The sequence below is a fragment of the Crocodylus siamensis genome, chromosome 1 (genome assembly GCF_052110815.1).
Source record: "Crocodylus siamensis isolate JL-2025a chromosome 1, ASM5211081v1, whole genome shotgun sequence".
NCBI classification, from domain to species: domain Eukaryota; kingdom Metazoa; phylum Chordata; order Crocodylia; family Crocodylidae; genus Crocodylus; species Crocodylus siamensis.
The window spans coordinates 76,609,665-76,898,022 of NC_143395.1; the positions used below are offsets into that span (position 1 = coordinate 76,609,665).

Consider the following 288,358-nt stretch of genomic DNA (forward strand, 5'->3'; position numbering starts at 1 on the left):
GCTTGCAGCAGCTCAGATAGAAGTGGTGCAAATTTGAGCTGGGGCTTTTTGCCTCAGCGCACATGCTCAGACATGCACTTGGTTGTGGAGCAAATTGTACCACTTGGGGCAAAATAACCATGCTTGGCTCCTCCCAGATATGCAGCCAGGGGGAGCTAGAGCCCAGGGCCAGCACCTGTGCTATCCCCAGCAGTATAAAAAGCTGCCCTGTCCTGGCTCCATCAATACAAAAAGCTACCCTGGCAAATAGCTCAGAGCTACTCACTCTCAGGAGCTTCTGGGGCCCAGCCAACTGGTACCCGGGGACACAACCCCTTGTGCCAGCTGGACTGCTGAGGCAGCCCTGAGCATTACCCACTGCAGCAGTTTGGGGGCTGCCACCTGGCTGTGAACTGCTGTGCACCTGCCAGACCTGGATGGGGACTACACAGCCAGTAGAGACATCTGCCCCTATGGGCCAGCTGCCAGTGGGCTGTGGTTGCAGGGTTGGCCCTTGTGTGGCACTACTGTCATATGTGCCCCCTCCCCAGCTCCCCAACAAGGGCTATGGCCCCCTAAAAGTGACCATGCCTCCCACAGGAGTTACAGCTCCCCAACAAGGGCTATGGCTCCCCACAGGAGCCCATGTGCCCCACCCCCACTTGCTCCCCCAGCCCCCTGGATGGCTGCCTGGCCTGCCCATCCCATACTGGCTCCTGCAGCCCCTCCAATGGCTTCCCTACCCATCCCCACCCCCTCTCCCCCAGACCTCCCAATGGCTACCTCACCCAGCTCCATCCCCCACTTGCAACCCCCAGCAGTCTCCTGCCCTTAAAAAAAAAAATCCTCTACTCACCCCAGGAGCAGGTGGCAGCACAGGGCAGTGGTGGGGCAGCAGGGCCTAGGCTGGGGCGGCTGGGGCGGCTGGGGCTGCTACCCAGTCCCACTGTGCAGAGGGGCAGTGACATAGACAGCAGCTGTACTGCCAGTAAGTGAGTGCCAGGGTTTGTTTTCTTTTTTTTTTTAATTGCTGGGATGCTGGGGTGGGGGGCAGTGATGGAGGGGCTCAGGGGGTTGGGGGTGGATGGGGCCAGGTGGGGCAGGGATCGGGGTGCTGGGTGGGTTTGTGGGGTGGGGGCTGGGTGGGACACCCATGAGGGGGCTCAGGGACAGGTGAGGGATGGGGCCAGGAAGAGAAGGGATTGGGAGGCTCAGGGGTGGCTGTGAGGGGGCAGGGATTGGGCGGCTGGGGGGACAGGTGGGGCAGGGATTGGGGGGCAAGCAGGAGATGGGGAGGGGCAGAGATCGGAGGCGCTGGGGGAGTGGGCAGGGCCCCCTCTCCCCTCCACCAGCCCCCTCTACCCCTTACCAACAATGTTAATGGTAACATTACACTTAGATTAACATAGCTAGAGTTAGGTCAATATAAGTACCCATGTGTGCAGACATTCAGGGAGGTTAGATCAGACAAAAAATGGTATGAGAGGTATACTAAGTTAGACTGGACACAGGTTAGCCCTATCTATGAATGTTTGTACATGTTCAGAATGCAACGCCAGTGCTGGAAAGGTCCAGCCATTCACCCTAGCCTCAAAGCTGTACTTTGCCAATCCCTCCGACCCCACTCTTACTGGGTATTTTTTAACACCCTAATCTCACCCCTGGATAGACAACCTTCTTCCCTCAGATCAGCAACCCCGTCTGTGGACTCACCAGCCCTTTCCAATCCTGCTTGCCCCTCCCCCCGCCCCATCAGAGACCTGCTATCCCCCGCCCACCCTGACTTATTTACATCATGTTCCTGGCATGGTTCCTGGCACTGGTGAACATGTGCACAAGAAGGAACCCAATATATGATCATGCCACTTAAAGTAAGCCCTGTAAATATGTGTACATTCCCTAAGGGACCAAAATTCACTTATTTCTCTTATGGCTACATAAGGGAGCATTATGGTCATCTTGTCTGATCTGCTGTATAGCAGAGGTCAAACAATTTGGCCAATACTTTTGGTAGAGAAGAGAAATAGTCTTTGCAACTGTGCAAGTGAATATTACTGAGTCCATTAACTTGTAGTTCAACAACAGCATATTCCTTAAAAAACTTTGATTTAAAAACTTCAAGCATGAGAAAGCATGAGCATAAAAAAACCTTCTGCATAAGAAGGATTATCCAGGCTTCTCCATTGTCTTGCTTTTGTAGGCAAAAGTGTAAACTGATCACTAAGGATAGCTGTTTTCAAAACTGCTGTACTAATATCTTCCTTTGAACTACACAGGAAACAAGAACTGTTCATGAAATATGAGACCAGACTGTACTTTTTCATTTGTTGCCTTTATCCCATACATTACTTGCTTTTTTTTTAAACAGAGTAATTGTATAGGCTGAGAGTCTGTCCTTACCAATCCAAGTAACTAAACTTGGCCATGATCCAAAGCCCATTTTAGTCAATGGGAATCTTTCAGTGATTTCAATGGGCTTTGGATCAAAGCCTTTGTGAATAATATGGTCCTGTCTAAAACATTGACCTGTACATAAGATAAAGTAGTTACTGTTAATTCTACATGTATCAATAGTTAACATAGAGGTATCTTTGATACCACAGTTAAATCCTGTTCTGAACAAAAAAGAAAATTCTAACTACATGATTATCTACATAGTAACTGCTGGTAGTTACTAAATATCCACTGATAGCCATTAGACCTTTCTGTGCTCTCACTCCTCCTAAAAGAAATCAGTAAAGAAAGGGAAAATCCTGTTTTTAGTATGGACAATGCTCCAAACTTTGCAATTAAAAAAAAACTTAGAGCACAATTTGTTCCTATAACACCTAAAAGGAAGCATCAGAAATCATAATTGGATGAAGCTCTTTCCATTGAGTAAAAGAAAAAAAAAAGGATGTGTTCATAATCCAGCGGAAAAAATGCAGAACATATTGCATCAAACGCAATGTTAAGATAGACCAAATTCTTATTTAATGTTATACTCTTCTCTATTACTTCTACAGTACCTTATTCAGAAGCATCAGTTTCTGCCCAACGGAGCTTGCAATCTAATATAGGCAATATCAGAGGAGAATTTGGGCAACTGAATTAGCATACTATAATCCTCGATATAGATATAGATAGTATACTAAATAAATGTCAGAAGAATTACTGTGGTCATTTGTCTCCATAGTTAGATTTATTGCCCACAATAGGCTGTAAACAAATGATATATCAAAAAATCAAAGATACACTCAAAAAGGACAAGCCAAACACATTCAGGAAATGGCTTATCTGATTAAGTGAACTTGGGTTCACAAAAGCTTATGCTGTTTTTATATGTATCTTATTTAGTTAGTCTATAAGGGGCATACTTACCCTGCCTTTTTACCTGTTAGTCTGCCACTATTATTTAAGGGGCAGTTCTAAATGACCGTAACATGTTCCCCTTTCCAAGTCATCTGCATCACCGCTCTATGGGCATGTCTACACATGCCAATTTAAGATGCATTAGCCATTTTAAGGTGCATTAAGGGTACAGGTCTATACATGCACCTTAATGTACCTTTAAAATGATGATTTTAGGCTATTTGCATCTAAAAAACTGATACCTGCAAAAGCAGGTATCAGATTTAGATGCAAATCACTAATGTGCCTTAATGCACATGTAAACACACTAAGGTGCATTAATACTGTGTTTATCAACTGATGTGTGACTAACTTTAGTCCCAAGTTGGTCTGTACACCGTGTTAATACACCTTAGCACATGCACATGTAGATACATGCCTAAATTGCCTTAATGCATATTAGGCAAATGAGCATTATGCTTAGGAGTGCATAAAAGCACATGTAGACACAACCTATATGTATGGAAAGGAGTAACTTCTACAGAACCATTACTCCCACACTCACACAGGTATGTCTCCCTTCTCCAGTTTCATTGCCTATCTAGTCTGAGCCACTGCAGACATGGAAGCAATCTTTCCCAGGAACAGGGCCATAACTGATTAATGTCCCCCATGAAATGACAAGGACACCAGAAAGCAAACTATGACCATGAGTCATAGAATGGTTCTTGGTTTGCCCCTAAAGCTAATAACTAATAACTACATGATATTCTCTTTCCATGGCTTTTAACAAAGCCACAGTTCAGATCCTAATAAGGTGTAATGGAACAGATTTACAGTGAATTCAGTTATAGTGAAACATCATTTATGTGCCTCTTCCCCAAAGTTTATTCAGGTCTTACCAAGTCCTTAGTAGAAGAAAATATGCATTGGTTTAAATAATATTTTTGCTTGAGAAAAACTTAAGATTTGTCCCACAACAAAGTAACATGGTCCTATTTTTTTCCTGAGGTACAACATGCAGTGTATATAGTCTGAATAAAACTCGGGTTAAGGTGATATTGTTCTGGAAATAAAATGCTGTTGTACAGAACTCAAGTAAAGGGACTTGATCTGTGTTATTTGGAGGACAGCATGATGGAGCATACAAATTCATAGCAAATAATGACAGACAAACATACCAATTGTACCCCTTTTTGACACAATTTCTTGGTGGGGAGGGGATTCATCCACATGCCTGGGAAAATAATTTTACTATCATCAGCCTGGAAGCTAAGGTGTTTGGACCTTCACCTATGGTATTAAAATTTTTACTGGAATAGCTAAAATGAAGAAATTAAAATGCTAACTTTCAATCTTCAGGAGAATGGAGAATTCAAAAGTGGTGCCACCAGCCATGCATTTACAGAGCTTAAAAAGAAAATTACTTCGTACCTCCTAATCTTAAAATAATATCTTCGAGCTCACACCTTATAATTAAAAAAATACTCAGAACTCATTGTTTATTTTGCATCTTGCTGTAGTACTACCTTTTAATGGTAAAATATTATTTTTTGTGGTGTATCTTAACTTTCTGTCTTTAACTTTCTGTTCATGGCTTGGCAAGCACAATATGTAAATACTTATTTAGCATTTCTGTGTGGGTATGGCAATATCAAGTCATTACTCAGGAACAGCATATGTTACACAAACTGTATGCTGCAACAGCATAAGATAGTTTACAGTCAATGCTATTCTCTAGAAAGTGTTTCATCCCAGATCACTGATTTGCTGAGGACTGTGTGATCCTAAGGGGTTTTGCAGACTTACAAGGTCTAAGTATGTACTTATTTACAGAGTGTGTTGTGGTGCCTGCTAAGTGGTTTTCCAGCAGATTACATCAATTTACCACACTAACCAATTAATGGCAATATAAGGAACCATTTAATTACTTCTAAAGACCTATTCCTGCCTGTGGGTGTAGATAGGTAGCTCTTATGGACTTTAATTGGAAATACTGATGAATTAGTATAGGACTAAATTCTAAAAAAATATTAAATCACTATACAAAAGTTGAGTCTGATGGACAAAGTGAAACTGGCTGCAAATCAGACACTTTTGGCTCTATTCTAGTTTGACACTGATTTTCTGTGTAACTTTGGCAAGTCACTTGCTGTAGACAGGGGATTTAAATCACCTGGGTTAGGCACCTAGGATCCCTGTATTGTGAATGAGGAGACATAGGCATTTTCTAAGGCAGTCCACAGCAGGCACTTACAGTCAGCCAATCAGAAACACTAGAGACAGGGTTCACAGAAGTATGTCTGAACTATTACTCCTCATTGGAGATCTGGTGTGTAACTCTATATTAAGTGCCTACATAATCTCAGGATCCAGATTATCCAAAGTAGAGGCACTTACATAATGACAGAACTGGCTGCTTTAATTACTTTTGAACAGTGATGCTGCTGGTTGATTCCACCATTTTTTCCAATAACTCACTAGTTAGCACATTTAGGCAGAAAAAGGAGACAGGTTCCATGTTGCGGGGTGAAATCTGGTTCCTGCCATCAGAGATGGAGATATATATATATATATATATATTTCACCAATGGCTCTTTAGTAAAAAATCTACAGATAGTCCAAGGAACAGATTCTGCCCTACCAAAAAAACGCCTGCCTCACGGGGCTGTATAGTCAATCTTCTTTTTGCTTGCCTGAATTGTTTAGCATTTTATATTAAAAAGTCCCTGGTTAAGAAATAGAAAGAACCCAGGACTCAGGATACTCTTCTAGAGAAGCACCCTCCTTGGCTGCCCAGGAGGTTAGCTTCAATGAGAAAAGCTCAAACCAACCTATCCCAGTGGCTACAGTATTGGCTGGGGAAGTAGGAGATACGTGTTTATATCCTCTTAGGATGAATGTGTTTAGAACCCAGAACTCTCACCTCACTTCACAGACTTGAGCAAAAGGTGGTGTCACCACTATCATTTTTCAATGAGTTGCATATCTACTGTCAGCATCGAAGAGTTGATAGACATGCTCTGTTTCCACATTAGGAACAGAGGAAGAGAAAAATTTTAGATGACAACACCCAGGGTCAGATTAACCCTTTACTGGGTCCTAGGCAAACACACTCATGGGCCCCTACTAAATACTATATATTTATATTACTTTTATCACTCAGTGATTATAATATGTAAAGTAAGCATGACTAGGCCCCTTCTTCACTTAGGGTCTTAGGCATTTGCCTAGTTTTCCTCTGTGTTAATCCTGCCCTGACAACACCAACTTCCACTACAGCATAACAACAGAATTTAGATAGGAGCCACACACATAGGCAACCAATCTGAATTGCTTCTGAGCATGCATAAAACCCAACCTAGGTACATAGGGATCTTGACAGGCCAAAATGGAGGTGCCTAACAGATCTAGTTGCCTAAGCAGTATTGAGGATGCTGGAATGGGGTCAATCTGTATAATTTTTTTTGTGAGTTGGCAATCTAAATTGTAACTAAGTCCCATTTGTGATTGATTTGGATCTAGCCCTTACACCACAATTTTCCAACTTAGGTGACTAAGGCCTATATCCAAAAAGGGACTTGCATACCACTTTAGGCACCTGACCTCAATATTCAGGTGACACCTAGATCCTCAAAAGCCCTGCTCAGCTTCTATCTAAAATATCTAGGCACCTTAATTTACTGATATGCATACACAGAGATGCCTAAGATGTAACATTAATGAGGAGTTTGGAGTTCTAATTTATCCCCAGCTGGATTCTCAAACTAGCCATTTCCCCACATATGTTCCTTGAGGGGCCCAAACTCTGGTGATCTCAGAACATGACTACTCATTCATGTCCAAACGTTTCATTCATCTGGGAGGTTGCAGACATGAGTTCATGTCCTTGTTCTCAGTCAGATAGTGTGTTATGTTCAGAATAAGTCTCCCATCTCCCAGGATAATTCCGGTAACAAGGCAGAGCCACATCTATTGGTTGTAACAAGGTGGGCTTCATCTCGCTAGGTTTTTCTTCATCGACCCTAAATCTAGGAAAGAGTTCATGGCTGAAAATCACAAGCAGAGGTTGCCCTTCTCCCAGCCCACAGTCATGCATCATACTTTTGGGGACTTAGGCCCCACCTGTCTCTAACATACCCTACTGTCTAGTTTATATGACTCCCAGCTCAATTTGTTGACTTTTGTGAATCTTATCCTTAGGCACCTAGAACTCCCCGTGCATTATATGGAGAACCTGAGCACCTCACTGGGGACTGAGAATTCCACCAGGAAGGGGAACTCCTAAAATGTAGCCATTGTGCTGCAATATTTAAGACCCTTTCAAGATTTAGTCCCAAGGTTAGGCATTTAAACTCATTTCTAGGTACTCAAATACAAGTGGGAAGTGCCAAATGCCTTCTGCTTGAATTTGAAGGAAAGAGGCTTTTTCCTGAATAAGGAATGCAAGACTCAGCCTTTAATGCAAAAATAACTAATGTAATACATAGTTGATGGGATATGAATTGTAGTCTACCTCTTACATTTGTCTAGCACTTTCAAATTATGTTTTAATAGTTAAATACTCATTTCAAAATGCTCTGTTAATGTAACACTGTAGTTGGAAGCTCAGTCGCACCTTTACGTATGAGTTGGAGTGCAGCATAGCCGTGGCGTCTGAGAAGCTCCAGGCCTCCTTGAGTTCTGAACAGTGTGATAGCTGCACAATACTAGTACTTCACCCCTTTAGAACTCTAGATCCACCATTCATTGCTGGTCAGGGCTTTGCACCTTCCCCTGCCATTCAGGGAGTTAGTGCTGCTCTGGGTGTCGAACTCAACCAATTCTTCAAGCCATGCAGTTGTGTCTGGTCCTCGCTGGCAATCACAAGAGGGAAGCACTGGCCCTTCTACTGTACATTCATACAATGTCACATAAAACCTGGCAATGACATTTAAATCCATGCAACTCACAAAATCCACGTTATGGATCCCCCAGCAACGTTAACTCTCACATTTCAGATATGCATATATATACATGCAACATATATACAGCTTCCTAATTACTGTTTATACCATTAATGTATTAGGTAATAAAAGTAATAGATGGTAATTATAGGTAATAGGGTTTCCTACATTTTCCATGATATGACCTTATTTTCATCAGTCTATCACTTTATCAAACTTTAATCAATTGAGCTTAAAATGCCTTTGCCTGCCCTAGGGCGATTTTTTAAAAGTTTCAGTTAACATTAACAGACATTTGTAAGAATGTGCTGTGGGGTGCCGGAGGGTGGGAGGGAATTGAGAAGGCAAGGAATATATTATTTTTATCTACCCTCTAATGTCCTAGCTTGGTGCCCTAGGCACCAGGCCATAAGTAAGTTTTCACCCAGGACTTTTTTCAGCCCTTTTGAAGCTGCTCCCATAGGCAGCCAAGAGGGGCTGGAGGAATGGAAAAAGCTAGAATGTGGTGCTTAGTGAGATGGATAGTGCTATTTAAGAGAAGGGCCCAGTGTTTTTGCCTAGATCAAGGGTGCTCTACTCCTGGCCTGTGGGCCTTATCTGGTCTGTGGAGCTGTGTCATCTGCCCACATGGCTCCCCGTGGGTCCAAAAATTTTGCAGCCGGGGTGTGGTGGCAGTGTTAATTGCTACTCCCTATCCACCCAATTTCCAAACCTCTGGGGAGCTCTGTGGGCAGATAGTGTGCCCAAGAACAATGCAAGGTGGAATCTGGGAATGTGGGGCCTGATACTGGTATAGCCTGCCCAGACCACTCATCCAGCCTGTGGGGTAGAAAAATTGAGCACCACTGCCCTCATTGCTCTCAATAGGAGGAAGGCTACAGAGGGAACTGAATAATGTCTGTTCCCAGGACACTTACCTCATTCAGTACACTGGATGCAGTTGCTCATGTGTGAATCGAAGTTGTGTGGTACCTCATGTGTTTCAGGACTTGAAAGATAAGTAGTAAAGGAGGCAAGGCACTAAAGGGTGGCTAAGGATGGTATTTTGCTTAAGCAGGGTGAATGCCCCTATACATTATTGGATTTTTCCCCTGATTAAGCCACTGGATCCTTATATAATATATCATATCATATTTTCACAGGTAGCTACTAATAATTCATTCCTTAACATAAGACACCTGTGGTCAAATTTGCAGAAGTTCTGAGTGCTCAGTATTGTATGTGAAGTGGACTGTGCTGTGGACATATAAAGCACTACATAAATTCCAAGTGTCCATTGAAACCAAGGACATAAGGATGCCTAAAGATATTTAAGCACCTAAAGAGTCAAACAATTGCTTTCTCAGATTTTCAACTCAAATCAATCAACTGTGAACTCACTTCACCTTTCTTGGGTGCCTTTTGAAACTCTCACTAGGTATCTACTTGCATCTTCAGATGCTAAATATATTTTTTAAATCTGGCTCAAAGTATATGAATTTGTGCACCTACACTGGGATAAGGAAAATGACAAAAAAGGTCAACTTACAACCCATTCTCTAAATGAGGTAGGAAAATATAGCATTTGAGTGTGTGATTAAGGACAGTATTATAAGCATGTTCACAAATGGGATTAAGTAAGCTTGCCTGTGTTAACTTCATGACTAAATTCCTAATTTTAGCTCCTGCAAGCACTTCCCACTTAGCCATAGACCAAAACCCTCTTTTTTTTCAATGTGAGACAGAGTTATCCATGTTTTCAGCACTAGTAGGATGCTGATATACCATCTCATCATGTGCAGAGGGTCCTGCAGGGCAGTTACACATAGGTTACATCTTCTCCGTCTCCTCTTTGGCATGTATCCCAGGGAGACATATGGGCTTATGTTTTTAAAAAGGAAGAAAGGAACCAAAATAAGCCTGAGAAGAAGTGTACTTAGATATTCATTTGACTAAAAGCTCTTATGATCACATGAAGAGAGATTTTCTTTGCTTTGTTTTGATTTTAAGGAATGTTTGATATTATCATCACAGGTCTCTAAAAAATATACTAATATCTTTAAGAAGTTCCTCCAAATATTACACTGTTAGCTGTGCCAAGGAGTGAGTCAGTGCCTTGAGGGAATAATCATGAGATTCACTAGACTGATGCTCAATCTATTTAGTGTATCAAAGCTAAGGTTAAAAGGCAACTTGATCCCTCTTCATAAGGACCGACATAGGAAGATATCTGACATTTGGGGCTGTAATCTAGCAGAAAAGGCGTAAGAAAATCCAGGGTCTCAAAGCAAAAGGTAGCAAAATTCAAATTGGAAAGAAGACACAAATTCTTAACTATAAGGAGAATTAATCATAGGAACAGCTCACCAAGGGAAGTAGTAAATTCATCATTACTTGAAGTATTTAATTCAAGATTGGATGTCTTTCTAAAAGATATGCTCAAGTACAACAATGAATTATGGTGCTTGATAGCCTTCTCTTGTGCAGCAGGGAAGAATAATTCCCTCCAATGGAAGAAAGGCTGGGTCAAATAATCTGGCCTGTATCCAGAAAGAGACTTGATAGCTGGTGTGATCCCTTACGGCCTTAAAAACATTTCTGAGTGCACTTCTTGACACACCAAGGAGTAGTCACATTGCATTAGATGCACAGTATACACACTGAACTGAATATTCACTGTATATCTTTTGAGGACATAATATACCATTTTGAATTAAATTAAGTATCGGCTAGTATATATCAATCTTAATCACCATGTAACTATTTTGGTCTTTAATGAGTGTAACAGAAAGAATAGTTCCAGATTTCTAAACTACAGTAAATAAAACAATAAATAGAAGGATGAAAGGGAAGTAAAATGTAGTCTTGTTATATGAATTGTTTACATTTAACTCATATCATAGGCTGATTTTTCTTTTACTTCATTTAAATCAATTTTATCTTCTTCATATTGTAAACAAGAAAAAAAATGTACCATAGCACTAAGTACACAATGTTAACACACACCTGCTTTTCAGAAATTCCAAGTCTGAACACTTTGGGACACGCTTGAATCTTGTGTAAGAAGTTATAATTCCGTGCATTTAAATAGAGTTGCATGTGTTGAACTGATTGTGAATCTGTACCATTAATCCAAATATTATATAATTTTTATGCCTGTACAATTCAAAAGAAACTCAGCAGGTGGTTAAACAAATAAACTGTCTTGATTTTGTAACAAGCATGAAGATTTTCAGCCAAAAAGGAATTATTGTAATAAAGATTCAGATGACGGAAAACAGGGTGTTGAAACATCATTCCTTTACTGACTGCCTTGCTACAATGGTGCAACAGAGCTATGTGTTTAGTGGATTACAGCTGAATAGGAAATTCAATGGGAGTTTTGCCTGAGTCAGAACAGTAACATCTAGCCCCTACTCTAACACTGACGCATAACAGGTTTAGACATTTTTCAAAGAATATGCCAGGGCCTGATCTTTATGTCTGTTATTCATGTAAATCATCCATTTTCACATGAACAGTCTTACTGAAGTCACAGGAGTATGGATAAGTTTTATTAGACTCTAAATCATATACTAGGTGTTATTCAAACAAATTAGTAATTTTACTTTAAATGAAAATAAATTTTGCTTAAACTCTTGGATAATACTCAGCAACTTTATACCTCTAATCAATGCTACAATTCAAGCCACAGTTACAATTTGGAGTACCCTTATTAATCTTCTGTCATTGGACTTTAAGAGATGCCAAATTTTCTGAAAATGCTTTCTTAAAAGTTCTTGGTTTTGGCTACCCAGAAAGGACTTTGTGACTTCTTCTAGGATCCATATATTTTTAAGTATACTAATTATTATATGGCGTGTAACTGAAGCAACATGAAAACCACTGTAATCGTACTGACTTGGCAAACTTATGCAGGAACAAAGCAGCTGCAGGCTTTCTGAAAATGCTTTCTCACAAGTTCCAGGTTGTACAAGCCAAACAGGATTTGGTGACAACTATTTTGATTGTGATTAATTTTATCCTACATGTATGATTATATTCTAGATTTTATACATACTTAAAGTATATCAACTCTTTAATGTATTTTACTTGAAATGGTGTAATATCATAGAATCAGTTATAACTGTTTGCCTACTCACTCTGCAAATTTATGCAAGAGCCTTTTCAGATTAATTGTGGTTAAATGGCATAGGCACCTTTGCCTGTTTGGGGCATATGCGTTTAAAACAGAACTATCAAAAGCACCTGATTTTCTTGTCCTCATCTTCTTCATCTAAAACCTTTCTCACCTCCCTGTCTTAATTACTAATGCTATTCTGCATGCATAAACTGTTCATGCTGTAATGAAGTTGGCTGCCTCTCATTTGGTTGTGTATTTGCTAACCTCTAATGGTGCTTGAGGCTTTCCACATCTCAGAGAATTCCAGCCTATAAAAACACAAGATTTAAAACTGCACAGGTTCTTCTTACCAGTGTTGTTAATGTAGCACTTGAAATCATAATAATGGACCCGAACTCTATACATGAACAGATGCTGTATAAACACAGAATAAAAGAGACATTCTCTGTAAGCCCAAAGAACTTGCAGCCTATATACAGAACAAGAGATAAATGAATGGAAGGAACTCATGAGTGTTGCAATGGGCCTGAAGTAATAGAATCACCCCAAATTCATCATGATGTTGAGGAGTGGGAACTGATGTGAGAATCTCTAAGACATTAGAGGATAGCTCTCTAAGCACTCCAAGATTCAAGTATACATTAGCTCCTAAAAGTAATAGCAATTTTATGTTTATGACCACTCAATTTTTTCTGTGTGAAGTATACTGAATTTAAGGAAAAAGGGTCTTCAGTTAGCCAACTGGAAGTGAGCTTTGTGACTCACATAGTTTTGTGAGTCACTCATGTGTAGAGGAATAATCCCTGCCCAAGAAAGCTATGACGGCAGAAATTCTTAGTGTAAATGTAGATATACCATCACAATTGCACTTAACCAATCTGGCTTTTATTCAAACATCTTATTCAAGTGTTGAATTCAAATGTTTTACTACAACTTTTGTAGACTCTGTGAATTTAATGAAATTCTCTACTTGAATTAGACTGTCCCTTTAAAAATAAATCAAAATAGAAAGAAAGGATGGTTGGTTGATATACTGAGACCAAAGTGTTTGATTTCTGATTAGCTTGCTGGCCCTGTTTTTAAATTGTTTTTCTAACTGCAAAGTTGTATTAGTAACCAACAATACTGCAATGTCTTTTTCTGGTCTTCAACAGTCAATATAAACTTATCTGGGAAATGCTGATTATTCATTTTGTGCACTTGGGCACTTCATAGTGTGATAGGAAAGTTTGCACAAATTGAACTTAATAAGAAATTCATGACAGCACACACAGATTAGGCCTTATTTGGAGATGTTAGTGTCCCTGCTGTTCCTGTTGATTTCTGTAGGAATCGATACCCTAGTTCAGCAGTGCAGTTGACCACATGCCTGACTTGAAGCACAGTAGACCTCTTGACTTCAGGCTTGTGATTAAGTTCTTTGTTGAATCTTGCCCTGACAGAGCAAAGTACTTCTTAGGATCAAACTCATACATTTTAGTGCAAAGGCATTTAATTTGAAATATGTTTTTTCTCCATAATACAATGCTACTCTTTGGCAAGAGTTCATATTTTATAAATAGGCTACATTGCTATTGGTTTTTCCTCTAGGTATGTGAAGTAATAAAAAAGTTTACAACAGATTGCTCAATCTTTTCCCCCTAAATAAAACCTGAAAAACAAAATCTGTTGTAATAAATCAATCCTTTAACAGAGTCCATTAACTACCTTTCCCAAACAGAGCATATTTTAAAAAGTAATCTATTTTATTTTCTATCTTACAGGAAGTCACTAGAAGTTACCTAACTTGCTACAAACACAAATTTAATATTTCAGATGTCAGATTTAAAGATGTTCAATATACCTTGAAATAAATAGAATTTCTACACATTTATACTAAGATCATAAGCAGTTCCTTCTTGGATGTGTATATATTTACCTGATTTCATTATTTGTATTCTAATTTATTCAGATGCAACAGTCTGGATTGCAGCCCATTTTGCTCACAAACACATAAGAAGGCATAGTTCTTACTCGGGAGGGTTTAAAATCTTAAGGTCCTGATTCTGCTATTCTGCCAACTAGCATGGATCATTGCACCCACACTGAGTTTAGTGAAGCGCATAGCACACCAGTAGGCATCAATAGTAGTGACAAGTAAAAGGCCAAGTGTAAAACAAGACATAACTATGAGTGCTGCAAGAGTAGGAGAAAGGATGAGGAACATTTTTTAAAGTTATCCATTTAGGCTGCAATCCTACATAAGGGTAAAAGCATGCAGGTCCCCACTGATAAAAAGATCTAGAGCCTTTGCAGGGGCTGATCCATGGAGGTTCATTTGCACCCCACTTTTGATTTATGTTCTACCCAAATTTAAAACTAATTGCCTGGCAGTGGCAGCAGCATTTCTAGTTAGATAGTGCTGAGGGAGTCAATTTTGACAAGCCGACTTTGACAAGCTCAAGAGGCTTGTCAGTCAGGCCCTTAGGGACCATGACCCCAGAGAGATGGGAGTTCAAGAAGAGTGGTTGCTTCTCAAGGAAGCGATCCTCAGTGCACAAGCTAAATCTATTCCAACATGGAGGAAAGGCAGCAAGAAGGCACAGCAGCCCTCCTGGCTCTCCAGGGACCTAGCGGACCTGCTGCGGCTAAAAAGGAAAGCCTACAAAGAATGGAGGACGGGATTCACCTCCAAGGAGGATTATTAATGGTCTTCATGTTCTAAACAGTTGACCAGGAAAGCCAAGGCTGCAACTGAACTTCAACTAGCTTCAAGCATCAACAAAAAGTCCTTTTTCAGATATGTGGGGAGTCGGAGGAAAAGCAAGGGCAACGTTGGACCCCTGCTAAACCAGATGGGGCAACTGACAACTGACGCCCAGGAAAAAGCCAACCTATTAAATAGGTACTTTGCGTCAGTCTTTCATCAGTCCCATGGGACGCTCATGCCTGCTATGGGACAGGGAGATCCGGGTGATGGGGATCCCCTACCCTCCATAAATGCTGACTTCATGAAGGAACATCTTGAGAAGCTGGTAAAGCGACCAAAACGCTGGCTTGCATCCATAGATGCTTTTCGAGCAAATCCCGGGACGTCATTCTCCCCTTGTACTCGGCCTTGGTGAGGCCGCAGCTGGAGTACTGCGTCCAGTTTTGGGCTCTACAATTCAAAAAGGATTTGGAGAAGCTTGAGAGAGTCCAGAGGAGAGCCACACGCATGATCAGAGGTCAGGAAAACAGATCTTACGATGATAGGCTGAGACATGGGACTCTTTAGCCTGGAAAAGCGCAGGCTCAGGGGTGATCTGATGGCCACCTGTAAGTTTATCGGGGTGACCACCAGGATCTGGGGGAACGTTTGTTCACCAGAGCGCCCCAAGGGATGACGAGGTCGAACGGTCACAAACTCCTGCAAGACCGTTTCAGGCTGGACATAAGGAAGAATTTCTTTACTGTCCAAGCCCCCAAGGTCTGGAACAGTCTGCCAGTGGAGGTGGTTCAAGCACCTACATTGAACACCTTCAAGAGTAAATTGGATGCTTATCTTGCTGGGATCCTGTAACCCAGCTGACTTCCTGCCCTTTGGGCGGGGGGCTGGACTCGATGATCTCCCGAGGTCCCTTCCAGCCCTGATATCTATGAAATCTATGAAATCTATGATTGACTTCATGGCTCATTATAATCAACCTGATCCCTTCTAAAATCTTCATTCCACAGGTGTTAAGAACCCTCTCTTCTTTTTAATGCCCTTGAGGTTCCACCAATTAAGTTATCTTTTGTGCTGCAATTCAGCTATTTGTTATCTGCTCCTGGTAATTAAGCTCCTATTCCACAGCCCTGAAAATTGTTTTTAACTCTTTCCAATGAAGTTATATTTGTTTTTGATTCAGTTTTAAACTGAATAATACAGCCCTAGTACCACAGCATATTAGTAAAGCTTCTAGTTTATTTTTAACTAGAGAAAAATATGTGTTGTTTTCAATGTGATGATGCACCTCATCATCTACACCCCCTTTTCAAAATTCTAGGTCTGCCCATGGGTCTGTGTGTGTAAAATAGTGGCAGAAAAAAGAGAATCATTGAGACCCCAATTGCAAACATGCAAGTGTCTAATTTTACACATATAAACAGTTCCACTGTGACTGTATGCACACATAAGTGGATGGATATGTATTTGTTGACCTGGAGCCTAAATTTAACAATGCTTGCAACTTGAATATTCAAACTACTAGTATACGAAATGAAATATAAAAACCTCTGCCAGTTCCTACTATTTTTAATTTCTGCTCATTTCCATTATTTTTAATCTCTGCTCCTTGACCCCATGATTTATTTCTGATCTTTACAGACCCCATCAGAGTTTCTCCTTTAAAAGTTCTTCCTCTAGTTGAATGTTTATGTCTTAAAACATGTTTTTTTTAAGTTTGTATGTTTTGTATGTTTAAAAGTTCTACCTGTATCTATACATATTTCATTTTATGAATGAGATATGTTACCAAGCAGAACTTTCCAGGATTGAATCAGAGTGGGGAGGAGGTAGGGGAGGATGTGCACTTGCACCCTTCTTTTACTCCTGGTCTGCCTAAATTTTGAAACAAACTACCTAGCAGTGGCAGCAGCACTTCTACTCAGACAATGCTGACAGAGTCAATTGACATCATAACCTGTTATAATCAGCCTGATTCAGTGGCAATGCGTAGCAGGTGGACGGGGGTACACGCTTCTGGGAGTGACTGCTGCTGCTTCTAGGAGCAGCTGTAGCGATTGGCCAGTGCTCGCTCCTAGAAGCAGCCACAGCCACTCCTGGAAGCGGCTGCAGCGAGCGCAGTGATCAGCCATAGTGATCGGCCGTCGTGGGACCCCCCCTCTCCGGACCACAGGATTGCCTGCGGAGAACCTCCTCCTCCAGTCTGCAGGACTCGTCGCAGGGGAGTGTACATGCCCCCCCCCCACTAAGGCAGCACCAGTCACCCATGACCTGATCTCTTCTAAAGTCATCATCCCTCAGGTGTTAACAACCCTCTCTTCTTTTTAATGGTCTTCATGTTCTATCAGTCAAGCTATCCTTTGTTCTGCTGTCTGTTAGCTGTTCCTGGTACTGAATCTCCTATTTCACAGCCCTGCACATTGTATCTGACTCATTCCAATGAAGTTAGATTTAGATTTAAATTAAAGAAAAATCAAATAATGCAGCCCTAAGCCCCTGGAGTATTAGGAAAGCTGCTAGTTTATTTTTAACTGGGCAAAAAATGTTTTGTTTTCTATGTGATGAGGCACCATACCACCTGGACCCCCTTCTTAAAATCCTAGAGTCACCCCTGCACCTCTCAGCAAAACTACAGTATACTGTAGTTGGATGTTGGATAAGTACATTATTTGCTTAACTACATAACACAAAACAAAACCTATCCCATTTTAGCCTGTTTCTGATATCATTATATCAAACATTGGTTATCTATGCATCAGTTAAGTACATCAACTCCTTAAGTGTACAAGAACTTTTGTGTGTCACTATTCACTTTTTAATTTAATTGTATTCCTTTTAACTGCAGAATTGATTATATTGGTTAAGATTCTTAGATGTCAAGGCTTCTGAGGCAGCTTTGAGTTGACTAAATCCTGCAATTTCAAAGCTTCAGACACAGGAGAAACATGGTAAAAAGCCTTAGTGAAATGCAAAAAAGCTAACTTCAGGCTGTCCCTGTGGTTATTTAGCTTTGTTCCCTTTTGAGTTTGGATAAGCACGTGGTTACGATAAGTGCATAGCCTTTTTTCAGTCCTGAGTCTATGCTTAAATAGAGTGCGCTGCCCTCCCAATATTTCTAGTCTGAATAGGACATCTCAGAAACAGACTATCTTTGAAAAAGGTTAATTATGTGGCAGTGGTACAATCACAAAAGGCTAAGTTCCCTCTCCAATGAAAAAAATAGGTTTTGCTCCCATTAAAGGGAATTTATAGAAGAGGGGCAGCTTCACATTCAAATGAATCAAACCATGGAAATACCTTTGTAAAACAAAAGGAATATTTTTATCCTTAATAAACAAGGTTGTGATTTAATCTAGGTCCATTTTGTCAGTAAAGTGAGGGAGAATCTATGACAATTCTAAATAACATTAAAGAAAATATTTTTTCATACTATCAAAAACACAATGCAAGACACAATAAAGGTTCTGATTCTATAATTTGATCTATACCTGAGAACTCCCATAGATGTGTAAAGGTCTCTATACGCTACTTCAATTCCAAGAAAAGTTAGCCCAGAATTTATAGTTGTTTGGCTATTAGGACCTGTAACAGGGAACCCTAGCCCTGTCACAAAGAGACAGAGTGGTCTCTTTAAATCCAGAACCTTCCAGTCACAGCTGGCTGGTCAAGTAGGGCTCAAGGCTGAAGCCCTGCCAGCCGGTCAGGTGAAAGGAAGAGGAAGGCTTACAAATGGCAAGTGGAGAAGGCCAGAGGGGCAGCAGAGTGGGGGACTCCTAATGACCATGGTGCAGTCTCTCCTGGAAGAATATGCTACTTTGTGAGCCAGATGCATGACCATCTGAAGTAAGCAGGCACGTTGCCTATCTTCTTTCTTTATTATCCTTTTTCCATTCTATGGCTATAGAAGCCTATGTTTTGCGTTGAATCGTAATACCCACAGGATCAGGTTGAGGCTATTTGGCAAGGAGAAGGCCTCATTTGGGAATCTACTTCAGGGTGGGGACCCCAGCACAGTATTTGGGGGTGAGCGGACCCCAGTGCCAGATAGGGTGCAGCATTCATGGGTGAGCAGACCCCAGTGCCAGAGGGGGCACAATACTTGGGGGTGAACAGACCTCAGTGCCAGAGAGGGCGCTGGAGCCCAAGTGAGCTAGAGCCTTGGAGTCAAGCCCTGATTAGTGGGTTTTTGACTGACAGATTTAGCTAGAGAGACAGGGGGTAAGCCCACAGCGGCCGAGACCCCAACATAGAGAGGAATTTATAAATACTATCTGCCAAGCTTGGGCTGCAGTGTAAAGGAGGAACAGAGCTGCAGATAGTGGCCCCTGGCATTGGGACAAGAAATAGGCAGCCTCCCGCTTAATTAACAACTATTAATTAATTAACATCAAGAAAGCAGGCGGTTGGCCCAGAAACAGGTGGGTGGGCTAAAGGCAAAATTAGTCCTGGGAAGCCCCCCATTACAAGACCCCATAGTCTGAACCACGCAGAGAAGACTATTAAATCTACATTTCCCAGGAGAATAGCCTAAACTTCTCAGAAGACTATCGGAGCCATCAAGTTAGAGTGCAAGTTTCTCCCTCCCATCTTCTGTTGGAGATGTTCCCTTCTATATTACAAAGCTGGATATTTATCCATTGGCTGTATAATGGACTCAAGTGCCTTCAGTGTAATGCATCTACATTTGTAACACACAGCTGTGTGATCCTTTAAACTGAGTCATAAAAAAGCAGTTATGAGGAAGAGGGACCACTCATCCTTTGTACCAACAATTTTTTTCAGGGACTTGAGCAAAGTGGAACAGACTGCCACTTTAGGTGGAACAGATTCTGACCCTAATTCTATAATACAGTATTTATGACACCCCCCTGGGCTGTGCGAAAGCAAGGTTCCACTCCTGCTCAACAGAATGTTTAATTATTTAAACAAACTGAAATAACACTGATAGGAGTATGTGGAAAATAATTCCTTTCTTTTCCCACTCCCCTCCTTTCCTTATATTCCTTCTGGCCCTCCAAATATCTGCCAAAAGTCTTCTGAGTAGGCCATTGCTTGGAAAGTGGGACCGTGAACGTCTATATCAGTGCGATATGGAACATGAAAAATACTGAACTCTGAAACTTTCAAGGAAGGCTCAGCTTGGATTTCAGGATTGAGACCTGGTACACATGGGAGAATGAAAAAAAATCAATGAGAGATCAACTTGGTAAACAATTTCATTCTGAACACTAGCCAAAAAAAATGGCCTACTGCCACTGACCTGACTGGTGAAAGATGAAGCCTATGTTTTGGCTGAATGCTCATGTAATAACCTGAATGTCCTCTACCACACTGCAGCAAATATAAATGACAGGTGCTCAGAATTTGGCAAACCTGAGCCATTAAAGCTTAATGGCTATAAACTAGATAGGATATATCACTTGGTGGTTTGAACTTGGCCTCTGATGAAAATTTTATGTCACTATCAGTGGGAGTAGAATCAGCTCTAGGATGAGGATTCCTAAACCTCTGAACACTGAACGCTGCAATGGGATGCAGGATGTGGAAAATGCTGCCCTGTCCACTGTCTCCCTCAGCATTCACTGTCTGCCCCTGTGACAGACAGGGTACTGGGCTAAATGGACCTATGGTCTACTCCAGTCAATGGCATTTCTTATGTTCGAATGTTCTCCTGACCAATTCTCTGAGAAAGCACCAGTGTGAGAATCCTCACATCCTTCAATCTTTCTCAGGGAGGCAGGGGAACCTGCTTTGCTTTGCTTTGCAAAATAGTGGCACGTGCAATCTACTCTGAAATATTTTGACGGCAGTGTTGGGAACAAAGGACCTTGATCTAAAACCCATTGATTTTAATGGAAAGATTCCTACAGAGCTTTCGAGCAGCCTCCAGGAGATCTCCCTGGCAGAGTGGCAAGCCAACTCTTTACGCAGCGATAGCCTTTTCAACAAATCTGTAACTTGAAATGTAGAGTTATGTGGGAATCTACCCAATCACTCTCTCCCCTTTTGCTGGCTTCATAAGCAGAAACTGTCGGCACAGGCATATCTGTTGGTACAAGACAGAGCAGAGGAACATAGTAAGTTAATAATCCACAAGCATTTCAGCAACATCTAGGACAGAGGCACTGACTCTGGGGAAACATATATCTGTCTTGAGCACCTAGTCAATTGTCTACTGAGAGGGGAGATGAGAAACTAACAGATGAACCTGCGAAACAACTACTTGGCAGGTAAGGACTCCAATGCACTCTAATAAATATTACTACGCGCTCATCATCGCTACTCCTTCTCCCCGGATATATTTGCAGCAGTTTGTCAACATTATATAACGCTGGGAGAGTTCAGAGGGAGTGGAGAAGCCGATCTCCAGCATTTGATGTACTTGTTTGGATTGCCATCAAGGGGGCTGGGAGTGGGGGTTATTTTTTGGCCAGACACCTAGACACTTCTAAAGGTGGGGGGGGCGTTGTTTTTTCCTGTTTCATCCTAAAATATCAGGACGCGTTGTTCCAAATACATTTTTGCTGCCCATAATGGAAAACCCTTCCTATTGCAGCTGGGAGATGCTGTGAAGGGCTTTGGGGGGGGGGGGCAGCTGTTGTGTGGGGCTGGGGTCAGGCAAGAATGAGGTTTCTGTTTTTCTCATTATTTTTCTGTCTCATGACCCTTTTTTGGGCTGGAAAGGCAGCCTGGCGGGGGGGGGGGGGTCGCTTCCACTGCCGTAGTGCAGGGGGGTCTCTTCTTTCTCTCCCCCTCCCCCCAAAAGCCCCCCGTGATAATAAAAGCACGTGAGGGGGAGGCTGGGCTAGAAGGGACCCGAGGTCTGCCCCAGTCAATGGCATTTCGGAGGTGCTCACGTCCCCCACAGCCCACAGCAGCGGCCGAGGAAGGGCAGGGGCAGGCGCAGGGGCAGGGGCAAGCAGCTTTCGCCCCGCTCCCCTCCCGCGCGGCCGCTTTCCCGCATGAATGAGCAGAGCTGAGCTGAGCGGGGCGGGCGGGAGCCGGAGCGGGGCCCGGCCCATTGCAGCGCGGGGGGCGGCCGGGTCCCCGCTGCCCTTCAGGGGGAGGGGGCGGGGGAGGCTGCAGCCCGGGCTCTGCCCCCCGCGGCCGGGGGGATGCAGCAGCGAGAGCCGGTCAGGGCTGCCCCCTCCCCCGCCGCCTCCTCCCCCCGCTGCCGCCGCCGTGCGTGCCCGCGCCCGGGGCTGAGTCTCCCTCGCATCCTCCTCCAGCAGCAGCGGCGGCGGCGGCGGCGGCAGCCCCGGGGATGGGCAGCGAGAGCAGCCCGGGCTCCGCCGCTCTCCGCTGCCCCCGCTGCTGCTCCTGCCCCGCCGCCCCCGCGCCCCGCCGCCGCCTCCCGCCGCGCGCCGGTGAGTCCCGGGGGAGGGGGCACCTGCCACTGCGGGGGGGTGGGGGGCGCCGGGCATCCCCGCGGTGCTGCTGGGGGAGGGGTCCTCCGCGCGCGCGCGCGCACACACACACACACACACACAAACGGGGGGGAGGGGGTCCCCGAGGCTGCCCGTGCAGGGGAAGAAGGCAGAGGGTGCCCGTCGTCTGCCCAGGCAGCGGCGGGAGGCATCGCCTTGTGCTCCGGCTTGGGGGCGGAGGGAGCCGAGGCTTGTGCCTCGGACCTTCCCTCAAGCCCTGCGCCTCGGACCTTCCCTCAAGCCCTGCGGAGGGCGGGCTGGGGGGGGGTCTGCTCTTCCCACCTTCCCTGCCATCCCTTCGGCCGGGAAAACGCTCCCTCCCAATACACACGTATGCACAGCACATAGATACACACACAGGGACACAGACACATGCACTCACAGATGCAAACACACACACATATAGATGCACACACAGAGAGACACAGGCATACACACACATAGAGACACACACATAGACACATGCACAGATAGATGCACACATACACATATAGATGCACACTCACAGACACACAGACATACCCACACATAGACACACAGACACATGAACACATAGATGCACACATAGACACATATACATGCATATAGATATACACATAGACACATACATAGACATGCACACATAAATACATACAGACACACATGCACATAGACACACACACCTATAGATGTACACACACATAGACACAGACATACATGCACACAGATACAGACATAGACACATACAATTGCACAAACATAGACACAGACATGCACACACAGACAAAGGTGCACACACATAAACATACATGTAGATACACAAAATCACACACACATACAAACAGGCCTACAGAGACTGTGCCCCACCCCCCCAAAATGCACCTCCCTGAGGGGGAGCCTCTATGCAGGTCACTAGTCGCACAAAGTTTGGAGGTCCCTCTTTTTGAGGGGAGAGGGGCTGTAGTGAGGCTTGAGCCCAGCTCAAGGGACCAGTTTCAGGGCATCCTCTCATCCTCCCTCCTCCCACCAGGATGCATCTCTCCCCACCCCCCTCACCTCCAGGCTGGGGTTGGCACAGCACTGGCCAGTGCAGGCTGCACCTTGCCTCTCAGGGATCTTTGTAAGCAACAGTGGGGCAGTGCACCTGAGCCACACCTGAGCCACACACAGGCACTGGCTGTGATGTAGGTTGGATGAAGGTAAGGACAAGGGTGCTGGGGGGGAGGGGCAGGGACTGGCAACAGGGGCCCAAAAATGAACTTTTTAACCTTTCTCCCTCCCTCCCCCAAAATCATGATTAAACTGCAGCGGGCAACAGCGAAGGAGGGGCTGTCACTTTCCTTGGAGTGAAGGGAGAATCCTAGCAGCAGGCTGCTGCCTGAATGCATTTTTCCCTCTTTTTAGATGGCATGATGCACCCAGCAGGTTGTGTTGTAACTCTCTGTATCCCGACAGTTCTCCATGGAAGGGTTGTTATGGCAGCGGTCTTTTCACTCTCATATATGTCTCACACACACACACACACACACACACGCACACACACACACACACACACCCCAACTCTGATTCCATTCAGTTTTTGAGACAGGCAGGTGGTCTTTGTGCCCATTGGACAATCAGCCCCTTATTTCTCTCCCCCATAAAATCACAGCATATCACTACCCCACTCCCCATGCCTAGAACATACTGTTGTAAAAATGCTTACAATTAAAGGGGAAGAGTGACTGGGAAAGGAAACATGGCATTTTCTGCTATCACTTCTGCTCTATTTTCAAGTGGTTAAATATGAATGGTTAGCCATGTGCTTTTTCCCTGGGGATCTCTTTCAGTCATGCAGCAGGGCAGTTTTGGGCAAAGGGATTTTTAATGCGGCTGAATGCGAATAAGAACACACCATGTATTAGAAAGGAAACCTTATGGGTTTGTACAGGTTTCGTATTTATGTACTGTCTATTTAAACAGGATTTTCTTTTTTATGATATGTAGAGGAATGCATGTGAGGTTCATCTATCTGTAAGTTTTGATCACTTAACATTGCTGTAGGTGAGGAGAGGAGGTTGGTGGTAGTCCAGAGCAAAGAGATTTATGGGTTGTTATGGAAATAAGGCACTATATTATTAGTAGTGATGAGTTCAATGTTACAACCCTTCCTCCTCCAAACTATATGCAATTAGAATGCTATTATTGTGATTTCAGTTCGCTCTTTCCTATTTCTAGAAAAAAAAATGAAATGATATGTATATATTGGAGTATTTGACTAAGTTAGGTGTTAAAGATAGGCATGAAATGACATATGGGCCACATGTTGAGCTACCCTTTCCCATTTTTTTACTTAGTGCTCACTCAGATTCAGGTATTTCTTGCACTCATTGGCTTTGTTGAGGACTTGCTTGAATGATTATCAAGTAAGGGCTCCAGGATTTACATCAAGGCTCTTAAACCTGTTTTATTGGAGTATTTATATGGGGTGGGGCATTTTAGGATTACATAGTATTTGGATTTGTAACATATTGTTTTCATTTACACATTTTCAAATAGGTATTGCTTTTCTTTAGGAAAGATGTACAATAATAATAATATATGCTTTTCTTTAGGAAAGATGTACAATAATGCACATTTAAATCTAAAAAATGAATTAATAATAATATATGTTTTAAATTAACTGCATATACATGTATAGAAAAGGCAAATATTAATGCATGTGACTCATTGTTTAGAGTAAAAATAGAGTTATAATGTTGAAATAGGAATCTTGTACATGCATAGGGGAGAAATTATGATTAGAGAAACATGTATGATTAATAAGACACTTGGAAAAAAAACTCTGAATCCTTTGTATAACTATAGGTAAGTTTTCCTAAAATAACCTGGGACATGATTCAGTTCCCATTTAAATTAATGTGAGATTCTAACTGACTTCACCGATCAAATGCTGCAGGATACTTTTTTGCTAACTTCTCTTGAAGAACTGGGACTTATAAGGATTTTTCCCATTACTATGGCTATAAGGATTTATACTGGTGTATAATATTCAGAGTATAAACCTCATTTTGCAAACCTTTACTCAGGGAAGCTGAAGTTATTCTGGTAAGAAATGTTACCTATGTGAATATGAGATGCTCTGTAATTTAAATAATAGCCAAGTTTACTGGAAAAAGAGGTAACCTCAGAGTGATTGTTTTATATTTAATACCAATCAAGCTGCATTTTTGATTATGGAAATGGCATTCATCAAACGGCATTTAAATAGCATTATTTGTTGTACACTTCTGAGATGAAATGATTTACTGTATTTTAACAGGCTGCCCAACAACTGTTTCCAAGTTGAGGTTTTCGAAAATATACTTAAATGATAATGAAGAGAAAGACAAATTTGATCAGTTTGAAAGAACTATGTATGAAGATATTTTATATGAATTAATAAACACATTAGACTTATCTAAGTTTGGACAGAGGTTAAAATGAAGGAGAAAAAAGGGAGTGGGAAAAGTTTGGGGTGGGGGAAGAGGAGCAGTATACAAAGAGCAGGCAGAAAGAAATTTTGAAAAATCAGTCCTTAGTGCATGAAAGGCTTAATCCACCTTCCATGAAAGTCAGCGAAGAGGCCCCTTTGACTTCGATAGCCCAATGCAATGTGCATTAGAGAGGGAAGATGTAATAATAGAGTGTGAGTTTTCTAACAAATATTTTCTAAGGAGTCTTTGTAAATACCTGAATTTTTTTGCTTAAAAAAAAATCCTGCCTCTGTGGAAATCAATTGGCCATTGACTTTATTAGGGCAGGGGCATCATCCTGTTTCCCATGGACTTATTTTACCAATGGTACATTATATTTAACTTCTTTTTATTTTGCATGACAGTATATTAAAATTAAGCTACCTTGTCAAGGTCAAGTGAGTGAATAACTAGTTGTGATTATTTTTTCCTTTCCATTGTGTTATTCTTTTTTGTTCTTCTCTATGTAATAGTTTTCTGTAGAGAATAAGCACTTTAAAAAAATCCAATCCTTCATTTAAGAAGGCAGTAATAAGCTGAATAATTCAAAACCTGCATTATGCCATTGTACCATCCAAAGTTTTAATATGATGCTGTCAAAGTTCTAAAATAATAGAATCAAATGTGACATCAGAGAAGAAACGTATATAGCTGATATGATATCTGGACGTTTTAATTGCCTCACTTTACATTTAGTTGTTAATGAAGACAGACTTTCTTTGTTCTTCTGACAAAGTTCATAATGTGACATATTAAATATAACAAATGTACGTATTTTTAAGAAATGATATACATTTTCTTAGAATTTAAAATTTCTTTTGTGATGAGCTATACCTTTTGTAAAAGAAATCAAATAGAAGAACATTTTAAAACTTACACTCAACACAGAATACATTACTGATGACCAGTTGTGATGATAATTATGCATGTTTTCTGTAATATTTTAGATATTTTCATGCCATAAGAACATATCTTGAATATGAAATATTTTTTTCATGAAGAAATGTTATTGATATGTTACAGTCTGAAACAAATACTTTAGTCTTTTTCTAAAGTATCCGCTTCAGTTGCTTTTTTCTTTTAAAGTGCTGGTAACAAGTTCCAGGTAGGCAGGGACAAAGAATGGCCTCTGTTTTGTAGGCACCTCATCTGACACAGCTACCAGTAGTTCAAAAATCCTGTATTGCTACAGCACTGCATCTCTGTTCCACTGTGTAAGAACCAAAGAGGATTTTGCTTACTCTCCATACTCTTTCAAGGTTTTGAGGATTATTTTTACTAGTATTTCATACCCAGAAGGATCATCAACATTTGTCTTTTTGCCCTCTCTCTCAAGGTTAGACCAAAAGAGGGCAACTGTGGTGATGGCTTTTTAATATAGGCATTTTATTTGTGAAAGGAAGAGTATTTCAAACACCTGTGATTTCAGTGGGAGTTGAGGGCACTGAACTTCTTGCAAGAGCTGCCTCTTGGTCATTAAGAAATGGACAGAAATAACTGACTCATTTGTCATAGGCCACAAACAAACTTTTCTAGGATAATGATTTTCCATCACTACTACCTCTTGGGTTTATCTGAATCAGTGAATTAGAGGTGAAAGACCCTCAAAATGTTATTACCACATAGGGACGTTTAATCTATTAAAGTGTGATTGTATTTAATAATATGTTTTTAAATGATTGAATAAAACATTTTTTCTATAAAAATAATTTCATATTGCATTATAAGATATTCAGTATTTAAAATAAGTACTTAAACAGTGAATATATGGACTTTTCCTCATCCTGCATTTGTTGATTGTACCATGCTGTTTCTTACCTTTTGGAAGTAAGTGGTTTGAATAGCCATAATGGCATATCATTAAAAATGAGAGGCCACAACACTCTTGATTGTTCTCTCTCAATCCATTCATGCAACCACAATTTCCAAATTCAGAAGAAAGAAAAAAATACAAAAAGGCATAGTAGGGCAATATGGAGAACAGGGTAGATTAAAAAATAAGTTATTTTAAAGTTATTTTGGTTGTAGCTCTGTTGGTCTAAGGACATAGGCAGGCAAGCTTCTTTGAGTAAATGTGATATCTTTTATTAGACCAACTGAGTTGTTGGAAAAAAGTGGAAGCGTGATTGCGCCTGAAAGCTTGCCAAGAACTTTTTCCAACTACTCAGTCTAATAAAAGATATGACATCTACTCAAAGAACCTTGCGTGCCAATTATTTTAAATACATTTTTATTTAAACCAGATTTTTAAATTCAAATTAATGTAACCTTTTCTTTAAAAAATAACCCCTTTGAAAATTAAGTTTGAAATTATGACAACCTCTGGTACAAGATAAGCTTTACTGTATTCTGTTAAAGTCAATTTAAACAAAAATATTGTGTAAATAGTATATGTCTGCAACTAAAGGAAAATGTTTCTGACCTCACACCTGAAAACAGATTTTTTTCGTGTAATAAGCCAGCTTTTGATAGATATATTCTGTTCTGCAGGTGCAGACAGAATCATTTTCTTCAGTTTAGTTTATTCAGTTTAGTTCAGTTGAATAACTGATTCATTTACACTAGAGAAACTGATGAGCTGAAAAAGCAGAGAGGTTATTTTTTTCTTCAGGTCTATTAATAATTGTAAGAAGTTGAGGTCACCAATTCAAAAATTTTGAGCAATAAGCATTTCAGGAATAATCTGTTGGAAAAGTAAAAAAACTGGTTTTCTTCTTCCAGTCTATGAACGGGTGTGAGAAACTGAGATCTACTAGTTCTAAAATTTCTCAGGACATGATAAACAGAAAGAATCAGTTCAATTTACTTATGACAGACAAGATTTACTTTATTTAATAAAACAGTTCATTTTAAATGCAAAATGTATTTTGACAAACTTTTTGTTTGTTTCATTCATATTTAATATAGGATGTTCAACAACATTCTACTTCGCATGTAATAACCTTAATTGCATTCACACACCTACATGCTACATGCCGCTACAGTTTTGACCTTTGTGACTAAGTTTGTTCTGACTGGATATGCTCAGAAGTGAATTACTACTGCCTCGGAAGTATCTAACTCCATTCAGCATTGCTGTGGCAGCACAAAAGTGCTGCAGGAATCCTACAAATGTAATTAACTAAAACCCACAATTAGTAACTGTTTGACCCTGAGCTAAGACCAATATGGTCTTCTTGTCCAAGAAGATAGTGATTGATTAAGGCACTTGAAAGGGCAAACCCAGATTCTAGACTCATCTCCTCCTGAAGGGCTTTGAATCCTGATGTCACACATCATAAAACAGCAACTAATCACTGTGCAGGACTGAAAACATCTTCTGTTGAAGGTAGGCCATAAAGCAGTCAGGAGAAATAGTTCTGAGGACACAAGGAGAACAAATGAGAGAGAGCTTAACTCTGGCTCAAGAAGGTGAATATTGCCTTGATTAGGGGAGAATGAGCATTTGCTTCCACTGTTGTTTGTGTATTTTGCATTACAAATCCAATGGAAAAACTACATAGTAGACAGTATTGAGTGGAGAGCAGGCTTCTTCACATAGTGCTGCACACGCTTGCAACTTCTTCCCTTGGGAATAAAAAAAGATGCCTAGACTGCACTCTTTGGAAAGGCTTTAAATGACAGTCTTCATTACAGTACTGCTTTATGCAGAAAAGGCAGAGGTAGAGAGAAAGGGGGAAAATGTGTGTTGGGGGGAGACTGGGGGTTGTGGAGGAGCGGCAGGGTGTGCGGGGGTGCTCCAGCACCCCTCTTCCCCCACCCCACTGCCTCATGATTGTAAGGCAAGCATTTTTTTCCACCATGTTAAATGGAGGGGAAAAAAACCTCATCTTCTAATCAAGAAAATACGGTATATTAAAAAAGCTAAAAAAAGTTCAGAATACACTCATTAAAAACTAGCAAAAAAGCCCAGCAATAGTTAATGGCTGTATGGAAAATGCCATTGCTGTTCTGTTAGAACTTTTTTTCTTGGTTTTCTTTCAAATCAGAATTCCAGCAAAAATGAAACTTTTCAATTTTGATGGAATTGAATATTTTGGCAGAATATGGTGCCATTGAAATTTCTCTCACTAGCTCTGCTCAAATCAATTATCTTCCTTGACGTGTCAAATTAAAGCCTCAGTACTGCAAACAGGAGTGCATTTGTGTAGCTGTATGCATGTGAATAAGTGTGATTATTTGCACTAGCTGTGTAATCAGAACTACTCTCAGGAAGTATTTATGGAACTGGGTCCTAAACTGTCTTTGAGAAGAAAGCATAGAAAATCTCAGCCTGGAAGGTAAAGATTCTGAGAAATGAATGTTTACAATCTTAACTGTAGCAGCTACCACTGATAAACACTAAATTTAGATGAAAAAGGGGAACTTCTAAGTATAGTAAGCAAGTAAAGGAACGATTATTATCGCCTGTGTTTTTATGTTGGAATGAAATTCGCCAGCTAAATAACACAGGCCGTCAAGTTGTTCTAATAGTGATTTCAGGATTTATCTTGGCTAGCAATATAGGATTTTAGTAAGCTAACTGTTTAAGACTGTTATTCAACAGCTCTAAATACCCATAGTTTAAAGGCTAATGTTCAAGCATAAAGAAATAAGCTTGCTCTGACATAAACATTAATTAGTTTCAACAACTACCAGACTTAGAAAGGCGTGTGTAAACTCTGTTAAAATGAATGGAAAAAGAAAACAGGTTACTTGTTAGTACTAAAACTTCTAATAATTAGGAATATTTGGAAATAAATGCTTCAAACAATATTCATCTCATTTATGGATGTCAGAGTTCATGTATGTTTGTGTATTTCAGAGTTAATATAAAGTTCAATATTATGGCTTGTGTTAAGACTCTATGGGCACTTATACGTGAGCAGTGAGGCTGCTCTGAAACAGCCTAAATCGAGTCTGCTGGAGTGTGGTAATTACCATGCTCCAGCAGCCTCCAGCATCTCATGTATCAATGTTGCTATGCTTAAAAATGGTGGCAAGAGCATATTATTTAAAGCATGTTGAGCAGGCTTTGTTTATAGAGCACCCCTGCTGCCATTTTTAAGTGCAGGAACACTGATACATGAGACGCTGAGGGCACTTTAATTAGAGCAGCTCTCTGAGCCATTGTAATTAATTCCCCACCCCTCTCCATCCCCCGAGCATGTGTATAAATGCCCTACAAATACAAGATGAAAGAAGTACAGAAAATGCTTACATTTTCACAGAAGCCAGAAATTAAAGATAATACCGCCTCTAGAACTCCCATGGACTCCCACTAGTTTTACACGATCATAGGAACATATGGGGCTGGAAGAGACCTCATGAGGTCATCTGGTCCAGCCCCCTGCTCAAGAGAGGAGCATCCCTAACTAAGCCATCCCAGCCAAGTATCTGTTCAAACCACTCTTCAAAATGTCCAGGAATGGAGATTCCAAAACTTCTCTATGACCAGTATGCCAGAGCAGACTCGATTAATTGAGTCTACTCGAGCATGTAAATTGACCCATGCTGGCAGCCTTGGATGTCATGTGGCACAGGTCAGTCAGTGGTGCAGTGTGTGTCAGTGCTGAAAAAATGGCACTGGTGTGCTTTGAACTAAAACATGTTCAATGTGCTTTAGTTCAAAGCTCACCACTGCCATTTTCTCAGTGTTGTCACAGACTGTGCCACTGATACACCTGCTCCCGACGCAGCACTGAGTGATTTTAATTAGTGTGGTTCACTAACTAAAAGCACCCAGCGCTGCTTCAGGAGCACATGTAAAAATGCCCTTGAAGATTGTTACTGAATCCTTTAGGCTTCTCTTCTCCAGACTAAATAATCCCAGTTCTTCCAGCTTTTCTTCATAAATCATGTTTTTCAGGACTCTTATCATTTTTGTTGCTCTCTGCTGAACTTGTTCCAAACTGTCCACATCCTGCTTGAATTGTGGGACCCAACAGTGAATGCAGTACTCCATGTGAGGCTTCACAAATGCTAAATAAAGTGAAAGAATCAGTTCCCTTGGTTTGCAAGTGACTCTCCTGTTAATACAACCTGGCATGCTGTTGATTGTTTTTGCAGCAAGAGTAAACTGTTGGCTCATATTCAGCTTATCATCTAGTGCAGTGGTTCCCAAACTGTGGATCATAACCCCAAATGGGGTCGCAGAAACAGCAGATGGGGTTGCAAGAAATAAAATCACTTTAATCCAGGGGTGGTCAAAGTGTAGCCAGCCAGGCACTTTTATCCAGTTTGTGGGTATCCAGCAACTAATTGCACCCTGTCCAGCCTTTGCGCCATCCTCCCACCCTGGTGGGTGGAAAGACATAGCCCAATCAACATTCAGCTGGCTGGTATGAGTGCAGAACATGGGGCTGGAGCTGGCGGTAGCTTGCCCGGGGGGCGGTAGGACCATGGAGCTCAGGTGGGTAGGGTGTGGTTGTTTGTGGGGGGTCCCTCCCACACATTCCCCCTAATGGTGCACAGCTTCCTACCACACCTCACCCCCAGCCAGTGGCAGCAGCAGGCAGCAGGTGCTCTGGGCTTTTGTAGCCTGTGCAAACACTGCCACCTAGCAGTGCACAGCTGTGGCCAGCATTGCACCTGTTGGCAAGGAGTGCAGCCAGGCTGGCCCACCTCTATCATGCAGGGCTGCATGAGGCACACATGTAGCACTGCATTACTGGGGGAAGCCCTGCAAAATGGAGCCGGTTGCCTTCCTCACCCCTTGCCATCCAAGTCCCGGGTCTCCGTGGTAAGCGGAGGGGAGCCCCACCCCCTGCTTCTCAGAACAGTCCTGGGACCTGCATGGCAGGGGCCAGGGAAGACAGCCAGCTCTATCGCACAGAGCTTCCCCCAGTGGTGAGGAGCTGCACATGCATCACGCAGAGCCCCATGTGATAGAGGTGGACCAGCCTGACTGTAATTCTTGCCACCACGTGCAGCATTGGCTGGGGTCACATGCCACTGGGTGGTAGTGCCTCTGTGAGCCACAAGCACCCTGAGTGCTGGCCGCCTGCTGCTGGGGGTGTGTGGGGAGTTCCCCCCTGCCCTCACATCTCAAACCCCACACACCCACATCCTGACCCCACAACCCCCCCACATATACACACCCCCAATATACCCTATTGCTCCCCCACACACAGAGCCACACCCCCTCCCAAAAGTACTTTAAAAAAGTATTTAAAAAAACATAGATTTTTATATGTATATGCTGTATTATAATACATGAACTTCAATAATTATATACTGAATGTTGTTATGATGATTTATTGCTGTTTTGTTTTCACTGGCATCTGGGGTACTGTGAATTTTCTGGTGTTAAAATGGGGTTGTATTGGAAAATAGTGTAGGAAGCACAACTAGTTTTGTATCCAAGTTATAGTACTTTTGTCTACTCTGTATTTCCATAGCTTGTTAAGGAGAATTTCATGGGAGTTCATATCAAAAGCCCTGCTAACTTCAAGGTATATCACAGCTATTGCTCCCCGCCCCATCCACAGAGCCTGTTACCTTATCATAGAAGGAAATCAATTTGGTCAGTCATGCCTTGCTCTTGGTGAATCCATGTTGGCTGTTCCTGGTCACCTTGTTCTCCTCCAGGTGCTTCATAATGAATTCCTTGAGGACCTACCCATGCTAGGTATCACAGTCAGGTCTGAATTCTTTGGGTCCTCCTCCTCCCCTTTTTTTTTAAAGATAGGTACTATATGTGCCCTCCAACCATCTGGGACCTCCTCAGACCTCCGTGAGTTCTCAAAGAGGGTAACTAATTGCTCTGAAATTATCTCAGCCAGTTCCTTCAGTACCCTCGGCTTCATCCCATCCTTCCGTGCCATTTAAAGGTATCTGTTTTCTCTAAGTAAACACTAACCTGTTTTGCCAGTACTTTAGGCTGTTAGACTCCTTTACCTAGGAATCTTTGCTGCCAAATGCATCTGTCATCTGGTAGCTACTCCTGTTTGTGAACACTGAAGTAAAAAACGGTATTAAATATGTCAGCATTCTCTGTATCATCTATAAATATATTGTCTTTTGTATTTCATGAAAGATTTATAGTTTCTTTGGTTTTCCTCTTGCTCTTGACATACTTGTGGAATTTCTTGTTACTGCCTTTTATGTCCCTTGCCAGTTGCATCTCAAATCATGTCTTTGCCTTCATAATTTTCTACCTGCGTGCCCATGGCTCATATACTCTTCATTGGCAATATGACCAAGTTTTCACTTTTTGTAGGTTTCTTTTTTTGAGTTGCAACTCATTAAAGAAATTGTTATCTAGCCAGGCTCCTCTTCTGTTGCAGTTTCTATTCTTCTGTCACATCAGGATATTTTGCTCCTGTGCTTTTAAAAGGGCCTCCTTAAAATACAGCAAGATCTCCTGAACTCTTTTTTCCTTATAGACTTTCAGGAGTATCTAACCCACTCAGGAACATCTGACCTTCCACTTTTTTAATGTCTAAGGGCATTGGTTAATTATGATGGTATTCCTGCATTGTCTTCCATATCTAAACAAAACCTGCTGAGCTATACTCACAGTAAATAAATATATATATATATGTGAAAAGAAAATAATTATAGGATGATTTGCCAATATACTTTTGCAGTAATTTGGTAATGGGTGGCATGTTCATAGCTGGATAAAGTGTATTTATTTAAAATCTCTAATCAAGAAAATCCCATTGAGATGAAAAATCTGGTTTCCAAGGGCATCCTGGGGTAGAGATGTGTAGGCAGCAGAGCACATTCATATTGTTACAGCAATCATAACAAACAAAAACATTAACAACAATAATTACATGCAGTTTCAGCTCTCTTTAGACAACAGAAGTTTAAATCCTGTATAAAATGTGACACTTCAATAGTCAATAGGAAAGAATTCCAAAATGATTGCACACTGGAGCTAAATAGAAAAGTACCACAATTAAATCTGGATTTGGGAGTTTTAAAACAATTGCTAATACTTGCCATGAGATTAGGAATAATTTAATTTCATATAATCAGAAAATAAAAACTTTTTTTTCCCCCTGTGGACAGCAATATGAATGAATCCACTACAGTTCAAGCCTAAGGAAAGGGATCATCAATTGCAATGTATAACATACACTGTGATGGGCATCAAAAGGTTATTAAAAGTTGCACAGAGCTTTATAAACAACATTTTTTTAGATTCAACTAAATAAATTATACCCATCTGTAAACTATCTTTAGTAGTGTAATCTGAGAAACTAATTTCTATGAGATTGATGGTTAATAAGATTTTTTTTATTCTTTAACTTTTCATCCAACACTTCCAGAATGCTTTACAGATGTTAATTAGCACTCATAACAGTATATTATTATTAGCGCTTTTCTAAACTGTGTGGTCTAGCACGGAAGAGAGAACAGGCTGGGAACCAGGAATGTCTGAATTCTAATCACAGTTTTGCAATTATCTCATTTATATTAAGTTAAAATACATTTCAGAACAAATCCTTTCTAGGACACCTAGAGGATACCCAAGAGATGCTCAAAAGCCACAGATTTATTACAAAGAAATAGAGACGCTATAAGAAGTATGAAAGAACCTTCTTTGTTTCACAGGAAATTAGGGGATATCAGTTACTTTTCCTGTTCTGAAACAAAGCTTCAAAATTTCGATAGATAGATAGATAGATAGATAGATAGATAGACAGATAGATAGAAATGTAAAAATATATTTTGTTCTGATCCTTACTCTTGTATTCGATTTTTCTTTCAAAAAACTTTTCAAAATTGGCACAGCTCCATGTAATGTTTCTCTTTAAAAAACTTGTATTTTTCACTTGAAATTTAATGCTAGATTCTACCAAAGGGAACGTGACATTCTATTGCATGCCTCAGAGATCTCAGCCAAGATCTTTGCCTTTGCAGCTGCCTAGTATTCAAAGTATGGACTAATTTACCCATAAATTGAGAGTACCTCAATTATAGGTAATGCGTAAGTGCTGACAGTAGGGGGCGGGCACAACTCTGCTCTGTTGCCACAGCTCTACATGGCTGACGCCACCACTGCCATCCCCACTGCTGCTGGACGTTGGCTTCAGCTAGGCTGCAGTCCCTTGCCTTGCCATTGGTGCACAAATCATGCTGCTGCTGCTACCCCTAGAGCTGTTGAGCTCTGGCTTATCAGCCGCATGCCCTGTGGTCATGCTGCAGCCCCGTAGGCCATGCCCTTCTGTCGGCGCAAAAATTTGGAGGGGCAAATACCTTCCCCATATCCTCCTTACGCATTGCCAATGATCTAAATGATCGTTTGAAAGACAATTGTTCTCTTCCTCATAGTCTGGGTTTTACAGGAGCTGTTTGGGGAAGCTAATTAGCTGAGGCTGAAAATTCAATTTTTTTCATGGAAAAAGGCCTTTTGTGTGAAAGCTTTGGGCCTTTTCCAGGATTTCACTGGAATGATCTGAATCTGTATCTATTTGACTGTCTTAAGAGAAGATGAGATTTATTTATTTTACAGGGCTATTTGTAGGGCCTGATTTAAATTGAGATTTTGCATTTTTCATGAAAGTCACGAAATTAAGTGATTTTCATGAAAAATGTGATTTGCAAGCAAATTCCATAATATCTTCTGACATTTCCTTGCAAATGTGCAGTGCCCATTCTCTGCCTCTGCCTGCCCCAGTCAGTGGCAGCAGTGGTGGTGCATCACTGGTTGGAGTCAGGCAGTGGGAGGGAAGTGCTTCACGCTGCCCCAGGGGGTGTCTGCCTGCAAAATGTATCTGGGGCAGGAGTGGGGACAGTGTTGGGTGAGGCTAGGGGGCAGTGGCCCCCCCATATGTGAGTGATGCCACTTGCACTCCAGCCCTACTGCCTCGCAACCCTTTGCTGGCTGCAGGCTGGGGGTGCCGCCAAGCTTCCACTGCTACTTCAGCAAGGCTGGGCCTCCCCACACGTGAGTGATGCCACTTGTGCTCTACCCCCATCCTACCTCGCAACGTTTTGTTGGCTGTGGGTGCTTCTGAGCTGCTGCTGCTATGCCAGGTAGATATGGCCAGGCTGGGGTTTTCCAGGTGCTGGGAGCATTGCCAGGTGTGTTTATCCTCCCATCCCTCCTGATCACTAATATTGTGGCCTGATGGGGAGCCGAGGAGAGAGGCATCATGATGTGGGCACAAAAATAGGGGTCTCTGCCACAACTGGGCCATGATACTATGGAGCTAGTCCCACAATTTAAACCAGGCCATAGCTATTTGTAAAGATAGCATATTTGATGTTTGTGGATCACTTCTGAAGCTGCAAAATGCTCCATAACTGTTAAACCCATCCTTAATCTTCAGATAAGTAGACTGAAGCATGGAGAAACTGGCTTTTCCAAGGTCAAAGTTTTGAAGTCAGTGATGCAACCCAGGATTCATGGTTCCCAGTCAGCTGCTGCAGCAACTAGATATGATGTCTTTTTCTACTTTTTATTATTATTTTGGTACAATAGCTGCCAATTTGTCATTAAGGTTTATTTTTGAGATTATTAATGATTTTTAATGCTTCTATAAAATTTGTAGCAATAAATGCAAATTCTGTGAACTTCATTCTGTAAGTTGCTGGCAGTCTTGCTGGATTTAGCAAAGCACTTAAGCACATGCTTCACTATAAATATTTGCATTATTTCATACTTCAGTGGGATTACTCACATGCTAAGTGCTTAAACACTATGGCTGCATTTGCCTGTTGCGGTGTCTCAAAGCAGTTATGCAGCACGGACTCTAAATTTGATACTGGGAAATCCCAGTTAAAAGAAAGAAAACACACTGAAAAAATGTGGCACAGGGCATGTTCCTGTACAACTGGAGGCTGGGTCCTCCAGACAGGTGCTTTAGCACCTGGCCAGAGTGACTTTGTGCCTGCTGCATGTCTCTGGAGCAAATAGGGGTGGGGCAAGGTTGCAGTGATGGATCGAACCTAGATTCTCTCCCCAGTAAGTAGTGACATGGAGGTGGGTGGGGGGAACAGTGTAAGGCTGGGGGATTGTGTGGGAGTGGGGAGAACCCCCACCTGCTTCCCCACCCAGTGCACAGCCCTCCCCCACAGCAGCAGCAGTGGGCCAGCGGGGTGCTTGTGGCCAGCTCCTGGCAGAGACCCCTAGCGGCTCCACATGGCTCATGGCATCAGCCCAGCCTCCTGGCATATGACTTCAGGCAGGACCAGGTCAACTCTTCCTGTCACCTGCTTCCCTAGCACATCACGCAAGAGCTGCCAGGCTGGATCCATTGAGCTGGCCCAGCTCAATGGCACATGGGGCACATGGAGGCAGGACCTGACCTGGCCTGATGACACACGGCGCTTGCATGCAGTGCTGGTAGCCCAGGTGACAGTAAGAGCTGACTTGGTTGTGCTTGAGGGTGCATACCAGCACCATGCACCACATGCAGCCACCAGGAGTCTCTGCCAGGAGCTGTCCATGAGTGCCCTTATGGCCTGCTCCTGCTGCAGAAGGGCTAAGTGCCACACGGGGGCAGGGTGTGGGGGGTCACCCCTCCCACATAGTCCCCCCACCCCCACACAGTTGCCCCCACCCACAGTTCCTCCCACCTCCACATGTTCCCCCCATACCCACAGTCTCTCCCACCCCCACACATTCCCCCGTACCCACAAAGGCCCCCCACAATCCATCCCAAACCTCACACCCCACCCACAAACCCCGCCCCCACAAACCACCCACACACATACCTACCCACAAACCCTCTCCACAAAACCCACACCCCGCTACAAATGCCCCATGCACCCCTACATCCCCCCAAATCTCACACCCTGTGTGCCCGGCTGCCAAATGAGATAGGACCTGCTGGTGGGATGTGCAACCTCATGCTCCCCCCTTGCCTCAGGCACCCCCAGACCCCCACCCTCAGCTCAGGCTGGGCAAACCCCAGCCAGCAGCTCACTTCTGATGGCTTCCCCCTCTCTCCTCCCTTTCTTCTGACAGCCCCAGAGTTGGGGTGGGCGGGGCTGTGGAGAGAAGAAGCTCCTCCGCGGAGAGGAGGGGCCTGCTCACCTGCAGGCAGGCTTGATTTTCCCACCCCTGCCTAACAGATGAATGTCTGTTAGGTTTGGGGGGCCCTCTAACTCATAGTGCTTTATGTAAAGTGCCATGAGTTGGAGTGGGAGCCTGGACATCTGTCAGCACTCCAAGTGCCTTCATCTCCAAAGTCACTTGACAGTAACAGTCTTTGAAACAAAGACAAGAGTCCTGAACTCTCCTGCACCCAGGTGAGCATTCTGCCAACTGGGAATAGAGAATCCTGCTTATTTTTTATTTTTTGCATAATGGCATGGTTTCAGTGGAAGGAGTGGAGAGTGCCATTACTTCAGGATGGCTTGTAGCTTAGTAATGGCTCATTTCTGGGAAATGTGAGTTTGAAGCCCCACAGGTAGAGGATGGAATTAAGCCTGAGTCTTTTACTTTCTGGGCAAGTGCTCTAACCAGTGAGGTGTTAGATAACTGGATAATGACCCTTCCTCTGATTTTAAATGAAAAGAGTGACAGCCTTCCCCTCTGCTCAGTTTTTTAAAGAAAGACTTTCAGAGAATGTTTTGGGTTATGAATCCTGGGTGGAAGGAAGTACCTCCCTGCAGCCTGGAGCAAAGCAGCTCTGCACTGGAGAGGGGTGGAATTTAAGATGTGCCTGAAGCAATAAACTCTGATACCAACTGCCCCAGAGTTTATTCAGCCAGACTAATTTCATGTGTAGATGCACCCTCTCTCTGTCTCCTGTTGAAAATGTTCCATTTTGTATAGCTAATTATATAGTTTTGGACTTAAAGCTGATTCTCCCAGCCTCTCTGGAGAATGGCTTAACTGCTGGGCGGTGGACCCAATTTCTTACTTTCTGGCCCAATGAAGATTTACTTATTTATAAATAGAACACTTGAAGAGGATAGACTGAAAAACCTTTATGCCAGAACAGCATTGTGGGGCCCTCATGGGAGATATGGGATCAGGCAGAGTAGAGAGACCTGTGAAAACAGGTCTTCCACTTGCCAGATATGCACATGCATGCACACACACACACCCCTCCCTGGTAAAGTCTTCCCATGTCATTGTACTTGTGGTATGTGGTTGTTTTGGTTCTTTTTGTTGTAATGTAAAGCTGATTTAGCTGACATGCTCTGAAAGCACACAGTGTATCAGTCCTCAGGGTGAGAGAGGGAGCAGTGGCTTTGTAAGTCTGCTGGTACTGAGGTATGAGTGGCTCACTGTTATCAGGACTTGCACATACCCAGTGGCAGAAGCATTAGATGCCTGAAGGCTTTTGGTAGTAGTTTAGGCTGGGGCTGAGGAAAGCAGTGGTGCCTAAATGCTGATTTAGGCTCCTTGTGTATTTAGCCCTTGCAACTTGGTTTAAAAACTATTTTTTGGGAAATAAAATGCTAAAGTTAAAAGTCTTTAAAGCTGCAAAGAGGCACTATTTAATTAAACTTTAACTTAATACTTATAAAAGGTGTTTTATGGCCAGCTTGGCCATAAGGTTTTTAAGACCTCTGTTTATCCATATAATAGGTACAGTACTGCTTTCATCCTTTGTGGGTGAAGACATCCAGTGCAGAGAGGAGAGGGAAAAAGAAAGAAAAGAAATGGAAAAGAAAAAGGGTAGGAGAAAAGAGAAAAGGAGGAAGATGGAAAAGGACTAAAAAGGGAAAAGGAATAGAATGAAAAGGGGTGGAGGCTAGGTCATGTGAGTACATAGGTGACTTATAAGTCCGATCTTTGCTTTGAACAATGCTGTACCAGGGGCAGGTACAGTTCGTACAGTATGATAGGTACAGTACAGTGAGCCATAATACAGTCTTTTACTGTGCTGTGCCAGTTTCCTTCAGTCTATTATTAGAAGATGGTCTATCTTAATGTATGCCTTAGCCTTAGATGGAAGGCCATAGTAATATAAAAAGCATTGCTTTTAAGGATGTCATCTTTTGTTTAGTAGATGTTAGTTCAGAAAATGACATGCTGAGCAAAATGGGTTCCTCACCACCTTTCTGTAAATTTAGTGCTGGAAAGATTTCTTGTTTAAAAGGACCTTTTCTCTTCTTTACGTACTGCCTGTTTTGCTCTTTTTCTTTAAGTTCTTTAAGGATCTTTCTATAGCAGACCCTATTTCTTACCATGTGTTTGATATAGCACAACAGAGGTCTATTTCAACTGCAGTCTGTAGGTGTGACTTATTTAAACCAGTGGCAATAACCGTTTTGACAGATGGGCCACAAAATAGCCCTGCACCCTCCCTGGGTCTCTGATCCCCTTTCTCTGCCTGATCTGCTGCTCTCCTTTTTGCTCCCTGGTGTACACTCGCTGCCCCACAAACACATCTGCAGCACCACATACCACACATTTAGATGTTTTCTGTACTACAAAGGATCATTGCCTGTGCATGCGCCGCTCTGCTTTCTTTTCCTGTGGCCAGATGCTGTTGCAGGTGGCAGCAGGTCACAGCCAGGCAGCAGCCCCCACTGCCAGACTGCTGCAGTACTTATTGGGTGCAGGGGCCAGTCCAGGTTAGGGCTGCTTCAGCAGTCCAGCTGGCACAAGGGGTAGTATCCCCAGATATCTGCTGACTGGGCCTCCTGTGTATTCGTAACATTCAAATACCATGGGCCCTACGGCCCACCTGGATAATTAGTAGCCCTTATTGTATGGGGGCTAATGAGTAAATGCTATAACAAAATACTTGGGACAACTAATGAAAAAAAACAGGATAGGAGTGTTGTGTGGGTCAAAGGGCCAAAATGTGAAAATAAGTGTGACTGAGGGAGACACCAAGCAGAGCCCCCTGGGCCGCGCTTGCCCAGCCTACCAGCCAAGCAGGGGGCATGGCTCGATGATTGGCCTGGCTCCCAGATGCGGGGAAGCTCACAGTGGGGCTCTACAACCCTGCTGAGCCAGGAGCTGGCGCTGATCACCTAGCCATGTGTCCTCCTCAGCTGGCAGGCTGGCTGAGGAGGGAGTGTGGGGAACAACAGCTCCCACTGAGGGCTTTCCCCCCCTGCACCTGGCACAGCCCAGCTGGGGATCCACACCCCCTCCTCACCTTCCCAAACTGAGGAGGGAACGTGGCTAGGGGGACCAGCTCTGAGTACAGGGAGAGAGGGAGAAACATCCCACTGGGAGCTTCCCACCTCCCCCACCTTCCCCAGCGCTGGAGGGAACCCAGCTGGGGGAATGATGGGGGGGTCCCCCAGACCCCCTCCTCAGCTGATAAAGAGGGGGCGTAACTAGGGAAGACACCCATCTCCCCGCTCTCTGCACTGCTGGGCAGGCAGGCTGGGAGCTGAGTTATAGCACCCCCTGGGCCACTGCAGGGGTCTGGTGGCTTTTCACTTTTGAGAAGTGATCATCAGTTCACTTTCTTATTGGTTCAGTCTAACCAGTTTACAGAAACCTGCAAAGATTGAATCAACTCCGCCTCTGGCTTTTTGACTGCCTGTACTTAGTCCTTCTGCTTGGCTGTCTCCAGTTGTTAGTCTGGGCTGTGGAGTCCTGGATAATAGTTAGTCCACCTGGGAGTAGTCTCTCGGAGAGGATGACAAATTGGTGGTTTTACCTCAGCTGAACAGCTAAAAGTTAACTTAACTCAAGCTGGATAGTACAGCCTGAAATGGTGAAACATTAAGATGCCTAGAGGGCACTTAGCACTTGTTAAGAAGCCTTAAGGTTTCATCCTTCACATTTTAATTGTTCTTAACGTGTTCTAAATGTAACCTGTGACTTCACCCTAACTCAGCTGGAATTAAAACTTCATCTGCCTTCACGTACTACATCTCCACCAGGGGGCTCTCCTGATATGGTAACTAAGCTGGCAGATAAAGCAGTTGCTACTCTGTGATTTAGAAAAACCCTTAAAAATAATCTTTCTAAGTGTAAAGTGAGTGAAGTTGAACTTCAGATTTTAGCAGGCCTAATTTTTCTGCTCCTATGTTGACTAAAATTGCTTACATAAGTAGTCTTATTGATGCCAATGGGATTACTCACATGTGTGTGTGTCTAATCATTTTAAAAAAGGATAACAGAACTGGACCATGCACTGCACAACTATATTGTGCATGGAAAAACCACGAGGCCATTTTTCCCATCACTTTTTAAAGTAGGACAGCTCTAAAACACTTGTTTACTTAGTATTTTACTAGTTAACTAAAGTATCCTTTAAATTACTGTCTGTCCCCATGTCATACTGTCACAGACTGGAGTTAAGCATTTTTTCATAGGGATACCAAATCTTTGATGCTATGAGTGGCAGCTGTGCTAATACTGCTGCTTTGTGCTCTATACCAGGGCTGTATGATCTCTGAGCTGCCTGGAGCTACACACTACATGGCCACTCACTATACAGGAGCTCCACCCATCCCCCAACTCCTTCTTCCCACACACAGCCTTGGCAGCCTAATTCCCCCCACCATCATACACACAGCCCCACTGCCCCTCCTGGCTCAGCGTGCTGTGCAGGCAGCCCCTTCTCTGCTGCTATGCAGGCAATCCAGCTCCTTCTTTTGTTGCATACACAGTGCAGGCAGAAGAGGGACCCCAGAACCCCTGCTGTGTGCACAGCCCTGCCACAAGGAGTAGGGACAGGAAAGAGAGGCTAGAGGAGCCTAGATACCCCAGCTACTGCCAAACCGGGAACAATGAGGGGAGTGGTGGCTTGGCAGACCCTGTGTCAATCCCTCATAGCCGAATGCAGCCCATGGGCTGACACTTGGACAACCCTGCTTTATAACTTGCCTTTGGTTCTCTCTGTACATTACTTGCCCGTTATTTCTTGTTCTGTGCACTTCAGGGACTTGGTCTTTGTGCTACTTATCCAGCAGTACATCCAAAGAGAGTACAGTGCATTCTAATATTCCTAGTACTCTTTATTTTTTTTTGCCTCTTTCTCTATTTTGGATGCAATTTTGCTTCATCGGTGGAAAATTTGCTACTGACTACATGGGAATGAGGTTCATGTCATAGCACAGGAAAATAATGGGAGAAAGTGGGTTTGAAACAACACATGTTCAGCCTGTAATTTTCTGAAATAGCTATATTGAGGAATACTTAGACACATGCAAATTTCCACTGCAACATTGAATATTTTGTTGGTATTTTGAAGAGCTGAAGGCTCGCATATAAACACAGACCACCCATTGAAGTATTGTTTCCTTGGAAAACAGGCAAGTTGGTAGCTCTGTACTGCCAGCATTCATTTTTAGCCTTCTTTATGGACAGAGAAGGTATTGTTTAATACCTTTTGTACTCAGTGATTTCTCGCTTTCACTGAAAACAGGAGAGGCTCTTGTTTAGGTTTCACCTATGAAGGAAAGGCACTGATTAATATTTCTATCACTGTGTTTCATGCTTACTATGCTGACTTTTAGGTTGAATCATAAATCATAAAATATTTGTAATATTCTGTATGCAGTTTCTGATCTAATCTCTCTGTATTTTGCCTGTCTGTATTTTTTATAATTTTAAGCATTAATGACTACATAACTATTTGTATGTTAATTATATTACCCATAATCAACAGCTGTATTTAATTACTGAGATAGAACAGTTTAAAAATGCTGCCCCACCCCCTTTTTATGCCAGCTAGATTAATAGGCCTTTTAAATATTTTGCTGGAGATAGTGCAATGATTTTAATCATGTGCATTTTCACTTTTGCTATGCTTTCCCAGGCATAGAATGAAAGTGTTCTGAAAGTTGTATGGATCAATGATTTCATGATTATATAGAATCATAGGAAAATAGGGCTGGACTTCATGAAGTCATCAGTTCCAACCTCTAGTTCATGGCAAGATCATCTCTTTCTAAGGTAAGGGTAGCCAACCTTCAGCATGCATGTCAAAAGTGGCATGGACAGCCATTATGTGTGACATGTAGCACATAGGGGAGCGGGCAGGCAGCACTGCAGCAGTTAGGGAAGGAAGCAGAGAGGAGAGCGTCAGATTGGGCAGGACAAGGGGATTGGAATTGTTCTTGGGAAGATGAGGAGCTAATTTGTGTCATGCCTGCCAAAACATTTGCCTCCAGTAGTCTGAAGCTTCTGAGTCAGGTTTTATCCTTATATAGATAATTTTTTCTATTTTGTATTTTAAATCTATCCATCTAAACCTTTTATACAATTATGTTTTATCCCAGTTATTTGAGGAAGTGTTATATTAAGACTCCATTTGAATGTTCACATGCCCCTTAATGGAAAAAAAATCTTGCTTAGAAGCCCCTCTAGTTTTTGGATTTAACTCTTTTCAAATGGATCTTTTAAAAAGTTATAGGAAAAATACATTTATCAATAACAGAGTGAAAAAGTGTCCAGAAAAGTAAAATTTAATCAACATTAAGTTTATAATGGGTGCATCTACATGAGATGCTATTGTGCAGTGGTTACTGTGCATTTATTTGGAACTTGATGGGGGTCGGACTAGATGATCTGTCTAGGTCCCTTCCGACTCATTGATTCTATGATTCTTGATTATACTATATGCACAGTAATTGGAGTTACAGCATAGTAGCACCAGCAAACACCTTTTTAGTGACCTCATAATACTGTGCAATAGCATACTAGCGCTTTTGGTACTGTGACATGCTACGGCGCAGTATTATTCAGGTACTGCTCAGTTGGCATTCCCTGCCATGTCTGTAATTCTATACCTGGCAGTATAATTGATGATAGAGTGTCATAGCAGGGCTCTTGAGAACAGAACTGAAATCTGAGCCAGAATCTGAAACCTGAGTTGGTTTGTTTGTCTATCTCAGCATTAGTGAGCTGGGTTAATTTGAATGTTTCAGTAAATTTGTACCCAGTAAAGCCCCAAAACAACAGCAAGCTCTTCTTCAGTGACTCTAGTGGGACTCTGTGTGTGCAAGGGTCTGCTTCCTGGTGTTTGTTACAGGATCAGGACCTAATTTTATTACAACAGATGACATGGGTACTATGAACTTATTTTTAGTAAAGGAATAATACCAGATTCTTGATCTTTAGTTCAAACTATTTTTTCATTAGGTAAGTCTGACAAGGCGCTTCAGGACAGGTTTAACATGAATACCACTAGAATTACATGTGCTTTACCTTAGTGTAAACAGAAACTGGTCTCTGGATTTCCCCTGAAATACTACTTTTGGGTTGTAGTCACAGAAGTGCCTTCACAAAGTATCATGCAGTAGACATGGTAGTGTTGAAAGGAGGACATGCTGCCCTATACCATTTTTGTTTTTCAGTTATTAGTCCTCCATCCAGGGAGATTTGCAGACATGGAGAGTAGGTAGTAGACTTCACAGTGAGTGTTACCATACTTGTAAGGGTTGACCAGGGCATAGGTAGTCAGGCTAAATGGATCATATTAGATCAGGGTAAAAGCTAAGGTCAAGCTGGGTATCTGAATGAGTCCAGAATATCAAGCCAAGGGTTGAGACAGTCATGGTCAGGACTTCTGGTTGATGCAAGATGGGAGGTCTAAGATAGGAACAGGAGCAAGAAAGAACAGGAGGGGATAGGGTCTAAGCCAGAGGTTCAGACCACAGAGTCAGGTTTAGGACTTCCAAGCAGGCTTCTGCTGTCTGATCTGAACTTACATAGGCCAGTGTGAGTGGGAGTCTCTTCCTAAGGAATGACTTATCCTGATTCCCTGACAGCAGCGTAGGAATGCAACTGGACACTCAAGGCAAAGTGAAAGTGGTGACTTCTGGTTTCAACTGCAGTTAGGAACATGAATGTGTATCTGCTAACACAAGCTGCTTTTTTTCACCCCCTTCTCCCAAGTCAGTGCTCAATGATGTTGCTCCTGTCGCTCCCCCTCCTTCCTCCATTTATGCCACTTTTCCCTGATTACCTCCAACTAGGGCCTGAGATTAGATTTGCCCTCGCTGGGCCTCAGACCAATACACTACTCAGCACTGTGCTAGCCAGTTTTTCCATCCTACTGACCTCCATTGGAGCTTACACCTCAGAGGAAGCGCTGGGGGCATTACAAGGCAAGGAAGAGCCCAGAGATAGTCATTAGGAAATTGCTGCTTCAAGGCCCAAAATGCCAGGCTATGGCAGCAATTTCCTAATGACTATCTCTGGGCTGGAAAACCAAACCAGTCCCAACTGCAAATGAATAGGGGAAGTATAGGTTACAAATCCTGTTCAGAAGTTGCAAGGGGTGGCAGAGGGAAGGAGGGAGCACAGGGTTTGTGAGGATATTATACACAGCAATGTTAAGCAGAGGTGTAACTGCCAGTTCTTCATTGTGCATGGTGGCAGTGCACAGGACGGGGCAGTGGCCAGTTATTTGTTGTTGCTGGGAGAGATGTTGGATCCATTTTTTGGCACCAACATATGCTGAATGGCTATTTAAAAAAACGAAAGTGGCAGAAAAAGGAGGCAAGAGGGTTAACATCCTTGACATTTCTCCCTCTCCCCAACTCACAGCACCCAGTCCCTGCCAACTGCTACCCTGTGCCATGCATCACCACCACCCAGGGGCTGTTAACCTTATTGCTGCTACTTTACATTCTCACCTACTACAGCAGGAGTTGGTACATGGAAGGTGAAGGGTACTGCTACTGATATTAAGTTCCCTAAAGTAATCAGACAGGAAGTAGGACAGTAGTCCTGCCCATCCCGCCTAGACAGAGAAACAACATGTCCAGGGGAGAAGAGCATTTCTTGTTCACTTTAAAAATGAGAACCAAAAAACAGGCATCTTCTCACCCCCCAAAAAACCTGTGCCTTCTTGACGGACAGTTTCCTTCTCAGGTGTGTGTGTTAAAGCCAGTACTTACCTGAGTGTTTACTAAGCAAATACCTATTTCAAAAACAGGGCAAAATGAAAGACCACTGTCATATACAAACATCCTATAATTCATATTGTGTTTAACTCTGTGTGTTCTAGGCATAGAGCAATTACATATAGGTTCTAGAACTTGAGGAATCTTGCTTATCATTATATAGAAATGTTGCTGTTTCTCATGAATGCAGCAAGGTGTATTAAATTAGAAAAATATTTCTTCCACATCTAAATGTGTATGTGATATATGAAAGTGATGTTGTAAATAATTATATTCACTGAAACTAATTTGAAACTTTGCTTGACTGCCATTAGATCATTAATGGTAAACGTTGCAAATTGAATTGTTATAGTTAGACCGGGGTAGGCAATTATTTTGACTGGTGGACCACTTAACAAGCTTTGGTGAGCTGTCAAGGGCCACACATATGAAATCTTCCAGAAGTTATCATTTAAACAAATTATAGATACAAAATAAATCTTATACTAAAATCAAACATCTACTATAGCATATTTTATTTCAAAAAATAATTTTCATCCTGATTTATGTTTTTCTGAGTAGTGCATATGGAGGCAATTGCATAACAGCTCAAAATGAAGGTGTGTTTGGTTGTGTGGGGGTGTTTGGGAGTGTGTGCAGAGGGCTGCCCACAAGCTAGGTTCCAGGATCCAGTTGGGGAGGGCGGGGAATGGAAGGGAGCAGGGGGCACATGCAGCAGAGCTCATCTGGGCAGTGCAGTGCAGACCCCATCTTGTCTACAGCTGCCTCTGTGGCATTACACATGGAGCTGAGCCCTGCTTGCTCCCACCTAGGGCAGCCCACATCACATTCCTGCCTGCACCTGCTTTGCTCCCACTAACAGGCCTGGCCTCAGTCCCAGCACTGGCTTTGGTCCCAGCCCTAACCAGCACACTCAGCTTCCCGACGGGGCCACCTTCCATCCACTCAGTGACCCGCAGGTGGCTGCTCATTGTGCTGAGGCACGGGCCACCTGGTTGCAGCTTCCACCCGGCCTGGCTGGGTATGCAGTGCCTGGCATATATCCCCACTGCTGCTTTGCTTCCCCATGCTCTCTACTGCCTGGAGTGGCACAACAGGGGCAGGAGAAGGAGAGTGGCTTCAGCAGCAATGGCAGCAGCCCCACCAGGAAGCTGTGCATGTGGGCTAGGGCCAGGGCAATACTTTTGGTAGGCAAGTGTGGGTGGAAGCACCGAGAGGGCTGCCCCAGATCAGAGTATTCAGGGTTCAGGCCCATGCAGAACACCATGGGGGCAGTTATGGGTCAAATACAATCAATTAGTGCGCCATATGTGGGCCATAGGCTGTATTTTGCCCACCCCTGGTTTAGACTGTATGTCACTGACTTGTAAATTATAATTTTTTGTTTATGGTTAATAACAGTTCTAATTCATTTTGGGTTTGATTTATAGCATATATTCACTGCTGCACTGCATTTTTCATTTGTAAAAGTTCAGCACATGATTCAATGGATGGTACAAAAATTCTTTGTAGATTAGATGTTTTTTAGATTTTTTATTACATTATTGCCCCAAAATTTCAATTAAAAATGTTTTCTAGGTATTTTATGTAGAAAGACATATCCTTGGCAGGTTTAGTGTAGCTCTAGAGATCATCTGTAAACTTGCTTGATAGCTGGTTAAATGAAAATAATACGTATTAAGGGTCTAATTTTGCAATTATAACTCACGCATGTGATCCTTATTTATTTGAATAAGCCCATTTAAGTAAACCTCTTGCACAGCTTCCAAGCATGGAAGTGCAGTATATTAAGCTTCTCTCTACAAAAAGTACATATGTTCTAAGACCTACAAACTCAACTGACTGGTATGGAAAGGGGACAGGGCCTGTTAATCTTCGAATAGATAATCGAATGATGAGCCCATTTTGGATCGAGGTAGGCATGAGTGGACCTAGCATGTCTGAAGGATGGTTGTGCAGATGGTGAGGTGCATCATCACATATGTATCGACACATATTTTTCTCCAGTTAAAAATAAACCAGAAGCTTTAATGAGGGTGGGGGGGTCTAGGGCTCCATTGAAGCAAAAACAAATATAACTTCATTGGAATGAGTTAAAAATAGTCTTCAGGGCTATGATACAGGAACTTCATTACCAGGAGCAGGTAACAGACAGCAGAATTGTAGAACAAAGGATAGTTTGATTAGTGGAATATCAAGAACATTATAAAGAAGAGAGGGACATTAACACCTGTGGAATTAGGTGTTAGGTGCAAGGAATCAGGTAGGTTATAATAAGCCATGAAGTCATTTAACTCCCTCAGCACTGACTGACTGGACATGCTGCCAGGTAATTGGTTTTAAACTTTGGGTGGACCAGAAATCAAGGTGGAGAGGGGTGCAAGTGCAGTGAAGCCTGAAGGCAGGCTGCCAGAAACTTGGGCATAAAACACAGCCTGTTCTGTTAATGAAAGATATGAAATGCAGTGAAACCAAACTAGGCAAAGTCATAAAAGGCTTGCAAAAGAAAAATGAAGACATGATTGGGAAAAATTAGAAATATTTTCACAAATATGTATCAAGGGGCACATGTACACAAGATGCTTTACTGCACAGTAGACCAATCTATTACACAGTAAAGTATCACCATCTACATGTGAGGGACATTTACTGTGTAGTAAATTAAGCTACTGCACAGTTAATACCTGTAATATAGGTACTAGATTAACTGCACAGTAGTTACTGTAGGAGTACTGCACTTGTAGATGCTGCCCAGAAGCAAATTTGCTCCTGGTCAGCCAAGGTAGCAGGGGGCAACCAGGGACATGGAACTCTGTCCCCAGTGCTGGCATTACTCAGCTCCCAGTTACCCCCAGGATCAGCACTGGAATTGAGGAGCACTCTGCCCCCGCATCCTGGCTCCTTGCTTCCAGTGCAGAGGTGGGAGTTCTGGAGAGTAAGTGGGGGCTGAAACACAACCCCTACTACAAACGAAAGAAGGGGCAACTGCTGGCAAGCCTGGTGTCCCCCCCACTTGGCAGGGGGCTGACTGGGAACTGTCCCACGTATGGGGCAGCTGCCTGCTGCCTAAGAGGAGGGCATGGGGCCTGTTGGCAGCTGCCCCACTTGTGGGACAGTTCTAAGCCAGTCTTCTGTCAAGTGGAGGGCCCGTCTGGCAGAAGGCTTGCTGGCAGCTGTCCCACATCTAGGACAGCTCCCAGAAAATGACCTGCTGGGCAAGGAAGCCCTGTGAGGGGCTTGCTGGCAGCTGCATGGGCGACTGGTGCCACCTTAGTTGGGGGGGATGTGTCCCCCCAGTGGTCAGTCCAATCTTGCCAACTGGGGGTGTCCCCTTGTGGCCAATCTCACTGAATGAGGGGAGCCTGAAGGCAATTGCACTAACTGGGAAGTTGGCATGGCACTCCTGGAAGTGGTCACAGCAGAAGTGACTGTGTGCTCCTGGAAGTGGTCTCAGTGCTTCATCCAGCATTCACACTTCCTGGCTGGTGCTCACGGCGGGGCACCGGCACTCCCGCCTGCCCCCCCTGCCCATTGCCGAAGTGGAGAGGGTCGGGGGTGCACCAGTGCTCTCAGGGGGTGCACGTGCACTCCCTGCGTGTCACCACTGGGCAGCTGTGTGTCCTGATGTGCATGGGGCCAGGAGAATTCTGCCAGCTGCAACAACAGCGTTTAATGTATTAACCCAGAGAACAAGAGACCTAGGCTCTTTGCCATCCCCACCCAGAGTGGGGTGTGAATCTACATCACGTACTCATTAGTAAAGGGCTTATACCACCAAAACCATGGGCTTAGTGCTACCTAGGAGTATTGCTAGTCATACTCTTGAAGCTGACCACCTGAGCAGCCATTGAAATTTGGGCTAGTAAACAATTATACCAACTATGTAGAGTACGAAAGAATAATATTTACTATTAGTTGTTGTGACTCCAGGACAAGGAAGTAAACACTTATTTCCTAACCCCCAAGAAATCAAGTAAGGCTGTAAATACACAAAAGGAACACATCTGTTTAATAAGATAGTGGATTTTTTTCTGTGTAACACCTTAGAAAAGAATCAGATTTTAATCACGAGGAAGAAAGAATAAAAAGAATGTTGATCTTGGGTGGCACTAAACATGGCAATATTAGTGACAACAAAGAAATAATGCAGACACCATTTTCCACAAGAAGAGCAGAGCTCAACCTTCCCTCTATCCATTATGAATATCTGGACCACAAACCCAGTTTCCTTGATTACAAGATATTATTAGATAACTCTACTGTCCAATTTAAGTCAAAGGGGAGGTTATGATTATATCTTTGTCTATAAATTTCTGTTTTTCTCTTGATCAATTTGAGAAATATTGCATACATTTTATATTTCAAGAGTTTCAGTATAAAAAGAATTAGGGCTCAGATGCAGGAAGTCATTTAGACACTTACTAGGTGTCTAACTCCCACTGAAATCAATGTGGACTCTAGGTACAGAATTAAGATGAGTTGTTTCTGCCGTATTTTGCACTCACTGATTTTGGAGAGTTTATAAGCTCTGTATCCCAGAAGTCTTCCCATATCTGCAGACCAAATAAAACCTACACATCAAAGCCAGAGGCAGAGATAAGGAAGACTTGTTAGATGCAGAGTACTTACAGGGTTTATAAGCTTTCAAAACCAAAGACACCTGTTAGTTTTTGTGATGCACTGATACTCCAGAATAAGGTCCCTGCTCTAGTGTAGCTAATAAATCCATATGTTTGAAGAGAAACTGTATCTGATAAACTTCGAAATTAATCTAGTGAATTTCTGAAAATAGTCAATGTTAGTTCTCCTTGAAACAATCCCCCGAATTACCAGTAACTAAATTTTGATTGACTTTCCAGGCTATGCCATGTTTAACTGCTGCATTCCAGAAGTTACATCTCAGAATTTCTGATGCGACAAATGCCTTCCTAAGTTACTTTTGACTACTTTTAGGGGTGAAGAGTAAATCCTCTTATGTGAGAAGCAAGCTTCAGGGGAATATATTTAGCATTTGTGAAGTTAACAGTCAGCAAAAATAAAAATGGGCTGATAACAATAAGCTAGTAGACACTGAGCCCATATTCACTGAGCCCAAAATATAAACACCAAGTCTAAATTATGAACTCATATTTACTTAAATATAAGATGACTCTGAATAGAAGATGACCCCCTAAAATTAGATTCTTTATATGGAAATATGTTATATTTGTTATAATTTTCCAGGTATAGAATCTAATAATTGGAAATTTGCCTTGAATTTGTCCTTCCACTGCTACAGCAGGGAAAAGAAATCTGGGTAGGGCCAGTTATCCCCTTTGACTTCTGCTCCCCCATCATCTTCCCCCTGCAGCCCCTTCTCCACCTCCTTATTGTCAGACCCTGCTCTCCCTGAGCACATGGAAGCAAAAAGCAAATTTGAAAACATTGACCTTGAAATAAACTTACTTGTAGTAATTTGCATATTGGCAAATTGCTTTAAGTACGCATAGACTTAACTCATCCACAATTGATGCATTTTTCTTTTTTGAAACTGCTGTAAGTTTTAGCACAAGTATTCAATACGCATGCTTTTAAGTAGGACTGTTGTGCCTACTTATTTATATATAGTACAACTTAAGCATGATATTGGTCCAAAGCCAAAAGGCTCATGATTTCCCATATACTTCATTGGGGTGGACGTCAGCAGAGTCAACAGTGCTTCAGTCCGTGGTGAACCCACAACTTAGCACAGCTCTGTATGTACTGGAGATACACCCCCAGAAAGAATCTTAGGTGTGCTACTTAGTCCCACACCTATGAATGGATTTAGGTGTTCTTGTTATGAGTCCTGGGATTGTCTAAAAATCTATATGCAGATGAGGCACAGGGCAACCTGGTCTGGCTTCATCTCATGCAGGATGAGGCCACACTAATTGTATGTGACAGGCTGAGAGAGTGGCTGACAGGATTCTGGATGAACTATTTGGGGCCCCATTTGGTGATGACTGCCAGACATTAAGGCTGGTGGAGAAACAGGAATAATTGGAAATGGGAAAGAAAGACACAGCTCAGCTGTGGGAGTAAAGAGGAAGTAAAAATGTATTCAATGTGGTGGCTTACCATGACTTGAAAAAGAGTCAGCACTGGGAAAACTGCACACAGTGAGCACTACCACACATCTTATTTAGGTGGGCTACACTAACCTCTCTCTGGGGTAGATTCCCATCAGCAGCACAGCTTTGTGGTCGTTCCTTGGTTAAGATCAAGTGTAGTGACTGGGTGGAGGTCTGGTTTTACTGCCTTGATTGATACCGGAAGTGCTGGGGAATAATGACAGGGTACCAGGATGGAGGAGAAAGAGTTTTGGAACAGCATCTATGGCAGTTTTGGAGATGAGAGTAGCAGTTATAGAAGGGAAAATAGACCAAAAGATGAAAAGCAAATCAGACAGTGGAAGTGGAGATACCAATTCTGTTAGAGGATGGACAAAGGATGGCAAGAAGGGACAAAAGAAGGTAGGAACAGAAGGTGTGGTAGGATTGGCAGTTTTGGAGGACGCTTGATTGAAGAAAGTGATGAGGGAAGAGTCCAGCTGGCAGGAAGAACAGGAGAAGGAGGAGAAGTGGTCAGGAGGGAGGAATGAGAAATGAAACAGTAACTGAAGTGAAGAGGAAGACCTGTGGGAGGTATAAGCCAGACCCACAATGAGAAAGGAGATGGGAGGAAGCAAGAGACAGATTGATTGGTAATCTACGCTTGAGAATAAGAGTAGTAATAACAAGGGAAGGAGTACAGAGAAGTCAGATGATGAATAGATATGAATTTGTAGAAAAAATATTGTTTGAATTTTTGGAATTGAAAGTGGCAGACAAGATTCTTTGGGTAAATCTGATATCTTTTATCAGACCAACTGAAATAGTTGGAAAAATTATTTGCAAGCTTTTGGGTACAAACATCCTTTGTCAGGCTGAGGAAGCAACTGCAGTTGGTGTGCGCTCTTGGAATGAATAGTAAAGAAGCCAGAGGCTGGTATGCATGCAAGAAAGCCAGTCAGTGAAGATGTAAACTGAGAAGTCAGTGGGTGACAGACAGGTTGTAGAGGAGGACGGGGGTAGGGGTGGACCGGAATGAATGTAGCTGGAAAATGTCCTTAGATCAACATGGCTACAACCTATACCCCTGGAATTTAAAGTGAAACATTAACCTGGTTGCCTTTCCTAACATTAACATTAGCCTGGTTGCCTTTCCTAATGAGAAGTCTTGGAAAATGTCATATTAGAGCTGAGAAGGTTATGAGGATTTTTGGAAAAAGTATGTGGTAATAGGTGACAGAGAAGAATTTAAGGGGGATAGGATTTTTGTGGAAGAAAAGACGAGCAAGAACAATAATTATTTGAATGTACATGGAGATGGGGGAGGTAGAGAAATGTTTGGAGAATTTTATACAAAAAATTATGTACATTGGGAAGATATGTGATAAGTACTAGGGTGGTGTGAAGCTGTGGGTGCTGATTCCATTTGAAGGAGATTTGGCCCAATTCAGTGGCTGAATCTCCAAATCTGAATTGAATTGGGAGACCAGTAGAAAGGTCTGAATTGATTTGAAGCCTCCAATTGATTTGGAAAAGATTCAGAAAAAGATTCAGCAATTCAGCAGTCCCCACTCACCGCTGCAGGGAGCTGGACTTGGACTCTGTGAGGGCAAGTAGGGGGTGGGGAGGAGGAGGTTAAAAGAGGAGGAAGGGATCATGGGGGGATCCCCACCAGGCTCCATCCTCTGCCTGCTCTCTCAGCCCCCCTGAACAACCCATGACCCCTGATTGATCTCCTAGCCCTGTCAACGGCTGCCCCACCCAGCCTCAGTGCCCCAGTGTCCCAGCTCTTAAAAAAAAAAAAGCCGCTGATTCACCAGCTACTGCAGCAGCCATCAGGGCTTCTGGGGGCTCATGGCACAGCCCCCCTCATGCACTGCAGGGCAGTGGGAATCGCCTCCCTGCCTGGCAGCAACTTTTTTTTATTTTTAAAGAGTCGGGACACTGGGGCTGGGAGAGTGGGTGGGGGATGGGGGCTCGTGGCTCATGACAGAGTCCCCCACACAGTGTGGTGCAGTGGGGGGCAGTGGGGATTGCCCCCCCACACACACACACACTCTTGCCTAGCAGGAGCCTGTGAGTGCAGGGCTTTTTTTTTTTAAAGAGCCAGAATGCTGGGGTTCGGGAGGGGCAGCCATTGACCGGGCTGTGAGAGTGGGTGGGAGATGGGGTCTGTTTGATTTGGATATTTGAGACAGTGATGCAGATCACCAACTCGAATCACTGTCCTCTGAATTGGTTGAATCCAAAGCGAATACTAGCTGCTTTACACAGGCCTAATAAATACAATATATGGATGGGATTGTGGAGAGCTCAGGCAGTGAGGGCAGATGAGAAGAGTCCTAGCTATATGCACTTACCATCCAATAATCCAAGTAGGGACACATCAAGGGTTTACAATGTATTTTGGACATCCTAAACTATAGCAACTGTGGGCAGGGAGGACACCTGACCACATACTCCTGGTATACAGTATGCTACAGATGTGAATGAAAAGGACATAGGGTGATGGAGTGCCAAGAAATACTGAACAGTTTTACTTGCAGGGAAGAGGGACACTTACAGCTGCAATGTCGATTGTCCTTCTCGAACAAAGCTAGATCTACAGAGGAGCAGCAGAGACAGGAAAGGGAAAGTGGGGAAGATCTGAAGACAGAATGCATGACAGTGGAGGAGATTCCACAAGAAGGAACAGCAGGAGATGAAGAGAGTGACATTTCAGCAGTGGAAGCAGTGCAGCTGGTGACAGAGAAGGGAAAAGTAACAAAGGTAAGTGGAACAAGTGACTTTGAGACAAAGGAGAGAGTAGGGAAAGAGGAGAGAATGATATAGGAAGAAGAAGGAGGATAAGGATAGAGTAGGAGAAAGAAGAAGGAAGCCAAATTGTGAAAAGAAAGAAATCACATGCTATGAAGCTTAGAAAGAAAAAGGCAGACAAACAGGGAGAAAAGGGAGGCAGGTTGCCGAAAAGCAAATCAGAACTAATGTGGTCTGGGACTAAGGGAGAGAGGAAAGGGCGGGGGGAGTAGAAAGGTGTGGGAGAAGGGAAGGGGAACCTTTCTAAAATGTTAAAGCAATGAAACACCTGGCAAAGACTACAGGGATGCAACGAGGGGAAGGATAGAGCTCATGGCATCAAGCAGCAGCATAAAAGACTCATAAAGTGATAGAGATATGACATTTAAATGGATAAGCATGACTTTGTGTATTGAATCTATAAATGTCAGAAATATGTTATTGAGGAAGAGGTGTGATAAGTTTATACCAATATTGAGTGGGGTAAAAGTAGATATGACATGTTTACAGGAGTGTAGAATCCTATGGGAGAGGGATTACAAGTGTTTTTTAAAGAGATGGGGATGGGTGCAATTGTGGTGGGTGAGGTCAAGGGCCTGGAAGTTTGGCACATATGAGTGAATGTGGAAGGGAGACTGCAACAGATGATGGTGGAGTTTGAAAAGAAAGTGTTAGAGATTTTTAATACATACGTGTCATCTGAAAAAGGAGTAAAGATTGCCCTGTATTAGAGATGAATGTAGGCAGAGATAGGCAGCATATTGCTGGGGGATTTCAATTGCATTATGAGGAGGGGGATAGGAGAGGGGATGGAGGAGAGGGAGAGCTAGACAGCTCATCAGTAGGATGCATGGGCCAGTGAGAAACTGATTTTGAGGATGGAGCTGAGTGTCAAATGGGTTAGAGAATGGAAAGAAAGAGATCTAAAATGTGAACTTCAGTGGTCACAGGATGCTGAGAATGGAAGTGGGTTTAGAAAAAAGCAAAGGTAGGGAAGGGAAGTAGAAGATAAATGTTTAATTATTACAAGATGAAAAGACCTATCAAGAATATGTGGAACTGTATAAAGAAAGGATGGAAGATTCTGAAGAGATATTACAAAAGCATCTGGGAGAGGTAGATTATGATAAATAGAAGAACAAGATAATTTTTCAGAAACATTGGTCAAAGAGAAGCGAAGAAGAGGGTGGATGAGCTACGTAACTATAGGCAAGGAAGCAGGAATTATTAAAAGAGGTGGTAGGAGGAGTATGAGTGAAAGAAGAACTGGAAGGCATAAAGTGATGGACTGAGGAATGGTTCAAAAGGAAAACAGATGAGAAAATCTTTTTTAGTAAAGCACCTGTGGTGGAGAAAGGGGAAGAATGGTGTAAGTATTTTTTTGGTGAAATTGAGGAAAAGGAAGGAAATAAAGGCAGTGAAAACTGAAGAGGGAATTTGAATAGAAAAGAGTGCAAAGGCTTTGGACAAAGCAGCAGAGTTTTATAAAGAGTTGTACAAAAGAAATGGAGTGGATGGAAACAACATAAAGGTGTTCCTTGAGGAGATAAAGAAATAGAGGATGGAAAGAAACAAAATGTGGAAAAGTTAAGTATAAGAGATATGGAGAACTGCTTAAAAGCCTGTAAGAGAGGGAAGGCATTAGGAGATGGACTTCTGGTGGAATTCTGGTAAAAATTTTGGCAATGGCTGGGTAGAAATATAAGAAACATAAAGGCAAATAATGGAAGGTGAGGAGATAGAGGATTTTGCAAAAGGTGTTGTAATTTTGAGGTATAGTAAATTCAAGAAGGGAAAGGAAGTTGTGCTAGGGAACTGTAGGCCAATAACCCTTTTAAACAAATTGACAGCAAAAGTAGTGGCCAAAAGAATGTGTGACTGTTTAACAGATGTGATACAAATACAACGTGTGCCATTCCTGAGAGGAGAATATCCCAGACCCTCTGGTTAATAAGAGATGTCATATCAAATGTGCAACCAAGGAAACGAAATATGGTAATAATGAATTTAGACCTGGAAAAAAGCTTGTGATAGGATTGAACATGATTTCATATTTGAAGTATTGTGAAGGATGGGGTTTCCACGAAAGATAATCAGATGAGTCAAAGTGCTATACAGTAAGGCAGGAAGCTGAGTAAATGGTTACTTTAGCAATGCATTCCTCATATAAACAGGGGTAAGACAAGGATACCTGCTGTCCCCCTGTTTTTGTGTGTGTGTGTTAGAGCCATTGGCACAGAAAATTCATGATGATAAGCTAATAAGGGGTATGAAGATACCAGGAGGGAGAGAAGTTAAATGTACATTATACATGGATGATGTGAACAAAGTGGCTCAAGGCAATGTATCAGTCAGGAAGGTATTGAAGCATACTGAGGACTACAGTGAAGTGACAGGGGCAAAGTAAAGAAAATAAAAGAAGTAAGTTAATGGGTTTGAGGAACTGGGAGAATGTATAGACGTTCAGGCTTTGGGTGGCAGACAGTGTACTGTAATCAAGATCTTGAGAATCTCAATGGATGCTGAAGGGAAAGGAACAAAGATGTGGGAGGAGGTAGAAATAAGAGTGAGACAGATCTTGGGATCATGGAGTGGTAGAACATTATCTTTCAAAGGTAAAGTCGATGTAGTTAAAAAGGCACTCTTGCCAATCATCCTTTACATGGGAGTGGTGTATCCACCATCATGGCAACAGATAAGTAGAATACAGAGGTAAAGATGTATTTTTGGGGGTGGGGGTGGGGAGGGGCAGTAAAAGAGAAGGGTAGCCAGAATGGAGCTATACAAAGTCAGTGAATTAAGAGATTGGGGAAGTCCATGTTTGGAAAGCTTGTATATACTTATAAGTTCTGTAAAATGACAATGGAGGGGGTGGGGAAGACTGTATATTTCTACTGTTACCTGTCAGGAAGAACATTAAGAAGATGAGGCATATACGGGGGAGAGTGGAAAAAGCCATTGGTGTGGCAGTCACCTGCCCACTTTGTGAAGGTGGAGAGTTTTGTGAAGGTAAATAAACTTGAGAGAGTAGGATTAGAATGCTTGAAAACCTGTAAGAAGGTAATTAATATGATAATAAAGAAAGATAAGATAACAATAGTTGGGGTTCTGATGGAAAGACAGATGGCATATATGTGGAAAGAAGTGACAGAATATAGAGTGAAAGGAGAACATATTGATATCATATGTCAATATCATATCATATGATATGGAATATTCTTCCTGGGAGGAACATTCAGCATAAATAGGGTTTGGTAAGATCTGTGGCATGCCTAAGGGAGGGATGTGGGGCTGAAGAATCTGTACCACATGAATATTGGGACTGCCCTTTTGTGCAAGGGTTATGGGAGGGAGTACATTGTTTTCTGAGGGTGATAGATATGAAATGTGACTTAACATATGAAATGTTGTGGTATGGCTAATTCCCAAAGAACCGGAGACAGAGACTGAGAACCATAGTACTTTGTTCAACAGTAGCTATATGGAAAGTGAAAAACCCACTGTCTGTTGGTCAAGGAACAGGCTTTCACCAGAAAAGAATATTTGGAGTTGGCAATTTATAAATTGAAATACTATGTGGATCAAGATGCAGATGAGATGGAAAGAAGAAAGCAGAGAATAGATGGAGGAAAAGAGAATGGTGGTGTTCCTTCCAAAAGGACAAAGGGATGGAGTGAAAGGTGTTGCTTCCTCTTGGATTGGGGAAGGTTAATGAGAGGTTAGTGTGTTAATGGTAAAAAGGGGTGGAAGAAGAACAAGGTATTGTTGTAGATGAGGTTACAAAGTTTTGTGTCAATGTAGTTTCTTTTAGGTGTTTTGTAATAAAACATTTTAAAAATTCCCAGCAGAGTATTTTCCCTATGTGGGCCATGTATAGTCATTTTCGGTGTTGGCTGCAACTTCCTGGTTGGTTTCCATTACTGAGCAGATGCTACTTTTGGCAGGCATTTAATGAGAGACAGTGTATTTAACAGGGGCGTGCAAAGCGGGCGGTAGTCAGTTCAGATTCAGATTTAGCCCAATTTGGAGGATTGTGATTCAATTCACTGATTTGGATCAGTGTCCTGATTCGATTCAGCCGAATCTGAAGATTCGATTCTGATTCAGAGAACCAGCAATTTGGCCATAGACACAGCTTTATATATTTTTTCTATGTACCTTGAGGTACGTGGTGCGGCCCATGAAAACTGAGATGATGGGGTGGATGGCATGTCCCACTGGAGTGTGGGGCGGGGGGTCCCCTGCATGCTCTGTAGTAGATCCTCCCACGCTCCCCCAGCTCAGTGATTGGCCACGGGGGGACTCTGGGTGCGCCCTAGACCCCAGAGGCACCAGTTGCCGAGCCAGGGGGTGAGGGGTGGCCCCCACATGCTTGGCAGTGGACCCAGAAGTGGACCTTAAGTACTTCTGGTCTACTTCTGGGTCCGCTACCAAGAGTGGGGGTGGGCCCCGCACTCTCATGGGATGCTCCATCCGCCCTGCCATCTCAGCATTCATGAGCACAAGCCATGTCTGGTACACAGAAAAAACATATATGGCTGTGTCTATGGCTGAATCGTCAAATCTCTCTGAATTGATTCAGAGGCTTCTGATTCCATTCAGAAAGATGAATGAGTCTCCTGATTTGATTCAGATTCAGAGTTTTGGCCACTGAATTGAGCCGAATCTACTCCGAATCAAATCAACGACTGAAGCTTCACAGAGCCCTAGTATTTAACGAGGTTTCCTTGTTTATGAATGGAAGACAAAGGGCTTTATTCCTCATGATGACAGGGGAGGTCATCTTATATTTGAGTAAATGTGGTAATCACAGAGAGTTGTCTCCCTAAAATAATACATTTAGAACCTAGCTGTGATTAGGTTTATGGAAGTCTGTATTTGAAGTGAAGTGTTGTTTGTGATGAATAGGTTAGATACTAAAAGAAGCTGTTTTTGAATTTTGGCTATGAATGCCTGAAGAATGATGTATTAACCAAAAGAATGAAGGGGGAAAAATCCCAGAATAAAAGGGATTATGTTTGGTTCTACAGGACTTTATTTTTCAATCCTTTTTCAACAGGAATGACTCAGTCAGTGCCTTAGAAGTGCTGAGTATATTGTCAATACTAAACAAATAACATATAATAATATAAGTAATTCCTATCAGTTGTATTTCAAAGCAAATATATCAGCTAGGAATTGTTTTTCTTTATTTCTAAATGAATGATATTCAGGTTCTGTCTAGAGTTTGAAATATGTAAATTAGAAATTGTAAAGACATTTATAAACTTGACACTATACCCAGACTGTATATTATTTTGTCAGAGTATTAGTTTTGCTAGTAGTCTTATTAAAAGGAAGCTAGCCAATAGATGTTTAGTGACCCCTTTTTAATTATGATACTTTTAGAGCCTATTTTTATTTTGTATATCACTTTTTAAGTATCTTCCTGTTGAATGATAAGAACAAGAAGCATCACATGATCTGTTCTGACTTGTCCCCTTTTATTATTTGATATTCTGCTTCATTTTTTAATTCTCCAGAAAGGTGATCCTGTAACTAAACTGGCTTGCTTTCACTTCTGAAAATCTGAGGCATATATAGTAGCATTCAGTTTTGTTCTGTTACCCCACTCCTAGTTGTCAAAAGGTAAAACTTTTCCCCCTTCCCAAGAAAGCAGTACCTCCTGTGAATAGTTTCCTTATACAAGCTTTCTTTGTTTGAAGATTTCTCACTCAGCAAAATCTTCAGAATAATAAAAATGTCAGTTTAATTTTTACTAGGTAAAGCTTGATTTTTTTTTTAACAAAGAAGGGAACACTCAATGTTGAAACAGTCATGAAAGGAAAACTTCCTTGACTATTGGAATAAGTGGATTGGGGATAGTATGAAGGAGAGGGCTAAGAGTGGGAAACTGTCTTTCTTCCAAAAAGAGAAGAAGCTACATTTAGGGAAGTTAACTGAACCTGTTTGAAATCCCTTTGAAAAACTAATTCAGTGGAACCATTCTAAATGAATAAAAACTAAGTGCATAATTATTGCATGTAACAAAATATAAATTAATGTTTGAAGTACTAATTGATGAATTTATAAATATTTTAGACAGAAAGAACAACTAAAATCACCTTGCTATATGTACATGTAAAATTTTACATACATAGACATGCATAGTACAAGTATTAGAAAAAGTAAGTGAAAAGACCTGAAAAGCTTAACATCTTGTCATCATGTTGATTTTTTTGTTTATTTAATAGGAAAGAGTGTTATCAATTATATTTTCTTTGAGGATTTTATTTCATTTTATACTGCGGAATTCCTTATAAGAAAGAACCTTAAAATAGATTGAAAAATATTGGGGGAAGCTGAGATAATTAAAACTAGCTATTATACAGAAACATTTCATTTTCTGTACTTTAGCTAATGATACATTTTACACATTTTTTTTTTACCTAGGAAAATTGCTAATGATTTTCTATACACATACAAAGCAGAGAAGCTGAATTACTGTTAGTTTTCACAGAACTAAAATTCAATAATTACCACATACAGAATGCTTAAACAAAGGTAGTTCAGATCCATTCAAAAAGGACAAATTCTATAAATACAAAGAAAATCTCATTAAAGAACAGAAGCATCAATGGTTGTCTGACACTACAGTTTGGTGGACTGTAAATATTGATTTCTGTACTTTGAAAATGAAATGGAGAAGGTCTCATTTTCAAGTCACTAAGAACTATCCATCACTGATGGACAGCAAACCTTTTCAGTAGTGGCCATCAAAAAAAGCCCTGCTTTCATAATCATTGTAATAGATGGCTGCATAACGTCACATAATAGAGCACTCTCATGATGGCTAAGGTTTCTACTAGCTGCTAGAACATGTGAATATGGTTGTCTCACACATGATAGTATTTGATTCATGGTAAATAGAGTCCCTTTTTTTCAGATGGTAGGCTTGTGCACAAGTAGAACTGATAAACTGGTTGATTCCTGGACTCTTAAGGCTGTCACTGAAGCGATGTAGAAGGACTGCACACAGGTCACATTTTCAAATTGTTTTCAGTGATTATCAGGTACGTGAATGGAGTTAGGGTCCTAAATCCTTTGTGAGCCTAATGGCCACAACAGCAGGTGGTTTGGGGTAATATTGAGGAGAAATTACTCATGTGCTGGAGATATAGGTGACATGAGAAATGTACATGAAGGGAGATTTCTATTTGCATCTTAAGCTTTTCCATCTTCCTGGTAGGTCCCTGGTTCCTTTCCAGTTTCTATTCTGCTAAAGTCAAGCATAGCATCTACCTCTATCCTAGCCAGATATATTAGGTGCAAGTCTGCCTTTCTTTTGGCTGACTCTACCTTGTCATTGATTATACTGTGCTACTATGGAAGAGCTCAGGGCACAATCAGAAATGCTATAGTGTGGTAAAACTAAAAATGAGAAGAGAGAGGCTGAGTTACTAATGACAAGAAAGTGAGGTAGAGGCTAGAAGAGGAAGTGGAAAGTGTAAAAGTAAAGAGACTGAAGCAGTGCAGGTGACGTTAAGTAAGATGCCTGCCTCCTCCAGTGCTGGTCACACCAAAATGGACTTGACAATCTCAGTGGCCAGGACAGGAAAAAATTGTCTTTCTGAGAAATTGCAATATAATTCCTCTTTGCCAAACAACAAAAGCAACAGCAAAGTTGTATTAACTAAATCTGGGTGGAATTCCATTTCCATTTGTGTGTCCCAATGTCAGTTTTCTAGTCAAATAAGTAGCTTTTTCAGCATGTATGCATAGGTAACAATTCTACTTCCCCTGCAGCATGGATGTGCAAGTGTGTGAACATAGACTGAGCATGCTTAGTAGGTGATGTACTTGTCTGGCAGGTGCACACTACATATCTGTACCAGTTCTGTATACATCAGTGCATCTGAGTCACTCATACATAGCCAGCCAGAAACCCCTGACTAACAGCTAATAGATGTGAGAAGAGGAAGGCCCTCTTGTGTTTTAGTGCCAATACCAAAGTAATTAGGGCATGTGCCCCAAGAGCAGCAGACCTAGGTTCTCAATGCCCACTGTCCCAGGGAAACACAAACAGAGGTCCTGAAACACTCTCCTATGGTGGGACCCAAGGCTGAGGTAAGCTGCAAGAAAGAAGAAGCCAAAAGCCCTAATGAGGGGGCTCACTTACCTCCCTTAGGAAAAGTCATGCTGAGAAGAGCCACCGGCGTGGTTCATCAGCTGCTTTTATTTGTGGCTGGGAGCAGCACTAGTGGATGATGACATCAGAAACCGCCACCTGGATGATTTAAAAGCCAGTGGCGGGGGAAACAGGGTGGGCAGCAGTGAAGCTGGAGACAGGAGGTGAGGCTGTTCCCCGTGCCTCATAGTTTCATGGTTTCATAGTTAGTAGGGTTGGAAGGGACCTGAGCAGATCATCAAGTCCAACCCCCTGCCTCACAATGATGGGATTACCAGCTGCACAGGGGACCGGAGGAAGACCCACAGGAAGGGTCCTGGCTCCCTTAAAGGGGTATACACCTGGCCTGTCGGGACAGCAGGGCCAAGGAGGACAGTGTTGAGGGATCCTGACAACCACAGATGCCAGATCTGTGAGTGGGGTGGGCTGAGTGCTCAAACCCCTACTGTTCTTTTCCTTTTTCTCTTTTTTTTCTTCTTCTGTGTTATATTATCAACTTAAGGGGTACCCAGGGCCCGAACCGGGGAAGGCGTCCCCAGTTGACCCACAGGGTCAAGGATAGGAGTGGAAGCAGCTCCATGGAACGTGATGTCCTGAGGGCAAGGTCAGAATGAACATTGAGGCAGGACCAGTTCCACACCCTGTAGACAGCCAGGGCAAAGAGAGGCACTGAGGGACGGGAAAGAGGGAACCAGAACAGGAGAGAATATCAAAGAGGCAGGCTAGTGATCCATCACCTAGTCATCCTGAAGGCTGGTGTATGGCTGGGGTGTAGAGGAGGTGAAGCCTCAAGAATGCCCATAAAGGGCTGTGCCTGATCTGCGAGATCCCATGAGAGAGAGGCCCGCTACTGAAAGAAAGACCACGTCATGGCAGGAGAGTGTCAGGGCCTTCCTCGGGGATAAACAGAGCCCAACATCCGAGTTGTGGGGACATACCCCATGGTCTGAACTGGGCATGCGCTCTAAGGTCGCTAGAGACCGCCCTATACCAAACCAGACAGGTGCAACCACATTTCTGAGAAGGGTTCTGGATCCACCTTTGTCTGATTTCTTAGCACAGTGCTTTAACCACCGCATACCACTTAGGTATTAATTCTCCTTTTGAAGCTGATGCCTGGGCAGCCAAGAAAAGGAGATATGTGGGGTTATGAGGGTGAGGTCAAGTACAAGCTGTTTGGCTCAGTGAAATAGTTACTACTCTGGAAAAGAGTAGGCATTTGAACCTTTACCTTGAACCTTGAATGGGACAGTACACTGTTCTATATAGTGACTATTAAATGTAAGAGACAGTGGCCCAGCTTCAAAAACAGAGCCAGAGAGGTGACTATCTAATGCCTACCCTGTGATAGGATTGTTTAAACACTGTGTTGCAAAATTAGAGCTATGCAGGTGTAAACCTGCTATAACTGGGAGATGGAGGCTCCTGTTATGAAGCAGGAATCTGTAGTGCCAGGCTCATTGTAATGACCACTAGGCAGGTTAACAAGCTGGCAAGATAAGAAATGCTAGCCAGGAAGCAAGCAGGGAGGAAGAAAGGTGCTGCCAATTAATTTGTAATCAGAAATACTGACACCTCTTGGGCTGTAGAATAAATGTCTGCAGGTGATAATGAGGAGGGCAAGATAAGAGGTTGCTCAGAAGTGGATGTGGCAGCAGAGGAATGGAAAGCAGACAGAGGCACAGCCTCAGAAGAAAGCCCTGCAGAGGAACTGAGACTTCTCACAAGGAGGGGGAAAGAGAAAGAGCGTGCTGAGGAATCCCAGGAGGGCACTGGACTTTTGGGAGGAGGGCAGTGAGAAGCCCTGTGGTGGTTTATTTGGATGGGCTTCATTTGCCCTGTGAGACTGGCTAGTTTTACTCCTGGCTGTAGGACCAGCCAACTGGAGGCTGTACAAGTTGAGTTAAAGAGAGAAACTTTTTGTGTGTGTGTCCCCTGAGGCAGGTGGGTGTTGTGTTGAGGCAGGAGCTGAATTTTCAGTTGGTTTTCTCACCAGAAGAACAGAAAGGGACTAATAAGGGAAGGTTTAGAGATCCCAGTACTGCTTGAGAGGCACAAAGAGGCTTGAGCCTGCCAGGGCAGGCCCAAGATGGAAAAATAGCCAAAGGAGACAGGAACCAGGGCTAGGGGGCCCAATACCTGAGAGTAGTGGAGACCAAGCCTGGGTCCAGCACTGGAGAGGGACAGGACCTGAAGATATAAGGACCTGAAGAAGCAAGAGATTGGACTTGGGGCTGAGAGCCCATTGAAACGATTAATTGTTGACACCTGCAGGACATGGGCATGGTTGTAAAGGTAGCTGGAGGTCACAAATACAGCTTTTAAGGCACTGAGTGTTAAGAGAAGAAGAAGAAAGTGATAGGACCTAGACCAGTGAGTCCCCTGAGATCCTGGGCAGCCTCTCAGCATTTATTTTAGAAACAACAAAGGTGTGGCAGGTAAGTGAGGTAGAAAGGCTCAGGGACCAGATGGTAGGCAGGCGTAGAGGACCAAAGGATAGTGCTAACACGATGCCAACTTATACGCCCTCTGAGAATGAGAGTCTTAAAACTTGGATCTAATGCTTCCTGGACTAGTGTACTAACCACTCAGTCATTGTGACCAAAGTGTGGGAGGGCTTTCCTCTTCCATTTTCCTGGCTGTATGCTCAGGTATGCACATACATACCTGGTCAGTGTGTGCGGCCATCATGCTCAATCTATGCTTGAATTCTTATGCATCCACAAGACAGCAAGAACAAAAACAGCCAGATACATGTGTAGAAATCTGTTATTTAGGCACACAAAAGGAAATAGTTTCATAGTTTCATAGTTTCTAGAGTTGGAAGGGACCTGAGCAGATCATATAGTCCGACCCCCTGCCATGGCAGGAAAGAATACTGGGGTCAAATGACCCTGGCAAGATGTTTCATAGATTTCATAGATTTCATAAACATTAGGGCTGAAAGGGACCTCGGGAGATCATTGAGTGCAGACCCCTGCCCAAAGGGCAGGAAATCAGCTGGGGTCATAGGATCCCAGCAAGATAAGCATCCAATTTACTCTTGAAGGTGTTCAATGTAGGTGCTTGAACCACCTCTGCTGGCAGATTGTTCCAGACCTTGGGGGCTCGGACAGTAAAGATATTCTTCCTTATGTCCAGCTTGAAACGGTCTTGCAAGAGTTTGTCATCCCTTGGGGCGCTCTGGTGAACAAACGTTCCCCCAGATCCTGGTGGTCACCCCTGATAAACTTATAGGTGGCCATCAGATCACCCCTGAGCCTACGCTTTTCCAGGCTAAAGAGTCCCATGGCTCTCAGCCTGTCATCGTAAGATCTGTTTTCCTGACCTCTGATCATGCGCGTGGCTCTCCTCTGGACTCTCTCAAGCTTCTCCACATTATTTTTGAATTGTGGAGCCCAAAACTGGACGCAGTACTCCAGCTGCGGCCTCACCAAGGCCGAGTACAAGGGGAGAATGACGTCCCGGGATTTGCTCGAGAAGCATCTACGGATGCACGCCAGCATTTTGGTCACTTTACTAGCCGCAGCATCGCATTGCAGGCTCATGTTCAACTTGTGGTCAATGATGACCCCCAAGTCTCTTTCTTCTGTAGTGCTATCCAACGTAGCACTGCTGAACCTATAAGGGTGCTGCAGGTTTTTCCTCCCAAGGTGGAGAACCTTGCATTTTTCAGTGTTAAACACCATCAGGTTCTCGTCTGCTCATTTGCTGAGCTTGTCCAGGTCAGTCTGGATCACCCGCCTATCTTCTGGCGTGGATGCTTTGCCCCAAAGTTTGGTGTCATCGGCGAACTTGGCCAGTCCACTCCTGACTCCAATGTCCACATCATTAATGAAGATGTTGAACAGGATGGGTCCCAGGACAGAGCCTTCAGGGACCCCACTGGTCACAGGGCACCATGATGAGTGACTGCCATCAATCACAACCCTCTGGGTCCGATCACAGAGCCAGTTTCCCAGCCAGCAGATCGTGGTGGAGCCAAGGCCACAACTGGCCAGTTCGGCCAAGAGGTGATCATGGGATACCAGATCAAAAGCTTTTTTGAAGTCAAGATATATGACATCAATCTCTTCTCCCTTGTCCAGGTGATAGGTCATAGAAGGAAATGAGATTGGTCAAACAAGACCTACCCACAACAAACCCGTCCTGGCTATCCCTTAGGATGTTAGCCTGGGCCAGTCCATCAAGGATGGCCTCCTTAATAAACTTTTCTAAGATCTTCCCCAGGATAGAAGTCAGGCTAATGGGCCTGTAGTTAACCGGATCCACTCTCCTCCCTTTCTTGAAGATCAGCACTACAGTCTTCAGGCACTACACCAGAGCACCAGGAGTTTTCAAAGATCCGTGCCAGGGGCTGCGCTATGACGCTCGCCAGCTCCTTGAGTACCCTGGGGTGCAGATTGTCAGGGCCGGCTGACTTGAAGGTATCCAGCTTCCCAAGGTGTTCCTTCACGAGGTCAGCATTTATGGAGGGTAGGGGATCCCCCTCACCCAGATTTCCCTGTCCCATAGCAGGCATGGGCATCCCATGGGACTGATGAAAGACTGACGCAAAGTACCTATTTAATAGGTTGGCTTTTTCCTGGGCGTCAGTTGTCAGTTGCCCCATCTGATTTAGCAGGGGTCCAACGTTGCCCTTGCTTTTCCTCCGGCTCCCCACATATCTGAAAAAGGACTTTTTGTTGTCCTTGATGCCTGAAGCTAGTTGGAGTTCAGTTGCAGCCTTGGCTTTCCTGGTTTGCTCCCTGCAGGACTGGACCAGCACGGAGTAATCCTCCTTGGAGGTGAATCCCATCCTCCATCCTTTGTAGGCTTTCCTTTTTAGCCACAGGAGGTCCACTAGGTCCCTGGAGAGCCAGGGGGGCTGCTGTGCCTTCTTGCTGCCTTTCCTCCATGTTGGGATAGATTTAGCTTGTGCATTGAGGATCGCTTCCTTGAGAAGCAACCACTCTTCTTGAGCTCCCATCTCCCTGGGGTCATGGTCCCTGAGGGCCTGACTGACTAGCCTCTTGAGCTTGTCAAAGTCGGCTTTTCTGACTTCTGTGTTGCTGACTGACTTGCCAGCTTTACGGCGGATGGTGAAGGTGATCAGCTCGTGGTTGCTGTCACCCAGCTTCCCATTGATCACTAGGTCGCCGATTAGGTCTTCCCCCGTAGCCAGTACCAGGTCGAGCAGAGCTTTGCCTCTCGTTGGCCCATAGACTTCTTGAGTCAGGTAGAGGTCATCCACGCACGAGAGAAAGCTTTGCACCCGCTCAGATTTAGCTGAGTGATCTTCCCATGAGATGTCCGGGTAACTGAAGTCACCCATGACAACCAAGGTCCTGGAGCAAGTGGCCTCAGTCAGTTCCCGGGCGAACTCCTGGTCAAGCTCGGGACTTTGAGTGGGAGGTCTGTAGTAGACTCCCACCGTTGTGTCCCCTGTGCCGAATTCCCCACGAATTTTTACCCAGAGGGTCTCTAGCTGTCCATGCCGGTCGCCAACATCAGCTTGCAGGGACACGTAGCTTTCCTTCACATAGAGAGCTACACCCCCGCCCCTTTTGTCAACACGATCCCTCCTGTACAGGGTATAGCTTTCTGTATTCAGCATCCAGCGCAAGGTGGCAAAGGCATGCAGTAAGGCAGCGGCACTAGATTTCAGGAGGGCAGACTTCAACAAGCTAAGGAGGATAGTTGGAGAAGCGCTGAGGTCCCGGAGGGGAGAGGAGCCAGGTGTCCAAGGAGAGTGGTTGCTCCTTAAGGAGACGATCCTGCAAGCCCTGCCCTACAGGAGGGGGACTGGTGATGTTCATCTAACCTCTTCTTTAATCACCCCCAGGGTAGAAGCCTGCACCACTTCTCTTGGAAGCTGGTTCCAGACCCTAGCCGCCCTAACTGTGAAGTAGCGCCTCCTGATATCTAACCTAAACCTACCCTCTGCCAGCTTGTGACCGTTATTCCTGGTCACTCCTGGTGGTGCTTGGGGAAACAGTGACTCCCCCAATGCCTGCTGATCCTCCCTGACTAGTTTATACCAGGCCACAGGATCCCCCCTCAGCCTTCACTTTTGGAGGCTGAACAGGTTCAGGTCCCATAGCCTCTCCTCTCTATGCTGTCGACATCCCTCTTGAAGTGTGGTGCCCAGAACTGGATGCAATACTCCAGCTGCGGCCTGACCAGTGCCACATAGAGGGGGAGGATCACCTCCTTGGACCTGCTTGAGATGCATCTGTGGATGCATGCCAAGGTGCAGTTGGCCTTCCTTACTGCCTCTCCACACTGCTGGCCCATGTTCATCTTGGAGTCAGTGATGACCCCCAGATCCCTTTCCGCCTCCGTGCTGACAAGAGGGGAGTTCCCTAACCTGTAGGTATGGTGCCAGTTGTTCCTCCCAAGGTGCATCACCTTGCACTTGTCTGTGTTGAAACCCATCCTATTCTTGTCCGCCTACCCTTGTAACCTGTCTAGGTCTGATTGTAGCCTGTTGCATCCTTCCAATGTTCCCACGTCCCCCCACATCTTATCGTCATCAGCAAATTTGAACAGGGTGCTTTTTACCCCCTCATCCAAATCACTGATAAAGAAGTTGAACAGTGCGGGCCCGAGGACCGAGCCCTGCGGAACCCCACTGCCCATGTCCTTCGAGGTTGAGAAGGTCCCATCTACTACCACCCTCTGGGTGTGGCCCTCCAGCCAGTTGGCGACCCATTTGACTGTGTGGGTGTCTGCACCACAGCCCCCCAGTTTCTTAATGAGAACAGGGTGAGAGACAGTGTCAAAAGCCTTCCGGAAGTCCAGGAAGATTATATCCGCTGCTACCCCTGCATCTAATGATCTGGTGATCTGATCGTAAAAGGCCAGCAGGTTGGTCTGACAGGACCTGCCACTGATGAACCCATGTTGGTTGCCCCTAAACATGTAGTCCCCTGCTGGCCCCTCCTGGATGTGTTCCAGCATAATTTTCTCGAACAGCTTGCCTAGGATCGAGATGAGACTAACCGGCCTATAGTTTCCCGGGTCCTCCTTCCTGCCTTTTTTGAAGATGGGGACCACGTTGGCCCTCTTCCAGTCCTTCGGTACCTCACCAGAGCACCACGAGTGCTCATAAAGTTGTGCCAGGGGACTTGCAATGACCTTGGCCAGTTCCTTTAGAACTCTAGGGTGGAGATCATCTGGGCCAGCTGACTTGAGTACGTCCAACCCCTCCAGAAGTTCCCTAACTAAATCTTCGCTAACCCGTGGCCCAGGTGTGCCTCCCCCAGGGTCCGAGGGGGGGCCAGCAGAGAGGTGGCTGTTCTGGTCCCTACTTAGGAAGACGGAGGCAAAGAAATTGTTAAACATGTTAGCTTTGCCATCTGGTGTGACGACCAAGTTTCCCATGGCGTCCTGGAAGGGCCCCACATTACCCGGGACCTTCTTTTTACCCCCTACGTATTTAAAAAAGGACTTCTTATTGTCCTTAATCCGGGAAGCTAGTCCCAGTTCCATCTCTGCCTTGGCCTTCCTAACTACCCCCCTACATCCCCGAGCAACTACAGAATAGTCCTCCCTGGTGATGACCCCTTCTTTCCATTGGGTATAAGCCTCCTTTTGAGCAAGGAGACATTCCCGGATGCATTTGGTGAGCCACGGAGGGTTGTGTGCTCTCCTGTTCCCTTTGATCCTCGTTGGGATTACCTTCCTTTGGGCTTGGAGGATCGTCTCCTTAAGGAGAGACCACTCTCTTTGGACACCTGGCTCCCCTCCCCTCCGGGACCTCAGCGCTTCTCCAACTATCCTCCTTAGCTTGTTGAAGTCTGCCCTCCTGAAATCTAGGGCCGCTACCTTACTGCATGCCTTTGCCACCTTGCGCTGGATGGTGAATTCCAGCAGGCGATGATCGCTGTCACCCAGGTGGTCGAGTACCTGCAGCCCCCTCACCAGGTCATCACCCGTGGCCAGCACTAGGTCTAACAAGGCATCCCCCCTGGTGGGGCTGTGCACCTCCTGGGTTTAGATGGAGGTCCTGCACTCTGGCCAAGAACCTATGTGAGCGTTCAGACCTGGCTAACTGCTCTTCCCAGCAGATGTCCGGGAAATTCAGGTCCCCCATGACTACCACATCCTTAGCCTTCACTACCTCTGTGAGCTGACCCAAGAATTCCTGGTCAAGCTCTTCTCCCTGGTTGGGAGGTCTGTAGTAGACTCCCACTGTTAAGTCCCTTTCCCCTCGACTGCCTTGTACTCTAAGCCAAAGCACTTCAGAGTGCCCCTCCCCTGACTCTTTGCTAATTAACGAGGATGTGTATTCCTCCTTAATATAGAGCGCCACGTCCCCACCTCTCTTTCCTATCCTGTCCCTCCTGTACAGCCTATAGCCCTTGACATTGACCGCCCAATCATGCGTTTCGTCCCACCACATTTCTGTAATCCCCACTATGTCCGGGCTGGTGTCAGCCAGCAGGAGGGTGAGTTCCTCCTGCTTGTTGCCCATACTACAAGTGTTTGTGTAGAGGCATTTGAGGCCTCCTGTGGGTGTGTGTACTGACCCCCTACTCCCAGCGTTACCCTGTCCCCTCTCTCTTACCTGTTTGATTGCTTCGCTCGTCGGTCTGGGCTGGGCTGTAGTTGTGGGTGCTGTTTGGTCTGGCAATCTGATGTTTCCTCCGCCCTCATCTTCCCCTTCCCCTGACGAGAAAATAGTTTCTCTCTATGTATGTTTGGTAACACCCTTAAAACGGTTATGGAAGAGAACCAGATTTTGAAATGATTTGGGGGATACAGCATCCTAGATTGGAGAAATAATGACTTCTGAGGCACGTCAAACACAGTCAAAAGTCCATTGTAGTACACCGCTCCGTGTGTGTTACATCCCCAAAAGACGTCTGGTTGTGAACCAATAAGAACACCTAAGACCTAGTGTTTATGCTTATAGTCATAGGCAAGGCAGATGCCTATAAGGGCAGCAGTATTACATCATTTTAGGGTATACCTTGCACAGAGTGGGTGCACTGTACATCACTGTTATTGATTCCTGGGTCCCTGATAACAGCTAGCTACAACACAGAGCAAACATTCCTCCTCTTTCAGGTGCTTTGAAGCCTTTCTTCCATATCTCTATTTTTTTAATGCTTGCCATCTTTGTGTTAATACTTTATCAATTTTTAAAAAATCTAGCAGTGTCACTTGTTCTACCTTGTACTAATAGTAATTAATACATTTTTCTTTAGTGACAGCATATTTCCCTAGATTCTCAAGTACAAGCAAAATAGAACAGCCTTGACCCAAATTGAAACTGATCTGTTCTTCTCAGAGCAGATGGAAACTGTTGTATATCACTTTGTTGTGAGATGATGATCTTCAATTAAGCAACCACTGAATTGAAAAGTTAATCTTAGTATTATAAAAATCCCATAAATAAGTTGGTTTCCAGCAGCAAAAAAGACCTTGTTAATTTTGTGGGTAACCTAATTTGCAGCAATCGTCTGACCTTGAGTGAAAAGAATAAACAATCTCATCATGTGTAAGAGATTTTAAGTAACATTTGCTCATGTTCCGCACCTACTTTTCAATATGAGGAATGGAAACCATTTTGCTAACAGTGGCATATTTCTCAGTAGTTAAATGGTAGTTCGGTTTGATTATGCTCAAAATGCCAATAGCATGCAACACAAGAATGTCATGTTTATTTATCTATTTTGACAGTGCCTGCTGGAGCAAAGCAGAACAGTTTTCTTTCAGTACTAAGGTGCAATCCAGATCCCACTGGAGTCAGTGGCAAAACTCCCATATTCTTCATTAGGGCCAGGTTTTCACAGTTGGTGTGGGGCACCTGCAGGTTTTGGAAAATCTCATGTTCCATGGAGGCCACAAGGTACAGAACAGCATATGCATGCTTTCTTACATATATATAGCAAAGGGTAACACTGGCAAAAATTACTGCTGCATAACCAATGTTGTGAGTCTCTGTTTTTTCCTTTTAAGTCTTATGAGAAATGTTTAGAGAAATATATCTGTGTTTCCTGTTCAAATATAGCAATTCTCTATGTAAGAGGGAGCATAACAAGCATAGCAAAAGATGGACGAATCTACGTCTGAGGCAAGCATAGCTAGCAAGCACACATTCACTGTGCTTGCAATTGGTATCTATATGTGGGTGATCTGGTTGCATACATATTGGAAAGCCTTGTGTTTTCTCTGTTCTCCATTTTATAGGGTTCAACGGTTCAGCTGTGATATGTCTGACTTTTAAATCTTTTAGAACTCTTTGAATTCCTAAAGTTTTACAAAGTTAACATACTATTCTTCCCACACAGAAGCAACAGCTAGGGAATAAATTCCCATTTCTCCAAAAGTTAAACAATTAAAAAACAATGTGACAAGGTGAGTTCATGTAAACTGGAGGCTCTGAAGTTTATGCATGTGTAGGCCACCATCCTTAACATAACCTTTGGACAAAGAGTTACTACTGCTTGCTTGGAACTGGCTATCCATCTAGTCAAATCAATTCTTCCTATTACCGTATTCATTGGTATAACTTCCCACCATTCAGATAAGTTTGTTTTCCCATAGGCAAACCAAACTGAAGCTAAGCATATGAATTCAGCCTCAATTTCTCTTTCAGATTCAGAGTCAGTTCTCATTAGTGTGTGACCTTGTTGCCCAGAAAGCTAATGGCATACTTGGCTGCATTGGTAGGTGTGTTGCCAGTAGGTCAAGGGAAGTGATTATTCCCCTCTGTTCAGCTGTGGTGAGGCCACATCTGGAGTACTGTGTTCAGTTTTGGGCCCTACACTATAGAAAGGATTGGACAAATTGGAGAGAGTCTAGCACAAGGCAGCAAAAATGGTGAGGGGGCTGGGGGACATGACTTATAAGGAAGGACTGAGGGAATCATTGACCACAAGCTGAACATGAGCCTGCAATGCGATGCTGCGGCTAGTAAAGCGACCAAAATGCTGGCTTGCATCCATAGATGCTTCTCGAGCAAATCCCGGGACGTCATTCTCCCCTTGTACTCAGCCTTGGTAAGGCCGCAGCCGGAGTACTGCGTCCAGTTTTGGGCTCCACAATTCAAAAAGGATGTGGAGAAACTTGAGAGAGTCCAGAGGAGAGCCACGCGTATGATCAGAGGTCAGGAAAACAGATCTTACAATGACAGGCTGAGAGCCATGGGACTCTTTAGCCTGGAAAAGTGTAGGCTCAGGGGTGATCTGATGGCCACCTATAAGTTGATCAGGGGTGACCACCAGGATCTGGGGGAACGTTTGTTCACCAGAGCGCCCCAAGGGATGACGAGACCGTTTCAGGCTGGACATAAGGAAGAATTTCTTTAGTGTCCGAGCCCCCAAGGTCTGGAACAGTCTGCCAGCGGAGGTGGTTCAAGCACCTACATTGAACACCTTCAAGAGTAAATTGGATGCTTATCTTGCTGGGATCCTATGACCCCAGCTGACTTCCTGCCCTTTGGGCAGGGGGCTGGACTCGATGATCTCCTGAGGTCCCTTCCAGCCCTAATGTCTATGAATGGTGCTTATTTAATCTAGAGAAAAGGAAACCGAAAGGGGACTTAATAGCATGAAGGAAGGGGGGGGGAGGGTTCAAAAGAGGATGGAGCTAAACTGTTTTCAGTGGTGGCAGATGACAGAACAAGAAACAGTGGTCTCAAGTTTCAGCAAGGGAAGTTTAGGTTAGATACTAGGAAGAATTTTCTCACTAGGAGAGTAGTAAAACATTAGAACGGGTTACTCAGAGAGGTGGTGCTAGCTCCATCCTTGGAGGTTTTCAAAACCTGGCTAGACAAAGCTTTGCCTGGGTTAATCTAGTTAAGTATGGTCCTGCTTTGAGCAAGAGATTGGACTAGATGACCTCCTGAAGTCCCTTCCAACCCAAATTTTCTATGATTCTATGATCTCTTCAATATTAGCCCTTCAAAATCACTGTCAATTTCCTCCAACTGCATATTAGTTTTACTTGCCCTTCTGTCCTTAAAGTCAGTTCACCCCACACCTTTCTCAAATCAGTTTCCCTCCCCATAGGTAAGCTAAAATTATTACTCCCCTGATCATGATGAATCCCAAAAACATCCTCTTGAAATCACGTTCTGTCATATCCATTTCCCCTTCAGTTACCTCCCTGACCACAGTCTATCTAAGGTATCCTGTTCTAGCCTCTGATTCCCTTCTCATCTCCTCATCACCCTCTTTCACTCTTTCTCTCATTAAAATTTTCCTGCTGACACCCATAACTGCTTTTTCTTCAGATCAGGGTGATCATCCATAATATTGCTGGGTGTTTGATCCCAATGCAGTGCTGGTGGTTGACTAGGTAGATTGATCAAGGTTCTGGTGTGGATTGATGGCAGGTGGTCTGTGTCCTGATCCAATAGCTCATTCCTTCAGTTCCTACTTACTCATCTGGAAAACTAGCATTTGGATGCATAGAGGGTAACAGGATTCCACTCTTAGTAATTTTCTTTTTGCTGATTCCTCCCATGTTTTTCTACATCACATATTTTTTTGAAGAGTGAAGTTATTTTGTAGCTCCTATAGATCCTCACATCTTTCCCATAGGTTTGTTTGCATACTATAAATTGCATCTTACCAAGTAGAAAGTTTGATTTGGATTTGGATATGGATTGATTTGCATTTGGATATGAGTTGGATTTGGATCCTGAAGGTTTTGTAGCACTTTTCAGCACACAAGCCTTTGATATGCAGTTACAATATCTACTCTACGCCAGAAGACCAATCTGTTTTCACCATAGTAATTTGGAGCTTTGCCTTTACCTTCCCTGGGGTCAGGATCAGCCCCCTCCCCACCCCATCCCTTTATTCTTGTATCTCATAATTACATACTGAGATCACAAAAACTGCATTTTTAGAGAAAGACAGGTACCAACATCAAATTATATATCACAGTGTAAGAAGATATGAAAAGGATGATAAAACTGCCTACATATATCTCATTGGTTTTATGTGTTTTAATCATATAAAAAGAAAAAGAGAAGACACTCTTCTACCATGCTTATAGGATATGGAAGACAAAGGATTTATTTTAATGCTCTTTCAGAAAAGCAGGTATTTCAGAGATACAGTTTTGACAAACTATAATTAAAATCCATTAAAAGCTAAAGAGAGAACAGAAGAAAAAATAATTGTTAATCTTTTAAGGTAATTAACACTTTTGTCCCAGCAGCTGTAAAAATAGGTTTTGGTGGTCCCCCCACTTCTGTTACTGATTTTCTGTTGGGTTATAAAGGCTATTGTTAACTGGAAGGGAAAAAAAAGCTGGAAGCTATCTGTATTGTACAAGTGATGACAAATAAGAAGGAACTTAATGAGTAATGGATCCATTTGCCATTTGAGAGCTCTTCTCTCATTTTTTGACAATCTGTTCATATTCCTCATTTTGAAATGCTTGAGTGGCCAAACCCTGAGCTCAGTGACCAGTTCAGATAGCCAGGCTGGAGACTGGATAGATGCATAGAGATATAGAAATAAATCCTCCCTCACTTCTTTCTCAGATCATGGCATCGCTCCACAGTTACCTCTTTAAAGCTACCTCACTTTTTCTACAGGCCTCTGTCATCCATTCCCTATGGGGAAGGGGATACTCTCAGGGGCCCCATCTTCTCTCAAATAGTAAAAAATATATGGTAATACAGTAAGACTTCTGAAGTTACTGTGCTGTAGTGCCAAGGAACAGCTTTTTCATGATGCTGACTGTGCAGTAGCCTAAGATGACTGCACAGTAACATTGTGTCACAGTTTCTTTCCACACAATGCCTTTAGAGCTACTGCGCAGTCACCATCTCATGTAGACATGGGCAATATGTAACAAATAAGCTAGTTGAAGCTAGTACAAAGGTAGTTGAAGCTGAACTTGAGCAACTCAGACAAAGTGCTTGAAACAGTTTGCAACGACAATACAGTCTTCTTTGGTTTAAGGTATGCATGCACGCATGGTCCTTTCAGTCCTTTACTTAAAAGTGCCGTTGGACCTTTTGTTGCTCAAGCTATTAAGTAGGTATATCCATGAATAATTATTTCTACCATTGCAGGTTGACAAGGAGACTTTATCACATTCTGGTGGATGGTCAGCTGCTTTTTTGCTTTGGTCTGAAACAGCACTGCAGCATGTAAAGGAATGAAGCCTTAAGTCTTTAGGGCTAGGGGACAGACATTCAGAAAGCTTGAGTCTGAATTGATTAAGTCTTTACAGGTTAGTCTAATCTGGCTAGGCTGAACTGGTTTGTAACCACACAAACATCCCCTCTGGAGAGAAGAAATGCAAGCACATGCCTGCAGTGGCTCAGGCTAGAAGGCAAGGGGTGCTAGAGAAGACCTTCTTTCCCTTCTGAAGTGCTGAGCTGAGGTGGGGTATGGCCAGGTCCCAGAAGGACACTCTGATTAGAGAGGGGTTCCCCTCTTCCATTGCTGCTCCTGACCAGCAAGGAGCCAGGAGGAAGTTACACAGGGAGTAACAAAGCATTTATCAGTCCAAAAGCCTAACACATTAGTTCAAGCTCTTCTTCAGCAACTTTTCAGCTGACCTGTTGATTAGCATCAAAAATCCCTAAGCAGACACTGTCCTGTCTGCCTTACACAGATGCCTCTTAGCATTAGCAAGTATACCAACCACATGCTTGCTACATTCATGGTGTGTAAGAGGGGAGGCAGGAATCTCTGCTTGAGCGGGGTGGGGGGGAAGTCAAGCAGACCCTGCTTTTCCTGCCATCTCTGGTGGAGCTCCAGCTAGGAAGCAGAGGGGAGGGGCCCACTCAGCTCTTTGGAGCAGAGAGCCCTGGCCAGGGCTGCAAAGAATCTGGGATATTGGGGGACTCTGGTGTAAGTTAAACCAGGAAGGGGTCTGAGACAGACATTGCAAAAACCAGTTTGACCCAAATGGTTTATCTCAAAATAGTTTCAGCCATTTTCAAACTGGTCTATGTGCATTGAATGTCTGCTCTATTACAGGTTTAAACCGGTTGCTGATCACTTAAATCAGTTTATGTGTAATGTCTGCCACCAGCCGAGGAAACTCTGGCCATGTCTACTTAGTAAACTTAATGTGTTAAGTGGTGCCATTAAGCACACTGCACTGTTCTGGATAGGTAGCCCTTGATCTTGGAAGCAGCGTAGCCACAGGCTAACGATATAAAAAAATTATATCTCTTGTTACCAACAGCAGACAATGCCATCTGTCTATATCTAACTGATAGTTTTGTTTTGTTTTTCTGTCTTTTTCTGCTATGTCCCAATCTGCTGTCTTTGGCCTTTCCATATCCATTGATCTCTGGATGGCACACTGTGACAGGAATGGGTCACTACTGTTACAATTAGCTTCTTTTCCCATTATTCTGTCCTTGTGATGCCAGATATTAGTTGAATATGAATTGCCTCTGGTCCCCCAGATCTGGCAATAGCCATTATGACAGTTGAATACCAATGATGCTGTAATAAGTAGACAAGAAGAGAGACTAAGTGCATGGGTATGCAAACAAAGTACCCAGAGATGTGGGTTTTCTGAAAAATTTTTAATTGGAAAATTATCTGGACAATTTTCCAGACATTTTTCCAATGCCCTAAATACAGCGTGATCTGATTTAGCATGTTTATTTGACTTATATTTAGTAAACAAAACTTAAAATAGTACCCCCATATTAATGTTATGTCCCAATAGCCACAAGTATTTGAACTGAAATATTTGATTAGGAAAAAATTAAATACAGCACACTTAATGTGGTTTAAATGTTATAGTCAAACAAATTTAAAGCTTTATGTAGCAATAAATTATTTTTATTGAAATACTTTTAAAAATGTAAAGACAATACACAATAGCATGTACTTCCCTTACATTTGTTTATATTTAAGAAAAAATGAAGGCACTGAAAACTGTTGACACACTAATTTTAGCACACCCAAAGAACTGTGCATGATATCCTGTTGTTGTCCAGTCATCTATTTCAACAGAGTTTAACTCTCTTCTACTGAGGTCATTGTGGCACCTCTAGTTTCACTGTCAGTATCTGTAGAATCACTTGCACTACTAAAGGATGGTTTTACCAATGAGTTTATGGGCAAGGGCAACTTATCATCACATTGCATCTTCTTCACTAATTGTGCTTCTGACTGATTCTCTAGAGGCAAGAGATTTTGAGAAATAGAAACAAGCTTAGCAGTGCGTTCATTGTTAATCTGTTCCTTTTTTTTGTCTTGATTGAGCTGAAAGCCTTCTAGGTTCACAAGATGCTGCTGTTGGTGGAATGCTTAGTCCTTAGGGCGATCCTGGACAACAATCGGGTGTTACAGTATCTCTTCCACCATGTGGAAAGGGAGATCTGGGTGATGGGGATCCCCTACCCTCCATAAATGCTGACCTCGTGAAGGAACACCTTGAGAAGCTGGATACCTTCAAGTCAGCCGGCCCTGACAATCTGCACCCCAGGGTACTCAAGGAGCTGGTGAGCGTCATAGCGCAGCCCCTGGCACGGATCTTTGAAAACTCCTGGTGCTCTGGTGTAGTGCCCGAAGACTGGAAGAAGGCCAATGTGGTGCCGATCTTCAAGAAAGGGAGGAGAGTGGATCCGGCTAACTACAGGCCCATTAGCCTGACTTCTATCCTGGGGAAGATCTTAGAAAAGTTTATTAAGGAGGCCATCCTTGATGGACTGGCCCAAGCTAATATTCTAAGAGATAGCCAGCACGGATTTGTTGCGGGTAAGTCTTGTTTGACCAATCTCATTTCCTTCTATGACCAGGTGACCTATCACCTGGACAGGGGAGAAGAGATTGATGTCATATATCTTGACTTCAAAAAAGCCTTTGATCTGGTATCCCACGATCACCTCTTGGCCAAACTGGCCAGTTGTGGCCTTGGCTCCACCACGATCTGCTGGCTGGGAAACTGGCTCCATGGTCAGACCCAGAGGGTTGTAATCGATGGCAGTCACTCATCGTGGTGCCCTGTGACCAGTGGGGTCCCTGAAGGCTCTGTCCTGGGACCCATCCTGTTCAACATCTTCATTAATGATGTGGACATCGGAGTCAGGAGTGGACTGGCCAAGTTCGCCGATGACACCAAACTTTGGGGCAAAGCATCCACGCCAGAAGATAGGCAGGTGATCCAAGCTGACCTGGACAAGCTCAGCAAATGGGCGGACAAGAACCTGATGGTGTTTAACACCAAAAAATGCAAGGTTCTCCGCCTTGGGAGGAAAAACCTGCAGCACCCTTACAGGCTTGGCAGTGCTACGTTGGATAGCACTACAGAAGAAAGAGACTTGGGGGTCATCATTGACCACAAGATGAACATGAGCCTGCAATGCAATGCTGTGGCTAGTAAAGCGACCAAAATGCTGGCTTGCATCCATAGATGCTTCTCGAGCAAATCCCGAGACGTCATTCTCCCCTTGTACTCAGCCTTGGTGAGGCCACAGCTGGAGTACTGCGTCCAGTTTTGGGCTCCACAATTCAAAAAGGATGTGGAGAAACTTGAGAGAGTCCAGAGGAGAGCCACGCATATGATCAGAGTTCAGGAAAACAGATCTTACGATGACAGGCTGAGAGCCATGGGACTCTTTAGCCTGGAAAAGTGTAGGCTCAGGGGTGATCTGATGGCCACCTATAAGTTGATCAGGGGTGACCACCAGGATCTGGGGGAACGTTTGTTCACCAGAGCGCCCCAAGGGATGACGAGGTCGAACGGTCACAAACTCCTGCAAGACCGTTTCAGGCTGGACATAAGGAAGAATTTCTTTACTGTCCGAGCCCCCAAGGGCTGGAACAGTCTGCCAGCGGAGGTGGTTCAAGCACCTACATTGAACACTTTCAAGAGTAAATTGCATGCTTATCTTGCTGGAATCCTATGACCCCAGCTGATTTCCTGCCCTTTGGGCAGGGGGCTGGACTCGATGATCTCCCGAGGTCCCTTCCAGCCCTAATGTCTATGAAATCTATGAAATCTATGTGAGAGGAGACATATTCTCTGCTGTCTGCTAAATAATGTCTTTGCTCCAAAGTTTTTCTTTTCGTGGTATTCTGCAATATCTGTTATCACGGGCTATTTTGTCAATGTTGTGGACATTCTTAGCTACTTTCATAATTGTATCAAGAGCAGTAGATAATTAATCTTCTGATAAATGTTGTCTTCTCCGTTGAGGATCCAGAAAGTTTGCTGCCAGATGATCTGGATGAGAGCAAAACTCAGATCTCTTAGTAAGCATTTGTTTTACTTCTTTTTTGGATAGAGGTGAAAAAGGCACAAAAGCTCAATTAGGTTTTCATTCAGTTGCTTGAATATCTCTGGAATATTTGAAAGGCTTGGTGCATCTCCTTCAAGTTGCTGGTGTGTTGGGGAATTGCTCAAAAGGCGAGTTGACATTGCTTTGCAGAAGTTGTGTATATCAACTTTGCCTTTCTTGGTTTTTAGTAGTTTAGACAGTCCTCATATTCTGTAAAGGGGCATGATGCTGCACTGTGAAACCATAATTCTGCATGAAAATGTTTTGAGCAGTTAAGAACACCTTGTCATCTTTAAAAACATCAAGAAATTTGTTTAAAATAAAAATGTGTATGAGAATTAAAAAAAAAAGAAACTTTAGGATGGTGTGTGCCAAATATTTAACTGGCTCAAGTTTCCTTTGTCAGTTCACCATCTGAAACAGAAAAGAACTACTTTGTCTAACCCTGAGGCTGCACTGTGCTTTTAAAACCACAGCCCTTGGGAAGGACCACTGACATGTTCTATTCTTCCCCTTTGCAGCCCTATTATGCCAAACACTTCAGGTTGCTCACACTAGTCTGTCTCCTGCCAGTCCCGGGGAGTAGACCAGATTGTGTTACCTCTGACAGAAAATATGTTTGTTCCTTCTGTCCATACTTGTCCCAGGGCAGGAGTGTTCAGAAAACAACTTAAAGAAAAGGAGATGAAACAATTCAGTCCATTCAAATATTTGAAACATTCCATAGCAATATTAACAGGCTACTGAAGTAATGAAGTAGTGTTAAATCGTTCTCCTTCTCTGGAGGAGCCAAGGATGGAAGTGTGGCTTCCTTTTAAATCCATTGCAAAAGTATTATTGACTTCAGTGGGGCTTAATCAGGTGAGCTTGAACATAGCAGAACGGATGAATGTACAAAGTAATAGTTCAGACACAAGCAAATAAATTACAGGTCTTCCAAGTCATACTTCTCACATATTTTATGATGTGAGATGTCACACATTTTAGACTTAAATTTACCTCTATCCTGACAAAATTTGGTGTTATCTCACTTTTTATATGTATAAATTATTTACTTCAGAGGTGAAAAATCCAGAAAGGGGAGAACTGTAGAAAACTTTATATTTGTCAAAGGGAAGAACATCATGGCCCTCCAGCCTCCTTACTCTGCTTTTTGTCTTGTTTTAAAAATATCTTATATTTCAAAATCCTTTTTCTCGGAAGGTTGAGATCTTAATGATACCTTAGGGTGAACCTAGGATCAATGAACCACAAGCCACGAGTTGGAACAGTCCACAAAAGTACCAAGGGACCTGTTAGGCATCAGGACAGAGGGGTACCAAGGGCACTGTAACAGGGAACCCTAACCCTGTTACTAAGAGGCAGAGTGGCTCCTTTAAGCCCAGAACCTTCCAGTCACGGCCGGCCGGTCAAGTAGGGGTTAAGGCTCAAACCCTGCCAGCTGGTCAGATGACTGGAAGGGGCAGGGCCTGGCTCATATATAAACCCCAGGGCTGAGGCCAGGACAGCAGTTCCCTACCAGCAGCCAAGGGGGAAGGAGCTCTCCCAGAGCAACTAAAAGGGAGAGGCCTGACTGCAGGTATAGCCTTTGATACAGGTGAGGGCTGGGGCATCCCGGGTGTGGCTTGTATGATGTTTTAGCTGGGAAGCTTGAATTTATGTTATAGCCCAGAGGCTTGTGTTTTGTTTGCTGTTTAAGACTGGTGGTTTCGGTGAGGCTGTTAGGGGATGGAGCAGGTCTCATAGGGGAACCACAGCAGCATGAGGATCCCAGCATCAGAGATGGCACAGCATTTTGGGGTGCACAGACCCCAGCACCAGAGAAGGTGCAATATTCAGGGGTGAGTGGACCCCATGCCACAGAGGGGCAGGAGCCTGAGTGAGGGGTTTTTTTTGAGAGCTAGAGCCTGGGAGTCAAACCCTGATTAGTGGGTTGGGGGGGTTTTTTGACTGACAGGCTTAGCTAAAGAAAAGGGGGTAGGCCCAACATAAAGAGGAATTTACAAATACTACCTGTGAGGCTTGGGATGCAGTGCAGGGGAGGAATGAAGCTACAGATAGCACCCCCTGGCATCGGGGCAGAGAAAATCAGCAGCCTCCCGCTTAATTACATCTACTAATCAATTAACAACAAGGTGTGGCAGACGAGAAGGTGGGCGGTTGGCCCATAACAGGTGGGCGGGACCACCGGTAGACAGACCCCAAAGAGGCACCGCTGTTACAGGCATCCATTGGGGGACTTAGGTTTCTCTGCACTAATGCTAGGAGCAGGGGGACAAGCAGAAGGAACTCATACTCCTGCTTGCAAACAAAGACTTTGACCTGGTTTCTTTTACAGAAACCTCATGGGACCCTACCCATGAGTGGGCAGTAGGCGTTGAGGGCTATAGTCTGTACAGATGACACAGAGTGGAGTAAAAGGGCAGGAGCATTTTTCTCTATGTTAAGGAGCAATACTTGTCTTCAGTAATAAAGATGGGATCAGAAGAGGGGCAAATTGAGGTACTGTGGGTCAGAATACAAGGTGGTTGGGGGAAAGGGACTTGGTAGTGGGGATCTATTACAGACCACCACACAAGGAGGATGAGTTAGATCTGATATTCTCGAGGCAGTTCTCAGAGGTGGTACATTCAAGGGACATGGTTGTCTTGGGTGACCTAAGCTACTCTGACATTTGCTGGGAGGAGCAATCAGCTAGATCTGCCCATTCACATAGGTTCCTAACTGGCATACAGGACCTTCACCTAACATAGCAGGTATACAATCCCACTAGGGGAAATGCCTTACTGGACTTAGTGCTTGCTACAGGGGATGACCTGGTAGGAGATCTGCAGATACAGGGTAACCTAGGGGATAGCGACCACCAAGTGTTAGAATTCACTGTCCGGTGAAAGGTGGGAAAGATAACTAGTAAGGCAGAAGTGCTATACTTCAGAAAGGCTAACTTCAGTGTACTCAGGAGATTTGTAAATAAGGCACTAAAGGGCCAGAGCATTGGTGAGATGGGAATCCAGGAAGGGTGGCCATTCTTCAAGTGAATGATCCTTCAGGCACAAGAAGGGACCATCCCAGTGCACATAAAGGGAGGCAAAAGAGCCAAGAAACCCTCTTGGCTGAACAGTGAAATCCAAGAGAGCCTAGGGAGGAAAAGAGAGGCATACAGACTGTAGAAGCAGAGGGTAGCTCCCAAGGAGGAGTATACCTGCTTGGCTCGCACTTGCAGGGAATCAGAAAGGCCAAAGCAGAAGTGGAACTCAGTCTGGCTACAAAAATTAAAGACAACAAAAGGTCCTTCTTTAGGTACAAAAATAGGGAGCAAAAAGAAGGTGCATGGCAACATGGAACCCCTACAGGACAGACTAGGGCAACTGGTAACAGATAGGATGGACAAAGCTGAGCTCCTAAACGAGTTCTTTGCATCTGTATTTCTAAACATGAATAAAGATGTGTATCCCAAAGGGTCTATAGACAGACACAAGAGGGACTCCAACCCACCAACAGTTAGCGCTGACCTAGTGAAGGGGCATTTGGAGGGGCTGAACATGTTTACATTAGCAGGCCCGTACAATCTTCATCCAAGGCTGCTGAAGGAATTGTCTAGGGTCATTGCAGAGCCACCGGTGAGGTTGTTTGAGCACTCATGGTACTCAGGACAGGTCCCAGAGGACTGGGAAAAGGGCTAATGTGACCCTTATTTTCAAGAGGGAGAGAAAGGAGGATCTGGGTAACTATAGGCCTCACCTCTATCCTTGGGAAAACCTTTAAAAAAATTATTAAAGATCACATTTGTGGGAGTCCAGTAGGAAAAATAATGGTGAAAGGCAGCCAGCATGGCTTCATAGCAGGTAGATCCTGCCTGACAAACCTTGTTTCTTTTTATGACCAGGTCACAAAATGCTTAGATGCAGGGGCTGAAGTAAATGTCATCTGCTTGGATTTTTAAAAGGCCTTTGATACAGTGTTGCATCCCATTCTTATAAACAAATTAAGCAGTTGTGGCATAGATTACTATATGGTCAGGTGGGTGGAGAATTTGCTCATGGGGTGCACACAGAGGGGGATGGTGGACGGATCATTTTAGACCTAGAAAAATATGGACAGTGGAGTCTCCCAGGGTTTGGTCCTTGGACCAGTGCTGTTCAGTATCTTCATCAGTGACTTGGATGAGGGCATGGAAAGCACTCTGTCCAAATTTGCAGATGATACCAAATTATGGGACAAAGTCAGGGAGTGGATTCAGGCTGATTTGGACAGGTTGGGAATGTGGGCAGAACAGAATAGGATGCAATTTAACAAGGGTAAGTGCAAAGTGCTCCATCTACGGAGAAAGAATCACCAACGCACCTACAGGCTGGGAGGTGACTTTCTAAGCAGCACAGCAACAGAAAGGGATCTCTGAGTTATAACTGACTCCAAAATAAACATGAGTTGTCAATGTGACAAAGTGATAAGTAAAGCGAACTGCACTCTTTCATGCATTGGAAGGTGCATCACGAACAGGTCTAAGTCTATGTGGCTTTGGTAAGATCTCAGCTGGAGTACTGAGTCCAGTTATGGGCACTGTACTTCAAGAGGGATGTGGATAACCTTGAGAGGATCCAAAGGAGGGCTACTTGTATGGTTATTGGCCTACAGGTAAGATCCTATGAGAAGAGATTGAGGGACCTGAATCTCTTCAGCCTCCACAAAAGAAGGCTGAGAGGGGATCTTGTAGCCATCTACAAGAGAGGGGCAGCCAGGAATAGGGGATACTCTGTTTACCTGGGTGCCCCTTGGGGTTACTAGGAGCAACAGCCATAAACTGATGGAAAGCAGATTTAGATTAGGCATTTGGAAAAATTTCTTTATGGTGAGGGGTTGCCAAAATCTGGAATGGACTTCCAGGGGAGGTGGTGCTCTCCCTTACCTTGGAGGTCTGTAAGAGGAAACTAAACAAGCACCTAGCTGGGGTCTTCTAAACCCAGTGCTCTTTCCTGCCCAGGGCAGGGTTTGGACTCAATGATCTACTGAGGTCCCTTCCGACCCTAAAAATCTATGACAACTATTAAATGAATACACTAAAGGAAAATGAGATACACAATGTTCTATTTTGTTCATGTCTTATAAATTTCCATGCTATCAGGGCAACTGCTGGTTCATTAATTAGTTGAACAGGGTGAGGAGGGTAACAGGGGAAATGAGGCATGATTATTTGTATTTAACTTTATTCCAAACAAGCTCCTGAAAAAAGTTTAATTAATCACCAGTTACTGTAGGTGGAAAATTTTGATTGGAATGTTTATCATGCTGGAAAAAATGAATTGGTATCTTTTCTCTTTCTGTATTGCAACTTTGACTTCTTTTTCTTTAATTTCCCTGCAGCATGATAAAGCAGCTCAAATAGTCTACTAACACTTCTACTTGTTTCCTACCTTTGCAAATCTTCATTCACTAATTCTACCACCCCATCTGCCAAGCCACAAGGATCACAAAATCATCCCATCTTCCATGAACAGCTAGATCAGGACATTTTGATCTTCCAGTTTTGGGTTCCATCATTTATATCAGCTGTTTCCACTTGCTGCTATAGCAGCCCCAGGAGCTTGGGCAAGTATTACATCCAGTCAGAACACATCTGCTTTCTCCATGCCCTACCAACACCATCCCCCTCCAGAATTACCTTACTACCATCCATATTCAGCAGATATATTTTCCCACTCAGCTTTTTCTCACTTAAATGTTTGCTTTTCTACCTGCCTTCCCTCTTTCCTAGCTCACCACCTTTTATACTTTGTAGTTTTCCCCTTTTTTAATCTCAAACCCACCCCTCTCCCCATTCACAATAAAATAAATAGCACAAAAACAATAATCTGGACTGTTCGTCTAAATGCAAGATTTTATATTTGTACTTTTGTATTACATAATTCCTACCTCCTGCCTCTGTTTTGCTTTCCTTCATTTTGTCATATCTCCGTTTAGATTGTAAACTCAGGCACTGTGTCCTTTTTCATGAGTTTCTGTGGAGGTGTGCTATAGATAAATCAGCTGATACTTCTGAAAGAGAATGCAATTCTTACTCAACCCATTGCACTGTTGAGCTGGGAGAAAAAGACTGATTCCAGCTGTATTAAATGAAATAAAATAAATGAAGGAGAACATAATATAAATGATGTCATGAATGAGTGACACCATCATAGCTTTTAGGGCAGCCTTTCTGTCAGAGAGATTTCAGAGTCACTTTCTACACTCAGTGTTGGAAAATTTCCATTTCTATTATAATTTGGAAAAGTCAAGTCTTCTTCTCAGTTAGCCAACTAGATTTTGGTTTAATAGTATATCCCTTAGGGAGCTGAATTATTTATTGATTTGTTAAGGGGTGCAGTGATCTAAATGGAATGATTGGAGTATATGTAAGTAATTTTCAATTAGAAAGGCATTAATTAACCTATGCACTTAATTTAAGTACAGACATTTAAAAATTAACCCAACATTAAAAGGATCTATTTTTACGATAGATTATTTATCAAGAACAGAAAAGAAAATGAGAGAATGTGCTTAGAAGTTTGGTTTGGAGGGGGGAGAGGTTCCCCAAATTTGATGCACTTCACATTTAATATCCTATTTTCCATTATTTAAAAAAGCATTCTGAGAAATTATTAGAGACTGGAGAAGCATAACTGTAAGAAAAGGCTGAAAGAACTTGGGTCATGTAGTCTGGAGAAGGTAAGACTGAGAGGGGATTTCATACCTGAAAGGATGTAAATAGGATGATGATAGACTTTTCTCTGTGGCTATAGTACAGGCCTCAGAACAATGGCCTCAAACTATAGCGGAGGAAATTAGGTTGAGGATTAGGAAGAACTTCCTGACTATAATAGTATCCAAGCATTAGAATGAATTACTTAGAGAAGTGGTGGAGTTTCCATTCCTGGAAATTGTGCAGGGCAGTTTATACAGATGCTTGGCTAAGATGGTTTAGTCAGCCTTGAGCAGGGAGCTGAACTAGATGTTCCTACTTTTCTATGATCCTCTAAACACAATGTGATTTCAAAAAGTTTACTTAAGACTGAAAAAGTTCACCTTACTCCAAATTATTCTTGTAACTGATGATACGTTACTGTCATGGTTCTTACTAGCAAGTCATGTTAAGAGCTTCTGATAGATTAAAATGAAGATACAAGACCTAAAGAGAAAAATAAGAAACAGAGTAAATCTTTCAGTTTGGATATTGAGAGAATTTGGCATGTATTGCTTCAGTCAAGGGAAAGAATTTATTGTAAATGATTTTTAGTTCATCTTTAAAAGTTATTTTCCTTTGGCTAGACTGGTGTTCTCTCCTGGGATGGATGGCAGTATTTAGAATGATTCACGAGTGAATCCCTGTGATTGACACAAGAGAGCAGTACTGAGATCATCCACAGAATAAACTATATTCACTATCGTTTTAGTAGAAGGAAGGTCACCATTGACCTTCATAGGACTTTAGAATCAAAGGAAAAGAGGGGACATTTAAGGACATTTTAAAAAACTTTTCTCTTTCCTTCCTTTCAGATTTATGTGTTTCCCAAATCTAAGGGCGCTTATACAAGCAACAGGGTTGTAGCTCTTAGGGTTGCATTTCATGCCTCCTTAATTGAAACGGTGAGTTTTTTAATTGAAATGGTGGTTTTTATTTTTCCATCACTGCTTATATGTTATTGTCCTGGTGACCACAGACACCTACTGAAGACAGAAGCAGCACAGGGCCCAATCCCTTTTTTTTTTTTTTTTTTTTTTTTTTTTTGGAGAAGCCTGCCCAATACTCCTGCAGCCCACTGGGGGACATTAATCTGTTCCATTAATCTGTCAGCTTCTCCTCAGGTTATGGGAGAGGTGGACAGACTCTGCAGAAGAAAAGGATCAGGCCCCTCTCCACTTCTGCCTTCAGCAGACTTCTGCAATGAGAAGGATATCTGGGGCTGCCCAGGAATGGGCAGACTTGCCCCTGGGGCAGCACAGGGAAGTGGAAGGAGGGCAGCTGGTGGCTGGAGAAGGCAGCAGAGATGGTGCACGGGGTGCTGGAAGCCTTGGTGGGCTCAGAGAAGCTAGCAGCCTACCCACACAGCCCCACAGCCTGTGCACCATCCCCGCCACCTTCTCTGGCTGCTATCATCTGACCTCTGTTGCCTCCCCGTACTGCCCTAGGGGCAAACCATCCCATTCCTGGGTGGCACCAGGTGTTCTGCTAGCTGAAGGAGCCTGCTGAAGGCAAGGTGGTATCCCTTAAAATAATCTCAGGCCTCTAGTGACAGTCACTGCATTTTTTTCTTTCAGAAATTGCCAGAATCCTTTAAGAGTAGCCTTGTGTATATTATACATATTCTGTAAATAAGATTATTTAGATAATACCCTAAGTATGTAAGAATATTAGTAGAACTTGTGAATAACTGACTGGTTAGAATTACATGCTTTAGTGCTGATAAATTAGGGTTTCACCCTGTGAGCATGCTTAATTTGAAGATTCAGATCTGCAAAGAAAGATTTATATCCTGGAATATTTAGTTCAATGCCACATATGGGATGCTAAACCTAATTGTTCTCTATACTACTTGCCCTTAATCTAATCAGTATTTTAGGTAAGTCCTTGCACCATTTGTATATTATTTCCTGCACACCTGTAGTACTGTAAAAGAGGATAATTGTTGTTGTTAAACTACCTTGCAAAGAAGAAAATAACTGCCTGGTGTATGAAGACACAGTTCATATAGTTCTATGAGCAAAGGAAGGAGCCAATAAAATCTCAGGGAGTAAAATGTTTGGAATCACTCTTCTTACCTTTCTTGAAGATCTTTTTTATCCTATTTCTTTCTCTGTTTCGCCCCTTTTTCTATTTTTCTGCTCTTTCAACTTATCTCTGTCCTTTAAAATCTCCTTTTTCCCAACTTCATTTTGTTTTCTCTCTTTTTCTTCTTTGTTAATATTCTCAGTCTCCTAAGTAGTCAGTGTCAGATGAGCAAGTTTATTAGCAGAACAATATGGACCTACTTTGCCATTTTCACCAGACATGGTTGCCAGAGATATAGAAAAAGTGCTTCTATGAATGATCATAGAGGCTAAGTACAGACAGTCAAAAAGCCTGAGGCTGAATCGATTCAATCTTCACAGGGTAGTTTAAGCAGCACGGATTGAACTGACATGCCTGCCGCACCTGTGCTGTTACAATAATCATTTCTAAATGCAGGAGGTTGCCCTAACTTTGGCCCCGGTGTACTGGACCAGATATGCAACTCTGAACCACCCCGCCTCACAGATGGCATCCAAATTGTCCATAACTCCCCCAGCCCCTTAGCTTGGCTGCAGTTAGCTTATGGGCCTAATTTGGCCTTAAGCCCCGCTGTACAGGCCTTGGCCTCCTGGCCTCTTCTCCAGGCCACTCTCTCCCCATTAGTGGGTCTCTACTCTGGCCCTCACTAGGGCCACTACTCTGCCACTCACTGGCCTCCTGGGCCTTTTGCCCCTCATGTCTCAGGTGCATAGGACCTTGACCCTGTCTCATGCCCCACTCTCTGGGTCTGAACCCCACCTCAGGCCCCACTCAATGGACCTGGGCCCTGTGCTTATCTGTCGGAGTGTGCTCCCCTAGCCTTTCCCCCCACAGGGTACTCACAAGGCAGTGAGGGCAAAAGCTTTACAGCACCCCATGCTTGCCTGTCACTGGGGAGGCACAGATGTGGCATTTCCTGGAAACTGCCCCACCACAGGGAGCTCCACCACACCACCCAGTCCTGGCAGGGTGTAGTTCAGGTCTTACCCAGGACCACAGGAAACTCCTCCATCCCCATAGTTCCTACCCTGACCTCCAAGTGTTCCAGGAGCTGGTCTCTTTAGACTGCACATTGTAGCTCTACTGGCTCCCTAGATGTAACTGCCGGCTCAGCCCCTAGGGCCTGGGCTTATACCCTGGCTGCCCAGTGCTCATCGAATCAGGTGGCCCCCTTGCAGTCATATGACTGCCTAATTGGGCCTGATCACACCAGCCAGCTGCTGCACAACCTGCGTAAACCTCTTAAAGTGGCAGGGCACACTGAACTTCTGTTGTGTTACAGATTTGAAACTGTTTCTAATCACTTATACTAGTTTATGTGTAATTTCTTTCCCTAGCCAGAAGGACTTGAGCTTGTTTTTTGTTTTTTTGTTTTTGGTGTAGTAGTAGTAGTATTAACATTAATCTGCTGCTTAGTTGGAGCAAACAAAATTAGGGTTAATTATCAACTTGGGGTTCCTACAGTCTGGAACTAAATTTGAATTACCCCTGTGTGTGATGTGCTCCAGTTAATAAAGATTTATCTCTCTTCTGTGTTCTATTTATAGTAGATTGATTGCATGTTACAGGACCTCTGTTTGTCTTTAGGAAAAGGTATTATATAATGTTTTATAGGTTATATATTTCCTTCTGTGACAGGGTGAACACAAAAGAGTGCAGTGACCTGTGAAGCAGTTTACAGGTATGGCAGGAGGGTTGATTACACCTTCGACTAACAAAAGAAATGGATGTACAGGAGACTTTATAAGCCTGGATCTCTCTATAGTATTGCTTGTGTGTGATATAGTTAAACAGTGGCCTGGGCATTCCACACTGAACCCTACTTTTTAGATACAGTAACTCAAAAATATTCCTTTGAACTGAAATGTCATATGTTTGGTTTCAACTCAATGGTAGTAATCGCTTCTCGGCCTCTTGAAGGCTCAGATCGTAAACATTTACTATTCAATCTTTTCTTATAAATTAAAGTCATTCATTTCTTATTTAAGCAAGTGAAAAGAAACATCTTTTCCAAGATGTATCTGGATGTTTTATGATTAGCCATTTTCTACCCCAGAAATGCCCCAAACTGATTTTTAAAACTTCAGTACAGTAGCAAGTGTTTGTTCCCCTACATTGAATAATTACACCTTTTAACTATAAAAATAAGTGCTTAAAGTTTAGTGAAAATACAAAAGATAAGAAATGTATATGATGTGTATATTTTTCTTTCCTGGTTTTCAGTGCTCATTGATTTTAGCCTAAGGAACTTCCTTGATTCAGCTAGCCATCTGTCCCCTGCCTAACTTTAAAATCCTGACACCTGCCTTAAAGTTGTTATCAGAAAGAGGACAGCAACAGAACTATGATAATTGCATCACTGCCTAGAGGAAGTATATACTGCCTCATGCACTGCAGCATAATCATTTGACTATGTAGTCCCAAGATCACACGATTGAACATGCTTTTATTTAACGAGGCTAAAAATTGCATCTACAAAATTCCTCTCTGTTTTTTGATACCCTAGAGTTAAATTCCAAGATTGAAGTAAATGCAACTTATATTTGAGTAGTTTGGTTTTACAAAAGTCAGAGATCCAAATGCCCAGCAAACAATGTTCCAAATTGTGTCACTACATATCCCCAGGCAGAACATCTTGCTTGGAAGAAGAGGTCAGACATTTCATTGGCATACTGCCCTTAGAATTGGAATCCCCTAGAGAACTCACCTACGGTAGGTACAGACATTCAAAAAGCCCAAGGTGGAATCAATCTAAATAATTCAGTTTTCTGTAAGCAGGGTAGTTTATACTGGTAGCAAACAGAACACACGTGCACCTTGGGGGGGCGTGCAAATCTTAGACCAGGTTCCACCATTTTTAAACCAGTCTGTGTATACTGAACTTCTGTTCTTTCTGGGTATAGACCAGTTTCTGATTGCTTATATGGGTTTATGTTTAATGTCTGTACCTGGCCTTAAGGCTCAGAACCATGGGAGGAAGGAGTATGAGGATGAGGAAGTTATCAGGCCCAGGGAACAAGTAGGCTTGGGTTGGAATAGGGTAATCTGCATTGCACAGGGTGGCAAAACTATTTCCCCACCAAGATCTACTGTGACATACACCTGCAGAAGCTAAACTGCAAAAGTCTCAGAGACTTAGATTGAGAAGTACAGCAATATTGGCCTTGAAGCCAATACCTTCAACCTTCAGTAGATTCCCACCATGTGCAGATCTCAGAGAAACTGCTGGCTCAAGAGTTGCAACCACTAACTTTTTAACTGGCCTCCGATGGAACAAGCTAAAACATAACAGCCAACATATAATATGCATGGTTCTCTATTTCATGTCTGTTTTTTGCATATAATAACTGCTGGAAATGTGCTTTTACTTTAGCCTAGGGTATCGTGCACTGGAAGAAATGAAAGACTGTTATTGTGCCCAGTACATCAAACTGACTTCATCAGATTTGCCCAGTAGTGTCAGTGAACAGAAAACATGGATATATTTTTCTTTTTTAATTTTAGTGAAGTAAAATTAGTAGGGATGATTAAAATATTTTCACAGTGTCAGAGGCAGCAGTATCACTGCACAGGAGGTTTTTCTAGTGTTTTGGAAATTACAATATACAGTCATTGAGACAAATACCCTCATGCTGTTCAAATTTTTTAGGTAATTTTTATAGATCTTCTGAACTGGGATTGTATCAGTATATGGCAAATATTCAGAAACTTCTCAGTATAGAATAAAAGAGTGGGAGGGAGTTTTATTCATTTTAGTGCTTGGAACATTAATCACTGTCAGCATATTTGTCAGTACAGGTTTGATTTTAAGAGATATGTGTGTATACTCTTGCCACAGTTACATAGGCAATTATAAGATGATTCCCCAATTAAATTTACAAACGTGTTCACAGATATCTATGCCTCTCTTTGGCTTCTTGTCTATGAATTTCCCAGATTGCATGCACCCTGATTATACAAGTAAAGCAAATAGAAAAAGTGCACATAGAGGTATTTGAAAATCAGACTACTCATGAACTTTAAAAAGGCATAAAAAGAATTTCAGCCTGAATTCAAGATTTTGGAATATCTGAAAATAATTGCCACCAGTTTAATCAGCTATGTGGAATGTGATGTCAACCCAAAATCAGCATAAAATGAAAATGAATGATTTTAAGCCACCATCACACAGGGCCAGATGGCACAACGGGAAGGTTAAAAGCAAGAAAGGAAAATGTTCTTCGAAGACCTGTTATAATTTGTTAATGCATGTATGCTACGATCATGTAAATGGAAGATTTCCTGATTATTTGCTTATTTACTAATTTTTCAGGATCTACTGAGAAGAATTACTTTTGGAGGATATAGTGATAAAAATTAGAGACACTTGTATATGTTTTCTGCTCTCTAGTGCAAAAGGCTGAGAGAAGAGAAGGCTTTTTTTTTTAACCTTCAGAGTGTTCAGCCTTGCAGAAAATCATCTTCAATTTGGGTTTTTCCAGGGCAATGTTGATTTCATGAAAGAGCATTGCAGTTACCTTCTTCACCCTGCTCCCTTGCAGCAAACAGGGTGTTTGCATCTTCTCTTTTTGCAAGGAGTGTGAAGCAGGACCAGCTATCCAAAATTTGTGAGGCTGTTTAAAAAGAGAGGAAACATCCTGATCTCACACACACACACACACAGCTCTGTTTCCTGTCAGTTTTCTACACCTCCCCTCTGTTCCACCAGTCAAGTCAGTCTTTTAAGTTTCACTTATTTACTTCCCCCACAACTGTCTCTTCACTATTTCTTGCCTTTATTTCAGGATGAAGCATGGTTCATGAAACAGAACCATCCCCTTCTTCTCTTCTTCCACAGAGCCCACAGGAAACTAGCTTACTAACTTAGCTACTTATTTATTGTGTTTATTAGAAAATTATGTATGCAGGAGGATAGGAAGCTAATGCCCAGCAGAAAAAAACTGTAAAGACACTGATATTGAAGCTGAGTACTGATGTACCAAAAGGCCAAGTTTAGAATGGTGTGGTGGGAGTTTTGTGTATTGAAGCAAATATATGATTTAATAAGCTGCACCTGTTATTACAATAATGATCACATGGTTCTAGATATAATAAAGGACAAGTTAAGCATCTCACATCCTAATTTTTAAGTGCTTCGTTACCAGCATGGAATAAAAACCCTGTATTAAGGACTTTTGCAGTTTATACAGTGCATAGGGACAATTAAGCAGGAATGCTAATTTTCTGATATGAAATATATCCATAAACTATTATGCAGGCCCCTAACCTCCCTTAGGACATGTAAACAATGTGCTGTAGAATAAAAATAAAAGGATGCAGGGCTTTAGTGACCATTGGTTGCTCCATTTTCACTGTCCATATTCATGCTCTGCCTTTCCTTTTATCCTATGATAAGTTGTTCATGTGTCCAAACCGGTAGAAATGAAGGGTGATCCAGAAGTTAGAGTAGTAGGGTCAAAAGACATCAGCTTCAATTTGTCATTTATTAAATGAAGCTATGTTAACACTTCCCTACCTCACTGCGGTATTGTGAGGATAATTACATTTTAAAAATGTGAAATGTTCAGATGCTGCTGTGTTGGATCTGTAAGTACCTATGCTGGAAATGAATAGAACATAGGTCATTCAGCATTGCTCCAAGAACAAAGGCTTTTGATCAATGCCAATGTAGATAAAACTGAAATAGTAACCTAAAGATGAATACTTCTATATCCTATTACCCAGCTCTTCAGTTGAATGATTGGTGTTCACTTCTTACCACACCACCTCTTTCTTATGCTGAAGTTAACCAAGGTAAAGAAACTTAATGAGTTAACAAAACAGTGAAGTCCTGCCATCACTGCCACAATGGGCCTCAGTGGCCCTTAAACAGGATACCTTTAACTGTACTGTTAGTCTTTACTATCTCAAGTATCAGTATCATGCTTTGTAAAAGTGTCTGTTCTCCATGCTTTATTTGAGTACTCATAGCAGAAGAACAGCCTAAATAAACATCTGTCCCCAGAACTCACACAAGCCAAAGAAGGCTGAGCTCAAAAATGTATCTCTACTTAGCAGAGCACAGAGTTAAACATAACAACTAACTTTCAGGCCTGTAAAAATAAACCCAAAACTTTTATATAGACAAATTAGGATTTATGCTCCACATGTGAGGAAGAGTATTGTTACATCAAATTAGGTATTTTCTTTCTCTGGAGAGCTGGTCAAAATCTTCCTATGTCTAATCTTTCTTGAAACAACAATGTCTTTAAGTAACTTACATAGGATAAAGAAAAATACAACTGCATATTCTAGTAATTTAAATATCATGTTATTATTTTTAGTCAAAAAGACAAGTTATTACTGGTATAGCAATCTATATTGCTATATGTTGTCCATTATATAGGAAGTTGATGTTCTGAAGATAGCACTTTTTTTAGAACTCTGTAAGGTACCACTTACAGGCAGGCAAATAAAGAGTCTTCCTGCTTGTCACAGTCTGTTTTGGATTGGTAAGGAATTCTATTACATGATATATGACTTTCCTGATAATGTAGTGCTGTTTTCATTTGTAACTATATTTGCCATTCCCCATGAGCTACTGTCTGACAATGAATTATGAAGTATGTGGTTATTTTGGTGTCATTAGGTGATTTTTATATGTAGTGATTTTAAAATAATTAAGCAAGATTTGAGAGGTTCTATTATCTTTATATAGAGAAATAGTGAAACTACTAGTGAAACTGCTCAAATAGAGTTTGGCAGCCTACAGTCAGCAGAGCCAGATCCAGTCCACATAGCCACCAGATATAGCCTGTAGAGCCCTGAACACTGGGGCATCAACAGTGTTCACTGCTGAGGGACTTTACTTGTGACATGCTGAGGCCAGGAGATTGGGCAGCCAAGGCAGCAGAGACCCTCACCTGTAAATGTGACAGCTGGGTGAGAAAGAGAAGCTGTCATCAGGGAAAAGTCATGGCAGTGGCCAGGTTCTAGCACTGGCTCGCCTTGGACCCACACTGGGCCATTCCAGCCTACTGCTGGAATACATTGCTGACTACTGTCTTAAATTAGTGAAATGTTGTCTTCAGGTATACCCTAGTTCCTTTGGGGTTCTTGAAGTGAATATTAAGTATGACTAGGAATATAACATTATTTCTAGATGCACAGTGAAGAGAAGTACTATATCCAGTTCTGGCATCCACATTCCTAAAATGGATGTTGAAAAATTGGGAAGGGTACAGAGAAGAGACAAAAGGCTGATACAAGAAGTAGGAAGTATGCTCTTCTATGGAGTACTTTAAGAAATTTAATTACCAAGAGGAAGGTTAAGAGGTAAATTAATCCTATTCTATAAGTACCAAAACATGGAAAAAATATCTGATAGTAAAAGGTTAACATATAGCATGTTAATTAAATCTAAAGCAAGAATTGATGGCTTCAGTGTATAACTATAGAAATTCAAATTGGAAATAAGATGCAAATTTTTGCTAGTGAGGGTAATTAACCTTTGGAGCAGCTTATGATGAAAAGTGGTATATTCTGCATGTTTAAATCAATATTGATGTCCTTTTAAAAGATGCGCTCTAGTTCAATTACAAATTATTGTACTTGATGCAGGAATTACTGGGTGAAATTCTATGGCCTGCCGTGCGGGAGGTCAGACTGAATGATTACAATGTTCTCTTGTAGTGTTAAAATCTATGAAGTCATCAATTTCTGTTGCTGGAATAGTAGCTTTGAAGACAAATAATGACTACTTATGCCCAGTTGAAAATGGAGAGATTAACTGATATGAACAGATTGGCCTATTCTATCTATACTAGTCAAACACATTAACTGATGGAATTAATCACCATACTAACCAATATAATTAACCACCAATAGCCACCATACTAACAGGAATAGGGGCTCTCTCCTGGACCTTACACTTGTAGATCCAAGTATTCTGTTTTATCACTTTCACTCTCTTGGATTTGTTTTTTGATGCCCACCTCAAGAGACTGGAAATGGTTACTGAGTGGAAGTGTTTACTCCAGTAAAAGTTGCCATGGTACTCTTAATGGAGCAGTGAGTGGTTTCCCTGCACTTTGCTTTTCAGTCATTGATGCACTTTGTCCAAACATTTTTTCTTTCTTTTTTTTTAACCTTCTCCATTTTTCCATTAGTTTCTTTGATCTGTATCCTCATGGATCTAAACATTTGACTAAGAATATGTACTGGTAAAACATGGTCAGTAACTTTACTCTTATTCCAAATGCTGTGAAAAGCTGTCCGAACCAGTGACAAAGGAAGATGAGTGAATATCTGTGGGAGATGAAGGGACTCAGTGCTTTTCACAATCAATGCATTCAATATTATGTCTCTTGCATCACATAGTACACCACTAGTTTCTATGAGCAATACATGGAGGGGGTTTTTCAGTCTAGTATTTGATTGCCATATGGATTTCCTTACTCCTTACTTTCCTAAACCCCTCCCACACATTGGTGTACAGAGAAGTAACACTATTCTCCATGAATAAAGTTAAGAACTAGAAAAACTCTTTGGAAAGAGCACTATCTGACCTTGCATATTATGTGCCATCTTTATTAATTTAGCTGTAAGTGAGCCCTTGGGATTTCTATATAGTCTATGATTGAAAGGTCACTAGAATACTAATAAATCCTTCCATTTTCTTTAGTTCATTCTTACATGCTGTATGCTCTTTGATGACAACTGATTCAACTCCCTTGGTATCTCTGCGCCAAAACAATTTCTTCTTTACTCATCACAGCTATATATTGCATGGAATTTAAAAATGGTACATGAGATAAACTGGCTACATTCTAACAAAATGTGCATGCTTCTAATCTCTATAAATGTGTTTTTGCATGAACTCTGGATGGTATTATAGTCAATATGAATATCTATTCTAAAGAGAATAGCTCAGCAGTTTTGGGGTAAAGTAATATGTTGTGAATTTTATGTAGAATAAATTTTTGATATACCACTACCAAGTGTGAGATGGGCAGGTTGTTTCAGGTCAAACTTCAGCTAAAAAATAATCTATTTAAAAATAAGTACTGGTGTATTGATTTGAAGTAGTCTCATATTTTGTGCTGTACAGAAAAAACAAACTAAAATAGCAATAAAAGTGACTACCATTACTGCATGAGAGTTACTGTAAATTACATTCTTATCATGATGTGCAGTTGTAACAATCATACTGAAATCATGTCAGCCTTGAAGGAGCCATTACAATCCAGATGGATGATTTATAAAAGCTCAAGTGAAAAAGTACAAGTCTGTTCTGGTGCACTGTATCAATGATATGTGGATTAAGAGATACTTGATAGTACATCTTGCTACAGTTCAGGATGACAGGTCTCCTTATAGAGATTATAGTGTATTATATGAATCTGTAAATGCTAATATCTACAGAGAAAATAGCAAAAAGATGACATACCATTACACTGTCAGTGAAAGATATTGTTGTTCCCTCTGGCGTCATATCGGGTCCAAATAACTCTCATGTAATGCTAGTGTAAGGAAGTTTTTGTTTATTTTTCAGTCTTAAAACCTTGCTTTTTCAGCATATGTCACAAGAAGCATAATAAGCAGGAAAACAAACAAAGACACAAACAAAAAGATGTAAAAATGCAAGAGAAAATGTTCACAGTTTTCCCTGTGATCGATTTTGAATCCAGATAATTAAACTCTAAAGGAGTTTATTAGCCCAAAAATAAACAGCAGTGCACTATTTGGGGAAGCATCCAGGATGCTTCTTCAAGGATTGTCAACACCGCTGTTATTTAATATTCTTACTAATGATTTGGAAAATATAGCCAGTAGAGCATGGACAGTTGAAATGTTTATACAGGTATTAAAAATTAGAGGAAAGATAATATACTGCAACTTATCCTAAAACAGTGAAGAATTTCTTCTGTAAGAATCGGGTAAAACTCCACCAATTGCAAGTTACTGTGTTTTATATTTTGAAAGTCCACATCTAATATAGTCATTTTCTCAAGGGGAAAAAGCTATTACCTGCTTCCTCACCACCTAGTGGGAAGGCATGGCCTTACTAATCTAATGCATACAGATACCCTCAGATGGCTGAAGATCTGTCAGTTCCAGATTCTAGTGTAATTTTCACTGATAAGAAAAACCAGTACAAATGACACAAGGGTACATGTTCTTGTCTGCATCTAAGGGCCTTGTTGCATGGTAATTTTAGGCAGCTTCAGGAGCTTTTAACCCTTGGATTGGCTGCATATTAACACTTTAAGTAGCTTAAGGCAGGCATTATCCATCTCAAAGTTATGCTGCTCCAATGCAGGATTATCTCTAGTCTGGCTAATTTTGCTCCTGTGCCATTAAGTCACGACCACTCTCCACAGCTATTCTACCCAAGATGAAGTGGTCCAGCATCCCAGGATACAGTGACCCCTTCTGATTTGGAGCAGGGACACTGGGGTGCAGCATGACCAGGCATGGTGCCTATGTCCTGCTGCTTCTGCCAGACAGAGCTAGCACCAGTGCCTTGGAGTGCTCAATAGCCATGTTGCCTCCCAGACTGGCTTGCTGCTCCAAATGCCTGAACTGAACTAGAACCACAGTGCTTGCGTGGGATGACAGACTGGTGCTCACCCTCCCACTGACCCATGGTTGAACTTCCACCCAGCCCTGCACTCCGCTGCAGTGTGTCCCCCTCCCAGTACCTGCACCCCCAGGACCTGGACACATGCCCCAGTGGGGCTGGGCAGCTGAAGTAGGGTGGAGCCCAAAGCCAGGTCCCACTAACTCTGCACTCCAAAGTGATGTGCAGAGTCTGGCCATCAGCTCCCCCCACCTGGCTCACCTAGTACCACCCAAAGTTGGTAGGTGTCTGAAGCCTCTGAATACCCTGTAGCAGCCAGGTAGCTCCCACCACAGCACAAAGCTCAGTGCTGCCTACCTGCTCATAGCTCAGCTCACAGCTGCCTCCCAAGACCAGCTCCCTCCCAGTTCCCATCCCTGTAACCGCCTCTCCCCACCCCCACCCCCAGCATGTTCCTGGACCAGGACTAGAAACTAGGGGCAAAACCAGCTTGCTGCTTCCACCAGGCAGAGCCAGTACCAGAGGCCCTGGAGCTCACGCACTCTGCTCAGGCCCAGTGGTCTGGGAACATGCCTTGGCGGAGGTGATACAGGGGACTTCCCACCTGTGCTAGGCTTGGGAAGTGGCTGTGAGCAGCACAGCCTCCCTGCCTGCTCTGTGCAGCCCCAACCCAGACTGGCAGCACAAAGCCATGCACTCCGTGCCTGGAGCTGCCCAGCTGCTATGGGGAGCTCAGGAGCTTCAGGTACCTGCCGACCACAGCCACTGTCAGACAGTTCAGGCCAGGGAAGCCAGTGGCTGAACCCTACGCAGCCCAGTGGAGTGTGGGGTCAGCAGGAACCGGTTCAGGTGCCCAGCCCTGTGGGATGTGTACCCATGTCCTCAGGGCCTGATCCTTTTTTTCCTCTGGAGTTTGCTGTCACCATGCTGCCACCAGTCAGGCTGCCAGCTGGCCAGGTGCTGCCTGACTTTCAAGGGTCCCAATCCTTTCTGGAGCTCAGGCAGTACCAAGCCAGCTGGCATCCAAGGCAGGGCAGCACAGTGGGGTGGGCTACAAAGAAAAAGAAGATTGGGTCCCTTGGAGCTCAAGCAGTGAACTGGTCCAGACAGCAGCGGGAGGCACCATGGCTACCAAGCACTCCAGGGCTGTGGCACTCGCTCTGCCAAGCAGAGTCGGTCCTGCCCTTAACTCCTAGTCCTGCACCAGGCTGCTAATGGCAAGTCACAACTGTGCAGGTGAAGGACAGTCAGAAATTATTTTTCACCATAAGGTGTGACTGCTCCACTAAACTGCAAAACACTAAACTGATTCAGATTTTTTGGCTTATAGTGTAAAGAGTAACAATCCCCAAAATGTTACAAGGAAAGTGTTACTATCAATATTATGGAGAAACCTTGGCGCCTTATGAGGGACCTTGGGAAAGTAACTAGAAAATACCAAAGAGAATAATAGAAAAAAAAAAAAGGCTGGAATAGATCTTGAGAGTTCAGGATCACTATACCTAGATTATGTCTAGAAGATATTTGTCTAACCTGCTTTTAAAAACCTCCAGTAATGGAGATCGAGCAGCATCTCTAGGTGATTTGTTCCAGAGTTTAACTACCCTTGCAATTAGAATTTTTTTTTCCTGATATCTATCTTAACTCTCACTTACTGCAATTTTTTTCCTGTTATTTCTTGTGCTTTCATCAGTAGATATGAAGAAGAGTTTATAATAAATTCAATATGGGAAAAAAGACTTAAAATACTGTAAGGCGATATTAGCCAAGGCAAGGTTATTTAGGGAGAAGGTAATACTTAGCAGATAAATCAAAAGACAGTTGTGGACACCAAATTAGATGTGATGTCACAATGCAAATGTATTTATAAACAGCCAACACAGCTGTGAGCTATATGTGGAAAGGCAACATGTAAAGGAGATGACAGTTTCTCTTGGGGGCAGTGGTAGCCTCACTGCTAAAATGCTGAAATACATCAGGACTGAGCCTGTTGACAACAAAGTGGAAGATATTCAGGGAAAACCAGCATAAATTGGAAAGAATGTTTATGGGACTTGTTAAAACTAAAATCTGCATATGTGACTTCACCACTGAATGAAAAGAAGCAGATATAAAACTATCTATTAGGTACATGCAAACATTAAGTTTAGATTGACCTAACCAATGTTCGGTCAGTCTAAATGCCTGGTGTTGCAGGCATTTGCGAAGCTTAAATTGTCAAAAAACGGCATGCCCAATCTCAATTAGTTCACGTCAGGAGGTGCATGCATTCACAGTACAGGCCCTGGGCTGCAAAAACCAGCCACTCCCGCCAGACCCAGGGCTGACTTGTTCTTATGGCCCTAACCCTGATTGGGCTATTTTTAGCCCCCTTGATTACCCCTCCCCCCCGCTAGGCAACCCTTCCCAATTTGCCAGGCCTACGCACAGACCCACCAACCCCTCCCTCCCACCAAGTTACTTTTTATGGGCTGCCCATGCCATGCCTGGCAATGGCAAATAACTCTACATGCTGCTCCTGGGTTTATTTTAAGTTTTAACCAGAGTTGATAGTAAGAGGATGACCAATAAGACAATTCTTGTCACAGGTTGAAAACTTTATTAAGATAAACAACAGCAAAGACTTATTTTTATGTAGGCAAAGTTTTTTTGTAGACTGTCATGACTTACTCAAGTCATGTCATGACACAGTGTAAGTTACGTATGTTACGTATGGCCCATGCTGCATGCAGCTTATGGCAGTAATATGGAAGTGAGCATAAATTGGGTATTAAAGACATCTTTGTCATCATAAGTACATGGTTTCTAAAACCATGGTTGATAAAGTTATTACAAATTTGAGTTATGCAAATATCCATGTCTAAAAAGATTGGATACTCATGTATATAGAGTGCTGTTGGTAATCACTTTTCATATTCTTTTTCTTCTGGATCCAAAGTTCTGCCTGTTGAGTTAGATTAAAGAGTGAAGAAGAAAGAAGTTGTGTAACAAGAGATTCCACATTTATATTATGCAGTGCATAGTTGCACTACAATACAAATGTAATAATGTTGAAAAGACAAAGTATAGTCCAAGAAAAGAAGGCTTTAACTGAATTGTGCTTTCAGTCAACAAAACATCAGCTTTTTTTTCTTTAAGATACTCAGATATCTCAAACTGTAATGCTAAAAACCTTAATTTGAAATCTGAATATTTTCGAAGAATGTTATTAGAGTTATTCTAATTGTAAAATAACATTTCTCCCAACTCTGCAATTGTTTTCTTTTAATATATATGCTATCTGGCAGATTTCATCCTACCTCCTTATTCAGGAAAAGATCTTCCTGAAGTCCTTCTGAAGGCAGGCACAGAATGAAAATTGTCAATAGGACTTCTAATTCAGAGAATACATACTGTATATCAAGAAGCTCTGAGCTGAAGATATAGGCCACCTTGGAGCTGAATTAATTATATATATATGAATATTATTTCATACATTTTATTCAGTGTCCTAGAACTCATTGGATAGGATCAAGGCAATAATGTAATGCACGGGTGTCAAATTTATCTGCCTTTGTGGGTGGGATGAGGGGTGTGAGGCTGGTCTGTGGGCTGGATCAGACCCACAGACTGGCTCCCACACGCAGGAGCCAGCATACTGGTCTGGTCTGGCATGGGCACCTCACGAAGTGCATGCCCTGAACCAGCCCTGTATGCTGCATGCAGGGTTCACAGTCCTTAGTTTGGAGCTTGCATGTGGAACCAGCATGCAGCCTGTGTCACCCCCAGTCATGGGTTTATGGGGTGGGGCCAGGGTACATACCGCATGCAGCACCTCTGGCTGCAGGGGCAGTCTGTGGGCCCAATCTGGACTGGCCCCAGGGCCAGCATCTAGCACAGGCAAGCATTTAGTGCACACCCTGGCACCGGTCCCTTGTGCCATGTGAAGCACTTGCGGTGGTGGGTATACAACACATGGTGCCTGCAGTGTGTAGGATCTGCCCAAAACCCACTGGTTGAATCATAGGGTTCCATAGACCAATCTGGCCTGCGAGCCATAACTTTGACACCCTTGCAGTAATGAAATATGATGGCTATTTTCCTTCTTTAATACATATTTTATTGAAAACCATAATATAATATGTCTTTGCGTTTTGCAAATCTTTTTAAAGTCTGCTATATCTACATGAGGACTTCAATTTACTCTTGAACAATACCACTTTTGTATCCGTTTTACAATTCACCTGTCATCCAGTTATTCAACTTTACATGTTTAAATCCATCAAATATCCTCCAGGGTTTTTACTAACTGATACAACTAAGGATTAAAAAGATAAAGTGTGAAATAGAAACAAATAAATACCAAACTACATTTGAAAGTAAAAAATAGATAAGAAGCTATATATTGGGTTCTAATTCTATCGTAAGTAGTGCTCCTGTGATTTGCTACCGGAAATTCTCGGTGGATATAAACTCCATAAACCACAGTTGCTTGTCACTTATGCTTGCTTTGAGTATTTTCTCTGAAACAGCCAGACAAGCCTTCTGAGTCCTTTTGGTATTCCAAACAAATTGTGATTAAATTTTCATTTAATAATAAATAAAAACGACACTTCGGTTTTTTCTTGAGATTTTGACTGAAAGAGCCAAAACATCTAAAGCAATCAGGGCTCATGCAAAAAAAAAAAAATTCTTTAATTGCAAGCTTTGGGGCACAAACACCCTTTGTGCCTGAAAGCTTGTAATTAAAGATTTTTTTTTTAAATTTTTTTTTTGCAGAAATCTAGTTGGTCTACTAAAGGATATCACCTCTACCACAAGCCCTGATTGCTTTTTCCTCTAGACCAATACAGCTACAACCTGGATACCTAAAACATCTAAAAACATTCAGAACTGCTGAAAGGGTCATATTAGTTTCATTCCACAGATGAAGGAACTAGCATTAAGAAATTCAATGACCTATTCTAAGTCACACAATCATTGCTCTCTCCCTGGATTTCTCTACACTGAAACCCAGACTATGCTTCCTCTTTTCTTCAGAATTTTTATTTTAAAAGTTCAGGCAAATGGAAAGCATTCAAACTAAAATGAAAAACCTTTAGAGCCAAAAATTGGCAGGGTTGAAGGCCTCAGGCTATATCACAATATCACTTACAATGTTAAACCTACTACCATCATGGAAACATATTATGCTGATGCTACAAAACCCCTGGAAAGGGTTGAGCACACTAGTGCTGGCATAAGAAAAGAATCTATCCTCTGTTGGAGTATGAGTTAACTCCTGGTATATTTCATTCCATCTCTTCTCAGTGGTTTATATGTACTGGCAATTGATTTTAAGGTGAGCACATTTATTCAAAATAAAGTAACAGATCACCATGGTAAAGTTATTCTGGCTGCAGTCGGGTTGATAAGTATTTTCATTTTTAGCTTGTAAATGCAGATGATTTTAAAACTCATTTTTAAAGTCTGCCAGTTGATCTGAAGGATTTTTCTGTTTCATTTCTGCCCAAATGGGAAGTTTTTTAAAGGAAAATTGTTTTGTGTTTTGGTTACTTGCACATCAAACCATTTGTTAAAAATTAATTATGCAAGATCAAATATATGTTTAAGAATTCAAATGTTTTACTGACAATAAAGGCACAAATGTCTGAGAATTGTTGTTGAAATGAAATTTTAACCACTGGAACTAAGTCTCAGTATAGATACGCAATTATATATACAGTATCTGACCACCCAAGTCAGAGGTTGTATGGCCTGTGGGCCAGATCTGGTTCACAAAATAATTGCAACCAGCCTATAGCAGGTGGCTTCAGCAATATTTGGTAGCAAGTAGCTTCAACTGCACCACACCGCAGCTAGGTGGCTGGGCAGCTAGGCAGCTGGGGGAGCAGGGAGGTTCACCCATGCTGTATTTTGGCCAGGCAAAGAAGAGTAGTAGTGGTGGGATGAAGCAATAGGGGCAGAGGCTAAGTTCTAGTGCTAGGTTCCCTAGGTCCTGAGCTGAGTCTTTCAGGCATGCTGCCAAAAAACATTGCCAGTCCCTAACCTAAGTGGTCCTGTTTTAAAATAATAAGCAATAAGCAGCTTCCACAGACTAGATATATTTATATTAGCATTTTCCTCTTGACATAAAAACGTATGTGTTAATTTGCATGTTCATATAAGAATGTGTTTGTACATACACGAGAACTGAAGTGAATTTTGTCTTTGTTCTAACAATGTGAAATGAATAAAGTGACCTCTTCAAAGCAGTAGCTGCTCTAGGGCCCCAGCACAGAAGACCCACTGGTTTTCACATTTTATTTGGAAATAGTGGTAAACCAAGCTGTAGAGGTGACTCTAGACTATCCAAATACATCAAAACTAGGTAAAGCACCCCTCCTTCACGAGGAGCAGACAAAAGAATGGGTCAAGCAATACTCAAGTAGGGATTAAAAGGCGTCATTATAGATACATGCAAAAGTAAAACTACTAAGGATTGTGAACTAAGAAGACTGGCTAAAAAACAAGAATTTTGTTTCATGAAGTAGATTGAGATTTTGAAATCTGTTTTCAGTCGAGACCTATATTCTTGAAAGCACAAAAAGCAAAACAAAACAAAACATTTTCACTAGGAATAGAAAGTAAGATAGTGATTACAGCAGATACTAATGCTATGGAACAACCATGTCCCTCTGCCGCTTGATTTGGTAACCTCATTAGAAACCTAACCCGCAGGCTACTGGCTTATTGGGTAAGGGAATCTCTTCCTTTTCTTGTTTTTGACCAGAAAGTCTATGCTGGGAATTATAAAATCTTCCAGACAAAAGTACATTTCTGCAAAAAGTTATAATTTTGGAAAATAATTTTTTTTTAAGAGAAAAAAACAGGTAGTTGTAAAATGTCCACCTAACTCAACTCAAGGAGCTAATATAGAAGCTACAGAAAAATGCTACCAGTTGCCATTGAGTTGCGGGTGGATACTTTTCTTGCTGTGCTGAAAAGGGATGAATTTTATACCATATGCATATATAGTTGAATCATACATCATGCCTCTATTTGCACATAGGATTGATCAGTCACAGTTTATTTTTTCTAGAACCAAGGCAATGAATTGCATAAATGCTTCACTAATGTAATTTTATGCTTAAGCCTTTATGCACACAAAGGTCAGACTCCTGGTTCCCACAGCAGCTGCAGCTGCTACATTGAACATAAACATATTCACACAAACTACAAACATAATTATGTGCATGTCACTCTGTGTGTGTGTGTGTGTGTGTGTCTGTGTGTTCGGGTATATTTGGGTAACTCTTGTGTATGAAAAACATTGGTAGCAATTCAGCAACTAAGGATGATTTAAATCTGGTTAAAACACATATAATTGCTCTCCCACATTTATGATTGAATTTAGTCACTGTATTAAAGTCTTGAGAAGTCAAATCTGTTTTCAAAAATAAATATGGTAACATACTTACTTGTTACTCAAATATTTTCTCTTCTGAAATTTAGCTGCAATGATACCACTTTTTATATAGTTGTCAGTGTTTCTTGTTCTTGTGATTTTATTGCTAGCGTATCATACTTAGTATCATGCTAAGCTTTTGAATCATTTGACAACAAGAGAATCTCAAATGTTATTTTAAAAAATTCTGGTCCTCCCACTTGTGAAGGAAGGCCCAAAATCATGAAATCAATTGCTTAAAAACTAGAAAGGGAATAATACCAAACTGTATTATAACCCCAGAACCAGTGTCATGATTTATTAATGCAAAGGGTTATCTATGTTTCCTCCTTCTAGGTAAACAACCATTGTTACTACAAACGAACCTTAAAGGCACAAACCCAAATTTGTAGGTTACTTTCCATGTTTCATGGGTGTTGGTTGTAGCTGTTTTGGTCTAAGGACATAGGCAGACGAGGTTCTTTGGGTAAATCTGCAGGTGCTCCCTCTGCCTAAAGAAGGGTGTTTGTACCCAAAACTTTGCGAGAAGGAATTTTTCCAATCATTTTAGTTGGTGTAATAAAAGATATCAGATTTACCCAAAGAATCTTGTCTATCTAGGTTATTTTTCACATTAAACACACATTTGAAAACTATTATTACCCTAATTTATCGTAGTCACAGAAAATTAAGAGTTGGAAGGGACCTCAGGATGTCATTTAGTCCAACACCCTGCTCAAAGTAGGACCATCCCCAACTAGATCATTCCAGTTAAAGCTTTGTCTAGCTGGATTAAACACTTCCAAGGATGGAGATTCCACCACTTCTCTGGGTAACCTGTTTCAGTGTTTTACTATCCTTCTAGTAAGAATTTTTTTTCCTAATATCTAACCTAAACTTCCCTTGCTGCAACCTGAGACCATGGCTCTTAGTTCTGTCATTTGCCACCACTGAGAACAGTCCAGCTCCAGCCTCTTTCGAACCCCCTTCAGGTAGTGGAAGGCTACTATTAAGTAGCGCTGTGTGAAACTTTGGCAGCCGCTTTATTTGGCCCGTTTTAGTGCCTGAAACACTGAATCCAAAATGAAACAGAAGATTCCAAAACACCTCTGAAAGTTTCAGAAATGTTTCTGATGTTTTGGAATGTTTCAGAAGTGGGCTTGCGGGGAAACAGAAACTCAGAAAAGGGAGGGGGAAGGGTGGGGGAAGGACTTATCTGATATTGACACCTGCAGCTGGCCAGTGTCTGTGATCTGTCCCTGAGATCCCGTCCAATCTCAGTGCTCTGGGGGAGGGACAGCAACCTGCTGTCATCCTACATGCAGATCTGGGGACCCATGCCCCCTGGGAAGAGTCTACAACAACCCTGGAGCCCTCCTTTTAAAGTGCCAGGAGGCTGGGGCCAGGAGGAAGATGGGGCTGGGCAGGGCAGCTATGGAGGCTTCTCCTGTGGCTCCTCCAACTGGGGCAGAGGCAGGCACAGCTGGAGGAGCTAAGGGAGAAGCTTCCATGGCTTTCATGCCTGACACTTTAAAAAAAAAAAAAAGCCCAGCATTCACCAGCTGTAGCAGTGGTGATCAGGGCTTCTAAGGGCTCATGGCAGAATCCCACCACACAGCGTGAGGCCGTAGGGGGCAACAGGGACCACCACCCCACCTGGCACCCACACAGCAGCTGCCCCATGGCACAGGTGCAGCATGGCTTGGCAGGGTGCTGTATGCTGTCTGGGAGCTGGGGCCACTGGAGCTGAGTGGTGCCGGGCTCTGGCTGACTGTTGGAGCTGTGCTAGCTCCCAGACAGTGCATGGTACCCTGCCGAGCCACGCTGCACCTGTGCAATGTGACAGCTGCCACGTGAGTGCCAAGTGGGGGTGGATGATCTCTGCTACCCCCCACTGCCCTGCACTGCATGGGGGGGACCCCTGCTATGAGACCCTATTCACTGCTGCTGCATCCGGTGAGTGCAGAGCTTTTTTTTTTAAAGTGCTGGGAAGCTGGGGCCAGGCAGGACCGGGGGCCGGGCAGGGCAGTCTTGGGGGCTTCTCCTGAGGCTCCCCCTGCCTGGGGAGAGGCAGGCACAGCTAGAGGAGCCACAGGAGAACCTGCAGGCACCCAGCTGTGCCTGCCTCTCCCTGGCCAATCCAAATCCTTGCATCATACAGATATGGCTATACTGCTTCAGGCTGCAGTGGTAGCGTGAGTAGGACAGCATGTTTGAGGACACTGTTGCTGTGCACAGTAATCTTGCAGTTTAGAGACAAACTTAAGTATGCAAATCTTGTTTGTTAATTCCATTTCAGGAGTCAGGCACCTAAAATTTAAGTGTGAGGACACTGATCATATTCATACAAAACTTCCTTCATGAATGGCTCCCTCAGGCAGTGATTCTGAACCACTCCAGGGTGCTATGAAATCCTTTATAGGGCACAGCAAAGTGCTGCACAGTATTACCACTGTTAGATGTGCAAATACCTATACACAATTCATAAGATAAACCCAGAGATTTCAAATAGGAATCCATGGCATCAGAAACATTCTGACCTGTTATGTGGGCTTCTGAGTTCTTTGCAACAGAATTGCTCTATTATTTCTTCATAATAAAAAAAATGAGTGAAAACTCAGAACTGGCATTTTCTGAAGGGTGCCTGAGTCTAACAAGGGGTGCCTAGAGTTGAGAACCACTGTCCTAAGGCAAAACAAATAATCAACAACAACAATCCATAATAATAATAATAATAATGTTCTACATGCTTGCCAATACTGAGTGGCCAAAACAACAACAGCAATAACAAAAATAATAATAATGATAATGTTCTACATGCTTGCCAATATTGATTGCATCTACTCGAGAAGCTTTACTGCACATTAGACTAATATAATGTGGAGTAAAGCATCACCATCTACATGTGCACGGCAATTATTATGCATTATATTAGTCTAATGCACTGTTTGCTAGTAGTGATAGAGACAGATCCTAGGAAAATGGAAGATTAACTAATGCATGATAATGCATGTGCAGACACTGACAGGCACAAACTGTGCCCAGTGAACCACACCATCCTCTTGTTTGGGTCAGAACCATGTGGCTGGCAGTTTTTTCAGCCATGTAGCCAGGACAGCTCATTCTCTGTGTCAAGTTGGCCTCTGGACCTGATCCCCAGGGCCTGTGCCCCTGGGCACCATGGCCCACCAGTGTGGACACACACCAGCTGCTGCAGTCCTGTAAACCATAGCTCTGCCCCCACTCCTCCTGTGGTCCATGCCAGCAGCTGCCTGGCCCATGGGCTCTGTGCAGGCACATGCTGGGCTCTGCAGCCCTGCAGACCCTGGCTCTGCCCCCCAGGACTTGACACAGACAGAGTCTGCCTCCAAGGCAGTGTGCACATGCCAGAGCCAGAGCCCTGGCCTGACTCCATGAGGCCTCTGGCAAAAGCTGCCGTGTCAGCCCCCTTGTTGATGGAGACAGCATCCCATGGGTCAAACTGGACTGATCGGGTGATCACATGGAGATTCAGCAACAGTTTGGCCACCAGAGCCAACAGAGGAATACATGTGGGAACGTGGCCACCAGCGCTTCAGTTGCCAATTCTGTGTGAAGGTCAAGGTCTGATGGGCCCAGTGGGTCTAAATCAAGGACCACAATCATTGGTCTGAAGCTGCCTGCAGGTCCATGTCTTTCCATCAGCAACTGCTTTGGATTCTGGGCCTGAAAGACCCTGGTGAGGCCCACCACATCTATTCCAGGATGAGTGTGCTGCTGAAGCCTTCATCATGGCTCAGCAACCATGAAGTCTCGGTGGAGGGGTGTGGGGGGGAAGGGCCTTCGGCCTCAAGCACCAGGTCCCAGCATGCTCCACAGCTCTGGTCTCATCTGTCAGCTTGGGCAGCTGGGCCACCACTTGCCCTGCCAAATTCAGAAGTACACCCCAAGTGAGGAGGACAAGGTGGGATGGCCCCAGCAGCAAACAGCTTCAGCTCCTCCCCCAAGGGAGCCACTGACTCAAGGAGGCCATTGACCGGGTGGCCAGGCACCATGCCTCCACACCTCAGGACATCACAGATAGATGGACCACCTCACCACAGCCATGGACTGAGTCTGACCACTGGGACTGCCTGCCATGCCCATCTGGTAAGTCCCACACAGGGAGGAGGGCCAGGAGGGAAAGGGAGCACCACAACCACCCATACCCATGCCAGGTCACCTGTCTGCCCTTGGGTTGCACGCCTGGAACCAGGGGCCCTACAGAAGCCAGACTTGACCCTCCCTGGGTAGAGGACAGGGAAGGGAGGCTGCCAGTGGCAAGCACCAAATGAACTGGCTGTTCTTGCTCCAGGAGTGGGGAGAGAGGGCTTGGCCAGCAGTTGCCTGTGGAAGGGCCTGCCTGGCCAACTTACCATGGTCCGTGAGCACCTGTGCATGTATGCCCCCCAAACTCAGGCCAGGCAGTGCACAGCCCTTAGTACAGTGCATGTTATCTCTGAAATGTTGCAAACTCTCACAAAGAGCTGCTCCATCCTTGCTCTGCAGATCCAGCAGCTGCACACAGGGGAGAACCACCAGCTACCAGTGGAGATGTGGCTGCAAGGATGCTGTCACCATTGGCCAGCACCTTCATACACACTGCCTGTTCCAAGGACTGCACCATGCTGCTGGATTGGCTGGTCACTGTGGTGAAGAAGCAGCTAGTGGATCCATTCTGTAGGTGCATCCACCCCATCCCCTCCCCACCACACACACCCTTGATAGTTGTCAATGCACCAGTGTAAATAGATTCACAGTGAAGAAAGTGCTTTATTGTTGGCAGGCTTTGGGGTTAGGGATGGGGTATGTTGTTGGGCAGAGAGAGCAGTAGGGAGTCTGTTGTTGAAAAGGGAGGGTGTATCTGTTGCTGTGTTCCGGAAGGAAATAAAGATTGGTGTTTGGAACCGTGCATTGGGTCTTGGGGGTGCACTGTGGGCCTTGGATTCATGGTGGGGTGGAAGAGAAGGTGGTCTGCCAACACCTCATGCACACAGTGTCCTGGCCCCCACTGCTGGGTGTGTGGCTCACCCAGGGCCTTGGGGACAGGCATTATTGTCAGTGCCACCACAGCTGGCAGTCATGGTGCAAGGTGTCTTCCACCTGCTGTGCTTCCTCCGTCCAAGCCTCATGGAAGAGTCTCCCTCAGGCCTTTAAGATGTTGTGCAGCATGCAGGCTATGGCAATGGCCAAGGGGATGTTGGCCTCAGCAAATTTGATGAGGGTACACCCTCCCTTGAGGCATCCAAAGGCAAACTTGACCAGTGCACAGCTCCAGTCCAGGGACCTGTTGAAGTATGCCTGGAGTGGGTTGAGCTGGCTAGTGCACATGAGCCATGACAGCGGGTAAGTGGGGTCCCCAATGAGGAGGAGTAGGACAGTCCGGTTGCCCAGCTGCAGATCCAGGACACCTGGCGCAAAGCAGCTATTCTCTACAAGAGCTGGCAGGGGGGAGTTCCAGAAAATCTGGGTGTCATGAGCGCTGCCAATCCAGCCAACACAGATGTTTTTGAAGGTGCCTCAGTGGTCTACCACAGTCTGTAGCACAATGGAGTGGAAGTTCTGCCAGCTGCAGTAAGGGTGGTCTACCCAGGGTGGGCAGGTGATGGGAATGTGTATCCCATCAAGGGCACTGGTACACTGGAAGCCTACCTCCAGGGGGTCAGCAACCTGTAGGCCAATGACCTGTAGCATGCTATAGGCCAGCATGTCCTAGAGAGAACTACAGACCTCTAGGACTACCTTCCTGGTGGTTGCTTTGCCCACCCTGAACATGGTGCAAACTGCTCTGGGCCAGAGAAGCATATTGCTAGGGAACAAGGCATGGGGTAGCCTTTTAAAGAGTATCTATACCACCTGGGCAGTTGCAGCCAGAGCCTGCACCTCCCTCTGACTGCTGCAGGGAGGCGGGGCAGGGCAAGAGCAGTCCTGACCTGACCGCTCCTATTGAGCACAAATCTGTCTGACAAGGCACATGTGTAGACGCATTTCCAGGCAAAGGTTAATGCACCTGAATTTACTGCACAGTAAAATTCAGGCACATTAATTTCATGTGTGTAGATGCACCCACAGAGTGGATGATGAAAAGCGATTATGTCAATCACTATTTGTCTGTGCAATCACTTTCTGTCTATCTGTCTGTCTGTCTGCCTACATAGAGATAGTACCCAATCTGTGCTATGCAGCAAAATCATAATCACAAATCTATAAACACTAGCATCTTCACAACTCAGGCTCTTTTATTGACTTGATGAGAGTGTTGCACTCTCAAATAGCACAGTAACCTTTCACTAGCAGAGTCTGGTTTGTTCGTGCACCTGTACAGATGTTGTTAAGCAGTTTGATGACCTCTTATAGACACGAAAGTTCTGGCTCACCTATTTCCGAGGTGTATTGGTATGTCTTGATTTGATAAGAAATCCTTTTAGAAACCATATCAACAAACGTGCAATATTCTTCAGGCTAAGTATGTGCTTCAGTAAAATAGCACTCTAGGATCCTAGTCACGACTGGATATCCTCTGCATGGTGGCTGTGATATATGATAGAATCACTAAACTTTCAGAACATCATCAGTCAATCTAACATTCACATCCAAACCAATCTTAGCACCCATGGCCTCCCACCCAAAGATTATAGAAACTAAAAACAGAGTCTTCAGTTCCAAAGCAAACAACCTTCTGCTTAGATATAATCAGCTAACTTGTACAGTTCAGCTCCTCACTGTCACATTCCCATGCAAAGTGTGAGCTCCAGCCTTGTACAAATAATACGTTTTAACCACCCTATAAGGACTGGGGGGAAGGGGGTGCAGGTGTTAAGATATGTGATTGACAGCCCAGAGGTCACAAGTTACTCCTTATGAAACTGCAGATTCTGTTAAATACCTTGTCTCAAAGACACAAAAAGGGAAGGACCATCATACATATATTACTTATATGTTCAAGCAGCACAAATTTTACCAGTATAAAGGTTTATTGAGAATACATTTTAATATGGATGAACCAAAATATGCATGTCAGACAGATACTTGATCTGCACCACTACAGATATCGACAGATATAACCATTGTATTGATCCCAAATGATACCAATATAAGTTATTATGATGCAGCTATGAAATCTGCATGCTTCTGTAGCAATACAAGTGGGGCAAAACTATTGCAACTTTAAAGGGTTAAAGTTACAGTGGGCACATCTACAGGTGCACTTAAACTAAGTACAGACAGTCGGAAAGCCTGAGGCTGAATTGATTCAGTCTTTGCAGGTTAGTCTAAGGAGCAAAGATTGACCCAATAAGCAAATGAGCAATCACTGTTGATTCAGGAAATGCAGCTGTATGCCTCCAGTGGCTCAAGCCAGAAGCCTTTTGTGTGAGAGCATGGCTCTCTAGCACATAGCCAGCATGGGCTGTGTGTTTTCTTCCTCTTCCTGCTGCCCCTAAGGTCTCTGGGATAGGTAATCCACAATTACAGCAGCAAGACTCTGCAGGATTTCTCATCACTTCCTCTTCCTGCTTCCAGGTGCCCCTGGGATTTGTAGTCCATAGTTGCAGCCAGCACTAAGTAAGCCAGCAAGGCAGGGCAGCTCTGTACTCTGGGGAAGGTGAGTTTAACACCCACTCCCTGGCCCCAAACCTCAGCTGGGGTTTGCTAGGGAGGGACAGCAGTGAGCCAGCCTTCATTGCTTCAGCTAGGGAGCAGAAGGTCTGGACCAGCCCAAGGCTGCAAAGCATACTGGGATGCTATGGGACTCTGATTTAACTTGAACTGGGAAGGGGTCTGAGACAGAAGTTCCATAAACCAGTTTGACTTAAATCAGTTAAGTCAGATACTACATTCAGCCAGGTTTATCTTAAACCAGTTTCAGCCATTTTGAAACTGGTTTATATGCCCCAAGCTTCTGTTCTGTTACAGGTTTAAACTATTTTCTGATCACTTAAACTGGTTTATGTGTAACTTCTGTCTCTCACCTTAATGCATATTAGCTTATTTTAATGCTCATTAAGGTGTCACTTAAAAAACCATGGGTGCATATATATGAGCTCGGAAGCTGCTCCAACGTGCTTTAATTACAACACGTTACAGCAGACTTGCTGGAGCGTGATAAGAGCCCCTGCAGCTGTTTTGAAGCATGGGGATGCTGATACATGAGACACTGTGACGTTTTAATTAGAGTGGCACCAAGAGCCACTCTAATTCAAACGTCACAGCATCTCATGTATCAGCATTTTAATTAGAGTGACTCTTGGTGCCACTCTAATTAACATGCCATTCCCTGAGCCCCAGGGCACGTGTAAAAGTGCCTGGAGGTACTGGATTTAATGTGCATTAGCTAAATTACATTAATGCACATGTAGACATGCCCAGTGATTCAGTTAACTTGCACCACTACAGGAGCATACAGATGTAACAGCTATAGCAGAACAGCTGATACATACTTCCAAATGGCATCTCTACTTTTAAAGCAGTTAAAAGTTATGTTTGTCCATAGCCTAAAGAAAATTAGAGTTTTGGTAAAGATTTCAGTGGGATAAGTTCTGTAAGCTAACTTTCTTTTTCTACCTCTAGGTAGCTATTGGAGTGAGTCTAAGTCTTACATATTAGAATGAGAAACATTTTTAGCTGTATTAGTCTGAAGTCGAGGAGAAGGCAGGGTACCTTACAGATGTTTACTGGGGAGCTGCCTAATTAGCTCTGCAGTAAAGTCTCAGTGTCTATACATGCATCCCTATAAGGCTGCAGACACCTAATTAACTGTGCCATAGGTTAGTACTTGTAAATATAAAATCCGGTCCTATGGCAGTATTATTTAATGTACAGCAATACACGTGGAGATGTTGCCATGCTGGCTGGGGCATAAGGGTGCTTCTGTGTGGGGACTGCCTGCTGGCTAGCCCTGCACTGGAGCAGCCTTGTGTCCCAGCAAGTCTTTTCATAGCACATTGAGCTGAGTCAGAGCAGCTCCAGGCTAACAGACTGACCCCCCCTCTGGGCCCCCTGCCAGCTGGGACTGCTCCAACCCAGCTCAATGTTCTGTGGTCCTGGGTGCACATGTAAACATGGCACCTGGGAACAATAAACTCCAGCATGATATGCACCAGACTGTATTGTGCTGCATTAATTTCTTGTGTAGACATGTCCATAGATTAACTACAGTAATTATAGCAAAAGCTGCCCTGAGTTGAAGTTCACTTCTAATTTCTATTAGAATTATATTATTATTATTATTATTATTATTATTATTATTTATTCCTCCTTATACATTGCTTTGTACATGTCCTTTCATAGCATCTGATGAAGTGGGCTTCAACTCATGTAAGCTTGTGTTACACACATACACATACACATACACATACACACACACACACACACACACACTTTGGTTAGTCTATAAGGTGCAAATCTATTCTGCCTTCTATATCAAAATAATCTGGAGATTTTAACTAGACTGAAATAAAACCATGAATGATGTCTTGTAGCTTATATCACAGAGTATCACGGAGAAAACTGTGACGAATAATAAGACAGACAAGGTTCTTTGGGTAAATGTAGTATCTTATATTAAACCAACTAAAATAGTTGGCAAAATTCTCCTTTGCAAGTTTTTGGGTACAAATACCCTTGGTCAGCCTGAGGAAGCATTTGCAGTTGGTCTGTGCTCTTCCTGGATGGAATAGAAAAAAAGCCAGAGGCAAGTTTACATGCAAGAAAGGCAGTCAGTGAAAATGCAAATCGAGGGACTCAGTGGATGAAAGACTGGTGGGGAGTATGGGGAAGGGGAATGTAGACTTGGTGATAAGTATATAGCTAGTATACAACCTATACCCAGACTAATAATAAAACACATATTACATGGAGATGTTGATACAATATGTATTCAAATAGGAGTTTTGTGTCAAATATAGGCCATCAAATATAATATAAATTTACCTAGGACATTCGTACTAAAACTGTCTATAGTTAACAGTGCAGTAGAATAAAACATCAAGAATAACAGAAAAGAGCAACCGCATGTATAGAATACATTAAAAACAACCCAGCAAGATTTAATTTTGCAGGTTGAGTGGTTTCTCTGTTGGTTACCCTTCGGCATGTTCTACTAATGTTCTTTTCCCCACTCTCTCTGTTGAACTGAGGGCTTTTCCCTTGATATAAAGTAAAAAAAAAAAAAAAAAAGGAAAAGAATGAAATTGCAATGCTTTCTGGATTGTTAAATGACACAATTAACAAACAAGTATAAATTCTATACCATTTTGAGTAATTCACATTTTTTTACGTTTGTATTTTTCATATTATGAATATATTCTCAGCACTGTAAGGAAAATAGAGAGATCCTAAAATGCCAGGTCAAAAAGCAGAATTCTGTAGGCATCTAACTATTTAAGATTTTGAGAGAGTCATTGATATTCCAAGACCAAATGCTGTCTAAACTGTGAGGTACTGATTCTCCATTTTCCTGTGCCTGTTGTGCTCACTCAAACCAATGCAAAAAGCATAGAAAATGCCTATAAGCAGTGCCATTTTGACTCTGTAGTATTTATAGCACTTTGCATTGGTATAAGTGATTCTACAGGGCATGCACCAGAAGAGCAGGTGCAGTAAAACTACATCTTATATTTGTACCATATACAATTCATCAGAAAGGGATTGGACATTTATATAGAAACAAAAACATCCAGGATTATCATAATTATAATTAAACATTATGAAAAGAATGTTAAACCTCATCCTTCAGGATTTAAACCAACCTCTATTAGAGATGTGGATAAGACAGGATTGGGGAAGACAGATTATCCCCTATCTGGCTACTGTGGAGTTCCCTAAACTTTCCTCCAAAGTCTCTGTTATTGGCCATTGTGGCCAATATTGGAATAGATGGACCAGTGGTCTGATTCAGTATTCTAATTCTGTTTTCTATTCCAAAGTGCTTTACAAATATAGCAGCCAGGTCTCAAAATTGTTACTCAAGTGTTTAAGTTAACGTGGATACTTATGCAAAGAGGAGATGCAGGACCAGTCACTTAATCATTATTTACTGAGATAATTGAATCCACTGACAAGTAGGGCTGTGCGAAATTTCACTTTCTATTGTTTCGATCTCAAAACAGCGAAATCAAAATGAAACAGAGAGCTTTGAAACAGCCTCAGCATGAAACAAGGCGAGTCAAAACATTTCGAAATTTTCGAAACATTTCAAGTTTTGAAGCTCAAGCTGGGCTTGCCTGCAGGGAAGCAGAAACTAAAGTAAGGGAAGGGAGGGGGAAGAGGGCGAAGTGGGGGGAAGGACTGCTCTCTTTATTGACTGTGTAACTGGCTAGTGACTGTCATCCTTCCCTGAGGTCCCTTCCAATCCCAGTGCTCTGGGGGAGGGATGGAAAAACTGCAAAGAAGGCAGCATTGTTTGAACTGCCCTGCTTTCTGCCTTGGGGTCAGTTGAGTGAAGGCGCACCTTAACACACACACAGTGTCACCCACCCATGTCATGAGTGTTGCCTGTCAGCAGCTAGAGGTGCAGGACCCCAGAACCCAGACTCCCCCTGCATCTATCTCCTTGACAGCTGGCAGGCTTTGTAGCCTCAGTAGAGGCTACCATAGCTGCAGCTTTCACCCTGCTGCACCTTAACACACACACAGTGTCACCCATGTCATGAGTTTTGCTTGTCAGTAGCTTGAGGTGCAGTTTCTCCCAAATCCCTGCACCTATCTCCCTGAAACTTGGCAGGCTTTGTGGCCTCAGCAAGGGCTAGCATGCCTGCAGTTTTGACCATGCTGTGCCTTAACACATACACGTGACATGAGTTTTGTTTTCAAGACTTTGAGGTACAGTTTCCCCAAAACCCTGCACCTATTTCCTTGAAACTTGGCAGGTTTCATGCCCCCAGAAGGGGCTACCATTCCAGCAAGCTTCATCCAAATCAGGCCAGAAATGACAAAGTTATAGGCTGTTTGAGCTTCCCCATTATAGCCTATGGGCGAAATGTCAAAACAGCTTCAAAACAGTGAAACTGTTTCGACAAAACAAAAAAGAACAGCAGTTTCGACTCAAAATGAAATTTGAAACAAAATGCTGTTCCATCAAAACACAAGTCGAAATGGAACAATGCCGTTTCGCACAGCCCGACTGAGAAGTGAAGCATCAATCAAACATCATAAAACAACAGACCATCATCAGCCAGATTCTCTTCCAGTTACTGGGTGTGGAAATTTAGGTGCTTAATTGCAATTTCATTCCAACCTGTTCAAATCCCTGAGAAATGGTTCATACAAAAGGTGGTTAAGTTCTCCTCATTGTCACTTCTTTTATGCAACTCTTAAGGGTAAGATGGTGTGTTACAAAGATTTATTACTGGTTTTGAGAAGGTTTGAATAGTGGTACATAGGTGTCCAAGTCTGTAGATGCCTAATGCATAAAATAAAACTTGACCCCATGATTTAAAAAAGGAAATAATGCACCACCCAGTTGAAACTGCAGCAGGTATTTAAATAGGACTTTACTCAAGTGTAATTAGGCAAATATCCCTACTCGGTACTCAGTCTGTGCAAAATTTCTCTCTCTTGCACTCTTTTTTTATTTGGGTGTTTGTTGCTAAACTAATTAGCTAGGCATTTGAGAAAATACATACTGTACATGCTCTCAGTAGTTAAGTGCTCAGTACATTTCTTAGTTCCTGTGCAGTGCTGTGGCCCAGAAATACTGTTAAAAGAGCAAAAGGAATTCTGGTGGTCTTAAGTGAGGAAAAAGTGACTTTATGAATTCTAGCAAAAAATGATTTTGATTTATGGAACTTAACCCAAGATTTAAGCAGATACACACTTTCTAAAAACTCTGACCTACAGTGCAATTGCCTCCTACCAACACAACTTCACAGTGCTGAAAAAAGGATCACACTTTGGTTACTGAGCCTGCAGTAGTTTGAGCATGTTATAACTTCATCAGCAAAGTAATGTTAATTCCATTCTAATATTATAAAAGCCTAAGTCTGTCTGTTCATAATGCTTTGTTCGCTCTCTGATTGGTTGACAAACAACTGATCAAAGCGTGAAGAAGCATTCTGACGGAAGGCAGCCAGCCACCATGATGGTGGGGACACAGAGGATGGAGTGGGGAGTACAAGCTTTTGGGTGCAAATGCTCCCTGGAGATGGTGGGAACAGAGCAGATGGCCCTGCTGAACTTGCTCCCACCTGCCCTACTTCCTGCAAGTCATGCAGGGGAGATTGGGCATGGGTCCAATGCAGGGTAGGGGAGAAAGCCCATGCAGGAGAAAAGCCAGCCCACCATAGCAGGGGAAGGGGGAAACAGTAGGACCAGCCCAACTGGCTTGGCTTCGCCATGGCAGTGGCTGGAGGAAGGAAGAAGCAGGCCTCCTCCCGCTCTTGGGCCCAGGCCCACTCCTCTCCCACCCCCCTCCCCCACATCAGCCCTGAGCCTGCTCCTCTGGTCCCTGAGCAGACCAAACATGGTGGGGGGAAAAGCAAACTTACCATGGCATCAGCAGTGACAGTGGGGCCAAGGGGGAAATGGGCCTGGGCCCAATGCAGGGGGGTGGGAAAATGAGCCCAAGTTGTGGGAAAATCTGGCCTGCTGTGGGGGGGAGAGTGGGCCCAGCCTGGCCTGGCCCAACACAGCAGCTTCTAGGATAAGGGAGGGGTGAGCCTTCTCCCCCTGTTGGTCCTGGACTAACTCCTCTGCCCATCGGACCTGCCCACTCCTCCTCCAGCCCCACTCCCCTGCATTGGCCCTGAGCCCACTCCTACCACCACCATGTGGGCCTGCTGCTCCCCCCCGCCACAGCAGTGCAGCTTCTCCCCACGCTCGTGCCTGGTCTTCTCCCACATTGGGCCCAGCCCCAGTCCCAGTCCTCCCTTCCCTCCAGCTGGGAGTGAGGGAACAGACCCTGACCCCAAGCAACAGGATGGAAAAGGGAGTGGACCCAGATAGGCGGGGCCCGGGGCTCCATCCATGCCTGCTCCCCCTGCCCCATCATTCTTACTGGCCAATTGCCGAGTGTGCTTATGAAGGCCGTGTATGGGTACTTGTTTCTAACAGGATAATCATTCAGTTTCTCCCATAGGAAATATGTCATAGAAGCATAGATAAAATCATAGAAAATTAGGATTGGAAGGGACCTCGGGAGGTCATCTAGTCCAACCCCCTGGTCAAAGCAGGTGCATCCCCAACTAGATCATCCCAGACAGGCCTTAAAAACCTCCAAGGGTGAAGATTCCACCATTTTTCTAGGTAACCTGCTCAGGTGCTTCACCAACCTCCTAGGAAGAAATTTTTTCCTAATATCCAATCTAAACTTCTCTTGTGGCAACTTAAGATGGTTGCTCCTTGTTCTATTGTCTGTCACCACTAAGAACAGTATAGCTCCATCCTCTTTCAGGTAGTTAAAAGCTGCTATCCAATCCCTCCTCAGTCTTCTCTTCTGCAGACTATAAACCCAGTTCCCTCAGCCTCTCCTCATAAGTCTTATTCCTCAGCCCCTGGACCACTTCCACTGATCTCCACTGGACTCTCTCCAACTTGTCCACATCCTTTCTGTAGTGGGGTGGGGGCCAAAACTGGACACAGTGCTCCAAATGTGGCCTCACCAGTTCCGAATAGAGGGAAATAATTATTTCCCTTGATCTGCTGGCAGTGCTCCTCCTAATGCAGCCCAGTTTTCTGTTAGCCTTCTTGGTGACAAAGGCACACTACTGACTCATATTCATCTTGTTGTCCCCTGTAACCTGCAGGTCTTTTTCTGCAGAGCTGCTGCTTACCCAGTCAGTCCCCAGGCTGTAGTGGTACATGGGATTGTTCCATCCTAAGTGCAGGACTTTGCATTTGTCCTTGCTGAACCTCATGAGATTTCTTTTGGCCCAATCCTCCAATTTGTCCAGGTGACTCTGAATCCTAGCCCTACCCTCCAGCGTATCTACTATACCCCACAGCTTGGTATAACCAGAAAACTTGCTAAGGGTACAATCCATCCCATGTTCCAGATGGTTAATGAAGATATTGAATCAAACCAACCCCAGGACCAACCCCTGGGGCACTCCATTTGATAATGGCTGCCAGCTAGACATTGAGCCCTTTATTACTACCTGTTGAGCCTAACAATCCAGCCAGATGTCTATCCACTGTACAGTCCATTCATCCACCCCATACTTCCCCAACTTGCTTGCAAGGATGGTGTGGGAGATGATATCAAAAGCCTTGCTAAAGTCAAGGTATATTATGTCTACTGCTTTCCCCACATCCCAGAGCCAGTCATCTCATCATAGAAGGCAATCAGGTTGGTTAGTCATGACTTGCCCTTGATGAATCCATGCCGACTGTTTCTAATCCCCTTCTCCTCCAAGTGCTTAGAAATGGATTTCTTGAGGACCTGCGCCATGATTTGTCTGGGGACTGAGGTGAGGCTCACTAGTCTGTAGTTCCCTGGATTCTCCTTCTCTTTCTTAAAGATGGCCACTATAATTGCCCTCAAATGGGCAAATGTATTTATCCCCTCTATTAGAAAGTTCTTCTCTCTTGCAAGAATGAACTCATGTACCCAATTTGGTCTGGAAGGGCAGAGGAGCAGCAGGCAAAGCTCCCCAACTCTTCCCCAAACTGAGGACTGCCTAGTCTAGGGAACAGGCTGGAGACTCTCCCCTCCTAGACCTGTCCAGAGGGATGGGGAGGGGACCAGCAATCTCTGCTCCCTGTAATATCTCAATGAGGCTTATAGTGTGCATCAACAAATTATTATTTACAGGAACTTATAAACAAAACTACTTACAGTAAGAGGTAACTGCCCTTACAAGAGTTTTGTGACTGGCCTGTTCCTCTTGTGCCGCCCTGAAGCTCCCGATGACCCCATTCAGACTGTCTCATGGGAAGCCACACTTCCTGGACAGTCAGTGCATCCAGGAGGACTTACTCTGTATCACACTATCTGGCTCTTCCCCAAATCAAAGACTGCCCAGTTTGGGAAATGGCTTGAGGCTTTGCCAGGATGCTCCCTCTGCTCCACTCCTAGACACTGAGTGTGCATTCCAATGAGCACACATATGCAAGGACACACATTTCCTGCTAGACAAATAGCAGTGACACATATTTATGCTGCTACTGTTTTTCCCCAAACAGCCCTGTATGTGTGTTCCAGCACACAGCAAAATGACCCAAGTATGGGAGGGGAGGCTGGGGCCAGCATCTGTGATGGTCCCAGAAGCCTTATCAGGGGTTCTGAGGACCTGCTGGGGCAGCAACAGTACCAAGCTAGCCACTCAGTGCATGGCTAGCAGCCAGAGCATGACTCTTGCTAGTCAGGCTCCCTTTCTGGTGGTTCACGCTACTTTTTTCCGCAGCAGTTTTGGTGTGGGGCAGGGGTTGACACTGTGATCTTCCAGTGTCAACCCCCTCCACTGTGCTGCAAATTAGCATCATGGCAAACAGGTGCACATGTGCCATGCATTGTTTGTGGTGCCTCAAACTGCTTTTAGGAACCACAAACCTCATGTACATGCTCACTGGGACACACCCTGGGAATATAGGAGGCTGTTTCCTGACCGTTCCCCAAACTGAAGTCTGGGCAGACTTTCCCTGTCACTCCACCATCTCCCTCTCTTCTCTGGGATGCCTGTACTGTTTTCTCTCTTGGAAATATTTCTAGCAGTGGAAATGTCTGAGAAACTTCCACTTCTGGAAATAAATGCCTTTTCATGACCTAAGTCTTCGCAAGATCCAGATCTAGTCTGGATGAATGCAAATACGTCTCTATATTTACATTGTATTTCTTTGCATGCCAGTAGAAGCCCTAGAGATTGGAGTTCCTTCCTTTAAGTATTTGCAATGGTAGTTCCATTTCTACTATGATTATCTTTTATGTATTTTAATTGCAGATAGGGAACCATGTGCAATTAAAATATATAAAAATACAGTGTGAAGGTTTTATAGCTTTCAACAAAACAGTAGGGAAATGCCAAATCAATGTTTAATTTCAGACATTTCTTCTTGTGTGTATGTACTATAATATTTTGCATGGTTACATTATATTTATCAAATTATATAATATAAGGTCAAATAATTTTCTCTATATACTTATATTCAGACACTTTTGCTGTTTCTTTAAGTACTGTTCCATATCTATTTTGCCATTCCTATGAAAAGTGCCCAAATAAACTATTCCCTAATACTTTTTAGGTGAAGGTTAACAATAAATAATAATATATTATGTTTTCATGAATTTGAATCTATAGTCCAGCATATTTATACTATGTATAGAGCGAGTTTTAGAATCATGCTTAATCTTTCCTACCTTGCTGGTATTGTTTTTCAGTTCAACTGACTGAAAATACAACCTTATCAGTTATTGCACTTTAAACCCTAAACTGTTCACAGCCATTTTTTTCTCTTACCCCATGTACCCAAACTTACCCCATGTACCCAAACTTACCCAAACTCTCATCACCTTCATTCTTAATTAATGTCATTTATTAATCCTCAATTCCTCTTTCTCTGCTGCATCAATTAGGGGTGCACTGATAACGATTATTTAGCCAATACCAATGGTCAGCCATATCAGCCAATATGAGGGCAGTGTTGGGCTGGTAAGTCTGTTGTGGGGGGGGAGAAGGGGTATGGTAGGGTCAGATTGAGGCCCCCACAGTGAGGGAGGGAATGGGGCAGGTGCTGCCCAGCCGGGGCAGGGCATGAGGTGGATGGTGGGTGGCTTGTCTGAGAGATACAGTGGGGTGGGGAGGTGCAGTGGCTCCCTGCCTCTGTGTGGACTCCTGGGGGAGGCAAGAGGGCCTGTTCCCCGCCAGAATTTGTGCATGAGGTGAGGCAAGGGCAGGCTGCCTGCTGCAGGCTGGGGCCAGGGGCTGAGCCAGCTTCTTTCTGGTGGGGGGCCTGGGCCAGGAATGTGCTTGGATTTGGCTTGGTGGTACAGGGTGGGCTACAGGGAATTTGGGAGTAGCTGTAGCTCACCCTGTAGCCACCCCTCCCAGTGCTGCCCCCTGCCCCACCCCACCCACCTTGAGCACAGCCCCAGGCCAGCCCACCCTCCAGGAAGAAGCTGACACAGCCCCTGGCCCAGAGCCTGCAGCAGGCAGCTCACCCTTGCCCTCTGCACAAATCTGGGGGGGCACATGCCCCCCATACTTCCCCCAGGGGTGCACGCAGTGGTGGTGCCCTCCCCATCTGCCTCCCAGATGAGTCACTCATGGCTCTTTCCCACATCTCACCCCACCCTGGCTGAGCAGCACCTGCCCCTGCCCTAGCCCCACTCCCTCCTTTACCTGTGGGAGCCTTGATCTGGCCTCCCCATGCACCTTCCCTCCCTCGGCCACTCCCCTCCCACAGACTTACCAGCCACACACTGCTTTCCATGCTGCCCAGCTGCATTCCTGGCCTCATGCATGCTGCAGCTGCACACATGCACACAGCATTTATCAGTGACAATATCAGCTACACTGACCAAAAAAAAGCTAGTTGCTAATGTCAATTTTCCTTTTATCAGTGTCAATCCAATATGAACCGATATATCAGCACGCCTATCATAGCAATTTTATGTTCCTCATGATCTTCAAATCTATAACCTCTACATTTTGGACAGTTTCTCTTACTGACTAGTGCTCCCCATTTCCACTTGCACAATCTGATGGTACCAGGCTCAATTCCCTTCTATTGATATTGCTGTGTATGTTGGTTATCTTGAAGTATGAAATACAATTTTAACTGTTGTGTTCAAACTCTCATTCTTTAAATAATTTAACAACATTTTAAATAAACCATATCTGTATTAATTGGAGAGGACAGCACTTGATCATTAATAAAAAAAGTTGAGAGTACGTGACAGGAGAATACAGATTTATTATATACTTACATAAGAGACATGTATTAGTGACTGACTGTGAAATGTTATATTAATGAATTACAGTTCAGACATGGATCGTCCTACCAAGAAAACATATATGTTTAAAATATAATAAATGATCGAGACAATTATTAAGATGTCTACCTTAGAAAGAAGATAATTTACTATGTAAAGCACCAAAGTAGAATGATGATATATTAAGCCATTATGACAATGAAAATAGCTAAATATACACACAAAAAATGAAAAGAGAAAAAGATGTTATGTGTACATCTAAGGTTGTGGAGGAAATGGTATGATGAAATATTAGACAAGTAGGGCAGGACCTTATAATTCAAGAACTTGTATTGTAGAACTTTGATAAATGGCCAAAGTTAAGGTTTCCTTTGGCATGTCCTGATGGTTCAGTGCTTAGTAGACAAAATCTGTATTCTCTGAGCATTTTGTAATAATGTCTATCAATTAAACTAGTCCATTGCATGTTCACAAGTGATACTACAATCTTTATTCCTTCCACTGCTTCTAGGTACAAACACAAAAATAATCTGAGCCAGCCATTTTTATCCTAATAATAATATTTTAATACTTATTTGTTAATGTGAGTAACTGAAAACAAGACAAAGCTAAATAATGCAAGAAATACAGGTTTCAAGAAACTAATTTACAGCATGACACTTGCAGTCCAATGGGCAAACTACTTTTGGTAGGCTATCTCTAAAAGTTTACTTCCTTCACAATAATGTATTGTTCTACAATACAGTCTTGAATTAAAAGGTCACACCCTGTTTATTAAATACTTCACCATACCATTTCCCCCACAACCTCAGATGTACACATAACATCTTTTTTCTCCTTTCATTTCTTTTCTTTACTTACCTATTTTCACGCAGGAACAATTTTTTTCTAAGTTTTTGCAGCTATAGATAGTTCTTTGACAGCACTGGTACCAGCATTGCTTTATGCATGTGATAGCAACATTCTAATGAATGAAGTGTTTATAGCTTTAGGGCCAGAACAGAAATTGAGCCCTGATTGTATGGATACTCATGGGAGACTATGAAAAGCTTTCTAAACATTAGGCCTCAGCCGAGTACAGATATGATTTCTTCTCAAGCCACCCATTTTTCATTGGCGCCACTAAAAGGATACATCTGATGAGGATCTATATGATTACTCATACTAGGCACAAGGTTTCATAGTTTCATAGTTTCTAGAGTCAGAAGGGACCTGAGCAGATCATCGAGTTGGACCCCCTGCCATGGCAGGAAAGAGTACTGGGGTCAAATGACCCCAGCAAGGTGTACATCTAACCTCCTCTTAAAGACCCCCAAGGAAGGAGCCAGCACCACTTCTCTTGGAAGTTGGTTCCAGATCCTAGCCACCCAGACTGTGAAGTATATTGCCTCCTGATGTTTAGCCTAAATCTACCCTCTGCCAACTTGTAACCATTATTCCTGGTCACTCCTGGCAGTGCTCGGGGGAACAGGGACTTCCCCAGTGCCTGCTGGTCCCCTCTGACTACTTTGTAACAGGCCACTAGATCCCCCCTCAGCCTTCTCTTGTGGAGGCTGAACAGGTTCAGGTCCCATAGCCTCTCCTCAAAGATCTGCCCTGCTGCCCCCGATTATGTGAGTGGCCCTCCTCTGGACCCTCTCCATGTTGTCCACATCCCTCCTGAAGTGCAGCACCCAGAACTGGACCCAGTACTCCAGCTGCGGCCTGACCAGTGTCGCATAGAGGGGGAGTATCACCTCCTTGGACCTGCTTGAGGATTTTCTCTGTAATATATAATCTAAATGAAATGGTTTTTTTGAGTGGGGAGGGAGGTGGGTTGATGATGCCTAATAGGATTGTGTACAGTGCCCAGAATACCAGAGCCCTAATCTGAACTGGGAACTTTAATCACCACCAGGAAGATAATCAAGTCAAAAAGTCCATTAGGTTAGTGTGTTTAAGGCATGCCAGCAGCGTGTACTGGCTGCGTCTACATGAGACATTGACTGCACAATAGCTCGTTACTATTGCATAGTAGCATTGTGTGGCACAAGGCATGACACAATGCTACTACACAGTAGTAATGAGCTACTACGCGGTGAGCATTACCTAAACCCTGTTCAGGGACACTACTGCACAATAACTCCTGTTACTGCACAGGCATTTAATGCTTGTTTATATGAGTACTAAACGACTGTGCAGTCAGCATCTCATATAGACAGAGCCACAGCCCCTATCTGGCAACCATTGACTCCCTAACCTGATATCCATATCTACAGTGTGGTTTACCTGGGACAGCAAAGCTGGAGCAGAGCTTCTGGAACAGCATCCTACCACCTTAAACACTCTGTCACCACTCTGCTCTTAGGGAATCATTATTTGTTTCTCTTTCTCCTTTCTGGTTTTCTGAACTATCTGGTTTTCTTTCACTTAAAATGTCCTCTTTTTCCCAAGGACTTATTTTTTCTCATCCCTTCTTCTGTTTGGAAGCTAAGTCCAAGATTCTCTCTTATTTTTCCCTCCTTTCTTTTTCCTTCCTTCCTTTAGGGTTAGGCAAACAGCTGCAGAAGAAACTTAGCATAATATAGTTCCTCAAAGAACAACTATGTCACACTAAAAAAATTGCTTTAGTGCAGGAATATAGCTATCTGGCCCACCAGCTGCTGCTGGGAGCATGAGGAGGGAGGGCTGTGCCCCTCTCTGGGCTAAGCCACACAGTACACAGACTTCTCTGCTCCCCACACATCCATCCTCTCCACCCTCCTGGGATTCCTCTTGGCACTGCAGAGTCCTGGCACTATAGCTGCTGGCAACTGGGCCCACAAAGGGATAGGGTACAATGCAGCATGCAGTTAGCTGCCTCACTCTCCCACCTGCTGCAATGTGCTCCTGCTACCATGCAGCACCCCAAAAGTGAGGGGAAGTGGCCCCAGGCCCAGCTCCCACTGTGACCAACATGAACTTATGTCCCAGCAGTGCCATGGTGGCAGGAGTACAGGCAGGCAAGCAGAATGGCTACTTGGTACACTGCATTGCACCCCATCCCATGGAAGCCTGCCTGAGGGCAGCCACGATGCCAGAACTGTGCAGCCACAGCACCAATAGAAAGCCAGGTGCAGGACGGATTGGATATGGCACAGGGGCAGACAGGTCTGTGTGCTGTGTGGCCCAGCTCCAGCTGTGGCAAAGCTGAGCAGAGCAGCAGCACAGGGCACAGCCCTACCTCCTCAGACTCCTGGCAGTGATCAGCAGGCCAGGTAGGATCAATTGGTGGGCCAGATTTTTGTTCACTCCTGGGATAGAAGCATCTGCCCTCCATCCCTTTTTTTACCTCATTAAAGCAAGAGACATAGGTAGTAGCTCAGCTTCAAAAGTGCCAGAGAGGCACCTGGCTAATGCCTGACCTGTGGTGATGGTTAAAGCATTATGCTGGGAAGTCAAGAGAGAAGCAGATTCAGTAGCCTTAACTCAGTTGTTTAGAGCATGGTATTAATAATACCAAGGTCACAGGTTTAATCCATAGTTGGACTAGATGTTCTCTTTAGGCCCCTTCTAAGCTTACTTCACAATGAGTTCTCTAAGTCTCCTTTGAAGTGAGGGATTCTGAAATTTACATTTTCAACTTCTCAGGTGAGCCCTTAGTTTTTCAGCTATTGAAGCTAAAATATAGACTTCATAGACGTCATAGACATTAGGGCTGGAAGGGACCTCGGAAGATCATCGAGTCCAAAGGGCAGGAAGTAGGCTGGGGTCATAGAATCCCAGCAAAATAAGCATCCAGTTTTCTCTTGAAGGTGTTCAGTGTAGATGCTTGAACCACCTCTGATGGCAGGCTGTCCCAGACCTTGGGAGCTTGGAGAGTAAAGAAATTCTTCCTTATGTCCAGCCTGAAATGGTCTCATAGTAGTTTATGACCACTTCGTCATCCCTTGGGGCGCTCTGGTAAATGAACGTTCCCCCAGATCCTGGTGGTCACCCCGATAAACTTATAGGTAGCCATCAGATAACCACTGAGCCTGTGCTTTTCCAGGCTCTCAGCCTGTCGTCGTAAGGTCTGTTTTCCTGACCTCTGATCATGCGCATGGCTCTTCTCTGGACTCTCTCACGTTTCTCCACATCCTTTTTGAATTGTGGAGCCCAAAACTGGGTGCAGTACTCCAGCTGCAGCCTCACCAAGGCCGAGTACAAGGGGAGAATGATGTCCCAGGATTTGGTTGAGAAGCATCTATGGATGCAAGCCAGTGTTTTGGTCACTTTAGTAGCTGCAGCATTGCATTGCAGGCTCATGTTCATATTGTGGTTAATGATGACCCCCAAGTCTCTTTCTTCCATAGTGGTAGCCAGCGTAGCACTGCCGAGCCTATAAGGATGCTGCAGGTTTTTCTTCCCAAGGTAGAGAACATTGCATTTTTCGGTGTTAAACACCATCAGGTTCTCATCCGCCCATTTGCTGAGCCTGTCCAGGTCAGTCTGGATCACCTGCCTGTCTTCTGGCATGGATGCTCTGCCCCAAAGTTTGGTGTCATCGGCGAACTTGGCCAGTCCACTCCTGACTCCAGTGTTCACATCATTAATGAAGATGTTGAACAATATGGATCCAAGGACAGAGCCTTGGCGGACCCCACTGGTCACAGGGCACCATGATAATTGACTTCTGTCAACCACCACCCTCTGGGTCCGACCATGGAGCCAATTTCCCAGCCAGCGGATCTCAGTGGACCCAAGGCCACAATTGGCCAGTTTCTCCAAGAGGTGATCATGGGATACCAGATCGAAGGCTTTTTTGAAGTCAAGATATATGACATCAATCTCTTCTCCCTTGTCCAGGTGATAGTTCACCTGGTCGTAGAAGGAAATGAGATTAGCCAAGCAAGATCTACCCACAATAAACCCATGCTGGCTATACCTTAGGTTGTTAGCATCAGCCAGTCCAGTAAGGATGGCCCCTTTAATAAACTTTTCTAAGATCTTCCCCAGGAAAGAAGTCAGGCTGATGGGCCTATAGTTAGCCAGATCCTTCCCCCCTGTGATTTTGTTTAGCAGACTTGTGCCCAGGTTCATATGTGCATAAGATAATAGAAAATAAGGGTTGGAAGAGACCTCACGAGGTCATCTAGTCCAATCCCCTACTCAAAGCAAGGCCAACCCCAACTGGATCATCCCACCCAAGGCTGTGTCTAGCCAGGTCTTAAAAACCTTCAAGGATGCTAAAATCAAGGTATACCATATCCACTGGTCTCCTTGCATCCACAGAGTCAGTCATCTCATCATAGAAGGCAATCAGGTTGGTCAGGCATGACTTGCCCTTGGTGAATCCATGCTGACTATTCCTCATCACCTTTTTCTCTTCCAATTGCTTGTAAATGGATTTCTTAAGGATCTTCTCCATGATTTTCTGTAGTTCCCTGGGTCCTCCCTTTTCCCATTCTTAAATATGGGCACTATGTTTGCCCTATTCTGGTCATCTTGGACCTCTTCCAATAGCCACGAGTTTTCAAAGATGATTGTCAATGGCTCTGCAATTACATCAGCCACCTCCCTCAGCACCCTCAGGTGCATCCCATCCAGCCCCATGGACTTGTACATGTCCAGCTATTCTAAATAGTTCCTAACCTGTTCTTTCACCACTGAGGGCTGCTCACCTCCTCCTCAAACTGTGTTGCCAGGTGCAGTTATTTGGTAGCTGATTTTGCCTGTGAGGACTGAGGTAAAAAAGGTATTGAGTACTTCATCCTTTTCTGCATCCTCTGTCACAAGGTTGCCTCCCCCATTCAGTAAGGGACCCACACTTCCCCTAATCTTCCTCTTGTTACATAGTCACCTACATTTGCAGTGTTTGGGTAGGGACAGAAGTTACACATAAACCAGTGTAAGGATCAGAAGTTGATTCAAACCTGTAACATAACAGAAATTCAGTGCACATAAACTGCTTTCAAAATGGCTAAACTGGGTTTAACATAAACCTGATTGGATGTAGTATCAGACTTAACTGATTTAGGTTAAATCAGTCTGTGGAACTTTTGTGCCAGATCCCCTCCCACTTCAAGTTACCTCACAGTCTCTCAGCATCCCAGGCTGCTTTGCAGCCCTGCGTTGGCCAGAGCTAGTATCTTTTCATTTGGAGAAGGGGTACGTAACTAAGTATCACCCATGTTACAGTTTCTTTGGGGAAACTAAAGCCTGACAATAGTGTACAACCCCTAGCCCCAGGCACAAGTATTTCATTCTAATCCTGGAGGGACCCTACAAGGCTTCCTTAGACCTTTTCTCATGAGAGGCAGAGGACAGGAATGCAGCCCTGTGCCGGCACTAGGGGGGCCATGCCAGGCTGGGAGGATGCATTCCCCCTTTCTCTCCCTGCTTCTCCGAGAGGCCAGAAGTGGGCTGGGGCTTTCCCTGCCCAGTTCACTGGGTTGCAGGCAGGGGAAAAAGCCTTCCCCCCCATCCATGCTGTACATACCCATACTGGTGGAGGAAGGGGTCAATACCAGGCTGGCGCTTGTGGTCTCCCACCCCCAGTCTCTCAGAGACACCAGTGGCTGGCAAGGGGGAAGGGTTGCCAACCCTCCAAGATTGCCCTGGAGTCTCCAGGAATTAGATATAAATCTCCAGAAGACCTCTGAGAGTCACCCAGGAGATAAATGATAGGGCATTCATTAAAATAAATAGTAAGTGTTGAATCCAATTTATACAGTAGTCCATTGGGTTTTTAAAATGTGCATTTGCCTTCCTGACATAAGGTCTACCCATTGCAATCTGTAACTGATGTCTGCAAGCACGTGGGCACGTTTGTGTTGTGTGTTGTGGACATGTTGGCGTTCTGGAAACCTGGAATAGATTCAAACAGAGTTGGCAACCCTATGGGGGGCAGGGCAGTGTAGAGACCATCTGCTGGCTCTCCCCCTCCCTGTGGCTGACAGCAGGGGATGCAGACATGTCCAGCAGCCAATCAGACATGCGTTGCCAATTAGCTGAGTTCAGCAGCCTTCCCTGATGGGAGGCACGTGTGAGCATCCCTGGGTTCCTGGCCTGGGCCAGTGCAGGATTTTGTCTGCTTTGGTCCCTGAAACACTGAATGTCAGCTCAGTTTGTTATTGTTCCAATCTATGTAGTTTAGAAAAAAACTGCAAAGACTGAATCGATTCCTCCTCGGGCTTTTTGAACCTCTGTACTTAGTCTTTGTGTCCAGGAACAGAACTGCTACCTGTACATAAGTGCCAAAAATGCCATTTAGTTGACTCAAAAACTGCCACTTGGACAATCACAGGGAAACAAAACATCATCACTATACCTCTGATAGTATCGCTCAGGGGCTGGGTGTGTGAGGGGAGGAGGAACAGATTTGGGCCATTATACAAGCAGTGGCCCTTATTGGAAAATGTAATCATCACAGTACACAAACACCTCAGAGGTTTTTTGAGAGCACCCTTGGAAAGCTAAGGAAATCTGTGCATGATTGCAAATGCTGCTCTCTCTTCTTCCATCTATAAAATACAAAAACATTCATGAAAAATTCAGGAATGAAAACCATGGCTGTTACAACTCTGACAAATAAAAGCCTGATAGTAGTTTTGAGAGGATCTATTTTGCAGGTTCGCTGTTTGAAAACATCTTTGTGAAGCTTTGAAATGCTCTTCCCATCCGATCTGGAGCTTCCCCATAACTTACACATTTTCTGAGAAGAATCAGTCAGTCATACCTGTATACATGGTAGTTTTATCATGAATAAACTTGTTTCCATTCTTAGGATGAGTAGATTAGATCCTTGATGCCTGCAAAAGAAATCTGTGCCCCATATGACCTATGCTGCACAGATGTAATGTACTATGGTTCTTCCTTCGAGATACGTTATATAGAATAATCAGCATATTGTTCTGACTTCCTCGAAGCATACTCCCAAAATTGCTCTTGAAATCTCCAAGATATCTTATCAGATCTATGAGCTGATGATGAACTCCCAGCTATATAGAATGAATACCTCTTTCTATTAAGCAGGCAAATAAGAAAATCCAAATCTTTGTCCCTTTAATCTAAAATCAGTAATGAGACGTTGCATGTTTAAAAATCACAGCAAGTCACTAGGATGGGAGGCATTAATTTGGGCATAGAGTGGGATGTACGGCCGGCCTTGTTCAGTCAAACTTTCATCACTTTGACATTGCAGTTTATTTTAGCATTTGCATCAGCCTGTACAACATTTATGTAATAGTTATCCCATGAATGTGATGTACTATAACAACCTATAAGCAAGCATCCCTTCCTGTCTTCATTCCAGTTTCTAGCATTGTACATTTTGATGAATAAATCTTTGATTCCCCTTTGTATTTTATGATCACGTTTCCTTGTGAGGTTTATGCTTGTTATCATTAATTGCTGTGACAGCTAATTTTTTGAAAAACCCTAAGGTACTATGGTCATTTGGAAAGGTCATTTGAAGACATTTCCATCTTTAATGCCATATGCAGTAATTTCAGTTTATGAAATGCAGTGTTTTTGTTCATTTTACAATACAGGTGATTGCTACAGAGAAGAACGATGTTTCACCAGCAAACATAAGTATGATATTATCTACATCTTTTGATAAAGCAGCATATAACTTTTTATAAATTGAAATACTATTTAAGAAGCAATGCATGCCACTAACATGGCTTCTAAGTGTACATGGTTGGCATATAATTGATGTTTACTTACTGTACGTTATTTGTTTTTAATTACATTGTATTTTCTTTAAACAGCTGGACATTTAAGTTGTGTAATGGCCTGCCAATGTACCTGCTTTTGATTTTCTTCAAATGGCATATTTTTAGAAAAGAATTTACTATGTAGAATATTTAGAAATTCTTACTCAGACAATTTAATTTGCATTTGATTTGTTATTTTGGGAGAATGTACAATACTCCCTTAATTATCCAACTTGGACTAAAAATGGATGTTCTGTGTAGCCTTTGAAGGCCAAAAACTAGTGTTTAAAAACAGATCATTCCTTCCCCAGTAAAAATAGAGGCCTGAATGTAAGTGATTCTTTGCCTTTGAAATAAATAACATGGAGACCAAAAATTAACAATGTGTTGATGATTTGTCACCCCTTTTGACTTCTGTCCAAATATGCATGGTATTGTCTTACTGTTTCTTTTGAATGAGCTCTAATATTAACATTTCATGCCTCTATCATCGTATGTGCTATGCAATATGTCCATTGGCCTTAGCGCCTTAGCTTATGAATTTTGATACCTAAGCAATGCTTAAGACAGTCCAGGTTCTCCCTTTCTCTGTCAACTGACTTCCCATATTGCATTTTCTCCTTCCTTATATCATACATTATATCTTCACTGTTCTATTCAGTTCTCTTCCATGTACAGCCATTAAAGTTTACTTGAAACTTAGCCCCTGAAGCATAATCCAGTTTAGGTAAGTTTCCACCTACATACATTGGAGTACAGCAAAAATGTATCAACACTGGAAGTGGAAGGGGAAGGTGGGTGAAATAAAAAAAAATATGGGTTAAGGGGACAATTACAGTAAAATAATGGGAACTGCTTAGAGGAGAACCTCCATAAGGGAAAGGCTGCAGGGAAGAGGATGATAAAGGACAATGCATGAAGAACAGCAGTGAAATGGCAAATAGAGGAGATGCAAAGAGAGTTCACAAGGGGAAATTACAATATTCATCCATATGTATCATGTAAACAGAGCTTCCTGACCTAGAGGAGAAGAAAATACAGCAAACGTAAATGGGCACCTACAGATTTTCTTTAAAAGTATCTTAGGATTTCACCTAAGAGTTAGATATGTTTTTTTTTAAAATGTGGTCAAACTCTGGGTGTGAAAAAAGAAAGGAGAAAGGTGCTGCCAAGAAAATAATCTGATGATAACTTACATAAGAAAAATACAGAAATCAGGGTGTATTATTCCACGTAAGCCTTAACAAATCTGAGCCCACCATCAGTTTGTATTAATACCTTAGGATGTTGATAATGGCAGCACATGTAGTTTTTTAATTTAAATTTTACTACAGTGTTGAGAGTGTCTTTCATCTCAAATATAATGACTGTGTTGGGGGAGAAGATAACTGGAGACATTTCAGAAGCTCTTTGCTGGCAACACCTAGCAATAAAATTGGCAGCCTTGACAAAGGTAATTAGAGGGATAAACTTTGATGTCCTTGTATTTAAAATAATTTTGTGGATGGCAAATCAAGCGCAAATATTAAATTCAGTAGTTTCTGAAATACGTGCAATTCTTTTTTTTCAGCTTTACATAAACTAGAAAGGACTTACCTTGCCTTCTGCATTGCTATGCTTATTGGATTAAATAAATTAGATACAAAATGAAGCCTAAGGGAAAAGCTGCTTTATTGTCAATTGCTTGAACATGATTAACTCACTTTTTCAAATGGCTCAGTGGCACAACAGAAGTTGTATATTCCTTGTCTAACAATACAGAGAATTAATAGGATTAATCTTTTTCCTGGGGTTCCCTCCATTAGGAACTATATAGTTTTTGGTCTCCTGGCATTTTTTTTCAGATATTGTAATACTGATGTACAGTAAGAATTGGTATTAGTGGTATGGTACATGGCAAGCTTTTTTTGTACCAGGTCTAAAACATTTATTCTTAGTTGGCCTTGCATGACCAGAGCTTCTGTATCATATTCTGTGCTAAACCTGTGGGTTTAGCCTGTCTTATCTGTAAAATAGAGACAGTCAAAGGGTTGCACCTATGTAATAAAGGAAACATTAATTTACTATCTTCTGGACAGGAAATATTTAAGGTCCTGATTGCTGTCATTTAAAAACTCTGTGGAACATTTCACAAGAATTGACATTGGCTCTAGTAAAATATGCCCTGCCCAAATTATCTCTCTGCTTTAAATTTGATATAGTATTCTTATGACATGATCTATTTTCTTAAATGAAGATTGCAAAATGTGGTTCAGAGGGTATTTGATAGTATAGGTTAATACTATGAACCATTGACCTCCCCTCCAACCCTCTTGCAGAGCTCTCTACCCTTGCTTTTCAGTGTCCAGTGACAGTATTACCTTGCATATATAGTGTATATATATTACTTATTCCCTTAAAAAAAAAAGTCTGCCAGACATGGACTCTTCCACTTTCAGGTTTTTCCAGTTGCAGAGAGCATCCTCCACTAGGGAGTTAGATCGAGGACTTTTTCCAGGTGCAGTCACTCATCCCCCACCCCTAATGTGCTAAGTCTGGTGCTTTGTATCTCTAGATGTGCACCCTGGGGAATAGTTAGCTTCACGCCAGCCAAATGCTTCCATGTCCTATGGCAGGTTCTCAACCTTTTTGGAGGTGAGTCACCCCTCCAGAATGTTTTTGAATTGAACATCATCCAATTTCAAAAACAAATTTATATACCGTATTATAGTGCTTACCTCCTTGTAGAGGGACTGGGGGGGGGCATTAACCAGGCGTGCTCAGTTTATCTGTTTATCTCCTTGCACCTTGCTTATCACTTCAGAAGCAATGGCCTGGTTGAAAATCACTGATCTAGGGTGTGCCAGGTGATGAACTGATCCTAGTTGCAGACTGGAGCCTTAAGGCTGGTCTAACCTGCATTGTTCTTTAATGATCCTTATGGGGTCATTCTGCCTGCCAGGGCACAAGAGCAGAAGTTCAGTACACAGAAACCAGTTCAAAACAACCAAAACCAGTTTAAAAGAGGCTTGAATGAACATAGTATCAGACTAAAATGATTTCAATTAAACCAGTCTATCGAATTTCTACCCCAGATCCCCTTCTGACTCAAGTTAACTCATAGTCCCCCAGCATGCCAGGATGCTTTGCAATTCCCCAACAAACCCCCTGTCTCAGGACAGGTGGACTAGCCTTGACCTGCACTGTCTGCTGCAACTGAGCAGGGCCAGTCCCAGCCCAGGGCTGTCACAGAGATGCGGCAGCAAAGCCTCGGTCCTGCAGCCCTGGTCCTGCCTATGCCTGTCAGCCTGGCAGAGCAAGTCTGGGAAGGCAGGGGAACAGAGCCCCCCACCCCAGCCCCAAGCCCCTGCCCCAAGCCCTGGTGTGTAATGGTTTCCTGCCCCCACTCCTCCCCAGGCCCATACAAGTCACTGAGGTGCAGAAGGAAGGAGGGGGATCAGTCTCTCCACCCTGCGGCCAACTCAAATCCCTGTGTCCAAGTGGATGTTTCCCCACTCTGGGCAGGTTTCCCTGAGCTCTGCTGCAGGTGCAGATGGGGAATTCCCCTCTGCCACCCCTCCAGTGTTGGGTTAGCCTTGCCCCCGAAGGTGTTGGGGGAGGGAACAGTCTCTCCAGGCTGGAGCCAAGCCAACTCCTGACTGTACTAAGGGGTGGGAGGGAGCAATTCCCCCTCTGCATGGGAGGCAGGGCTTAGGGGGCCCTTCCCAAAGTGGGGAAACCCTTGCTGAGGTGCAGGGATTCTCCCCAGCAGGCTGATATGGGGCGCCAGTTCTGCCCCAGACTGGAGGGGCTGTTTCCTTCCCTTCCTGTGAGGGGACAGTAGGGGGCTATAGGAGGGTGTGCTGGACAGCCAGTCAGGTATGGGTCCCACTCAGCTGCATTAGATGCCCCTGGCAGTAGCCAGCAGGCTGGGAGGTATGCTGCAGCATCCCCCTGGCTTCTGGCCTGGGCAACTGCAGGCATCTTGCTGTCTTTTGAGATTCAAAAGTGAATATCATTTCATTATTGGGTCCATCTATGCAGTTTAAAGAAACCTACAGAGATTGGATCAATCCAGCCTTGGGATTTTTGACTGTCTGTACTTAGCTTTGGAGTGTAGGGGACATGAGTGACTTTGAGGATTTGGGCTCTGATATTGTGATGTTATGCCACTGGGTTTGCTTGAATCCTTTGATGAGACTTTTCTCCCTCTTCTGTTCCCCAGGTCACACTGATAGGGGTAACAGAGCAAGAAATCCCAAACATTAGATAGAAATGCCACTGATGTATTAGGAAGCAGGCCTTAGTTGGAATAGTCTGTGTGGCTTTCACTAAAGTTTGTAGTGAGTTTTGTTTCATCCAAGACATTAAGGAAGGTAATACTTTCTCCTGACTGTCTTCTCTGCAAAACTAGATTCTAAACTCTGTCACTCAGACGTTAATCCCAAGAACACCTAGATGCTTACCTTGACATTTTGCCATTAAACCTATCTACATTAAATTCCTTCAGCTTTTTGTTTAAAGTCAGAAAAAAAATCTTAATATGCCTGAGGGTCCTAGAGGGAAGGATCCTTTGTCTGTTGTTATCCGATTAGTTGGGTGGTGTAAATGAAATCTGAGAGGCAGGCAATACTCGCACTGAGTAAGGTTTGGTCCTATCTGCCCCAACCTAGGTCAGGTGATTGTAACTCCTCAAGCCATTCCTTCTTTCTTAGGGCCCAGTTTAATAGTGTGATAGAAAGGAAAATCTTGTTATCCTCTTTAGTTCATATCTGTACTACTATCCTCTCCTGATAGCGTGTTTCCAGTGCTTCCACCATAGTTAACCTAAAAATGTGTCTTTCACCAGCTCCTTTAATGATAGTTCTCAAAATTGGAATTTTTTTTCTGATATTTGTCATACGGTCTTCTAATCTTATCCATTGCCTCCTGGTTGTACTATCTTATACTTCCACAATGGTTCCATTCTTTCTCTGGAATATTTGTACACATTTACAGTCTCACATCCCCTCCCCTGCTGCCCACTCTGTTACTCCTTAGTTACTACTTAGAGCCAAAATTTCTTTACCTTTTTATTTCTGCTCATATATAGTTTGTTTTTTTCAGATCCCTTATAATTTTTTTTTCATAGCTTCATAGACATTAGGGGCTGGAAGGGACCTTGCAAAATAATCGAGTCCAGCCCCCTGTCATAAGCATGAAGTTTGCTGGGATCAAATGATCCCAGCAAGATAAGCATCTAAATTTCTTTTGAATGAGTCCAGAATAGGTGTTTGCACCACCTCTGAGAGGAGTCTGTTACAGACCCTGGACACTCAGACTGTAAAGAAATTGTTTCATAGATTTCATAGACATTAGGGCTGGAAGGGACCTCAGGAGATCATCGAGTCCAGACCCCTGCCCAAAGGGCAGGAAGTCAGCTGGGGTCATAGGATCCCAGCAAGATAAGCATCCAATTTACTCTTGAAGGTGTTCAATGTAGGTGCTTGAACCACCTCCGCTGGCAGACTGTTCCAGCCCTTGGGGGCTTGGACAGTAAAGAAATTCTTCCTTATGTCCAGCCTGAAACGGTCTTGCAGGAGTTTGTGACCGTTCGACCTCGTCATCCCTTGGGGCGCTCTGGTGAACAGACGTTCCCCCAGATCCTGGTGGTCACCCCTGATAAACTTATAGGTGGCCATCAGATCACCCCTGAGCCTGCGCTTTTCCAGGCTAAAGAGTCCCATGGCTCTCAGCCTGTCATCGTAAGATGTTTTCCTGACCTCTGATCATGCGCGTGGCTCTCCTCTGGACTCTCTCAAGCTTCTCCACATCCTTTTTGAATTGTGGAGCCCAAAGCTGGACGCAGTACTCCTTATTGTTCCTTATGTCCAGTCTAAATTGGCCTTCTAGAAGTTTGTGGCCGCTAGACCTTATTATCCCTTGGGGAGCCCTGGTGAACAACTGTTCTCCCAGATCTTGGTGTACTCCCCTTATATACTCATATACTTGGCTGCCACCAAGTCCCCCCTGAGCCTTCTCTTCTCCAGGCTGAAGAGTCCCATGTCCTTCAGCCTCTCCTCATAAGGCCTGCTCTCTTGGCCTTTGCACATGCGGGTGGCTCTTCTCTGGGCTCTCTCAAGCTTGTCCACATCCCTTTCCCAAGCTCATGCTGCTTTCACCAACTAATATTCTTCTTGTTGCCAGAACTCCATTTTCTCCAAAAGCCAAACAGAGAGGTCCTCCCTCTTTTCCTTTGTGATGTGTAATCCTGCCTTTGATGAATTTTTCACTCCAAACTTTTAGCGAATATCATAATATAAGAAGAATGTGTTAAAAGAGCCATAGAAATTTTTATCTGTAACATTCTTTCCTAATGCTTGAATAATATTTAGAATTTCCTGTCACAACATTTTGCATCCTACTTATAAATCATCTGCTCTTTCTATAGCAAAACAAATTATTAATTTGCTTTTCAGTTGCTAAGCTAATAAAACTTTCAGAAGATGAACCAAAAATAAGCATGTGTGCTAATGAAAAATATAGATAACGCAGTGCACTTCATACATAATTATCATTCGGTGTTAAAATACTACTTACCATACAGTGATTTGGAAGTCACTGGCCTAATAGCTTACATGGGCTCTACATACCCAAACCATCCCCTGAAAAAATGACTAAAATGAACTATCTCCCACTAAAAATTGCTTTCAAACACCCTTCTTGGGGTTTCATATTATCCTAATATAGGAATTTCAGGCAAAACACACACACACAAAGACAAGATTTTGAGTGTCTTTAGTTCTTATCACCATCTCTAGGAATTAAAAGTACTCACCACAAAGCCTTTTTCAGGCTATGACAGCATCAAGCTCTAAGGGTGCACACAGATGTTCAGGGCTCCACTCTAACTCATGGCGCTTTGCATAAAGTTTCATGAGTTTCATGAATTAGAGCCCTACCCAAGAGATGTTTGCCTGTTGGATTGGGGGCCAGGGTTGAAACCTGCCTGCACCAGTGCTAGCCAGCAGGCAGGATGCTCCAGCAACCTCCAAGGGGTGCCAAATTGCACGTCTCTCCAGTCCTATCCCCCGCCGCTCCAAAGCTGCCAGCAGGTGAATGAGGGAGACGGGGGGGGTGGGGACAAGGAGGAACAGGTAGAGGGGGAGCAGCGGCATGGAGCTGCCAAATGCTATAGATAAGAGAGCTGAGGTAGGGGAGCAGGATGGAATGGAGCTCCCTTGCCTTGTGGTCCTCCTCCAAATACCCTGGTGAGGGGGACTTAAGGGAGCCAGGCCCATGAGGTGAGAGTGCTCCATTCCACCGCTGCCATTCCACCATTTCTGCCCTGCCCCCCGCTCCCCCCCATCAGCTCGGACCATTCAAAGCAGCTGGCAGTTCTGGGCTGTTGCTCCCTTCCCCACCCTGCACCCCCCCCAGCTTACAGCCCCAGGGCAGGGTTAGGCTGGTGCGCTCTAACATGACCACCAGCCCAGCCCTACCCTGATGTGAAAAATTAATCCTGGAGGGAGCACAAGTTCCCTAAGGTGCTCTGCTTTAGAGTGCATTAATCTAATAACTTATTTGACCAGGGTCAATTTTTCATTTAATCTACCATTTTAAAAGCACTATGTAGCCATGCACATGTGTTAGTGATCCCGTCTAACCCTATGATTGGGTTTCTGTAATTAGACTCCTGGCAATCTTTATGATATTACATCAAGCTTTTCCTATTTCGAAATGCTTCTCTTCCCTGTTCAGTGTCCTGCATCTTTCATGAGACTCATACCTTTAGTGCTGTATCTCTGGCTCATGTCTTAGTGAAATTTTAACTTCTTCACATTATTATTTACATTGAATTATTCCTTTTTGCATCAATGTACAGGGAAGGAGAGAGCAAAGCAAAGATCCTCTGTTTCTGTTAAGAAGTGTTTTATTCTGCTTGATGCTCCTTTTTTTAAACTTATCCTTTTCCATTGCTTTGTGTACCAGAGCAGTAGTGAACCAGTAGCATTACACACAATAATTTTGAGGTCACATCCTAAGCACCTGACGATCCATAGGTGCCCAGATATGCTGAGGCATTCACTGAGAATTTGCCAGGAATCTGAGGGCAATAAGTATTCTGTGTAAATAGAGCAGATGGCAGCAGGCAACTTAGCCTCTTTTTTGCCATTGTTTCTCTAAAAAACTACAGGTCCAGCTGGTGTGATCAGGATGAAGTTTTGCACACTGAGACTCATGTTTGTTGCTGTTTTCACACAATATTAAAGACTATGACAGCCATGCCGTGCTTTATGGAACTCTGTCGCTCACTTTTGTATTTGCAATTGCCTGTTTGTTTTTATTTTCATGCTTAAATGTTAATAAGAGAGTTGCAACTTCAAATGCACTCTTGGAATATTAACAATAAAAATAGTGGCAGTATATATTCCCACAGGCCAATTTAAGGGCAGAGTTAATAAACTCAAATTCAGTTAATATCCACTGTGATGATAATCTGCTAGTAGAGTCTGCAATGAGGACAGAATTGGGATTTCCAATCAGACAGCAGCCTCCCTCTAGGAAAACCAGACTCTGTGTATGAGCCTGAAAGGGTTGAGGAGAAATTGAGGGGGGATTTCCCCCGCCTCGGCAAACCATTCTCTAGAGGTCTTTTATCTCAGGCTTAGACCGATGATGTTGAAGATCATGTTTTTATCCTTGGAACGTAACAGATTGCACCGAAGTGCTTGTAGTCGCGCGCGCGCACACACACACACACACACACAAAAGGATGTGATAAAATGCCCTCCTGCTCCCCCTACTCATCTGCAAAGTATTCATTTCAAAAACTGATCAGACCTTGGATTATAAACAGCAATTTCTGTGCATCTCCTGACTGCCCCAGATCAATCAAAGCAGTGCTGCCATCCAAGTCTATATATAGCCATAGATAGATATCTTGGAAGGATACAAAGAATTAGATAAAACTTCAAAGAGCAAAAGAATTGCCTCAAAGAGATGCCAAAGTGCAAAGGGATATAATTAGAGCAGCGGGATATTATTAAAGAAAAGAAATTAAGGGGAAACTGCAGAAAACATTTCTTGTCCAGCATAATGAACTGGGAAATATTTTCACTAGGATGCAAGCCCCACAAAAATTATGTCAAAAGAACACTATTAAGGTTTGAAAGTCAAAATATTTTAAGTAAGGAAATACCAGAATTATAGATTTCAAAGACATTAGGGCTGGAAGGGACCTCGGAAGATCATTGAGCCCAGCCCCCTGCCCAAAGGGCAGGAAGTCAGCTGGGGTCATAGGATCCCAGCAAGATAAGCATCCAATTTACTCTTGAAGGTGTTCAATGTAGGTGCTTGAACCACCTCCAGACCTTGGGGGCTAGGACAGTAAAGAAATTCTTCCTTATGTCCAGCCTGAAATGGTCTTTCAGTAGCTTATGACCATTTGACCTCGTCATCCCTTGGGGTGCTCTGGTGAACAAACGTTCCCCCAGATCCTGGTGGTCACCCCGATAAACTTATAGGTGGCCATCAGATCACCCCTGAGCCTATGCTTTTCCAGGCTAAAGAGCCCCATGGCTCTCAGCCTGTCATCGTAAGGTCTGTTGTCCTGACCTCTGATCATGCGCACGGCTCTTCTCTGGACTCTCTCAAGCTTCTCCACATCCTTTCTGAATTGTGGAGCCCAAAACTGGACACAGTACTCCAGCTGCGGCCTCACCAAGGCTGAGTACAAGGGGAGAACAACATCCCAGGTTGCTTGTCACTTGTAATTCTATCCTCTTGTGAATCTGCATATTAAGCCTTTAATTACATGATCATGTATTATTTTTCCTCGTAGGATTTCTGACTCATTCAGCACCAAAAATGGAAATTGTGCAATGAGTAAGACTTGAGGCTGCAGAATCAGCTTTTCAAAAGACAGAGAGCTAGTGACCTAAGGTGAAATTTAGGGCCACCTGTGCAAAAGAAAGATAAGGAAAATTAAGTGATTGTCCCCTGACAGTGAAGCATCAAGTGAATGAGGAGAAATCCTCTTGGTGGCAAGGTATCTAAATGATAGATAAACATTTTGATGCAAGTTCAGCTAGCCTCAAAGTCATCTGCCTTCTTGAACAATTTTTTAAACCTAGTGCTAAGGTTGAATTTTCAGTGTGCAGTACAAGGTTTTAGCTGCATGACTCCTGTTCATGTTAATAAGAGATATACAACTTAATCTTCTTGTACCATCAAAAAAATGGATTCCATTTTGTCTATACCAGGGAAAGATTACCATTCACAGTTTGAAGCAAATAATGAAAAGGCTACTTGGCCACAAGTATAAAACATATAGTAATTACCTTTAAAGAACTAGATAGCTGAGCAGCTGAACAGAATAAGGTGTTGCTATCTTTCTTGGCATGAAGGTCTAGTGCAGAGGATTTAAACACTGATTCCATAGCAAGGAGGGGGTGGGAAGAACATACTGTGGATGGTCACATAGTTCTAAGTACATGGAGCATAGGCGGAAAAAGCACTAACAGAAACCCAAGATGCCGCTATTCAATAAGAAAACACAGGGTTTTCCTCACATGAAGTTGGATAATGTACAACATCATGCCCTATTTGAGATGGCCTTTAGGTCATTGATAGAAAAAGCTAAGAGGCAGGACTAGAACAGGAATGTGCTACTCCCTGTGAGAATGTGCCTACATGTGCTGAAAAAAGTGGGACTCACTTCCTGTGATTTTTACCATATCTCTGATGGTAAAATACCATACCATACCATACATAGGACTCCATTAGCAGATATCTCTCTGATGTTAGAAATCTACCACCCATTCTATAACATGTAATGGAGCAACCAGTTGTAAAGTAACTGATGTTTAACTCTGCCCATCATGCACAATTTAATTTTCTAAACTTCTTTGTCTCAGTGAATTTATCAGGATGATGTTAAAAAGCCTCTAATGCCACCTTTTGGATACCAATATCTTGGGTCCCTCTCTGACAGAGTTCACGCAAGCATGTGATACTGAAACCATGTGCCTTAGTCAATAGGCAAGAGAAGACAAATACAAGTCACATGTAGTGGGTACATTTGACATTTTCAGGCAGGTCTGGCAATTCAGCTGTCTGAAAATTCCATCTTCAATGAGCATGAAGCTTCATGCTTATTGCAGTATGCTCATTCAATCTCAGCAGGACTTCCCCTGTAATTACTTCTCCTGACTACTGCAGGACAACATGGTCACATGCATAGGGACTGAGAGCAGGGAAATGGTGCACCCACTGATCACTTTGCTGGTAGTCAGGTTGCGTGGAAGATAGAAGAACCTAATTTATTGCAGAGGACATGAGAATAGGACCTGGGACAACAGTGAGAAGGGCAAAGGTAGAAGGAAACAGAGAAGGTCTACAGATTAGGCAAAATGATTGGGCCTGGGAGCTATTGAACTGGGAAAACAGGAATAGGAGGGAACTGATAAGGGATGTAAGATTATTCGATCTGCATTTCTTTTACATATAATGTATCCACAATCATTGTCATCCGGTCTCTCCAATTCACAGTCAAAATCAACTTCTGGATGATTTTGGCTGAATCAAAATCTGATTCAGGTTGGTTCAGGCTGGACAGGTTGGACCTCAGAACTACATGTCTGCTTGACATGCTAGAGCTTTCCTGGACTTCTCTGCACACCCAAGTGTCCATAGCAGCAAATATAACAGGAGTTATTCCCCATCCTAGACAGACCTGGCCAAGGAAGTTACACATGCTTATGACTTCAAGATTTGATTCCTGAAGCTTATTTTTACAAACAAGATTGAAAACAAACAAGATTGAAATCTTTATTTGAAAACTACCCCATCACTGCTTCATATGCTAAATAGTTAAAGATATAGGAATGAAGGAAGAAACCCAATTGCCAACTTGATTACAAGGTGGATCTCGGTTTATTTTATTCATTAAGATGAGAAGGGAAGAAGTGAAAAAGAAAATCACATTTAAGAAATTTCCACCAATTGTTTTATGCTTTCACAGGGAAAACTTGCTTACAGCAGCTGACTTTTTGATCTGTTATTTCCCTATACTAGCAATCTAATGCAGGCCTGTTGAAGTCAGTGGAACTTCTCCTACTTACTTCAATGAGTTTTGGATCAATTCCCTACTGAACAATGATAGAGTTGTCTGGTTTGATGCCTGAGAAAAATGAAAGCCTGAAAAAAAATAATGAGGGGAAGCTTTGCTCTTTATATGATCTTGAGGGAACTTAGCCTCTTGTGATCATATAAATACTGCTCCAGCTCCCTGGCTGGCAGGGAGTTTAAATATGTTATCTATGTCATTTATTTTAAAGATAAGGAACAGGTTTTACAGGCAGATTGGCCAAATCATGATCCCATTAAATTTTGTGGGAAAGTATCTTTTGCGTCGGTAGGGCTAAAATTTGTTCCTCTTCTCCTAACTTTTCTCAGCAATATTAGGTGATCATTCTGATTTATCAGGGTAAATATATACAGCTTCAAGGTAGCAGGTAGACCAACATATTGCACAACTACCACATGCTGTATAGATAATATTCACCTGCCTGATTCTGGAATCTACTATGTAAAGCCACACAAACTTTTAACAGAATATAATACTGGTTAAGGATGTCATTCTTTGACATTTTTATACTAGCAACATTTCCTACTGTATGTGCTGTTACACTGACAAAAATACTTTTGCTATTATAATGTATTTTGGTCAAGTAACTGCAATAAAGCTATATTGGCCAAATCACACTTTTGCTGATATAAACTGCCTCTCCTCCTGTAGGGAGAGGAGGTTGTTGCTCTGATAGCTAATCTGTCAAACCCTTTCTGGTGTGGGCTATATCTAATAATACCTTAGATAAGACTGACTGGCACTGCATATTCAGATCATTTTACTATGGGGAATGTTATACAGTGGATTAAAATATTTTATAAGTCTCTGCAAGAAATGATTTTTGTCTATAAAATCTGTTCTACATATTTTAATCATCTTAGGTGCATAAGAAAGAAGTGTTCAACAAAATGTCACTTACCCTGAGTTAGCATCAGTGATGGCAAGACCTTCATGGGAGACCTCCACATTTGGGTTAGTGACAATAGGATATAGTGGCCAGAGAACATCACTGTGATACAGATTTTTCCCTTCATTCAGGTACATGAAGGCATCGTGAGTGCCAAAGCAGTCTGTCCTTAATTTAAAATTAAGAGATACATTTCCAACACTGCATTCAGACAATAAAGGATCCTATATTTTTACTGCTTTCACTAAAATTATACTTTTAATAGATTTCAGGTATTGGTAGTTCCATTTGTCCTTGCAGATTATTCTTTAGTGCTTCTTCCCTTTAAGCGCCTTAGAGAAAGTACTATAGCCCTGAGTACTTTACAGGCTGCCAGTGCTGATCATGCGCTCCTTGCACAAGCAGAACTGCTGTTGACTTGTATTAAGCCTGTTCTAGCTATCCATCATATTTATCCATATATTGCTGCACTGTCTTCAAAGGATTCGGAACAAGAGGAACTGTACTGTATAGACTCCTAAACCCTTATTTGAAAATTGATCTGGCACTCTACGTGGGCAAAATTGCCATTGGGGTCATATGATAAATTAGCTTGGATAAAACTGTCCAAATACCTAAAGAAAGAGAAAGATTGGTGGTTTCAAATTTATTCTTGCAAAAGCAAAAACAGGCACCGCTGTATAAAGGCAAGGAACAATGCAATGGCATTATCATATGTATAAAGCTCTTACAGGAATACTTAGGACACCATCACCATTGATCATATAGATCTTGGACAATTTCTAATGATAGGAAATACTCACTATTAAATTATACATATATTTTATAATATATATGTGTGTAATAATATACATATATTCTATTATATTTGACACATAATATTTGGCTTATTTATATATTTTATTTGCAATTTAATGGTTAAATAATATCAGTTATGGAATGGGTATATTTGTGTAGGAAAGCTTTGTTTTGTATAGTGAGCCTTTATAATAATTGTGTCTTAAAGAATGGATAAAAGATAAAAACACAATAGAAACATGAAAAAATAGAATCAAAATAAGCTGGGAAAAATAAAACAGGTAAGACTTTTTTAAAAGTTAAAAGGGCTAAAAAATAGCAAGCAGTACATTTATGAAAAAAAACTAAATTATGAAGGCATTCATATATATACACATGAGATGAAGAAAGCCATTTAATCTTTTGTAATTGGTAGAAAAGAGTTAGTGATGGAAATACATTTTTAAACTCACTAGTTTTATGAATGAGCAAAGCAGAGATGTATTCAAGTTGCAGATCACTTTCTTGGAGATGGTATGAGAAAAGTAGCTGAAACAGAAAGAACAGCACAGCTTATTAAAAAGCCAGAGGTAAACTTTATTTTAATTGAACTTTTAAAATTAAATTAATATTTGTAGACATAGAACTGAGAAATAGAAAAAGGTAAAATGTTTTACAAATTTCAAGTATTTTGTATCTACCTTAAAGACAAATGTGCAGTACAGTAGTGTCAATGACTGCTTACAGACTAAAAACAAACCAAAAAATGGTGCTTTACTTTAAACTCTGTGTGCCCCATGCCAAGCCCAGAACACTCCCAGAAGAGGTATGGCATTAGTTGGACCCTGCTCACCCAATGTCTGTATAGATCGGGCACTTTAGTGGGGGGGTTTTATCAAATAGCTGATTGACTCAGTTTTTGAGAAAATCCACCAAAAAGTCCCAATGAAACACCCAACCTATACAGGCACCACAGAGCCAGGTAGAACTAGCTTGCTGCTTTATCCAGTAAAGCACTTTTTTCACATCTGCCAGAAAAATAAAAATACAATGTCATTGCCATTGTATACTGGGCTGATAGCTTAGGAGTTAAGGTACTCCCCTAGGCAAGGGAAGTTCTTGCTTCTAATCTCTGGTTCAGTTATCTCTTTGTCATGACACTGTAAGATAAAATATATATACTCTCCCAGATCAAGCCAAACATTGACCCAGCCTCTATGGGATCAAGAGCCAGAGATGAGCAAGAAATAGTACCAAGAGACAAGACAAGTTGAGAGGGAAGTGACAGAAAGTGTCTTGTTTGGGAAGAAGAATTTACGTGACCACAGAGCACAGCCTTTCAGAGCTTAGAACAGAACTTTGCTTTCTAAGTCTCACCATTCCTCTGCTGCCAGTAAATATCTCTGAATGCCACTAGCAAGGTGTCTCATTTCCATCTATTGCTGAATGACATAGGGATAACAACCTACTACTGCCATCAGTTACTCTGTTAGCTCAAATAACAGTGTTCTGTCCTGATGATCTATACAGATATCTATGTGATGCTATATATTAAATTTATGTTCTCTTACAAAGGCCAGTCAAGGTAGAAATACAGAAGTCTGTCTGCTTAATAAGCATAACCTGACTCCTCCTTTTGCCTTGGCCTACCCATTCAGGCCAGGTCTAACTACTGCCAACACCTTCCTCCAGGACACTTCTAAAATCTGATCTTTTTTTGTGTCCACACCACTTAACTTCTACCTAAGTCTTTAACACTCAGGCAGGCAAAGCCTGGCCCTTGGGTCAGATTCAGCCTGTGGCAGACTCCATTTCCCAGAAGCCTCTGCCCATATCACTTTGGCCAGTTTTCATGGAGACTCTCAGAGGAAAGGCAGCAAAAGAGCACAGCAGCCCCATTGGCTCTCCAGGGAACTAGTGGACCTCCTGTGGCAAAAAAGAAAGGCCTACAAAGGATGTAGGATGGGTTCCACCTCCAAGGAGGAATATTCTGCACTGGTCCAAATATATCTGCAGGGAGTGAACCAGAAAAGCTAAGGCTGTGATGGAACTCCAACTAGCTAAAAGTATCAAGGACAATAAAATGTCCTTTTTTAGATAGGTGGGGAGCCGGAGGAGAAGAAAGGGCAACGTTGGACCCCTGCTAAACCAGATAGGACAACTGACAACTGACATTCAGAAAAAAGCCAACCTATTAAATGGGTACTTTGCATCAGTCTTTCATCAGTCCCATGGGACACCCCTACACACTATGGGAGAAGGGGGCCTGGGTGAAGGACACCTAGGTGAGAGAGATTCCGTGCTTTCCATCAATGCTGACCTCATGAAGAAACACCTTGAGTGGCTGGACACCTTCAAGTCAGCTGGCCCTGACAATCTGCACCCCAGGGTACTCAAGGAGCTGGCTAGCATCATAGCCCAGCCCCTGGCATGGATCTTCAAGAACTCCTGGTGCTCTGGTGAAGTGTCTGAAGATTGGAAGAAGGCCATTGTGGTGCCTATCTTCAAGAAGGGGAGGAAAGTGTATCTGGCAAACTACAGGCCCATCAGCCTGACCTCTATCCCGGGGAAGGTCTTAGAAAAGATTATTAAAGATGCCATTCTCAACAGACTGGCCGACGGCAACTTCCTGAGGGATAGCCAGCATGGGTTAGGTCTTGCTTGACCAATCTTATCTCCTTTTATGACCAGGTGACCTATCACCTGGACAAGGGAAAGGAGATTGACATCATATATCTTGACTTCAAAAAAGCCTTCGATCTGGTATCCCATGATCACCTCTTGGCAAAACTGGCCAACTGCAGCTTCGGGTCCATCACGATCCACCAGCTGGGGAATTGGCTCCATGGTTGGACCCAGAGGGTGGTGGTTGACGGAAGTCAATCATCATGGTGCCCTGTGACCAGTGAGGTCCCCCAAGGCTCTGTCCTTGGACCTATTTTGTTCAACATCTTAATTAATGATGTGGACATTGAAGTCAGAAGTGGACTGGCCAAGTTTGCTGATGATACCAAACTCTGGGGTAAAGTATCCACATCTGAAGACAGGCAGGAGATCCATGCTGACCTTGACAGGCTCAAGAAATGGGCGGATGAGAACCTGATGGTATTTAACACTGAAAAATGCAAGGTTCTCCACCTTGGGAGGAAAAACCTGCAGCATCCTTATAGGCTTGGCAGTGTTACGTTAGCACTATGGATGAAAGGGATTTGGGGGTCATGATTGAACACAAGATGAATATGAGCCTTCAATGTGATGCTGCAGCCAGTAAAGCAAGCAAAATGCTGGCTTGCATCCATAGATGCTTCTCAAGCAAATCTCAGGATGTCATTCTCCCCTTGTACTCGGCCTTGGTGAGGCCGCAGCTGGAGTACTGCATCCAGTTTGAGGCTCCTCAATTCAAAAAGGATGTGGAGAAGCTTGAGAGAGTCCAGAGAAGAGCCACACGCATGATCAGAGGTCAGAAGAACAGACCTTACGATGACAGACTGAGAGCTATGGGACTGTTTAGCCTGGAAATGCGTAGGCTCAGGGGTGATCTGATGGCCACTTATAAGTTTATCAGGGGTATTCACTAGGATCTGGAGGGACAGTTGTTCACCAGAGCACCCCAAGGGATGACAAGGTCAAACAGTTATAAACTTCAGCAAGACCATTTCAGGCTGAACATAAGGAAGAATTTCTTCACTGTCCAAGCCCCCAAGGTCTGGAATACCCTGCCATCAGAGATGGTTCATGCACCTACACTGAACGCCTTCAAGAGAAATTTGGATGCTTATCTTGCTGGGATCCTATGACCCCAGCTGACTTCCTGCCCCTTGAGCAGGGGTCTGGACTCAATAATCTTCCGAGGTCCCTTCCAGCCCTAATGCCTATGAAATCTATGAGACCCTGGGAGGGCTGTGACAGTGCAGGGCTGGGATTTCTACGGAGACTGGCTCAAGCAGCAGTGGCAGGATGTGCAGCTAGGCAGGGAGCTGCTTCTGGGATGGGGCCAGGATTTTGCAGTGGTGACAACATGATTCAGAGTCAGGGCAGACCCATGATCCACTGTCGGGCAGAGGTTTGCAGGCAGCGGACTGCAGCTCTGCCCTGACTCCATGTGGCAAAGTGGGTCTCCCCAACTAGCCGCACGGCTAGTGGGTCTCCCCGACTAGCCACACAATGCTAGTTTATTCATTTGCCTTTGGGCACACCACCCACCTGACTCTCCTGCCATGCCTTGTTATTAATTAATTAGAATATTAATACAGGTAGGAGGCTGCCCATTCTTGCCCTGATGCCAGGGGGCACTATCTGTGGCTCCATTCCTCCCCTACATTGCAATCTAAGCCTCGCAGATGGCATCCAGATGACACAGTGCTTCCAGCCTACAGCCAGACCAAGCTTAAGCCTCATTGCCAGGCCTCAGCCACAAACACATTCATACTGCCCTCCTCTCACTAGGGCCTCACACACTCCACCCCCTCTCACAGGGCCTCTTTCACGTATCAACAACTCATACTGCCTTGCTTCCTCTTGGAGTGGGCCCCTTAGGCCATAGGCTTTACGTACCTTGGGTGGCAGATGTATCATCTTTTGTGCGTCTCCCACAACCCTCACCAGGGGTAGTGGCCAGCCAATTACCCAACCAGGTCTAAGCTTGCTCTGGCCCCTTCCGGAGGCAACACTATACATAGAAACATACTGAGCTCTCAGCTCTCTGGTTTTCCCCCTTCACTGGGGCTCCACACCACCCCCTCACTGGGGCTCCACACTGCCCCCTCACTGGGGCCAGGGGGCTTCCCTCCCTGGTGGGCTCAGTTGGCAAAATGCAGTATCAGGTCCTTGTTCTGAATATCACCTCTGTTCTCGATCAACTGAACTGGCTCTCCAGTTTTTATTCCAACACATTCCTGTATATATTTTCAAAACCCTCCATCAGGCTGCCCCTCATCTTTTCAATATCTTTTCACCTTACTACCATCTCTCTGCTGTGCACAGACATCCCTGTACTTTGTCTGTGGGGCCCATTTATCCATGAAGATCTTCCAGAACTAATCTCCTGTTTCCTCCCACTTTAATTTCTTCTTATCACCCATTGTTTACTATGCTGCTCATAAGAACTCAGTCATCCATAATGACTGGTTTTGAGAAGCAGCCAGAAATGGCTATTTTACACTTCCAAGTGACAGGGAACTATTAGGCCTATATAAACACATGCTCTTTTAACCAGTACTCCTGTCCTACCTCCCAACCTTTCCTCCTATCATCTGAGGCACTCACTTTGTGTCTTGATTTATTTTAGAGAACAATACAATATTTGCAATGACAGTCCTGAACAAAGACTTTAATCTAACTTATGCAAACTGGGCATGAGCACAAGTTCCAGCTCTAACACATGCCCATGCTAGGTTGCTAAGTGGCTTGACTGTGGCCGTGAACCATTGATTGCACTGATGGCATGTGTGAAAATGAAGTAATGAGTATATTTCCTAAACAGGGATCAAAATAAGTCCTCAGGAGAATGTGGGTGACTGAGCATTGACAAGATATAAGAGGGAAGAAGAACAAACACATATACTCAGTCTTGATTTCCCTGGAGAGGGTAAATAGACACTCTGAGAAAAATGCCTCATAGGGGAGAGTGGGTTGAGAGAAATGCCAGCTGTAACAAGAGCAGTCTGAGAGAAATGCCAGCTGTAAGCACAAGAGAGATCAGACGGTTTTTTTAAGTTTCTTTTTTATCTATTTTTAAGTTTTTTGTAACAAAGTGCTCAGAGTATCCAAAAGACTCCATTACAGGGCAATGTGTGGCAAATATCTGTGAATTTTATTTTAACTTGGAATTAAAATAATTTAAAATATTTTAACTTAGTATCTTCCCTACCGCATGACTGCCTTTTAAGTGGCTGCCTAATGAATGCTCTAATTCAAGAGTTCTTTGCCTGCATGTTTTAGGAAGTGCAATAGAATCATTGCCTGTTGGAGTTCTTTTACCAAAAGTTACTGGAATTTAGTATAGATCTGGCTGTACTGTAGGCAGAACAAACAGTGAAGACATTTTAAGACCAAGTTACAGTATTTAATGGAAACTTCGTCTTGCCCTAAACGAAGCTGAAAGCTAGCATGAGAGGGTGCGACTTCTGTGTTTCAGAGGGGCCTGGTAGAATTACTGTAACTCCTAAGTGATCACTTCCAGTACTGAGGGCTTACTGGACTAATCTGTGACACTGATCTAGAAGCAAATCTTTGGAAAGGGTGAATGCAGTTTAAAGACACTAACTTTTTTCACAGTGGAAAAAAGGTTAAACAATTAAATGATATGATCAAGCCCAACAAGAAAAGATTTTTCCCCCAAATCACTTGACTTATCAAAGGCAAGCTAGGTTCTTTGGAGAGATGTGATCTCTTTTATTAGACCAACTGAGTAATTGAAAAAAGGGTCCTAGGAAGCTTTTGGGTTCAGTCATCCTTCGTCAGGCATGCCTGATGAAGTGTGACTGTGCCCAAAAGCTTGCTAAGAAATTTTTTCCAATTGGTCTAATAAAATTACCACATCTCCCCAAATAATCTTGCCTGCCTATGTCCTTAGACTAACCAGAAACCCAGCAACATGGAGGATATCGAATTTTGCCATTTGCAATGGAAACTTGACTTATCAAATGTGTCCACAGGTCGCAGCCAGGATATAAAAGAGTCTCTCTCTCTCTCTCTCTCTCGCTCGATGTATAAGAGAATTTTCTGGAGCAAGAATTTTAGAGGTATAATGAAAATGTATTAGTGTAGGTTTGAATTTAACTCCCTGAATGACAGATGTATTGAACCAAATAGCCTTTTCCCATTTCTCATTATATGGTGCACCTCATGATGCTTCAAAATTTAGCTGCTGCTCTTATTTAAATTAATATGATATAAATAACAAGTGTGTAACCAGAGCTGTCTGTATCTTTTAAAGTGTACCATGTTGGTGTGATGTATCTGCATCTTGTCTTTCTAACATCATTTCTCATTCGTGTGACCTGTGAATCTTAGAAAGAGATTTTTTTTTAATTTTCCACCATACATACATTCTTCAGTACAATTGCATTTTAATTTACTACATTTCTCAGACACATATATTTTGCTTCTTATAGCCAATGGCTAATCTAAAGTTACCCATCAGTAATATACAATTCTATTTTTTCTTCTCTGAAGGTTCAAATTAACCAATACTGATTTCTAAAACTTAACTAGTAACAGTCATGCCTGTTTCTAGATTTCATACCTTTTTTGGGATCACTATTAAACTTCCTTATTTTAGCAACTGAACTATTAATTATTTTAAATTAGCTAACAAGTAAAGATTGAATTCCTGATTCATGAAAGTATTTAAATTGATTTGACAATATATTAATTCCTTGTTTGCTAATCACTGTGTTTTCATATTAGACTTTTAAACATATGTTTTAAATAACTGACCTTCTTGTTTTCTGATCTTTGCTTGTTTCTTGTTCACAGTGGGACCATTTACATGAAACAGGCTTAGTCCCTCCTCTGGTGCTGGTGTTGATTTCTTTGTAAACCATTCAGTCTACCACACATCTGTCCATTGGCCTTTAATTTAGAAGGAGAAGGGATGCAAGCTCCCTGCAACAAAAATTGAACTCACTTTGCCATTTAGTGCAAAGTGAGTGCAAAGCAAGCGTAAAATTTTATCATTCTGATTGGGTGCATCTACACATGCATATTATTGCAATACAATAAACTCCAGCACTTATCACACTAGAGTTTAAAACTCCCAGGCAGTGTGTTTACATGAGCCCAGGACCACAGCACATTGAGCCAGGTCAGCGTACCCCTGCCTTTCAGGGGACCCAGGGACTCAGCCTACCAGCCTGGGACAGCTCCAAACCAACTCAATGTGCGGCAGAGGGGCTAGTTGAGGCATGAGTGCACTCCAGTGTGGGGCTAGCTAGCAGACAGCTCCTGCACTGAAGCACTCTTGTGCCTGGACCTGCCCCATCAGCATCTATACATGTGCTGCTGTGCATAAAAAAAACCCTTTGAAACAGAATAGTACTTGTACTTAAAAGTACTAACTTGCTACAGAGTTTATTAGTTTCCTGCAGCCTAATAGAGCCACACGCATAGATGTCAAGATGCTTACTGCAGAGCAATTCCACAGTAAACGTCTCATGTAGATGCACCCATTCAGTAGCATTTTATAGTCACTTTATTATGGCTGTAAATGACTACCAACATGCAGAGAAATCAGGTCTGTAGTGCAGGGATTTCCTGCCCTGCCTGTTTCACTGCATTCCCTTTTTTGACTAATACCTATGTGGATTGTAGCACCTGCTATGCAAAATTAGGATTGTGTGGTTTTCTTCTCCTCAGTTGATAAAGAAACCTTCTCAGTCACGAGCTTCTACATTTTACTTCAAGGCCATCATTTTGTGTATTTTGTTCTCAAAGCAATAAATACAGGCCAGGGCTTACCAAAAAGTTTTCAGTTTTGTCTGTCAGGACATAACAAATAACTTGTAAGATGATTGACTGAGTTTAAGGTGTTTATTGTCTTATCAGATAATACATGTTTTTCCTCTTCATGTGATTTTGTTTTTATAAAACCAAGCAAGTAGTTCAGATTTTTCTTATTGTGTGCATTAAGATCAATAAGAATTAGTTACTCAAAACACATTCATTTCCATTTTTATTCAGACTTAAAAACCTCAGAGGTTTCTGACTAGAAAGTCTTGCTCCTCTCCGCAAGATCAGACCAATTGCCACATTTGGGATCAGAAAAGAATTTCACTCCATAGTCAGATTGGTATGAACTGAGCATTTTTAGACTTCCTCCATTGCATAACCCTATTCCTTTTATCTGCTGAGCATTTTTTTTCACAAATTATTTCCTTTCTTGGTAGTGGACAGTGCCCTTCTCCCCAGATTTACCTGTGGCAAGTTAAAGGGTGTTTTTTATCTTTCTGGCATTATGCGTTGTTGTTGTGTGTGAAAGTAGTACCTAGAGTTTTTAAGCAGTTTAGACAAATAGTTGTATAGATTGGTTTAGATAGGGATGATCCTGACTTGAGCAGGGGTTGGACAAGGTGACCTTCTTAGGTGTGTTCTAGCACTACTGGAGTTTCACACGGCTAGGGACAGAAATTGCACATAAACTAATATAAGTAATCAGAAACTGGTATAAATCTGTAACACAACAGAAATTTAGTGCACATAAACCTCTTTCAAAATGGCCAAAACCATTTTGGCTAAGTACAGAGAGTCAAAAAGCCCAAGGCTGAATCAATTCAATCTTCACAGGTGCATAGATTGAACTGATGAGCAAGTGGTGGCTGAGCATGTGCATGCACCCCTTCCCCAGCAGGTAAGTCTGTGGAAGAAAGGGAAAGGACCATGGAGTGGGGAGGCAGACTGAGGCCTCCATGGTGAGGGAGGGAGCAGGGCACAGGCAAGAGTAGGGGTTGGGGTGAGTGGGACCCTGGCCAGGCCAGGAGGTGTGGTGGGACAAGTGAATGCCTGGGGGTGCCCCCCGGGCCTCTGGATGTCCCACCATCCAGCCCACCCAGGGCCCAACTCTCCCCAGCTCCTGCTCCTGCCCCACTCTCTCCCTCATGGCAAGGGCCTCGTTTTGCCCCCCCCAAATGGTGAACAAGGGAGTGGGGCTGGGGATTGAGCCCCTCACAGTGCAGGAGGAAATAGGGCAGAAGCATTCACTGCAGCCCCTGCCCCACTCCCTCCTGCACTGTGGTGACTGTCTCATGACCTGGCTGGGCCAGGTCATGGGGCAATCAGAGTCCAGTGGCTTGTCCAGGGGCACATCACAGGGGAGTCAAGGGGAGGCACTTGCCCCCCCTCCCCCGGTTCCCCAGCAGTGCACACAGCAGTGAGAGCCATCCACCCACACCTCTGGATGAGACAGCAGGCTCTGATAGCCCCATGACCAGGCCCGGCTGGGGCCCAATTCAGGGGGGCCCAGCTAGGCCGCCGCATCATGGGACAATCCTCACAGTGCAGGAGGGAGTGAGGCAGGGGTGAATGATTTGCCACTGCCTCAGCCCCACTCCCTTCTGCACTGTGGGGAGCTCTTTCTGGAGGGGGCTGGGCCAGGCTGCACTCTGGGCAGGTGGCAGCAGCGGTGCTGGGAGCAGGCCTATGGGAGGGACTGCACCCACCCCAAAATTTGCCATAGCTCACATGGTGGCCACCACCACTATCCCATTTGGCCATGCGCCATGCCACTTCTTCATGGTTGTTTGTGGCTCTGCGGGCTGCAGACAGACTTTGAACCTGGCCAATTGTGTGCCTCTGGGAGCAGGCACAGAACACACTTCCCTCCTCCCCACCACCATTCAGACCCTTGCAGCTCTGCTATGGGGTTAGTGGCCAATCAGGAGAGTGGCTAGTCAGGATAGCAAGCCCCCTACCCCAGCTGAGAGGCAGACGTGCTGGGGGAGATGCCAACACCATGCCCCAGGGTGCACTCTGTCCCCATCCACCCACCCACACATACCCCCTATGACGTTTCTATGTACCCCTGGGGGTAGGCATAACCCCTGACTTAGGCTTACTCCTGATGCTCCCTGATGCCAACCCCAGTTGGCAACCCCTGACTTTGGCTAAGTACAGACAGTCAGGAAGCCCAAGGCTGAATTGATTCAGTGTTTGTAGGTTAGTCTGAACTGCACAGATTAAATTGAACCAGAAGTGAACAGACATTTATCTTTGATTCAGGAAATGCAGCCACATGCCTGCAGTGGCTCAGGCCAGAAGCCGGGAGGTGCTAGAGCACAGTTGTCTAACTGTGGTCACTTCCTCTTCCTTCTGTCCCTGAAGTATCTGGGATTTGTAGTCCAGAATTACAGCAGCAGGATTCTGCAGGGTTGCATATAACTTCATTTTCCTGCTTCCAGGTGCCTCTGGGATCTGTAGTCCACAATTGCAGCTAGCAGTAAGTTTGAGTGGGGGGAAAGGGTGTTTAACCCCCCCATCCATGGCCCCAGACCCCAGCTGGAGTTTGCCTAGGGAGCAGTCCCCTCCTGTAGACTGGGCTGCACCCCCAGGTGAGCTTGCCCCCTCCTCCCCCTTGTTTGTCAGCCAGCCCTCACTGCTCCAGCTAAGGACCAAAGGGGCAGGGTGGGGACAGCCCTACTCTCTGGAGCAGACAGCATAGCATGGCCCAGGGCTGAAAAGCATGCTGGGATGCTGGGGGACTGTGATTTAATTTGAACCAGGAAGGGGTCTAGGACAGAAGTTTCATAAACCAGTTTGACCCAAACCAGTTAAGTCTGATAGCCTTCATTCAGCCAGGTTTATCTTAAACTAGTTTCAGCCATTTTTAAACTGGTTTATGCACACTGAGCTCCTGTTCTATTACAGGTTTAAACCAGTTTCTAATCACTTAAACTGGTATATGTGTAACTTCTGTCCCTAGCCCTTAAGATAATCTGATAGATGTAGTATCAGACTTAACTGATTTAAGTTAAATCAGTTTATTGAGCACAGCCTAGACTAACTTGCAAAAACTGAATTGAATTGATTCTACCTCAGGCTTTTTGACTACCTGTACTTAGCTAGCGTACTCAGCAGACAACTTTAGAATTTACTTCAGTAACTAGTTTGCTTATCTTAACCATGAAATTCAAGCTATCCCTCTGACAACTTGTAGGAGGAGGTTCACATAATTTCACAATAAGATACTTCAAATGACTACTGTAAATCAAAACCAAAGGGGCTGCTTCCAACTGTAGATACATGTAAACAAAAAATCAGGAGAGAATCAAACAGAAGACACAAAAACCTGTCCTGACCTATAATAACCAGCATTTCTACTCATTTGACTGCTCAAAGTCCTCTATCTTCTGACTGCTTCACTGAAGAATGGCAGCTCACAGGAAATAAGGAAACAAGCAAGGTCAGTGAAGACGGTTCATTTTACCCAAGTTTTATCTGGCATCCAGCCTTGAGCAAACATTTGGAGAAGCTGCTTTGATATTTTATAACCTCAATTTGTAGCATCCTTACAACATCATAAGCTGTACAAGGAGGATTAGCTCAGGGGAAGAAGGTATTTGCCCAGGCACACATAATAGGCCATTATCTCAGAAGGTACCTGTTCTCTAAAGCTGTGGCACAAGTGTATTTAAAGGTCTTATGAAAGACCATGAGGCTGATGGTATCCATTTTCATTAACAGCCTTTTCAAACAAGTAGTGAGAAGTTTGGGGGTGTGAGAAAATCCTCTGATTTCTCAATTTTAAATTTTGAATGTATTTGTGGAAAGAAGAAAAAGAGGTTTTCCTTCCCTTTTTTTTCCCTAAAGTATTTGCACAAATTCTTTACTTAACCCAAAGAACTGTTTCATCCCCAGGGCTAAAATTGCTCTTCATTGCACACAAGCAGGAAAAGGGCATAGATGAATAGCTGTCCCTGGATTCACCTGTTTCTTTGTCATGAAATCTGTCCAGAATGAGAACTAACCAGTTTCTCAACTCATTGGCATGCAGGACTCTCCTTGCAAAATAATCACATCAGCAGCTGCAGAAGAGACTATTTGGTCTTAGCTTTCAATGGTTGGCAAAAAAAACCCCTAATTCTACCACCTCTTCTTACTCTTCATTGGACAATACATGGTAAGGGAAAAGAAAGGCATTGAACTCCATTAGACTTACACAAGCTGAATATTTTTGTCCTAACTCAGAATAGATTATTCATTCATAGTAATTGCTCAAATAGACCACAAGCAATGATGTCAGGAGAGGCCCATTAATGGTGTACAATTCACTGAGTTATACACTTTTTAAAAAACTGGGTAATTAGGGTTACCATATTTCCATTTTCAAAAAAGAGAATGCCTATGGGGGATGAGGGAGGGAATGGGAGGGGGGATATGATGGGGGGGCAGTGATATGCCCATGCCCTGACACTGTTTCTCACTCTCAAGCCACAGCCCCCCCAGCCCTGCTTCTTCCCTTCACTCCTGACCTATAGTACCCTGGCCCAAGACCCTGCTGGTGTCTGTCCCTCCTAACCCACAGCCTCCCCATCCCTGCTGATACTCCTCACTCCTGACCTGCAGCCTCCTGCCCCCTTAACTCTGCTGCCCACACAGCTCGCTGCTGCCCCCAAAAAACCCCATTGGAAGGGCAGGCATCTTCCCTGCCTTCCCACCCTGCTGCAGCCCCAGTGCCAGCAGGCACACACACATGCAGACACACACGCACACACATGCACGTGCACATACAGATTTACCTGCCTGCATCTGCCAGAGCCTGCATACAGGCACACATGATGGCCCTGCCTCCAAACACCCTGGCCCTCTGCCCTGAGCCCTATGCAGCTCCTTGCTAGGGGCAAGCCAGGAAGTACCAGGAAAGCAGAGGCAGAACAAAACCCTGGACATTTGCTGATGTTTTTAAAAACTGCCCAGATGGAGATGGGAGGACTCAAAAAGAGGACATGTCTGAGAAACCCTAGACGTATGGTAACCCTAGCACACATCATCATTAGATTATTCAAAATTACAGCCTATGTACACTAAATATTAGGGCTGTGTGAAGTTTTGCCAGGTGTTTCATTTGACACTGTTACAACTCATTTCGAGCTCAAAACAGTGAAATTGAATCGAAATGAAGGGCTTCAAAACAACCTCAAAACAAAATAAGGCTAGTTGAAATGTTTCAAGTTTTGAAACATTTCAGGTTTTGAAGCCAGCAGCGAGGTGGTAAGAGACAGGGGAGAACCAGGGCTGCGCTTCCAGGAGCCAGAAGTGCAGCCCTGGCTCTCCCCATCTCCCACTGCCAGGCTGGGGGAAGCCGATAACAGCACGGGGGAAGCCGATAACAGCACAGGGGAAGGGAAAAGAGCCCAGGCTCAGTTCCCCTCCCCAACATTACAATCGGGTGGGAAGTCAGCCCAGCTGGGCTGACACCACACCAGCACCTGATCCCCAGTGCTGCGATCAGGCGGGGATGGGGTGTCAGCCAGTTGGGCCAACTCTCTGCCATTGCAGCGTCAGGGATGTGGTGTCAGCCCAGCTGAGCTGACTTCCCACCCCCTGGCCCCAACAAGCAAAACCTCAAAACAGCATCAAAACTATTTTGATGAAGGAAAACAGAACAGCTGTTTCGAATCAAAATGAAATTTGAAATGGAACACTGTTCCAATGTAAACCTCAAAACTGAAGGCAAAACAGAATGGTGCCGTTATGCACAGGCCTGTTAAATCTTACTCTTGCTAATTTCCTTGATCTATTCAACACTTATCTACCAGTGCTTTTGGTATATATCCAGAAGGAGTTAAAAAACATAAAATAGGTTTGTGTGAAATTTAGGCACTTACACCTCCAAATAGCTTTTTTCAAACAACTCCTGAATCCAAAAGAATTCCAGCTCAGTGACCATATCAACCTGGAGGTGAATACACTTGATAGAAGCCTCCACTGATGACATGCAAGATTCTTATGCTTCTAGTTCTATGTTGCATGCAATATATGCCCTTAACTACCTCAGTGTAAGAAGATAGGTTCTGAGCTCCTGCTTCATCCCTGTTCAAATACAGGAAGTAGACAGTGAGCACGTCTACATGTTCATTAATGCACCATAATTATGGCACATTAAATTTAGTACCTGTAATAACAAGTTTCATAGTTTCATAGTTAGTAGGGTCAGAAGGGACCTGAGCAGATCATCAAGTCTGACCCCCTGCCATGGCAGGAAAGAGTACTGGGGTCAAACGACCCCAGCAAGGTGATTGTCAAACCTTCTCTTAAAGAACCCCAAAGTAGGAGCCAGCACCACTTCACTTGGAAGTTGGTTCCATATCCTAGCTGCCCTGACAGTGAAGTAGCGCCTCCTGATGCCTAATCTGAATTTACCCTCTGCCAGCTTGTGAGTGTTATTTCTAGTCACTCCTGGTAGTGCTCAGGGGAACAGGGACTCCCCCACTGCCTGCTGGTCCCCCTGACTAGTTTGTAACAGGCCACTAGATCCCCCCTCAGCCTTCTCTTGTGGAGGCTGAACAGGTTCAGGTCCCATAGCCTGACCTCGTAGTGCCTGCCCTGCTGACCCCTGATCATGTGAGTGACCCTCCTCTGGAACCTCTCCATGTTGTCCACATCCCTCCTGAAGTGTGGTTTCCAGAACTAGATGCAGTACTCTAGCTGTGGCCTGACCAGTGTTGCATAGAGGGGGAGTATCACCTCCCTGGACCTGCTTGAGGTGCATCTCTGGATGCATGATAAGGTGTGGTTGGCCTTCCTGACTGCATCCCTACACTGCCGGCCCATGTTCATCTTGGCATCAATAATGACTCCAAGATCCTTTTCTGTCTCTGCACTGATGAGAAGGGAGTTCCCCAGCCTGTAGGTATGCTGCTGGTACTTCCTCCCCAGGTGCATCACCTTGCACTTGTCAGTTTTGAATCCCATCCTGTTCTCATCCGCCCACCCCTATAACCTATCTAGGTCCAATTGTGGTCTATTCCTTCTAGCATGCCCACATCCCCCCACATCTTAGTGTTATCAGCAAATTTGAACAGGATGCTTTTTTCCCCCTCGTCCAAGTCACTGATGAAGATGTTGAACAGTGTGGGCCTGAGGACCGAGCCCTGCAGAACCCCACTGCCTACATCCTTCCATGTTGAAAATGACCCATCCACCACCACTCCCTGGGTGTGGCCTTCCAGCCAGTTAGTGACCCATCTGACTGTGTAGGTGCCACAGTCTCCTAGTTTCTTAATGAAAACGGGGTGAGAGACAGTGTCGAAGGCCTTCCTAAAGTCCAGAAAGACTATGTACACTGCTACCCCTGCATCTAAGGATATTTTGACCTGATTATAGAAGGCCACCAGGTTGGTCTGACAGGACCTGCCACTAATGAACCCGTGTTGGTTGCCCCTAAGCATAATCTTCCATGCTGGCCCCTTGTGGACATGTGTGAGTATAATTCTCTCAAAAAGCTTACCCAGGATCGATGTAAGACTAACTGGCGTATAGTTTCCTTTTATAGTTTCCTTTTATAGTTAAAGCGGACCTCTTTAACCAATTCTTCACCTCCGTTTTCTTGTGCAGGGACTGGGACTTCCCCGCTGTGATGCCAGATGACTTGAGGGGAACGCCTCCAGACCTCAGGTTGGGGAGGACTGGGTTAGAGAGCTTCTGGAGGGGCTGGACGTGTTCAGGTCAGCGGGTCCAGATGCTCTCCACCCCAGGGTGTTGAGGGAGCTAGCTGGGGTTATTGCAGGGCCCTTGGCACGGCTTTACAAGCACTCGTGGTGCTCGGGCCAGGTGCCAGATGACTGGAAGATAGCTAACGTGGTCCCCATCTTCAAAAAAGGGAAGAGAGAGGACCTGGAAAACTATAGGCCTGTCAGTCTTACCTCTATCCTTGGGAAACTCTTTGAGAAGATCCTCAAGGAGCACATCTGTGATGGGCTAGCTTCAGGGATGATACTCAAGGGCAACCAGCACAGTTTCATTAGGGGCAGGTCATGTCAGACCAACCTGATTGCCTTTTATGATCAGGTCACAAAGGCAATGGATGCAGGTGTCGCCGTGGACATAGTCTTTCTAGACTTCAGCAAGGCCTTTGACACCGTCTCCCACCCCATCCTCACTAAAAAACTAAGCAACTGTGGCATTGATGGCTACACAGTCAGATGGATTGCAGATTGGATGAAGGGTCGTACTCAGAGGGTGGTGGTGGATGGGTCATATTCAACCTGGGGGGAATTGGGCAGCGGAGTCCCCCAGGGCTTGGTGCTTGGGCCTGCGCTGTTCAATTTCTTCATCAGAGATTTGGACGACGGGGTGAAATTCAACCTTTTTAAATTCATGGAAGATACCAAAATTTGGGGTGAGGTGAGCACGCTAGTAAGGAGGGAAAGATTGCAGCAAGATCTGGATAGGTTACAGGAGTGGGCTGACATAAACAGGATGCATTTCAATACTGACAAGTGCAGGGTGCTGCACTTAGGCAGTAGAAACCAGCAGCACACTTATAGAATGGGAAACTCCCTTCTTGAGAGTACGGAGGCAGAAAGGGATCTTGGAGTCATTATTGACTCCAAGATGAACATGGGCCGACAATGTGAGGTCACGGTTGGCAGGGCTAACCGGACTTTGTCATGTATCCACAGGTGCATCTCAAGTAGAGCCAGGGAGGTGATCCTCCCCCTCTATGCGATGCTGGTTAGGCCACAGCTGGAGTACTGCATCCAGTTCTATGCGCCCCACTTCAGGAGGGATGTGGACAACATTGAAAGGGTCCAGAGAAGGGCCACCCACATGATCCGGGGACAACAGGGCAGTCCCTACATTGAAAGACTGCGGGACCTAAACCTGTTCAGCCTTCACAAGAGAAGGCTGAGGGGGGACCTGGTGACTGTCTATAAACTCACTAGGGGGGACCAGAAGGGTTTGGGGGAGACACTGTTTCCCCTAGCGCCCCCTGGCATGACAAGGAACAGTAGACACAAATTATTGGAGAGTAGGTTTAGATTAGACACCCGCAAGAACTACTTCACAGTTAGCGCAGCTAGGAGCTGGAACCAACTTCCAAGGGAAGTGGTGCTGGCTCCTACCCTGGGGGTCTTTAAGAAGAGGCTTGATGCCTACCTGGCTAGACTCATATGAGTCCAGTTTTTTTCTCCTGCCCAGGCGGGGGGGTCGGACTTAAAGATCTACAAGGTCCCTTCCGACCCTACTTCTATGATTCTATGATTCCTGGGTCCTCCTTCCTCCCTTTTTTGAAGATGGGAACCACGTTGGCCCTCTTCCTAAACTTAATGTGCTGTAATCAGCACTACTGTGCATTAGCACAGATGAATACTTTTTGTGTGATACTCAATGTGCATTGGACTAAATCTAGTGTGCATTAGTGTATTAGCATGGTTTTTGCTAGCTGTGTTAATCCTCAATAGAATTAATCTAGTGCACATTAAGCTTCTTGTATAATCGCACTCAGTTGCATCTAAAGGAGCCAAGCTGGTAGGCATGCTCAGAATATTCCTAACATGCCAACAGGATTACATTCAACACAAAGTATAGTGGTCACAGCAACTTTCACCCAAAAATGTGGTTGGTGGTTGTGGTTCTGCCTGCCTTATGTGTAATATTCAGGTGGCTAGAACACTTACCCAGGAAGTGGAAGGTTTGGATTTTAAGCCCTCTTCACCCTGAGGACTTCGAAGCCCACCTCCCCTGCCTCCCAAGAAAGTGCCCTAAGTAGGCTGTGGGACAGCTGAGTGAGTGGATGCACTCTGAAGTTCCCTGCTGCAGCTGAGCTGCTAAGAAGGAAGGATCCTTGGGGCCAGAAGAACAATATGCAGGAAACAGCCTGACTCTTTAACCTAGTTATAAAGTATGCAGCTTGGAAAAGGGGGCCCTGTGTTCCAGTTCCTGCTCTCAGGACAATTTATGCATTTAGATGGTCATTAGATTAAAATGAGAATAAACCTGTCAGGAGAAGCCTAAAACAAAGCCTGTCTGGCTTGGCTTAGAGTCATGCTCTCTCTTACTTGCTCTCCTTCAGGCACCAGGATGTTTCAGAAATCTTACCTTTCATCTGGACTCAGACACCTAATTGTAGGTCAAAGTTAAGTGCCTATGGGCACTTCTATACATGATGCCTTAATGCTCATTAACCTAGGTTAATGTTCATTAAGGACGCATGTCCACATGGGCACACCCTTAATGTGCATTAAAAATAGTTAATTTAGGCACAAATAGTTAAAGTACATTAATGAACATGTAGATGTATTAAAGCACATTAGTGCTGTATGTGTTGGCTGATTTGAAACTAACTTTAGTCCCACACAGCGTTAACGCACTTTAACACCTGCATATGTAAACCTGCTTAATGCACATTAAGGAAATGCTCATTAAATTTAGGTGCGCTTAAATACATGTGTAGACACACCCTATGTAACATTTTTTATTGGTAGTAGCACTCACCCAAGAAGGAGGACTAATGAATTTGACATCTTCAGTCTGAGGGCATTCTAACTGGTATCTCACTTTCCAGGAGAGTGCCCTAAACACCAGGCTAAAAGCTACATATGGACTAGCAAGAGGTGGAACATAGGACAGGGTACCTCCTACCCCTGCTATTACAGCAGAAGCATTATACTTCCAGATTCAGTGGGTTAAAAAAGACCACAAGCAGGAGCATGACTAGCTCAGGAGGAGAGAGATCTAGATTCTGGTTCCTGTTCTCTGTTCCTGTTATTTTTCATTAAACATCATTAAAGAAAATGGCTAAACAATGCATGGAGCAGGGACTGGGACCTAGGACTCCCTCGTCCTGATGTGGGGGGGAGGGGGGACGGAGAGTGCTCTCATCACTTGGGCCACAGAGTCATGTTCCCTCTTGCTTGTTCTCTCTCAGGCCTTCTGATTATTGTGTTCTTGTCTGCACTGTGGTCCAACTTCAACAGGACAGGTATAAAGTATCTTCAGCCCAGCTTCATTTCTAGCTGATTGGTTCAGGCACTGTCCTGGGAAGTGAGAGGTGACTGGTCTTCCAAACAGCCTTAGGTGCAAGATATTTACCTAAATGTGCACGTCATCCAAGATGTCCATGCTGCTGGCATGCAACTGAACTTTAGGCAACTAAGTAACTTTATAGCCAAAAATGTGCCAATAACTTTTCCGGCCCCTTAAAAGAGGCTTTATGGATTTATCACTCTGGGACCTAAATTCTGCTTTAGATGCATTTCAGGCACCTACATGACTTTTTGGAAGTAACCCTTGGGTGCTTTGGAAGATTTTAACATTCACACTTTTTTAAATGTCCCCCTAGGACTAGTATGTTTCCTCTGACTTACTTCTTGCACTTCAAACCTTTCAAACTGGCATGTCATCTTTAATGCCAACCCAGATTCCATATTCAATCAGTTAGTCATATCAGAATGAGGGGAGAAAGATAATTTTAGAGGTTCAGTCAAATTATATTTATGTTCAATAAGATTAGGTTGTGTTAAAACTCTTTGTTTAATATATAAATTTTTGGACAATATCCTTAGATGGAGGACTTGCATTAAAATTCTGTATATTTATTTAAATTCCAGTCTAAAATTTAGTGGCTTCCTAGTATGCAGTACAATATCATTCTAAATACTGTACAAGCAGCTTCAAAAAGTTAATTTTATGTATGAGTTCCTGCAAAAAAGAGAAAGGCAAACACTTGCTGACCTTTAATATTTAATCTGGTGCTTGTCACAACATCATTTTTTTCCTTAGCATTTTCTTTTTTTAGCTCCAGCATGAAAAGGATTCTAGAGGAAAATGGAAATTACCTTTTTATGGAAATTCATCATAGACACTTCACTCCTTCATTTTGTCATTATGAATAAGTACATAAAACAATATGATGAAACCACTAAGAATATGTTCCAGTAAATTTATAATGGAAGATTTCTAAATTACTATAAAGGAAAACAGTGCATAGCAGTAATGAAGTACCTGTGATCATTGATGCAGACTGCAGAATGCCATAACAGAATAGCACTGATTTGGAAATGTCATTTTGCTATTATGAGGTGATAGCCTGAGGTAAACTCTGATTAAAAGACAGACAGAAAGAAAGAAATTGTTAACTCATTTTCCTATTTTTTTCCAGAAGGGAATGTAAAAATCTGCTTAAGCACTTTTTAACATCATTTAAATTTATTTCAGTGATATCTGTGTACAACACTTGGAAAATATATCCTTACATAGTGTTTATTGTTGCGGGGTACACTAAATCATTCTTTTTTCACCGCCTAAATATACAAAGCGTATAGTGGGAGAAGAGATATGGCAGGTACAGTCAACCATGTCTGTCAGTGTGAGTAGACATGGTTGACTATATCTAATCACTAGTCTACTCTTACTTTGTTTAAGCCAGATTGGGTTTTTACCCGTCTTCACTTAGGTCTTCTCATATAGGCTAGCTGCAACTGGAGTCCTTGCCAGCACCTGGTCACAGAAACTGTTTTCTGTAAGTGTCTAATGTGACATGAACCAGTCCAAAACAGGTTGACCTTCTTTTCACCAACCAGAATAGTTAGGTTGGCTTTGGGTAGAAGCATGTGCCAATCTCAGAGATAGCAAACTCTTTGAGACAGTTAAATAGGTGTTGTTTCTATATGCCTTTATTTTCATTTCTGCTTTTTAGCTTTTAAGATACACTGACCTCATGTTTTCAAGCTGTATGCCACTACAATCAGTCCATGAAAAGTATTGTTATTTAAATTAAATCTAGGTTCTTATATAGATGTATAATTTGAGTACCCGGGTCTTAAGGAAAAATCCATGTTATCATGAAAATGACAATTAATTGCAAAAATTGTCATAAAAAAACTGTGTAAAAAAGTGTACTGTATCTGCTTGTGGTCATGTTTATGTGTGTATATGCATATACATCAACCTATTTTGGCTCTTCCATATCAAGACTATGTCCAGTGAAATGTTATAAATGCTAAGCAATATATAATCACCTCTTAGTGACTCTTACAAGCCAGTGGGACTTCTAACAACACTTAGGCTGCTCTAATTTACCCAGAAGCCTGAATGATCCCTGCCTCCTGTAGGTACAAAGAGCCAGCTGAGGACAGCTGAGGATTTCACATATAGCGTTTTGTACACCAGCATGTTAGAAAAATATATTTTTACTATTTTTGTTGCTGTAATGCCACTTCTCCCATTAGAGACATTGTGATTGGCAATCTGTAACGTGAATCAGAAAGGACAATGTTGATATAATTAGCATGCTAAAATGACAATGACAGTGTGTTATTTGAGCAGTGGGAATGATATTTCAAACAATGATTTTTTTCCCTCTGCATTTATAATGGAAATACAATTTCTAACCTATAATGCAAGGTAAAAAAATGTACCACCATCACTGAAAAGACACACCTGTAGTGGAAAATGAACGACAGCTTTCAGAGCCTCAAGAAAAACAAGCAATGGCTGAGAAGCAAAAGGGCTATCATTGCTCACATCAGTGAGGTTTTTCATGTCACTAGAAGACACTGCTTCAAAAATCTCCCCTCGCCCATCTCCTTGCAATATGCTTAGCTGGGGTTGCAGCCCTGTTATGAGTGAATAAACATAGGCTTATTAATTGCTTTCACCATATCGTTTATTTACCAGGCTGTTCAAGGTTGGCCATAGATAAGTGACTTTCCACTGTGAAACTGCTGCAGCAAGGTGCTATTTATTTTCTGCATTATAGTGTGAGGTTTTTTATTGTGCCATTCAATTAACATATTACTGTTATTTGGCTATGACCAATTTTAATAACTTAGTGGTCATTCCTATACTGTTGCTAATCATCAGGATGCCATCTGGAGAGCAGCCAGAATATGTTATAAATGACTAGAATCAAGGAATCTAGATTTTAAATATTTTCTGATGTACTGTATAAAAAGAGGATCCCCTAAAAGAGTTGTATAAAGTGAATAACTAAATTCTGTGCTATTGGCCTTGCTTATAATCTCATTACTAATGGAGAAAATCAAAAGTAACACTGTCAAAACTAGTCAAGTTCATAAACAAGGGCTAGGTCCAATGAAGGACTCAGACAGATAGGCACCAACAACTTAGATATTGCAATGCCTAACTTCAAAGCATCCAGCCTACAAAGTGGAATCTAAAACCCAAAGACTGGTGCCCTATATGGAGGGAGTGAGAGCATAAACAGATGCCCAGAGTGTGTAGGATCAGGGCCCTAAAGTTCTGGGTATGCCTACCCCAGGCAGCTGGAGAGTGTGGACAGCACTGGGCTGCCTGCACTCTTACAACTTAAAGGAAATAGATGTCCACCAAAAAATAGCAGCACAAATTCATACCACCTTTGTTGTGGCCACAATTATTGGACATTTATAGCACTACAAGGGTCACTTCTGTTTGCCTAGCCTTTGGGCCACCATAAAAATTTTGATGGCAGCCCAAAAGTGATGTCTGTTTCCAACTTCAGCAGGGTGATCCTATAAATCTGCCTGCTAAATGGGGACCTGCTTACAGCTAGGTTTCCAACTTCAGCAGGTAATTGGCCTGTGTGAAGCAGCAAGTATTCACTTCAGATTCAGCCAATTCAGGGGGACAGTGGTTCAATTCAGCGACTGAAATCATGGTCCTGACTGAAATCACTGTCCCAATTCGATTCAGTGCCATTTGAAGATTCAGCCATAGACTATTATGGGGAATCACTAAAATACCTATAACTTTGTCATTTTTGTGCAGATTTGGATGAACCCAGCAGAACCGGTAGCTCAATCTGAGGGCATGAAGCCTGCCAAGTTTCAAGGAGATAGGTGCAGGGGTTTGTGTGAAAGTGTACCTGAAACTGTTGAAAGCAAAACTCATATCACTTCTGTGTGTTAAGGCAGGATGAAAACAGCAGGGATGGTAGCCCCTCATGCAGGCCTTGCTGCAAGCCTTCCAGAGCTCTCCAGATGAATTTGGAGGCTTCCAATTTGATTCAGGTCTTTTAATAGGTCTCCTGATTCGATTCAGATTCGGAGATTCAGCCACCGAATCAGGCCGAATCTCCTCTGAATTGAATCAGCTGCAGAAGATTTGCACAGCCCTACTAGCTAATAAGAAATAATGATGGAAATTAGGTGTGTTTGAACCCAGAAATTATGTGCCTGAGTGAGAGTTACAGACAGGCACCTCTCTCCACTCTTGATCCAGAGCCTGTGATACTTCCCTGAAGATAAACACCTTTGGGTATTCTTTTAAAACTGAACAAGCCTCGCCAATTTCTTTCAGAAGGTAGCCAGTGAAGGAGCCATTGCTGAGCTTTATATACTAGCATAGGGATTAGAGTGTTTAGTTGGGATGTAAGGGACCTGGATTTTTCCCCTCTTCACCTAAGAGGTTCAAACCTACATTTCCCAGGTGCCAGAAGATCTTCCTTAATTGCCCAAGTACAGTCTAGACTGAGGAGAGGGAAGGGTGACACACACCCACACCTCTTGAAGCTGTACTGAAAAGAATGCAAAATTCACAAGGCTGGAGAAAAGAAATTACATAATTTCACCCTCAGTCACTGCAGCACTCACCTGGAAGAGAAGAGTCCTGAATTCTAGAGGCTGATGCCAACATTATTTATACAGTTGACATTAAACTGTAATTAGACAAGTACCAAAATAATCCTGGAAGCCAGATCCAGGACTCCAATACTCCCTCACACATAACAGAGTGCCCTAACCTCTAGGAGTATGTTGTCTCTCTTTTTTTACCACTGGCTCAATGAATCTTGTATTAATTTCTTACTTGCCCAAATAGAGAGTGCCTTCCAGTTTTGCCTATGCTTTGGTGACTAGCACATTCTTCTGGGAAGTGGGAGAGGTAGGTTGAAATCACTAAGAAGTACGTTAAACCTTCATGTCCATTTCCTTGGGGAGTGTACAAACAACAAGGTTATTATGAAAAAAGGTATATGGCTGTTACAGCTCCTCCTCCAATTATGTTTTTAAAACACAGAAGATAAAACTGCATTGTCAAGGAACCTGACTCTGTCAGTATGTGTTATATATCTTCCGAGCACAGTCCAGGCCTCTCAGCACACCTAAATATGACTTGGCCTGGTTTCCAAATTTCAGCTGGGTTTAGGCAGAAATTCGATACCTTGGTGCTTTGGCTCAGTCTTTTCTGAGCATACACAGAAGCAGAAGTACAGTGACTAAGAATTTTCAGATCAAATAGGGAGATAGCTAAGACGTTTAGGCATCTCAAAGGTTAGGTAGTTGTTGTGCAGGGATTTTGGATCACAATTTTAGATTTCAGTGCTTAAAATATATCAAATTATTTTTAGGTGCCTAACTTCTTTCTGAAAGTTAATTAGATCTTAATAGATTATTTGTACATTAATAGAAGCATCCTTCTTCTTTGGTCTTTTGATCCTTGGTGCTTTTTCTCTTCTCTTAATGGAACTGTGGCCCATCATCTATTCTCTTCATTGTCCTCCAGAGAAAAAAAGAACTGATTCCAGTTTGCCTCGTCTCATTATTCTAGTGCCTCTAAAAAAATATGTCTTATTATTCTTCCTTTAGCAACTGCAGTTGCTTTCTTTTATTACTTAATATCAGTTCAGTGGTTTAGTGCCTGATCACACATCAAAAAACACAATTTCTGCCCAAAAATCTTAGAACTAAAAATAAACAAGCAATGACAAATTTTAAAGAAGGAAAAGCAAAAGTTATGTTGGTTATATTACTTACTATATTATCTATATTATCTATTATATTATCTACCAAAAGCTTTGCTTTTGATAGAGTCTTCCACAACATTTTTGAAAGCAAGCCTAGAAAGTATGGGTTGGATGAATGGACTGTAGGGTGGATAGAAAACTGACTAGATTTTTGGGCTCAAAGGTAGTAATCAATGACTCAACGTCCAGTTGGCAGCCATTATCAAGTGGAGTGCCCCCCAGGTTGGTCCTGGGACCAGTTTTGTTCAATATCTTCATCAACAACCTGGAAAATGGCATAGAGTGCACCCTCAGCAAGTTTCCAGATGACACCACGCTGGGAGGAAGTAGTAAATACACTGGAGAGTAGGGCTTGGCTGCAGAGAGACCTTGACAAATTGGATGATTAGACCAAAAAAAATCTCATGAGATACAATAAAGATTAGTGAAAAGTCCTGCATTTAGAATAGAATAGAATAACCCCATGCACTGGGGACCAACTGGCTAAACAGCAGCCAGGACCTGGGGGTTACTGTTGCCAATAAGCTGAATATGTGTGCCCTTGTTGCAAAGAAGGTTAACGGCATACTGGGCTGCATCAGTAGGAGCATTGCCAGTACATTGAGGGAAGTGATTCTTCCCCACTGTCCCGCACTGGTGAGGCTAAATCTGGAGTACTGTTTCCAGTTTTGGCACCCTCACTACAGAAAGGATGTGGAAAAATTAGAGAGAGTCTAGAAGAGAGCAATGAAAATGATTAGGAGGCTGGGGTACATGACTTATGAGTAGGAACCACTATAATTCAGGCTGTGGCGGGGGGAAATGAGCTCCCTTCAAGTTTGCTGGAGCCAATTTCAGGCATTTTTGAGGGCAGGCTCTCCCACACCTCTGGCTGAAGGAGCCCACCTTAGGGCTTCCCCCCAACCATCACAGGTCTCCTGAGCCCTGCTCTGCCCTGCCATACAGAAAAGGGGATAGGGAAACAATCCTGTATGCTTGCACACAGCAGCAGAACAAAGCAGGGCTTCGGAGAGCCATGCTGGGTGGGGGGTAAGCCACCATGTACCCCACACCCAGCTGTGGGGGTAGGCACTCAGTGTGCCTATGCCTTCAGCTACTAGGACAGTGGGTACTTACCTGCTCCACTCTGGGCAGGGCCTTTAAGCTCCCTGCCAAAGTGGGGAATTGACCAACCTGATTGGCTGAGCTCCAGCAGGGAGCCCCTGGAAACACATAGGGCTTCCACAGTGTTTCCAGGGCTCTGCTCCCTTTCTTCTCTGCATTTCAGGTAATTTTTTAAAAATATTTTCCCCACCCTTCCCTTCCCCTGTAGTTTCAAGTGATTTCTGGCCAAATCAGTTTTCTGAGGCTTTGGGGGAAATGCTAAATTTCAGGCTTTCCCCTGAAATCCTGTGTAGCCTGTGGTCCCTACTTATGAGGAGAGGCTGATGAAACTGAGCTTATTTAGTCTGGGGAAGACAAGACTGATAGGGGATTTATTAGCAGCCTTCAATGACTTGAAGGGTGGTTCCAAAGAGGATGGAGCTAGACTGTTTTCAGAGGTGCAATGATCTCAAGTTGCTGCAGAGAAAGTTTAGGTTAGATATTAGGGGAAAACTTTCTCACTAGCAGGGTAGTAAAGCACTGGAACAGGGAACTGAGAGAAGTTGTGGGATCCTGGAGGATGAAAAGATCCAGGTAGGCAAAGCCTTGTCTAGGATGAGCAGGGGTTGGAGTAGGTGACCTCCTGAGGTCCCTTCCAACCCTGGTTTTCTATGAGCCTGTGATTCTGTAAATAGATTCCAATAAGCTGTTGCTTTATTTGAAGGAAAGGAAATCTTGTGTCCTTGGTCAGAGAAAGAAAGCCAGAAGAAAAGTAAGGATAATGAACTTTGAGTGAGAAGGAGTGGGTTAAGACAGTTTATAAGGCATGGTAGTCAGGTGGAATTCATAGACACATAGATTGTTAGGGGCTGGAAGGGACCTTGCAAGATCATCACATCCAGCCCCTCTGCACTAGGCAGGAAAGATACCTGGAAGGCAAGGGGATCAACATACAGCTCTGAAAGATGCAAGTAGACTAAACCAATGAAGGTTTCTATCCTTATCTCTCTATTGATAGTTAGCTGACAGTGCAGAAATCATAGCGGAGGCTTATATAAGCTATTATTCAGGCTGGGCACGGATAAATGGGTGAGAGAATCAAGCTGCTTGGGCCTTATGCCCCAAACTACTGTAATCTAGCCAGGAATGGGAAAAGCTATTGAGTTTGATACTTCTGGATGCTGCCTAGGCTACTAAGTTGGGACCAAACCAGGAAAGCCAAGGCTGCAACTGAACTCCAACTAGCTTCAGGCATCAAGGACAACAAAAAGTCCTTTTTCAGATATGTGGGGAGTCGGAGGAAAAGCAAGGGCAATGTTGGGCCCCTGCTAAACCAGATGGGGCAACTGACGCCCAGGAAAAAGCCAACCTATTAAATAGGTACTTTGCGTCAGTCTTTCATCAGTCACACGGGATGCCCATGCCTGCTATGGGACAGGGAAATTTGGGTGAGGGGGATCCCCTACCCTCCATCAATGCTGACCTCGTGAAGGAACACCTTGAGAAGCTGGGTACCTTCAAGTCAGCTGGCCCTGACAATCTGCACCCCAGGGTGCTCAGGGAGCTGGTGAGCATCAGAGCCCAGCCCCTGGCACGGATCTTTGAACACTCCTGGCACTCTGGTGTAGTGCCTGAAGACTGGAAGAAGGCCAATGTGGTGCCGATCTTCAAGAAAGGGAGGAGAGTGGATCCGGCTAACTACAGGCCCATTAGCCTGACTTCTATCCTGGGGAAGATCTTGGAAAAGTTTATTAAGGAGGCCATCCTTGAGGGACTGGCCCAGGCTAACATCCTAAGGGATAGCCAGCACGGGTTTGTTGCGGGTAGGTCTTGTTTGACCAATCTCATTTCCTTCTATGACCAGGTGACCTATCACCTGGACAAGGGAGAAGAGATTGATGTCATATATCTTGACTTCAAAAAAGCTTTTGATTTGGTATCCCATGATCACCTCTTGGCCAAACTGCCCAGTTGTGGCCTTGGCTCCACTACGTTCCGCTGGCTGGGAAATTGGCTTCGTGGTCAGACCCAGAGGGTTGTGATTGATGGCAGTCACTCATCATGGTGGCCTGTGACCAGTGGGGTCCCTCAAGGCTCTGTCCTTGGACCCATACTGTTCAACATCTTCATTAATGATGTGGACACTGGAGTCAGGAGTGGACTGGCCAAGTTCGCCAATGACACCAAACTTTGGGGCAAAGCATCCACGCCAGAAGATAGGCGGGTGATCCAGGCTGACCTGGACAAGCTCAGCAAATGAGCAGACGAGAACCTCATGGTGTTTAACACCGATAAATGCGAGGTTCTCCACCTTGGGAGGAAAAACCTGCAGCACCCTTATAGGCTCGGCAGTGCTACGTTGGTTAGCACTACAGAAGAGAGAGACTCGGGGGTCATCATTGACCACAAGATGAACATGAGCCTCCAATGTGATGCTGCGGCTAGTAAAGCGACCAAAATGCTGGCATGCATCCATAGATGCTTCTCGAGCAGATCCCAGGACGTCATTCTCCCCTTGTACTCGGCCTTGGTGAGGCCACAGCTGGAGTACTGCATCCAGTTTTGGGCTCCACAATTCAAAAAGGATGTGGAGAAGCTTGAGAGAGTCCAGAGGAGAGCCACGCGCATGATCAGAGGTCAGGGAAACAGATCTTACGATGACAGGCTGAGAGCCATGGGACTCTTTAGCCTGGAAAAGCGCAGGCTCAGGGGTGATCTGATGGCCACCTATAAGTTTATCGGGGTGACCACCAGGATCTGGGGGAATGTCTGTTCACCAGAGCGCCCCAAGGGATGACGAGGTCGAACGGTCACAAACTCCTGCAAGACCGTTTCAGGCTGGACATAAGGAAGAATTTCTTTACTGTCCGAGCCCCCAAGGTCTGGAACAGTCTGCCAGCAGAGGTGGTTCAAGCACCTACATTGAACACCTTCAAGAGTAAATTGGATGCTTACGTTGCTGGGATCCTATGACCACAGCTGACTTCCTGCCCTTTGGGCAGGGGTCTGGACTCGATGATCTCCCGAGGTCCCTTCCAGCCCTAATGTCTATGAAATCTATGAAAGTACTGCATATCCCATTCCTTCAGGGTCCCCCCATGATAGTTAAAATAGATGCAGTCACTAAGACAGCTGGCTGCCATCAAAGGCAGAGCACTAGATACAAGAAGATGGAAACGTTTTTCCATCTCACAAAAAAGTTTAATTTCCAAAAATGTCCTCTTCTGAATCAGAATAAATCCAGGACTTTAAGTTTTTCATAAATAAATAGCTACCTATTAAGGTAAGCCAGTTACTATCTCCTAGAAGACAGAAGACAATGCTTAAGTTCCTGCTCTGTCTAGTTTTGACTGAGGAATTGAATTTCATTGTTTTTTTCAAATGCATTGGATACCCAGTTCTTTGCTTGTCTGGTATAGACTAAAATGTTCAACATGGACCCTTGAATCTTTTCTTGAAAAGTGTTTCAGTTTCAACAAATTAGTAATTTCAGACAAATAAAGGCACTTTCTCAAAAATGCCTTGACCAGTTCTACTGGGAAATGATGGGCTCAATCAGAACCTTAACAAGAAATAATTAGAAAAGGTATTTCTTTGTCCTTTTTTCATTTTGAGCAATGAAAAAGAGATGTGTTGTTTTCCATTTAGCTTGTACTCACTACTAGTAAATCTCACTTTCAGGTCGTCATGCATTAGCACAGAGCCACAAGATTTACAAATCTTATACTGCAGGGATTTCCACTTAACTTTTTCCCATAAATACTGTAATAAAAACACTTCTGTTGTTCTTAGGTTTCGTGAAATGTTTGTGATTGTTCATCTGAAACCTCAATAGGGGCCAAATTTGCCTTGATAGTAATTCCCTTCCAGATGACCATTAAATAGGCTGGTAATATAAAATCTCAGTAGAAAAATTTCAGTCAAGTCCCAGTACTAATTAAACACATTGGGCTCCTATACAGGTACAGGGAGGGTGCTCTGATGTGCTGTAATTCCAGCACATCAGAGCAGACTCAATTAATTAATTAATTGAGTCTGCTGAAATGTGGAAATTAACACACTCCATCAGCCTCCAGTGTCACATGTATCAGCATCCCCATGCTAAAAAATGGTGGTGGGGTGCTTTGAACTAAAGCTCATTCAATGAGCTTTAGTTCAAACCACCCCACTGCCATTTTTCAGCATGGAGATGCTGATACACATGACACTTGGGATGATTTTTAATTAATGCAGCTCTCAGAACTGTGCTGATTAAAATGACACCCCCCCCCCACAAATGTTTATAAACGCCCATTAAAACTATGAGTTCTGTCAAGTGATCTCTGAGTTGCTATATAGATACCTATATTATGCATGCTTGGTATTCAAGCAAAATTCCCTACCACAGGAAACATTTCCTTGTAAACTGTGAAGTCTTTTCAAACTGAGTTGCCTACCTGAAAAGCTAAATTTTCGAGGCAATACCACGTTCTTTGCTGTTTAGTAGATACACACATCAGTAGTCCAAACTAACTCTTTTTTCAGAATGCTTATTATCACAAATTATTTGTAAAGATATTTTTCTCCTATTTTATTGAATCAAGTAGTAATTACAAGAACTACTAGGAACTACAGACCTGTATTTCTCCACAGAGCAGAAGCTACACAGGCAGCAGCAATGCAAACATCCTTGCAGGTGCACTAATATGCCTAAACCCCATTCAGAAGTATAGATGTGATAGGTTATTCTAAGTACGGTTGATTATATGAAAATATATCTATGGGGAATATAACTGAGAGCACTAAACTCACTTTACTTTTGCTCTCACTTTTGTTTTGGTTGAACTTAAGTAACTAAGTACAATCCTATTCCACCCTATTTTAGTCCCTAAAATACCATTAATGCATCTGCTTTTGTAAAATACTCTCATCTTAACCATAAAATTATCACAAAACAGAAGCAATAAACAGAAGGGGGATGATACTTTTTCTATCAACAGCTTTGTAGGGACTCAAGAAGGATAGAATAGGATCCCACTTAGTTGTGTAAGACCATCTAAGTAACCTGAAGTTAGTCATTTTTGTTCAAGTTACTTAAAGGCATTTGGACATATTAATGCAAAATGCCTACTAAAATATTACATTAACTATATAGGTATTTTGTAACCTACAACAACTTAGTTGCTCCCACCTGTGTTACAAGCTTGCTATCCTGGATACCGCTGTTTATCCCAGACAGCAAATATCAAGTTACAAACCCTCCTGAGCAAGGTATTTCTTCATTTATGTTTGTACAGTGTGTTCTTCATCCTGACAGAGCCAGATCCAAGCTGCAGCCTCCTCAGCTGGTTAAATCTGACAGTAAGAGGAGCCAAAAGCTGTAAGAAAACAGCATGTCTTGCACTAATGAGAGTCCAAGAACTAGTAGAACCAGGACAACAGCAGATGAACTGACTGAAACATTCTACAAACTGGACTCCCTTGAGGGTGAATTTTCTCTCAACCCAACCACTCTTACTGGTCGGCAGGGTACTAATTGCATGTAAATCCTTCCACACATACACATAATGCTTTCAAAGTTCTCACATAATTAAAAGAGAATAATCTCACTGCCATAATACACTAAAATATAGCTGAAAAACCATAAATACATGTTTGTATCTACTGTGGTTTAACACTCTTGGGGGACCACTGTCCTCCACTCTTCTCTATAACAATAAAGAAAGCATTATTCTAATGCACTTCACTTACCAGGTAGCAAAGTATTGGACATGATATAAGAACCTGAATGGAGTAAATTATGTTAGAAAAAAGAATGATATGGAAAATAGAATTCTTAATTAATGATAGACTAAAAAAAACACCATGATTTAAATTGTTTTGCTCATAAGTTATTAAAAAAAATAGGGCACCAAATATTTATATGTTCTTTACTGTTACTGGTGAAAATAATCCATTGAAAACAGCTTTAAAAAATCATCCCTGTATCATGTTTGTGAGCCAGACCTGGAAGTACTCCCAACACAAAATTGACCATAAACAAAACTGAAGTTAAAGTCATAGCTTTTCATGTCCAGACTCTATACCATAGGCGGGACCAAAGTGTTGCACTGTTCTACCTTCCCCAAGTTCTCAAAAAAATATGAATCATGGTAGCTTTGTAGCAAAACATCATCTTTGCCTTAAGACTAAGGGGTCCTATAGATGTGCAGTTAACCTGCTCCGACACGCTGCAAGTCCAGTGCATTGGAACAGACTTGCTTCATTGAGGCTGTTGAAGCATGGAAATCAGTGCAGTCTGGCACCCTTTCACAACACGTGTATCAGCATCCCCATGCGTCCTCATGCTGAAAAAATGGGGGCAGGTGCTTTAAAGTAAAACATGTTCAATGAGCTTTTATGCAAAGCACCCTACCACCAGTTTTTTAGCACAGGGACACTGATACATGTAATCCTGTCCCAGAGCACACATAAAAATGCCCTAAGGCTATGTACACACATTCAGATAATCTGTGAGAATTCTCCCAGATTTGTTCTCTTAGTAGAGAAACTTACTCAGAGCCACACGTACAGATATTTTAATGCTAAGGCTTTGAAGTGTGGCGAGCTTGCAGTTGACACTGTGCAGCTAGGGCTAGGATCCTGTGCACACATCTCAGCAAGTGCCGCAGGCTACCCTTAGTCTGCCTGCTGGCAGATGGCAGCAATGCATAGGGCAGATCTGATTGGCTGACCCAAACTGCCCATGGTCAGCCTGTGTTTCTGTGCAGCACAATGTGAGGATTGTGCAGGGAGTGTGTTCCACTCCCTGCTGGAGCAGCAGAGTCCAGCAAGCCCCATTTTTTCTCCTTTGTGGCAGGAGGCATATGGGGTAGAAGGGGAAGGGATGCTGAAGGACTCTTTCTCTTCTGAGACATTTGATCTCCCAAGAGAAACTCTTGGGCAGTGGTGATGTGTAGGGGGTGCACGGGAGTGCCCATGCACCCCCTGAGAGTGCTGGTCCATCCCCTGACAGTCAGCATTCTCCACTTAGGCGATGCGCAGTGGGGGCAGGCAGGAATGCTGGTGTCCCCCTCCACCCTCCGAGCACCATCCAGAGAGTGGGGGCCTCTGGCACTTCCAAGTCAGCATGATCAGCCGTGGGAGGAACCCCCCCACCCAGTCGCTGACTGTCCACTGTGGGGGAGGCAAGTGCCCCTCCCCCTGAATCAGTAGGCACTAGTCACCCATGCTTCTGGGAATGATTTAACCTGGGTTGCTTCTAGGTTATTTTTCTTCCAACGTGTCAATTTTTACCCTGAGATAAAAGCCTGAACATCTGAATACTCGTGGTTTCTCCTGGGAGATCAGCAACTCCCCCAGAAGAAACTGAATGGCTCAGCAGACCTTAGTAACAAAAAGTAATGAGCAGGAAGAGGATCTTTTGAATAATTTGTTTTTAGAGACTTCAGAAGGGAAGAATGCATTTATACTTGGGTGCCTAATAGCTGGAATAGGATCTGGACCTCCTTGTCCAACATGAGAAATGCCAAAAGTAAAACCAAGTGCAGAAATAATCCAAACTAAATTCAGTTTTAAAGATCCTCTATGCTTTAATGATTTAGACTCTTACAAATAACATTGGAAAACACATGTGTTTATTTACAATGCATTAAGTAAAGCAGAATGTCAAGCGAGTGCTACATATTTGGACAGATCTGCTCAGTAGTTTTTGTCTGAGTCACTGCCTGCCTTTTCTCCCTGGATTTTTTCCAGAAGTTTAAAGGCAGATTAGTTATCTCAAAATACTTGTACAATATTTTCCTATCAGAAGTTAGTTTCAGCATGGCTTTGATTCTCTCACACAGGGTGGCTGGATGGTGACAGGTTTTTGCACCCACTTTGTGTTAAAAGGTTGAGATATGGGAGAAATGAAAAGATTTTGTTTCTAATATATCAAACTATCCATTTGCTTCACTGAATTCACTGCTCTGTCTCGCTTGCTTTTCCCTGCCAGTCTGACAATAATAGTCACTCCATTGCCTTCTACACCTGCTGGTTGTCACAATGGAATATAGTAGTACCTCTCATTAGAATCACTGTCTTTGTCCATGTCCAGCAATTGGGAATGTAGTCTTCCTGCATCTATATATTTCACACATGTAGATATATATGAGCACACACACACAGACATGCACACATACTGATATTTATACCTTCTTCCTCTGCTAAGATTTCTTGGACCCTGGCTTACTGCTTTCACTTCATCCTGAGTTTTCTAGGGTCTTTTGTATGTAAGAGGAGTCCTTAGCAGTTCAGTGGTAGAATCCTTGCTTACCACACAAGAGATCTGGGTTCAATTCCTGGATATCTATACAACTACAGCCATGGAGGCACCAACCATCTGGATTCAGTCTAGTCTTTGGATTCTGTCTCAGTGGCCTAAACGGAGGATTGAAAATCTGGGCTCTCTTCCAAACTTTTTTGCCTAGGCATATGCATTGAAGGTCTGGGTGGCCCTCATGTGTGCACTATAATCCAGGAGGATTGATAGTTGCCACTTCCTATGTAAGAGGGCTTTAATCACAAATGCAATATATTCTTGTTTATTTTCTGATTCTTCATATATGGCTACACTTGATTCCGGGGATTTAATCCTGAAATAAATTAGAGTTAGTGCACCTACATGTTCATTAATGTACTTTTGCTAATGCATATTAAATGTAGTACCTCCATTGTGAGGTACTAGAAAAAGGTGCATTAGCATATTTTAATGTGTGTTACTGAAAGCGCATGGTTTTTTGTGATGCTTTAATGCACATTAAAATAGGCTAACATGCATTAAAGTTGATGTGTAGATGCACCCAATTTTGCCATTTTACCACCAGTACATTACTACTGATTTTACCACCTGTTCAGCTGCCCCAGAAGTGTTTGTACTGTAAACTTTAAAAAGAAATAGGTATTTTTTTACTATTGTCAAAATCAAGAAGTCATTCATTGCATCTTGATTAACTTGTTTAGCTTCTATTACAGACTTACAGCTATCAAGGAAGCCTGGGCAGATGTATGTAGAAGGATTTGGGGAGGCTGAAGTATATGCCCATGATCTGAATATTTGCAATTGTTTTTGTTTCTATTTCACTGTTAGGTAAGATTTGCCTGAAGACTCAATAAAACAAAAAACTAAATAAATCTTTCCCTCCCAGAAGTGTTGTGCTTGAGGCTTAGCTAATGTCTGTAAAATGCTTTAACAACCTTTATTAAAAGTCACTTTAGAAGTGCAAAGCTTTCTTATTACTAAATTGGGCAGTATATTTTTTTCTAGGACTTTAAAAGGAGTGCTTTATATAACACATAAATAGTAGTATTACCAGGATACAGGTCTAGAAACTGAGGCACAGGGTAAATGAGACTACCCTAAGATCAAAAATTGAATTAAATGCAGAGAGAAGAATATAAACCTAATCTCGTGTCACCTCATCCTCTGCCCTGATTAGCTCAGTGTGTTTTAGCAGAATGAAGAGATTTTCAAATACCATTATTTGACTCTGCTCTGTTTATGAGATTTTATGGGTTATGATTCTAACATGACTTTCAATTATTTGTATTGCAGGAAATTTCCTGTGGAGATTTAACCACTATTTTGCTTGTAGTCTTCAGCTGTCTAATAACACAGACTAGATCCAAAGGGGACTTTAAGCACCTAAACACAGAATGTTTTAAGTGCACATAGCCTTGTGGTCCAATCCAGAAAACCTCTATTATAGACTCAATGGGGAGAGTTAGGTGCCCCCAAATAGGGTCCATAAGGACCAGCATGCTGAGGGGGGCCACTTAGTTCTAGGTTTTAGGGACATGATCAGCACAAAATATTGTCTTCATCCTCCCATTTTCCTCATTTAACATACAGACAGATGTGCCTCTCCACTTGGGATTCACAGCAGCATACCATATTTGAAGGTAGATGCCTATGTCCTTTCATTTAAAAAAAGGAAGCAATACATTATTCCTTTCTTTTGATGAGGAGGACAAAGTGTTGGATAAATCACTTATGTTGCGGGAGACTTAGGTTCAACTTCTTCATTCTGAGGATTCAGAGTCACGTCTTCCACTTCCCTGAGGAGTCCCGTACCACCAGGCTGTGTTCTGTTCTGTAGGGAGAGTCACTCACCACGCTTCCTCCTGGAACTGGTACTTAGTACAGAAAATAATTAAAGATATATTGTCCAAGAAACAGAGAACAGGGCTAACTTACTTGTTAGGGCATTCATCAAGGTCTAGTCCCTGCTCAAATGACGGTTTATGCAGTTACAGTTATTACCTAGAAAGAAGAGTATGGAGTTGAACACGGGACTCCATGCATCCAGGAAATGACTCAATTCCCAGTCTGATGTCATGTTTCCTTTTTGTCACTCTTTGGGCCCTAGCAAACATTCAAGTAAAACCATGATGCAACATAAGCGACTGGTAGGGAGTGCATGGGGGTGCATTGCCCCCCCCATGGGACTGGTGCCCCAACTGATGGCCAACATTGATGCTGTCGGCACCAGCCCCCCCTGACAAGGTCAGTGTCTTCTGTGGGTGCCCCCCACCTCCCCGCAAGGTTCAGGAGGCACCAGTCACTAACGTATCAGATGCGGCATCTCCACATCTGGTGCAGCATTTCCACAATCGTGCTTCCAAGAGGCATAATTGAGGGATCCAGCATCAGATCCCATCACGCCTTACTGTGTGTGCAGGGGGAACCCAGGCTCATCATCCTGAGCTCTACCTGCACCAGCAAGTAGCATGCTTTCAAAGCTGGGAGCCCTGTTAGCTGAGGGAACTCCTAGCCATAGGGAGCATATCCTGCATTCCTGTGGCTGAGAGCCCCTAGCTGATTCAGGCTCCCAGCAAAGGAGGCATACCCCATGGCTCGGTGCCCCAGCCTGGTCATGCATTCAATTAATGGCATGGAACCAGCCATAAAGTTATTACACCTTTTTGTGTAATAACTTTGTGGCTTATGCCTTGTTTTATTACACTGTTAATTGCATTAATGTGTAGCTGGGTAACAACTTAAGACATGATTAACTGGTAAATCACATCTTAAGTGTAACATGCACCAGGGGCCTCTGAACCAATTAACCTTGAACATTTAATTTCTCTCAAAGGCTAATAGCTTCAAAAGGCAGATAGGGAAGTACCTCCAGGCACACACAGTAACCAGAGTCATGCATGTAAATTGGTTGTTGGGGTATTTGCCATGGCAGTTGAAGGCTATGGATTTGAATCTCCTCAGGCAGAGGTGGGAATTGAAATTGTCTTCCATCATTTGAATGAGTGCTCTAATTTCCGAGCTATTATAAGAAGAAAGTCTCTTGTTGCCCAGTCCATAACAGGCAGCAGCAGCCAATTCCTGCATGTTCCTATGGAGACTGATCAAGAAGGTAACAGCAGTCTTTTTCAGAGCACACCTATTGAAACGAGCCCCTAAAGGGTGATAGATAGGGAAATACCTGGTTCAGAGATCTCATTCACCCTTAGGCATGACTTAGATGTCAAGCTGCTCAGCTCTGTGAAGAATGTGGCTTTTCTAGACACGTGCAGAAACAGCATTTTAGTTGCCTGTGAAATATTAAGGTCAGGGCTGAGGCATCAAATTAAGGAGCTTATATATCTCTAAGGCTAAGCAGCATCTGAGCAGGAATTTCAGGATCCTGATTTTGGACCTAGGTGCCTACATTTCTTGAGCCCATTTTAATTGCATAAATCCCTTTTCAGTCACAGCCCTGAGTTTTCAGGTTTCGTGGTAATCCAGTAATCTCAGACATTGTTTCCCTCTTCTTGTCCTGGCAAATTAGACACACTCATCTTTGCTCATCATCGTCGACATTAATCATAAAGTACAGAGACAACTTGTGAAGCAAATCCCTCCCTGCCTGCTCCCCTCCCCCCATCCCTACCTACTGCTCTTTTTCATTACTCGCCCTAAAACAAAAGAATGAGAAATTACATAAAGATCACTCTCTCTTTTTCTTTTATCCTTCTTTTCTTCATTTCCTTCTCTTGCACTGTATGCTTTCCTTAGTCGGCTTCTTTTAACGAGCTGTATTATATGTCCTTTGACTTATATACATGTGATTGGGCAATGCCTCAAACTGTAGACATGAATGAGACCTTTTTTTCTCCACCCACCCCCACCACCTTATAAATACCTCTTACCTCTGAGTAAGCACAGTTGGGTTGTACTAGAGGACAGCATAGAATGTATACCTTATGATGGAGAAAAAAACAACTTAGAAAATTACACTTGCAAGGTATTGTAAGTATTTTTACATTTACCTACTAAGAAAGCAGTAAAACAGTATAAATAATGCTTTTACTACATGGCAACTAGCATATCTATGCAAAGTATAATCAAAATGAAGTTTGAATGTTTTAAATGTATATTGCCAGTATCACTAAGTTATCTAAACAATCTGGAAAAAAGGCCAATAAAATAAGAAATACCTAGGCTTAAAATGGTATATTTTATAACAAATACTTAGAAGAAGTTAAATAACTATTGTCTTTTTTTCTCTTTTGCAATGTATTGAACATAATACATGTGAAAAGCTTCCGTTTTATGCCAAATTGAGAGTTTTTCTTAGACACTTCATTAGGTTAGCAAATAAAGAGGGACAAGCAGAAGAAAAGGGGAAGAAAACAAAATTAAACAAAAAATTATTCCTGTTCCAGTGTTTCTATTTAGAGCATGTGTGTTGGTATAGCTACTGTAGCATCCCTCAATCTATTTTAGATTATTCCTTCAATGTTTATTTATATGTATAAATGCATTTCCTGCTTGCTTGTTGAAGGAATTTTTCTTCTACATAAAACTTCTTCTCAGTGCTTTGATATTCCCCAGCTTGCTGTACTGGAAATTCAGACTCTTCTACCCTTCCTTTTATTATGCACACAAAAGGACACTTCAGTAAATTACTGACAAATGGGTGTCAACTGAGTTTTTTCATTGTCCCTTTGGAGTATGTGGTTTGAGGCTGTTTTGCTGGCTTTGCAGTACATAGGAGAATATTGAAGCATATTTGTTTTCAGTTTTAAATATGTTCTAGTTTCATTCCTGTGATTTAGATGTCCTGTTTCTTTAGCTGCATTATTGTCTGTTTCTACTTGGTTATTTGTGTTCTTATACAATTGTACAGGGTTCTGAATTTCTTTAATTCTGTGAATTATTCTCTTGATTCAGTGCAAATGACTTTGCCTATACTTTTCCATGCAGGTATGAAAAGCTATTTGGATTGGCCTTATGCTTATTTTCTTTTTTATCAGGGAATTACTCAGACTTTGCTTTTGTTAAGAGAGTCACTTATTAACGCATGTTTTCACCACCAAGATAAGACTTTTCCTTTTATAGTCCTGATTTCTACTCCTTTTCTATCATGTACCTACTCTTTGGTTTGTTTGGTTTTTTGTGTTTGTTTTTTTTTCATTTGACACTATATCTGTGTAAGTCATCTAGGAAAACCACTTGCTGGTGCTCTATAGGGAAAATATTGATTGTATGTATTTCTTAGAATTTTTCCTCTGTATGTGGACTTGTTGATGTGCTGTCCCAGGACATGCTTTCATTATACGCCACATGCTTAGATTGCATTTTTGTCAAATGGAAAATGAGCAATAGCAATAGTAAATAATAGGAACAAAAGTTTGAATTGGTAGATCTCACTTGAAGATCTCGCAGTGATGAGTAATCAGCTCTATTATCCCCATTTTACAGAGAAAAAAGCTCAAGGTAGAATAATAAAGTGATTCCCCCAGGACAGAGTGGGAGAATCAGGAAACAATTCTAGATAAGCTTGCTTTCCTGAGCATGGTTGTGAAGACTGTAAACAGGTATTAGAAAAGAAATAAATAAACTATAAATGTTCTTCATTCTCTTTAACTTCTCTGGCCAGGTACACTCATTACACTTTTACCAGTATGTGATTGGAAATTGGTACAGAGCAGAACAGAAGTTCAGCACACAAAACCAGTCTATACTGGTAACAAAACATTACCAGTCTGGTGCACACAGACTGGTTTAAAAGCGGCAGAACTCAGTCTAAGATTTGCTCCCTCCACCCCCACCCACAAAGGGTGAAGGCACGTTCTGCCCACTACTGCTCTAAACTACACTGCTTACAGAAAACTCTGTAAGTTTGATTCCCCTTCAGGCTTTTTAAATGTCTCTACCTAGCCTCTAAGTTACAAGTACCCAATACCATTAAAATGAATTAATTAACTCCAGCACCTCAGTTGATCTCACCTGCCTGTACACTAATGCCAGGAGCCTGGGCAACAAGCAGGACGAGGGGGATCCCCTACCCTCCATCAATGCTGACCTCATGAAGGAACACCTTGAGAAGCTGGATACCTTCAAGTCAGCCGGCCCTAATAATCTGCACCCCAGGGTACTCAAGGAGCTGGCGAGCGTCATAGCCCAGCCCCTGGCACGGATCTTTGAACACTCCTGGCGCTCTGGTGTAGTGCCTGAAGACTGGAAGAAGGCCAATGTGGTGCCGATCTTCAAGAAAGGGAGGAGAGTGGATCCGGCTAACTACAGGCCCATTAGCCTGACTTCTATCCTGGGGAAGATCTTGGAAAAGTTTATTAAGGAGGCCATCCTTGAGGGACTGGCCCAAGCTAACATTCTAAGGGATAGCCAGCACGGGTTTGTTGCGGGTAGGTCTTGTTTGACCAATATCATTTCCTTCTATGACCAGGTGACCTATCACCTGGACAAGGGAGAAGAGATTGATGTCATATATCTTGACTTCAAAAAAGCTTTTGATCTGGTATCCCATGATCACCTCTTGGCCAAACTGGCCAGTTGTGGCCTTGGCTCCACTACGATCTGCTGGCTGGGAAATTAGCTTCGTGGTCAGACCCAGAGGGTTGTGATTGATGGCAGTCACTCATCATGGTGCCCTGTGACCAGTGGGGTCCCTCAAGGCTCTGTCCTTGGACCCATACTGTTCAACACCTTCATTAACGATGTGGACATTGGAGTCAGGAGTGGACTGGCCAAGTTCGCCGATGACACCAAACTTTGGGACAAAGCATCCACGCCAGAAGATAGGCGGGTAATCCAGGCTGACCTGGACAAGCTCAGCAAATGGGCAGACGAGAACCTGATGGTGTTTAACACCGAAAAATGCAAGGTTCTCTGCCTTGGGAGGAAAAACCTGCAGCATCCTTATAGGCTCGGCAGTGCTACGTTGGTTAGCACTACAGAAGAAAAAGACTTGGGGGTCATCATTGACCACAAGATGAACATGAGCCTCCAATGCGATGCTGCGGCTAGTAAAGCGACTAAAATGCTGGCGTGCATCCGTAGATGCTTCTCGAGCAAATCCTGGGACATCATTCTCCCCTTGTACTCGGCCTTGGTGAGGCCACAGCTGGAGTACTGCGTCCAGTTTTGGGCTCCACAATTCAAAAAGGATGTGGAGAAGCTTGAGAGAGTCCAAAGAGCCATGCGCATGATCAGAGGTCAGGAAAACAGATCTTACGATGACAGGCTGAGAGCCACGGGACTCTTTAGCCTGGAAAAGCGCAGGCTCAGGGGTGATCTGATGGGCACCTATAAGTTTATCCAGGGTGACCACCAGGATCTGGGGGAACGTCTGTTCACCAGAGCGCCCCAAGGGATGACGAGGTCGAACCGTCACAAACTCCTGCAAGACCGTTTCAGGCTGGACATAAGGAAGAATTTCTTTACTATCCGAGCCCCCAAGGTCTGGAACAGTCTGCCAGCGGAGGTGGTTCAAGCACCTACATTGAACACCTTCAAGAGTAAATTGGATGCTTATGTTGCTGGGATCCTATGACCCCAGCTGACTTCCTGCCCTTTGGGCAGGGGTCTGGACTCGATGATCTCCCGAGGTCCCTTCCAGCCCTAATGTCTATGAAATCTAGGGTTACCATACGTCCGGGTTTTCCAGGACATGTCCTCTTTTTGGATCCTTCCATTTCCATCCAGTCATTTTTTCTGAACGTCAACAAATGTCTGGGATTTTGATCTGGCTCCTGGCACTTCCCAGCTTGCCCTAGCAAGGTGCTGCTTGGGGCTGGGGAGATCGAGGCAGAAAGGCAATTGGAGGCAGAGGCATTATATGACCCCCTGGCAGCTGCAGGCAGGTAAGTCTGTGGGGAGCACAAGTTGGAGGGCCAGGGCTGGGGAGCTGTTGAGGGGGGTGTGCGTGCGTGCGTGCGTGTGTGTGTGTGTGTGTGTGCGCGCGCGCGCGCATGCTGCTGGTGCTGGAGCTGCAGCAGGGTGAGGAGGTGGGGGAGGTGCCTGCCCCTCCAGCAGAGGAAGGGGGTGGTTCTTTGGGGGCAGGAGGGAGCTGCATGGGCAGCAGAACTCAGGGAGGGTAGGTTGGGAGTGAGGTTGGCAGGGCTTGGTGGGGAGGCAGGGGGCTGTGGGTCAGGAGTAAGAGGTATCAGCAGGGATAGGGGGCTGTGGGTTGGAAGTAAGGGGCACCAGCATGGCCTGGGGGCAGGGTACTGTGGGTTGGGAGTGAGGGGCAGAGGTAGGGCATGGGCATATCACTGCCTCCCCCCAACAATCATATATCCCCCCTGCAACAGGTGTACTCTTTTTGAACCTGGAAATATGGCAACCTTATCTCAACTGGCTCCTTACATGAGAGGAGTGCCTATTTCCCAAGTTTCTAGGACCAGCTGCTTTCAAGGTATCACACATTAAAACCAGCATTAAGTCCTAAGAAGAATTAGCTTCCTGTATAGTTCTCATATCCAATATAGAAACCTAATTTAGCACCAAAATAACCAGTCAAATCTTGACTAAATAAATAAATATATAGTGACCGAAAATAATAAAATGAATAGAGACAAAGAAGGAGAGGTGCTGTGGATCATGATTAGTAGAGCTGGTCAGAGAAGAGCTTTTGACAAATTTGAATAAATTTCAGTTGTCAGGGTCTGATGAAATGTATCCCAGGGTGATGAAGAAACTAGCCTAAAAAATCTTGGAGCCACTGGCAATATTATTTACAGAGTCGCAGATGACAGGCAAAGTTCTAGAGGACTCAAAATGAACTAACATAGTGCCAAACTTTAAAGAGAAAGAAGGAACTGAGAATTCATAAAGCAGTCAGCTTGACTTCAGTACCTGTGAAGTCACTAGAATAGATTATAAAAAATATTGTAAACACTTGCAAGAGGAAACTGTGATTGCTAGCAGCCAACATGGCTTTGTTAGGAAGAGAGTATGCAAAAGCAACTTGATTTCCTTCTTTAATGGGGTACAGTTTGTTAGATGAAGGGAATGTGGTGAGCATAGTATACCCGGACTTCAGCAGAAGACCAGCTTGGCTTTGCAGGGAACTCTTCAGTAAAGGAAATAAAGGAAAGAAGCTTATAGGAAGTGGAAACTTGAACAAATTCCCACTTCTTATATGGGAGGAGTATAAGAGCATTGCTTAGCCATGCAGGGATGAAGTCAGGAAGGCCAAAGCACAACTGGAGTTGCAGCTAGCAAAGGATGTGAAGAGTAACAAGAAGGATTTCTACAAGTATGTCAGTAGCAAGACGAGGATCAGGGAAAGTGTAGGTCCCTTACTGAATGGGGGAGGCAACCTTGTGACAGAGGATGCAGAAAAGGCTGATGTGCTCATTGCCTTTTTTGCCTCAGTCTTCACAGGCGAAGTCAGCTCAGACTACTGCAGTGGGTACATAGGACTGTGCGAAACAGCACAGTTTCATTTCGAAGGGACAGTGATTTGTTTCAGTCTTTCAAAGCTGTTTCAAAGCATTTCAACATTTTGCCCATAGGACCTGGAGTTTACAGTGGACAATAAGTTGAATATGAGTCAACAGTATGACCTTGTTGCCAAGAAGGCTAACAGCACACTGGGTTGCATTGGTAGGAGAGTTGGCAGCAGGGCGAGGGAAGTGATTCTTCCCCTCTATTTATTACTGGTGTGGCCACATCTGGAGTACTGTGTTCAGTTTTGGGGCCCCCAATACAGAAAGGATGTGGACAATTGGAGAAAGAGTCCAGTGGAGGGCAAGGAAAAATGGTTCGGGAGCTGGGGCACATGACTTATGAGGAGAGGCTGAAGAAACTGGGCTTATTTAGTCCAGAAAAGAGGAGACTGAGAGGGGATTTAACAGGAGCTTTCCACCACCTGAAGGGGGGTTCAAAATAGGATGAAGCTAAAATTGTTGTCAGTGGTGGTAGATGACAGAACAAAAAGCAACAGTCTAAAGCAAGGAAGTTTAGGTTAGACATTAGGAAGAATGTTCTCACTAGTAGGGTGGTAAAACACAGGAAAATATTACCCAGAGAGGTGGTGGACTCTCCATCCTTGGAGTTTTTTAAGACACAGCTAGACAAAGCCTTGGGTGGGATGATCTAGTTGGGGATGGCCCTGCTTTGAATAGGGGCTTGGACTAGACTACCTCCAGAGTTCCCTTCCTACTCTAGTTTTCTGTGATTCCTGAAAAGACGGAGATTCGTGTGGTAGAACATGATGGGCCCTCCCAGCACCTCTGCTCAGCTGAGGGGCCCCAGAAGACCTGCCCCTCCCCAGAGACTGATAGATGGTCCAAGCATGGTACCAGTCTCCATTTTCACCTCTGATTGGTCAGGGGGCCCTGGAAGTCCTGCCCTTCCCCAGAGAGCCATTGTACATGGTTTCATAGTTTCATAGTTTCTAGGGTCAGAAGGGACCTGAGCAGATCATCAAGTCCAACCCCCTGCCATGGCAGGAAAGAGTACTGGGGTCAAACGACCCCAGCAAGGTATACATCTAGCCTCCTCTTAAACACCCCCAGGGTAGGAGCCAGCACCACTTCTCTTGGAAGTTGGTTCCAGACCCTAGCCGCCCTGACCGTGAAGTAGCGCCTCCTGATATCTAGCCTAAACCTACCCTCTGCCAGCTTGTGACCGTTATTCCTGGTCACTCCTGGCGGTGCTCAGGGGAACAGGGACTCCCTCAGTGCCTGCTGGTCCCCTCTGACTAGTTTGTAACAGGCCACTAGATCCCCCCTCAGCCTTCTCTTGTGGAGGCTGGACAGGCTCAGGTCCCGCAGCCTCTCCTCATAGGGCCTGCCCTGCTGCCCCCTGATCATGCGAGTGGCCCTCCTCTGGACCCTCTCCATGCTGTCCACATCCCTCTTGAAGTGCGGCACCCAGAACTGGACGCAGTACTCCAGCTGCGGCCTGACCAGTGCCACATAGAGGGGGAGGATCACCTCCCTGGACCTGCTCAAGATGCATCTCTGGATGCATGACAAGGTATGGTTGGCCTTCCTGACTGCATCCCCACATTGCCAGCCCATATTCATCTTGGCATCAATGATGACTCCAAGATCCTTTTCCATCTCTGTACTGACAAGAAGGGAGTTCCCCAGCCTGTAGGTATGGTGCTGGTTGTTCCTCCCCAGGTGCATCACTTTGCACTTGTCAGTGTTGGTTCTTAATTTTCTTAATGCTGTGAATTATTCTCTGGATTCAGTGCAAATGAATTCCAGATAAAAAGGAAAAATTCAAAGGGTCAATCAAAATAGCTTTTCACACCTGCATGGGAAAGTATAGGCAATGTCATTTGCACTGAATCCAGAGAACAATTCACAGCATTAAGAAAATTCAGAACTATGTACAATGCCTCTCGAGGGAGAGACAGGACTTCTGGGGCCCCTTGGCTAATCAGAGGTGGAAATGGCAACTGGTGCCAGCTCAGACCACAAAATTGTGGGGTGGCCACTCCAATTTTGGTAGGTTCCTATGGCTAATAGGTTTCAAACCTTTGAAAGGCTGCTATAAAAAGAAGTTGGACAGGTAGTTGCCAGCAAACCCTACATTTGTGCAATAAGTTGGACTACATGAACTTGGTAGTCTCTTCCCACATTATGATTCAATGAACCTTAGCAAGTTGTTTTAAATTTTTTTTTTCTTATATGTCACAACGATCATGGAATCAGATCCTGCTGCTAGCAATAATGTCTAGTTTATACAGAGCTATAGCAAATAATAGTAACCAGGATGGTTGGGTCTAAGATTAGTAACACCTCTGGGACAGTACTGACTCCCAGCCTAAAGGCATGACTTCCAAACTGTCTGGGTTCATGCTGGGCAAGCTGGTCCTTGCCAAAGTCACAGTTTCTGCGTGCGCCAAGTTAATTCCTCCACTGGATTAACCTAAGGATATTGTACTATGTTCCATCATAAACCTTTTAAACATCCCCCTATATACTTTAGACAGCAGGCAAGAAAGAATGGAATCCTATATTTCTCCATATAAGAATAGTTTGGAGTCAGGTGAATAAATGCACAATAGTACCCCCTTGTGCTCTGAGCAAGAAAAGACTCTAGAGAAGACACAAGAGGCAACATTCTGTTTTACTTTACATGCCCAAATGAGATTAGACCTATGAGGATTTCAGGGTTTCCTGCTGGACACTTTAAGCTTTCTTTCTATGCCTATGGCAAAATTCAAGCAGAAAGTTGCAGCAATATCTGAAGAAAGGGCAGGGTTTATCCCAGTGAGAGTTTCAGAGCTTGTCTATATTGTGAAGAAGTGAGGAGTTACTTCCCAGTGTGATGCTGTGATGTATCCTCCACATGTGCAGGACCTATATCCACACCGACAACTGACTCTTACTACTCTATGAATCATGACTCTTACCACTCTATGAATCATTACTTCCACATGGCAAAAATATTCTCTGCTTTCAATACTCAGTATTGTGAACAGGTATCCTATACTCCTTTGTGTCACTAATGGGCTCAATCCTTTGTGCAATCCTTTTCACTGGAAAGCACATTCTGGAAGCAACTGGAGTTGGGTCAAGCTCTAAAAATGCAATGATTCCTTTCCTACATCTCCTTCTGGCTTAGCTAGCACGATTTTCAAACTGTTATCCAGCCATCCTACTGTGCTCTGTGACGTGATGTAAATATTCAAGAGGTTGTGCAGATGTATTTGACATGTTGCTTCTGGACAGCTGGAGTTTTGCAAGCCAGCCACTGCACTGCCAGAGAGATTTTTCTGAAGTTTTGGAAATAGCAGTGACAGCAGAAGCTAGCCTGCCTGAAGCTACATGGGAAGCACAGGGGGGAGAGGGCCAAAAAGAGGTAGAAGGAGGATGTAATGAAAAAATATATTTCAAGGGGGAGGGGATGGATGGATTTTTTTTCTCAGATCAGCTTCATTTGTGGGCTTGTGGAGCAAGTAGTGGGAGAGGATCATGCTGCTGATCTGGGGTGACCAGCCATGTCTGCAAAACTTTATCACAAAGGGCACTTCCCTGAAAGTTAGTTGAGGGGAGGGCAGCTTGTCCCAGAAAAACAGATGAACAGGAGAGCTCTCCATCTGTATTTGGGAACACATGGTCATCACCATCTGGAAGGCCCAACACCTCTGGTTGCCATTAGTCAGAAGCTAACCAACAGGCAGATCAACTATTGGGGTTCCTGTTATGGAGATGTAACAACTATTTGAAGGTATTATCACTGCAAGTTATAGGGCTTGTCAATGCCTGTAAATTATTACAGTCTACTCCATTTAAATACATACCTTGGGACAGAAGACAAGCCTTCTCATTTACCCAGGGTATGTACTTATTCAAACTCAGTGTAAGAAAAATCAGTGTACGTTAACCCTGTCAGTGTTAGCAGCCCAGAAACTCTCCTTATTTTCAAGGCTTATTGTCCCCTTATTGACAACAACTTCTTCTTCATGTCACTGGCCCCTTTAAATTGGTGCAAAATACAACTGGTTACAAAGTAATACATTTACAGAAAAGTGTTAGAAAGGAGTTAACAGTTACAAAGTACACTGTCATTTCAGCCTCACTACTTACATAATGTATGCAGTTCACTGGGATGTGGATAATCAGAGTTTGTAGTGGTAACAAGTCAGTGCTGGCATGGTGCCAGGAAGTTAAGCAACTTGCATGTTTATTGTTAGGGCCATGACTTGAACCCAGGAAACTGGCCTTTCGAGATGGAGCTACCCACCCTGTAGCAACCAGTAGCCAGACAGCACCTGCTTATGCCCTCCAACAGCTTCTCAGGTTCTGCCTCCCTTTCCCTCCTCTCCCCCTGCTCTGCCCAGGACCCAGTTAGTCAGTAGCACCTCACCAATCACCTTCCCTCTTTAAAGACAGGAAGAGGGAAAGGAAATGCCCAGTCTGCCCCAGGGTTTTGTTTGATCTTTGACTGTTCCTTGCCACAGCAGCAACTAGTGGGGACCTTTCTGAATCACCTTCAGGCCCTCTCCCTCGGCACTTAACTGCACATTCCCTCACATTTACCATTCCTCCCTCTCCCTCCCCGCCAGGTGCTGCCTCTGGGCATATGACAAGGGGCTGCCACTATCCCCAGCTAACCCAGGTGTAGAAGAAGTGCCAGAACTGCTCATACCCAGCCCCAGTCAGGGGCTGCAGTGAGCAGCTGCATGGGGTGCCAGGTTCAGCTGCAGACAGTGGCAGCAGCAAGTGGGTACTCCTTCGAGTGTCTGCTCCCTGCCCAGTCCCCCCAGGGCCAGGTGAGACATTACATTTTTACTAGGATAATTGATCAGGAACCCTTCTATACCCAGAACAGAACAGAAGTTCAGTACATATAGACTGGTTTAAAAATGGAGGAACCCAGTCTAAGATTTCTTCCCCCCACTCCCAAATGGTGAGTGTGTGTTCTGTTCACTGCTGATCAAAACTACACCGCTTACAGAAAATGGTGTAACTTGGATCGCTTCCATCTGGGACTTTTTGAATGTCTGTACCTAGTCCAGGTGCTCCCCACTGGACACTGAATTTGTCTGCGATCATAACTGAACACTGTATTTTGCAGAACAATGTTGAACAAAAGAACATCTTTCTGAGGGCTGATAGTTGCAGAGGTTTTTGAAACACTGTAAGCAATTGTCAGGCTACCTTCTCTAAAATTAGTTGTCAGGGATCTCTTTCAAGGAATACCCTGTAATCCTACTTTGAATACGGTGTCCATTGTTTTTTACTTATTGCGTGTGTGCATGCGTACACATGTGCATTTGTGTGTGGGTGTGTAACTTGTTGTAACTTGTTTCATGTGCTTTTCCTGTGTGGGGTATGGCTCCAGTATGACAATTCCATGGTTTGCTTGAATAAGGAGTGTTGGGGAGGGGGTCACTAGGTAGAGTTTCTTTCCTGCATTTGTATCTTCAGTAACTTACTGAAATTTTGAAGTCTGAGGTTGTGCTTTCACTACATGTAATTTATTTGCTGGTTTTCAATCAACCTATAGTTTGTGGCCAAGGTGCTCTGAAATAACTTTCAAAAAGAAGTTCATGTGAAATTCACCACAGATGAATAAAACCATTCCTTAATGTTCCAAAAATACAAATATGGACAAATTGATTCAGAGGAAGGGTGCAAATATGGACTTAAATAAAAATAAACAGGAGGAGAAGGGGGAAAATGCCATGAAAACAGCAAAGCAGTGAAAACAGTGCTGTTCGAAATAAGCAGCTCATGCTTTTAGGTTAGAAACTTACAACCTTCCCTCTTGGTCAGCATGCGCTGGAGCAGCGTGCCAGCAAGCTCCTGTTTGTATATGAGGGATCAGTGGTGAAGCTGCTACCTTCAGGGCTGTGCAGGAAGGAGCTGTTGGCAAATTGCTGTTTCAGGTACATGATACCTGTAGGACCCACAAGACAAGAGCAGCTTGATGTAGCTGATATAGTGTGTCAGAAGAGAAGGGGGAGGGAGAGTTTTGACAGATCAGGATTTCCAGAAATAATGTTTGTTTGTTCATGATTTCAGCTGCCTCAGCATCTCTCTAGCCTATTCAACAGTCACTGCAAGGCTATGTTCTGGCAGCTTCCTGGTCACGGAAAAGCCCTTCTTTACCAGCTTTTTGTTTGCCACCCATTCTTCTGTTTCTCAACCTTAAGAAACCATTTCCACACCTGAGCTGCCTGGCTCTGCTTCTTGGAGCTGCTGGGAGGTCATCAAATATCTTTCTTCTTTCCCCCTCAGATTTGCTACCCCTTGAGCTGTTGATAAACTCATTGTTCGGGGGTGGTCTGACCCAGTCACATGAGGATCCTATGTGTAAGTAAGGAAAAAAAATTAACACAGAGATATTGTTCTTTGTTTAATGTCTATGGTATAAAGCTTTTTTTTCCCTTTAATGTTGAGTTGCCATCCTCAGCATCTCTTTCTAGGCTGTTTCCACTCTTGAGACACTCTGAAGATACAAAGGCATTTTCAACTTTTCTTTTCATGCACTTTGAAATCCTGATGCAACCAGCTCCCTAGCTCTTGTAGGCTGTCTGTAGTGAGTTATTGGTGCACAGGATGATGCAGTTCATGTTCTCCTGGACTGCACTTACCAGTGGTGGGTTTGTAACCTGGACTTTCAGGAGACCCGGAGCCCAGACTAGTTATTACACTTGCATCTCTGAAGACAATTCTGACATTGGCGGATGTGTTCCCCTGATTCTTGTAACCAGAAAAGAAAGTGCCTATCCAACAAGATATACATTGGTGTTATTCAGAATGGTCTTTGCTGAGGAAAGGCAGAGCTATCTGTTTTGCAATGAGTAAGCAGGCAGTTATGTCTTGCAATACAGTCATAATAGCCTTCTCTCCATATGGAAGTTATTTTTCTTCTGTGGGCATACACTTAGTTTGCAGTAAAAAATAAGTACACTAGCTTGCTTGGTATACTAGCTCAGCATGGAGTTAATGTTATTGGTGCCTTGTTACTACCTCTGTGTGTTTCCAAAATGAGAGTTTGCTTACTGCTGCAATGCCAAGTTTGACTTTAGGAAAAAACCTTGCTAAGTTCTGTACTGAAAGCAGTCTTGCACTGATAAACGCTGAAATGAAAAAAAAAGCAAAAAACACACACATAGAAAATGCTAGTGTTCTCAAATGTACTTTATAGCAACATAATCAGAAAAATGAAAAGGTCTTAGCTGGCAATCCTCTCAGTAAACACATTTCTGTGCTTTTATATTTGGGTTTCTTTTTTGATTCATGCCTGTTCAAAGAAGGGAAGGAAAAGAGGTATCAGGGTAAAGAGCTGCTGGAATAGGAAGGCCAGCCCTAAAAGAAAAAGGGGGTGACCATGGCAGCAGCTATTGTAAAGTGAACATGGTTAAGTCCTACTCCCCTGGCAGTCCCATTTCTGGAGCATATGGTTTGGGGAAGTTTGGGTTGGGTTGGGGGAAGTGTGGTAGAAATGGATACCATGACAGGAGGTTGAAAGCAGAAATCAGGAAACAAAAAGGTGATGTGATCTGTGAGTAGGTGAAAGCAGCAAAGATATTTTAAATGTTCACAGCCAAAGTGATTCTAATCTAGTCTCCTTCATCATGTTTACAGTTTTGATCGTGAGTGTGTATGGAAAGCTGAAGGTTAAGAAAGTCAATCCAACCCATATAATGGAGCCCACTGAGCACCCATAAAACCATAACAGGTTTATACTGTGGCATTTAATTGTAACTATTTATAATAAAGGAAAATAATATAAACCAAAAGATTCTTACCTTTGCAATGTCTCCAATGATTGGTGTGGAAAGGGAATCTCAAGTCGTCCAATCACTTTTACCCCCTCAAAACCCCTGAGCCAAATCATTACCAGATTGGTGAGGAAAGGGAATCCCAAGTCCTCCAATCATCTTTTGCCCTTTCAAAACCCCTGGGCTAGGTCACTGCCAGCCAGCCCATCACACTTTCATCTCCAGTGTCCCCCACAAAGAGAGACAAGATGGTGGCAAAACCCTTTAAAGCTGCTTATAATACTTACGAGTGGCACAAGCACTTCTGGAAGTCTAGTTAGTCCTAGCTTTTTTTAAGCCTCTTACATCTTTAGCTCTAATCAAGCACCTAATGTCATCCTCTTTGTCACAATGCTGTGTAGTCAACAGTTCTTCCCTTTCTACTCTCCCTACCAGGCCTCAAAGTACCTGTGTTTCTGGTGTCTTATCTTCAGGAACCCTGACCCTTTCCCTGTCCCTAGATAGCAAGGAGATAAAAGATGTCGCCTAATTTTAGGTGGGCAAAACAGTGGTATAAATACTAGTTATAAACTGATTTCACGAGCATGCAAATGCAATTAGACCTATGCACCCACATTTAAACAAGGAGGTGATTAACCAGCTCTACCATAAAGCTGTAGAGCAGTGCACAGGTAAACAGACTGGCTTGTGCAGTAGGATGCAAAGCAGTGTAGGAAGGCAGCTGGAGTGCCATCAAAACAGGATACTGTATAAAAATGCCCGCACACACTTCCCTGGGCAGTGACTTACTGCACAGATTTACTTTTCATTTTTTCTTTTTTTAACAGGAGTCCAGCATAAGCAGTACCTTGCCAGTTATGTAGATGTAGGTCTTCTAACTATGAAGTAGCTGAGACAAATTGGAAATTAACTATCCATCTGTAGAAAGCTCTCATTTGGAAAAAAGACACCCTCCACCTCATCCCCAAACCCTGAAGAGTTTCTGTCATTAGTTTCCCCAAGCTGCTCTTCAAATATAATCATCCCATTCCTGCAAATTGACTTCTAGCAAAGAAAATAATAAAGTAACATGAAGATTAATCCAAACATCCTCTCTTTCCCAGGTTAGCTGTGCCTAGGGTGTCTTTAAAACTTTGCACCCTCTCCCAAGATGTTCATTTCTACTTCTGTTTTGTTGGGGTGGGTATGAGTCTCTTGCCTTCACAGTATTTTTTAAAGTTAAGTACAAGGAGCTCTTGGACTAGCTTAGGAGGCTTTGAGGTTTCTAAAATCTTCCTCATACTATTTTGAATGATAGGGGTATTTTGGAGAGGAGGAATTGTGTTCTGTGGGAAGAGGTTGTTATAAAGGGAATTTTATATTTGGATGTGGGCACTTCAGAATAAATGTTATGAAAGCAACTGGTAAGCAGTGATAGTCTTAAGTCATAGAAATATAGAAAAGCCATGCAAATATTTTTGAAGTAACAGCTGGGATCCTATGACCCCAGCTGACTTCCTGCCCTTTCGGCGGGGGGCTGGACTCGATGATCTTCCAAGGTCCCTTCCAGACCTAATGTCTATGAAATCTATGAAACTGCCTTACATAATTGGCCTTCTGCAATGTACTTTATGTATTTCCTTGGATTGGTGGCACCTTCTCCTTTTCTATTCCATGAAACAGCCTTCTTCATTTAGTTATTATTATGACAAATGCCTCAATGCAGTAGTGCTAAAATGTGAGCTGCAGGCTGGATTTGACCCCTAAAGCAATTGGATCTGGCCGTGGCACAGGGGAACAACAGCAAGCAGCTCTACCCAACACAACCCCTTTCCTATATTGTGCCATGCCACATATTCTCCCCACAGCTATCCCACTTTGACATTGGCAGCAACCTGGCTTCCCTCATCCCACTCGATGAGATAGTCAGGTGACCTGTGGTGTAGCCAGGTTACAAGCAACCCATTCTAAGGGGTTGAGCACCACTATCTTATAGCAGGATTTGGCAATTTCTTTCAGACAGAAGCTGGAGGTTGCAGATAATCCATGGCTGCAAGCCAGCTGTCTAAACTCACTCTTGTGGAAAATACCTGACCTATTAGCGAAGGAACCATAGGCAGAGTAGCACAGCTGGCTCCACATCTAAGAGAAGTACCGCAGAGGAGACGGGTGACATGGCACAGCTTCCTGCTACCAATCCCCCATGCCAGATTTGGCCTCTCTGGGCAGGATCAGACCTCTTTACAAGCTGGAACTGGCCCACAGGCTGTAGACTGCCAACCCCTGCCGGACTGTTAGGGCTACAGTTAGGAGCAGAGGGATTGGCAACATGCCACCCCTATTTGTTTGGCTATACAAGAGCCACCCACTCTGGAGTCTTCTTGCTCTTTCTCCCCATTTCTTCTCTCTTTAAAATAGGAAACCAGGAGGCAAGCAGTGGGCCATAATGCACAGTTGGGGAAAAAGAGGTCTTATACTGTATGATAATAGAGAGAGGAAATTGCATGCACATAAATCTGCAAAGGAGCAGTACAGGAAAAAACAATCATGCTTCTCTTAATTGCAGTATCTCTGCTACTTTTCCAATGCTCTATAACTCTGTACTACTTGCAAATAGGCTTTGGGCATAAAAAATCACAATGTAACCCTTGGGAGTAATTTATCATGACTTGTTTTCCTTTATATAGAAACAGTGTGCATCTAGGGGATGGAGCACAGGAGTTGGGAGCCAGTATTCCTGGATTCCTTTTCTGATCATTTTGATCTCCCCAAAGGCAGGTGTAGATGGTCATTACCATCTGGAAATCAGTGTTCCCTCTCTACCAAAAGTGATTCACTTGTTAGGGAGCATGCTAAACCCCAGAAAAGGCTACAGTAAATTAAACCTTACTCAGGAGCAAGAAGGGAATCCAAGGAGAATTTTGTGTCTGTCTGTCTGTGTTTCTTCCTAGAATAGCCCTATATGATAAAACAAGCAAAAAAGGTACACACACAGCTCTGCAGAGTAAGTTATAATGGTTTAGTCATATGAATCCAAATCCTACACAGTCTTTTGATTCATTTTAAATTAGTTTTCCAAATGCGAAGGAAAAAAATGGTGTTATCCATCTGTTTACCATATGTGGTGTGTGGAGAATTACATACTTTTTACTGAAAATACTTCAGAAGATTGTGAGTAAATCCACACGTTTTAATGGCTTTTCGATATTGAAAGTGCTATTCATTTTGCTGTGTGATTGCTTTAATGGGACACTTATACATAATTGAACACCTGACATTGTTCTCCCTTTCTCTTTTCTTTCCAGAACAAATTATGACATCAACATCAAAAGGAATTTTTCGGCCATTTTTAATTATCCTCATTGTCCTGGGTTGTTTCATGGCATTTCTGCTTATTTACATCAAACCAACAAACAGCTGGATCTCTGGTCCTATAGAGTCTGCCAGCTCAGTTTTGAAAATGAAAAGCTTCTTTTCTCCAAAAAATGATAATTTTAATGAAACTACTATATTGATCTGGGTTTGGCCCTTTGGTCAGACATTTGACCTTGCATCCTGTCAAACAATGTTCAACATCCATGGGTGCCATCTGACTATTGACCGCTCATTATATAACAGATCCCATGCCGTTCTCATTCACCACAGAGACATCAGCTGGGATCTGACTAATTTACCTCAGCAAACTAGACCACCATTCCAGAAATGGATCTGGATGAACTTAGAGTCTCCAACTCACACTCCACAAAAGAGCGGCATTGAACACCTTTTCAACTTGACCCTGACTTACCGACGTGATTCAGATATTCAGGTGCCTTATGGCTTCATGATGGTTAGTACAACTCCATTTACATTTGAAGTCCCAAGCAAAGAGAAGCTGGTCTGTTGGGTTGTAAGTAACTGGAACCCTGAGCATGCTCGAGTCAAGTATTATAATGAGCTTAGCAAATACATTGAAATCCATACCTATGGGCAAGCATTTGGAGACTATGTGAATGATAAAAACTTGATTCCAACTATCTCCACTTGTAAATTTTACCTTTCCTTTGAAAACTCAATCCACAAAGATTACATTACGGAAAAACTGTACAATGCTTTTCTTGCTGGGTCTGTGCCAGTGGTACTGGGTCCGTCCCGAGAAAACTATGAGAATTATATTCCAGCAAACGCTTTCATACACGTGGAAGATTTTCTTTCCCCCAGAGAGCTAGCAGAGTATCTGCTGATGCTTGACAAAAATAACAAACTGTATCTTAGCTACTTTAACTGGAGGAAGGACTTCTCAGTGCATCTTCCCAGGTTCTGGGAATCACATGCATGCCTTGCTTGTGACCATGTAAAAAGACACCAGGAGTACAAGTCTGTTGGTAACTTAGAAAAATGGTTTTGGAATTAAACTTTGACCCCCTTTGTGCACTTTTTGGAAGAAGCTGACCGAATCATCAGTCTACACATACATGGAGGGGCTGGAGAAGAGAACTTTCTGTGTTCTATGTCACAGTTTATCAACTATCTTCTCTTGGATAACTTATTTATATTTGTCAGAGACTTTAAAAGCTCAGCATCAGCAGTCATTAAAACTCAGTTTTAAATTACAATGTATATAGCTAATTATGTGCACTGAAGAATAATTTATTGTTTACTATAATTTTTAAAAAAGGTTTTTCACACTTTCTGTAGAATATCTGTCCCAGTCCTAACACATGAAGTAGTGATTTTTTAACATTGTGTTTTTACATTAGATTAGAATAGCTGTTTAACTTGTTTGGACAATGAAGACACAAATCTTGAAATAGAGAATTTTAATGAAATAAGCTAATGGTTTTGTTTGAAAATTGTGTAATGTTTCAAAAGACAGTGATGTTTGTTATGTTTTAAACTCTAAACTTTAAATTCTAAGAACACTGTAAAATTGAACGCATGGTGTTATTCAAGGAGTAGGAGCTGACTTCATAGGAGCTACGAATTTAGAAATGTAGCTTTAAAAATGCTTACAGTATAAGAGAGCCTCTGGTTTCTAAACAGGAAGATGTCAGTCTCCTAAAGTTAACATATCTTGAAAGTATATTTATCTTCTTTACATGAAGTATTGAAGTGCTAAGGAAAATCAAGCTCATCCAAGGTGCAAAGCACATGCTTAGATTTAATTTAAGCAAGTGCTTAAATCCAGTTGGGATTTTTGTTGTGTTTACTTGAATCAGGGCAGCAACAGGTGATGTTATTTCAGTAACAGTTAAATTACACATGCTTGATCACTTTCATCTTTATAACTAGAGCTCTGCTAATAATTTTTTATTTAGATGATTTACTAATGTTTATATATTTGGGAATTATTCATCCAGCTCTATAAAGGCTTCTTACAAGTTTCATTGAACTTTAATCATACATGGGGTACATGTTGAGGTGGGTGAATAATGACAACAAATATTACCTGAACATTTTTATTAGAAAAAATGATGGAATTCATTGAATAAATGTTAGAGTGATATTAATCAGCCAGCTCTACTGATCATATAGGCTCAGTTATTTATTTTCTCCTTTAAAATTATGTAATATGACAGATGGAAACAAAAGTATTAATTGGAGCAATAGATATCAAGTTTTGAATATAAGCATTATATTTCATAAATATTATGTTTTTCTGATAGAAAATACTCAAATATAATTTTGTCATTATCATTTTAAATGTGCCTGTTAATATGTGAATCATCAAGGGTTCATGATCCTTTGACCTTCAGCAGCTAAGATTTAAAACCTGAGTACTATACAGAGTCATATATGTGGTATTGGTTTAATAATGCATATTTCATGGCTATGAGATGGACTACATAATTTTAAATGGCAAAATATGCTTACTACACACATTTTCCACTAACTTGCAGGCAGGTCTTAGCACCAAGTCTTTTTTATTTTGGAATTACCTAAATTATATTTGAATTTATGAATTTTTGAATATATATTTTTAAAGCTGCAAAAAGGAGCGAGGAACTTAAAAGGAATTGCCTATTGAAAGAAAAATGTTTTTAAATGAACATTCTGAAAGGCAAGATTCTCAGTTGGTGTAAATTAGCATATTTACATTGACAGTTACCAGCCGAATATCTTGTGCAAACTGCTCAGACCCATGCATTTAATTTACTAAGCTAAGGCAAGTGCATACAGAAATCTTGCAGTATGCCCAAAAGAATGAAAGATTCCCTTTATGTCTGTTTTAACCTAAAGTATTTCCAGCCATTAATGAAAGGTACAAAAAGAGGACAAATGTAGAAAAGGAAGACAGTACAAATATTCGCACTGGCTAAAGTTCTACTTGAATAATATTTAAGTCCTGTCCAAAAAAAGTGCTTAAGCATATGCCTAGCTTTAAGCATGTGTACATTCCATGAGCAGAAAGAGACAATTAGTCTTAAGTCAGACAGAAGGCAGGGTAGAGATGCACCTTATAGACTAACTGAATCAGACACACATAGCTTTTTTGTACTGGAGCTCACTTCATCAGATTCACTGGAGATCATTTGATGAAGTGGGCTCTTGCTCACAAAAGCTTATACATCTATGATCCAGTTACTCTATAAGGTACCTTTCTACCCTGTCTCTTTAAGTTCTTTGTTAAGGTTAAATCTGTGGCAGCTACTGATTTTTACAATAAACATTTGGTGAATGACAAGTTGATTTCTCAAGTAGCTCTTTGTAATTCAGGCTAGAACCCAAACACTGAATGGTGTAAAAACATTGCAATTATGCTTCTAACATAGAAAACTGAAATGAAAAGGCCCTAGAAATAGGGACCAGAACTGATCTTCTGAATAACATTTCAAGAGCTGCTTTTATGGTTCAGATATGTATTTATACTGTATTTATTCCTGAGTCTTAAAAAGCTTACTTACAAGACACTGTGAGTCACTAACTCACCAGCACTGTAGTATGAAATAAAAAATGAGAGTTCATCCTAATCATCAATCTAATGGAATTAAATTCAATCTTGAAATACAATTGTTATCTAAAAAGAGAACCCATGCACATGTAAAACTTTGGGATGATATTCATATTGTGTACAAATGATGACATTTCAAGGTAATATCGGAGATGCTTTTCATGACTTCTGTTTTCAGGAGAGGTATAAAATTCATGACTGTTTAAAATACCAAATTCCTTTGAAGTAATTTTTGTGACCTTATGTGAGTCTCAGCATTGACCTCAAGAGGAGATGGTTCAACCCCTTTGGTGAACTGTACAAACTGTTTAATCCTATTCACCCATTTTAGCTAATTGAAGCTGTGTTACTTGAAGCTTGAAGTTGCTAATTGAAGTTGTTAAAAAACCTTGGATCAAATCAAAGTCAGTCAATCAGTTCCCGGGCTTCAAGATTCAACTACTCTGTACTTCCCATACTAATAGCAAGCAACAAGAAAACGGATATGAGAAGGTTTACAGCTTGTTGCTACAGAAACAATATGAAACCAATCCAGAAAAGCATTTAAGTGTACACTTAATTTTAGGTACACGAATGGTGGTGTTGCATCAGGCTTAGTGAGATTATTTACAGGTTTAAAGTTAAAAATTCAGGAGAGCTGTTTGCCTGCAGTTCTATCTTGTGCATATTTTCACACAATCCTGAAGGTTCAGACTCAAGGAATAATAAATAAATAGGAAAGAAACTAAGTGAGCTACTAATTATAAACAAATCTTTAAAACACAGTGCCACTATCCTAACAGATTTCTGGAAAGTTATGCCAAGACATGAGCAAGACAGCTAAGCCTATCATGAGCCTGGCATCTCTGAACTTAGCAATTGTGAAGCTGAAGTCTTTCTGTCCAGAGGACGACATTTGAGCATAACTTGCATAAACTTAAGGACCTACAAACTTTATACACGTCCAGGCCAAGTACAGACAGTCAAAAAACCCAAGGCTGAATTGTTTCAATCTTCACAGGTTAGTCTAAGCTGCATATATTGAACCAATAAGCAAGTAAACAGACATTCGCTTTTCATTCTAGAAATGCAGCCACGTGCATGCAGTGGCCCAGGCCAGAAGCTGGGCGGGCACTGTTTCAGTGCAAGCGTTCAGTCATCTTTTATTTTCCAGTCTGGCATTATTTAACTTTATACTGGATGTGTCTATTAAGTCAAATGAATAAATTCCAATGCAATTCATGGCACACTTTCTTGCTCCTGGGCGCCATATTTACATGTGCGCCTGGAACAGCAACACATTGAGCCAAGTTGCCCCGAGTTGCCAGCAGAGGACCTGGGGATCAGCCTGCCAGCTGGGGGCTGCTCTGACCCAGCTCAATGTGCTGCAGAGGGGCTGGCTAGGGCATGAGGGTGCTTCAGTACAATGCTAGCTGGCAGGCAGGCCCCACAGTGAAGCACCCTCATGCCCCCGCCAGCCCCATCAATGTCTACATGTGTGTTGCAGCACATTAGATAACACTGCCATGGGCTAATACTTGTGTTGACACCTACAAAAGTGTCATTTATTAGCTTCCTGCAGCCTAATAAGGCCACATATGTAGATACTGAGACTACTGCAGAGCTAATTAGTGTATTCCCGCAGTAAACATCTTGTGTAAGTGCACCTGTTTCTTCAGCAGTCAGTGCAATATAGTTTAATGACATCTTTTACAAACCATGGTTTTCAAACACATGCTTGCATAACTTACTCATTTCTTTGTAATGACTTTTTTGGATATTAGTAGACTTATCATCATACCCTGAACAATCAGCAAATTTGCCTTCATCCTTGTAGAAAATAGGATCCTTCCTCCCAAAAAACTTAATCATGGAATGCATTCTCAGTGCATTCATTGTGAACAGCCACCACATCTTTCTAAAACAGCCTTTTTCTTTCATTTCCCAGTCATTCAATAGCATTGCAGTTCATATTTCATATGAGATTTCCTTTTCTTAAAGATCCCTCGTTGCCATGTCTTTGAATACCCTTTTGCCACCTGAGATGGTTGTAATGAACAAGAAACTTGCATGTGGCATGCTGAATTTAAGATAGCTAAAGCCAGGGATTTTTTTTCAAACAGAGAAGAAGAATATTGTGTTGATGGAGATGAATGCAGATTAAGTGTATAATGAATGAAGAAAGTATATAGAATGTGTAGTGTTGGTTAACTCATAGTAAAGTTAGTCCATGTTTCTGTATATTCATATTAGTCTCTAAAAATGGAAACACAAGATGTGTAATTCTCTTCCATCTCTTCCCTTACCTGAAAAAGTTGGTTCCTGTGTGAAAGGCAGAATGAGACAGAAGCAGCACTAGCATTTTTGGCTCCCTGGGCAGAAGAACAGGGGTCAGAGCAGGCTCAGGTTTGGGTGCTAGAGAGCAGGGAATACTGAGCTGCTGTTTCCTATGGTACATGTTGCCCATGCATTGGTAGGGGGTGCACACGGGTGCATGTGCACCCCCTGAGATTGGTTGCCACCTAAGCTGCTGGTGGCACCTGTGGGTGGTTGCCATTCGCAGCCTCCCCACCCTTGCCACCAACACTGCCAGTGGTGTATGTGGGCAATCACTGATTGCTGCTGGCTGCTGCTGCTGGCGACGTCTGTGGATGGTCACCAGCTGGTGCTCGCTACCCCTCCTTCCCCCACAACCAACACTGCTGCAGCTGCCTGTGGAAGCTCCCCACTCCCCACTGCCATGTCCCCACCACCGCCACTGCTGCCGCCTGCAGGCAGTCGCCATGCTCCCCCAGCCTCGGGAGGCACGCAACGTTCATGTCCTCATGAGCTGCCATTCTCATTCCCCTGGTACATCAGTGCCCAGGGCTCCTGCCCCACACACCCTGCCTTACATATGCTACTGGAATGAGAAGGATCAATTAAGGTACTAACATTGTTGCTGACTATGAACTCATATTGCTGATATTGTCATTATGTTATTTCTTTCATTGGATTACAAGACATTAATATTGGGAAGCAACCCCTTAACTGATCATTCTACATTTATGACAGAATTGGCCCTTATTCTGATCTGACTTTAAAAATGTTGGCTTTCCTGAGTTAACCTGATTCAAGGCTCTATTCAGCAAAGTACTCCAGATCCTATTCAACAAAGAGTACAATCATAGTCCTGTTGCCATCAGACTCAGTCAGGGGATTTAAAACGTTAAATGCTTTAATGAATTGGGGCCTCTAATGTGCTGAACTAAATTCAGCATTCACATGCTTAAAGGTAAAAGTGAAAGTTAAGCATGCACACAAGTGCTTTTCTGGGTCATAGAGCATTGTAAGAGAAGAATCAAGATGGATGCTTTTGTCAGACTCCAGTTTTTTAGTCAATATTAAAACTGATGGTTCTGGCTGTCCATTCACTAGCATGATATGAAATGGTAATAGCTAAGAGATCTCATAGGTTTCAAAGACTGCAGCTCTTTCAGCCTGATCTTTCACTCCTTACTCAAGCAAAACTCTAATCAGAATCAATATGAAATTTGCCAAGTTTAGGAACGCAGGATTGGACCCTCTAGTTGTCTGATGGTTACATTTCTGCTTTAGCATTTTCTGTGTGTTTAAAAATGGGAACAAATAACTCTAATGCTAATTTGTGATTTTGCCCATTAGAAAGGGCACGCATGATTGTTAGACATATTCCTGAGAGCTAAAATAAAAATGCCGATCAATGAATTAAGTAAACATGTACAGTGTTGGTTTGAACTCTTGGCGTAATGCATGTTATAATGCTGTAATTTCATAGGGATCATTGGAACCTCATTAGAGATATTACATCACAGCTTCCATGTTGGAAATATTTAATTACTTTATTGGTAAGTTGGGAACCTCATGTTTATGTCACTGTGTTCTCTGTACAATTATCTCAAGCCAAAATTCTCTGTAGAAGGGGCATCCAGGACATCGGAAATGTAGAACAGAGCTTTTCACCTCTAGGCTACCAGTTTAAATTAAGGTGAAATTGGTACTGTCAGCTGTTTGGCATGATATGGTGATCTCAGTCCAGTTCCTAGTAGATTGATGGCTCTGTCACAAAAACCTTCACACAATTAGCACCATCTGTAGTTGTAACCAGGAAGCCAAGGACTGAACAGAAACTCATCTGGCCTCTCATCCTACAGGTTTCCCCCCCCAGATTAGAGCTCAGATGCATTGACAGGACGATGCAAGAAGCTAGCTTTGCTGCTGCCTATGCAGTGCCTGGTTTATGGCTGAACCAAGGACTTCAGGACTGTACTAGCATTTTTAAAGTTCTGTACCGATCAAATAAAGACCCATACTTAGTGGAATTCTTTATTTGGTATATTATGAATCTATGAATTATGTAAGTAAATAAATAGTAATAATAGCATTTATTTGCTGTATACAGCTGGTCAAAATATTTACTTGCTGCTGTTTATTTGAATCCAGTCCAATGGAAAATGGGCCAGGTTGAAATCCTGATGCCCTGTTTTAATAGAGCCAGGATTTCACCTCTTGGACTTGGACTCATGGCCGTGCATAATACCAGAATTTTAAGGATATGTGGCTAGCCAACTTTCACATATGAAGTTAACATAGAGTCCTTAGGGATTTGTGAGATGATTGCCAACCAACCACTCTAACAGCAAAGCAAGTATTGAAGAATATGATTTATAGTTCTTTGATGGAGGATGAAACTCAACAACATGTTTTACATTGCTGAATGAATAAATTACCCAAGAATACATAATTTCCTCTAATGCTATATTTTGTTGCACAAAAATTCCATGCAAGCTGGGAAAGAATATATGGAAATATTAACTCCTTTGGTGTAATGTACTATTTTAAAAGACACTGAGGGTAATGAAGGGAGATGTTTCCTGTCTAACAAAAGTCTTAATGTGCCAAATTGTTCTGGTGAATGAGCAGAAGGGTTCGAACATTTTTAATAGCATTTGCAAAACCTTGTACTAACGCACTGTATTTTTGCACTATTTTGTAAAAAAAAAAAAAAAGAGGAGAGAAGAAAAAAATCTAAAAAACTGAAACAGATCCCAAATGTACAGTTTGTAAACTAATATTTTTCTGATATAAGGATACAAAAACAGCATCGCATTGTGTTTCTGACTGTTTTAATGTAAACTGTGAAAACATGATGTACTATTGTGACATAGCCCCCTGAGGGCCATCCCTAATGCACAGATTAGTCATTGGATTTTTTTAAATCAGAAATCAGAAATCACTTTTATACTTTTTTAGACTATTTTTCAACATTTACAACACAGCTGTTATTTTATACCAACCATCAAGTTTCCTTTGAAATATTATTTTAGCAGTTGGACAGGTGTTTTAAATAGGCTAGAAGTTTAAAAGTGTGAGAGAGGTACATCTAACATTTTCCCTTAGCAAGCTAAAGCTAGTATACAGCTATGCTATATTCTTGTCTAATAGATGATGTTATTTCTTTACCATCATGCAACTGGTAAGGATAAAATACTTAGGAAAAAATGTTGATAATTTTGAGTTAAATTCTCCCTTCCATTTTAATGGTAGCTTAGAGAACTCAGTACTGTGTAACATAGCTGAACATCCCTCTCATTCAGCAACTCATGTGACACATAGATTCATAGACATTAGGGCTGGAAGGGACCTTGAAGATCATCAAGTCCACCTCCCTGCCCCAGGGGCAGGAAGTCAGCTAGGGTCAAAGGGTCCCAGCAAAATAAACATCCAAACATCACAGGCCTGACTTCCAAAAAATCATTGACAAGGATTGTGAGAAACAGCTAACAATTTCCTGTGAAAGTTTAAGCTCTGACCTTGCATTGGGACATATGAGCATGGGAATTTACACCCATGTGGTACCAATGAAGACAGTCAAGCTCAGTAGTGATGTATTTGCAAACCCTGATTGGGACAAGACTCCATTTTTTGTGTATTTGTGTTTACATGTCCAATATTGAATGGGAATTGAGTTGGGTCCTTGTTTTGTGATCCCAGATAATTGTATTCTTTAGACATTCCTGCTTGTATATAGACACACATGCAAGAATGGTAATAACTGAGCTAAGGTAAATTTCAATAAAAATGTAAATTTCTAGATGCAGGCACATTATAAAAAGCCCTGGCAGACAGAAAGCTTTGTAAAAATTCTATTGTTTTTAGTAATTACTAATTGAAGTACTTTCATTTTCCTCAGAGAACTAGATATTTCATGGTTGGGATTTTATCAGATTATATCACTTTGTTCCCTGTAGTCTGTAGCATCATACTGAAATGGCTATACAAAATGTGGAGATTTAACCACTATGGGTTTGTCAGTATTTTTTTAAATTTGCTGTTGTTATTAAAATTTCTTCTGATTATCTGTAATTATGTTTGTAATTTTATACACAGTTGGACTGCAGATCTACTGTGTAAAAGTACAGACAACTGTAACCGTTTCTAGGACTTCATCATCTACGTGAAATCAGTCTCTTGGAACCTTGTTTCCTACATGGATAATAAGCAGCTCAATGACTCCTATTTATTTAGCATTGGAATTCTCCCCAAAGGATAAACACTAGATTATGTAAATAATAGTGCTCTATACATGCCTAACAAATTATTGTAATAGGTATATTTAAAATAAAAGAAAACATGCTAAATGTACAACAATCAATAAGTACTTTGTATGTCTATTTTCACATACCTTTTCTTCTTCTCATACCTTTTCTTTTTCCTCCAAAGATCTAATCTAAAATTCATTTGAAATCAATGGGAGTTTTCCACTGACTCCAGTGGACTTGGGATCAGGCCCCATAACCACAAGACTTTGAGCAGACTTTTCAAAAGCACTCAACATTGGGTTAAACATGGACTGGCGTCAGTGGAACAAGGCTAGTATAGGACTGAGTGCTTTTGAACATTTTGAACAGCTATTATTTAAAAAGTAAATGTACGTGTCAGTAGTAGTGAGTGGCCCATTCACAGAGGATGCAAGCCTGACAACTGTCAAGTGTGAAGTCTGGCACAATACCTATTGGGAGTTTTGGTCTTAACACCCAAGGTTCAGTTCTTCTTTGTAGTCAAGGTGGTCCCATCACATAAACTCTAGGCTGCTATCAGGCATTTTTTTTCTTCTTAAAGGAGGTCTAGATATGCTTAAAGAAGACCTAAACCTACAGTGGTCATGTCTACACGTGCACTTTAATCTGCATTAGTCTATTTTAATGCACATTGAAGTGCCACTAAAAAAACAGAGCTATTTAGTTAATGCACAGTAAACTAAGCTAATGCATACTATGCATCACTTAAAAACTGCTCTCTAGTTAATGCACATTAAGACAAGCTAAAGTGAATTTTCTTAGTACCTCACAATGGAGATACTAGATTGAATGTGTACTTAGGAAAAAAATCTGTATTTGTATGCTACCACATACAAACCTGGTACAACTTCACAGATTTTCAGCCAAACCAGCACGGTATGGCCATCATGAAAAAAATAGTGAGTGTGGAGAGCTCACATCTGGGCATGTTTGAGCTGAGACCCTACTATTTCTTCAAAGAACTTACAGGAATGTGGTTAAGGGATGGGGGGGGCACTTTTGCCATCCATTCACAAGCCAGTCACAGGCTGTAGGTGCTTACACTGGCCTTTGCAAAACCCCTGCTCTGAAATTAAAACCTACTCAGGCATCAGTGTGATATCTTGCTGCTACTGCTGCACAGCTTCCACTTCTGTAGTTGATCTGCATGTCTAGGATTTGGGGCATCTGACCTATTCTTGGGCTTGTAAAGTAATTGTTTCCTTTGGAAACAAACAGTTTGGAGGAGTTTTCACCTTCCTCATAGAACTGTGGAGGCACAACTTAGCTTAATAGAAATAAAAGAGAGCTTTAAAGAAGCTAGAAGGAAGAGAGAAATATTACTTCACTACATGCAGATAAAAGCTAATAGACTAGGTAAGAGACCCCAACTGTCATTGTAAAAGAAGGATACACCTGAAAGCCTCCTTGCCAAGATCCACCTTGGAGCCTTCTACCTACCTTATGGTGCATGAAAAGATTCACAAGTGATCTGAGTCCCAAGAGCAGGCACTTATATACAGGTAGCCATTCTATTTTCAGGCATATAACCTTGCATATGTAGACAATTATATGAATGCAAACCTGGACACGAGTCCTAGCATGAAATGGTGGTAGTTGTGGGCCACCTTCTCAGGTTTTAGCTCCAGTAGTTGAGTGGTTAGGGCACTCACCTAGAAAGCCAGGAACTCAGCTTCTAGCTTTCCATTTTACCCAGAAGGGGCTTTAATCTACATCTTTCTAATTTCCTGGCATGGCACTTTAGCCTCCATTCCACGTGTCAGGCATTATCCAGGCCCTTCTCTGGTGCTTGTTTTGAAGCTGGGCCACCGTCCCTGACATTAAATATAGCCATTGGGAAAAAAGAAATGCGCAAGTGAAATATTTTTAATTCACTGTAAACAAAGCACCTGGGTAGAACTCAGGTCCCTTCTCTTCTGGACTCGTAGCCATCTAAGAGCATCAAACCCTTTACCTTATTCTTGTCCTTCTGATCCCACTTATCTCTTTCTTGTGACCAGGGTTGAGTTACATTTAGATACTTGGTGGGATCTGCAGCATGGCAGCCAGAAGTTGCCGCTGCCACCTGGGCTGGTTAGAAAGGCATGGAGTGGGGATGGTTCTTGTCTCGTATGAAAAACTCTCATCTTTTATGGGGGGGCTCAGCCCCCCCACTCCTCCAAGCTCATTCATAATTCAAACCCTGCTTGTGTCTGCCCAGGAGCCTGGCTGCAAAAGGAGCACTGGAAAAGATTTTAACTGATGTCTAACCTTGAAGCCTATGCTGGGAAATCAGAAAAATGCAGGCCCAAATCCCTTCTCAGCAAGGAATTTGTCAAAGTTCATTAGCTACAGAGCACTGAGACTGATTTCCTCTTTCTGTATACTAGTATTTACATTTGATTATATTTTACATCTGCATTTCTTCCCATAAGGACATGGTTGTTTCTTGTGTCCTGGAACAATTAGTTTTTTCTGAAGAAGAACATCCAGACTTGGGCCATGACACCCAAGAGGATCATCAGGAAGCATGATTGTTATGTCTTCTTGTACTACAAGTGCACACTTAAATAGATTCAATTTCTCACAAGCTGTGAGATGTAAAATGGTGTCACCTCCCTAGGTGCCATAATGAATGGGAGTTTGTATACTCTATTTTTATATTGGATGCTAGCAATACATCTCCCTCGCACTGGTGTATTTGTTCCTGAATAGCCAGTTATTTCAATGTTTGTTGGATTCACTTTTGGTTTTGATTTTAATTTTCCTTATTCATATTCTGGTAAGATCTTGACCCTGGGCTTCAGTGTCCAATTTAAATGGAAACCATTGCTCCTTGCACTTCTCTTAGCAAAAGACCATCCCACTGAACTTGCTTCATTCTACTATATCTATACAGAATTCTGAGGATTTTGTGTTTAGGATCTGCAGCACCTGCCAAAATGGTTCCTCTTGCTACCATTAAAAAAAAGCTTTCCTAATACAGCACAACATTTTGCCTGCCACATTTGCTGTACGCTGGCCCTTTTGCCCTCTCTTCCTTTTTATTCTACCTGAAAATGGAAAATTCCACCCTGCGAGGTGGCTTCTTACGAGCAGGAAACTCCATGGTATGAAGTGGCTTTTTTGGACCACGGTCTTTCATGCTGACTACATGAACAAGCCCTTTTGGTGCATTCAGCTCTGCAGCCTGGGTCTTCACAGTTTCTCCTGCCGTGCACATTTGGAAAGTCCTTTTCAGGGACAAATATCTCTTACTCAATAAACTTTCTTGTAATAGAGTGTCCGCAGTGCGACAAATAATCTTATATCTAATCAGAGATTCTGTCAAGTTCCCAAAAGCCTTGAAACAAAATTATATTAACTAACAATTCAGTGGTAGATTGATTTGTTTGCATACTCCCTTTATACTTGCTTGACTTACTGTGTGGATAATCTACAGTCATTAAATTTATTTGATTGAGAGCTGTTAAAAATGAAGGATTAATACATTGCAATGTTGTTTCTATGTTATGAGGTTCAAAATTCCTTTTTTTCTGGCTGTATGTTTCCCTAAATTTTCTGTGATGTTTTTATTGCTATTTTTATTAAAATTGCTTTCAAGATCAAGCTTGAAATTTTCATTCTGTATTAAAAAAATTGTGTCCCTTCAACACTCTACAAAGAGTGGGAAAATTCTAAAATAATTTTAAAAATTCCTCACGAAAACTTTCACTGTCTAAAAGACACTGCTTTTCAGCATATAATAAACATATGCATGAAAAAATAATCATTACTTCTTTCATAGATTCATAGATGTAAGGTTGAAGGGGACCTGAGCAGATCATCAAGTCTGATCCCCTGCCCTGGGCAGGAATGAATACTGAGCTCGTATACCCCCTAGTAAGTTTAAGCTCATATGACCCCAGCTAGGTAGTTATCAGGACTCCTTTTAAAAACCCCTAAGGTAGGAGCCAGCACTACTTCCCTTAGAAGCTGGTTCCAGACCCTGGCCGCCCTGACTGTGAAGTAGTGCCTCCTGATGTCTAGCCTGAACCTACTCTCAATCAACTTGTGGCCATTATTCCTTGTTACTCCGGGAGGTGCTCAGGGGAACAGGGTCTCACCCATTCCCCTGTGGTCCCCCCCCCGGTAAGTTTATTGACAGCCACTAGATCCCCTCTCTGCCTTCTCTTGTGAAGGCTGAACAGGTCCAGGTCCTGTAGCCTCTCCTCATAGGGCCTGCCCTGCTGCCCCTGATCATGTGAGTAGCCTGCCTCTGGACCCTCTCAATGCTGGCCTCATCCCTCCTGAAGTGCAGCACCCAGAACTGGATGCAGTACTCCAACTGTGGCCTGACCAGTGTTTCATAGAGAGGGAGGATCACTTCCTTGGACCTAGTCATGATGCATCTGGGGATACATGACAAGGTGCGGTTAACCTTGCTGATTGCATCGTCACAGTGTCGGCCCATGTTCATTTAAGAATTGATAATGACTCCAAGAACTCTTTCTGCCACTGTGCTTTCAAGAAGGGAGTTCCCCAGCCTACAGGTATGCTGCTGGTTCTTTCTGCCCAACTTGTCAGTATTGAATTCCATCCCATATCTATACACCCCTGTAACCTGTCCAGGTCCAGTTCTATCCTGTCCCTCCCTTCTAGTGTGCCCACCTCTCCCCACATCTTAGTTTCATTCATGAATTTGAACAAAGTGTTTTTCACCCCCTTGTCCAAGTCGCTAATAAAGAAATTGAACAGTACAGGCCCAAGGACCGAGCCCTGGGGGACTCCACTGCTCACATCCCTCCACATGGAATATGATCCATCCACCACCACTCTCTGGGTGTGGCCCCCTAGCGAATTTGTGACCCATCTGCCTGTGTAGGCATCAGTGCCACAGTCACCTAGCTTTTTAATGAGAATGGGGTGTGAGACAGTGTCAAAGGCCTTCCTGAAGTTCAGAAAGACTATATCCACCGCGACACCTGCACCCAATGATTTTGTGACCTGATCATATAAGGCTATCAGGTTGGTCTGACAGGACCTGCCCTTAATGAACCCATGCTGGTTGCCCTTGAGCATCCTCCCCACTGCTGGTCCCTCACAGATGTGCTCCTGGATAATTTTCTCAAAGAGATTCCCCAGGACCAAAGTAAGACTAATGGGCCAATAGTTGCCTGGGTCCTCCCTCCTCCCTTTTTTGAAAATGTGGACCACATTGGCCTTCTTCCAGTCTTCTGGCACCTGGCCAGAGCATCATGAATGCTTGTAAAGCCATTCCAGGGGGCTCACGATGACCCTTGCCAATTCCCTTAGCACTCTAGGGTGGAGAGCATCTGGACCTGCTGTTTTGAACATGTTCAGCCCCTCCAAGAGTTTCCTAACTCAGTCCTCCCTGACTCTAGGCCTGGCGGAGTCAGTCCTGAGTCCATCCTGAATCCCAGTGGGGGAGAAGTCCCAGTCCCAGTTCTTGTTTCTTTTCTAGGCCAGGGTCCTGCAATAGGGCTGGTCCATCCTATCCTGTGAAACCTGCAGCCTCAGGGGACCCTGCAGCCAAGGGGCCCCCCCAGCTGGCAAAGCTGCCGCCAGCTTCACATTGGGCCACTCACCACTCCGTCCCAACCTATACCACTGCCACTGCCAGCTTCATGTCCAGCTGCTCACCACACTCCCCCACCACTGCCACCACCAGCAGCTTCTTCACATCAGGGGACCCCAGAACTATTTCTTGCAGGGGGCCCCAAAAAATTGTGGGCCAGACTTGCCACTTACCATTCATTTTCTTTTAATTAAATACAATTTACCCTCAGATACCCTGAAATGAAATCAAAATATAATACATGGACAATCAAGTGTCTTTTAATTAGATATGAAATTATATCTATTCATCAAATGAATACATTGTAATGCAATTAACACAATGCACCAGATAAAGCCACAGTGGTTGTTTTACCTTCAGTTCCACAATTCAAGAAGTACTTTGCTATACCAGTTTACTATATCATACCAAGCCCTGTATTGTGCAAATACGTGATGTATGACAGGTTGAGTAGGACTTTTTTTGTAAATTTAGCATACAACCTTTACATATCATAATGCTGTACCATAAAACCTGGAATCTACAATAAAACCCTTTTTTTGGAGGCCAAAGTAGAATCCCTAAACCTAGCCAACTACCATATTTCTTTAAACCAGTGCAGATAAACTTTCATATATATTCAACCAACCAGATGCTGATCGTAGGTGGTAGGGCTGTGTGAAATTTCACCGGTTGTTTCATTTTGACATTGTTTTGACTCATTTTGAGCTCAAAACAGTGAAATTGAAATGAAACAAAGGACTTCAAAACAGCCTTGAAACAAAACGAGGGCAGTCAAAATGTTTCGAAAGTTTTGAAGCATTTCAACTTTTGAAGCTCAAGCTGGGCTTGCCTGCAGTGAAACAGAAAGTAAAGAGAGGGAGGGGAAAGAGGGGGGATGAGGACGGAAGGAGTGCTCTCATATTGACTGTGTAGCTTGCCAGTGACTGCGATCCTTCCCTGAGGTTCCTTGCAATCCCAGTGCTCTGGGGAAGGGATGGGAAAAACAGCATAAAAGGCAGCATTGTTTGAACTGGCCTGCTTTGTGCTTTGGGGTCTGACAGTTACTGAGCTATCTTCCAGCAGCCAGGAGCGTTAGATAACGAAGGCTGCTACTACCATTGATTTGAATGATTTCCTACTTGCTAGCCTAACAAGTGGGATTCCACAATATATTTGCTTTCTTCTAGATCCTTTTATTTTATTATTATATTCATTGATTTATTCTTTTCAATTTTATAATTATATTGGACATTACACTATAGAATTTATATAAGAAGGGAGATACATTTATATTTTATTTCTATACATTTATACCTTGTGGCATATTACATACATTGTAGAATTTATATAGGAACACAGCTACATTTATATATTTTTGTAAAAACAAGACACTATGAAACACTCCATGAGCCATGGTGGAAAGGCAGCTGGAAAGCTTTCAGGTAGGGAGGAAGAGGTGTAAGTTCCGCGCCCCCAACCCAAACTGGGACACAGCCTCTTTCCTGCAACCAACAGGGATGAGGTTGCCAGAAGCTGCAAGGAGAGGGGAGCAGGCCAGTGCATCCCCTCCAAGAGCACCAGCCATAACACCCCCACACACACACACACCATCACCACCACCATGAAAACAAGTAGCAGCACCGGCACCAGCATGACAGTCTCCTCCACCCCCATTTCATTTCCCATGCTGAGCTTTCCAGTGCCAGAATAAGAGCTGGAGCTGGAGCTGGAGCTGGAGCTGAGTGCCCTAGCAAGGGAAATTCTGGGGAATTAGAGGGAATCAACTGAGTTTGTGTACCCATCAAGTTTCCTTTAGAGCCAGGTCTCCTTCCCCAGAAGGCAATTCAGAGGAGGCTGAGGTAGAGGTTGTGGAGGTAACTGGCTCAGCTGAGTCCATTCCTCCTGTTGCTGTGCCTCTGCCTGCTGAGGAGGGGGAAATTGCAGCATCCATATGTGCACTTGCACCCCAGAAGCAAGTGGGTAGTGTGGTCTGGGATCATTTTGAGCTGGCAGATGATCCCACATAGCTATCTGCCTGCACTGCCAAGCCAAAACCAGCTAGGGCAAGGGAACAAAACACATGAGCACCACGGGGATACTGATGCTTCTCTGCAGGCACCACCCACTTGCTCTTGCTCTTCCTCACCTTGGCACCAGTGGGAGTGTGCCCAAAGGGAACCCCTCTTGCTCCAAAGCCCCCGTTCCCTCAAAGCAGAGGCAGGCCACCCTGGAACAATGGGGGAAAGGTGGACGGAAAGGGAGGCACGTTGAAAGGCCAAGCAAAATCACCCAGAGCATTGGGGAGATGCTTGGTGTTGATAGCTAGCCCTTCTCCTTAGTTGAGCAGCCAGGGTTCAGGCAGCTCATGGCCCAATCCCACCTACTTCAGCAGGATGGTGGTGCCCTCCCTGTATGAGGCATGCAGGGAGTATTTGAGGGAGGAGCTGTGCAAGGCAAGTCTGTAAGTGGCCTTACACTTCACCTTGGACATCTGGAGCAGCCGGGGTGGAGATCACACCTACCTCTCCCTCACAGGATACTGGTGTGACCAGTCAGGCTGTCAGTGGGCTCTCCTTCAAGCCAAGGTGATGGATGAGTCCCACACAGCAACAGGGATCATAGGGGCCATGAACTTCTTGGTGCAAGGGTGGCTCATTGGGCAGGCCAAGCTCACCCACAAGTTCCTGGTCACCAACAATGGGGCCAATATTGTCAAGGCGGTCCGTGATGCCAGCTTCATTGGTATTCTCTGTATGGCACACAAGTTCCACCTTATAGTCAGGGACAACTTGGAGGGGGACAGGGCTGCCAGTGAGAGTGGCATCACAACCAGCTAGCTCATTTCAAAATGCAGGAAGATGGCAGGCTACTTCCACCAGAGTATCAAGTGGGGCAAGATGCTCCTGGACAAATAAGCAGACCTGAACATTCCACAGCACAAAATCATGCAGGATGTGGAGAACTGGTGGAACTCCACATACTTGATGCTCAAGATGCTGGTAGAGCAACAAAAGGTCATCTATGAGATGGCCTTGGTTGGGGAGATTTGGATTAGTACCCCCCTTAATAGAGCTGAGTGGGATACCCTCTCCCAGATCTTGGTGATCCTCAAGCCCTTCCTCCAAGCTACCAAAACCCTCAGCACTGGCGATGCCCTCCTTAACCAGGTGATCCCTGTAGTGAGGGAACTTCAGAGCCAAATGGATCAATGTTCCTGGCTGGGGCAAGCCGCTGTCACCAGCAGAGGTGGGGGGACATGGAAGAGGGAGAACGACTGTCCCATGCTAGCATGCCATCCACCAGCCAGTCTCCTTCTTCACCATAGGCACTGCCAATGTGGGCCAAGGGCATGCCTTCCATGGTGGGGTCCAGAGGCACCAGACCCCACCATCAGGCAGGTAGCAGTCATAGATTTCAGAGATTTCTAGGGTCAGAAGGGATCTATTAGATCATTGAGTCCAACCCCCTGCTCTGGGCAGGAAAGAGCACTGGAGTCAAGCTCACTGGAGTAAGCTCAGCCAGGTGCTTGTCTAATCTCCTTTTAAATACCTCCAAGGTAGGGGAAAGCACCACCTCCCTTGGAAACCCATTCCATATTTTGGAGACCCTCACAATAAAGAATTTTTTCCTGATGTCCAAATTATATCTGCTCTTCTTCAATTTATGGTCATTGTTTCTACTAACCCCGAGGGGCACGCTGGTAAACAGAGTATCCTCTATTCCCTGCTGACCCCCTGTGATAACTTTGTAGACAGCCACGAGATCACCTCTCAGCCTTCTCTTGTGGAGTCTAAGGAGATTCAGATCCCTCAATCTATCTTCATAGGATCTTACCTGCAGGTCCTCAATCATATGAGTAGCCCTCCTCTGAACCCTTTCCAAGTTATCCACATCCCTCTTGAAGTGCAACACCCAAAACTGGATGCAGTACTCCAGTTGCAGCCTCACCAATGCTGCATAGAGGGGAAGTATCACCTCCCTAGACCTCCTCTTGATGCACCTATTAATGCAAGAAAGAGTGCAGTTAGCCTTTCACAGCCAGGCCTGTGAACTTCACTTCATCATCCTCCTAGGTAGTAGGTACAAAAACTCATGGAGTCAATATAGACATTGGATTTATGACACACTACAACCTGCTGGACATCTGACTCCCCACGTACCTCTCCACTTCTACCTATGCTGCTATATGGCAGAGGGTCAGACTCACTGATCTGTCTAGGTCCCTTCCGACTCATTTATTCTATGATTCTACCCCACTTCTTCCCTCACCCCAGCCTGCCCCTCACCTTCCATTTCCATTTTCACTGACTAGCTTTCTTGCCTGCATTGCATGCCAGCCTCTAGCTTTTTTACTCTTCCTTCTATCCAGGAAGAGCACACACGCCAACTGCAGGTGCTTCCTCAGCCTGACAAAGTGTTTTTCAACTGGAAGCTTGCTAAGATATATTTCTGTAACTATTCGGTTGGCCTGCTAAAACATACCACATTAGATTGACCCAAAGGAAAGGACCTTGTCTGCCAGCGCCATGTCCTTAAACCAACACCCCTAGCACTTGACCAGAAGCACGCAGGGCCCTGGTCACATCTAAGCCCCAGGGCTGGGGCTGGCAGGGAGAGTTCTCTGGCAGCTGCTGGAGAAGAAGCTGCTGCAGGAGGGGAAAGAAAGGCTCTGTGAGAGTTTGGCTGCCTGAGATGCTGCTGGTGCTTCTGTGCTATTGCTCACTAAGTTATTTTATTACCTGCTGTTATTTAAAGTGGTGGAGTAGGCTGAGTCTGTAGGGGAGGAGGAGACCTCATTGGGACACCCTACTGTGCAATGTAGAGGTGAGCACCAGTGAGGGCACGCCTTAACACATATACAGTATCACCCATGTCACAAGTTTTGTTAGCAGCTTGAGGTACAGTTTTCCAGAAACTCCTGCACCTACCTTGCTGAAACCTGGCAGGGCTTCATGGTCTCGGCAGGGCCTAGCATGGCTGCAGTTTTCACCCCATTGCACCTTAACACACACAGTGTCACCCATGTGACAAGTTTTGCTTGCCAGCAGCCTGAGATGCAGTTGCCCAGAAACCCCTACACTTATCCCCTTGAAAGCTAACAGGCTCCATGGCCTCAACAGGAGCTACTATGCCTGCAGTTTTCACCCTGCTGTGCCTTAACACACACGGACATGAGTTTTGCTTGTCAGCAGCTTGAGGTGCAGTTTCCCAAAAACCCCTGCATGTATCTCCTTGAAATGTGGCAAGCTTTGTGGCCTTAGCAGGGGCTACCATGCCTGCAAATTTCATCCAAATCAGGCAAGAAATGACAAAGTTATAGGCAGTTTCATGCTTCCCCATTATAGCCTATGGGCAAAACAGTGAAAGAGTTTCAAAAAAACAAAATGGAACCACGATTTCAAAATGAAATGAAACACTGTCCTGTCAAAGTGTCAAAATGGAAGTCAAAACAGAAGGGGACTGTTGAACACAGCCCTAATAGGTGGAACATTGAGTAAATTATTTAATTATTATTTTTTTATTAAAAATAAGAAACTGTTGCCAAAAGATAAATACACAGGCTCAATAAAAGTCCATTTTTTTCCTCCATCACTATTTTTTTTACAATATACATAATTCAGGCAGTGGATTCTCAACTGCAGCTTCCTCTGCCAACACATATCCAAGCTATATGTTTGAAACATCCTTTTATCTTTCATTTTTATGATTGAAAAGATCTCCTCTCTCCTACAAGCTCTGAAAGAAATGGCACTTAACATTATTACTCAAAACCTCTTAGAAAAACTACAGAACCCAAACCTTCATCTTTGTGCAGATTTTTCATTCCTACCGTGTCCCTGGCACACTACAATGTAGATGAGTAAGAGGATGAACACAATTTTCAGCTAAACATGTAACAACTACAAAGATCTTCTTTCCTTTTGTGTAAGAATCAAATAGGATCATCCTTCATGTGTGAAGATGACCACATGCAGGGGGCAGGTGGAGGAGGAGAAGGCAGAAAAGAAGTGGGAAATAAACAGGGAGGGGAAAAGAGAAAAGGAGAAAAAAAAGGAAAAAGGAGAAGAGAGAGTGGAAAGATGGGGGTGGAGGCTAGGTCGTATGTAAGTGACTTAGAAGCCTGATCTTTGCCTTGAACAGTCTGCTGCAGCCGGGGCAGGAAAGTGATGAGGGCTGAGTATGAGAGGTTTTAATTTTCCTGGCCACACGTCTCTTCATTGCTTCTGCCATGCGCTGCTTTCAAAGGCCAGTTCTCTGTTCTTGATTGATGACCTCCCGGATGGACGGTTGTGAGCAATTCACTTCCATGACTCCAGGTTGATACCAAAACTCTTTAGGAAAACCTTTAGTGTGTCCTTGTACCACTTCTTTGGTGCACCGTGAAAGCATACTCCATTTGACAGTTCACCGTAGAAGATTTTCTTCAGCAGGTGAGTGTTGGAGCTTCTTGAAAGGTAGCTGGCCCAACTTAGCTGCACCAGTTTCAATACAGTGTGAATACTGGGGAAAGCTGATCTTTCAAGCACCTCAAGAATTTTGTCCTGCCACTTGATCTTTAGTATCTTTCACAGGCAGCACAGATGGAAGTGGTTTAATTTCTTGATATGATGCTGGTAGATGGTCCAGGTTTTGCAGGTGTAAAGGAAAGTTGGAAGAATGATGGCTTTCTATATCTGTGGTCCCAGACTAACTTACGAAGTCTGCCGAAGCCCCTGCTAGCTTTCACTAATCCCACATTGACTTCATCGCTGATGTGGACCGCGCACAAGACTGCTGAATCAAATAGACATTTAGAAATGTGGAAGATGGTGCAGGAGATCTGCCTTGGTAGTAAAAATTTGCAGAAATACACACCACTGTAATAATTATTTTTGGTGCCTCCAGCAACAAATTATATCAAAGCATTAATGAATCATATGTGCTAGCATATGTGCATATTCCTCACTTAGAGTTGTCTGAGGGATCCAACTGACATCTGTAAGACTACTTCTATCCCCAAGTTAATCAGAAGCATAAGCACTTGCAGGATCAGATTCTTAAAATTCAAAATAATTCTTTGTAATAGTTAAATGTTTTTATCACAGAAATCATTATCTTCATTTCCAAATTAGGAAACACAATCAGAAAAAGTCTGTGTGAAGTAGAGATTTTACACAGCATATTTATGAAACCAATTGTATGCTATGATTGCCTGTGATTCATAAATTCATAGATAGTAAAGCCGGAAGGGACCTTGGAAGATCATCGGGTCCAGACCCCTGCACCAAGTAGGAAGCCAGGTGACCCCAGCAAGGTGACTGTCTAGTCTCCTCTTGAATATTTCCAGGGTAGGTGATTGTACCATCTCTGGAGGGAGCTTATTGCAGAGTCTAGACACCCTGACTGTGAAGAAGTTTTTCCTAATACTGAGCCTGAATCGGTCTTCCAGGAGTCTGTGGCCATTACTCCTGGTTTTCCCCAGGGATGCTCTGGTGAACAGTTGCTCACTGAGCCCTTGATGTGCTCCCCTAGTACAGCGGTAAGCTGCTACCAGGTCCCCTCTCAGCCTTTTTTTCCTGAGGCTGAGGAGTCCCAGATAAAGGGAGTGTGTGAAATATGGGGCTACAACCATAGCCCAGCAGCCAACTTGCTGGTCTCTCAAGCCCAGGCTTACAGATGTGAGCTCAGTGACTCAAGAGGTCTCTCCCATACAGATTCCCACATAAACAACAAAATCCAGAAGCAAAATTCAGGTACCCTGTGAGCTTTTTTCAATAGAAATATATACAGTCTTTCTTCAGGACATTCATCTTAATATTAATCATTGTCCTTCCCACTGCAAGTCACAGATTTTTTTTGAATAATGATACTTTCTTGAACTGGGGCCTGAGTTTCCTAAGGATAAATCCTATTTCAATTCATGCACCTACATAGTACGTACACAACCACATAACTGCCAGTTTGGGCTCTTACACACAGTTTAGGATTCTGTATTGCTCTGTGGTGAAATGCAATCACTGAAGGCATCACATTGTGTCAGAAGTAAAGTGGAATCAGTCAAGGCTCTCACTTTTTAGTCCAACAGCCTCATGGCCCAGGAACTTTTCCAGGAAGGAAGAGACCTGTGAATCCCCTCTCAAGAGGCAGGTTCAAACCTACTTCCCAGTTCATTAATTATCTAGTCTTTGTTCTAGCTCACCTGTTGAAGCCAAGCCTTGTGTTTAATACTGTTTGGTTAAAATGGATGGAGAGCAGTGGGGAAGGTTCAGGTTAGAAACTATGACTTCCTCCAATTTAGGGTACAATCCATCTCACTAAACCATACACACTCTGCCTTCACTTTTTCTTTCTGCTCCCACATAGTTCCCTCTATTGGCTGCCAACTACACCAGCTTCAAGATAAGACTGGAGAAAAGTCTGGAAATGCCTTGCCCACAGGCTGATAGTTTGAGCACTTTGCTAGGAAGCAGGAGGTATAGATACAAACCCTGTTTAGAAACCTGGGTTTCTTGCTCCCTAAGCAAGTGCCCTCACCACCCACCTCCTGGGCTAAAAGTTGGAGGGCCCTTTTTGTAGCATCCAGTAGTCATGGTTTTCCTACCATTAAAATGTTGTGACTTATGTACATACCTGGGGACATGTCTACACAATCATTAATGTGCTTTAGGTAATGCACATTAAATCTAGTACCTCCATTGTGAAGGCACTTTTATGCATGCTCTGGGGGTGGGGGCAAGGGATTGGGGGTGGTGATGGTTTAATTTGAGTGGCTCTGAGACCTGATTTAATTAAAATTCTGCCGTGTCTCATATATCAGTGTCTCTGTGCTTAAAAATGGTGGTGAGGACACTTGGACTAAAGCTCATTTGATGAGCTTTAGTTCAAGCATCTCCACCACCATTTTGAAATGCAGAAACACTGATATACAAGATGCAGGAAGCTGCTGCAGTTTCCACGCTCATATATTGGCACCCTGAGGTACTAGAAAAGGGCACATTAGCTTAATTCAATGCGCATTAGCTAAAGAGAACTTTTTTGTAATGCTTTAATGCACATTAAAATAGGCAAATGCACATTAAAACACACATTTAGACACACCCTGGATGATGTTATCTTGTCAGGCAGCTGCCCAGTGGCAGTGCAGCCACAATAGTATGTTAAACTGGTGCCATAGGAGGACTGAGCAATTATAAGCATGGATAGCACCTTCGAAATGCAACAGATTAGAGAATGGGCTGCATAGCAATAGAGAGCTGGTCTCAGGGACGCCTCTTCTACCCTGCTCCAACCCCTTTTATAAGTGCACAGCATTCCTATGGCAACTACAGTAACTGTTTATGTGGAAATTTTATATTAGAGAAATATACTCATAAATATGGGAAGCGTTTACTTCTTCCTGAAGAAAGTTACTCTGTCTGGTTCCCTGCTCCACTGAAATCATATTCCTCCTCTTTAGTCCCTTTATCTTTTCGCCTAAACTTGCTGCTACCCAAGAACATAAAGGTGTATAAGTAGAAGTTGCTATGTATGACAGGGCCCTCCAGAGTCATTGTGACTAGACCCCTGTTGCCACAGACAATCACATCATACACACTGAAAACCTGATGGCATTCAACACCAAAAAATGCAAGATACTCCACCTTGGGGAAAAAATACACACAGCACGCTTATAGGCCCGGCAGTACTACGCTTGCTAGTACCACAGCTGAAAGGGACTTGGGGGTCATGATTGACCACAAGATGAACATGAGCCACCAATGCGATGTTGCAGCTGGTAAAGCAAGCAAAACTCTGGCTTACATGCATAGATGCTTCTCAAGCAAGTCCCAGGATGTCATCCTCCCACTGTATTCATCCTTGGTGAGGCTGCAGCTGGAGTACTGCATCCAATTCTGGGCTCCACAATTTAAAAAGGATGTGGAGAAGCTTGAGAGAGTCCACAGAAGAGCCATGTGCATGATCAGAGGGTAGGAGAACAAGCCCTATGATGAGAAGCCGAGAGCCATGAGACTCTTCAGCCTGGAAAAGCACAGGCTCAGGGGGGACCTGGTGGCTACCTATAAGTACATAAGGGGTGTACATCAGAATCTGGGGGAATGCCTGTTCAGCAAAGCACCCCATGGGATGACAAGGTCAAACAGTCACAAGCTCCTCCAAGACCATTTCAGGCTGGACATAAGGAAAAACTTCTTTACTGTCTGAGCCCCCAAGGCTGGAATAGATTCCCTCCAGAGGTGATGCAAACACCTACTCTGGACTCCTTTAAGAAACATTTGGATGTTTATCTTGCTATGATCCTTTGACCCCAGCTAACTTCCTGCCCTTGGAGCAGCAGGCTGGACTCAGTGATCTTCCCAGGTCCCTTCCAGCCATAACATCTATGAAATCTATGAAGTATAATCAGAGAACCTCCATCCAAGAATTTAAAAAAGAAACCTGGCATTGATCTTCAATGGATTTGTCAAATCAAGATTAGTATAACCAGAAAACAGAAAATGTGGTAATTATATTCAGGAAAGGGGGGGAAATTATTCTATTAATTCTGGCCCATTAGCTTGACTTCAATATCTGTTCTCAAACCTCTCATAATACCAAAGCAAAAAATAATTAAGGACATAGAAGCAAATACAAAATGGGACAAAATGCAATGTGGATTTATTCAAGAAAGATTATGTCAGGTCCATCATGGCAGAATAACTGACAACTTATATAAAAGCAGTGCAGTAGACCTAATTTATTCAGATTTAAGCAAAATTTGATACTGTGCTTCAAAGAAATTATTAGCTAAACTGAAAAAAATAGGGATAAATATAGATGAGAAGTTGGCTAAAAAGACAGTAGACAAGTTTATACTGAAAGAGGAGGTGCTAGATTGGAGAGATGTTGCTAGTGGCATCTATCAGAGATAAGTCTTGGGACACATCTTGCTTAACATTTTCATTAGTGACCGAGATATAGGTCTATAAACAAAATGTGTTCATATGAAATGTGCTGACAACACAAAGCTAAGAGTTAATGCCAATACAGAGGAGAACTGGTTTATTATGGAGACAGCATTATACTACCTTGTGGAATAAAGCGATTAAAATAGTATGAAACAATATACAAACCACATAGAGTGCAAAATCATTCACTTGGGGACTAATAAACAAGAACTTCTACAATAAAATGGGAACAAGATTCCAGGCAAGATGAGAAAAATCTGATTATTCTGGTGTATTTCAGGATGACTACGAGCTGCCAGTATGATATAACTGTGAGAGAAAAGCTAATGCAATTCTAGCATATGAGGGAGGTATTTTTAAATAGAGACTGGGAAGTATTAATACTACTATACAGAGTATTAGTAAGACTCCAGTTCAGAATATTTTGTATAGTTCTGCTCACCAATGTTTTTTAAAAAATGTGTAATTTAAACTAGAACCACTCCCAGGAAGGACTACCAGGATATTTAGGGGAAGAGAGTACCTAGCCTATAAGAAAACATTGAAAGATCATGCCTTGCTTAGCTTAGTCAAATGAAGAGGTGAAGAAGGGATATTATTATTTTTACAAACGCATTTGCTGGGTAAATGTATGTAGGAGAACAGATATTTAACAGGGGTTTGCAAAATGGGCCATATTCAATTCAGATTTGCCTAATTGAGGGGGGCAGTGATTTAATTAATTGATTTGGATCACTGTCCTGATTCAATTCAGCCAAATCCAAATCCGAATCCAAGTTTTTTCTACATACCTCGAGGTACCAGGTGTGGCTTGTGAACATTGAGATGGTGGGGTGGATGGAGTGTCCTATGGGAGCACAGGGGTGTTCCTAACGCGCTCGGCAGTGGACCCGGAAATAGAACAGAAGTACTTCCAATCCACTTCTGGGTTTGCTGCCAAGCGTGTAGGGGGACCCTCTTTGCACCCCCTCGGCTAGGCAATTGGCCACAGAGGGAATCCCGGGTGTCCCCCCAGACCCAAAAGGCACCAGTTGCCGAGCTGGAGGGCAACAGGAGAGTCCCCTGCATGCTCCACGGCAGACCCCCCAACACACTCCCGTGGGATGCTCCATCCACCCCACCAGCTCAGTGTTCATGAGCCGCCTGATACCTTGAGGTATGTAGAAAAAACATTGAAAACTGTGTCTATGTCTGACTCAAACTTCTCCCAATCAATATTAATATCGATCGCTCCAAATCAACAACTTAATATTTAAGTTAAAGGATGACATTGATACAAGACCAAATTGCTACAAATTTGAAGAGGGAGAAGGGGAAATTAGAAGGTTTCTAATGATGAAAGGAATGAAGTTTTGCAGTGGTCTTGCAAAAAAAGGAGCAGGGGCAAGGAACCTAAATTTCTTCAAGATAGACACAAAGAACCTGATGGGATGTTCCAGATGGCATGATGGAAGGGTTCTGATAGAGTAATACAAGTATATCATATGTGGATTCAAGTATTCAGCATACTCATGAAGACACTGAAAGGAGATGTCTGGACATCCCACATTTCAGAGCTTTTTCTGAAAGAATTTTTTTTCTCATGGATCAACTCCAAGGCTTGAGAGGGAAGTTGCCTCCTCTACAGCACTGGATAGTGCCCATAGCTAGAGATGAGAATTTGGCTGGGCTATGCTGCTGTTCCTAATCTCAGGTGCCAATCTGACTAGACTGCCTTTTGCACAGGATTACAAGTTTTAGGTCAGGAAGATTTTTCCCAGGTTGGATTGAAAAGGACCATTCAATTTATTTTTTTCTTTCTGTCATGGAGGACTTTACCCCTAATATCATCTGAGCCTATTTATCCCAACTAATTTCCTTTGTTGCTGCAATGCTTTTATCTCCCATATTCTTTACCTTGTAGGTTTTTAATATGGTGCTGTGGTACTAGAAGAGAAGACTAGAAGTTCTTAAGACCCTTCTGGACAAAACATTTGCTTGCAAATGCAGCAGAAACTGAAAGAGATAGGGAAGGCTGGGGTCCTGGGAGGCTGCACCCTCTTACCTGGGGTCTTGGGGAGCTCCTGGGGCTACAGCAGAGGAGTGTGGCTTCAAGCAGCTCGGCTCCACTTTTGAGTGGCACATGCTGCCTGGGCATGTGCTGTTCCACTTTCTTTTTCATGGGATTTTTTTGCCGCCTGACCCCTGGATATCCGTATTAATGCCGTAGCTGTATTAATGTCAATACTGTACAGGGCATTGTGGAATCTGATCTAGAAAGTCTGTGTGTAAATCTGGTCTCCCATGCTCAACAAAGATGAACTCAAAGTAGAGCAGGTTCAGAGAAAAACTGTTAAGATGAAGAATGTTTTCTACTAGGGGGATAGGAACGTCTGCACATTTAGATATTCTCTGTGCTGCAAGGGTGCGCTTCCTGTGCATGTGCTGCTCCGCTTTTTTTTTTCCATGGGATTTTTTTGCCACCTGATTCCTGGATATCCAGGGGTCAAAAAAACCCACAGAAAAAAAAGCGGAGCAGTGAATGCACAGGCAGTGCACTCTTGCAGCACAGAGAACATCTAAATGTGCAGTATTTGGTTCCCCACTGGGGAGGGAACGCCCAGAGCAGACTCAGTGGGAGAATTTTTATTAGGGAAGCCTCCCTGTTGGGCAGCAGAGCTGAGAGCACTGGAGATCCTTTCCCCATCTGGGAGCATTAATGCACCCCTACAGGGCTGGAGGAGGACTTCGGGGTGCCCCAGCCTCGAGAGGAGGGTGTATTTCGTGTTCCTGTACCTTAGCTTTTGTAAACTGAGCCTCATATTTTGTTCTGTTGAATCTCTTGGTTTGTGAGTTGATCATAGCTATAGAGTTTGATGTTGTGTGACCCCCCTAAGACCTTAGTTGGGACCTGTTTTTATATTTCCCTAATACTTACCTATCCTTTCATAGAGGTTCAAATGTGGTATAGCTCTTGCCTATAGCGTTACTGGTCATACCACTTAATCTGTGTGTGTACTAGTCATACTACTTACTTGTGTGTGTATATATACATAGATACACATGCATGCACACACACACACTTGTGTGTGTGTGTCTGTGTGTGTATCCATGTGTATATTTTTCATTGCATATATATGTGTATATTCATACTTGCCTTTCTTTTGATGTTTGTGCATTAATAAATTTGTATATAGTTAAGTTGTAGTTGTCCTGCCCTGGCTCTATGGGGATGAAGGGACACTGTGCATAGTCCACAGTTCCACCCACAGTATACCTGCTCTGCTGACAATTCCCTTCAGTTGGAGTGGGAGTACCTACCCGAGTACGCCCAGGCTACACTTGTGTCGCTAGCCCTACTTGTACTTTCTTATTCCTCTCTAATACCAATTCCTGGCTCCTGTCTTGTGAGATTCCAAGTGTTTGCTGGCAGCTGCTGATTTTTTTTTTACCCTAAGGATAGCTCCTACTTTCTTTCCTTTACTTTTCTTCCAATCCCATATTCCTACCACAAGATAGTTACCTTCTTTAATTTGCCAGCACAGTGGAACCCTGACGCTATCTAAAAGCCTTGTATAACTTTTGTTTGCCTGATTTAGCATATTAGCATAATATAATTAAAACTGCTGGTGGGGTCCGGAAACATTAATTTCAAGACACTGTTAATTGTACTGTTCTGATGCTGAAGTGATATCTCTGTTGTAAAATAGTACACCCCCCACCTCAAGATGGAAGAATAAGTTCTTAATAAGCTTTCCTATTGCTTTTGAAGTTAATTACTTTTGTTAGTCATTTTTGCCTGACAGTGCATCCAGTTTTTAAACTGTTCCTAAAGACATTCAACTCCGGAATCTCTTCTCCCACAGACAACATTTTGTTGCACAATTCCACTCCATTTACCAAACATATCTGTGCCCCTCTGTAATTGTCATTCAGACACCTCTCTCATCAGCTGCATCCTATTAATAAACAATAACTCACAGAGCTGAATGGTTCCTGCTGTGAAGGCATAGTGAGTAGAAAAACAACAGAGGCTGTAACTTGTATAACTGTAGGGAAGGACTGGTTCCACCTCTTCCCCACTGCTGGTATCCTCATTGCAGAAACATGGAAAATGCAACCAGCCTTTCTTACTGCTATTACAGCTGCCTCTGTGAAACAAAATACAAGAGCAAAGAAACAGTGAAGAGGGGAAGAAGGTACTGGAAGAAAGGGAGAAGAGATAGAAAACCAGGAGAGGGACAAGGAGAGAAATGTTTCTCAGACCCCTGCACAGAAAGAAAATAAAATATAATTCTGGGTTGAAGTACTGTTTAGAACCCTAATTCACACCTCTTTATGAGTGGATATTTATCCACCACCACTTCGCTCCCTATTTATAGTAGATTCTCTCAATGAAAATAGTCCTTTGTTTCTTCCCTCAAACTGCTTTTCCTCTTGATCACCATGTTAGGAACCTTCCAGAGAGCATTTCTCTTCCCCCCCTCCCACTTACAGAGACAGAGCTCCTTGACTGGACTACTCAGTGGCGATGCATAGGTGGTGCATAGGAGTGCACGTGCACCCACTAAGAGTGCTGATGTACCCTCCCTCAGGCTGTGCTCCCCATTTAGGCAACAAACAGGGGGGCAGGAGGGAGTGTCAGTGCCCCCTCTGCAAGTGCCGGCCAGGGAACAGGGCCACCAGCAAAAGCATCTGCACCACTTCCAGAAGTGGCCGTGGGACTTCTGAAAGCGGCACGGCCACTTTTTGGTGAGTAAGTTCAGCCACGGGGAGACCCTTCCCTCCCCTCCTGGTCAGCACGATCGGTCACCAGGGTTTACCCCACCTTTGGCTGCTGACTGGTGTCGGGGGGGCATGTGCCCCCCCCCCCCCGACTCAAGAGGCACCAGTTGCCCATGGGACTACTGACACCTTTTTAATGCAAACAAAAAGTTGAGCACAAGGCAAGATAAAACCAAACATGATAAGTGGCACAGGTTGTGCCGGGTCTGAGGTGGCCAGGGCCATGCCATGCAGTTGGGAGTTCAGGGCGGGGGGGCAAGCCCATGCTGTGTCAGAGGCAGAGGACCCACCTCAACTGAGCAGCCCCACACACACAGTTCCTCCACACGCACAGTACCCCTACAATCCTCCCACACCTACCCACACACCTCACACCCCCAACATCCCTCCACACCCATTAACACACCCACATACCCCCACTCTTCTTCCCACCCACCTTCTGCAAACCCCACATCCCCCCATCACATACCCATCGCATCCAGCTGCCAGACAGAATGAGATCTGATGGCAGAAGCTGTGGCTGCAGGGGCATCTGTCCCCACATCCTTGTTAGTGAAGTGGTCAGGGGAGCTCTAATTGTTCTATGATAAGAAACCAAAAATAAACATCAAAACATTTAGATATTTAGAATTTATTTTTACTATGACGATAAAGACACTGTTAGGCTTCCAAATTGCTTTAGAATTTTAAATATATCAATAAAACATTGCCCAACTGATTGCTCGCTCGCTCTCTCTCTCTTTCTATACATATAGTAGTCTTTTGTTTTAATTGTGGAAGAACATGAATTTGGGGGTGTTTTAAAGACCGAATTTGGGATTTTTTATCAGAGATTTTGCAGTTTTTCAATAGGGACCACCAGAATTCCTGCAAGTCAGGCAAGTAACAGGATGCAGGCAGAGAGGCCTGCTCAGGATTGGCACCCAGGACCCAGCTGGAGATGGGCATGCTTTGACAGTTCAAAGCAGGCCACTACACTGAGAACATCTTCCAGGCAGTAGCTGCCCAGATGTCAGGGTGACACATAGCATTACTGCTTCACAAAGGCCAACTTCGCAGCCACAGCCCACAGGCAGCTGGCCCAGAGATTCAGATGCCTCTGTTGTGGCCATGCAGTCCCCATCCAGGTCTGATGGGCGTGCAGCCTTGGGGCACATGCTGTTGTGGGTGGCAGCAGATCATAGCCAGGCAGCAGTCACTGCCAGTGGGTAGAGGATGCAGGGGACTCTCAGTTAGGGCTGCTGCAGCAGTCCAGCTAGCAAAAGGGGCTATTGTCATCAGTTACCAATTGGTCTGGCCCCAGAAGCTCCTGGCTATTTGTGTCATCCAAGTACCAAGGCCCTTAAGGCTCACCTGGCTAACTAGTAACCCTTATTGTATGGGGCTAATGGATGAATGACACAACAAAACTCTTGGGACAATAAAGGCAAAAAACAGGACAGGTGTGATGTGAGGGTCAAAGGGTCAAAACGTGAAAATGAGTGCTCCTGAGGAGGACACCAAGCCAAGCCCTCTGAACCACCCAGAAGTTCCTGTCTATTTGTACCCTTCAGGTACCACAGTCCCTAAGGCCTGCCCAGCTAACTAATAGACCCTACTGTGTGGGGCCAATGGGTGAAAAATACAAGAAAATTTCTTGGGACAACAAAGGCAAAAAACAGGGTGGGAGTGTTATGTAGATCAAAGGGTCAAAACATGAGAATGAGTGCTCTGGAGGGGGACACCAAGTAGAGCCCTCCAGGCTACCAATAAGCTCCTGTCTATTTGTGTTACCCAAATGCAGTGCACCCTGAGGCCCACCTCATGAACTAGTGGCCCCTACAGTGTGGGGCCAATAAATGAACAACACAACAAAATGCTTGGGACAACTAAGGCAAAAGCAGGGTGGGAGTGTCAAAATGTGAAAATAAGCTCACCTGAGAGGGACACTGAGCAGAAGCCCCCAGGCTGCACCCACCAGTCCTCAAAGGCATCCAAGGAGCCGGTGGATGCCTCCCAGTGGTGTTCTGCCTGGGAAAATGCATTGACGAGTGACAGAAAAGCAGCCCCACAGTCCCTGGCCACCTTCCCAGCCATAGCCTCCTTCCTGGTCATGTACAGGGTCCACTTGGCCAGGGCCAGGAGGAGGCTGACCAGAAAGTCCTGGGACTTTGTGGGGCAATGGATGGGGTGCTCAAAAATAAAAAGGTAGGGGGTGAAGTTCAGCCAGAACCTCAGGAGGAGGTGGTGAAGGTAGAGGGGCCACAGTCTGGTGCACTTGAGTGTCATGTGTGCTAGGTCCTCACTCTACCCACAGAAGGGGCAGGAGACCGGGGTGTCTGTGAAGCTCACCACATACACACCGTGGCAATGGCCCAGAAGCTCCTGAGAGCAAACAGCCCTGAACTATTTTCCAAGGCAGCTTTCTTTACTGCTGGGAACAGCACCTGTGCTGATTCTAGTTCTCCCTGGATGCAGATCTGGAAGACATTGGGCAGGGTCATTTTGCTCCAAGTGGTACAACTTGCCTCACACCAAAGTGTTTGTCTGGGCACATGCACTGAGGCAAAAATCCCCGGCTCAAATTTGTGCGGCTTAAATTTGTGCCACGCCTATTTGAGCTGCTACAAGCGCACATGCCTGAATATGTGGACGTACCCATAGAGGCTATACCAGAATCAGGAATAAATAGGTGTAGCCTATACTTCCCTGGTAGCTATAGACATTCAGCAGCTATTATTGTACTTCATAATTCACCTCATAATATAGACAAACCAGGGAGTGGGGATGGAAACCCCAGGCTCTCCCATCCAAATAATGTTCCTTCTTCATTGGGCTCCAGAGACAGGGTCCCTCTTTTTGTTCTCCTTCTGGTATTATGACACTTACATTATTTCAGCTTGCTAGCTTAGCTTCAGACACCAGCAGGAGACCAAGCAAGAGGCACCCTGACTCTAGAGTCCAATAATGAGGGAAAGTTGTTCAGAGGGGAGAGTCTAGGGTTTCAGCCCCCATTCCCAGTTCTGTCTATATTATGAGGTGAATTATGAAATGTAGTAATAGCTGCTGTCTGCAGCTACCAACGGAAACAGCAGTAGCTCCTCTTCTTCAGCCAGCTGTATTTTCCAATAAGGGCAGAACCAGCCCACAGCATCGGCTCCCCCCAGGTCCATGGGCAGCCCCATGGACCGTGGCCTCTGCACTAGATCCAGTGTGCAGGGTGGCATAGGGCCTGATCTTGATGCATGGAGCCAGACAGAAGGAGTGTGGGTCCCAGAGCCCAATCCCCACATGTCCTTTAGTGATGATTTCTTTCCAGCTGAAACAATTCCCTGAATTGCATTATATAAGAGTTTCATTTATGTTTACATTTCATGCCTTCCCTCCCTTGATTGCTATCAAAGTCCTCCTTCATGGCATGACAATGAGTGAATTCTTACTTTTAAATTTACAGAGAGCAAGTATCTCCTCATAAAAGGAACTTATCCATTATTCACTACCACATTGTATCTATTCATAGATAGATTTTTTCCTGCTTATGTAATTAAAAAAAAAGAAAAGAGATGAGTTTTAGTTCATATTTCAAACTGTAGGCTGGACAGGACAGAAGCTGATATGGGAGGAAAATAATGAAAGCAAGCAAAAGAAATCCAGATCTGATAAGTCCTTGAATTTAGGCATTTTTTTTTTTTTAAGGATAAAATAAGTTTTCCAATGGGTTGAAAGAGGAACAGGCAAAGATCAGGTTGTGAAAGGTTGAATTAGCAAGATAGGAAGATCTCACGGAATTTGAAACAAAGTCAGAGTAACCTTAACATATTTTGGAATTTAACTAAATGGAACCTACAAGGCCTCTGAAATTCACTAATTAGTTCATGTTTCATATTTAATTTATAAATGTAAATTAGGAAAAAGAAATCTGTGTTTAAATATTTTTGCTTTTCTATAATAATATCCAGAAAATCTACAGGTTACAATGCGTATAGCAGTATAAGGTATATGGCATTCTTTTATTTGCAGTAAATAACATGAAATCTGATATATCTAGGTGCTAAGATACTATAGTGAGGAAATGCAGTATAAAATTATTCATTACTGTGTCACTAATTATTTATTCATTTAAATTTGTACTAACCTGCAACAAAAGTCTGTCCAATGCTTTGGGTGTCCTTGACAGTATCCTGTAAATGTTCCAGTAACTACACACCTATCTAATATCCCATATATGATCAAATCCAAATATAACACTGTGGTGGGCCAGTAGGGGGCACTCCTGCGTTGAGCCGCCCACCTCCCTGCGCCCGCCCACCTTCCAGACTCCGAATGCCTCCCTAGGGGCGCCTTATGCTTGACCGACCCCTCTCCCGGAGCACACTCGCTAGTCTGGGGGTAACATGCCGCCACCACCCTGAGAAGGGACTGCCTTGGCCCTGTGTCCTCGGGGAAACACAGGCCTAATAGTCCAACGGGTACTCAACCCAGTACAGGCACTTGGGGCACTTCCCCAAGTCAAGGGGGCAAAAAGTAAAGTCTCCCTTAGTCCGCAGACCTAAGGGGTCTCTCTGGCATAATTTAGACCCACCCCTCAATAAGTCTCCCACACCGGTCAAAAAGGAGAACTTTATTGATTACAGGGGGTAGGGGAAACTAGGGTACAGGGTTGAGTAATATCTTAGAAATCCTAAAGAGCAAACAGTGTGGCTGAGGTAGCCTTTTGATCACGCATCTGTGTTACTGCCAGCTAGATATCTAATCAGATTGAGTAGCTTACTCACAAGCATCTTCCAGCGTTCTTCCGTTTCCCCTCTGGAGTCTTGGGGTGAGAGAGAGAGCTAGGTCCCGATGGCAAGGCTCCTCTGTCTCCCCTGCTTTGCTGCTGCTTCACCTCATGGCCGAAGAGAGAAGAACGAGCCTCCTACCCCTCCCAACCTATATAGCCCCTGTGACCTCATTCACCTAGTCCAGTGGAGGTCAGCCCCAGTTGGCTGTCAGCCAACCAATTCGAACTACGTCACCTGTTACCAGGCAGATTCCAGCTCCCCAGGTAGAAACCCCCCACCCAGGTAATTGATGCAAATCACGTAGGCAGAGGGAGCAGGTTTTCCCCCTCCCTCAGGAATGCTGCCAGTTCAAGTTACCTAAAGAGACCAGCCAGGGTGTGGTCCCCTCCGTGCTGACCCACCCTAATCAAATGGTTGCTGCTCAGAGATTTTAGTCAGTGTCACAGGGCAGAGATTTTGGGGAGAAACAAGGTGGCTTTCTGCCACAAACGCAAATTAATCTACATCCCCACACAATCTCCACCAGAGCCCAGTCACACAGGTAGGTTTGAAAATTAGCAAAACAGTCATGCTAGAAGACAACTGCCTATTTTAAACTTTTCTAATTACATTATATCTAAGCTGGTATAAACTGGAATAATTTCATGGAGTTCTCTCAAAGCTGTTGCAGCGGAAGATCCCATCTACTAACACCAAGACATACAGTAAAATTAAAGTAGGCTCGGCAGTGCTATGCTGGCTAGCACTACAGATGAAAAGGACTTGGGGGTCATGACTGAGTACAAGATGAACATGAGCCTTCAATATGATGCTGCGGCTAGTAAAGTGAGCAAAACGCTGCCTTGCATCCATACATGCTTCTCAAGCAAATCCTGGGACATTATTCTCCCATTGTACTCAGCCTTGGTGATGCCACAGATGGAGTACTGCATCCAGTTTTGGGCTTCACAATTTAAAAAGGATGTGGAGAAGTTTGAGAAAGTGCAAAGGAGAGCTACGTGCACGATCAGAGGTCAGGAAAACAGACTTTATAAGAGGCTGAAATCTATGCAACTCTTTGGCCTGGAAAAACACAAGCTCAGGGCTGATCTGTTGGCCGCCTATAAGTTTATCAGGGGTGGTCACCAGGATATGGGGGAACATCTGTTCACCAGAGCACCCCAGGGGATAATAAGGCCAAACAGTCATAGACTCCTTCAGGACTGTTTCAGGCTGGACATTAGGAGGAACTTCTTTACAGTCCAAGCCCCCAAGGTCTGGAATAGACTGCTGCCGGGGGTGGTTCAAGCACCTACTTTGAACACCTTCAAGAGAAATTTGGATGTTTATCATGCCGGGCTCCTATGACTCCTGCTAACTTCTTGCCCCTAGGGCAGGGGGCTGGACTCGATGATCTTCCGAGGTCCCTTCCATCCCTAATGTTTATGAAATCTATGAAACCTGGGGACTGGACAAGCACCTGGCTGGGGTAACCTAACCAGGGCAGGGGGTCGGACTTGATGACCTACTAAGGTCCCTTCCAACCCTAAACATCTATGAAATCTATGAAAGTATATATTTAAAGATATACATTGCTTAAGATACTATTAAATTTTGAGTGTATTAAGACTAAAGTCATTATAATAAACGACTTCTACTTCTACAAGCATATGCGCTTTAACTTTATGCACATCAGTAGTCTCGAACTGACTGCAAGAGGGCATCTTAGTAAAGAGTTAAGTATGTGTGCAACAGTTGGGTTGCTTTGTTCATTTTCTTCAGCTTGGATAAGAAAAATAGACTAATCAATTCCATTGTTTATTTCCAGCCAATTTCATTTTCTAACTATAGTATTCCTCCTGAAAGCGAAGAGACTGCTCCCAGTTGTAGCAAGCACAAGAAGAACCCTTTATACAGAATACTACCGATGCATAGACATTTTAGCTACAGGGTGGCCGCATCTACACAAGACACTGACTGCACAGTAGCTCATTACTATTGTGCAGTAGCTTCACATGACACAAAGTGTGACACAACACTATTGCACAGTAGTAATGAGCTACTGCATGATCAGCATCACCAAAAACCCATTTGGGGATGCTGCTGAGCAGTAACACTGGTTACTGCACAGTCATTCAGTACTTGCGTATGTGAGTACTAAATGACTGCTTAGTAATAACTGTGCAGTCAACGTCTCCTGTAGATGCAGCAACTGTGTAGTTCAAACTCAGCTTGTGCTGTACTGTTACCACACAATCTGTCTAAATTCCAGCCTATAATAATCAGTAAAGGATTGCTAACTGCACCACATGGCTTGTCATGCCAGTTTTGACTTGCAAAATATGCCAGTTTTGTGGGGTGCTTTATTAAACTGTTTTCAGTGGAATTTTATTTTAAAATTATGGGAATATTTCATAGGTTTTATTTAGTAAAAAGTTTTTTCCCCTGAATTTTAACTGTATTTCCATTTTATTAAAAAAAATAAGGCCTCTTTCCTGGTTCCACTGAAGGTGATGGGAATGCTCCCACTCTGAGCAGAACTAAGCTCTTATCTATGTACAGATCCCCTGTTGAACAGAGCACTCATCTGGTAAGCAAAACTTAGCGTGTAATAGACAAGTAACTATATAAAACTCTGACCATCTGTTCCATCTTCTAATTGCAAATTCTGGAAGGACATCATCCACCTTGGCAGGATACCACAGTAATTCAGGAGGAACAGAAATTCACATGTATTATCTTTTCCATACTACCTATCTCATTTTTCCTCTTAAATTAGGGTAAGCTACCGCTTCCTCCTCTCTGCTTAAAAATATCATTTTCATGGTAAATAAGATTTTGATCAGAGTGCAGAACAATTTTCATTGACTAAATCACAGAACCATAGAAATACAGGGGCTGAAAAAGTCACCAATAGGTCACCTAAAACAACCCCCTGCACAAGGTTGTAAGGAAGGTCGGAGCCATGTGTAGACCCCATGGCATCGGGACATTAAATGGGCAGCCTCCCACTTAGTTCAACTTGTATTATTGAACAGCAAGTCATGGCAGGAGAGACAGGGTGGACTGCACTAGACAGTGGGTCAGCACTGCGACTGGCCACATGTTCATCCCCCATCACAACTTGGAGAACACTCAATTACCATTCTCTTTATAACAACAATTTACATATTAGATGACTATTACCATATTCTCCCTCCATCTTATCTTTATAAACTAAACAAACCCAGTTTTTTCAACCACACTTTGGAAGTCATATATGCTAACATTCTTCTCGTTCTTGTTATTCCCATCTAGACACTCTCTAACAGTCTGGTTTCATTAGCACTGACTATAGCAGAATGATTGCTTCCCAGGTTTTACATGAAAAACTCCAATTAAAGCCCAGTACAATAAGACTTGCCCTTTTTTCCCCCCCAAGAGAATCACTCTGTTGGCTCATTTCAAGATCCTTCTCTGCAGTACTGTTATCTAGCCAGTTAGTCCCCATTAGGTGTATCTATACATGCATTTTAATGCGCAGTAGCCTAGTCTACAGTGCATTAAAGCAGCATGTAAAACACCGTGCTAATATAGTAATGTGCAAAAGACTAGGCGACTGCACATTAAGCCTCACCTGAAAAATCTGCGCCTCCATATTGGAGGTACTAAATTTAATGCGCATTAGGAAACATGTATTAATGCACATGTAGATGTGCCACTTGTGTATTTATTGCATTGGATTTCTCCTTCCTAAATGTAGTAATCTGAACAAAACTTTATTGAGTTTCTTCTTGTTAACTTCAGACACATGCATCAAGATCATTTAGAATTCTTAAGCTACTCTGCAAAGTACTTGCAACCCCTTTGAGTGTGGTATCATAACCAAATTTAGTAAATGTACTCTGTACTTTGTTGTCTAAAACACTAATTAGCATATTAAGTAGAGCCAGATTCAGAGCACACACCCATGGAACCCAACTTGAAATAAATATCCTCCTAGTATGACAATTTTTGTTTTGGTACATCCCATCCTCTTTGCTCTGCTTTGACAACTTTATTCAATAAATTCTTGAACATGTAATGAGGCACTGATTCACCATGTTGAATTAACAAACTGTAGCAAAAAGTTAACAATTAACAGATAGAGATTAACATATTCCGGCCTCACTAATTAAATAAATATTTACTAATATGTTTTTATTCTAGAGCTGTTTTTTGTAGATTTTTTGCTAACAAAACCATTTAAACCAGGTCATAGTAGTTATGAGAAGTCTAAACACCTTTCATTCCATCATTCTTTCTGACACTGAGGTTATTAATGGGAAGTGGATAAAGTAAACAGATAACAAACTGGTCAGTTTGGTACAGAGAACACTGGTCCTGACCCAGCTTCTAAAAAAGAAAGGAAATTTAGATACTAACTTATCTACTCTCCCTGGTGGATGAAATGATGCTGAGTCATTTCCCATCCCCCTCCAATTCCCTACCCAACTGCTCTAGAGGGAAAAACCAGGCACAAAGTTCCACATACTAATTTGTGCCTGAATCCAAAAGTGAGGATAGTTTTCAGTAATGTACATACATGTGCTCTGTGGGCAAGTCACAATCTTCAGAGTGAAAAAGACATTGAACTTAAGCCAGAAAGAGAATGTTTCAGGAAATCCTGAGCATGAGTAATGACATTTCTAGTGGAGATTGTCTTGCACCTTTAACTTCAGTGCATGATACAAATCACTTGCTGCAAAATCTGAATTTACCCATTCCTTTCAGACTATTACAGCAATTCCAAATGAAGAAGGGAAATGGGACAATGCCATTTGCACAAACTTGACCCACATTGCAGAAATTTAAGTAAAAGTGTAAACTTCAGTCCTGGTATCAATGAATGGTACAATGCCACCAGTTTTGCTAAACTTATGCCTCTGGTGATTTAGGCTTTTGACGTAAGTAGGAACCATATCTGTATACAGGAAGTGACCTTGTTTTCAGAGCATTAAAGGTATGTAAGATCATGTAAGTGGGAGGTTCCGACTGAAATATGTAAGACCATCTAGTGTGAATTTAAAAGCTATCAAAGAACTATGTAGCTGGAAAGGACCTCAAGATTCATCTGGCCCAGCCCCCTATATGAATGTAGAAATGCTATTCCTAAATCATCCCTGACCAATGATTATCTAAGCTCCTCTTGAAAACATCCAGTAAAGGAGATTCCACACTTCCCTGGACAATCTATTCCATTTTCTTACTTGTCTAACAGTAGGAAAGTTTCTCCTGAGAGCTAATCAAAATCTCCTTTGCTACAATCTAAAGTCATTGCTTTGTGTCCTGCCTTCTGCATCAAGGGAAAACAGTTGTACTCCTTCTTTGCCATGGCAGCCTTCCAAATATTTGAAACCTGCTATCATGTGTCCTCTCTTAATTGCATTTTCTCCAAGCTAGACATACCTAATTCTCTCAACCTTCCCTTATACAGCTTACCTACCTATCTTTCTTGTTGCCTGTCTCTGGGCCTTCTCCTTTTTCTCCATATCCTTATTAAAATGTAGAGCCCAGAAGAATGTGGCTTTCTATTTATCAAATTCTTACGTCATTTCTTTTAGGTGCAATTCCCTCTCTCCTATGTATGCAAAGGTTTGCAGGTTTTTTCTATTGAAGTTGGCGGCAGGGTAGGTGGCTGGCTGTGTGCACAGCCATATCTAAGGACAGGAATCAAAGCTTAATTTTCAACTAGAATTTCACTCATCAATCACCTGTCAAGGGGAAGGTTAGGACTATGACCGCTAGGGATAACAATCAGTTGTGGACAAGACAACAAAAAGACAATTTTTCACTCCATCAAATTTACCAAATCAAAGCAATTCCTAATAATCATTAATCTACTTTCAAATAAATAGTTCTAATAATAGTTTAGAATTTATCCTGGTCCCGATACTCCCACAGTAATCTATTTGTCTCAAGGGTCTATTTTCTAGCAGTCTGAATTTTCACTGAAGAAATAAAAGAGATTATATTTGTCCCAGTGGAAAGATGGAGTTTTCCATGCAGAATTTAAAACCATGCCACATCCAAAATTATGTCAGATTGGCAAAGAATCCAAGGGAAGATTATGACATGCTAATAGCCCCCTTATGCCATATCCTGTATGCACCTTCCCTTTTAGCATTACAGCTGCATCTTCATCACACTGAATTTTCCCAATAACTGCGGCAGAGACTCCTCAATGTGCCCTGTGCACTACTAACACTACATTTAAACCTCACATTAAATTGTATCACCCAGCACAGCAGCTGGGCTATGCATTAGGCAAATTGTTAGAACAGTGATAGGGTTAGGCATACTATGATTAGCCTTTATAGCTGTTTTACAGCCTTTTTTCAATGTAGAGAAGATCTTCAACTACTAATTCATCTGTTCCCTCCCTTATACAAACCCCCCGCCAACCCATTCGGCATGCTGCTGTGTGGAAACACTCTCTGCAGCAGGTCTTCCTATCAGGTAGGGCTTTGTACCCTTCACAAAAACCTACTAAAAGCCCTAACCTTATACAACAGAACTATATTGGTTCTGCTGTCATGGAATAGAAATTGAAAAAAATTGGCCCCAAGGATGTATGCATAGTCTAATGTATTAGTATGATTTAAACATACTGAATCATATCCATGCCAATTATATGGTTAGTAATTTATATTGAAGGGGAAGGAAGTGTGGTGCTGAGATGATTTTCACTCTTACTACATTCTTAAACCAGTGGCTTTGGAAATCAAGGTCTATTATTAAGGCGTTAGGTAAAGGTATGGCTTAGGTAAGACTTGAGGTATAGTATGATTTTTTCCCTTACATATAGCTCAAATTTTACTCTTGCATCCTCCTATATCTGACTCAAAAAGAAATGTGTCTTTTGTATTGTACTTCCAAAAGTAGAGATGGAGAACAGCTATTCCACAAATCAAGCTGAATGCCCAATATGGATCAAAGTGAGTGTATATCTGGCTCACAAACACTGTCCCAGGTATACGTGCTTCACTTCCACAGGCTCTTAGCTAACCCATTTAGACACTCTGAGATTTTGGTCCTAGAATTTTTTAGTATAAAGTATATATGATAACATGACAAGCTGGGAACCTAATCCAATCAGTACATCAGAGATCACATACTGGACAAAATAGATCACAGGCATGTACAGGTCCCCAGAGTGCACAATGAGACATCTTTTGTCTCTTTTGTGTGATTTTTGGTAGCTGTGTTGTTTGCGTATTCCATAAAGGTATAAGAATGTCACTGGCACAAATCTTCAAACTCACCTTTGTAGATTTACATCAATTCTGGATCTTATATTAGCATTGCTATTTCACAAAGATGCAAAAATGAAGAATTAACCTCTTCCTGTGCCTCTTTTAATTATACATTCACTTAAATGAGCATAAAAACCTTCAAGTGAAAACAGAAGGCAGGCAGAGGAGGGATAACTGCAACTGAGCTTTTACTACTCTAGTTACTTTTCACTACTTACTTTCTGCAATAATAGATGATTTTAAGTCACTTGCACCAAGAACTTTTATTTCTCTTTCAATCTGTAATCTTTATGCATACTTTATATATGTATTTATACATGCATATATGTATATGTGTGTGTGTGTGTGTGTGTGTGTGTACATAAACACACAGATTACAGATAGACAGACATACACACACACACTCACACACAGAAAGACAGATCTATGCACAGACACGGGACTCCCCAGATGGGATGGGGAGCATCATCATGCTGACAAATTTACAAAAGCAAGTCACCTTGACTAATGAGCCTTCTTCTGCCCCTTGCTGGGACTTTGAGAATGCCAACACAGTCTCAGAGTCATTTGCTGTCAGGTTCAGGTTGTTGCAGCACTGAAAAAAAATCAGTAAAGCTGTTCATCGATCACTTAAAGTCCAAAAAGACTGTGTCACACCTATTTCCCATGGGTATTGGTATGCCCTAGCTTGATAAGAAACCCTGTTAGAAATCTTCTCAACAGACAGACCTGCAGTGTCCTTCAGGTTTAGCTTGTGCTGCTATAAAACAGTAATTGACACTTGTAAAGGGTATTGCTAGAGGGTGTAATGGATGTAAGCATATACTGGTTGACGTTTGGGAGCTAGGGAGATTAACTGGCTGCCCCTGGTGTGAATCCCATGAATTACAGCACAATGATCTTACAAAACTCAAAACTGCAAAGCTCACAATCAACAGTATAGCTGCAGTTTTCTACTGAAAAGCTATCTATCACACAGCAATGTCATTAACTATGAAGAGGCTTTCAAATGACTTTCTACAGCATTAAAAGCTGAATAAACCCTCAGGTTAAAAAACCCAATAAAAACGTTGGATCCTAAAAAGAATCACAAAACTTATCAAATGAACCTTAGACCAACTGGAGTCAGCTAATGAAAACAGAATCCTTATTGAAATGATGACACGGCAATAATGAATTTCACTTGTAACGGCAGGAGAGAGCCAGTTGTTCTTCCATCCACATTGTATCACTGGCACATATAGTAAAGTCACACAGCAAAGCTTCTGGACTTAATTCACTGCTGGTATAGATTGATAGAAGTCCCACAAGGTGCATCTACATATGCAATTAGTATGTCTAACTAGCACAGCCCAGTTCGTGCCAGAGTTTATTGCACCAGGGCCTGCCATTTGCACATGTGCCTGGGACCACAGCATGTTGAGCCAGAGCAGAGCAGCCTTAGCCAGCAGGGATTCCCAAGGGTCAGCCTGTCACCCTAGGGCTCCTACAACCCGGCTCAATGTGCTGTAGGGAGGCTGACAGGGGCATGAGGGTGCTTCACAGCAGGACTAGATAGCAGGTAACCCCCTCACTGAAGCACTCTAATGCCCCAGCCAGCTTATCAGCATCTACACATTCATTGTGGTGGAGTAAATAACTCCTCCATAGCACAGTACTTGTGTCCAGCAGTACTAACCTGTGGCAGAGTTGATTAGTTTACTCTGTTCTAATAGCACCACATGTGTAGATGGTGACATTTTACTGCAGAGTTAATTGGGTAACTCCACAGGCGGAGGGAGAAAAAATTATTTGGGGTGGCTGAGCGCACGCACATGCACTCTCCCCCTACGTCAGACAGGTAAGTCTGTGCAGGAAGGGCTGGTGGGGGCAGATTGGGGCTCCCATGGTGAGGAAGGGTAAGGGGCAAAAGCAGGGGCAGAGGTGAATGGGGCCCTGACCGGTCTGGGTGGTGGAACAATCGGAGCCCAGATGGCTCAGTCAGGGCCACATGGGGCTCCCGCCACTGTGTGCACCCTGGGGGAGGCCCAAAGAGCACGTGCCCCAACAATCTGTGCATGAGGCAGAAGCACCTGCCACAGTATATTGAGTTTTGTGCACAGCTGCTGGTGCAGCTGCCTCGGGAGCTGCATGATGCCATGTGCTTCCCGCCATGGGGTGGGCAGAGAGTGCAGCACAGCCCAGTAGTGGCAGGACACACATGGCATCATGCCACTCCCAGGGCAATGGCAGCTGCAGTGGCATGCAAAGCCCAGCGCACAGAGGCAGCTACCTCTGTCCCACACATAGATCAAGTGGGCACATGTACCCCTGGCCTTCACTGGGGTGCTCACAGCAGTGGGAGCCCCCTGTGTCCCTGGATGAGCCACCCGGGCTACAATTGTCCCACCACCCAGCTCAGTCAGGGCCCCATTCACCCCAGCCCCTGCCTCTGCCCCACTCCCTCCCTCAATGTGGGGGGCCTTGATCTGCCCCCCCACCCCAATCCCTTTCCCCTTCACAGAATGGACAAACTGATACTTGCCTGCTGTGCTGGACAGCCAGTCATCCGCACACTGGGTTGCAATCTTGACTGCAATCCTGGCTGTGTGTGCACCCCTCCCCACTCCTGCTGCAGCTCCCCAGAGCCCACGGCGAGACTGCCTTGTGGCCCTACCTGCTGCCCCATGTTTGGGTGGGGGGGATGAGCCCTGTTAGCCCTGGCTTTCCACTGCCTATGGTAAACATTGCATGAGGACGCACCCACAGAGGCTTTGGCTGAAATCAGTCAGCTTCAGCTTGGAATCAGCTTAGGTCAGGGTAAGCAGTACCACTAACAGCTGTGCCCTATCAGGGAAGGTTTGTTCTCAAGTTAAATTAATTCACTGTTGGCTTCTGAAGCTTAACTAGGATTGAGATAGTCACATCAGCATAGGACTCCATGTCTACCTACAACAGCACCAAACATGTGAGATATTTGTGAGGTGAGGGCATAGACTGGAGTTATTCAGCATAAACTCCACAGAAAGGTGTGTTATAAAACCCAGACCATTAATTTCAAATATATCAAGTGTAGTTTTAGCTACACCGTGTTGCAGCTCCAAGAAAAAAAAAAAATACAACCACTGCCTGAACCATTCTGCATGGGTTAATCTCCACAAGGCTGCAGCTGCTTTGTGCCAGCATAGTTGAATCAAGCTGTAATGTAAAGTGACTGTTAAATTATCAAGGCCATGATACTCACACGTATTTGGTAAGAACAGGTTTTGATAAATAATGTAATTTACATGCCTTAGGAACTGGGAGTAGGAATTAGGAGGAAAAGCACAAACAAGAGAATTTAATGCAACTCAGGCCATTTGCACCATGTTCAATTCATAATACTGAAAACATTCTGCAAGTACAATGATAGCAATTGCTGAAAATTAACTTATTGAGCAGTACACAAATAGAGAGGAAGATATAGTCTGGGTCTCAATTTGAATATTTTGAAAAAGTAATAAGCATATACATGCACCTATATTGCTTTTGAGAAAATAATATGTGCAAATATATGTATATAAGAGGGTATTTTGGAACCTAATGGCAAAATGGCTACCCATGCTGTAATCTGAGACAAAGCAGGAAACTGCACAGCAGCAAAGAACACTGATAGGAGCACTGTCAAATGCACCCATAGTTTACAACTATATAGGGATGTAATGTGGTCCAGTAAATGATCAGCACACACAAAATGAATTTATTCCAAAATTGCATTTTGTTTCTGATACACTGTCATATATTAGTTTTTTAAGAAATACTTAAGAGAGTGACTCTTTGTGCACATGCATGTGTGTATCACATATATACCTTCATATACGTATACCAGCCTGATGAGTTCAATTTGGGATGACATACAATATTAAGGATGACATATGGTATACAACCTACCAGATAAACATCATGGAAATCACATTTCCTCTTAAAAACCATTATCCAGGTTATTAAATCAATCCATAATCAATCATAGGTACTTAGGACAACATAATTTACAGGTATTTAACTACTTAACTGGTGCTAAAAGCAATGGGAATTAAGTTCCCAGGTACATTTAAAAATATGGCCCTGAGGTAGTAAACAACATGACAAGGCAAAGGCTGAGTAAGGAACACTAAATCTGGCAGAATTATTGCTTCTTATGTGTTCTCCCAGTAGAGAATCAGTTCATGTCCCCAGCATGGAAGGTGATGGGGAATTTAACTGCTTCTGATCCCAGCTCATGGCAATGAAGCTGGCTAGCTATCTCATTATTTTTCCCAGCAGAAAAGAAAATGGGGAACTGCCATCAGGCAAACTAAATGAAAATTTACTGTGTCCAGTGGTTTCTTAAGTGAAAGACCAGATAAAATAGTTAGGAACTAAGGGCACCTATACATGAGCAGTGAGATTACTCTGATGTGCTGTAATTACAGCTCATTGGAGCAGACTTAATTAACTGAGTTGATTAATCAATTAATCGAGTCTGTTGGAGCACGGTAAAATGGTTTTTTCAGTGGTAAAACGGCTTGTGGACCCACTCTAATTCAAGCACCACCCCCCCACACACACACACACGCTCCCAGAGCACATGTATAAACACCTCAAGGGTACAAGTCAAGGGATTCAGCAGAAGCGTGAAGCTCCATGCTCTAAAGAACAATTCAGTTTGACCAAGTTAGGCACCTAGGACCCCTATACATCTGATAGGGAGAAATGAAACCACATCTCCCACTACAGAATAGATGAGGTGATGGTACTGTCCAATTTTCTGGCTGAGGTTAAGCTGCTGAGCAGCCAAGAGTGCAGGAGTCACAGGACTTAAAGGAAAAGTAACAAGAGGAATCCTCTTTAGACAATCTAGGAACAAGAAAAGAAGGAGGAGTTTTGAGCCACCATTGTTCATACCTTGGCCATTAGACAACGATTGGTTAAAAAACAGAAATAACAGCAGGGACTGGAAATCAGAATACCCTCTGCTTCCAAGGAAATGTCCTAACCACTAGACTACAAAGGAAAACTCTCTCCTTCTTGCTTCCAGAACTGTTTGTGCATTTCCCATTGGGTCTATAATTCCCATGAACAGGTGCAGCTCAAGTTACATTTATGCATGCATGAATACACACATGTATATATAAAATATATTTAATACAAATACATAACAATATATGTGTGTGTGTATGTATATGTGTGTATATATATGTGTATATGTGCATGTATATATACACATATATATGTATATATGTGTGTGTGTATATGTATGTATATTTGTATACACATGTATACACGCATATAACATCTTTGTATTGTGTTGTAGCTGTTTGTATTGTAGCTTTAAACTGTGAAGAATTTTGCTGGTGTGCAGAGACAGCAGCCATTTTGTTCTCGGGCATACAGTAGACTCTCTCATGGGCACTTGACCTTTGTTCCTTCTGCTGCTGCTTTCTTTATTTTGAAACAACAGTAATCAGTACTGCATTTCTTTGTATGGGAGAATGTAGAGCATATACAATTGTCAAATTCATTAGACTAAGTTAACTAATAATGTAATTCATATTTAAGTCTCATGAAGCTAATATTTCTGGTATTTGGGGATGAAACGAACAATTTATACCAACTTTCTGCTTAAATGATTTTTGCATTAGCCAAGAGTTCTTATTTATTACTGCTTTAAAACTGGATTTATGAATAAGACATATTATGCTCTAAAACCAGGCTGGTGGTATGGTGAGAAAGCACAGCAAAAATTAACAAATTAATCTGTGTGTTTTCTGCAATCTTGAGATTTCACCTGAGTTTTATGGAGTGAAACATTTACCAATGATTTAATACATAAATCAGCTTATTTGTAAGAGTGGCTATGGGAGCCACATCAACATCGTTTTGAATTGGTCTAATTTAATTGCTAGCTTTTGTGTTACTAGCATGAAAATTATTGTCAAAGGACATGACTCGTATTGGCCCAACAGTTTTTAAAAATTGTATCTTTTTGGCAGGAGTCAAATTTGTCTGTTGCAATTTGGGATGCCAAATACGAATCAAAAGAAAATGCAGTGTTATGAGGAGAACTGATAATGAGATAATCTCAATCAACAATTTTTAAAAAATCAGTTGTTAAATTTAAACTTGTAATACACAGAACAAAAAAGCAGAGCATATTTAAAGATTTTTGTTTTTAAAAATTAGGAAAAAATTATGGTTTTATGGTTTCCATTGATTTTATCCTGCCAGAAACTGGAAACCAACACTGATTGTTCCAGGAAGAGAAGGACTTCAAGAGGAGTTGTAAGTATTCAGCTGCTGGCAAGATAAAACACTCTGTTAGCTATGTAAGTACATAGGCACAAATCCTTCTGTTACCCTGTTGCACTGTCATGTGGGTTGGTAGGGAAATGTCCCAGATAACTGGTTGCGCTGTACAATGTGCACAGGATTTTAGAAGCCTGCACAAGGAATTAGGGGGGAAAGACAAGGGGGAAGAAAAGAGGTCTGGATTTTGTAAAGGTCAAGAAAAGGAAAGCAGGAAGAAGGAAAGGAAAGCAAAGAAGAAAAGCAAAGTAAATTTATTTATTAGAAAAAGAGGGGAGAAGAAAAGGAAAGTGATTCTTTTTGATTCTTTGGTTACCATGAGCATTAACAGCATCAGGTAATGCCTGCAGCATCTTAAGTAAAGAATGCTGGAAAGGAAATGCTTGTTTTTGAATACCTGCTGGATTTAGAAAGAAGCAGGTATTAAGCTTTCTTAACACCAGGCTTAGTGAGTTAAAACTATATCATTTAAAGGTGAGAGGTGAGCTAGGGAAAGATGGAAAGAGCAATGGAAACCTGCCTGGAAAAACAAAAACGAAAATCCATGAGTAGACTTTCTTGTTCAAAGGGGAAAAAAGGTAGATAACGTTGTTAAGGAGGGATAACTAAGTGGTGTGGGTGTGGGTGTGTGCATACACACACCCACACACCCCCCCAACAGGATCCTGCCTGTATCTTGTAAATAAAATGTGATACTTGCATTTCCTTATTGCTGTCCCTCTGAGGTGTGCTGTCTACTTGCCACCTCCCACTCTATAATCTGATACAGTAAATGGGCCTTTGGCTCCCAACTTAAAACAGGCTCTGTCAAAAAATACATAGGGCCATCGATATACATATACACACATATACATATACACATGCACATACATATACATACATATATATATACATACACACATATTTTTATTTTATTTTATATGTATATATGTGTATGTATATATATAAAATATGCGTGTGTATGTATATATATGGATGAATGTGTGTGTATATGTATATTGATGGCCCCATGTATTTCTGGCAGGAGGCTGTTTTAACTCAGGAGCCAAAGGCCCATTTACTGTATCAGATTAGAGTAGGGGGTGGCAAGTAGACAGCATACCTTAGAGGGACAGCAATAAGGAAATGCGATTATTATATTTTATTTACAAAATACAGGCAGGATCCTGTTGGGGCCTTGCATATTACAGAGTCAGGCCTACTCCAACATGTTAATTGTTTTGGCTTGAAATAAGAAATAAGTTAGTTGTGTGGGAGAAGGGGGACAGGAAAGAGACAGAATAATGAAAAGGCATTCGGGGGGGGCATGATTTTGCCTTTAAAATTTATGTTAACAGAGAGCAGACATTTAGGGGGGGGTGGTTGGGCTGTTTGCTAATTAATGGCAAGCTTAGATTTGGTACTTTTCCATTTAAAGGAAGGGAAAAAATGGAAAATCTTGGACTGCTGATTTCATGTTCTTAGTTTCCTGGTTCCTACCTTACATTCCTAGTTTCCCATTCAGGTCCCACTTGCTTGATCCTGGTTTCCTGTTTCTTGGGTCCTACTTGTTGACTTCCTACTTTTGTCCTTGTTCCTGGTTCATGCCTTCCTTATTCCAGACCCCAGCCTGGACTTTGACCCCTCTGCTCCCAACTCCAGTCAAAACACCTGTCCTCTAACAGCCATCCCCTAGCTTGTGGTTTAATTTATTGATTATCCCCACCCTGGTCCCATACAGTTATAGCTGCTTGCTCCAGATCCCTGGCTACTGTTCCTGACTCCCCACGGTTCTGCCCAGGGTGACCGCCCACCTCCTGGTCTATTACCGACTTTAGCCTTCTGATGTGTCAGCTTTTTGCCCCCTGACTCTAATTGAGGTTCCTGTTTCCCTGAGCTTGTCTATTCCTGACCCTCTAAGGTCAGGCCTCAACCACCTACATCCCAGTCACAACCCTGCACTAGTATGCTGTGTCCCATAGTGGCTTTAGAAGGAAAGCATATGAATAGGGCATGTTTAATTCACGTCGTACCCTCCTTGGGGCTGATACATCCTTGACTATTCTATTTAATAGACCTTGTGCTTCATTAATTTGTCTGATCCTTTTTTGAATTTGATAATACCTGCCTATTACTGCCTATACAGTCTTCGGTGGCCATGTTCTCAAGTTCTATAAGTTAGCTACATGATGTCTACACAGGACACTGATTGCACAGTAGCTAGTTACTACTGCACAGTAGTCTTGCATGCCAGGAAATATGATGTGACATTAATGCTCAGTAATAATGAGCTACTGCACAGTTAGCATCACCTAAAAGCCATTTGGCAATGTTACTGCACAATAACTCCAGTTACTGCACAGTCATTTAGTAATTGTATATACAAGTACTAAATAACTGCATAGTAACAACTGTGCAGTCGGCGTCTCATGTAGAAACTCCCTCCATGAAAATCCTTGCCTCCAGTCATTCCATCCCATGGCTGGTTCTTTCCTCAGGTTGCAGTACTGGGATCTAATACTAATCTTAACTTCTGTGGTGAAACCATTATTATCAGAACTCCATTTCACAATGCATATGTTATGTGAAATGGATGTATAGTGTAAGCAACATTACATGATGTAATATTCTAGTCTTAATTCCTCCAGGCTGCATCTACACAAGACGCCGACTGTGTGGTCATTATGCCAACATACAGCTTTTTGGTGACACTGACTGTGCACTAGCATCACATTGTGGTTTCTGCCATGCGGTACTACTGCACAGTAGTCTCAGGCTACTGCATGGCCCCAGAAGCACAAGTTACCATAGATATTTCATGTAGCTGAACAGGATTTCTGTTTACATCAGATTTCTCTTAAGAAACTAATTATAAAAACTAAGGCATGCTTTTAAAATGCAAACAATAGAGAAGTGCTTGTATTTCCATAACAAATGATTTCTTTAAACACAGACAAAAGTCTCCAGGGATAGAGAAACCAAAACACATAAGATGGAGTATCATCAATCTCTCTTTGGATGTCTTCTACTAGTATAATATATCCATCCATCTCCCAAGCGAGTGTCCTAACCATCAATTCTGCAGTCATTCTCTCTCTTTCTCTTTACCTCCCAATGATTTTTTAATTATTTATAGAAAGTAGAATATCTTCCACAGGAGAAACCGACAGAAAGGCACCTCAGAATACTCTGTACCCTAAGGCCTAGGTCACTCTCAGCTGAGAAACAGGAGATCTTGTCAAATCCCTTCTCTGAATAAGGGACGCAACTTATTTGAACTTGGGTGTCAGGACTGTATCTTGACCACTAGTTGACTAGTAAAAGGGGAACCTCCCCACCTGAGTTTTTAAATAGTACTTGTGTCTAATTCCTTGTTTAATTGCTTTGCTATTGGTAAACATACCTGATACGGAATCAAAGAGAAGTGTTGTTTCTGATTGAACGAAACGTTTCATGTAGTATGAAACTTTTTTTTTTATTGGGAGGGTGGGGCAGACAAAAAACAAAAAGCTCATTTTGGTTCATTCCAAATTGGCTTTTTTTCTGCACAGATTTTTGGCTTGGTTGCCAAGCTGAAAAATTAAATATTCACAGAGCCTGTATAGTGAGTTTAATATAAATGCTGGTAATTAACACAATAGCAGTTCATTTGAACTCCAGCTTCTGTGCATACATTCCCCAAACTCATTAACTCTGTCGTCTGGTATGTAAGTATTGTGCATGCCAATATCTAACAGAGGCCTATACTGCACAAGGATGTATCAAGCTCTTTTTTTAAATGCTGAAATTTTGATTCACCTAAAAGTCATCTCACATAAAAAATGCCCTCTTATACTCTGCTTAGTAGTAAAGAAAGAAAAATCAATACTCTATATAGTATGAAACAGAATTTGTTTCCATGAAATCAGGGGTTTTAAATGGTGAAGGAAAATAAAGAGTAACTGAACACAGTTTATTTCTTCCAACAGGTTGTTTGTTCCTTTTACTGCTGCATAACACCAATGTTAATTAGCTAAGTAGTTTACCTGACTGCTTTAGGTATGTATGCCTGTATCAATGTGCCTGAAACACCTTCAGTGTACTGATTCGAAAAACCAGTACCTTCTCTGCCTCCCAATCCTTCCTAAAGACCTTTGCCTGCAGTATCCACCAGACATAAGTCAGTCAATGATGGTTAAACTGAAGGGCAGATGGAGGCAATACTTACAGTATCTAACCATGAATATTATTATGCATACATAATTTGGGTATCTGAGTATATTTAGAGCCCTTAGAAAAATGGAATATTGAAATTTGGACTCAACATCTTTGTTTAGTTTTGAGTCAAAATTATGTTTTGATTATATCTGTAGTACTTATATGACTCCATTTTTTTGATATCTGAGGGATTCATAGCTTTTGTTGTGCTACCGTCATATTTAAGAGTTGGGCAATTTTTTTCCAGCAAATAGTATTCACTGAAAACTGCAGTATGAATCATCCTTAAACTACGACATTGACTCAAATCCAAGACAGATGTTCTAAAATGGCTTGGTCTCAATCTATTCAGGCACTGTTCTAGCAAGTATTTGATAGTAGGTCCCCTACCTCTGGGCGACCACCAGGGTATAGATTATTCTGAGGTGGCTGGGACTTAAAAATACATATTGAAATAATCATTGAGAGAGAGGTTGATAGAAAGAGAGACAGCATAACTGCAATTAAGATACCCACCTGGAGTATCACCTGGGACACAAGAGTTTTAGCCCCTACACCCCTACTCCAGCAGGAAGTAATTATCTTGTGTTAGTCTGAAGTGAGGCAGGGTATGGTGGCACCTTAGTGATTAATTGGTTCACTTACTCTCTAAGTACCCCCACACAGTCCCTATTCCAATAAGTGTTGTTAAGCAAAACAGTGACAGCCTGGAAAGATTGGGTGCATCCTTTAATGGGCTCCCCCAAGACACCTACTTAGATTAACTGCCAGTCTTTTGTGAACCTGTATAAGAGGTGCATATGTCTTATTTTGTCAACAATGGAGCAGAAGTTGGGAGAGAAGCTGTATAGACCTTACTTTGTGCCTCAGTTTCCCTCTGCAAAGCAGTAATCATAGTACTTCTCTTTCCCACAGGAGTCTTATGAAGAGGGCTGTATAAGGTCATTGATGATATGGCTACCACACAAAAAGAATTGACTCAAACCAACTTTGTTCACTGCTTTTTTATTTCTTCACTGCAAACAAAAAACAGGAAAAAAAATTCACATGAAACAAAATGTTCCATATGACTTGAATCAAAATGTTTAATTTCTAGACTCTTATAAGAAAGGCAAAGAAAATAAAGGATTAGGGACCTTTCTGTGCAGCAGGTGAGCAGTTTTAGTATTCATTCAGGATGTGGGAAATTTGGGTTTTGAAACCAAGTATCCCATTTTTTCTAGAAACCACAGCCTATTCTGGAGTGGCCAGACAATTGAAAGCCAAGATTTTTAAGGTAGGTAGGCAGACGTTCTTTTTTCAGCATTACATGACTCATATGATTTAGTTGAGTCAGATTTTCAAAAATAACTTAGATATTTAGGATACTGTCATGATTCCAGGCCCAGAGGACTATGTCTTTTCAACCCCCTAGTAGCCACTTGGATCTTCCCCTTCCCTTGCCCACACTCTGACCTCTCAGGGGGTCCACCCTGCTGTCTCTCCTGTCTTGTTGTTATATTTGGACTAGGAGACTGCTCCTACAGGTCAGGGGGTTTCACTTCAGGTCTTAGATCCTTGTCTGGGCTTTGGGCCCCTGGCCTTGGCCCACTTTGCCCTGGCTGGGTCCCTTCACCCAAGGTCTAGCTGTCCTAGGATGCCAGGCTCCTAGGCCCCAGCTCCAGCCTCGCCCTTGTCATCTCTGGGCCCCTCTGCTCCTGTCTCACCCTCATAGACTCTGGGTTTGTGCCCTCAACCCATTTTGTCACATGCTATAGTCCTCAGTTGATAGCACTGCTCCCCCAGGCACTGCCTGCAGTCTCCAAGCCTTTTTGGCTTGTGGCTGAGACTTGGCCTTCTCAGCCTTAGCCCACTTATGCTGCTTACCCCTCTTGGAAGAGTTTAGGACCCGTGATGGCCCAGACACCCATTCAGTGGCCTCCTTCTGACTTGGAAGGTAACAAACTAGTCAAGGAATGTGGAAAATAGATTAAATGGGTAATGCACTAATATGCAAAGGGAAGGAATAATATTTATCTGTGTTATTTATGATTGGATGTGTAGACTCCTACTTTTCAGCTTGGTTTATTTATTATTATTATGCTCATTACATTATTATTATCATATCATTACACATGCTCAGTTGAGGTTAAGTGATGGAGCTTTTGTAGTTGTCATGATCCACAGAATTTACCAAAATGTTACAAACTTGTGACCTTTGATGAAACTTGCCCAGAAACTAGACCTAGACCATGCACACCCTCCCAAAGTTATTGGCAGGGAAGTGAGATGTGAATGACAGCTACCTTTCTTAGGTAAGCTTGGAGATGATTAGATGAAGGAATGAGAATGTGTCAATTGGATGATTGACAAGAAAGACATAATTCTGATTGGCTAGAGTGAGTGGGGTGACTGATCAAGATAAAAAGGGAACTGACCAGTGCTCCATGTGGTGTGTGGTGGGTTTTTGGTGTGAAATGCTTGGTAATTAGTTCCATGGGGATTGTGTTGGCATGTGACTGAGAGACTGAGCAAAGAAGCTCTCTAAATTGAGTGAGGAGGCTCTTTAGATTGAGCAAGGAGGGTTTCTTTCCTTTTAAACTTTTGTTTCTAGATTTGTGATTGGTCCTTATTTGGGTTATGCATATGTGACCACATCTACACGAGATGCTGACTGCACAGTAGCTCGTGAATACTGTGCAGTCGCGTTGCATGGCAGGAAGTGTGATGCGATGCTATTGCACAGTAGTAATGAGCTACTGCCTAGTCAGCATCTCACATAGACATGGTCACATACATTCAAACCAAATAAGTTATGAAAAGCTGTTCAGTTTTACTGTGCAGTCATTTAGTAGTTGTTTATACAAATTTATATGCAGATGTGGCCTGTGTGTATAACAGTTAGTCTTGGTGTTTGGATGTTTGTGGTGTTTGCATTTGTATTTCTTTTTGTTCTGTCAACACTGGTTGTAGTCTTGTCCAGATTTTGCATCAGTAAGAGAGTTAATAACTCTGAGTGAGTGGGAGATGCTGAATTATCACTTTGATTGCTTGGCAAAAGTACCGCTGCTGGCAGGCAAGGGGACTGCCATGACAGAGATCATAACTGCTCTGACAAAACTTCTGGTACAATATCATCCTCCCTCATCAGTTTGTTCCTGTTTCTTTCCCATCTGTCTGTAAATATCTGTACATAATGCATAATGTTGTAATTGTTGCTGTTTAATAATAATAACCAGTTTTGTTTTATAACCGTCTGTGGGAATAAATTATTTAACCAATAAGGTAAGACGGGCCTCTAGCTTGCTCTGAAGAGCCTAGAACAAATCAGCTTGGGTCAACAGGATCAAGAAGATGCCATCTATTCAGCCACGCCTTTGAAAGAGAGGTTGTGCTGCTGATTAAGGGCCTCGGTTAAATTATATATATTAATCCGTTGATTTAAACACACCCTCTCTGGTCAACTGATGGATCAAGGAATAAGGCCTGTAGGTTTTCAGGAGAGCTTTGGGTTTGTGTACCCGGGCATTGATCCCCTTGGTTAGACACTAAATAAAGGCTATTTTTTCCTATATGGTTTCTACTCACTGGACATGTCTATCCATTCATTAATGCACCCTAATTACTGCGCATTTAGTCTATTAGTTGCTTAATAAAGTACTAACGAAATGTGCAGTAATTAGAGTTACTGCACAGTAGCATCGGTGCATGGTTATTTTGTGTCACTTACTGTGCATTACCTTAACCATATGTAGTAGGCTATTAGCATGGTTTTTAACCATCACACCACTGCACAGTGTTATTAAGCTAATGCATGGAAAGCGTCTCAGGTAGATGCGCCCACCAATGAGCCCACAGCAGTAAGACTGGGAAGAGTGTCCCAGAAAATGAAACACCCCAGTTTCCACCACGTTTGATAGAAGCTACTAGGATTGAACCTTAATGGTGCGCTGTGGCATGACTGTGGGCATGGTTAGGTAAAGCATGCTCAAGCCATTCTTTGTTGGGAAACATCCCCCCCCACCAGACAAGAATAAATAATAGGTGTCCTGTAAATACAAATGTTTAACTTAAAGGTGCTGAAAACTTTAAAGGGTTTGCAAGAAAAAAACCATGTGTCGATGCACATTTGGAGCTCTGCATGAGGGGAAAGCATAAAGAGAATCCCTGAATATGCTATGGTTCTCAGCAGAGAAAGCGTGGACTTCATAAGTGACTGCTTATTTGAACAATGAATTCAGTCTGGCCTTTTTCTTCCTAGAAGAAGAATTCCACCAAAAGCGTGTTCTGGTGTTCTCTATCCAGTTAATTCTGATACATGGTTGAACATATGGAAGTTACTGCCAAATTTTCTGAAAGCCAGTATATCTTTGAAATCCAAGGAGTGAATATTTCTTCTTTATTTTTAAAAATGTTTCCCCCATCTCTTTTCTTTAAAAAGAAGCAAACAAAAATACCTTTAAAATTTAGAACACAGTTTTCATTGCTAAACACTCAGGCTGGAGCTGCCTGGCAGCGCACGTAACAATAGCTCTTCATTTTTGTGTGTATGACATAAATATAGCTGTTAATGATATTATAAGCAGTTATTAATAATGATGTAATGTGCCTCTCTTTTCATCCTTATCTGTGCATATGCATGCAGTATTGTGTAATGTTGTTTACTATTCTGTATCTATGAAAACTATTAAAGTATAAAGTATGCCAGGAGATATACTTGTAATAAATATCAAGTATATAGCATAGATTTATAGTGACCATTTGATCATGTATATATAAATGACATAAAGGCACATCAGTGGTCTTAGTACTGTCAGCACTTATATAAACACTTAGCTTTGTGTATGTAAGCAATGTATTAACTTCCTGGATATATACAAATGAGCAAAGCATAAAGTAACTTTAATCCCTTGACTGTACTAAGTGCAGCAATAACAATGCCTATAGTTAATGTGGCCTGACATTATTCATTATAATCTCCTTGCTTTGTATAGTACTGGTATATCTATATGGCCACATCTACATGAAACACAGTAGCTTGTTACTACTGTGCAGCAGCATCACATGGCACAAATCATGATATGACGCTATTGCACAGTAGTAATGAGCTGCTACACAGTCAGCGTCACCACAGAGCCATGCAGGTATGCTACTGTGTAGTAACACCAGTTACTACACAGTCATTTAGTACTTGGGTATGCAAGAACTAAACAACTGTGCAGTAACAACTACATAGTCAGTGTCTTGTGTAGACATGATCTATGTATACAACACTATACTATTTTGTTTTTTCAATAAAGGGTGTGCTAGTCGTATCATTATTAGTATGGTAGCCTTCTTAATCAAACAACTGTTGAACTCTTCATCTCTCACATTACAACATGCTTACCCCTATGTTGTTTTCAAATATCTGCATTCCCTTTAAAATGACTGACAGTGGTGGTAGACCTCTGACAGAAGCAGACTTTTAATTTTGTATTTCTCCAAATGCATTTCAGACCATCCAGGTTTTTAAAAGGTTTTTTGAAACCAATATGTTGCATCATTGTGTTAATCATAATGCAAAATTAGGCAGTGCCAATTCTGTATTCAGGATCCAAGCAACCTAATACTTAATGGCTTATAAGTTTTGACATTTCATAGGTCTTCAGGGACATTTAAGAAATACCCATCTGCATTTGTGAAACTCAGCTGAATATTTTACTGCTATTCTGCATTAACATTTGTTACAATTTGAAGGCTTCCTCAAAGGATTTCCAAGGGGAAAAAATGCTTTCTGGTAGGATGCACATATAACTCATCTCACCCTCACTCCCTTCACTAATAATCACAGCATGTATAGGCCATTTATGCCCAATGAAAGTTACATACTAAAAATATAATTACATATCATAAAAAGCAGGAGCACAAATGCAGAATTCCTCAATGGATAAAATCAAGTGTCTACAACACCCCCAACTAATTGTTATAGCACTAGACATGAAGCCAAGTCTGCTAAGAGCTCTTTCTTGTAGCAGCTGCTAAATGATTAATAGATTTTGTAAGAGAATCTGCTATATAAAGGAATGCTCAGAGCATATGTAAAGTTTAAATTCTGTACAATTTGTTTTAGAATCAACATAATATATTACATATTTCATGGTACCAAGAAGAGTGCAGTGTTCATTAAGAAAATACAGATGGTCTTTAGATAACAAGGAAGATTTTACACTTGTCTCCTTTGTTCCTATTGTAATAGCCAAGAGAAAGAACCAGTAATAATGGATTATCTGGACACATCTACACATGCATTTGATCTTGGATCAGTTTACTCATGAGTAAAGTGCTCACAAATAAAAGTTGAAACATCTGCAAGTGCAGGGAAGCAGGAGCAGATTTACCACTAATGCCAGCAAACTGATCTCAGTTCCTGGGTCCCTGAAATGGGCCCCTGCCACCACCAGGAGGTGCTAGCCCAGGGGCTGGCAAGGAGCACTGGCCCAGAAGACAGCTGTCTCCTAGCCAGGGCTGGGACATTACACCCTGCCCCTGGGGATCACTGCTGTCAGGGCAGGGACAATATCCTCCTGCTCCAGAAGCAGGGAGCTCCTGGCCCTGGCTCGCAGATCAGGGGCAGGGGACTTGAACAGAGCTGCAGGGGAGCAGCAGGTCCTGATGCACCAGGGAGGTAGCTACTAGCCAGTTTGCTGCTAGCTGTCCCACAGACAGACTGGGAAAGAGGACTGCGACCTACCCCACCCTTGCATCCCTTTCCAAGCCCCATGCCCTGATCACCCAATTGGGGAACGGGGTTGGGACCTGCCCCTGACAAGCACAGCTCCCAGTCCCCACTCCATGATTGCAGGTTGGAGGCTAGGGAGCCTATTCCCTGTTCATGTCCATGAGCACAGAGCTGGGTGGGGAGGAAAGGGGGAACAGGCTGGGGAGCTTGTTCCCTGCTCAGCTCTATGAACACAGAGCTGGGTGGGGAACAAAGTCCCCAGTCTGTTCCCCACCCAGCTCTGCACTCACGAAGCTGAGCAGGGAACAGTCTCCCCAGCCCTCATCAGCAGGGCGCTCCCTGTGCCGGCTCCACACTGTGGGGCCAGCACTGGGAGACCTTTATCTCCCAGGCCAAGCTCAGCAGTCACGGGACTCAGGTTGGGAAAGCGCCTGCTCCGTGACTGTGGGGCCAGTGCTGGAAGGCTCTCATCTGGGAGTTGAGGATCCCCCAGCCCCCTGCTTTCTGATCATGATCTTGGAGCAGGGGACTTGGAGCACCCTGCTGCCAGGGCAGGGGGACATAGTCCCTGCCCAGGCTTCAGTAGTGGAGCCCGCCATAGCAGCACGCAGCTCCTGGGGGCAGAGAGCTACCTCCTGTCCCCTGGTGGTTAGCTGGCTGGAAGCAGATTTACTCCCAGTCAGGCATCTACATTAGGGCTACTGCACCATTACTAATCAAAAGTAAATTTGCTACTTGTGTTTGCTACTTGCATAAACTAAGGTACTGCGCAGTTAAACTTCTCATGTAGACGCACTCTGTGCATCTGAAATTAAGTGTTAATTCCTACAGAACTATTATCAAAATTCAGAACTGGTGTTAGTGACACAGCCAATTGAGTTGAACAGATCTGAGCTGTTTACAGCACTCCTGAATTTCACACATTTTTCTCCAGTGATAGTCCATCTTAAAGGAAGTCATTATTTCCTAAGGGAAAGATTGTGGATTCACGGCTAGTTCTGAACAGATTGTGCGTGGCCATACTGCTCCAGGAGTACACCAGGTTCAACCGAGTCTCAGAGCATTTGACACTTGGTTCCTCCATTGTTCTGGGAAGAAGCAATATGCATCAGCACTTTCCATAGTATATATTACTTCCTCTTCATACCAGTTCAACTGCTCTGGCTAATATACTGTGGAGATTCTGGGGTCAGCAGTACAGCCACTCCCTGCCCCTTCGACCCCCTCGCCCCCCCATTTATCTGTGCCCTTTTACTTCCCTGAGCAACAATCTTGCCAGAAGTTAGCATTCAGGATATTAAGATGAAATGCCATTTGTAGAAAACAGTGCTTAATGAGGGATATATATTACTGGTCTAAATCTACTCAGAAAATGTTTATTCTGATCATTGTGTTGCTTGAGGAGGAAAAAAGGATTTTAGGATTTAGCTTGTAGTACAAGGATGTCTGGTGAATGGAATGGGCTTGAGAAATAATGGAAAAAAAACAGATCATGGGTTACCCACTCACAATCCATATCTAGTAGGGTTATCTGCCTAATTTCTGCCTTTGATGAAAGATGCCACAAAAGAACCCTCACCTCTTGTACACTCTCCTTTCACATTCTCAAGACAGCAGTCACTGTGAGCAAAAGTGCCCCCAGTGTCTGAATTTATTCATGTTAAATAGTTTTAATTAATTGCTGATGCTACAACATATATGGTGTATACATCTATGTGCACACACTGACACACTTGTTATCGAAACCAAAAGATTACCAGTCAAGAAAGAATTTTATACACATACACACAGAAGACAGGGCTAAAGGAGAGAACATTAAAAATGCATATTAAAAATTTGAGGTTACAATAGGGAGAGAGATAGAAATCTGTAGTTCAAGAATTTCATACATACAAATTTTTATATAGTACAATGATTTTAGTAGTTCTGGGGATTTTTTCATATTCTTCTGACTTTACGTTTACTTTTATGAGTAAAACTGTGCTAGGTTCAAAGACACAATTTGTACCAGCAGCTTAAATTAGCCTTTTCTTGATCCAAGTATGCAGCATTTCATTTTGTTTTTCTCTCGGAGGTAATGAAATACACTTCTTTGCTCTTGCCTTTGGGCTCTCTATCTAATGCACACACACACTGGGTGCAGGTATGTGAGTTACATAATTATAATACTAAATTTAACTGATAAAACGTATGATGACCCAATTTAGGTACAGGAATGCTGATTTAGATTATTTTCCAGTTTTCTATTTCAACCTATCACATTTGCACTGCAAGCAACTAGAGAATTTAAAGGTAAAGAGCAATGAAAAACAGTACCAAAACAAATTTTTAAAACCCTCTAAAACCTTTCGAAGTAGATTTTTCCGTGAAGTATCTATCAGGCACCACTCACAGAAACTGACCTGCATCCATAAGTTACATTTTTGCTACTCCAGAGTAATGTGGCCTTTCTAAAATAATGTTAATTTAAACTTTACACTTCATCACAGCCCTGTGTTTCTTCTTTACTTAATATGTTCTGACCTAAATGTAAGCAAATACTTTTCAAAGGATTCTGTAAGCCATCCTGTTGTTTGTAGCTAAGTCAAGCTGGTCATGAGACTTTTTCTTTTCTCATCAAGCCGTGCCAGGTACTGTGCTTTTGTTAAAAAGGAATTGAGGCCCTGCATGTAGACAGTGCTGCCATCTGAGATTTGGTGTTTTAAAGTGAACCTGTCAGGAATTCTAAATGCGGCTCAAGTGAATTCATTCTCTGCGACTCCAGCTTATGAACAGCTCCGCTTAGCTAGCAAAATACTTAACTGTGCTCAACAGGGCTTAAATGTTTTGTCAGCCATTTGTCTTCTTGCTCAAAATACACTGTCAGCTTGTTATAAGAGTTAACTTTCTACAGAAATGGCTTGCAAATCTGAAAAAGGTCTTATAATCTCTACAAGTCCAAACAGGGAGAAAAATTGCTCCACCCCCCACCCCTCCTCAGTTCAAGCTACTGAAAACCAGACTAAGATTAATAGTACCAGAGCTACCTTGAGAAAACAAATGTCATATGCAACAGATTTTAAGGGTAACTTTATATTACCATAATGCTAACTGATCCAAAAGGAACAAATGTTATAAAGGATAATACACCACCTCAAGCTTATCCACTTATGTGTTTGACCAGCTCAAGCAATTCAGCTAATAACATTATTGAGACAAAGTAACTCGTTATTAGGAACCTACGGTAATGAAGCCAGATGCTCAGACCTCTAGAACGTGGCTCTTTATATGCTAGCTATTATCTATCCACACATTGACAATATGAGATCTGCATTCTAATGCAGATCATATGATCATATGAAGTGCTCACAGCCTTTTTCTATAAAAATGCATTGAAATTTATAGACTTCATGCTACATCATTTGTATTCCAGAAAGAAAAAGCTCCTCGAGATCATATACAGCATAGCAATGTAGATAAATAATATCTTTAACCCTTCTAGTAGATGTAGAAGATAAAGACTTTGTAATGCGGTGCATTTACACATCATGCTAACTCATATAAAATGATTAGCTACAAAATATTTATTACCTTTTTTGTAATTCACAGAAAAATATTGAATTACACACAACAAATTACATTAAAACAGCATTAAATTCCTAGATTAAAACAACAAACACAGTGGGATTTAAACAGAAAGCATTACTATGGGCTAAATTTAGACCAAGTCTAAGTCTAATTTATTATTGCTGTGTTGTGCATTAACAACACACCACATGTGCTGCATTACCTTGTCAGCCATTAAAATGCAGATCTCTCATACTGTCAATGTGCGGCTAGATAGTAACTATCAGAGAGAGACATGTTCAAGAGGTCTGAGCATCTGGCCTCATTAGCACAGAATGGCATTGTTTCCAAGAGCAGAGGACTGGAAACCATAATGTTCTGAGATCTCTCAGAATTACTGATGTGACTGAAAATAAATTACATTCTCTTCATCTACAAAAATGGGGGCAGTGATATTTACAGAGTATTAGTTATTATTTGTAAAGTGCTTTGAAAATGAAAAGTATTTGGCTCATATTAACTCCATCTGCTACAGTGTGAAAGTAACTTAAACTTTCCTCTGTAGATATTGCTTACCATGGAAGTGTCGTTCTGTTTGTAAAAATGGCCTGAAAACATGGTGCATGATATTGTGATTTTGATTAATGACTTTGGTGGTATTAGTGTACAAATGGGAACATAATCTTTGGGAACAAAGTTATCTGAATGCCTTGAGAGAGATTTTTTTCCAAGTATTAATAGTGAGTTTTCTGTGTAATTAGACTCTGTTTCTGTTGCTATCAGTAGTGTAGGGACACAATCAGGTGCCAGGGGCAATTCTGACTTCCGGTTGCCTTACGATCATAATCACACAGCTTCTAGCAGCAGTCACCTTTTATCAATCCCTGCAACCTCAAGCTGGTGCCTGGGGTGATGGCTCCATTTGCCCCGCCATAATTACATCATTGTTTATAGATTTCATACATTTCATAGACATTAGGGCTGGAAGGGACCTCGAAAGATCATCAAGTCCAGCCCCCCACCCAAAGGGTAAGAAATCAGCTGGGGTCATAGGATCCCAGCAAGATAAGCATCCAATTTGCTCTTGACGGTGTTCAATGTAGGTGCTTGAACCACCTCCGCTGGCAGGCTGTTCCAGACCTTGGGGGCTCAGACAGTAAAGAAATTCTTCCTTATGTCCAGCCTGAAGCGGTCTTGTAGTCGTTTATGACCGTTAGACCTCGTCATCTCTTGGGGTGCTCTGGTGGACAAACGTTCCCCCAGATCCTGGTGGTCAGCCCTGATAAACTTATAGGTGGCCATCAGATCACCCCTGAGCCTATGGTTTTCCAGGCTAACAAGTCCCATAGCTCTCAGCCTGTCGCTGTAAGTTCTGTTTTCCTGACCTCTGATCATGCGCGTGGCTCTTCTCTGGACTCTCTCAAGCTTCTCCACATCCTTTTTGAATTGTGGAGCCCAAAACCAGATGCAGTACTCTAGCTATGGCCTCACCAAGGCCGAGTACAAGGGGAGAATGACATCCCAGGATTTGCTTGAGAAGCATCTATGGATGCAAGCCAGCATTTTGGTCGCTTTGCTAGCTGCAGCATTGCATTGCAGGCCATGTTCATTTTGTGGTCAATGATGTTTCTGTGTTTAAAAATATTATTTAAAAAAAAAACAAAAGAGCATCATGTGCAAATAAAAATAACAGATCATATAATAGTAAGCTTAGGAAACGGCCAAGTTCTATAAAACTTTATTAAGTAAAAATAATCCATGTCAAAGGATCATTGGTAAGTAGGGTGGGAGGGACCTCACAAGATCAACTAGTCTAGCCCCCCTGCTCAAGACAGGATCATCCCTGACTAAACCATCCCAGCCAAGTGTCTGTCTAACTTTCCCTTAAAAATGTTCAAGAATGGAGATTCTACAGTTTCTCTACATAGCCTGTTTCCAATGCTTAATCACACTCAGGGTGCATCTACACGAGACACTTAACTTCGCATTAGTGAAGTAAGCACGTGCATCTACACATGTACACACTTACTTCACAGTAAACCTCCCTAATCCTGAGTAAATTTGCTACCTGAAAATGCAAGTAGCACAAAGTATTTTGATTTGGACGCTGGAAATTAGAGGTTCTTGAGCAAATTGGCAGATGGCACTAAACTGGGAAACACTGCGAACACACTGGAGGACACAGAAGTGCAATTCAGAAAAATGTTAACAGATTGGAAAGCTGCACTAAAACTAACGGGATTAAGTTCGATGCCGACAAATGCAAGGTGCCGCACCTCAGAAAGAACAATCAAAAACATAAGCAAAAAATGGGTGACTACTGCCTGAATGCCAGCACTACAGAGAAGGATGTAGGAGTATTGCTTAATCATAGACTCAATACGAGTCTGCAGTGTAATGTAGCCGCATAAAAAGTGAATGTGGCTTGGGGCTGCGTCAACAGAATCATTAGGTGCGAGAAACTGATAGCACCTCTTTACTTCACACTAGTTAGGCCTGATCTATAGTATTTTATGCATTTTTGGGCTCCAGATTTTCTCCACATTGAAAAAGGGCATGGGAAAATTAGCGCAGGTCCAAGATAAAGATCTTAGAAGACAAACTACAAGAGGAAAGGTTGAAGGAAATAGGTATATTCTGCTTACAGAAAAGATGCTTAAAAGGAGACATGTTAGAACTCTTGAAATACCTGAAAGGCTGCCATGAAAAAGAAGGAGAGTACCTTTTCCGTCTTGCTGCAGAAAACAGAATGTAGATCAATGCCTTGAAGTTGCAGCAAAGTAGGTTTAGATTGAAGAAGTTTTTCTTGATATCCAATGTCAGAACAGTGAGGCAACGAAACAGACTGCCTAGGGGAGTTGTGGGGTCTCCAACTGGAGGTGTTCAAGAACAGGTCGGACAAGCATTTTTCACAGATGATCAAGGATTATCTGTCCCTAAGTTCTACTATGGTTATTGCCCATTCTTCCAGGCTTTGATGAATGCAACATGGAGCCAAGACAAAATTGTTTTCTCCTCCTGTTGCTACCTGTGTTAGGGTGGTGGGAGAGTCACCTGCCTCAGAAGCACTGGGTGTTGGCTGCAGCCAAGGCTGAGGATTTTGACTGGGGTGTGCTGATACTCCTGCTAGGACTTAAACTCAGAGGTTCCTAGCTAGAAGGCCTTCAACTTAGAGTCAGACCGATTACCACACTTGGACTCAGGAAGTTCGGATTCATATGTATTGTGAAGGTTTTTGTCTACCTCTGTAATGGGATGCACGGTTCTCTTCCTCTGGAGCATATTTTAACAACCCTCACATTGGCCATCATTGTCCACCTGCTTTACTTGTGGCAGGTTAGGTTGTTATGTCTTTTAGTTGTCATAGTTGACTGTAGTTTTTCTAGTAGGTTAGACAACGGATTTGTATAAGACAGTTTGGATAGAAATGATCCTGCGTCTGGCAGGCGATTGGACTGGATGACCTCTGAAGGACCCTTCCAGCCATAATTTTCGATGATTCTAAGAAGCTAGTTTACAGCAAATGCTCATTCTACTACATAAACATTTTAAATATCTGCTCATTTTACTGTATGGACCTCAACACATTTCATATTGTCTCAGATGCACATGTTTGAGTTTCATCTACCAATATTACCATAATGGTTTATTTTTCCCCTCCATACCCTACAATCACAAATTAATCAGTTTTGTAATTGGTGAGTTGATTAAGACAGAAGGTACAAAACTCAAAAATTAGCAACTGAGTTGAACTAATGAGCAGAAGAGCTAAGACTTTAATAAAGCCAGTGTCATCCCATTATCATTGTACAAGTGTGCTTTTTAATGTCATATACCATACATTATGTGCTGTCTCCAAAGCATGGGCATAAAAAAACATGTGCACATACCTACACCCACATGTTCAGATGCATTTCTATAGAGATTTAGGCTGAATTCTGCTCACAGTACTATTAGCTAGAATAATTCCACTGAAGTTACCCTAAATCTGCACCAGTATAAAATAGTGTTTGGCCTTCATAGTACAGCATTCATAATGAGATTCTAAAAGCTTATTCCATCTATTGGACATAGATCGACTTAAGCCATATGTAGACAAAATGAGGGGCATGCGTGCACAACATTTAAAGCAGGGTAAATGCTTTTGCACCACTTTAATGGTGTTGGTTTTTGCATTCCCTGGCAGCATATTGCCCATTAATTCTAGCTGCTGTAGGAAATCCAGTGGCATAATGCACCTTAAATGACTTGGAGAGCAGCAAACTAAAACTCCTCCAAGGAGTTTTAGTTTGCTGCCACTATAGCCACAGAATGAAGCACTGGGCTCCGTGCAGCCCAGGGTCCTCTGCAGGAAGCCCTGCAGGCAGCATGTCAGCAGCCCAGGAAGGTAGGCTCCACCCAAGAAAAGCAGCAAGCCTGATCTCCTCCCCTCACCTGAAACCTGCCTGCCTGCATGAGCTGTGCAGGGACCTGGTGCTTCCCTCTGTGAGCTGGGTGCCTGCTGGGGGGAGCTACTTCTCCTGCAGAAGGAAGCATCAGTCCCCCACCCCACCCCCTGCAGCCCAAGGACCGCTCCACTCACCGGCAGCTTGCCCTCCCCTCCCCGTCACCAGAGAGGCAAGTAAGTGCATTGTGAGTGCATGACATTGAGGTTTAAAAGTTAATAAATTGAAGCAGTGGGCTTAAAAACCTACTGCTTCAATTTAGGACCCCTATTTCATCTCCAGACACCCTTAGGTTCTTAGGGCATTTATACATGTGATCTGGGAGTGGGTGGGAGGGGCTCTCAGAGCTGCTCTAATTAAAGCACCTGGAGCATCTCAGGTATCAGCATCCCTGCTGAAAAATGGTGGTAGGGGCACTTTAACTAAAGCTCATTGAATGAGCTTTAGTTAAAGAGCCCCTACTGCTATTTTGAAGCACAGGGACACTGATACTGGAGTCTGCTGCAACACAGTAATTACTACACTGCAGCAGATTTCAGCATTAATTGAGTCTGTTTCAATGCACTAATTACAGTATGTCAGGGCAGTCTCACTGTTCATGTATAGGTACCCTTAAGTGCTATGCTAGTTCACCTGTTAAAGTCCCTAAAAATCCATATTACACCTACTTTTATAACACCCCATCATTTAACACTTAAGACTGATCATTTAAAAGTGACAAGGAGAAGGAGAACCCATGCACCTTTTGAATTAACAGTTTTTCAGAGACTTGGAAAAGGTGGAAGAGAATAATGTTTAGACACTTTGGTTTACTTTTGAGCTTAATAGGTGAAATAGAATCTGGCCGAATTCTCTTCACTCCCTGAAAAATCAAAGCTCTGGCTAACATCCTTTTCTCAATAAGTTTGTGCCAGAAGTAAGTAAACAAATAATTTATCAAATGATCATACTTCTACAAAAACCTTCACCTGAATATGTTTGAACATACCCTTTAAGAAACCAGAAGCTTTTATATAAAAGCCCTGATTGCACTTCCATGAATTTCATTCCATCCAATTTATAATTCATGTTTTTCAAGTAATTTTTGCCCACCTGCTCACTGTACCGATGGATAATGAATGACATTTTGCTTTTGAGAATACACTTCTGTAATCCAGCACTGAAAGGTAGGCTGAAAAACTGATGTCTTAATAGCTCAGGTTTTCAAAGCAGGGGAATAGTTAGTGTCAGACAAAGTTTTAAGTTAATAGGCATAATGTTGAAAGCTGCACGCAAACCTCCTCTTGAAATCTGGGAAAGCTTTGGACTTCAAGAAGTTAAGTAAGATGGACTAATTGCTAGTATAACTTCATTAAAGTAATTTGAGTTTAACTAAGGATTACTCAGAATTTGACCCAGTATGCTTGTTTAGTTGCCAATATTAGCACTGCACTTGGCAGGAGTTTATTGAATGTGGGAACTGCAGAACAGTGAGTAAAAAAAAAAAAGAGGGAGAGAGAAAAAGAGTTTCACTTCAGACTTTAGTATCCATAGACCTACTGTACTACAGCTTGTCATTTTGTATTCATGTATTCAGGATTGTTTGTTTTTTTTTAATCCTAAACCATGAATATCCATACAATGTTGAGCTTTCTTGCACAGCACTGTAACTCCTTTCATGCCTTAAGCACAAAAACTATGACCTTGCTCATGTACTTGAATAGATGTCTTCATGAGCTGCTCAAAAGACAATGAATAATGCCATTCATATAGCTCTTTCTATATACTAGAGACACACAACACTGAACAAAACGCTTAAAAGAGGTGCACAATGAAAAGAGAAATTCAAGGGAAAACAAGGTTTAAACAACAGGGTTAGAAATAAGAAGCCACACTGAGAATGGGCTTCAGTGTAGATATTACTTCTAGCTTGCTTTTGAAAATGATGGCCTTTTTGCCATCTTAGTTTTGTAGTAGGCCATAAACTTTGGACCACAACATAGTGGCAGATTAGTTAGGGTGTCCGCATCCACTCAGCCCAGCTCTAAAGGGATACCTGATTATTTAGGCTTAGGAGACAGAAGGCATGGCTACACAAGATGCTTTACTAATCTACTGCACAGTAAAGTGTCTCTGTCTACACATGTGGAGAATTTGCTTAGCAGTAAATAAGGCTACTGCACAGTTAGCTAGTAACTGTAAAGGGCAGAATTTAGGAACAGCTCTCAGTGTTTGCGTACCACATGTTCTCTTAGTTGTCTCACTTTTCTGTTCTGTACTGTGTGGTATCTCTGTGCCATGTAGGAAGGCAATACAGGGCACTGACAGAAGTGCAAACCCCTCCCCGCCCTTTCCTGGAAGAACAATTGCATCAGCTTGACCTAGCTCCCTAGCATCTGTATAGCTTCCCTGCTTCTGTGAGGCTTTTTTGTTGCTTTTATCTACTAATTCAATTCAATCAGCTAATAGATAAAAATGCCACCTAGCCCCAGTGAAGTGCGTGAACTATACAGATGCTGGGCAAGCCAGGTCAAACTGATGCGATTCCTCTTCTGGGCATGCACTACATTCTGGGTGGGAATGCATCTAGCTGAAAGTAAAGCACTGTTTTGGTTTGGTTTGGTTTTGCAATGTCTGTAAGCAGTCACAGTGATCTAACTGAAATCACAACAGAATGATATGTTAGGTGAAGTTACATGTTACACTTCAACTATACTACAGGAATTTAAGATGTGAGCTTCCATGTGTTAAAGCTCGTTAGTCATGCTGAATGCCCTCTGAGCATCTCAAAGTTATGCCATTTCAGCAGAGGGGTAACTGTGGACCAAGCTACCTAGCTTTTGTTAGAGTAAGTTTCGTCTGCTCCATGAAGATACAATGAGCAATTTTCAGTCCTCCAGCATCCCAGGATGCAATAGTCTAAGCCTCCCTCACAACTCAGAGCAGGGATAGAGCCCAAGTGGCCTGGCTTCTATCCATGCCCCTGTTTGCCCTCCCTGTTGTAGCAAGTCATAGTTATACAGACTAGAAACAGTATTAACTCTATAATGAGCATGTCTAACAACTCACAGCAGGCACATCCAGATGAGCATGCACCTGCAGTTTGCAGTGCTTCAGACCTGTTAGTGGCACTGCAAACTGCACATGATGAATATGTAACTGCACTGCACTGCAAATTTGCAGCATGGTGCCAAAATTTGATACCAGAATGTCCCAGTATAAAAAAATGATGCAAAAAGTGACATGGCAGCAGTGTGCACTGTCAGAAACGGCGCCTGGCTGTCCAGAGACAAGCTCTGGCTTCTGGGCAGGCTCTGTGCAGCTAGATCAGTGCTGCTGCTGACCCAGGAGGCCCTCAGGACCCCAGGTAAGGCTTCTGGGCTCACAGCTGTGCTGGTCCCAGCCTCCCATACTCCAGCTGAGACAATTTGGCTAGCACCAGAACACACAGGCAGGGGCATGCTCTGTTGCCAAAAGCTTTTTGTGCCCTTGGAAATGCATGCTTCTATATATGGATATGCACCCAGCATGTTCTAACTTTAACACTGCTTGACATAACTCATATTTAGTATGATCTACATTTAACTTCTGCTCTTAACTATTGTACATAGGACTTTAGGCCCATAACTTGAAGTGTTTCTAAATTGCTTGCTGCCACTGGCAGCAAGTTGGGGGTGCACGTGGATGTATGTGCACCCTCTGAGACTGGCAGTGCACCCCCTGCAAAAAGTGCCTATGATACTCCTGTTGGTGTCTACAGGCAGTAGCTGCCCCCCTGCCCTACCCCTTGACGCTGCTGGCGGGAAGTGGGCAGTCCCTAATCACAGCTGGTTGCTGCTGACACTGCCAGCGGCATCTATGGGTGATCACCAACTGCTGGTTGATGCTCATCACAGCTCCCCTGCTGCCAACACCTCTGCAGCCACCTGAAGGAGCTCCCCACTTGGCCTGCCCCCGCTGCCGACACTGCTGCAACTGCCTGCAGGAGCTCCCTGCTCACTACTACCACACCGCTACCACCGACACCATCGCTGCTGCCTGCGGGAGGTCACTGTGCCCCCCCAGCCTCTGGGGCACTTAGCATTCATGCTTATTACTTAGTTACTGGTTATATTTCTTACCTAATTTCAACCATATTATTATTTGGGACAAAGGGCTGCAAGTAAATTCTTATTTACCTATTTGATCCTCCCTTTTGGTCTGTGTTGTATAACTTATATCCTTGTCAGTTGTCTCTAAGTCTTTATTAGTGCCCACATTTTGGACCAAGGTATAAAAATACTGGACTGTGAGAAAAAGTAATAACCTGCTTTGTCCATATTAATGTAAAGAACATGGCTTTATCAGACCAAGGGAGCAAGAAGTAGTATCTTTCCAAAACATAGTTCTGAGGACCACTAGAATATTTCTTTTGATGCAAGCCTAAGACAAGGGATATTATTTCTAGCAAGATGTGGAGGAGAGAAATAATTTCCGCCAGAGTCTGACTCATAAATCATCTTCAAGGCAAATCATCGTAACTTGTCTGTGATTGCAGTTTCAGCATCGTAAACCATACATCATTCTAAAACAAACAGCAGCTTCTGATGCCTTTGCTAATAGCAGACTAGTACTAGGTGATTCCTCAGACAATGAATTTTCAGAACTTCCACACTTAAGGCATCAGATTTCAGCAAATCCTTGTTGTTATGTTTCACTTGATAAAGACAACAGTGTTCTAAAAACTATTTTAAAATGTTAATTTATACATTGGGGGGAAAAATATTCACCATCTGTCACAGAAGGTCATTGGCTATATTTGGGTGTATTCATAAATTCATAGATTACAAATAAGATTAGTTGAGCTGGTCCCTATCATAGAAAATATGGTTAAGAAATTTGCTCTGCCTCTGTGCCAAATGTATAAAGGTTGGACTGGTTCAGATAAATTAAACAGAGATGAAAAAAGTAAGGTAGACTCTTACACTAAGCACCCCACATTGGTTATTGGTTCCTGGAACTGAATTTAATGTCTGGTTCTAAAAAAAAAGTATGAGCTAAAGAGCCTAGATGTGATCATTTAAATTGGGGGTGGGCAAAATACAGCCTGCAGGTCAGATCCAGCCCACCAGGCCATTCTATATGTCCTGCAGGGCCCATAAAAAATTTACAAAATTAATATTTATCAGCTTCTGGTTGCGTGTCAAAGATGACAGGAGCCAGAAGCAGTAGGACCCAGGGGAAGCTGGAAGCAGGACCCAGAAGCCCAGCAACAAGGCCAGCTCAACCCAGCCTCACCCCAGCCCCAGCCCCCTCCCACCTGTGCCCCCCACAATCAGAAGCTTCTGCCTGTCACACGCTTCTGTCCTGGGACTCTGGGGCTGTTCACGCTTCCCTCCACCAAGGAAGGAAGACAGATAAGAATGCAGGGTGAGGGAGAGGGGGGAGGAAAGGGAGGAATGCAGGTGATCATCCAGGTTGGGCTGGCTCATCATGGCCCTGCAGCTGGGAGCCATGTGGTGTTTAAGCAGTCGGTAGTGGGCAGGAAAGCAGAGAAATGGTAGTTACAGGAGGGGCAGAATGGCAGTGAGTGGGCACATGAGAATGCAGTGACAGCTGGGTGGTTGCGCTGAGCCCACACCTGTGTCCCAGGGCCAGAACCAGTGGGACCCAGAGCAGGGTGGCAGAAACACAGGGTCCAGCACCAACTGTGCTGTCCAGCACCAACTGTGCTGGAGGGGAAACAAGGGCCAAGCATTCTTGCCCCCCATTCTGGGCCCCAATGGTGCTGGCCCTGGGACACCAGCTTTGAACCTGTGCTCCTGCCCAGCTGTTGCTGTGCTCCCATGTGCCTGCTCACTGCCACTCCCCCGACCTGTAGCTGCCATGGCTGTGCTTTCCTGCCCACTGCCAGCCACTCCAGCACCACATGGCTCCTAGCTGCATCACCAGACCGCAGGAACTGGTACCCCAGGGCCAGAAGTGGGGCGGGGGCAGGGAGAGAGGGACAGAGTGTATGTGTGCATTCATAGGGTGGGTCCCACACTCACATCTCACCATACACATACACACTCCTCCTCACACTGCCATACATGCAAACCCCCACACCCACACACCCTCACATGCCCCAACCACCCTCCCCCACATACACAGTCCTTCAAAAACCCCATACCCACCCACAACTCACATATCCACACACACCCCCACATGCTCCCTCACCACATACCCTTCACACCTATGCCTCCACAAAACTCCCCATACACACCCTCTCCCACACCACAGCCCCCCACAAACCTATACCTACCCTCTCATACCCCCCATACCCCCACAATATACAAAAGTAAGACTTCATTTTAAGCTATTGTGCAATCACCTCTCTGTACACTACACAAACACATGTAAATTAGGGCCATGCAAAGCTTCAGTCACTGATTCAATTAAGCACAGATTTGGCCCAATTTGGTGGCTGAATCTCCAAATCCAAATCAAATCAGGAGGCCCTTTAATCTCTCTGAATCAAATCAGAGCCCTCCAAATTGATTCAGAGAGATTTGGAAAGATTCGATGATTTGGACATTGACACAGCTTCAATACGGCTTCAGGTCCCGTAGCCTCTCCTCATAGGGCTTGCCCTGTTGTCCCCTGATCATACGAGTGGCCCTCCTCTGGACCCTCTCCATGCTGTCGACATCCTGATATCTAACCTAAACCTACCCTCTGCCAGCTTGTGACCGTTATTCCTGGTCACTCCTGGTGGTGCTCGGGGGCACAGGGACTCCCCCAATGCCTGCTGATCCCCCCTGACTAGTTTATAACAGGCCACAAGATCCCCCCTCAGCCTTTTCTTTTAGAGGCTGAACAGATTCATGTCCCATAGCCTCTCCTCATAGGGCCTGCCCTGTTGTCCCCTGATCATATGAGTGGCCCTCCTCTGGACCCTCTCCATGCTGTCGACATCCCTCTTGAAGTGTGGCGCCCAGAACTGGACGCAGTACTCCAGCTGCGGCCTAACCCATGCCGCATAGAGGGGGAGGATCACCTCTTTGGACCTGCTTGAGATACATCTGTGGATGTATGACAAGGTGCGGTTGGCCTTCCTAACTGCCTCTCCACACTGCCGGCCCATGTTCATCTTGGAGTCAATGATGACCCCAAGATCCTCTTCCGCCTCCGTGCTGACAAGAGGGGAGTTCCCCAACCTGTAGGTATGGTGCCGGTTGTTCCTCCTGAGGTGCATCACCTTGCACTTGTCTGTGTTAAAACCCATCCTGTTCTCATCCGCCCACCCTTGTAACCTGTCTAGGTCTGATAGTAGCCTGTTGCATCCTTCCAGTGTGCCCACGTCCCCCCCACATCTTAGTGTCATCAGCAAATTTGAACAGGGTGCTTTTTACCCCCTCATCCAAATCACTGATGAAGATGTTGAACAGTGCGGGCCCGAGGACCGAGCCCTGCAGAACCCCACTGGCCATGTCCTTCCAGGTTGAGAAGGACCCATCCACTACCACCCTCTGGGTGCGGCCCTCTAGACAGTTGGCGACCCATTTGACTGTGTGGGTGTCTGCACCACAGCCCCCCAGTTTCTTAATGAGAACGGGATGAGAGACAGTGTCAAAAGCCTTCCGGAAGTCCAGGAAGACTATATCCACTGCTGCCCCTGCATCTAATGATCTGGTGATCTAATCGTAAAAGGCCACCAGGTTGGTCTGACAGGACCTGCCACTGATGAACCCATGTTGGTTGCCCCTAAGCATGCAGTCCCCTGCTGGCCCCTCCTGGATGTGTGCCAGCATAATTTTCTTAAACAGCTTGCCTAGGATCGAGGTAAGACTAACTGGCCTATAGTTTCCCGGGTCCTCCTTCCTGCCTTTTTTGAAGATGGGGACCACGTTGGCCCTCTTCCAGTCCTCCAGTACCTCACCAGAGCACCATGAGTGCTCGTAAAGCCATGCCAGGGGTCTTGCAATGACCTCGGCCAGTTCCTTTAGAACTCTAGGGTGGAGATCATCCGGGCCGGCTGACTTGAATACATCCAACCCCTCCAGAAGCTCCCTAACTAAATCCTCGCTAACCCGTGACCCAGGTGTTTCTACATACTTCAAGGTACCAGGCAGCTTGTGAATGCTGAGATGCTGAGGCAGATGGAGCATCCTACATGAGTGCAGGTAGGCCCCCAGCACGCTCGGCAGCAGACCCGGAAGTGGACCAGAAGCACCACCACCAAGCATGCAGAGAGCTCTCCCGCCTCTCCTGTGGGATGTTCCATTCACCCCACCATCACAGCATTCACAAGCCACACCTGCTACCTCATGGTATGTAGGAAAAACATTTAAAGCTGTGTCTGTGGTTGAATCGCTGATTCTCTGAATCAGCATCAAATCTTCAGATTCAGATTTGGCTGAATCAAATCTGGGACAGTGATCCAAATGAATGAATTGAATCACTATCCCTGATTCAGCCCAAATCTGAATTGAATACAGCCCATTTTGCACATCCCTAATCAGGGCAAAAATATTGTTTGAAATTAATGAATGTTATAGATGTTCACTTTTTAGAATATAATTTGGTACTTTTCTGGTTCTGAAATGGCAAAACCCCTTCCTTAAAGGAGTACTTCTGGGGGCAAGGGGAAGGACTTCTAGTGGCAAAGGTTATGGGTTAAGGGGTGGGACTTCCAGTCACAAACTGGTGACCAGGGGATGGGGCACCTGTCAAGGGGCAGGGCTACCCTCCACTGGAAATAATTGCCTGCCCCTCATTTAAATACTATAGGATTCTTCTCTATAGTTTTACTCATGTTCACTTCTGTGATTTCTAACAGATCTACCTATTGGCGATATTTACAGTGAAAGAATAAATTGTATGTTTTTGGCAAGCTCATTGTTTTCTGCTAGATACAAGCTGACTCTGAGATATTTCTGAGGCTTCAGGCTTTTCCTCAATACACAGTGTTTTCTAGGGTACCTCTGAGGTTTGAGCAGTACAGTTAATCCAGGCCCAGAAGAAGCTACAGTACTCACTAAAAGTCTTCTTAGCATCCCTCAATTAGAAAATCACAACAGGTAATGTTTTGGAGAGAACCAGAATGATATTTTATTTTATACTCTCAAATGCCACTTCCTCACATAACTGCCATTTTTGGCACATAAGCAGAATTAGTAATGCAGTTAGCGTGCAGCATAAAACCCCAGATTGTAGCTAAGTAAAATCCATGACTAGTACATATTAGATGTCAGAGGAGGTGGGGGAAGGTCATCTTTCCAGATTTTATCCTAATAGCAAAGGGAGGGTAACCACTATTAGAAGCATAATGGATAAGCTCCATGCCTTGGGCAATGGGAGCAAATAGGGCAGTGCTAGCTGCCACATTGTTGATGGCAACAACACAGGCTATTTTTGCATCCCTCCCCCCATCCTCTGCAAAGGCAGCAACTAGGGCTCCTATGGCCACTCTTTCCCCAGTTAAACTACTAACCACTGCACTCACCCTAGAAAGTGAGATATCCATGTGACCATCCCCCTTCACACAGGATGGATATATATATACCTTCCCTGCTTTGTAACATAGTGTTCTACCAGGCTATAGGTTAGGCATTTGCCAGTAACTTCCCCTCATGTAGCTGAGCCACTGGACCAGGGTAACAAGAAGTGGCCAGCACAGTTGGCTGGTGATAGGAGAGATGTACTGTAGCCTCAAATCCCTTCTGTGTGGGGCAGGGGAGGGAGGAAGCCTCCTGCTTCCTCAAAAAGCTTGGATGAGCATTTCATCTTGTATATAGTCAACAATGTGATGAACACACCTTATTAGTTCTTTCCCAAATATTCAGCTGTTATCTGTCTTACTACAGACCTTCTTAGGTTTCATTTTTTTGTATTGCTAGAGTTATAGAAGCTCATCTGTTTAACCTTCTGAAAAGCCACCTGTAAGAAACCTGAAAATACTCTAGATGAAGAAATATAATTTGGACATATCCAAGGTGTCACAGGTGTTGTGGTGGATGTAGTCTTTCTGGACTTAAGGAAGGCCTTCAACACTGTCTCTCACCCCCTTCTCATTAAAAAACCAGGGGACTGTGGCATCGACACCTACATAGTCAAATGGGTCACCAACTGGCTGGAAGGCCGCACCCAGACAGTGGTGGTGGACGGGTCATTTTCAACCTGGAGGGATGTGGGTAGTGGGGTCCCCCAGGGCTCGGTGCTCGGGCCCATGCTGTTCAACATCTTCATCGGTGACTTGGACAAGGGGGTAAAAAGCACCTTGTTCAAATTTGCAGATGACACTAAGATGTGGGGAGAAGTGGGCACACTAGAAGGAAGGGACTGGCTGCAATTGGATCTGAACAGGTTACAGGGGTGGTCGGATGAGAATGAGATGGGATTCAACACTAACAAGTGCAAGATGCTGCACCTGGGGAGGAAGAACCAGCACCATACCTACAGGCTGGGGAACTCCCTTCTCGTCAGTGCAGAGGCAGAAAAGGATCTTGGAGTCATCATTGATGCCAAGATGAACATGGGCTGCCAATGTGGGGATGCAGTCAGGAAGGCTAACTGCACCTTGTCATGCATCCATAGATGCATCACGAGCAGGTCCAAGGAGGTGATCCTCCCCCTTTATATGACATTGGTCAGGCCGCTCTTGGAGTACTGTGTCCAGTTCTGGGTGCCGCACTTCAAGAGGGATGTGGACAACATGGAGAGGGTCCAGAGGAGGGCCACTCACATCATCAGGGGGCAGTCCTGGTTCCCCTGAGCACTACTGGGAGTAACAAGGAATAATGGCCATAAGTTGAAAGAGAGTAGATTCAGGCTAGACATCAGGAGGCACTACTTCACTGTCAGGGTGGCCAGAATCTGGAACCAACTTCCAAGGGCAGTGGTGCTGGCTCCTATCCTGGGGGTCTTCAAAAGGAGGCTAGATAGGCACCTTGCGAAGGTTGTTTGACCTCAGCACTCTTTCCTGCCATGGCAGGGGGTCGGACTTGATGACCTGCTCAGGTCCCTTCTGACCCTACCAACTATGAAACTATATCCCTAAATATATTTGGAGTGCAAATTCATCTCAACCCTGACAGCTATACTTCCCTGATCATAAACAGCAAATCAGATTTGGTACCTCAATAATAATTCCTGATCTCTAGAATTCATATGATTTGGTTTAGACTGCAAAATCAGGCTCTTCAGCTCACAACATCCATGATGTTCTTGTAAAGTTAAAGGAGTTAGATAATCACATGAATATATTATTCAATGAATCTCTTCTAATTGGATTGAATTTACTGCTATTATAAGTGACTAATTCAATAAATGCCAAACTGAAGTTTTGCAGTATGTCAAACATATTATATTATATTAAATGAAATAAAGCAACTTGTTCTTGTGGCTGTTAATCATCATTTTTCCCTGTCGGCTCTTAAAGGCAATTTGTGATTTGTAACTGAAAGGACTTGAGACAAGAAAGTACATGTGTATGCCTTAAGTGTAAAGAAAAACAGCTTTTCTTCTAATTTTTCCACCAGAAAAAAAATCATTGGTAATTTGAATCCATTTGAATCTAGAAGTATTTTAGCTGAATCAGAATGCTGTAAGAGCATTCTGGACAGGAGGTGACAGTGGCATGGTGGAGCACCACCATGGTGGTGGGGATGGAGGGGTTGGAGCAGGGGAGTGAGGCCAGCATCACTGGCCTCACCACCACCGCCCCCCCAGCCCTGTTTCCTGGAGGCAGCGGCAACGGAGGGGATGGAGTGGGGTAGCCAGAGACATCGATGTGGGGTCCTGACAAGCAATTGCCTAGTACATTTAGAAATTATGATTCAGTCTCTGAAATGGAATCAGAAATGCCTCTGTTGTGCTTCAGAGCGTTTCAGTGCTTCAAAGGTTTTCAGTTCATGTGTCCCATTCTCCTCTCTTGCCAAACTCTCTCTCTCTTGATACAACGTGATCTCCCATCTAGTATAACCTCAGAGTCCCTGGCCATGTGGCATCACAAGAGATTTAGTATGGATGGGAGCTTGTTCTATTGGTAAGAGTACCCAGAATACAATTGCCATTAGAAACTGGAGAAGACAGTACAAACTGAAATGTTTCAGTTTGAAAGCATTTGGTTTGTCATTGAAAATGCAAATCTTTCTCCAAAGAGCAGGCAATTTTCACATCCCCCAAAAACTCATTTGACAATAAGCCATTTAAAGAACATTTTAGCCAAGTTACAAAGTACGTTTGTTTCTAAGAAAGTATGAATGAATACTCCATCACCAAAATCTCCTTTTTAGACACAATGATCAGTATCTAGAATGGTAAAATACAGACCATGTTATACAAGAGACCCACAGACCAACACACATATCTGCACAGAGTCAGAAATCACCCCAAACACCTAGAAAGCTGTAATATATAGCCAGAACCATCCATCCTAGCCTTCAAACAAGTACTGAATCTCACCAACCTCATGACCAGAAGTAAACATACCAAATAGATCCAGACCATGCCAGAACAAGAAATATAAAACCTGCCAACTTGTCTCCACCACTCCCACAATTCCTACACCCCACAACAGAACCATCAGCATTCCTGGATTTTACAGCTGTAACTTTGGACTTCCTTCCTTATTCATAGAATCGTAGAATCAATGAGTGGGAAGGGACCTAGACAGATCATCTAGTCCAACCCCCCACCATGGGCAGGAAGAAGCACTGGAGATGGGCGGGGTCATAAGACCCCAGCCAGATGCCTATCCAGTCTCCTGAAGATTTCCAGGGAAGGTGAGAGCACCACCTCTCTGGGAAGCCTATTCCAGGCTCCGGCCACCCTTACAGTGAAGTAGTTCTTCCTAATATCTAACCTAAACCTATCCTCCCTCAGCTTGTGGCCATTGTTCCTGGTGACTCCAAGGGGGGCCCTGGTGAACAGACTTTCCCCAAGTCCCTGCTGGTGGCCCCTGATAAGGTTGTAGGCAGCCATAAGATCCCCCCTCAGCCTCCTCTTGTGGAGACTGAAGATATTCGGGTCCCTCAGCCTCTCCTCATAGGACTGGCCACGGAGGCCCCCAACCATATGAGTGGCCCTCCCCTTGACCCTCTCCAGGTTCTCCACGTCCTTCTTGAAGTGCGGCGCCCAGAACTGGACACAGGACTCCAGCTGTGGCCTGACCAGCGCCACATAGAGAGGGAGCAAGACCTCTCTGGACCTGTTAGTGATGTCCCTGTTGATGTATGACAGGGTGCGGTTGGCTCCGCCTATTACTTCCTTGCATTGGCGACTCATATTCATCCTGGAGTCAATCCTGACTCTAAGATCCCTCTCTACCTCTGTGCTGCCAAAAGAGTCAGCCCCTAACCTATAACCATAATGCTCGTTCCCTCTCCCCAGGTACAGCACCCTGCACTTGTCCTTGTTGAACCGCATCCTGTTCAGATCCGCCCACTTCTCTAATCTATCCAGGTTTGCTTGAATGCCGGTGTATTCACTTTACCCCACAGCTTGGCATCATCAGCGAACTTGAACAGGATGCTCTCCAGACCCTCATCCAGGTCGCTAATGAAGATATTGAACAGCACCGGCCCAAGGACCGAGCCCCATGGGACTCCACTGCCCACATCCTTCCAGGTCAACATTGACCCATCCACCACCACCCTCTGGGTGTGCCCCTGGAGCCAGTTTGCCACCGATGTGACTGTGCATTCGTCAGTGCCACAGTCCCTCAGCTTGCCCACCAGAATTAGGTGGGACACTGTGTCAAAGGCCTTCTGGAAGTCCAAGAAGATGACATTGACTTCCTTCTTCCCATCCAAGCTCT

General features: G+C 43.1%; 2 protein-coding genes across 4 annotated transcripts; one reads left to right on the forward strand and one right to left on the reverse strand.

Annotated features, from left to right (window-relative positions):
- Window positions 1-22,347: 22,347 nt before the first annotated feature.
- On the forward strand, window positions 22,348-216,397 carry FUT9 (fucosyltransferase 9). Of its 3 annotated transcripts, XM_090036997.1 has the most exons (3): window positions 22,348-22,410; window positions 137,032-137,074; window positions 205,985-216,397. In XM_090036997.1, exon 3 carries the CDS (start codon window positions 205,993-205,995, stop codon window positions 207,070-207,072), a length of 1,080 nt encoding a protein of 359 aa, XP_089893123.1. In that variant the 5' UTR covers window positions 22,348-22,410; window positions 137,032-137,074; window positions 205,985-205,992; the 3' UTR covers window positions 207,073-216,397. The 3 variants fall into 3 exon arrangements, with proteins under 3 accessions (XP_089893123.1, XP_089893113.1, XP_089893103.1); XM_090036987.1 differs by lacking the exons at window positions 22,348-22,410; window positions 137,032-137,074 and adding an exon at window positions 189,437-189,505; XM_090036977.1 differs by lacking the exons at window positions 22,348-22,410; window positions 137,032-137,074 and adding an exon at window positions 189,438-189,500.
- LOC149872940 (uncharacterized) lies at window positions 184,886-242,280 on the reverse strand. Its single transcript, XM_090037008.1, has 6 exons — window positions 242,171-242,280; window positions 237,886-237,997; window positions 236,613-236,782; window positions 189,406-189,456; window positions 188,700-188,808; window positions 184,886-187,522 (listed from the first exon to the last, which is right to left on the reverse strand). The coding sequence occupies exons 2-6, from the start codon at window positions 237,887-237,889 to the stop codon at window positions 187,479-187,481; spliced, it is 378 nt and encodes a 125-aa protein (XP_089893134.1). The 5' UTR covers window positions 237,890-237,997; window positions 242,171-242,280; the 3' UTR covers window positions 184,886-187,478.
- Window positions 242,281-288,358: the final 46,078 nt, after the last annotated feature.

Excerpts from the sequence above, each read along its gene's own strand:
- LOC149872940 (XM_090037008.1), bottom strand. Across the intron at positions 189,457-236,612 it reads AGCAGGAACCATTCAGCTCT|GTATACATTCTATGCTGTCC; the intron begins GTGAGTTATTGT and ends CTCCATCATAAG. Across the intron at positions 188,809-189,405 it reads CCAACTGTGCTTACTCAGAG|GCAACTAAAATGCTGTTTCT; the intron begins GTAAGAGGTATT and ends AATATTTCACAG.
- FUT9 (XM_090036997.1), top strand. The coding sequence starts at position 205,993 with ATGACATCAACATCAAAAGGAATTTTTCGGCCATTTTTAATTATCCTC.